At 40.1% G+C, this 288,358-nt stretch overlaps 1 protein-coding gene, 1 long non-coding RNA gene and 1 pseudogene across 2 annotated transcripts; 1 reads left to right on the plus strand and 2 right to left on the minus strand.

Annotated features, from left to right (window-relative positions):
• Positions 1 to 35,987: 35,987 nt before the first annotated feature.
• On the minus strand, positions 35,988 to 47,949 carry LOC125935987 (60S ribosomal protein L31-like; annotated as a pseudogene).
• A 63,129-nt stretch (positions 47,950 to 111,078) lies between these two features.
• SPTLC3 (serine palmitoyltransferase long chain base subunit 3) lies at positions 111,079 to 242,154 on the plus strand. Its single transcript, XM_049651143.1, has 12 exons — positions 111,079 to 111,627; positions 140,903 to 141,088; positions 153,646 to 153,800; positions 154,437 to 154,585; positions 172,503 to 172,627; positions 174,817 to 174,910; positions 189,340 to 189,445; positions 198,635 to 198,854; positions 207,453 to 207,579; positions 230,737 to 230,872; positions 236,274 to 236,403; positions 241,012 to 242,154. Exons 1-12 carry the CDS (start codon positions 111,511 to 111,513, stop codon positions 241,123 to 241,125), a joined length of 1,659 nt encoding a protein of 552 aa, XP_049507100.1. The 5' UTR covers positions 111,079 to 111,510; the 3' UTR covers positions 241,126 to 242,154.
• Positions 120,945 to 125,765, minus strand: LOC125936825 (uncharacterized). The gene is made up of 3 exons (XR_007462143.1): positions 125,694 to 125,765; positions 124,305 to 124,371; positions 120,945 to 121,617 (listed from the first exon to the last, which is right to left on the minus strand). It is a non-coding gene; the product is annotated as an uncharacterized LOC125936825 (long non-coding RNA).
• Positions 242,155 to 288,358: the final 46,204 nt, after the last annotated feature.

A 288,358-nucleotide genomic window follows, 5' to 3' on the forward strand; every position in this document is an offset into this window, starting at 1 on the left:
ATGTACCACTTTGCCACTTTCTCTCCAAGGCTTTGCTTTTGGAGAAAAGCATTCTTAGAAGGCTCCTGCAGACCCTGTCAACTACTTTCCCCTCTCTCACTACTGGGCCAAGGAAAATACTTTCCTACTCTGAAGATGAGAGCAAAGCTTAAGTCCTTTCTTTTCGCTTAGCTGCAAATCTCCAATTTCCCCTAATTGCATAGGATTTTAGAACACAAAAGCCTGGGAAAGCTACAGACCATTTTTGATTTCCTGGCCTTGCCCTTATACATCGGTCCTCTGAAGCAGGAATCACCTTGCATGACTGGAGGGAAAGGGAGAATCCAGTGTGGGGCGGGGGGTGAGGGGGACAAAAGGTGAATATCTTCATACGTTATCCACCCTACTTAAGAGGATGTTTCTTACAGCATGATTGGGGATATCAGTAACTCAACAGAAGCCAGGTTCCCACTGCTTCCTCATTCCTGAGAACCTCTAAATGCCATGCTGTGCTTTCTTCCTGACCCAACATTGGCTCCTGGAGGGTGTCTGGGCAAGGGAAACAGAGACTGGTGAGCTGTAGGTACTGTGAGTACATGAATACAGCTAGATTCCATCCCTGCCAGATGCTAGTTCTGGGTTTCTACAAACGTGGGGATCTGACTTCTCCAAGTGGCCTCTGACCACTCAAACACACTGTCAATGCCTCTTCACACCACCAGAAACAGGACGTGAGCAATGATACCAGCTACTGGTTGAACTTCAGGCAAGTCTGGGTGCCTCCACCTTTAATTGTAGAAGTACTACAAGTCTAGAGGCAGTCCTTGCCTCAGCCAAGAAATAGAGTTCAAGTGAACCTAAAGCCTTCTTCTTCAGTTTCTGGTGTGTGTGTGTGTGTGTGTGTGTGTGTGTGTGTGTTATAGGTCTGACACTGATGTCAGAGATGGAAATCCATAGGACATCAGGTAGCTGGGAAGGTAAGATGGTTGTAAGGTGGGGAGAACAAGGAACAAAATGGAACCTACACACATTATCTTAAACCTGAAAATGGGCTGAAATGTATAACAGTTCGTATTGCCTCTGACCTTCGAAGTTTGGTGTCCTGCGAAAGACTTTCGTCTGCTGCTAAACACACACACCAACTCCCTGGGTCAGAGGAACCACAGGAGGGTCACAGGATGGTGGAACGAGCATTTGCAAGCCTGCAAGGATGAGGCAAGTTAGCAAATCAGAGACAGTGGGTGTGAATCACAATATGGCTGCCATCTCACTTCCACACTCTACTTCTCACCCCCGAGTCTTTCTTATGGCATACCCTCACTGGAACCATACAGGAAAGGGAATTTGGGGGATGTAGTTCAGCCTGGTCTAGTTGACATATTGCCAAACCACTATAGTGATAGTACCTACCCCATCAGGCTGTATTTTCTGGATACTCTTATTGAAGCTAAAGCCAAGATATATTTGGGAGGAAAATGCTAAGTGTGTGCACTCACATGTGTGTGTATGTGTGCCCACATGTGTGCGTGTGTGTGTACATAGATGGGGCTATGGCAGGGAAGTGTGCTTTGAAAGAAGCATTCCTGACGCTGTGCTATTTTATAGCCATCATCCCTACTCTTCACAAGAACCCTGTATGAATGGGATAGGATGACACCCTTTCACCTGTAAAGAAACAGTTTCAGAAAGGGCAAGCGTCTATAATCACTATCAAAACTAAGATTTGAATCCACATCTCTCTAATGTCAAATTCAAGATTGTAACTATACTGCCATCTGCCATTTGATATTTTCTTACTGATTAAATCCCAGTGAGACTTACCAATGGATGATTAAAAAAAAAAAACTCATAAATTCATCATGAGGACTTCAGAGGTCCTGGACTCAGGACTCATCACAAGGCCAGAACTCCCTGCAGCTTTATGAGCCTTCAGCCTATTCTGGAGTTTGCTACCTTAGAAGCCACAACTCAGCCAATTTCCCAATAGGTATGGCAGCTCCATTACTTGGGGTCCTGGCAGAACACAGGTAGAGATATTCAAACTCGTAACAGAGGATATTTCATAGAAGGACTACTTTCAGACATGGAGGCAGGTTTCCGGAAGCCACTGCGGTTGGCAAAACACCCACGGATTAGCAGCAGCAGGAAGTTGATACCGCATAAAGAAGCAGCTCTAAGAAAGAGCATGAGCAGAATGTTGGCGGGACTACAGCGGGGGAAAGAGACTGACCTACCCTCTCCTGGCTGAAGTTGTGACCGCAATCTCTTCCACTGAAGACCTTCTACCATTGCCCTCTCTGGTGGACACACAGGAAACCAGAGGGCAAGGTGGTCCAGGGGAAATTATCTGTTGAGGTCAGCTTCCTGGAGCAAAGGGAAGCACAGAGATTGGATAAGGAGGGGTGAAGGAACTCATGGGCTTTCTCAGTTGTTAATTTTCTTTATGAATCATCAGCATCTAATGACTGAAGTGTTCACAATGGCCCAAGTGGCAAAACTACAGAAATACATGAAGTGGTCAGGTCACAGCATCAAAGAGCAGTATCTAAGGACAGGATGCCATCTGACATAAACCCCCTTCTGGCAGTTATGAAATATACCTTATAATGCTGAAAAGGGAGGCTGGGGCCATCTCTAAATTTTAAATAGCAATTTGGGTTGAATGTTCCCTATACAGTGATATAAACTTTCTCTTTTGCTCTAAATTTGTAGAAGCCCTCGGGGAAATTGCTGAAGAAAAGCTTTAGTCTCTTGAGTCACCTGTCAGTCTCCTGGCAGATACCTTCATTTCCACGTTGCCACAAAGCAGTGGCATTACTTTTATGCACACATATAGAGAGAGGCATGGAAATACATAAACATAAAAATAGTACTGTGGTCTATTAGCAATGCAGCTCATCTGCACTGTTATCCACACTGTGCATCTGCGTTGGCACACCGCAGAGACAACATCATGAAACCAGAGTGGGCAGGGGAGCCAAAAATCTTTAGACCTGATGCAATGGCTGGGACCTGCCCAGGAATGCACCCACTTCTCCCAGGTAAATTAAGTGCTGTGGGGAAGAAAATAATGATTCACCTGTTCATTGCTGTTGCTGTTGTCATTGTTGTTGTACAGACTGTACAAAATAAGGTACTAAACTTAACGTTCTCAGGTGTCAAACTCATCGAATAGGAAAAGCCTGTTGCCTGCAGTCACTGGTTGGGAATCAAGATGCAGGGGGCCTGGTTAAGGTGGGCACAGTGCTTCTTCCTTGGGGACAACCAAGCATTACCTAATAGCATTACCGTGTGAGGCAGCTAGCAAGGAGCATGGTGCCTCATCCAGGCAAGAGCTCTGTTTTGTCAGGGCTGCAAGTTACCTTCCTTCTTTCTTTCTTCCTTTCTTCCCAGTGCAAAGCACTTTTCCTCTGTGATAATCAAACCCCGCCTGATACAGGAAGCCTGGCTTTTCACTCTGTACTTCTCCCTCTTTTTCAAAGTTTTTTCTTTTTTTTTCTTTTTTTGCTTTTTCCTGTGTGTCGTATGACATTTTCAACTAAAAAGTGAGTTAAAAAGACCCAAAATCTGCATGTTGCCTTCTACCATTCTTCCTACCATTATTAGCAGGCACTAGAGTTGCAGGAGCAAGCCTTTAGCAGGCTGGGAAGATTTGCTTTGATTCCAGCCTCTGACTCAATCCCCTTTTTGCTGCAAAGTAGGACAGTGAGGTACAGCAGCAGTATTGGCCTCCTTTTCTCTATTTATTCCCATGCTGCAAAACCATGAGCTTTAACTCCAGAAGGACCAGTAAGCAGGACACAGCTCTGGACAGCCTCCCTGAAAAGTTATTCTCTGACCCCGCATCAGAGGTTGGATGAGAGAAATAGATGTAAAAGTCTGTCATTTGGTCCTATGCTTCTGGCACCTTTATGGTAAACCTCTTCTTCAATATACTGACTAGAAGGAAAGCAAAATGCTATCAGATTGTAAGTTGCGTTAGGATTCATTCTTACCCCTATCCAAGAGTTTCATATCTGCTAACACTCACAGGACTTAAAATCCTCTCTGTGATTTTTTCCTATGGGTTTGCTCCAGGACTCGGCATCCTGCTATGCCCCCATCTCAATGAATACATCTTCCCTTCTCCCAGTTCATGGTCTTTCTGCTCATTTGACCCTTTTCCTCTCAAAAGCAGTTATGAATCCAACTTCTTTCTCTGCTTTGATATTCAGCTACAACCTCTGCATTAAGAGCACTGATGGGGCATGAGGAAACAAGATGGATGGTTTAGAACTGGTCACGAGAAGAGAGGAGAAGAGAAGAGAAGAGAGGAGAGGAGAAGAGAAGAGAAGAGAAGAGAAGAGAAGAGGAGAGGAGAAGAGAAGAGAAGAGAAGAGAAGAGAAGAGAAGAGTGGACAAAAATGGAAGTGGAGGAAAATGAGGCAGATGCTCTCTCCAGCTGGCAAAGAGATTTTAGAAAATGGGCTCTAATTTAGACAGCGCAAAGGCAGGCCTTGCCTTTCGCTATAAAATCAAGGCCATCATCTGAGAGTCACATCAATTGAAGTTGGTCCCTCTTGAAATACAGACCTTGTGCAGGCTATTTTTTATATAAATATTTTTAATTAATAGATGGCTTCATCAAACATGAGAAGGATTAAGCATTAACACTCACCAGAGACCCTGAAATTAGATTGATTATCTGCATCTTAATTTGCTTTTTCGACACCACTAATTTATTTTTAATAGGTCTGTAATTTAGCTTTATCTATTTCTTATTCTGCTTGGCAGACTTAAATGCTTGTAGCTCACCAGTCAGTCTCTGTAACCTTTAGGCACTTCTGTCTGCACAGTATATTAATTTTTAAATTATCCAGCCCAGTGTGAGGAAGAATATCAATTAATTTCCATATGGGAGCCAGGCCCAAACCCATCCTCTTCCAGTAGCAGTGAAATTTAAATGAAGGGGAATGCCAGTTGTAGGGGGAACCTAGATAAAAACAGTAAATTCTCACTCCTGTGTTACAGAATCTGTCACCCTTGAAATATTTTCCACTTGAATCAGTGGCATTGGCATTATTATTGCAGTGAAAATAAATGCTCCTCTGTTGGCACCTGTTATTGGCAGATTGACTCATGGAATATTGGGGAATGGAGGGCAAAGACCTTTCAGCAGACCTTTTCAATTCCTTCCCAATTCTGATTATATTAACACTGTGTTACTTTGAAAAATTCACCCCAACTTCTCTCAAGGAGGAAACCTGTCTTCCTTTTGGAAGATCCTCAGAGGGTAAGAAGAAAGAATTAAAAAGTAGACTCATAACAACAAAGAGGAAAGGTCAAGGTCGTGTTTATGCACGGGGTAAAAACGAGTTGTATTTGTTTTCTTTTTTGCCTGTTGTACAGGGATGTATATAAGAAAAAAAAAAGCGCCATTGAGGAAGCTTAGGTAAGGTGGAAATGGCAATGTGAGATTCGCATGCTTAAGATCACTGCTGGAGTATGATCAGGGAGAGCAGTTGTGTTAATTCAGATGAAGACCATGACAGTCACAGCCAAAGGCGTGTTAAGGAAGATAGTGAGAGGTGGTCAAATCCAAGACATCTATTAAACAGACTCACTGGGATCACTGCTGATCCTACATAGAGAGGGAGGGAATGAGTCACGGGTGAAATCCTAGACTTCTGGCTTGAGCAACTGAGTGGCTGGTTGTTAACACCATTGCTGAGAACAGGAGCAACAGGGGTGAGGGGAGGGTGGAAACCAATCATTCCATTTAAACAATTATGTCTCAGATGTCTGTGAGATATCCAAATGGAAATAACACATAGGCAGTTAAATAAGTGAGATGAAAGCCTAAAGGAAAGATACAGCTTAGAGATAAAGTTGGGCACTATCATTATAAGATGGTATTTAAGTTATGAAAAAGGATTAAATCACCTAGGGAAAGGGAGAAAAGGGAGAGAAAATATGCTGGCCCAGCTGTTAGTCTTTGGGAACCCCAAAATTGGATACAGTGAAAGAAAGGGCCTCTCCAGTGGGTAGGGAGGAGAGGCAGCCTGAGAGGAAGGGGCATCTAGGAGGGGTTAATGTCACTGTAGCCCAGGTAACAGGACACTGTCCAGGGAAGAATGCTAACTGCGCCCAGGGTTACTGAGAAACCAAATAACACAGGAAAAAAATGTAAATTTTACCTCAATAAGTCTGTTGAATATTTTTAATCCTTTTCAAGGCATTAGATTGGATGTGGGACTTGGCTTTTGATAGGACTATTTCTCCACAGGAATAATAACAGGGAAAAGATGGATGCCACTTACACACCCCCAAGTGTCCACAGAGGATAATGTCCCTACGGGCAGCAACCCTTTGATATAGAAAGCAGCTAATGATCTCACCTCCACATACCTCAAACACTTGCAAGAGGACCTTTGATCCTCTTAACTCTGAACCCCACAACACTTCACTGGGATGCTTTTCATAGTAGCAAATTGTGGATTTGTGTACAAGCATATAAATCCCTTGAAGGTATAAACAATGCTTTACTCAGCTCTGCATTCTGTGGACAGAATAGTATCTACCTCAGAGTAAATCCTCAATTTGTGCTTTTCAACTGAGGTCATAGACTTTGGGGGTAAAACATTTCTGAAAAGTTCTTAGCATCACCAATATATTGTAAAAGATGGAAGAGCCTGGCCCAGAAATTAATAAAATCACAAATGAATTAATCTAGAAAGAGATTACTTTTCTAATTTCAGGGACAATCTTCACACAGGCCAAAGAAAAATAAAGGGGGTTAGTTACACAAGGGACAGATGTTGGATAAAAGCAAAGCCCAGAGCTGAGCTCAGTATTTCTTCTGAACTGAAGATCTTAAGTTGAACATACCAAGAACCATAATGTTTGCAGAAAATGTACTTTAAAAAACAATTAAGTCCAAAAAGATAAAATAAAATAATAAATAAAACAATAAAATAATTATCGGGCTCTAAATAGCAATGCTTGCTCACAACACAGGGATCTGGAGATCAGGAAAGGGTTATGTCAAACGATGTTGCTTTCATGTCTCACACAGAGTAACTGACCGTGGCCTTTTATTCCACCCGTATACCCCAGTTTACTGTTTTAAGAGTGGCAAAGTAATCTTGGGATCTATAGGAGAGTTTTATGCAAAATAAATGAGGCCAGAGGTAAGAAGAAAATTTAGAAAGAAGACTAGAAAGGACTAAGGAAAGATGAATAGTAGGCAACAAGACACAGCTACTTTTAATTTATTTATCTTAAATAAATTAGCAGGACATGGCACTCTGTCCAGCTAAGAAAGGGAGTCAGGGACATCAGAGAAGTGAGCACAAAGCTGTTTTGGTTGCTGGCCACAAATCTCACTCTATCTCTGGTGCAAAGTAATGTGCAGTATTCCTCAACTTCTCGCTTTTTAGAAGCTGATAACCTGATCCCTCACGTTTTCCAGACTAAACAAGACGATCCTCCTTTGCTGTGCTTCCCCCAAAACCTAATAGCAGAGGCCCCACATGGCACTTTGGGCTTTCCCAGGTGCTGGCTCTATCATATGGGTTTAGAGGCACTAACGTTTCCTTCTTGGAAGAGATCACAGAATCTACAGAAAATACATGGAATATTAGAGTCCTGAACCTTCCTTCCAGGATTTGCTAGAGCCCTAGTCATGCTCACTCATCGGACAAAGAAGAAAAATGAGACAGATACTCTGAGTTGGAACAAGTCACAGAGCTAGTTAGTTGCAGAACCAAGACGACAACTGCTAACCCAGCATGTTATCATGCGTCAAGTTTCTCACCTTTTGTCTCAGCTGCTTTACTTGTAAGGAGGGCGATCTGATTACCTTGCTGTGTGGTAGGGGACAAAATAACAGATGTGTGTAACATTCCTAGCACAGTGATCGGCTTGGTTGGCATATAGCAGATGTTCAATAAATTATTCTCTCCCTTTTTGCCATTCCTTGCTACCCATAACACAATGCTTCACCTAATGCTATCAGAACAAACAGATTAAAAAAAACCCAAACCATTTTCCAGTTTACCTTGAAAAGGGAGTTTTCACATACTCCCCTTCATATTTCAAATGAAGTATGTTTCTCTACAGTCATCCGCAGTGTTAAATAGCTTGGAAGCCCTTTATGTTGCTCCTTAAATACTACCTGAAAAATATGCCTTTCCAAATGAATGACTGAATTAATGAATAAATGCATGAATGAATGAATATAAATAGATCTTTCCTTGTACCTTCTCTCACCATTGCAATACCCTCAGGATAGTCAAAAGGCTCTGGGTAAGAGCTGGGGACCCTTTCAGGCTCTCCACCAGCATCCGCAATATGACCCATTCTCCACACACTAAAAAGAGAGATTGTTCCTTCACTGAATTTGTTTCTCTCGGCAGCTCTCCAAGGTCTGCCTTGGAGAAAAAGGAATGTTCAGTGATGTTCAAGAGCCATATGGACCCATGGGTAGTTTGAATATTGCTGGCCAATTGGACAGCAACAGAGGAAGAAATATGTTTTATGTTTACAATTTTTGGCAGAATAGAAATGAAGAAAAGAGGTGTGATATTCAGGGATTGGGGAAAATATCGATCTTTGAATCCACACAAGGTGCAGAGAGTTAAGTTTTGTCTCCTCCCCCTTGCCACTTGATTACTCCTCTCATATCTCAAATATGTAATTCCCCAAAGCTTGGTCATCCCATTGGCTTCCCTCTAAATCTGGCCAACCACCTTCTCCTTTTTTTTTGAACCCTGGGAAATATAAAGGATGATTGATATGCTAAATAATAAAATATTAACAAATGCTTATGTAGCTTAATCCAACTTAAGCTTGCTTTTCTATGAGGAATGCCCAAAGTTGCATTGCATGGATCCAAGCACAGAAAATCTCCTAGAGACAAAATAACTCATTCTCAGCTTAGGTGTAAATCAAAAGAAGACAAAGAAAAATTTTACCAAGGTTACTGAAGTTTCATGGAAGGCATATTGGCTTCAGGTATGCCTGGTTTTCATCTAACTTGAAAAAGGCTTAGATTTCAAAAATGAAACTATGCAAATGATTAGTCAGTCATTTTGTGTAAATGCTTTAGGCTTTAGATGTTACTGTGGAAAATAAAGTAAAATAAAACAGCTTTAGCACAGCCCTGATAAGCTTAGTCCATGGACAGCACATTAAATCCTGAATTACATACTCCACCAAACCCTTCCTAATGAGCCATCCAAGTCTCTGATGTATATAATATACCTTTTTAAAAATGCATGAATACATATTCCACCCACAGGTTTGGATGGCTCCTTTGGGTTATTTAAGTTTCAAAGGAGTCCATCAGTCTCCCAGGTATAATGTTCTGTGAATGCCTTAAAAATGAAAATTCAGAAATTAGAAGCTCAAAATCCCTTGAAGGGGAACAATATATCAGCCCCCCAAACCAAGCCATTCAAAAGCAAGGTTGATGAGGCATCTGCCTCCCTGAGTTTCCTGTCTTTTGTCAGTTTGGGTCACAACCCTTAAAACAACTGTAACTCTGTTCCTTCCAACCTAATTATACAACTCCGGCTTGCTTTGTTTATAATTAGAATCCAGTGACCTCCTCTGACTCTTGTCTGTGCTGCGGTTATGTGGCTGCTCTTGGATGCTGCAATGCGATTGTACTGAGCAGGGAGGGACAGGATGTTCAGAGTCCCAGGATGGCATCCCCATGGGCTGTTCTGCAAAAAAGGAAAAAGAAAAAAAAATGAAGCTTGAGCATCTCAGCCTAAGGAAGGTGGTGAATCCAGAAAGGAAATACTCATGGGTGAGAAAAAGAGAGAAAAAGTGATAAGGGGGGCTTACAGAGAGGGTGCAACTCTAACTTTTCTTCTGGGAAAGCACAAGAAATAAATGACACATGACTAGAAAGCAAAATCAATCAGATGGAGTGGGGAGGGAGGGAACACAGGAAATGGAAGGCATGGGAGGGAGAAGCAGCATTGGTGGGGAAACTTCCTTGTGCCAGATTCCCCCATTAATCCATTTAGCCCACTGCAACTTGCCATGTACATGGAATTACCTTCATTTTAAAGAGAAGGGAAATGAAGTTCAGGGGGGTTCAGAAATATGGCAGAAATCTCACAGCTAAGGACCACAGCCAGGACTCATACCCAGGGCTGGATGACTCCCAAGCCTGTAGCCTTTTTCCCCTTGGATAATGGATATAGTAGAACTGGATTCCAGGGACAGCGGGCATGTCTGAAGGAATGCACAGGCCCTATCCAACACAGCCTGACTGCACACATGCACTGTGTTTCCTCAACTGCAAAAATAAAACCCACCCCATAGGGTTGTTGTGAGATATGTGTACAGCACATGAAACATGGGCCTGGCACATCCAAAGCATCATATGAGTGAAAGCTATTTACCATTACATCACTCACTTAATGATTCACTTCTCCAATCTGCTTGTAGAGGTTTATATGAAGTATTTAAAGTTGTGTGTACATGAGAGCAAGTGTTTGATGGTGTTTCAAGTTTCTGTAGACACTACTCATATTTTTTCCCCAACAGTATAGAAATCATAAATTAAGATGGGCTGGATATGATTTGAGCAGGACAAGCTGGTTAGAAAATTGCAGATCATGACCTGAGTTTGATAAAGTAAGACCTGGAAAGCTGGTTAATTCCAAAGGTTGAGGTCTAACATAAAAATGCATTTTTCATACCCACATAATTTAGATCTATAAAGAGCTGATGTAAAGTAAATCTCTACACTGATGGAGGAGCAAGGGAAGAATGAGCTCATCCAGTCTGATGCCCTCATTAGCCATGAGTGGACCTGGTGGCTCATAAGAGTCTAATGTGTCACAGTCAAGTCTGGACACATGCCCCCTCCAGCATTTGGACAGTGCTAGTTCCACTGCGCTAAGGTCTCAGTGGCATTGATGGTCACCCTAAAACACATTTAGGCATGACGCTCTGTCCTTGCAGCCACCATTAAGACAGTGCAGGGTTTTCATGGCATTAGTCAGTGGACCAGATGACATCAGTGAAAATAGACATCCATGACCTCCAGGATTATTCTTTCCAAGATTACTCAGATACAGAGTGGCAAAGGAACAAAACAGTTCTACCACAGCCTCACAGAACTCAGGCACACCCCACAGATCCATGAGGAAACCTGAAAGTAGGCCATCCCTTCTCCACACACTGAAAGATGACTTCCCACCACAATACCTGCCCGAGGGGGCATAGGGTGGGCAGAGCGAACATGTGTCTTCTGTCAACTGCGCTGCTGCCCCTTGTGAGGATCCAAACCCCTTCACATCACCCGCCAGTCTGTGAACTCCCCCCTTTACCCCCTCCTTAGTTTTTCCTCACTCTTTTCCATGACTCTTCTCTTTTTTCTAAAGAACATTTTAGATTGAGATATAAATATGAGAAAGAAAGTAAAAACAAGAACCTTATTTTCTTTTTCATTTTATTTATCTTTTCTTCAAATTCTAAATCCTGGACATAGGCTAGTACCATTTCTTCAAGTTGTCTTCAACATCTGGAATATCAACTTGTCCAAGTTGGAAGCCAGAAGCCATTCCATGCATCCTGCAGCCATGTGTTTATCAAGCTCCCATGTGACTTTCCTGCACCATCTTGGCACTGCAATGGGCATTATGGGCAAAAAGAAGCCCAACATGTAGTCACAGCAGGAGTGGGAAACAAAGAAAAATCTAAGAAAGTTTTCCTGGTAGAGCTTATTTGATGTAATGACAAAATTCTGCCACAAAGAATCCCAAACTATATAGTTAGCTTTATAAGAAGGAAAGGAGAAATACTTCCTATAAATTGAATCCCTTGATATCAATGGGATTAACTGAATTCCATAGTAACTGCAGATGTTAGTCTGCCTTCCTAGAGGTTGTACTTTCAATCTGACTCATGTCACTGTGGGCTGTGTCATGCCTTTCTTGCTGTAAGGGCCCTTAGGATGCTTTTGGTAGCAGCCCACCCTAGGGGATGATTTCTTGGGTACTGAAAATTCACTGATGCCCAGACAAAAATCTGCCCCAACTGTTCCCTGGTGTTTGAAGTCCTTCTATCATGGAGGATAGAGGAACTGTGTGCCCAAATGCCCGTAGGAGCTGCAATCTGGTTATTTAAATTCATAGGGTAGAAATGACCTGCCAGACACAGGTTTTTTTAGGGAGATCAAATAAGGTGAGGGAGATGGGGGAAAGATGCAGGAGAGGCCAGAACCTTTCATAGAAACTTCATCTAATGGTTAATGTGTTAGTTGACTGGCCTCAGAGCCCTGACTCGTCCTCCCCGCTGCTTTGCCATCCAGAGTTCTGCCCTGGGAGGGACTGGATTAACCATTTCCTCAGACTGTGTCATCTCACAGAATTCCCTGTACCAATCCCCCTTCAAGAGTGGGTAGGTCTTGAGAAAAAAGGGAATAAGGCTGAGCTGTCAGTCTCCTTGGCTTTGTTTTTGTTTATTTATTGTTTGTTTGTTTGTTTCTTTGCTTGCTTGCTTGTTCTCAGCTTAGTTTGGATGGAGTTTTCTTTCATTTTTCTTTTTGCTCATACGCTCTCCACCCAAATTGAAGTGTTTTTGAAGCATAGCTCAGCTTGTTCTGAACCATAAAAGATTGAGTTAATTAACCTTTCATCAGCTGATTACTTTCAACCTTTTTGTTGGCACATTGGGGAAATGAATTAGTGGTTACTAATTAAAGGTATTGAATATACCTTTACACTTCAAATTCTTAGACTTCTGGAACTAAGTTGATTAAAAAGAAAAGGGGAAAGTTTCTGTTGAATTTATCCTTGAAAATGGCTAAGAGAGACTATAAATAAAACCAGAAAAAGCGAGGCTGTCACATTATTCTGTAACCTAGCTTTGTAATTGAGGTTTGGGACTTGGGAGTATTTTTATAAAAATAATAATAGCTGAAATTTACTGTGTTTATCATGTTCGAGAAAAATAATAGCAGCTTTACATTGAGTGTCTCATGTAACTTTTACAATCGTTTGAGATAGATATGAGTTCCAATCCCAAATTACAGACCAGAAAGTTAAAGCTTAGCAGTCAAGCAAATTGTCCAAGATTACAACGTTAGTATGCACCAGAGGAGGGACTTAATGTAGGTAGTCTGTCTTCAAAGATGATGCATTTAATCTCGACAATGTTGACTTAACTGATGATACAGTCATTAATTTTGGAGTTGGAAGGACCTAAAAATGTTCACTTGTAATTCCAAAGTGCATGATGCTTTCTCACAATTCCTTTCTGTACTGGTTACTATTGCATAACAACTTATCCCAAGCATGTTTTATCTTAGTCCAGGAGTGGCTTAGTTGGGTCTGAATTCCTCCCAAGGTTGCAGTCAAGCTGATGGCCCAGGCTGCAATCATCTGAAGACCTGACTGGGCTAGGACACTTGCTTGTAGGCTCGCTCATGTGGTTGTTGATAGCTGTTGTTGACTGTTGGCCAGAGACCTCAGTTTCCCACCATGTCACCTCTCCATAAGTAGCCTAAATTGTCCTCATGGCATGGCAGCTACATTCCCACAAAGCATGTGACCCAAGAAGGACAGAGCCCATGATAGAAGCTGAAACCTTCTATAGCCTAATCTCAGAAGAGACATACCATCAATTCTGTCCTGTCCTATGGGTCTCACAGGTCAGTCCTGGTACAATGTGGAGGTGGAGGGGACTGCTTGAGGGTGTCAATACTAAGAGATAATAATCCCTGGTGGCCATATTGGAATCTGGCTCCCATCCTTGACTTTCACGCTCTTCTTTCAGCATAGAATGCCCTTCTCCATCTTATCTGTCTGCCTTCTGCTCATCCCTAAAGATTACTTCAAATGTAATTTTTCAGTAAAGAATTCCCCATTAAAATTCATGATTCTAATGATTATTAACACACTGATCACATTGTTCTGTGATTACTTGTTTACAAGTAAAAAGGTAGAAACATGGCTTGCATTCAGGAAATTTACTTTGAAAGTGATTCCTAAGGAACAGGCATGGAGACTGGGAAGAATGAAACATGAGAGGAGGGAAAGGCAATCCAAGAGGTCATTACTGAGCTGACCAACACTGTAGGCAACTGAGCTCTATCCACTAGGGATCCTCTGAGGGACTATGTCACATATAACTAGAATTGTGTGCCTGAAAAACAAAGAGCAGTGTAGTTACTCTCCAGATCCTGTCTTCCCAGTAATCAAAACTGGATTCAGAGAGTATTGGCAATGGTGCAAAAAGCAAGAGATATTGGATATAGCAAGTACACTTGGGATACACTAGTAAACAGCAGGTGTCCATAGCAGCAGCCTGAACAAAACATTGGGATGGAAGGTTGTAGATGTCCAACATACATGTATGGATCCCAATTAAGGCCAGGGATGGTGCCTCATTTGTCTTTGTATCCCATCTCCAGAGAACAGGGCCTGGCAGCTAGAAAACCTTGCCATCACATACGATCATCCTGGAGACTCTTACTTTATTCATCAAATATGTACTAAGTACATACTATGAGGTAGGCACAATGCAAAGGTCTGACAGTCCTGGTAGAGTGATTTACGAAATATATAATAACCAGTAATGCACAGGTACTGACCAATCAGAATGAACACCAGTCCTTCATAAGCAGTAAGGTTATCCTGGAAATTGCTTTGTTAATTCAAACCTGAATAATGAGGCACAAACCAAAAATTATGGGCCTTTTTGAATTTTGGGCTGGAGGCTGGAGGAAGGAAATGTCTTAGGTGCTTTCAAGAGAGAGAAAGGGGAATGGCCATTGACTATAGAAGAAAAAGACATTTCCAAGATGGGAAGGAGGGTGTGGGAAATGACACACACAAAAACACAGATCAGCCATTCCGAAATAAGCAGACAGTCCCTTTGTGCAGCTGTGAATGAATCAGGAAAACGAATAAAAAGTCTCAAGAATTATCAAGCATCAAGATAGAGAAATGCAAAGTGTCAAACAGCATGCTAAAATGTCATGCTCAGGGTCATATTAGAGATGTAAAACTTTAAGAAGTCACTGCAAGGATGGGGCGCCTGGGTGGCTTGGTCGGTTAAGCGTCCAACTTCGGCTCAGGTCATGATCTCACGGTCCAAGAGTTCGAGCCCTGCGTCAGGCTCTGTGCTGACAACTCAGAGCCTGGAGCTTGTTTCAGATTCTGTGTCTCCCTCTCTCTCTGCTCCTCCCCTGTTCATCATCTTTCTATCTCTGTCTCAAAACTAAATAAACGTTAAAAAAAAAAAAAAAAAGAAGTCACTGCAAGGAAAGCTCTATGCTTCTTTATAGTTTGGACGCTGAGCTTCTGGAAGGGCTGCTCAGAAATGCTTTTTGATCAAATAAATGATTGAAGTTTAAACTTCTCATGTCCAAATGAGCAAACTAAATCCTGGACTTCTGTTTCAGATTAAGAAAGTTTTAAAACACTGTCATTCCCACCCTAACCAAGAACACAAAAAGAATAAGTTCTAAAATCATTTTTTCAAACCCTTTGGAGACCTGAGAACATTAAAACAACAACAACAACAACAACAACAACAACAACAACTTAAGTAATGATCTCTTCCTAGAGAAGAGGAGACTCAAAGCTGTTTTCATGCCCCACAGGGTGGTGGAGGAGGACTCTTCTACAGACAAGGGTCTGCTCTACAAGACAAACTGAAAGATGTTTTACAGACTGAAGCAAAATGCCACATGGATTCTTTGATCACTAGTAAGGAATGAGGAATACCAGAAAGAGCAAAGTGTGTGGGTAAGCATAAACATTTTTAAAATTATCATATTATATTAATTTTTAAATCTATTAATTAAAACAAAAATAATGAGTATTTTATAGGGCTTAGAGCATACAACAGTAAGAACAAATGACAACAGAAGCATATAAGGTGGCAGGGGAGTAAATTTAACAACAATGTTATAAATTCTTACAGTGTGTGTGAAAGTTTAGGACATCCTGTAAAAGACTGTGATAATCTTAAAATGTTTATTATAATCCAAGCCAACCACTCAAAAAAAAAAAAATGACATAAAGAGGTATCACTTACAAAGTTGAGGGATGAGGGGCACCTGGGTGGCTCAGTCGGTTAAGCATCCAACTTTGAGTCAGGTCATGATCTCATGGTTCATGGGTTCGAACCCCATGTTGGGCTCTGTGCTGACAGCTCAGAGCCTGGACCCTGCTTCAGACTCTGTGTCTCTCTCTTTCTAACCTTCCCCTGCTCGTGCTCTCTCTCTTTCTCTCTCTCAAAAATAAATAAACATTAAAAAAAAGTTGAGGGATGAAATGGAATGGAATATTGAAAAAATATACTTGATTCACCCAAAAGAAGGCAGAAGAGAAGTAAAGGAAAGATGGACAGATGGGACAAATAGAAAATAAAAATAAATATCAAATGGTAGACATAAACCCATGACAACAATAATTACTGAATTTAAATAGAAAAAAACTTTAAATACAGTATCTGACAGGACAAAAATGAAGACTCAACTATTTGTTGTCTAAAAGGACACCTTCGAATATAAAGACACAAATCAGTTGCAAGTAAAAGGAAGAAGGAAAAAGATCTGACATACAAACAATAAGCAAACAAAATCTAGAGTGGCTGTATTAATGTCTGACAAAGTAAACTTCAAGACAATATTATTAAGGAATAAAGAAGGACATTCCGTGATGATTAAAGAAATTTATCTCAAAGATGTAAACAATCCTAAGTGGTGTATTAAATCACAGAACTCCAAAACGCATGACTCCAAAACGCAAAGACTAACATAACTAAGGGAAGAAATGGACAAATCCACAATAATAGAGATTGCAATGCTCAATTCTCAGTGACTGATAGAAAAACCTACAAGAAATTGTTTGCAATGCGTGTATGTGATAAAGGACTTGTACCCAGAGCATACGAAGAACTCTGACAACTCAATTGTAAGACAAAAAAAAATAAAAAATAAAAAAAAAATAAAATCCAATTTAAAAAATGGGCAAAAGACTTAGACACATAAAAGAAGATATAGTAATGGCCAATAATCACCTGAAAAGATGCTCACTGCCATTACCCATCAGGGAAATGAAAAGTGAAACCATGGTGTTATGCCACTAAATGGCCAATGGAAAGGTTAAAATTAAAAAGACTGGAAACACCAAGTGTCGGCAAGCATGTAACAGGCATTAAAACTATAATATGTTGTTAACCAAAGATAATATGGCTTAACCAGTTTGGAAAATAATTTGCCCTACAGCCTGTTAACTCCATTTCCAGCTATTTACCAAGAAGTAAAAACAAATGTCCACACAGAGCAGCTTTATTTACAATAGCCCAAATCCAGAAACAACCAAATTGTCTATCACCGGGTAATATAGGAATAAATTATGGTGTATTGTGGTATATTCATACAATGATATACTAGTCAGTAATTACAAGAATAAACTAGTTATGCACACAACATGGATGAAGCTTTAAAAAACATTGTTGGTCAAAAGGAGCCAGACACAAAGAGACTATACCATATGAAACCCCAAAGCAGGAAAAACTAAACTCCAGTAATAGAAATCAGCAAGTGGTTATTTATTGAGTGTGTGTGTGTGTGTGTGTGTGTGTGTCGGGGGTGGGGGTGGGGGTGGGGGGTGTAGACTTGCTAGAAAGGAACAGGAAAGAATTGGCTGAAGTGTTACAAAGTGTTCAATAGTGTGTTTAGGGCAGCAGTTACATGAGTGTATAACATTGACAAAGTTCATTAAATGCCCCCGCAAAATTCATTAAATGCAGTAAAAAAGTTAGATTTATTCATTTTATTGTATGCAAATTATACCTCAGATGAAAAAATATCCCAGCTAAATTCAAATAAATTAGAAAAACTTGAAAGTCTTTATATTAATCAGATATTGGTGGCAACAATGTCTAACAACAATAAACAACGCCAAAACTCAGTGGCTTGCAATAGCAAATACTTGTTTCTTGCTCACAAGTGGCAGGTTGACTGGTAATCCTGTGGGTCTCGTCTCCTCTGGAAGTTCTAACAGTTGCTCAGCGCAAGATTTTCTCAAGATGCCATTAAAAGCAGAAGAGTTTTGAGGAGTGAGAGCCCTTAAAACCTCAGCTTATAACTAGCATCCTGTCACATCACCTTCCATTGGCCAAAGCAAATCACGTGACCAAGTCCAAGGCCAATAGGGCAGGAAGATACTCAACTCCCAGTGAATCGTGACAAGGGTGGAGAAAGAAGGAAAAACTAATACAATCTCACTGTCCCAGGTAGGGTAAGAAGTGGGGTAAAAACCACATCTCCTAACAAGTAGTGCAGTACCTCTGAATTAGACCACACTATCTCTGTAGAATCTAAAAGCTCCAGATGTGTTCGAGAGGAAGCTTCCAGAACATCTTCACTCTTTGACAGAGAACTGTGATGAGACCAGATCAACACAGTGCTCAGTGCAGGTCTGAGACAGAAAGTCTCACTGTGGGACACACAGTCAGAAGGCTACCACAGAGTTCTCTGTGCTGGGAGAAGAAACATCTGTTAATGGAAAGAAATGCAATACAGCCATCTAATGGATCTTGGATGTCATAGGCCTGCTTCTGGTTCCCTGAGAACAGAAATAGATCACAGCACAAGCACAGGCTGTGTCTCCACTTAGGAGGTTTGAGTTTGAGCATGGGTGTCAGCAGGCAGGTAGGCAGTAGGTATATGAACTGTCACTGGGCTGCTTCTTGGTTTGGAGTAGCTGTTCTTCAAATCTTTGGGAAGCAATATTCCCTAATTTGAGCACACCCCAGCATAAACACCAAAGAAGGGGGTTCGACATAACTCTATTCCAAGGGAAGGGAAGAAACTACACCAATTCTTACCCACCTACATCTGGTAAAGACCAGGTCTGAAGACAGGTGGTGACCATTTCTGCTGCATGTACTTTCATAAACCAACCAGAAAGAAACTTCAGCTTCTATGTCCCTTCCAGTCATGTTAAACCATTTTCTCCCTGACCAACCATGGGCACAGAGCAAGCACAGCAAGAGCCTCTCTGAGTTCAGTCCCTTTCCAAAAAATTATGGTCTGACCAGGCCAGTGATCTGAGCTTCCCCAAATCTGCCTGACTCCAAACATTTTTCTAGTACTCCAGTCAACTGAAGAAGTTATTTGATTTCATTCACTCATCCAACCAACAATGATTGCTCACCTGCTATGTGTCAGGAACTCTGTTAAGCCCTGGGGATAAAGCTGTGCATGAGGAAAACTTGGTCCCTTCCTTTGCAGAGCTTATAAACAAGTAGACAAGATAGATACTGACAAAGCAGGTAATGGGAGTTAAAAAGCAGAATTACACGGGGTCTTCAGAGCCTGGGGAGTCATAGCAAGGACTCCCAATGTATCTAAAGGGTAGTGAGGAGCCATTAAAGGCCCAGTACTGCATGACCACAGGCTTTGTCTGCAGTGCTTTTCCTGAAAGCTGTCAGGTAACAGGGCAATGCTTCAAATGCTACATGCTTCTGAGCTCCATCCTGCCTTGTGGGGTTTCAAGCTGAAGAGTATTCAGATGCACTTAAATTTCCACAAAGGCAGCATCTCTGAATACATGCCCACTGAGGTCTGAAATGGCTTTTGGAGCCCTCTAGGGTGTCTGGCTGGGCAGGTAGAGGCCTAGATCCCAGAGACCACACACAGGCTGCTCATCCCCTCTCCTACCTCTATCTGCACTGTCCCAAGCCTGAGGGGAAAAGTCCTTACATTGTGATAAAGCACCTTCTCTACTAGGCCATGCAGTTGGCTGACCATTGCCAAGCCATTTTTGAAAAAGAAGGAGGGGCAACTCTTATTTAACACAGTCTCTTTACCCAGCCCACTGTGTAGGGTTAGAAAAGTGACTTAAATCCTCACCTCCTTTTCCCTTTGCCATTACTCAAATGAGTAGAGCAAACCTGAAAGTCAAAGGTCTAGCTGACACTCATGAAGTATCATGGGAGACCTAAAAATAAGAAAAATAAAACTAAAACATAATTCCCACAGAAAATGTAGCTGGAAAAATATCTTCTATTTCCAATTATACATTCCCCAGAAAGCCTAGACCCAGGACCACAAAAGTGGTCAGCAACAGTGGTTAATTTTGTGAGGAAGGGGGTTGGGTTTTCTCCTGCCCCCCACCTAAGTGTTCTATTTAAAAGAAACTATCATTAGTTAAAATTTGGCATTTGGACAGCACAACTTTCTATTTGTAAACAAACACACAACTTAGGCATAGTTTGTTGAGCTCCCTCAATAATAACAGAATTGCCCAGACAGGTTTGAGGAGTGATATATGGGACCATGTGCAGAAGGAAAGGAGCCTGGAGGGTGAGGTACTGGAGCCTCAGAGGGGCTTAGGAGCTTGACATCAGAACCAATGGAATCGATTGAGGGGGATTTTGTTTCTTCTGACTGTGTGGGAACTCTAGCAAGGAAGGGTATTTGGGGAAATGATTTTTCTAATTTGATCCCAGAGTAAACCAGTATGATAGCTTTGCCCTGCAGCTGAAACTCAGCTGCTCAAGAAACATCAGGCCTTCAGAGGGAGGCCTGTCATATCACCAAGAAGATGTCAGCATTTTCCTCCAAGCAGGCTCTGATCCTGCCTTGGGCTGATCCACACAAGAGTGCAGGACAGGTCAGGGGCTGGGGCTCCCTGGCTCCCCCTTCCCACCCTCACTGCTCAGCATGCCAGCAGTGTGGGAGAAGCACGAGAGGAGATTGATTATGTCTGCCAAGGGTTGACCCAAAATAAATTACAGTGCCCCTCACTTTTGCTTAAAGGTTCCAAGCCAGGCTTGCCTCTTAGTTTGTGCACAGAGTTCATTCTGATGCAGAGAAGGTGAATGTGAACACATATATGCATGAACACACAGGGCTCCATCATTATCTGCACCCCCTCCTTCTTCCAGCAAATATATTTAGGGAACTCCTGCTGTTTGCTGGGCACTTGATATGGAAGTCACATGGTGGGCCTAGAGGTGGCTGAATTGGGTGCAAATGAACATCAGCAGAAGGTGACTTGGACAAGGAGAAGAGCGGATAGTGATTTGAACTGCTCTCAGCCATGTTGGAATCAGTGTGAGAATCCTTCAGGATGTTTAGTGGGTATCATCATTCCATAGTTCTGGGATTAAGGACACAAAGCCATTCATTTTCTCTCATCTTAAACCAAGTAGAGCTAGCAGGGAGGACAACTTACTCTATGAAGCAAGGAGAAAATGCTTTTCTATTGAAGATATTTGTCTTTCTTTGGCTGGTCTGTGTGTATGCCCTGTTCCCAACAGTTCCCTCCTGCCCCCAATAAAGGCTAGCAGTCTGGGGCCCTATCCTGTGTGGTAGGCTGGATAATGGCCCCTCAAAGATGTTAGCAGTCTAATCCCTGAAACTTGTGATGTTACTTTACACAGATGGGTAGGACTTTGCAGATGTGATGAAGAACCTTGTATGGGAAGATTCTCGTGGCTTGTCCTGGTGTACCCAATGTAATCTTTGATAACAGGGTAGCAGGAGAGGCAGAGTCAGAGAAGGAGAAGCCCAGGTGACAACAAAAAGAGAGGGATACAGAGTCAGAGGGAGGACATGCTACTCTGCTAGCTTTGAGGATAGAGGAAGGGGCCATGAGCCAAGGAATGTAGGCAACCTCTGGAAGCTGGAAAAGGCAAGGAAATGGATTGTACCCTCAAGCCTCCAAAAGGAAGGTAGCTCTTCACCACCTTGATTTTACACTTCTGACCTTCAGTATATAAATTTGTGTTTTTGGCCACTAAGTTTATGGTAATCAGGAAATTAAAAGAAAGATAATAGAAATTGATAGAAAACTAATACAATATGTTAGTGCAAGATTGCTTGGTTTTCAGCTGCCAGTCTGTGCTTCTCTTTCCCAAGACCACTCAGCTCCTTCTTGAGGCATTCCAGAAGGGACTGAGGATGGACTCCCATCACCTCCAAGCAATCACTGATGAGAGCTGGTGGACATAAATCCCAGTTCCCTTGCCCTTGGGATAGATACTCTTTAGTGTGGGTTCCACATAGGTTCCTCAGTTTTCCCTGTGAGATTAATCCCCTGGTGCCCAGTGCAGGAACTGGCTCAGTTAAGCATATGGCTGCCTTCCTTTCTCTGTCTCACTTTCCGACTGCCCCTTAGATGCCTCCTGGGATCACTATGTATACTTGAATCCTTGTGTCTTGGTCTGCTTCTGAGGAAACTCAAACTAAGATGGAGTATGATCAGAGCCCTGCTTCCCTGAACGAGAATCAATCACTTGCTTAAATCAAGTGACTCAACCCAGACCCAATAGATAGTTGCGACCTAGAATATGAACCTTAATCAGAGAGATGAGGGACCCTAAACCAAGGAGTGTTTGGTCCTAGGGGAGCCTCCTGCCCCACACTGCTCCTGCCAACATCTGAGTCTCCCCCTGCTTTAGGCTCCATGAGCCCCTATAAACCTTCCAAAGAATGGCTTCCTCTTACATTAACTAAAGTTGGTTCTTATAACCAACTTTGCCATCAAAGAACCATAACGGATAGAAGATTGGGGAAAGAATGAAGGAAGGATGTGCACTCTTTGAAAAGCAGGAAGGAAAAACAGGTGAAAAAGCAGACTTGACACCTTGGAGCCTTAAAGATGGGTTTTCAGTGTTTTCCAAATAGAAGCCTCCAGAGCATCCATATTGTTCTTTTGCTTCCAATATCAGCCCTTTCCTCAGGACAGGCATTGTCTAGATACAGACACATGACTATTCTATGGGAGTTTACTAAGCTGGAATTTGACCATTTTGAACTTGAGAGAATTCTTTAATGAGCAAAAAAGCAGGTGCCCAGGAGACCTACCCTCTCTACTGTGCAATGCTTGAAGGTGATAGAGACCCCTCTTTTGTTATTCTAGGTAGACACATGATGGGCTGAGCCAAGGATATGTAGAGATTGAACCTTGATGTCATAAAAATAGCAGAGGAGAGAAGTACAGCCATTATCCCCAAGAAGTTTGTAGTAATTTTGTTCAGTGGTTAATGGACAACAATAGAATGTGTTGAAATAGTGACAATGACACTTAGATTCAAGAGGAGTGGTGTTTATTTCTAACTCTGCCACTAATTATATAACTGTGGGCAGGAAACATCACCCCCTACATCCCTATTTCCCTCAATTATCAAATGAGAGGATTGGATAATATGATCACTCTCTGGCATTATGACTATAGAAAAACATGATTCTTGGATGATCTGGTACCAGCCAATTTATCATGACCAACTGTCAAAACAGTGAAGTTGAGTAAACATGCTCCCCCCCTCCCCTGGCCTGCATGGCTGTCTCCCATCATACCCAGCATTCATAGGAGTTTATACATGGAAATCCAAATTCTTTTCTTCAACATGAATAGAGGCAGAGGAATAGGGATACAGCTCTAAGCCTAACTTCACTCTCAAATAACTGGTAGACTAGTGCTGTAGGTGAATGTGTTGGCTTTAAAAAGAGAAAAAGTCAAAAGAACATCTTATTCCTTATTAGGCATAAAATGAAAATATCTCTGCTCCCTCCAGAATGTAAGGGCATTGAGTTTCTTAAAGCTGCTTTAAAAGAAATATGTTCATTTTGGGGATAGTTAAGCTTATGGTTTTCCATAAAACTGCCTCATCTTAGGACTCTAGCTAAAACCTCTAATCTGCTGAACCAATTCATTTAGTAAATGTCTTGAGCACTTGCTATACAGCAGACGTAGTTAAGCAATGGAAGTACAAAGCCATATTCATACTCCCTTTTATTTTAAAAGCTCACCTTTATTCATTTATCACACAACCATATTCTGGACACCTATTATGTACTAGAAACAGAACTAGTCACTGGAGAAACAAGAGTGAACCAGATAGTCTCAATCTTCAGGTAGTTCCCAGGTAGGAAGTGAAGAAGGTCAGCAAAAATGGGTTATTTTGATATTGTATAAAGATAGATATACATATGCAAGGAACTGAAAGTAAGGAGTGGTTGATGGCTACATGGAGGGGTCAGGAAAGACCCTCAAAGTTTCTGACTCTTCGGCAAAGGTATAAAGGAACCAGACGATTGGGGAGTTGGTTAGAGAAGGTTGGTGAGGAGAATTCTAGGTAAGGAGACAGAGGTGTGTAAAGGAAATCTGTTTCCTTGTCAAGGGTTACAAAGACCAAACTTGTCAGAAACAGGAAGAAAGGAAGACATTGTCTTCCTGAAATGTCTTTCTTTCCCTCTTCCTATGGATGTAAAAATCATTCAAACAGCCCCAAGTGAATGACAAAACTCAGTTTACAAACATGAAATGTTTGTGTGGTCAGCTGTCTTCTACCACCAGGGAGGAGAGGGCCAAACTACGGCATCTCTTGGGTCTAGGTTTAAACCCAGCTCAGCCACCTCCTAGATCCAGAACCTCCCCAACAAGGTTGGGAAAGTTACTATAAGATGATATCATTAAGAGGATTCTTCTAAAAATTGTTGGGAGAATTAAATCAACAAATGACTATAGAATCATCTGCTAAGTGATCAATAAATACTAAAATTACTAGGAAAAATTTTTTTTTGCTTTCCTATAATGAGTAACCTTTTGGTCCCAATGACAAACATTTGTAGTTATTAAGTGTGTCAAGTAATAATTGCACAAGTTTATTATTTACACCAACAAGTTGAATATGGAGCCAGTCATAGTCACTTGAAATGTACAAACATCTACCTATAAAACAAATTCTAGTCTAATTCCTGGGTAATTTCATTTTTGTTTTATTTAAAGTGTCACACAGATGGAGAACATTGATATCAATTTTTTCTTTCCAAATGGTATCACTTGCAAGCAGACATTCTTGTATACAAATCCCATTTTTATTATAAAGTCCTAGCACAGTTCGAAAAGTGATTCGGTATGACTTTGTGTGATTTGGGGCTTAATGGAGTAATGCATAGACTGCAGTTCTGAACTCCTGGTCTAACACTTACCAGCTGCACGACATAGAGTAAGTTAACTCACCTCTGTCCTTTCTTTCATTCATATTTATACTGAGATTATGAAGTTGCTGTGACAATTAGATGAGTTAATTCATACAGTGTGCTTAGGACAGTAATTGACATACATCAAGTTCACAGTAAAAGTTAGATAATGTTATTATCATTACAAACATTTTAGACATTTACCCAAAATGGGTTATAACACAATTAATAAAAGCCATAATGATTATTGACTGAAATTTTCTATATTAGATTGCTATATAACAAGTCACCCCAAATCTCCGTGGCTTAAAACAAAAATAATCATTGCTTATCTCATATGGTTTCTGTGGGTTAGGAATGTGGAAGCATCTCAGCTGAGTGGTTCTGTCTCTGTCCGTGATGAAGCTGTCGTCAGTCAGCTGGTGGCTGATCTGGGGTCATCTCGCACAGATGTGGGCTGGATCAGCTGGGGCTTCCTGGACAATGCTGTCTGTCTCTAGTGGCTTCTCCATAAGGTCTCACAAGCATGGCAACTGCAGGTGCCCAGAGTTCTTACACAGATGCTTCAGGGTTCCCAAGTCTCTTGCTGAGACAAGGGAGAGAAAAGAGAGAGAGAGAGAGAGAGAGAGCCCTGTCACCTTTTCTGGCCCAGCCACAGAAGTCATGGAACATCACTTTCACCATATCCACTGTGGAGATAAGCTTCCCAAATTCAAGAGGTGAGGAGAGTGACTGTCACTTATAAAAAGAGCATGTGCGATAGGAGATGATAGACAGTAGATACATAGATGATACATCTTTGAAATTACAAATCTGCCACCTTTTCCTCAGTGACACTCAAGACCCCTCTCCTGGCACCAACACAGCCTCATTCACTGACTTGGAAAAGACACGGAGCCTTTGGGGCCCGTATTTTCTTGAAATGAGAGATGGCACAGGGTATAGACTCTAGAGACAGCCTTAAATTAAATCTCAATTCTATGACTCTGTTCTATGACTGGGTCATGCCTTGGACAAGTTACTGAATCTCTTGGTGCCTCAGTTTCCTGACATGTGAAATGAGGGTAATAATGACACCTGAAAGAGCATCTGTGAGCAAGAAAGATGTCAGCACACACCGGTGCTCAGAGCAGTGCCTGGTGAGCTGTAAGCCCTCAAATAGATAAGGCAGTCACTGTTATTATCATCAGTTATCACCATTGCCATCACTCTCTAGGTTGCCTTCAAATGAGTGTCCTTGAGAAGACAGGTGACAGAGGAGTCCGGATTGGAGTCCCCCGGAAGTAGTGTCTGAGACGTGGGCTCAAGTGCCATTGGTTGGTTTGGTGATTCCGTGAAGTAGGAATGTGGCGTGGGAAAGCAGGAGACAGGGCAGAGAGCAGAGCCGATAAAACGTGCACTGTTGAGCTGTTACTCTGATGGCAGCCGGGCAGCCAGAATACAGAGCAAGCCTCCAAAGTTTCCCGCTCCTGGAGGTTGGAGCATTTATCCACGACCTCCTAGTGGTGGCCGAGGGTCCCTTGAGGGTTGGGCGAGGGTCATTAACTCCTCCATGTCCACACTGTGCTTAAGGGCAGGCTGAGCAGCCCTTTCCCACTTCAGAAAAATCCCCGAAGCAGCAAAAGAAAGAAGTTTCCAGGCGGAACGGGCAGCAGGCACCAGACTGCCCTCTAGAACTGCGCCAGAATCCGGGCGGTGGGGGATGAGCACGTAGAGTCAGCCACAAGACCTGGCTCAGCCATCCCAACAGCTGGGCACAGGAGCTGCCAGTCACTGGGCACTGAGGGGCTGTGAGCTGCTGGCGATGCCACAGTGTGCCCCACGGAGCATGAACCGTTGCTGGGCTCAGAGCAAGGCAGATACCGGCCTTGCTTTCGGTAGCCCTAAGGGTGTGGGTGTGGCCAGGGACAGTATTTCCATCTGAATGTGTCCTAGTACACTTAGAGGCCAAAAGGTAGGTGCTGCGAGGGCAGGATCTTTGTTTTGTTCATTGGTGAACACCACAAGTGTGCCTAGAGGAGTTCCTGACACACTATAACCCTCAGTAAATATTTGTTGAAGGAAGGAAGGAGGGAAGGAATGAACTAATCCTTCAAAGGCCCAATATCCATCTCTCCTACTCACATGGGGCCTCCCTGTCCCCCTCTCCATACTTAAAGAAAGAAAGGTCCACCTTTGAAGTCAGAAATAAGGATAAGACCATTTAAAGACTGCCTGAAAAATAACTACAATAATAATAATAATAATTCCAAGGCTCAAATGGCAACATACCCCTCCAAGCAGAGCAATTGGGCTGGGCTGCCCTCTGTGGGGGTGGAGGTGCTCCATTCACTCCAGACAGTCCAGTGCTGTAGAAAAGGCACGGTGATCATTGAAAGGCTGGCACAGCCTTAATTGTAGTGTTAGGTTCTGTCTCCAGCCACCAAGGAGAGCTCTGAAGACCAATTTGCAGGCTGCTGCTTCGGGTCAGATGTGGGACTTTACTGCCAGAGGTGAAACTCAGAAATAATTTGGAGCCCAATTCGGTTCCTGTCTGTCTATCTTGATGTCTGCCCTGCACACTGGGGCTTGAGAAGAAGCCTGCTAATGAGCCCAGCTCCACTTTGGGGTTGTGCTCTCCCCACACTTTGGGGATGTGCTCTCCCCACTGCACTGGCAGCCGGTGGTTCTCGGGAACAGGGCCACAGCACCCCTGAAAGGAGGCAAGAGAAAAGGCCACCGGTTGCTGTGTGCACATGCAGGAGAAGCAGAGAGAGCCCTGAGTCTCCCAATGTAGAGAGGAATGAAATGAACCCAGCAATCAGTGGCAAGGGCAGCCAGGCCTGACACTGGCAGGCTATATGCTGTCCGTGCACAGCATAGTGTCAGCCAAACATTTTCAGCACTTGGGAGTGACCAAGCCCATAGGTAGACCCAGGTACAGAGAAAAAAACATCCACATACAGAGAAGCGAACATTCTGTTCACTCGAAGCTGAAGTTTGTGTTAGCCCGAGAGCAAGGCAGCTGAGGGGGCTATAAACAAACCACTGGGACACATAGCAGGTCTTTTTAAAACTCTTCCTCCCTTTTAAAAGAGAGCAGAAGACATTTTGCCAAGTGGGAGGTTGGTGGAGGTGGGGGAGGGGGCAGACAGAGAATCAGAGAACCAGTGTGACAATATCAGCCACAGGAAAATTCAACTTTTACAAATTGAATTAGAAACTTCCAGAAGAGGGCAAACTGAGTGTGTCACACCATGTTAATACTCCCTAATTTACTGCAAAAATCCCATACCTGATTTTTTTTTCTTCAGAAAATAACCTTTTTAGGATTTGCTTTCATAGACAAAATCAGACATTTTCCAAAATGGCAGATTTGCTCAGTAATATATATTTGATTTGGGCATCTTTTTAAAATGACAAATGAATATGGGTACATTGGGTGTTGGGAATTCATACCTTGAGGAAAGAAAACAACTAACTGGAACCCAAGCATATAAAGATCAGGTGGGGCCTAATATACTCCCTTGAAGTCATCAGTGAGTAGGAACAAATTGCTTTCTCTCAACCCTTCTCTACCTCAGTAGTTTCCAAACTCATGTGAGCAGTGAACTCCTTCTTTCAAATGCAGATTGACACAAAGCCCCAAATACCAAACAGGTTCAAGCAGAGGGATCCTGGGGAAGCAGGTAAGGGCTTGTGAATCTGGAAGGGTGCCCCCAACTCTCCCTCTGCTATCACCCCAAGGAACCCCGCATATGCATCCTGGGTATGCCATGGAACACAGTCTGAGCTTCTCTGTAAAAATACACAGAAGTGGGCTCTACAGAGGGAAAAACATTAAGAAGTTTGTTTTATACTCCTGCTCTCAAACCTATTTTTATAAAAATAACAGTATATCTTTCCCAAGATAAAAATCATCAGTGGCTATTAGGAAGTAAAAGAGTCTTTCAATTTTAAAAGCATACATGAATTTTATAGGAAATCAGTTTTAGCTAATATTCTCAAAAGCCAGCATCCCTGGTTTTCAGGATGAGCCGTGGCATAACCCACAGTAACATGTAAATTTCAAAATTCATAACAACCTCTCAAGATAGATCTAGTAATCATTCTCCCTATTGAAGACACCATCCTGTGTTTCGCCTGTATCCATGAGGTAAATGGGTTGTTGGGCAAATCTATAGTCATTGAAGCTTGAAAGAGGGAAAAGCCTTAAAGCTGCAACTTTACTTTTTGGTATTAGTGGGTATGATGATGAGTCAGCTTGGAGGATGGGTCAAAGGATGGGCTCTGGTTAGTTACCAGAAAAGATGGATCAAACCAAACCTATAGAATAACCAGCTGGGACCTCTTCTGACTCTCTGCCCCAAAAGGTGGCCACTGAGCCTTACTCATCCTTGAATCCCCAGGAATCAGTGCAGAATGGTTGTGGTTCTTACAAGATCAGCAGTCCTAACTTGCTTCATTCAGAACTCATTAGAATAATCCCTCCCGACACAAAATAGCTAGATTTATCTTTGCAAGCAGTGCTACTCTCTGGTGATTGTTTTGTTGACATTGTTGAAACTCTTGTAAGTTACATGAATTCAGAATGCTTCATTCACTTGTTGGTAGAGGGAAAAGATGTTAATCTAACTACCTATAAGTAATTAATCAACTTGGAGAACAATTGAGTCTATTGATCAATTACTGTGTGTAAATTTATTTTTTTTTATTTTTTTTTAAACGTTTTATTTTATTTTTGAGACAGAGAGAGACAGAGCATAAATGGGGGAGGGGCAGAAAGAGAGGGAGACACAGAATCGGAAGCAGGCTCCAGGCTCTGAGCCATCAGCCCAGAGCCCGACGCGGGGCTCGAACTCATGGACCGCGAGATCGTGACTTGAGCTGAAGTCGGACGCTTAACCGACTGAGCCACCCAGGCGCCCCGTACTGTGTGTAAATTTAAGAGAAAGGTTTAACATAATGGACAAGAAGAGAACAGGAGTTGGAGTCTGAAAAGGTGGCTCAAATTTCAGGTCTGTCACTCACTCTGTGTCCCATAAGACACCTGAACTGCTCCCAACCTCAGTGTGTTCACCTATAAAATTCAAAGCTGGAAGAATATCTATCTCACAGGTTTATGAAGGTTTTATGAAGAATAAAATTGAAATATATGTAAAGCTCTCTTGCATAGAGCCCAGAAAAAATCAAAAACTCAGTAAATTGTATCTAGCATGACCAATAAAAAGAATAAACATTTTTTTCCCTGTAACCAGCAACAGGAAGAAATGATAACTAAGAGAAAAGAAGAGACAAGACCAAGAAAGAGCTGTTTTAACAGGGCAGCAGGATAAGGTCCTGTAGAAGAGATCTCTCCTCCTTGTCCAAAATATGGCCCAATGTACACCCCTATGTGATTCCACGGCCATAGTGAATGAATACCATGTGAGTGGGTACCTAGTGTGTTTTGAGGAGCCTTTCTCTGTTTAGAATTTCCCACATTATAAGTCTGCCTTTCTTAGGTAGAAACCAAAATTAATCATTTCCAGATTCCTTTGTAAGTAAGACCCAGATATATGATTTCAACTCCCAATCACATATTCCCAACTTGATTTGGAAGAGAAACTAGTTGCCATGTAGAATCCATGTTCTGGTGAAGGTGACTAAGTATAGTGGAGAGAATTCCTATTTCACATGGAGCACTGGCTGAGGTCATGGAAATAGCACCTGCACCTATGACACCTGTAGAGCTGGTGTGCCTGATGGTAGTGGCACTGGGTCTCTCCTGGCGTCATTAGCGGTACCATTTAGCCATCATTCTTGCTGCCTAGGCTCCATATCTAATTCTCTAGCCCTCTATAATGCTATGAGCTATCTAATATCTAAGAATAAGTTTATTTTATTACTTAACTAGTAGAGTGGATTCTGCTACTTGCAATTCAAGAATGCTGCCAATTGCCTACCTCAAGACCACCATTGCATCACAGCCCAGAAATGGGCACTCAGTAAATAATGCTCCTGAAAATAAATCACCAAAAGAAAAGCAAAAGTTTTATACGTTCAGAAAATTGAGTCTTAAAAGTCATGGCATATTATAAAAAGGCTTCCATTTTAGAAAATGGGTAATACAAACATTTAGGAAGAAAATGAATAAGTGTTGGTCATGACAGACTTTGTGCTCTGAATTTAGTCTGTGTTATCTCATCAAAATTGATTTCACTATGCAGAATTTGATGAATCAAGTACCACCTACTTGTTGATTTCAGTCATGACACATGCATTAGGTGCCACTGTCATAAACTGGAAGGCATTGGCAACCATCTGTAGCCCATACTCTAACTCACCAGATAAAGATATAAATAGTGTGTGGGTGGGAAAGTTTCTAATCATCTGTAAGCACAACAGAAAAAAATACATCACTTCTATCCATTAATTATTGTTGTTTAAAAACAACCAGTCATTCATTTATTCATGATTTTTATTCAACAAATATTTATTTATTCAGGACAACCACATACCTGATGTTATGCTAGGTGCCAGAAATAATTAACAGTTACTAATATATCACTTGTCAATGGTATAATTAAAATCAACTTTCCGGGTGTTTTCACTTTCAATGCTTAATAGACATGCAACATCGTTGTCTACAATCTCAATAAGATTGACTCCAACTCTCTTTGCATGTTCTGGAAAGTTCCAAATTCCCCACCACCACCATAACAATTGTAAATACCTGAGGTGATATTTTTCCCATTCCTTCTGGCTATTATTTACAACCTGTCATGAATTATACCCCTTGCATTATATATCTTGTGACTTTTTTCTGAATCTCATTTTCCTAACTCTACTACCAAAGAATCCCATTTATAGAAACCTTTATGTACAGAGCATATTTGAAGAGACAGAGATGTTTATATTAGAGCAGTATAAACAAGTACAAAATGAATATTTTCCATCTGAGCTGGGAAGTTCCTTGTTCCCTTTCAATGGGTTCAGTCACCACATCACCTCTATTCCTACTTCCCTTCTTCTTGTCCCTATGTCCCCTACTTCTTGTGTATTCATATATAACAAAGTCACTAATATATTGAGCTTTAGAGACAAGACTCTCATGTGTGGATCCCAGCTCTACCTCCTATAATCCATATGACCTTGGGCAAGTTACTTCACCTCTGGAGGCCACAGTTGGCTCATCTATAAAATGGGGATCACTCTAGTTTACAGTGTTGCTGTAAAAGTTAAGTGAGTTACACTGGTCAGAGTGGCTAAAATTAACAACTCAGGAAACAGTAGATGCTGAAGAGGATGTGGAGAAGTGAGAACCCTCTTGCACTGTTGGTAGGAATGCAAACCGGTGCAGCCGCTCTGGAAAACAGTGTGGAGGTTCCTCAAAAAATTAAAAATAAAACTACCCTATGACCCAGCAATAGCACTACTAGGAATTTATCCAAAGGATATAGGAGTGCTGATTCATAGGGGCACATGTACCCCAGTGTTTATAGCAGCGCTTTCAACAATAGCCAAGTTATGGAAAGAACCTAAATCTCCAACAACTGATGAATGGATAAAGAAGATGTGGTTTATATATACAATGGTATACTACTTGGCAATGAGAAAGAATGAAATCATGCCATTTGCAGCAAGGTGGGTGGAACTGGAGGGTACTATGCTAATGAAGTAAGTCAGAGAAAGACAGATATCATATGTCTTCACTCATATGTAGAACTTGAGAAACTTAGCAGAAGACCATGGGTGAAGGGAAGGGGAAAAAAATAGTTACAAACAGAGGTGGAGGAAGGCAAACCATAAGAGATTCCTAAATACAGAGAACAAACTGAGGGTTGATGGAGGGGTGGGTGGAGGAGAGGGGGAAATGGGTGATGGGCATTGAGGAGGGCACTTGTTGGGATGAGTACTGGGTGTTGTATGTAAGTGATGAATCACGGGAATCTACCTCCAATTCCAAGAGCACACTGTATACACTGTATGTTAGCCAATTTAACAATAAATTATATTTTTAAAAAAAGTTAAGTTGGTTAATACATTTATATAGGCCTAGCACATGATGAATGTGTACACATGTTAGGATTTTTACTGTTGTTAACACAGACCTGCTCAATTACCCTATTTGTACCGTTACCTGTATTAATCTATGTCTCATATTCTGGCCTGAGAAATGGTGGAAATGAATTTTTTTTCCCTAAAAGAAATTCTGTTTCCATTTCCTAAAATAATATATTTTATTGGCCTACATGAAAAGGCTCATATAACAGGACAGAATGGGAATTAAGCAGTTAAGCACTTGGTTTTGAAGACAGATGGCCTAGGTTGAAGCCTGGAACCACTCCTTACAATTTTTCTCCCATTTGGGCAGTTGGTCACTTCCTACTCTTGAGTTTCCTCATCTATAAAATAGGATAATAATACTACCTACTGCATAAGAATGTTTAAGGATGAAATAAGTCAATTCCTTGAGAAAGTAAAAATCAGCTTGGAATTTAAAGTAAAAATCTGGCTATTATCAGGCTTGGTAAATAGAAAAGATAAAGCCAGCACCAAGTTAACCGCAAATAACATTCCTCCCAAGGGCACCCTAGAGCTGTAAAGCATTGCAAAACCCTTTCATTGTGTGACAAATGCTTTTTTACCCACTGAGAAACTCTGTTCTCTAAATCATAGACTCTGAGAAATACTGCTCTTTGAAATCATACCCAATGTGAATGAAACCCCACTCTGTTTGTTTCAGGTTTTGTGTCTTTTAAAAAAAAACAAACAAACATTTATTATCTTACAGTTTCTGTAGGTCATAAGTCCCGGGGGTTCACATGGTTCCTCTGCTAAGTTAAGGATTCACACAAGGACGAAATCAAAGTATTGGCAGGCTGCATTCCTTACCAGAGGCTCTGGGGAAAAGTGTTCTGAGCTCATTCAGATTGTTGGCTGAACTCAGTGCCTTGTTGTTGTAGGACTGAGGTCCCATTTCCTTTCTGGCTGACAGCCAGATTTGTCTGTGCTCCTGACAGCTTCCCACAAAAGCATCCTGCTCTTACCTAGAGAATCTAAGTCCTTTGACACAGAAAAACAGCCCAGACGTACAAGCCATGTGCAAACCTTCAGGTAAGGAGTTTCTGGCTATAGTCCTCCACATCTACCTTAATTTTACTGTCTCAAACAAAGCAAAAGGATCTTGAGTCCATTTTGTGTCCAGATTTAATGCTGACGCCTTATACATAGCCTTGCTTTGCTTTGAGTCCATCAGGATGTTGCTTCAGATGTTAAATTTCACCCTTCTCCAAAATCCTACAATTGTACTTTTTATTTTATTTGGCACAATAGACCACACTTCCACTAGCGTGTTCTCTCCCTCTTTGCAATGAGTCAATTATCTGGCTTAGTAGGACTAGAGACTTATCGCTGGTGTTCTTAGGCTGGTTGGGCTAGAAAAACTCTGCTTAAAATGCAGGCTGGCACATGATAACACTTGACTGAATCTCAGCTATTATGAAAAATATAATAATAATTATTATAATTATAATAATAATTATTATTATCATAAACTCTGTGGATAAATTCAAATAAAAGAGCAATAATGTTGTGCCAAGGATAGAAGCTGTGAACAAGCCAATTGGAAAAAGCAAAAAAACAAAAACAAATCACCATGCACTGTGTCTGCAGAAATCCCTGTAACTGCAGAGATTTTTCTGAAAGCAAATTTCCACTTCAGAAATCTCTCTTGCTGTCATGTGACCCCACCCGTTAGTGTTTGCAGAAGCCGTTCAGTCATTTGAAGTACTTCAACATGCAGCGTGGCCCCATGTTTACTCCTCTGGACTGTGAGTTGAAACAATTAAGCCACAGCATGTGAGACTAAGAATTGATTTAATTTTTTTAATGTTTATTTATTATTGAGAGACAGAGAGGCAGAGCATGAGAAGGGGAGGGGCAGAGAGAAGGGGAGACACAGAATCCGAAGCAGGCTCCAGGCTCGGAGCTGACAACACAGAGCTGGACGTGGGGCTCAAACTCACAAACCATGAGATCATGACCTGAGCCGAAGTTGGATGCTCAACTGACTGAGCCACCCAGACGCCCCTAAGAATTGATTTAAAATCAGCCCTATAACTGATACTAAGTGAAAAAATAAGTTGATCTCAGAAATGTTCTCGCTTCTTCCGACCAAAAATGTAAAATGTAAAAGATGTTTACAAACTTAATAATCATGAGTAACCCTGACATAATATAAAGGGCTTTGGGCTTGGAGGATCTTTTAGAAACATACCGGACACCAACTTTGGGGTTCAAGGAGGACACTGGTGAGGATAGAGGACATGCAGCATGAGAAAGATGTCCCTTAGAGCCGCTTCACCTTTCTGGCCTACCTCGGGAACATTTCTCATATGGATAAATAATATTCAGAAAAATAGATTCAAAAGCCATTTATCAAACATTTAAAAGAGTTGAGTCAGTACCCAATAATTATTGGCACATGATAGACTCTCAATAAATAAATAAATGAGCTCTGATATGTGTTTCAGGCAAAATACCACCCTCTGGAAATGTTAACATGAGAGCAAATGCTGGCATGGGCATGATAAGGAACAGCCAGCAAGGAATATAAAAATAGTTCAGATGTAAATGGATAAAACCATCCCTAGGGCCATGGAAGAGCAAAATATTTTGTGAAATTCAGAACAGACAAAGCAATTCAGCTCACTTGGGCAAAGCTGATGACTTATTGGTTCTCAGGCCAACTGGCCTGCCTTCTGTAACTCTATGGGTGTTGACTGGTGAGTATTGGATGCATACATTTCCACAGTGTGTTTTTTGTTCCAGTCTCAGCAGAGACTCAAGCCCTTTTTTGTATGAACACTTCTGATTTTCAATATACAGGCTCCTACTTAGTTAACAAATAAGTACTATTCACAGGAAACACACAAACACCAATTCATTAATATGGTATTTGTTCTTTTCTGTTGTTCTGTGCTAATTCATTTGGAGGGCAATATTTAAGATGCAGTAAAAGACAATGAAAGATACAGTGAACTCCCAACTTAAGTAATAGAATCACCATCCAATTGAAATTCCATTTTTTTTTTTTTTTTGCAGTTTTATACCTTTACTTGGCAATCAACCATTAGTTCTCATCCACATTAATGGTCTGTAAATTTTCAAAAGTGGTGACAGGTACATAGGTAACTAACATATAGAGCTTGTTTGACGACTCTTCATCCTCATTACATTTTCGGGACAACCGCACATGGATATGGTATGGAATATTCCTTATTTCTTTGGCCCAGACAGTTTTGTTGAAGCTGGTGTCAATGTGCATGTCTGGAGTTCCCATCTCCTTCATGGCAAATTTCTGGATCCCTTTAAGTGCCCAAGGGGCATGCTTCTTGAAACCACTCCACAGATGCACTTGTCAATGTTGATGTGTATTCTCTGGTCACTACCTCGTTGATAGCAGAACAGCCCTTCTTCTCTCCACCCTTCTATGTGGGACCCAAGTTGGAAAGTGAAATTCCATCTCTGATTACAGACCCCTCATTCCTCACTTGAGTTATCAGCAATCCTGAATTTGGGGATTATTATTTCTATATCTTCTTTAAGCTTTTAAAGCATTTATAATTATACCTTATAAAGTCTATACAATATTGTTTGTATATTTTAGCCTAAGTATAACTGGTATTGTACTTTATTTTGCTGAAAATTGGTTTTTACTCAATGATATATTTTTGAGATTCATCCCTGTTGATGCATGTACTGCCTGTATAGTATTCCACTGTAAGAGTATACAGAACTTATTCATTCTTTGAAGTTGTTTCAAAAAAATTTTTTGTTATTATAAACAATGGTTTTCTATAGTACATAGTTAACAAGAAGAATATACTATAACTGTTACTGCAACTACTACTAATGATAATAAGAGCTAACTTTTTTTTTTTTAACGTTTTATTTATTTTTGAGACAGAGAGAGACAGAGCATGAACAGGGGAGGGTCAGAGAGAGGGAGACATAGAATCTGAAACAGGCTCCAGGCTCTGAGCTGTCAGCACAGAGCCCGACGCGGGCTCGAACTCACGGACCGCGAGATCGTGACCTGAGCTGAAGTCGGACGCTTAACCGACTGAGCCACCCAGGCGCCCCAATAAGAGCTAACTTTTATTAGTCTGTTTGTTTTACTAATTTAGTGACTTAATTAATTCAATTAGCTTTACTAGTTTGTTTTACTAAGTTAATCTAAGAATTCTGTTAAGTAGATACATTATTAACTCCATTTTGCCAATAAGGAAAACATTGGAGGGGTATTATTGAGTTTAGAATATAAATTTTCTAGCTTATAAAATATTACCCAATTATAAAATTTATATTCCCATCAGGCATATATAAAAATTTCTGTTGCTTCACAGTCTCATCAAAACTTGGTGCCATCAGATTTAAAATTTGTTTTCAAATATGTACATAGAGATTGCCAATGTAAAGAGTGCATTCATTGACTATTTGAAATAGAGAGATCAGCAGAATAAAGGGAAGTGTATTTCAGGAACAGAAGTTAGGATCTGAAAACTCAGTAGAAATACCCTAACAGAAGACTACTAATTGGTAGTCTCACACACACACACACACACACACACACACACGCACCCAAGCAATAGAGCCATACACATGCTAATTCTTCTTTTACCCAGTAATAATTTCCTGTCAAAGACCATAGGGGGATATCTGAATTAGAGATCAGAGAATGGAAAATTCCTTTATCTCTAACTCTTAATTCTTCCCTACTTTTAATATTATGACTTTTCAATAAATGTTGTGTCCCTAAGCACCTCTGCTTTCTCCTTTCGTTATGAATTATTCATATAACATAGAACAAATCAATAACACTCCTTTTAACCTAAAGTTATCACTTTTCACCAGCAATCATTCATTTTCTTTTGTCTCCTCTAGGAGAAAGAAAAGTTTATTAGGTATGCTTGATCAATGTGAAAACACACTCAAACTAGAAACACAAGAAGATTAAAAGTCTTCAGTCCAAATCAGACCAAGGCCCCCTCCAAAAACAAAAAAACTCCAAAACACCCTTATAACTAACTAAACAATGGAAGACACCAATTTTCACTAGATCATTAGTATTAAACCTTTAAACCCAGAGGGATTTTAAAGCGATACTGGGGCATCTAGGTGGCTCAGAGGGTTAAGTGTCTGTCTTCAGCTCAGGTCATGATCTTGGTTCAAGAGTTTGAGCCCTGTGTGGGGCTCTGTGCCAACAGCTCAGAGCCTGGGGTCTGCTTCGAATTTTGTTTCCTTCTCTTTCTGCCTCTCCCCCCACCTCTCTCTCTCAAAAATAAATAAACATTAAAAAAAAAAATTAAAGTGACACCAGCTGGATAATCCGCACAAGGTGGGAAATGGGCTTCTCATCAAACTATTACAGATTCCTTCCTCATTAAAGGGCCTTCTGTGTTGAGTGGATTGCAGAAATGTGGGCATTTCTGTAAGGGAGCTATGAAAACATGCTTGACTGGATGAAAAGGTAGCCTTCTTTTACTAAAAACAAATTCAGTTCATAAAAAGTTAAGATAGGCTCTAACAATAAAATTAATTATATTTTAGTTACACATCCAATGTTTTTATGGCAAACTCCTTTCTCTACAGAGAAAATTCAAGGTACTGTCACCTCCATAAAACACTACACCTAATTCTCAAAAGAAGAATTGCAGAACTCTGAAAATCCTAGGTCCCTATTAAATTTAAGAATTTTTACTAGCTATGAACCATGTCCTCTGATCTTGCAACCCCAGCAAAAACATCAACAGTAACCAAAATATTTCTCTTCTTTTGTCTTAGTCCCATACATTTTGAAACAAACTGACTTCTTAACTAACCTGGATTCTCCAGTGGAAAATACTGAGATAAATCAATTGTCTCTTCTTGGCATTCCAGTTCCAAAAAGAAGCCCAAAGAGATGTTTGGTGTCACTGTTACTGACAAAATCCCTGAAGCTCAGGGATAGAAAGAATGTCTTATCCTTCCCACTTCCCTGAAGCAAAGTAAACCTGTTTCATGGTATACTGTGGGCTCTTGAAAATATTTTTGAGCTATTTAGCTATTGTAAACCAGTCTTTATTCTTGCATGAAACCACTTGAAGGTAGATGGAATCTTCCATAATTAAAAGAGAGAGAGAGAGAGAGAGAGAGAGAGAGAGAGAGAACTTGACCATTTCTCTCCATCTGATCCTTGATCAACCCAGATTATATCTATTCTCCATTACAAAACTTAAGTCTGATACCTCCTGAATTACCCAAGACTTAGAAGGAACTCATGATTCTAAGAACAACCAGAAACTTCTACATAACATTCTGACTAACAATTTTTGAACTCTTTCCTTGGGAGACACTGTCTTTTGGAATGCTTTAGCAAGAGTTGAAGATAGAGGAAATATGCTGTTATGTAAAAATGCATAAACCCTGGGACAGATATCTGGAGGAATCATCAAAGCATACTATCTTTTAAAAGTGTCTGAGAGGTGGGGAATGTCCAGGAAATACCAGTGTAGGGAAGGACTATGGAGTGGCAAAAAGAAGGGAGAGAGAACAAGGAGGAGAAGGAACAATAAGAAAGGCAGAAAAAACACCTCTTGCATTTTATCTCATAAAGTCACAGTTCTCTCTGATAAATGATTATGGTAAGAAATCTGATAATTTACCTTAAGGAAACATACAATTTTTCTTTCTTGAACACAATTCAGGTTTATTTCTTTGGGAACACGCTAAACTCCAGATTATTCAGAATATCAGTAAGGGAAATACTGTCCCAAAAATACTAAATAAATATTTACTTTTAGAAATTGAACTGTCTGGGCATGCACATATACACACAAACGTTGCAGGATTTTTTCCCCTCAATATCCAGGATTCATTGTCTCACCACTTTGAAGAATGAAGAGGTGGACACAAAATGAGCAGCAGGCAAAAGCTTATTAGAATATAAGATCAGAAAGAAAGAATAGTATGGAAGCTCTCTTTATTGACAGAGGGCACTCAAAAGTGAATGTCCTAGATTATAGGCAAGAGTCTTTGTTTTACAAGGTTCTGGTCAGCCCCTCCCCTTCCCTTCCCTTCCCTTCCCTTTCCTTCCTTCTCAGGTTCTACCCTTAACTGGATAGGTGACTCTAGGTATTAGGTTGTTCATGCCTGATTGGTTTGTTGCATTGTGTGAAGAATCAGACTATGGTCATACTGTCCTTGTGTAACATAAGTTTTATGGTTTACTTCTTAGAGTTAAGTATTTTGATTGTCAAATTCCTGAGTGGGAGTAGGTTATGTCTGTTACATTCTTAAGAAGAACCTTACCCCAGAGGGGATTTACTGTGGTCAGACACTCCCAGCATTGTTTCAAAGTATGTGTTTTTCCCCCCAGGGACCTCAGGTCCTAACCTTTCCCTCTCTGCCTATTTTATCCTATCTTTCCCTACCATACAAATACCCATCTACCAGAATAAACCAGGACTCCTTCCTCCTCAGCTTTCTTCTGTATTGCCACTGGCTATGGGACATGGTGGTTGTAAAGACAAGATGCTAGATCTCAGGGACAACAGAAATGAGATAATACATCCACGTTATCAAGACCCACAATAGGGAATGAACATTATTGGTCATACTTTTAGTGAAGTTTTCCCCAGAAACATACCCTGAGTCCAGAATTTATGGGCATTTAGTTCATTGGGGTGATAAAAGTAACACAGGGGACTGGAGTAGGAAAGGAAACAGGGAGGAAACATCGCCAAAGAAGAATGTGTTGTCAAACCAGTTGTCCCCAAGGTGACTCAGGAAGTACGGGACTAGTACAGTTCACAATGCCTTAGACCTGACCCATCTGAGGGGAGAGGAAGCTGGAAGTGTACCCATCAAGTCCTATAAGTCATTGATTGAGGCTAATGGCATGAGTGTTGATGGTATCAACTTAGGTCCTTGGGCTCTCTAAACAAGAAATTGCATAGAGGTCAAGTAAGAGTTCCAGGCGAGGCTTTTATTAGGGCTTATGCCAGAGCACAAGGGAGACAACACAAAGGGAAAGCGTCCTTCAGGCTAGCTCCCTGAAAAAATTTTTAAAGGGGCTAAGGTAGGAAAAGAGACACATCCAAGTAGGTTGGGGTAAGGAGATACTGGAGGTTGAATGCCCAAACACAGTGGACAGAATATGGTGTTACATACATTGAATGTGTCATTAGCATGTTAAATCTCCACCCACATATGATTTTTAGCATTATAGTGAGTGGGAAAGTCGGTACTGGGGTCTACCTTGGTGCAGGCTGGTTTGGTCCTCTCTTCATAGTTGAGTGTCTCCATTCAGTGAGGGTCTTCCCTTTGCATATTCCTACCCAAAGGCTATAGCTATCCTGGAAGATCTACCCAAGGGACATTATTATTATTTAGGAATCCTGGATTTCCTAGATAGGTGGAGGGGACCAGAGTCCTGTCCCTGCTCTCTCTTATTCCCCTTTGACAGATTTGACCCTCCTTATTTCTAAAGAGAAAGGGCTGAAGGTCTCATCTTCTGAAGCTACTTCCTGCTGAGAGGGAGGCCTTGGAGATGTAAAAATCTCTCACCAGAACATTAAACATGAATGGACCACTGCCCAAAGAGGCCAGGAGAAGGAGGAATCTGAGCTCCCCTCACAGGGTAGTTTGTTTCATGGTGGACCACAGAGGAATAGATGGGGGCAGGGAGAGAGGGGGGCACAAGCTTAGCAGGGTGAAGAGGAGCTAAACCATCTTTATAAAAGGGGACTGCAGTTAGGTGTATTATTGCATCTGGGGGACAGGAGTACTTCATCCAATGGCCCCTCCATCTAGTTCTAAGTCCTCTTTTATTCCCTGATGGCTATCCAAGGCAGATGAGGTCTGATAGGTGAACCTGTAGGAAGGGGTTGTTCTTCCTTTTCAGTGCATACAGTAGGAGTTAGGTTGATGGCCTGAGGAGAGTAGAGATGAATCCACACACCAGTGAGTCTGGTTGGGGGTACATGAAGACCTTGAAGAGGAAAATTATATAGGATAAATAGAGGGGGAGCTTCCCATATTGGTAAGGCAGGTATCCATACTGGAAATACCAACCAGTTGTCTCATGTTTTGGGAGGGGCACATGATATCAGTCCAACCTCTTGGGAGGAAAGAGGGCCTGGGCATTGAGTGCAGTCATGTGGCCAATGATCCAATCAATCATACTTGCATAATGAAATCCCAGTAAAATATCCTGACACCCAAACCTCAATTGAGCTTCCTTAGTTGGTGATTATACATTAATGTGCCAGGAGGGGGACATGTCCAAAAGACATGCAAATTTCACTTTGGGGACCATCCCAGACATCACCCTGTGCATCTCTCCATCTGATTGCTCCTCACTTGTATTCTTTATTTTAATTATTTATAAGTACAGCCTTTCTTGAATCTGTGAGATCTTCTAGCAAACTATCAAGACTTAAGGAACAATGGGAACTCCTGAATTTATAGCCAGTTGGTCAGAAGTGCAGGCAAATGGAACTCCCAAGCTTGGGGCTGGCATCTGAAGTGAGAGCAGTCTTGTAGAGGTGTTTGCCATTGACTTGTGATATCTAACCAACTCCAGATAGACTCAGAATTGCACAGTACAACTCAAGAAGTTACACAATTCATTTAAGGTCCTTTCAGTGCTGAGTGTGGGCAGACTCCAACATAGGTTCTCCTTGCTCTAATTACAATTGATTTCCACAACGCCTTGCTGAGTTTTAGCACCTCAGGAAGGTTCAGGCTAGGATCAGGGAATATTGTAGTTAAAGCTGACTTACGACCTCTGAGAATATAAATTATGTGCCGTTTCTAAAAATAAAAAATAACAATAAAAATATACAAAGTCTATTGTAACAAATAAGTCTATACATGCATATATAATAGTGCCAAACCTATTCTTAAACTGCTATAGCCTGAAATTTAGCCCAGAAACTGAGACTGGATTATTTATCAAGGCATCTTGAGTTTTTTCCTGATGGGGTCTCTGCCATCATGTTTCGGGAGTTTTCCAGGTTCACTGGTTTTTGTTCACTTTCCGTAGCAAAAGTGCATGAAGTAAAGTCACACTTTTGTTCACACTAATCACAAATGTGCATAAAAAATTAAGCATTTTTTAATTTCTTTATGATTGACTTCATGATTTCCCCAACCTGCTGGTGTGTGTGTGTGTGTGTGTGTGTGCGCGCCCGCGCGCGCAGTATTTTATTTTGTGAGGTAGAGTGTAGATGACTTGTATAGATTTTTTTAAGTTATCTTTTCTTGAAGTATGATATACATACAGAAATTGATGTGAGGACGCGAGTAAACGGTCACGAAGGAATTCTTGAGACGTTTTTTGTGCAAAAAGATGCTTTTATTACAGCATGGGGACCGGGCCCGGGGGCAGAAAGAGCTGCACTTTTGCTTTATGATGGTGGTGATTATACACTTAGTGCTCAAGGAGGAGGAGATGTAAGGGAGTATTAGATCATAAATGTTTTCTTCGACTTTCTACTTGTAAAACTACTTTTGTAAGCTTTCTCTGGTGCTTATCCTTCAGCTCGATATTAACCAGGAAGCTGTACAGGCAGTCATGAGACGCTTTAAGAATGTAACAGCCAGCACCTATTTGATCCTTATCGGAACTATGCAGGCTATAGGGCAGCATTCTGGGCTAAAGATGAACACTTTTCTGTTTCTATCCCTCATCACAAATCACAAATGAATTTTCAAGATTATTGCATTGTGCGAAGGGTGAGGAGACCCTGTATTTCATTCAAGGGCTCAGTATTATTTTTTCTCTTTAACTATCGTTATAATAATTCTAATCCTAATTTCTGTTTTCCCCCGCTGCCCCTCTCTTTCCCTCCTTTGAAAAAAAAAAAACAAAACTGCCTCAGGAAGAGAAGTGTCATTTACCCAGAAATATACAATTGAAAGGCATACTCAGATATTTCAAAATATTAATCCCAAGAGATGCAAAGGTTAATTTTGGCATATTTCTCCCAATATGCCTACATGTAAGCAGAACCACACTTGATAACTAATGAGCTCTAACTCATCAGTTGCAGAAGGATTGGGTCAAGTCACCCTGAAAACAAAAGCGAAACAGAAGTGGCTTGGCATTTATAGTGTTTGATAGTTTGCAAGATGCTTTTTAATAGTTACCTTACTTTAACCTCAGAAGACCTTGTGGTCTATGTTTTACTATCTTAATTTTGAGGCCTGGAGCAATTCAACCGGTTCCTCCCCCCCCCCCCCAACATACAGCCATAATTTAAGAAAAAAACCCAGCATATTTTAAGCATGACTTTCCTGTGGTTTTAAAGGTAAAAATGAAATTTGTATTTGGGGCAAACTTCCTCAGTTTTTAGAAGAGACATTTTTAGCACATCCCCTCAGTCATTCAAATGGTTATCAAACACAAGCCAGTATCAGTGTCCTGGAAAAACACTACACAGGTGAAGTTAAGCTAAATGCAGATTGTACCCCCTGGGAACTAAGCACCCCATTTAGAGACATAAAGAGTCACTATCTTCACAGTAGAGTGCTCCCCTTACAGGTTATGATTATGTGAATTGATGTTTTGTTTTCTGGACAGGAGTCAGCAGTCTTGCATTCTGGAATATCTTGAAAACTTGGACTCTTGAAGTAGGCAGACAGGAAGGGCCCCAGAGAAGAAGCAAGTTGCTGAATTCTAGAAAAAGGGATCTGACATTTTATTTTGTTTCCCCTTTCTGCATTGTAACTCCCTTAGATTATCTTTAAATATTGAATTGAAAAAGCCATGTGTTAATTGTTCTTTGGAGAATTATTGTTTGTTCATATTCTCTGGCAGAGTGGACCAGAGAGAATAACTACAAGGGGGAAAAGGGGTTCACAGCCCTACAGGAGCAGAAAGAGGGAGGAGGTGAACGTTTGTATGCAACAGGAGGTGCCCAGGGCACAAGTGGGCCTGAGGAACATTCTGGTACTCTCCAGGGTTCTCAGAATCCCTGCTGTCACCCAGAGGGGACTCCAACTTGGGATCATTGCACAGTAAAGGAGAGAGAGAGCCTCCCACAACATACCTAGGGAAACCAGGTAACTACAATTAGCAAAAGGGACTGAGATGCATGTTCAAGTTCCCTGTCCACCATTCTTGCCATAGGGGCCAAGGGCAGGTTGTCCCAAAATGTGTCATTTTGGCATATTGGTTATTTTAATTTTTTTTAATGTTTACTTATTTTTGAGAGAGAGAGAGAGAGACAGAGTCAGAGACAGAGACAGAGACACAGTGTGAGCAGGGGAGGGGCAGAGAGAGAAGGAGATGCAGAATCTGAAGCAGGCTCCAGGCTCTGATCTATCAGCACAGAACCAGACGTGGGGCTCAAACTCATGAACCACAAGATCATGACCTGAGCAGAAGTCGGACACTTAACTGAGGCACCCCTAAATAAAAGTTATTGAAGAGACAGCCTGTGCAAGAACGCCCAGACCCTCCTCTGTCCCCCTGAAAGCAGGAAATAAATCTCCCATGTGGAAGCTAGCCTCCCTGGACCAGGACCAGGAGGTAGAGAGACATCCTTATCACCAGAGATGGGAGATTCAGGGCTGAGAAAGCTGTATAAACAGCCCTTGTGACTTTTTACTAATTCACTATCACAGCCCAAATTCTGTTTAGAATTCCTTACTAACTGAAGCTCCCAAAGTTAAGATTTCTTTGACCTGTCAATTCCTCACAGATTTATTGTCTCTCTATTTAAAAAGTATAAAATCTCTCTGCCTTGGTCATTTCTGGAGGTCTCCATTTTATTGTTGGGACTTCACGCACACATAACAAAATTTGGAATTTTTTTCCTCCCGTTAATCTGTGTAAATCCAATTTAATTCTCATTCTAACTGGAAGACCTTTCAGGGGAGAGGAAGACTCTTTCCCTCCCTTCATTACCCACTATCACACAGGGAAAAGGACAATTTTTAAAATATCAGAGTTGATATTTCATTTTACTACCAAAAAAATCAGGTAAATACTATGAATATGTCTAAACTCAGATGCCAGCTCTGTCCGTACAACCCCAAACAGGCCACCTAATCCATCTGGTAGTGAGATATTTCATCTGTAAAATAGAGATCTCCATATACCTAGTAGGTGTTTTATATGGATTAAATAAGGTAATTTAGAAAACGTACTTAGCCTGGGATCTGGTTGCCTGACTGTGATATTGTGATTTATAATAAATATGTATTTCATCTTCATCCCAGATGTTTCTGGCACAAATATCCTAAAACCCTTAGAATCTCCTGAATAAAGGTGTCTTAGTATTCATAACAAACCCCTTTCAACCACACCTGAGATTATGTCAATGCAGTGGCTTTTGGAAAGCATCTCAGGATGGGGCTGGTTACCAGGGAACCAATCTTGTGATAAGAAGGTTGGAACTTTCAGTCCCACCCCCTGATTTCCAGGGACGGAACAGGGGCTGGAGATTGAGTTTAAGTGTCAATGGCCAATGATTTAATCGATCTTGTCCATGTAATGAGACCTATAGAAAAATCCAAAAGGTTGGGGTTCTGGGAGATTCCTTCCCAGTTCACAAACACATGGAGAATTGGGGGAGAGTGGCATGTTCAGAGAGGGCATGGAAGCCCCCACCCTTACCCCATACCTTGCCCTAAGTGTCCCTTCATCTGGCTACTAGTTTGTATCCTTTAATACCCTTTGTAATAAACCAGTAATATATAAGTAAATCTGTTTCCTGACTTCTGTGACTGCTCCAGAAAATTAATTGAATGCAAAGAAGGGGGTGTGGGAACCTCTGATGTATACCCCGTTGGTTGGAAGCATAAGTGACAACTTGGACTCATGACTGGCATCTGAAGTGACAAGCAGTCTTGTGGGACTCGGCCCTTAACCTGTGGGATCTGATGCCATCTCCAGGTAGACTGTGTCAGAGTTGAGTTGAATTGTAGGACATTCAGCTGGTATCAGAGCATTGCTCGCTTGGGGGCAAAGAACCACCACACTGGAATCGAGTGCAGAATTTTACTGACCTTAATAAGTGTTCCATGAGTGTATTTTCTGTGGGGGACAATATCGTACACCAGTTCACTGTTATTCAAATTTATTCTAGGAAAAATGAAGGATGCAGGTTAATTGGAATTAAAATGTTCTGGCCCTTTGTATTTTGGAATTATAAAGATATTGTTTTTGAAAATGATAGAGGGAGAAATCCGTCCTATTTGCTTTAGGAGCAGCTTCTAGCTCTTCTCAGGTAGTGTGTGCATTGGTCTAGTGATAAATCTGTCCGGGATGCCGAGTAAACAACTGCTTGCCTCTAGTTGGATTTTCAATTACACCAGATATGTAATCTGGGAGGTCTGGGAGCCCTAGGCTGACGAGGACAGTGTTGTCTTTGTGGGGTTATTTATTTATTTGTTTGTTTGTTTATTTTTTTGTGGGGTTATTTAAAAAAGATCTTTGTTTACCTGCTCTCCAAATATCCTCCTCTCATATATTTCTTGCAGTCTGACATGTTTCCTTTTAATCCCAAAGGCTCTCTGTGTTCAAAGCCCCTTATCTATTATATTGTAAATGTCCCTGGGTGGGGGGGTGGGGATAACAGCTCTTTATTGACTAATATTTCAAGAAGAACCATAGCAACAAATGCTGAAGACAATTTCTTGGGAGCCCAAGATATAGGAGAGACGTATAAAAGAAAGGGAGGGAAGTGTTGAGGCAGACAGCAAGAGGTAGATTATCTCAAAAGTGGAGACAGATGACAAGGCCTGGTTTGGGAAATAGGCCAAGGCTCAGTTTCCCAGGGAGCCAACCTCAAGAACCCTCAGTTTCGCACCCTCACTTGTAGAGTGAGCATAACAATATGTACCTTACAGAGTGGTTTTAAAAATTAAATAAGGCAATGTGCAGACCTTGCTTGCACTACCCATTGGAAGGAAGTGATGCTCTATCTCAGGGCTCTGGGGTCTGAGGCACCTGCACTCAAGGCTTCGTCTACCACCTGCTGGTTATGGACACCAGGCATTGCTATTAGGTTCCATCTAGGTAAATGGGAACACATCTTGTCTGTGAGCTTACTCTCAAGAAGGAAAGGGGGGCGCCCAGATGGTTCAGTCTGTTAGTTGTCTGACTGTTGATTTCTGCTCAGGTCATGATCTCCCATTGCGTGGGATCAAGCCCTGCATCAGGCTCTGTGCTAACAGTGTGGAGCCTGCTTGGGATTCCTTCTGTCTCCCTCTCTCCCTGCCTCTACCCTGTGCTCTCTCTCTCTCTCTCTCTTCCTCTCAAAAATAAATAAATAAATAAATAAGAAGGAAAGGTATGAGGCACACCTTTTGAACTCCTAGTTAGCTAACTCTACAAATCACTCAAGTCTACTGCATTATGTCTACCGTCCAAAGAAAGGGGTTATCTAATGACACTAGGTGAATGGCTTATTAATCTAAAACCAAAATAGTGGTAATAATAATTTACTATTAGCCAGAAATAAGTTTGTCTGTGGTCATTAAAGTTAAAATACTCCTTTTCTTATAGCTATGCTGAGAAAGGCTACTGAAAAAGTGTAATAATAAAGGAGATGAGTAAAAATAAAGGCAGAATGCAAGTTTAAGTCTTGTGTTCTCAGACCGCAGGCCATCCCTTCCAGCTCCCACAGTTCCCACAATGACAGCTCTTTTCAGTTCTTAGTGAAATGCCTTTTTCAGATTCAGCCACAAGATGTCAGCCTATGCTTAGTCATTTCTATATTTTTCCAGGCCACATATCAATTTCTTCATCCCTTTCCTCCCTCTTGTTTTCTTTATTGAGTCTGAGCAGGTGAATAATCTTGAGCTTGTGGACACTGACAAATTACAACGGGTTGCCTTGAGCTCTAGCAGTGTCAGAAGGGCCTCTGCTAAGAGCAGCGTCCAGTCTCTGGAGGAGCTGCCTTTCCTTCTTACTGTGGCCCCCAGGCCCAGGAGGACACGGGCCCCTTGTCCAGTGTGTCTGCTGGAGCTTCCTGTGCAAGGACAGGAAACTAGTGTCCCTGATGTTGGAGAGGACACTGAATACCTGTCTCCTGTCAATGCATGAAGGCAACTCTGGAATGGCTTGGTAGCTCAATGGATGAAAATGCTTTCCTACTTACAGCCTGCCTACCCCAGGGTATCAGCAGAAACTTCCCTCGTGGGTGTGAGATACTCCAAGAGCCACCCTGTTGTCACACTACAGAGAAGGGAGAAAAAGGTGGTTTTTCTTTCTTTCCTTGTGTATTTCTGTAAGATCCCCCCACCTCAAACTTCTTCTAGACACCTTCTACCAGATGGAGGTATACAGCTCACTGGCCAGGCTGTCCCAGGAACGGTCACCAGCAAAAAGAGTGAGAACGCTGTGATCGGCTTAGATTGATTAGACTCATCCCCTAGGTCCAGGGAGGGCTTACCTTCCTGAAGCACATTGCTCTTAACAGAGATCAATAATCCTGGGAAAAATTCTAGGGCCTGGGTGATGGCTCTGAAGTCAGGACATAGCCCTATCTCCCAGGGGCCAGTGAACACAGTCCAGTTGTGGCTTCTCAGGGAGCTTCCTTGAAGCAGAGCAAGGAAACCACCAACTATAACAGTTTATACATAAACTGCTGCCCTTTGCTGGAGGAAGAGGAAAAAGAAACATACTTCTGTGACCTTCATGGACCCTCATATCGAGAGGCCCTGAGGTCAGTGCAGGGAGCACTGGGCCAGGTATCTGGAACTTGGGATATGGGACTTGTTCTGCTCAGACTGTCTGAGAACTTGAGAAAGTGCCTCTGCTCTCTGGTCCTGTTTCCTTCAGAGAAACAGCCAGTTCCAAGATGTGCAGCATTGCACAGAATCAGGCCGAGAGATTGCCCCTCCTTGGGAACACGTGGGCTCAGGCCCCGATTTGTTTGTCTCTCACTTTGCCCTTAAGCCAAGAATCATGGTAACCTGTAATTTCCAACCAAATTCTCTTCTGTGCTTGTGTAAATATTGGGCAGCACTATCAGAAGAAATCTCTCTGTACCTTTTCCCATACCTGACCCATGGAGATAAAATACCCAGACACAAAAGTAGGATATCCTGAAGAAGTGGACCTGGGAGAGGACATGAACTGTGAGGCCATTTGTGTGCAAACCTGTATATGGGAGACAAGTTGACATAGTGTTCACCGGACAGGGGTGTGTAGTAAGAGTATTCAAATACCACATCATGGTGTGCATCACCTTCAAGATCAAGGTCAACTCTGGGGAAAAGGAGGTGGATATAGGAATGGGAACTGGATTTTTGTTATAGGTAGCATGCTTTTTCTCCTTAAAAAGTACTATTTTTGCAGAGAAACACAAGTCATCTATTGAGATGCTGACGGCATATGAACAGTCACTAAACCCTTGGTGCAGCCCCCTTTGGGGGCTCAGGGTCTCAGAAACTCTAAAAGCCACAGAGAACCAGCTGTCCTGTTGACACACTCTAGGAATCGATGCCATTGCAACTTCCATGGGGTCAGAAGGAAACTAACTGCATAAGTCTTGACCAGGAGCCATCCAGCTTCCCCTGGGACCAGGTAGATAAGTAAGAAAGTCCTTATATTCAGAGCAACTTCAGGCGCCACCAGGAACAAGTCAGGCTGTGAGCCACCCTTGGCTTTAGCCTTGCTCTTATCCCACAACTTTATGCAAAAGAGAACTTGGCATCAAGGAGAAAAGTCACCTTTTGAAAGAGCATCTGCCACGGCCGGACAGTACATTTTTCTGTGTTAGTCACTGCCCTCACCTTGTCCTGATTGTCCCGAAGAGGGGAATTCAAGAAGAGAAGGGATAAATGAGCCCCCTGAAAGCTCTGTACATGGAAGGGCAGAGATTGGGCCTGGCTCTTGCTGGGCCCCAGATGGTGGATTCAAGAGCAAGGACTCTGGACCCAAATGCTCCATTCCCATGCTGCATACTCCCCTCTTTGCTCATTGACCTGCGGCAAGTTTCCTGAGTGTCCGTGCAGCTCAGTCTTCCCCTTAACCAACAATGCTAATGACAGTACCTGCCTCTGGGGTGTGAGGTTAAAATCACAAAGGATTCACAATAGTGCACAGCACAGTGAGTTTTTAGTATATGTCAGTTTCTTATTATTTTTTTACTATGATTTATCAACTACTCTGATTTCTTGAGGTTAGAGGTGCCACCTAACCTCTAGCACTATCCTAGGGCCCAAGGAGATAGTGGGTAAGGATTTTACAAGGACTACCTACTACAAAGTTGTAATGAAATGCAAACCTTCACCTGAGTCCCACTGGCACGGACAAGGAATTCCCAACCTGCTCTCTGCCTCAGAATCACATGAGTATTTTGTAAAGAAAAAAAAATTTTTAAAGAATAACACCATCATACTATTCTAAATAGTTCATATTAATTATTTATACAAGCAAAGAAAATAAAATAAGCAGTTCGATCAATGGGAGGTTACAACTTGACCTTGTGACTTTGGGTCATCTTCTTTGGCAATAATTTCAATTAAAAAAAAAAAACAGTCCTTGGATATGTGTCTAGCCAGGTATCCAAGGATGTACCCTCAGAAGTGTTCTTTATTTTACATTGTCAATGTCCTCCAGCCAAAGACCACCAGGGATAGACCTGTGATTGAACAAGTTGAATTTATTTCTCATTGAAATGAGGGGCAATACCATGGGGAAGTGTGGAGTCTCTCAGTAAGAACATGTTAGAGAAGACACTATAAGATTGGGGGCTTGGGTTGGGTGCTTTAGGGGCAGGTTCAAGGAATCATCTTTGCTCTGCAATGGATGCTGCAAGAAGTAGAGTTGGTTCTATGATGAAGTAGCTTGAAAAATCTTATGTACAATTTGGAAGTGAGGTTAGTGCTATGATGGGTAAAGCAGCTGTTAGATGTATTAGCCAGGAGGGGTATTTGCTCAGCTTTGTGGTTTGGACAATGTTCATGTGTCTGACTACATTTGGACATGACCGTGGAGTGGTTTTCTTTCTGCTTTGACCCCTCAGAGCTGCAATGTGGCCTTCCTAATGTTGGTGTTCTGTGAAATTGTTTCTACTGAACAGGAGAGCATTATGTCCAAGCTGTGAGGGCCAGGTCTTGCTCCTGGCAGCAATAAGCCTAACAGATGGTGTCAAGCCTGTTCCCAAATGTCAGGGGCCGCTTCTCTCTTTCTTGGTACCCTCTTTCAGCCAAGACCAGACTGTTAGGTTTCAGGACATAAATCGATGATCTTCTCTGTTGCTGAGGCATTACTAATCAGGTGTTGGTCCAGAGTGCACTGGCCCAGAGGTAATCTCTCCTGCTGCTTTGTTGCAGGGTGAGTTGCTGAATCATCGGACATGGCAATGACTGCCCAAGAGCATTTAAGACTCTGGATGGGATGCATCAGTCAACGGCATTGCAGGAGGTTACCAGAAACAGAAATGGTAATTAGTCCTTTCAACAGGCCTGACCACAGGGACATAATCATCAAACTGAGGCAAGAAAACATGGCCTGGAATCCAACAAGGTCAGTGGTGGAGACCTGGGTGCCTTTTCCTTTAGCCTAATCACAGGCTCTCTATCTTATTGCCTGAAGTATGTAGGTGCAGCAGGAAGTGTTGGCTATAAGACAAACTCTCCATTGTCTAGTTAAGAGAAAACTAACATCTTTGTGGTTATCTATGATTCTGACTAATAAATTTATTCTGATTTGTTGGGTTTCCAGAGAACAAAGTGTGTAACTCATGACATCTGCTAGTGTCAAAAGTAAGTTTTGGACTTCATGCAACTTTTCTAGTTGCAGTATCCCTACCATGGGAGTTGCTGTTCAAATACTATGCATGGAAAAGTCAGTTATGTTTCTTGGAGTTCTCCCAAGTAGACGCTGTTTGCCTCTTTCTGGAGGTCTCTGGATATCTTTTGTTCAGAGAAACATGATCCCCTGGAAGGGTAGTAGTTTTAAATATATGAAAATCTCTAACAATTATCCTGAATATGCAGGATTAGACACAATACACACTACACAATACACACTAAGTTATCTTTGTATTTAGGATAAGCCTGATGACCACAAAAGCAGCAGATCCTAATGGGGCATGAACTGTATTGAGATTATAACTATTATTTTGCAATAGTATTCACCAAATACTCTATACCCCAAGGAATTCATCAGTTCCTGCAAAAAAACCGAGACTGCACTGACAATTGGATCAAACACAGTCCAACATTAGTCCCCACTGGACTAGGTTATTCTGAGAGGGTTGTAATGGCTTTTGCAGAACCATTTTGTTGACATGGGTCAATATCCAATTTTTATTAGCCTAAATTTTGAATCAGTTATGTGAGAGAAGCTCATGAACCAGAAAGATCAGTATATGGAAATTTACCTTGAGTGTTTAAAGGAACAGTTATAAAATTTTTGTCCAGAAGCTATGGTCTGAGAAAAATGTGCCAAAGTATTTTGTGTTTTCTTAAATGGTAGAAGATCATGGCATGGGGTAGGGTCAGTTAAAAGTAACAGAATGATAAGGGAGATCATATTAAGAGAGTGTCAGAGGACAACACAAGCTGTGATTTGGTTAGCATAGAGAGAAGAAAGGAAAGGGTTACTGAAGAGCAGAATATTTATCTGATTCTGACATCTTGGGTCTTGGGTGAAAGCCATCCATTTCTGCACTCAACATCATCTGCACCCAACATCATCTGGAGAATTTCTAGACCTCAGTTTTAGGTCTCCTGATGGAATAGACTCCAGTAGACCAGAGAAGTCTTTTAAGCTGGGAAACAGAGCCTAAAGATCAACACCTTGGAGTTTCACTGTGTCAGTCATTAGCAGTACTGTATACAGTCTTGTCTTATTGAGAGTCAAGGGCAGTTTTTCTCTGGTGCCTTTCTGAGAGCACAAAACCTCCAGGTCTCATATGCAGCGGCTGCTTCAGTGGCTGTTTTAGAAATTTTTTGTACCTATTGGCGATAAAGTCAGAGGTATTATAAGAGTTCCCTAGAGTAATTACTCATATCAGAGTGTAGAAGAGTAGAATCTAGAATTGAAAGTAATTCTCAAACTCATGAGGTAGCCTGTTAATAATGAAGAAGGAGATAACTTCTGAGCCCTATGAGAAATTGATCTTATTGCTATCAAGGCCCATGGGAATAAGGCCTTAGAAGCTTGAGGATTTTTGAGTGCTTTGATCATTATGGCTTTAGGATTCTGTTAGTTCTTTTTATTTTCCCTGAGGTTTATGGGTGATAAAATGGAGTTTCTGAATAAAAGGTAAACCTTACAGAGTTCTTAATAGTAGTACTAGTGAACTAACTATGTGTCCCCATTACTGCGAAGATAAGTTAAGATTCTCCAAGTCAGGGGGCGCCTGGGTGGCTCAGTCAGTTGAGCATCAACTTCGGCTCAGGTCATGATCTCGTGGTCTGTGAGTTCGAGCCCCACGTCAGGCTCTGTGCTGACAGCTCAGAGCCTGGAGCCTGCTTCTGATTCTGTGTCTCCCTTGCTCTCTGCCCCTCCCCTGCTCATGCTCTGTCTCTCTCTCTCTCTGTCAAAAATAAATAAACATTAAAAAAAAATAAAAAAAAAAGATTCTCCAAGTCAAAAATGCAAAATCAAGCAATAATTTTCCCCTGTCATTACTGCCATAGCTTTCCAGAAGGAAAAGCCTCAACCATGCACATGTCCCACCTTTACGGTCTTTTGGGGGTTGTATCATCAACAGGTGGGACAAATCCGGAAACAGCCTCAGGAATACCTTTTGCTCTTGTGGATAATATTATAAAGCATTTCCACAAAACTCTACTTTCATTATGTCTTATAACTTTAGAGCAAAACATCTGAATATTTTCAATTCACTATCCTATAGTGGCCAAGACATCTCTTCATTCCTAAAGCATTTCAAAATCATGAACTAATCAAAAATATACTCACTATCAGTATAAATATCTACTTCTTTATGTTCTGTCAGCTGACAAGTCCAGGAAAGAGCCATTAATTTAGCCATCTGGATATAATTTAATTTCTGAGTGAAGCTTATATGTCAAAGGCAAATTCAAGTTTCTGATGCCATACCCAGCTTTGAAATTTTTTAGTGTTTTTTTTTTGTTTTAATAAGTATGAGCCTATAAAATGACAAGAAAGTCAGAGTTATCTCATCTAGAATATCCATACTGACGGTAGATAGCTCCCAAAATGATGTTATGTAATTATTGGGTTGTCTTTCTTCAGGTAAAGAAAGGAGGGTGTTTGTATTTAAAGTGAGGCAGCAGTGCATAGAGACCTTTGAAGAGCAAAGTAAGTGGTCATGGCTATCAGATAGGTGTGAACCCTTTGGTTCTTTTATACTAAGTTCTTTGTAAAACATTTGGGGCATGTGTTAATGGCCTGTATTCAATTGGCCTCCAAAAAATGAGAGGCTCTCAATGGATACAGGATGTCATCCATGTGTTTAATTACCATTGACATCGGAGAGAGAAAAAGAAATTTGTGCCTTTATCATTGGATCGATATTATGTTATCTTAAAGAACAAAATTAAAAAGGCTAAGAGACTTACTTTCAAAGAGCTGGGTTTCTGTGTCCATGTGAAGTACTCATAAGATAATTGATGAATGCCTTCAGGTGCTAGACTGTGAGTAGTAACCAGCACCTGGTCCAGACTTCATGGGTAGCTTCTAAGAGTGACTAAGACTTCTCTGTTGTCCAAGCACTTTGGTGCAGGTACAGGAGCATCTTCAGCCAGACCAGCACAGGCTCTCAACCAAAGGCTGCTCTGAGCTGGTGGCATGCCTACAATAATGTAGTTAGTAATGGCCAACTGCTACTTGTGGTTTCTCCGATGATTGTGCTTCTTGTTAATTCTCAGCCATACTTTGGGAATTGTATTGATTAGAATTCATAAGCATGGTATCTCAAATGCTGTTCTTTTAAAACTGTTGTACCATAAATATTCAGTGTTTCTCTTTAAAAAAGTTTCTATGGAGGGGCATCTGGGTGGCTCAGTCAGTTAAATGTCTGACTCTTGCTCTCAGCTCAGATCATGATCTCACAGATGGTGAGTTCGAACCCTGCATCAAGCTCCTTGCTGATAGCGTGGAGTCTGCTTGGGATTCTGTCTCTCCTTCTTTCTGTCCCTCCCCTGCTCTCTTTCTCTTTCTCTCTCAAAATAAATAAACTTTAAAAAATGTTTCTATGGAAAACTTTAAGAATTGGCTGATTGGAATTCAGACTGCCATGGGATTATGTTGTTATTTCTGAAATCCTAAAGTTGCTCTTTTCATCAACTAAGCATTGACACATTCTAGTAAAAAAAGTGTGGGTCTTTAAGTTATTCCATGGACATTTTTTTTTATATTGTAACTTGTTTCAAGTTCAGCAACAATTTTGAAACTGTTTTGAGAACTTCATTAGTTTTGTTTGGAGGGCTTACAGTTAAGGGACTAATATTACTATCACTATTTGAGTACTAAAAATGTTTGAGAACCAAAACAAGTTACTCCTGATGATTATGTGAACTGTTCACTTGCAACTGCCCCAAGGCCATGTGGGCGTGGGCCCTACCACACTGGCTTTTGCCTCATGACCTCTTGATTCCAGGAGCAAGAGTTTCTAGGGCCAGGTGCTACTAGTAGGCATCTGTAGAAGTTACCACTGGGAAATCACTAAAGGGGTTGACATGTTGCCTTCTTCCAGAGTTTAGTGCAAAGAATGGTGATGGGGCCATCAAATCACAGCATGACTTGGCTTGCCTATGAATGCTTGGTTCCAAGGCTTGCCATAATTGGATATGTTAGGAGCAGTAAATATATAACCTATGTAACTGTTTTCTCATGGACTCTTCTTTGTTTTTGAAAAATTGGTAAAGCTAGTATGAGGTCTGACTTCAGTCTATTAAATCTTAGAGAAATCTAAAGGAAAATGTTGAAAATGTAGCCAGTTTTAAAACCTTTTAGCTTTAAAAAAAATGCAAATGTTTTGTATTTTTATATCTTCTAAAGCATGATAAAGTTTTTAAAATGTAAAAAAAAAAAAAAAGAGTATAGGATGAGAACTCATTAGATGTAGTGGAGACCCTGCAATGGAAGTTTTCACGGGTTTTGCTATTGGACATATTAAACAAGTCAGTTATGGCTTGGCCACTGGTTCTCACAAAACACTGAGATAAGCAGGAGGTCCCTGGTGATTCTCACATAAAACAAGTGAGTACTCCTACCACTTGTTCCGAATTTTCATGGACACAAAGGGATTTGTGAATCTAGAATCCTGGAGTAGAAATTTGTGATAGATAGTTACTGTTCTGGTACTTAGCTTTAAACATAAGCCTACTTCTTGTAACTTGGAGAGTGTATAATTATTAAAAGATATTTCTATTGATAGATTCTACTTATATACAATTCATCCAGGAAGATCAGCTCTCTTTTGGATTTTTCTGGTTTTGTGGGGTTTTGTTTTGTTTTGTTTTGTTTTTAAACACCAAGGTTGGAGGACAAAGTCTCTCATTGTAGTTCTGAATTCATTAAGGCCTGAAGAATTTTAACAAACCTAATTTATCCTATTTCCTCTTTTTTTGTACAGTAAAAGAGCAAATTACTATTGTGAATTTTGGAAGGACAAAATAAAGACTGATAGCACCGAAGGCAATATAAATTATAACTATCTAAAATCAGAAATAATTTTAGAACATCATAAAAACACAATAAATAACAATTATAAAAACAAAATTAAGGGGAAAAAACTAAGGAGTTTTTAAAAACTGATTAAAATGTAAAAAGGCACCAATATTTAACAGAATAATTAAGTTACAAAAGCAAACTCCACAATCTAAGCATAGAATTTTATTTCTGTTTTACATTATTTATGTAATAATTTAGGGTGAAAGATTTATTACTGTATTTCTATATGTATATACTTAGGGATATACAGATATATAAAGAGGTAATTATTTAAGCTTTTACCTGTAGCCTTTAGATATAATTAATTTATCACTATATTAAACAATGTAGATATATTAAATTTATCCTGAGAATAAACTATTATAAATTTCTTAAGCAGAAATTCCCTTATTTTATTTTATGCATATTATATTTGTATCTTATATAATTAACCATTTATATTAAAGTCATCTTTAATCAAATAACCAGCACAAGAAAGAACTACAGGACAAAAAACAAGCATTATGTCACTATTTTTTCTTTATAAAAACATCATTTTAACAATTGAAGTGGATGGATTCTCACACATGTATAAACAAACATATTTATTTCTAGCTGTATAATTTGGATAAGATAGATGTCATCCGAAGACAATTGTATATTTGTTGTTAATCGATAACAATTTAAAATAGTAAGAGTAGAATTTATGTTTATTAGTAAGTGTTTTTTTCTGCTTTTAGAAACTTTCCTGGCTTTCAGGGTCCCTGGGTAGCATCTGATTCTTGATTTTGGCTCAGGTCATGATCCCCAGGTCATGCTTAAGATTCTCTCACTCTCTCTCTGCCCCTTCCCTGCTTGCTCTATCTTTAATAATAATAATAATAAACTTTCTTGGCTATCAAAACTTAATTAATTTGACTCATTTATCTAAGATCTTTAGATAAGGATTGGGAAATTGCAAATTAGTTAACACACTAAATCTGTGGCTTTATAAAATTTAATTAAATTTAAAACATTAAAAAGGCACCCATTATTATCATTTCATTTCACTATGTATATACACAAACTTAAATTTATACACATAATTTTTTATTTTAAACTGGTTATGTAAACAGTGGTAACTTATGTAACTCATAAATCCAATATAGGAAATTTATAAAGTTTAAATCATAGGACATTTCACCCTGATCTTGAACAAACAAAATTACTGTTCTGACATTCAATTTATATGGGAAAGTAGTTTTTAAGCATACCAAATCCGGCTTAGTTGGAGAATATGCTTTGATTTAGATCATTTAAAATTTAGTGTTATTTTATGGCTTAGCATATGGTATATCACAGAGAATGTTACATGTGTATTGGAAAATAATCTGTATTCAGTAATCGTTGAGTGGAGTATTCCATATATCTCAAGTTAATTGATAGTGTTGTTCAAGTCTTCCATTTCTTTGCTAATTTTCTGTCCAGTTGCTCTAGCAATTATTCAGAATGGGGTCTTGAATTCTCCAACTATAGTTATTGAATTTTCTATTGCTCTTTTCAATTCTAGCAGTGTTTGCTTCAATGTATTACAGAATTGTTATTACATATGTATACATTTATAATATATATTCCTGATGTGTTCAATTTTTATCCTTCAGATGTTTCTCTCTCCAATAATATTTCTTAACATCTATTTTATTGATAGAGTCATTCCACCTCTCTTTTGGTTACTGTTTACATATCTTTTTTTCTTTCATTTTCAGTCTCTGAATTTAAATTTAAGGTGTGTCTTTTGAAAACATCTATAGTCCAACCATGCTTTCTTATCCAGCTTGAGAATATTTGCCTTATGATTGGGGTATTTAGACCATGTATATTTAATGTGATATAAAATGTGGTATGATTGCATTTGTGTCTGTGATTTTTTATTTGTTTTCTATATGTCTCCTGTCATTTTTATTCTTCATACCTATTGACTGCTTTCTTTGGTGTCGAATGCTTTTCAGCTAACATTACAATTCCTGTGTTGATTATTTCTTACTAGTTTTGTGTTATTTTTAAATGACTGCTCTAAGGTTTAAAATATGATTCATCACAGTTTACTTCAGGTCATTAATTTACTGGTCCCTTTTGATGACTCACTAGGACTAGTTGTAGGCCTTTCCTCAGGTAAAAGCCCAAATCTTCCTTTTTCAGAACAGGAAGTCCTTGAAAGTTGGGACATTTTTGATGCAAGGCAGAGAACTTCCTTGATATCCATGTGAGGGCCAAAGAGCTCCCCCCTGGCTTGCATGCCTTTTTGGTGAAAACATCTGGTGAACATATTTCTGGAATTGACCGTCAAAACTGAGCCATCTAATGTTTTTTTTAATGTTTATTTATTTATTTTGAGAGAGAGAGAGCATGCATGCATATATTCTCTAGTAAGAGAGGGGCAGAGAGAGAGAGAGGGAGACAGAGTATCCCAAGCAGGCTCTGCACTGTCAGTGAAACTCAGGAACCATGAGATCATGACCTGAGCTAAAATCAAGAGTCGAACATTCAATCAACTGACTCACACAGGTACCCCTCTAATGGCTTATTTTCTAAGGACCTCTCTCAAATGGTCACTTCCATTGTCTCTACATGAGGAGCTCTTTCTGCAGTCCAGGCTATAATTAAAATGGCACAGACTTTTTAATTAAAAGTACCAATGTGTAATTTATAGCGTAATTTCTTTTCTAATTCTTGAATTTTGTTATTGTACTGTTTTACATCTTCCATTTTGCTTATTTAACTTTTCTTTTTTTTTTTTTACTCATAATTTTTAAGGCATCATGCAGAATTCTTATAAAAATATTATAATCTGGTACTGTTAAAAAATTACTTGGATTTTTCTGTAGAAGTTGTTCATCATATCAGTCTGTTTTTGAGAGATTTATCTTATCCTTCTAAAGATCAGATCTGTCATATAGTAATTATGTGAGTCTAAAACTCTTCCAGTGTAAGACCTATCTGTGCATGTTCCAATGGCCACTGTTTCCCTCCTTTGAGTAATGTCCCTTATCTACATTGGGCTCTGCTGTCTTCAGAGAGGCTCCTCTTGTGTCGTCAGTTTGTGAGTTTTCAAGGTTACATGGCACTAGTTTCTCCTAGTGATTGAAGAGAGGCCAGCAAGACATCTTCTTCCATTGAATGCTGTTTATCATCCTGGGGACCAGAGGCTTCACCAGGGTAAACTAATCCAGGACATAGGCCATATTTTGAGGCCTTCTCCCTAGCAGCCTCTGTGGCCTCTGTAGGAATTTACAAACAGTAGTGTCTTTGTGGTACCCATACCTACTGCTCCTAGGTGACCTATGTCTTCCTTAGCCCCATCTTCAAAAGGACCTTGCAAGAAGATTTAATTCTCTCCTCTGATAGGATGCATTTCCCATCTGCATAGTGATCCAGAAAGCTCAAATTGTCATCATAGTCATCTAGACTTCAAAGCTGCTTTGAGGACCCCAAGTAGATGGAATGCCCAGAAGAGGATCAGCTAGTAAACCAAAGATGCTAGCATCAAAGTTTTGGGAACTCCAAGTGTGGGATGGTGGAAGCAGGGAACCAAGAATAGAGGCTGGCAGAGAGAGAGTAAGCAAAGCTGTAGACTATAGGAGAGAACACAGGTATGGGGGGGGCCTGGAGAGAGTACCATGTGAAGGAGCTTGTAATGACAGGAGCCAGGAGGAGGAGCAGGAGCCTGAGTGCAATCCTTTCATGTCCAGCCTCTCTCTGCCAGTCTCAGGCCCTGGCAATCTGCCTTATATCCACCCCCTTTGCCTGGCTGGGCAATCCAGGACCCTGTTCTGAGTGGGTAGCAATGAGACCTTTGTGATCCAATGTTTCCTCTACCTGACTCATGCTTCCATCCTAGGAAGTCCTGAGAGCTGCCCCTGCTCCAGAGAACCACACTCAGCAACACTCCTGTCTCCTTCCAGCCTTGCTTCCCTCTCACCTGCCTCACCTCCATCTGTCCATCATGGAGCTATATGCCCCAAGTTTTTAGGAGACAATAGTAGGGGCTCCCTCCCAGGACACAGGAGTGAGCTGGCCCTGAGAAGCCAAGAAGGGCACTGGCTTGGAGCAGACTTGGGGTGGCCAGCAGCTTTGATTTTGCCCAGAAGCATTTGACCCCATCCTTTTGAAGCACCTTCCAGTGCACACTGCTGGGATTTCCATGATGACAAAAACAAGACTCAGCTTTCTTGGCTGCCCATGCTAAGTCCACTCCACTTTCAATTCTGTTGGCAGATCAAGAGCTGACAGCCCAGGGACACCTGAGTGGCTCAGTTGGTTAGGTGTCTGACACTTGATTTCGGCTCAGGTCATGACCTCACAGTTTGTGAGATAGAGCCCCACATTGGGCTCTGTGCTGTCAGTGCTGCTTGGAATTTTCTCTTTCCCTCTCTCTCTGCCCCTCCCCTGCTCGTGCACATGTGTGCACATGCACAGGTTTTTTTTTCTCTCTCCCAAAATAAATAAACATTAAAATAAATAAATAAATAAATAAATAAATAAGTGTTGACATCCCAGGTGTGCAGATACAGGGAGAAACAGAGCCTCAAGGTGAACAGTCTGGTCTTGAGGAGAAAGCTGGGGGACTTGGACGAAGGGAGGTGAGGCTCTGAGTTCTGGGAATCACAGCAGGAGTGATGTAGAGAACAGGAAGTAGGGGTCTAACACAAATAAAGTGTGGCTGAAGGAGCCTCAATGTTCCTGTGTCCCCAGGGGCCAGCACCAGTAGCAGCCAAAGACAAACATAGGAGAAGAACCAACAAGGTTCTTGTTGTTGAAGTTGTCTTGTAATTACTGTTAAATCATGGAACTAATCTGCTTTAGAAACCCTATTCTTCCAAGTTTCTGATTTGGGCTTTTGTCCTTTGGTCTTATCCACAATGGAAAGACATGTTAAACTTTTCCATTGCAAGGCAGTGTTAAGATCATTAAAATGCCCAGAGTATTAGACAAATAAGCAAGACTGTCCCATTTCATCCTTAAATTAACAAACTGGCTGCTTGCCTTGCAGAAACAGAGTTCATTCCGCAGTTCAAACATTCTCCACCAAACTTTCCCCTCGGTAACCACGTGCCCCCACATACACTCAGTTGCTTATGACCAGCTTCAACATTACTATCTGCAAAAGAAAAATATCTTGACTTATTAGCCTTTATGAAATTTCTATATTTACTATTTTTCTTAGCACATTATTCAGTTCAACTGGATTTTTTTTTATCACAAGACTCTTTCAATGAAGAAAATAGTACTTTATTTACAATCCATCACAAACTCCTTAATCTGGACAATTTTCCAGAATGGGGACCTACAGAGTTCAATGATTATGTGACTCCTGCCATTGTGTCTCACCACATGAGTTCGATGACACCTGACCTAATCTATAGCTGGTGCAGTAAGACAAGTCCACCTAGATGCTGTGGTACAGATTGCTATGAAAGTTTTGAAACATTTGTTCTCAAGGTGCCTGGGAGGCTCAGTCAGTTAAGCGTCCAACTTCAGCTCAGGTCATGATCTCATGATTCATGAGTTCAAGCCCTGCATCAGGCTCTGTGCTGACAGCTCAGTGCCTGGAGCCTTCATCAGATTCTGTCTCTCTGACCCTCCCCTGCTCACACCCCGTCTCTCTCTCTCTCAAAAACAAATAACATTAAAAAAAAAAAACTTAAAAAAAAAATTGTTCTCAACTGCTGTACATGTAGCATCCCACATCTGCAGTAAAAATTTTCTGGTCACCAGTGTTCCACAAACCACACTTTCAATAATACTCATTTAGGCATTGGTTTTTCCCAAAAGATTGGGAGCTTCTAGAAGTGATGTTTAGTTCATTTCCATAGCTTGTACAAATTATACTATGGCATCCTGCATGGTGTTTTCAATATTTGCTATTCAATACCATGAGGCTATATCATATTATATTCATGGTAAATCATGATCTTCTACATTCAAGGAGTCTTTTTATATGGCTGTGTTTCTTTGGGTTTAAATCAAGATTAAAATTTGTATTGTTTTTGTATTATTTTGAGTGTATCTTTTCTTAGTGGGGCCTCAGCTGCAGGGCTTGTGTCAACCAGAAGCTCTGTTCAAAGCACAGCATAATCATTCACCCCTCAAAATCTATTTTCCTCATTTTATTTATTTATTCCAAATTCCCACTCCCTTTATTCCTAAGCTTGTCCAAAGGAAATCATTACATGTTTATTTTGTCTTTCATTTTGTATGAGTTCATATAAAATGTATAGTTTTAGAATGTTTTAATTTTAGTAAATGCTACTATTCTCCATCATTCTTTTTTCTTGCTCTTTGGGTCTTAACTCCCTCTAGACCATGCCAAGAACATGGGCCTTGCTGGCACATTAGTGCTCCTTTTTATTAAAAAAACAAAAAACAAAAAACGAAGGATCCAACTAGATTAGTAGTCAGAACCACTGCTGGCAGGCAGGATCTGGCCCTGTGCTTTTTTATGAAATAAACTTCTATTGGAACACAGCCATGCCCATTTGTGTGTGTACCATCTATGAATGTTTTCAAGCTACAATGGTCAAGTCTAGTAGTTGCCATAGAAACCATATGACCTACAAAACCAATGATATTACTATCTGCGTCTATACAGAAAGTTCACAGACCCCTGAACTGAATGATCCATTACAATCCCCACATTCTTGTTTGCCAAAATCTTCCTTTCTCCTGCCATTCGTACTGAGGGGGATTTGAGCTAATGGAGGAAAGCAAACAAGCAAATATTTACCACGACTGCAGAAATTTTTCCAAAGGCAACTTTCCACTTCAGAAATCCCACTTGTGGTTATGTGACGAGGCCTCAGCGCTGGCAGAGCCTGTCACTCATTGGAAATTCTCCTCCAAGCTCCATGTTAACTCTTCTGGATTTTTATGGACTTGAGCAATTGAAAAAAGAAGCTGATATCAGTGAGAACTGTTTCTCACTATTGCTAACAGTGTGTCATATTATTTAATATCTTTCTCCATATTATAGGTTATTGTCAAAGGCTCCAGGCTTTGGAGAAAAATATTTAAAAATACAGAAGGCAGAATGAAGTAGGTCAGGTAGACAGAGGACCCAAAGCTCTTAGCATCAAAGGTCTTTCAGAGCATTATTACTCTTCTCTATTCATTATTACTCTTTTGTCTTTCAGTCCTGGTCTAGGCATCATCTCTTACTGATGTAGTTTAATAAAGACTCAGTTGACAAGGGTTAAGTCATGGTATAGTACAGTCCTAGGTATAGAGTAGGCACTCACTAAATGTCTGTTAGATGAATGAGTGGCTGTGATGAGTGCTTTCAATGTAATCCTGGCCCTCTGGAACTTTAAATGTTAAAGAAAATATTGCCACAGGCATTCGATGGTGGGTGTCCATAGCATAAAGAGCCCAGACACCAATTACCAATGGACAATGAATTATGCTTAAAATGTACACAATGGCTGTGGGTTGAGGTTAGGCATTGGGGGGGGGGGGGGGGGGGGGCACAATAAAAAATCAAAATAAATCAAAATGACTAGCTTCACTGCACTTTTATTTACGCTCAGGTGTTATAAGTTGCATCAGGTAAACTGTCTTGCCATTATTAATCCTATGAATGTCCACTAGTAATACTTGTAGAAACATTGGCTTCTGAGTACTTCATTACCAGAAACCTTGCTAATAAGAATGTTCTTTAGTGGGGTGGGCTCTCGGGGAATCATGTGTTGTATATAGTTTGAGATCTCAGATACCTTAGGACAGCTCAGGAATAGATCTAATGGAGAATAGACACACTGTGTCTAAATCAAAACACAAAGGGTAGTATTTTTTAAAACAAGAATCTTTTTTTAAAAAATATCATTGCAGACTCCATCTACCTTCAAGTAATTTCATAGAAGAATAAGGACTGGCTTATAATCACTAAATCACTTAGAAACCAATCCCTCATAACCAAGATTCCACCATGACATATATATTTATTTTAGTTCTAAGCAAGAGGAAGAGAAGACATTCCATCCCTGAGGGAGGGAATTTGGTGGATAATAGTGACATTATACCCTTTCTATTATATATATATATATATTATATATATATATAATTCTTGGTGTTTAAGACTGTTTTATATATAATTCTAATATATATATATATATTCTATTATACTCTTTTCTCTCTTTCTAACTGGAATGCTAGGAAGAGATATTTATTTTTCGCATGTTTTCTACTAAATAATCCAGGTTGGTTTTTGGAGAATGTAGAGACCTTTTAAATATGGGTGGGACTGAGAAGAAAAAGAAGGAAACTTGTATTGTTACTTTAGTATTCTCTCCGGAAATGCCTAATCAGAGGGGTGGTTCATGGCCTCATAAAGCTTCTTTTGTACAAATCAATAGAGAATCAGAAGTTTAGAGTTCTGAAATGCTCCCTTTGAGAAGGAGGGACTACCATTTTTTGGAGGTGATAGTACTTCTAAGTTTCTGTGGGGAAAGGCGTTTGCCACAGAAACATAGACTGTGTGTTTAAAATGTAGTTTTTTGTTTTTTTTGTTTTTGTTTGTTTGTGTTTTTTTGCTGCTGTGAGCATATCCTAACTTTTTATGGCCTGAACTTTTATTTCTTTGCAAAACATATCTTACACTTGTACTCAGTCAAGTATGTTTGCATAGCCCCCCTCACCAAAATACTAAAGTTTCTGAAATCTGCTAAATACAGAGGGTCCCTTTGATGAGGAGGGAATCAGCGGCCCATGTGGTAAGAAGCCCACTTCCCAATGGTGGGAATTTTCCATTTGGTGGGATTTTAGGTCTCGGTGCACTTAAAGTGTAAATGTAAGTGTGTTCATGGAAAATGGCATTTCCCACAACCTCCATGAGCCAAAAAGTTTTATTTTTATCTGCTTTTGACCACAATTTTAAAGATCCTTAATCTCATGTTCATAATTTGAGTTTATCTTTCCATCAATCAAACATACATAATAAACATTCTTTCCTTTTGCAGGAGATATAAAAAAAATTAACCAATTCTGGGGAGAAGTGAATATTTTAGGTTTTTTAAACAAAGGTACTGATTTTTTTTCAGTGCTATTTGAAACATTCACAAGTAAGAAAGAGTGTGGGGTGTTCAGGATACATCACTCACTGTAAAGTTATAATATTCAAGCCAGGAGAGAATTGAAAGTTAGAAATGAGATTTTCTGTACTCTGATTTTCAGTTGAGACTTTCCCCTTTGTACGCCTGTGAGTGTTGGGAAAACAAAGCCAATACTAGTGTATGCTCCACCTTTTGGAGAAGCATGTGCTAGCAATCAGTAGCGTTTGACTCTCCTTGGGGCATTTTACTGTGTTCTCAAACTCCTAACTTCTGTGGTCTCCTTACTATCCATACTCTTAAGACAGGATTTACTTTGATCTCTCTCTTTCTCATTGGAGCCACTGACACAAACAACACATAAATATACATTTTTAACTCTATCAAGATTTTTGAAAGTCTGATGTTTTTAAGTGCTGCAACAATAGAGACCAATAAAAACTTACATATACCTCTAATGGAAATGGAAATTGTTATAACATTTAGAAGGATAATTTGCTATATCTGGTAAAATCGAAAATTTAGCACATGACCCATCAACTGCCCGCTTACATTTTCTGTATGCATACAATGAGGATAATAATTACCTGAATATATTATCTAAATATTATCTGAAGTGAGGATGGAGAGATTTAATACATCTGAAATGTTTAGAAGTTATATTTTTAGCTCTCAGTAAGTTGCAGGTTTTTACTTTTCTTCTTTTAATGTTTATTTATATGTGAGAGAGAGGTGGGGGGAGGAGCAGAGAGAGAGAAGGAGGTACAGAATCCAAAGTAGGCTCTGAGCTGTTAGCACAGAACCAGACTTGGGGCTCCAACCCGTGAACCGCGAGATCATGACCTGAGCTGAAGTTGGACACTTAACCTACTGAGCTGCCCAGGCGCCCCCTCAGGTCTTACTATCAATGTTGTTATGATTAGATACCACTCTAAAGAAACTCTTGCACATCCACAAGGAGACACGTGTATGAGGTTCACAAAAATATTGTTTGTAACAACAAAAAACAAAACAAAACAAAAAAACAAAGTTGGAAATAACCTAAATAATAAAAAAATAGAATTGATAAACATATACTATATGCATACAATGGAATATTATACAGCTACATGTATCCATATGGATGTAACTCAAAAATATAACACTGATTGAAATAAAATTATTTGAAAAAAAATAACAACAACAAAAACAAAATAAAACAAAAAAACACCTAAATTGTGATACCAGTGACATGTAGATTGTAAGTCTGGACAATACTGGATATTTTTGGGAATGAATATATGTGTAGAAAAGTATAGAGACACATGAAAAGTGAGTCAGCCTCACTCACCAGAGAACACCCCGTAGCACAATGTCACAGGAACTGGTAGTTCGAGGTCACATATGTGCACCGAAGCAGTGGCAGAGAAAGAAGTGGGAGGGTGGGTACTGACACGTCAGCTGCAGTGGTGCAGAGCTGAATGTAAAAATAGAATTATCCTACTCCCACTTTGTATCATACCCCACAGAACAATTAACTTCCAGGCAGCACAAGCTATTTTATACATATATATATATATATATGTATATATATATATATATACACACATCACTTCATGTGGCAGATTATTAAGCACCATTAATCAAAGGCTCATTGAATTTTTACATTTTCCCCATTTTATTGAGAAATAATTGACATACATCACTGTATAAGTTTAAGGCATAGAGCATAATGGTTTAATTTACATACGCTGTGAAATGATTACCTCAATAAGTTCAGCTAACATTCATCTTCTCATATAGCGACAGTAAAAAGAGGAGAAAAGATCTTGCAAGATATGCTGTTATCCAAGAATAAGTATGTTCATCCTATGAAGGCTTTTGGAGGAGGCATCTGATACTTCTTTTAAAGTGGGGAAGGAAGTCAAATTTTCTTCTTGTGATGAGAACTCTCAAGATTTACTCTCTCAACTATATATAGCTCCTATATATCAGTGTTAGCTACAGTCATCGTATGTGCTGCATACCTAGTACTTAATTGATCTTATAACTGGACTTTGTACCTTTTGACAACCTTTCTCCAATTCCCTTCCTCCCACCCTCCTCTGTCTCTGGTAACCACAAGTCTGATCTCTTTTCCTATGATTTTTTTTTAAGATTCCACATATAAATGAGATCATACAGTATTTGTCTTTCTCTGTTGTCACAAATGGTAGGATCTCCTTGTGGTTTCTGGCTGAATAAAATTCCACTGTATACATATACCACAACGTCTCTATCCATTCATCCATCGATGAACACCTAGGTTGTTCCCATGTCTTGTTATTATAAATAATGCTCCTATGGACATAGGGGTGCAGCAATTGAATTTTGCCAACACTGCTTCCTTGAGACCATCTAGCAAGGTACCAAAGTGCTGGAAATCTGAAGCTGCCATTAGGGTTACAGAACATGGACTCATTTGGTCTTTCATTCTCAAGACAGATCTGCAATCATCAAGATTTACCCTGTGAAGGAAGTTTACAGAGGACTTCAGTGTGCAGCATTTTCTTTATTCTCACTGCCAGGCTCTGGGGTGGGTGGGTGGGTGGGTCAGATGTTGAGGAAGCAGCTTGAGAGACAATGTGGTTCACCTGACATGTTGCAACTGCTGAAAGGTATGAATTTGACCCACTTTCTCCTTTCTTTTTTCTCCTTCCCACTATACCTGGCTGTATTATGAGGCTACCGCCAATTTGGAGAAGATACTAGTTAAAGTTCTCTATGACTTTTAAGAATATTAAAAAGTATGTGGTATTTCCGATAATACATCAACATAACAATAACTATTAACACAGTTATAATGATAGTATGCAGATATAATGACAACTAGATCTCTTCTTTAATTTCTGTCCCCTGAAATTGGTTCCACATTAACTTCCTACTCTGGAGAGTAGTAAGTATAGAACTAGCCTGAGTGTTTCCTAATGGCGGCACTTGCCATTGTCTTTGAGAAGTCTACCATGTTTGTAGATTTTTGATCCACTTTCTTTAGCAAAAGCACATAAAGCAGATTTACACATTTACTTACACTTACACTGCACTCAAATGTATGGGGAAAGGTGGCATCTTTATTTCTCTAAAACTGATTTTTATGCTTTTCATAAGTGCCACCTGCTGCATTGTATATTTATGTCCTGGCGAATGTGCAGAGGTATTAGAATTTTCAAGCAAAGTTTCTTTGGTGAAGAATAACATTTATAATTAAATGTGCAAATGTAGTAAGTACAGCTGCATGGATTTTCACAAAATAAACATGAACATGGAGTCAGCACACAGATTAAGAACTAGAACATGACCAGTATCCCAGAACTACCCCCCCATGCCACCTCCCAGATACCAAACCTGAAATGGGGGTTGAATTGAGTTGAATCAATCACCCCTTTTTCCTCTGCCCTCAACAAGAAAGCATCTGGTATCCTCATGATCTGGGTGTACCACTGCAGAAATTAATACGATGTGAATTGAGCCTTTGCATCCTCAGACAGGAACCAGAGGCAGGACTCAGGGTCTTTCACTCAGATGACATTAAAAACCCTTTGGATCCTTTTGGGAGCAAAAGGCAGGACTTGGTTACATGGCATTAAGCTAGGAGCTACGGCCAGTAGAGAAATCACAGGGGAAAAGCAGGTAGTGAATTCCAGGAAAATAAAAGCTGGAGTATTATTTTCAAGTTTTCCTTTTGTGTACTGCAGTTCCCTTATGTTATCTCAAGTGTCAGGAAAGTCTGTTTAATCTGCAGCCCTTTTATTAGTTATGATAGGAGGGAGACTCTTTGTCCACATTCTTTGGCAAAACAGACCAGAGGGAATAACTACAATGTGGAAAAGATGTGAGAGACGTGCAGGAGGAGACAGAGGGAAGGGACTTAGCCTGAGCCTGAGCCTAGAACATAAAGTGATCAGGGCATAGGTGGGTTTGTGGAACATCCTAACATTCTTCAGTGTTCTCAGGAATACCTACCAGCATCTACGGGCTGCTCAGATTATGGACCACCAAACAGTAAAGGAAAGAGGATCTCCCATGTACTAGAAATTAACTGGATGCAGAACTAACCTTTTCTTGGATAACTTCTACCTGTGCTATTTATATGGCAAATTATATACATTTAATTTGCCATATAGATTAGCAGATATATATATATATATGTATATATATATGTTAGCAAATATATATATATGTATATATATAGATTAGCAAATATATATATATTAGCAAATATATATATAATTTTCCATATAGATTAGAAAAAAATATATATATATATAATACTGCATATTACATTTTCATAGATATATTTTAAAATTCAGTTAAAGAATATCATAAAATTAGAAAACATTTGGTAATTTTTTGTGTTTTAGTTAATTGGGTTTTTTAAATTTTTAATGTTTATTTATTTTGAGAGAGAAAGAGAGAGAGAAAGAGAGAGTGTGTGAGCAGAGGAGGGACAGAGAAAGAGAGAATCCCAAGCAGCCTAAGCACTGTGGGTGTGGAACCTGATGTGGGGCTCGATCCCATGAACCGTGAAATCATGGCCTGAGCTGAAATCAAGAGTTGGAGGCTTGACCAACTAAGCCACCCATGAGCCCCCAGCTAATTGCTTCTTAATATTTGCTATTCTCAGGGCCCCTATCTTCCCACTCTTTCCCAGTCTGTGGGAATTTCTTCCTGAAGCGCCTATTTCACACCCAACCACAAGATGTCAGCCCAAGCTTAGTCATGCCAGTACTTTCCTGGCCCATCGAACTTTCTTTTTTCTAACCAGAAGAAATTTTGAGGCCCTCAAGACCCTCAGATTTAGATACAGAAACCACAGTGGCCATGTGCCCCGGATGCTCTTCCTGGATGAGACTGTGGCCTTCTTCATTCTGGGCGGACCAAAAATCTTTGGCTTGTGGGCACTAGCAAATCACAACTGATTGCCTTGAGCTCTGGCAACTTCAGAAGGGCCTCTGCTAAGAGCAGTGTCCAGTCTCTGAGGAGCTGTCTTTCTTTCCCACCATGGCCCCTAGGCCCAGGAGGACACTGGCCCCTTGCCCAGTGTGTCTGCTGGAGCTTCCTGCGCAAGAGGCAGGACATCCATGTCCTGGATCCACAAAGGGGAGGCCACCTGTCTCCAAGCCAGCTGCATGAAGGCTACTCACAGTCTGGCTCTGCAGCTCAGTGCCTTTGTGGATGAAAATGTTTTCCCACTTGCAGCCTGCCCTCCGCAGAGTGTCAGTAGAACCTTTCCCTGTGAACATGAGATGCGTGTGGTAGCTCCAAGAACCACCTCCTTGCCACACAACAGAGAAGGAAGGAAGGGAGAAGGTGTCTTTTCTTGTGGATTTTTGGGAGGCCTGAAATAAACCTCTTCTGGACATCTTCCAGCAGTTGTAGGCACAACTTGCTGGCCAGCCTGTTCCTGAAACAATCACCAGCAAAGGGAATAGAGACCTTATGGTTGGTTTAGATTGGTTAGATCCATCCCAGGGGGCATGACACTGCCCAGACTTGAACAAAATGGACTCCATTATCAAGGCTGTTGGGAGGCAACTAGCAGAATCTGCTTCACAAAATAAATAAAAGAAAAGAGAAGAGAAGAGAAGAGAAGAGAAGAGAAGAGAAGAGAAGAAAAAGAAGAGAAGAAAACTGATTAAAAGAAAAAAAAAAACTGCTAAAAGTCCATATGAAATCTCTTCTCAGTAAAATTTATCCTCAGTACATCACTATTTTAAATGTGTCCTATTCAGGTAATTTATCATAATGAAAACTTTTTTTTCTAAATGTCCTCTTAAATTTTGTGTAACTTGCTGACTACTTACAAGGGTAATTTGTGAAAATTTTATTATTTTGAATGCACTGTTGGCCAGTTCATTAAATCTCAACAGAGTGGAACAAAAACAAGAAAATTTTTTCTGATTCCACACTGTGCCTCTCCTTTGGAGCTCTGTATCTCTTGGGCAGATTCCATGGTTTTCTAGTTACCTTCAATTACCAAATTCTATTCATTTTAATATTTTTATCTAAATGCCTATTTAAATCCCATTTTACCCCCTCTCTAAAGGTTGAATCTTCAGAATGGATGAGACTGTGGTCTGCTCTTTCCTGCTGCTCTGGCATCTTGAACTTGGTGAATAGGAAGACACAGTCCATCTCTGGAATCCCTCTTGGTTCTCTTTTTTCTAGTCTCCAGCTACTCGGATGTTGGGTGAGGAAGAAGGGATCAGGGGGAATGGTAAATGCCTTTTTACTGGATATGTTTGTTGTTTCTCTGTGGTTGTTGCTGACTCTGAGCTGCCCCAAACTGGCCACCAACATGCCCCCAAGTGAAAGAGATTCTGACACTGACCCACAGTTTGCATGCACAAAATCTTTGGAAGGCCTAACTGGGGTTCTTCCTACGACACAATTTGCTCATGTAGTGGCTCATATCCACATTCCCTTATCATCCTTTCCTGGTGGAAAACGACACACCTTGCAGTAAGGAGCCTTTGCCTTTGAGCAACTGTCTTTAGTAGATAATTGACTAGATGATGCAAAACTGGCTTTTTTTCTGTAATGCCGTAGGAAACTCTGCATCCTAACTGTGAAAGTGTGAGCATCTCCACCATTCGTCCTTGCTGTCTATCCTGCCCCTTTGTCTTCCCTCTCCCTCTTCAGTTAGGCTATGGGCCAGATTGCAAGTATACTTGCCTTGGGAGTTGCCTATCTGGGAAAGAGATCCAGCATTCCCTTTTGCAGGCATCCCTGGTCTTTATGTGTGATTCTCTTAGAAATCCCATCACTTGTCTTTAGACATGAGAAAGCATCTTTATCATGAACACTTGCTACACCAGGCTGATGCCCACACTTCTTATGAATCCACACTTCTCTCAATTCTTTTTTTTTTTTTCTCAATTCTTTAATAGGATGGGAAGGAGCATTGGCTGACTCTCTTGGATAGTAGGGATTATGTGTCTCCTCTTGCTCAACCTGAGGCAGGGCCTGGTCCAGTGTTTTTTGTTTTGTTTTTAACTTTTTTTAAGTTTATTTAATTATTTTGAGAGAGAGAGAGAGTGGGGGGGGCGCGGTGGGTAGGGATGGAGAGATAGGGAGAGAGAGAATTCCAAGCAGATTTCACACTGTCAGTACGGAACCCTTTGTGAGACTTGAAATCAAGAATCTGACAGTTAACCGATTGAGCCACCTAGGTACCTCAGTCCCAGTGGTTTTTTAGAAAGTGGGTATGTAACTTACATGATCCTTAGGTTTGGTTCATTGTTGCCAATATGGGGCCATAATGAATGTCCTCCTAACTCTTTTAAATTTTACATAAAGAACAATCATTAAGGAGAATTTTAAAGTTTTATCTGTGGATCAACATTCTGTATTAAAGAAAAGAAGAAAACTCTAACATGCTTGGAGAACTTACTTTATCTAATTGTCACAACAAGACAATGAAGTACAATCATTCTCACCAAAAAAAAAAAAAAAAAAAAAAAAAAAAAAAAAAAAAAAAGAAAGAAAGAAAGAAAGAAAGAAAGAAAGAAAAAGAAAATTTAAACTCCAAAAGTATTTGGTGACTTGTCAAAGTCTCACAGTTGATAGGCAGAAACACACGTCTGTCTGACTCCAAAGCCCACATTTTTGTCACCTCTGCCACTTTTTATACAAACAGCATCTGGTAAGTAGGTCTGATAGTGTCTCCAAATAACTAGTTTTAAATAAGCAGACAAGACAAAATTCAGTTAAAAAGGAGTGGCCACCACTGATCATAAACAGCACTCATATTTCCACTTAGAGCTCATTCAGCTTAGTCCGTCTTTCCGTGAAGAGTGATTCAGGGCCATGGCAAACAGAAAAGAAATAGGATATGTATCCTTGGCTTCAAACTAGCTTGCAACCAGAAAGGAACCCAAAGATATATAGTAAATGAACTATAATAAAAGGTGAAAGTGAAACATCCTAAAACAAATGCAAAAAAAAAAATCAAATTCTAAAAGGGTTCTCAAGTTCAATTTCATGGTTGGGGTAGTGGATGTCATGAAAGGTTACAATGTGAGCTGAGTGCTGGGGAATGGGCAGGCGTGGGGGATGAGGAATGTCAGGGAAGGGTTTGAGGGTGGGGAACAGTGTGAAGAAAATCAGAGGAAGAAATCACCTAGCAGGTTTGGGGAACTGCCAGCTACAGCTAGTTTGGCTGGAATGTGAGGTGTGTGGAATTTGTGTATTAGAGATTAGGAGATAAAATTAAAAATTTAAACAAGGGTCAGATCACAGAGAACCTTCTGTGTCAGACTAACCTAACATTCCATGTTTTTGTCATTGAAAGAACTTGAGTTGAGTATTATTTCACTAGAATTGAGCCTGAGGACAGTGAACCTTGGAGTACTGTGTAGGATCAATTAGAGCGGGAGAAACTGAAAAAATCAAAATGAAAGATAGAATAACCAGTCATCATGGGATACACTGGAAGAGTAAATACTTGCAAAGATGTGAAGCAAATGAAACCTTTGCATATTATTCATTGGAGTAAAAAGTAGAACATTCATTTTTCAAAGTTGTTTGGCAATTTCTTATAAAGTTTACCTTATGACCCAGTAATTTCACTCCCAGGTACTTACCCAAGAGAAATGACAACATATGTCCATAAAAAGGCTTATATAAGAATATTGCCAGAAGCCTTCTTCAATATATTGAAAAGCTTGAAACAATCCAAATGCCCACTGGCAAAGAACTAGATACACAATTTGTAGTATATACATAATGGAATATTATTTTACAATTAAAAATAAGCTACTGATAGACACAATGGCATGGTTGAATCTCCAAAATATAATGTTAAGGAGGCTAGCTAAGAGTATGTGCCATGGTGATCGCATTTATTTGAAATCCAAATTCAGGGAAAGCTAATATGTGGAAATAGGAATCAAGTAGTGGGTTTGAGGGGAAGGAAATAAAAGGAGACATGGGAAATGGACTGGAAAAGTGCGTGGGTGAACTTTCTGAGGGGTTCAGATGTTCTTCATATTATTTTTGGTGGTGGTTACACATCTCACACAATTGTCAAAAAACAATACATTACCTGAGAAATCAATCAAAATAAAATAGCGGAAATAATGGTTGCAAAGGGTCTAAGGGTGAGCAATAATGCCAATAAAAACCTATCATAAAGATAAAATAATAAGCTTAGATTAAAAAATTAATGACTTTTGTAAGAGATAATGAATATTAGACGGTTAATACTTTAATAATAGCCTGTATCTCAAAGACTAAATTATGGCCAAAAATTCTGAAAAGTCAAAAGAAAAAGATAAAGCAGTGATGTGTTCAAAAAATCTATAATGAAAAGGACTAAAGTCCTGATGCAGAAAAAGCCAGTATTATGCTCAAATATGTATACATTTTTACATATTTATACATTTAAAAGAATTCACGGTAAACTATTTAAAGAATTTTTTTTTTCAGTTAAGTTCATGGTTCATAAAATTTGCTTTGGAAATAAAACCAATTTGGCTACAGTTACTTCTCACACTGAGAGGTAATATAGTGCTTGCTGAAGCATGTCCTTCTATCTGTTTGGGAGGTAGAGCTCATGTAAAAAAAAAGCAGCATATAACTTTCTGTAATTAGCTTAGGAAACAAAATTAATTACTATTCACCATCTCTCACCCAGATAAGCTCTAAGAGGTATATACTTAAGGTTACCAGTTTGGGGAGTCAGAAATTATGTTTCCTATTCTAAAGCAAGATAGAAATCTGTAGAATTTGTCATTCTTGTGACTTGCTTGGGAAGCAGAAGTGAGTTAAGAGTAATTGAAATCCCATTTGAGAAGAAAAATACAGCCTCGCATCATGTATACATCATGTACCTTTTCCCTAGAAGAAAAGCTAAGCTGTCACCTGGAGATATATTTTCCAGTGATAAGCAGATGATAGTTCTGTGTAGAGATGCCAGAATTCTGTACAGATAGAGGGTGACACACACAGTACAAACTCTTGAAATACACTATGATAATTTGGATCTCACCAGCTCCCCACCCACTCTGGATACTTGTCAATTCTCTTGGATTCTGATACTCTAAGGTACTAACACAGGGTTACTGGGAATAAGTGGAATGACTCTTAATGAGCAAGCAGTTGAATAAATTGTGGTAAATGTCTATAAGGAAATATTAGATAGCTAATAGGTGGAGTTAATTAGATCTGTATTGACATTGTATATTATTTAGATGTTAAATGAAAAAAGTAAGTTTCAGAATCACATGTATTGTAAGTATTCATTTTGGCTAAAACAAATTGCAAGGAATTTGGGGTAAAACAGCTCCTACTATAAGACAAAAGCAAATGCCATACTAGAAGAGTTAATAATATTGTTCATATTTAAAAGAAAACACATCACTGATCTCTTTAAAGTGTACATGATAACTACTGTAAGGAAATAGCTTAGGAAATGTAGATATCATGAAAGAAAATTCAGGAAAGATGAGTTGACATGTGTGGATGGACACATGGATGGATGGATGAGTGGATGGAGAAATCTGAAGGCAGATTATTTTCCATTATTTTTCTGGTATCTGATATTTCCAATGATAATTCTGTTGTCAAAAGTTCCTTTTGTTCTCTTTATCCTTAGCGTTCTGACATTTCATAATCAGAATGTGGATGAGGGGCTTTTCTATTCAAATAACTCTGTTCCCCTTCAGCTCTGAAAAATACTCATTGCTTTTCAGATAATTTAGACTCCTTTATCTGCTCTGTTCTATCTTTGGGGCGCTACCACTTGCTGGCTGTTAGACCTCCTGGATAGATCTCTGTTTCGATTTCTCTAAAACATTCCATATCCTTTTCATGTTCTACATTTTGAGAATTTTTTATTTTCTCCTTTTTTTATTTAAAAGGATCATTTACTACACTTTGTTCCTTTTCATAGCATTACGTTCTTGATTTATGGATACAATATCTTCTTAAATTGGTATGTTTCTTTAAGTTCTCTTCTGTGGCCTGAATTATCTCTATCTAATTGGGTCAGTTTGTATGTACGTGTGTGATTGTATTATCCTAAAACACTGAAGAGAATAGGGAGTGAGACTGTAGTTACAGGACAAGAGATGTGTACAGATTTCTGGAAGATAGAAAATATGTTAAGAAATGTTGGGGCACCTGGGTTGCTCAGTCAGTTAAGCACTGACTTCGGCTCAGGTCATGATCTCACTGGTTCGTGAGTCTGAAGGCCCCACTGGGCTCTGTGCTGACAGCTCAGAGCCTGGAGCCTGCTTTGGATTCTGTGTCTCCCCCTCTCTCTGCCCCTCCCCGACTCGCACTCTTTGTCTCTCTCTCTCAAAACTAAATAAACATTAAAAAAATTGTAAAAATAATTTTAAAAAAAGAAAGAAAATATGTTAAGAAAGGTTGATGGCAGAGAAAGAGGTGAAGAAGGAAAGTCACTGCTTTGAGTATGCGCTGGGGAATGTATGTGAAAGGAGCAGCCAATTCACCTGGCGGATATGGGTGACAATTCCAGCACTGCCTCTTACTACTCAGATGATCCTTTGTATTGTACTTCATTCAGAACGTTCACTGTTATTTAATAGACCAAATAGGCAAGATATGTAATCCATATGTACTTTAAGGCATAGCTATGTTTCCATCACCCAGTTTAAGACACTGAAGACAGAGTCTTTTAGAAGATCCTCTGAGTAGCTCTTCCATATGATATTCCTCTCTCACCTCTGAACGGTGTGTTAACCATTCTTTTCTTTCAGCTTTTTTTTCCCCATCTGTGTTTGTATCTCTAATGTACAAATAGTACATATCCTTTATATTTATGTTTAAGTTATGTATGGTTATAATTTTGTTCTGCTTGGTTTTGAACTTACATAAATAAAATTACGTGATAAATTTTGTTCTAACATTGCTTCTTGCATTCAACATTGGTTTCTTTTTTTTTTAATTTTTCTTTAACGTTTATTTATTTTTGAGACAGAGAGAGACAGAGCATGAACAGGGGAGGGTCAGAGAGAGGGAGACACAGAATCTGAAACAGGCTCCAGGCTCTGAGCTGTCAGCACAGAGCCTGACGCGGGGCTCGAACCCATGGACCGCGAGATCATGACCTGAGCCGAAGTCGGCTGCTTAACCCACTGAGCCACCCAGGCGCACCTCAACATTGGTTTCAAAGTTCATCCACACTGAGGCGTGTAGCTTCATTTAGTCATTTTCACTGCTGAATTTCATTTCATTGCATGATTATATTGGAATTTATTGATTCAGTCTGCTATCATGTAAGTTAGGTGGTCTTTGATGTTTGGCTATCATGAATCATGGAGCTATGAACATTCTTATATACCTATTCTGTTACACATGTGCACAATTTTCTCTTGAAGTGGATTATTATATTACAGAAGTGCATAGGTTCAATACCATATTTGATACTAAACTGGTTTCCAAAGCGGTACCGTTACATCCAAACCAACAGTGGATGAAAGTCCTGATCTTTCTACATCTTTGTGATCACTTACTATCATCAAGTTTTAAATCTTATCAAGCTGGTAGTGCGCAACTTTGTCTCATTTTGGTTTTAATTTGTATTTCTATTATCACAAATGAATGTGAACTTCACTTTCTTGTGCATTGTGATGTTTTGACCATGGGCTGCTCATTTTCATCTAATTTTTGTGTGGGAGTTATTTAATGTGAGTTTGAATTTGAGGTTTTACAGAAAGGATATGCATTTTCATCACCAGGTGCCTAAGAGTATTATTAGAATGGGGTCACTTCAATTAAATGATCTGATTGAAATTTTCCAGATCACAAAAGGAGTATGAATATGGACTAAAACCTTGGCTCACATATTTTTAGAGATTTCTTTTCTATCCTATACCAAGGTAAAAACAAACAAAAAAAACAAGTTTTATCTATGTTCCTTCCTTCAGGGTGAAATTTCTTTTTAGTTCACCTTCCCTCCAAAGGAATAGCCCTTAAGAATCCCAGCTTTGTGAGATGTCCCAATAGACTTCTACTTTGGGTGGGCCCGAAGATCGGCCTCCTGTGCCCTCTGTTCCATAAAGCCAAATCAGAAACTCAGTTTCTCAAGTTTCTTAGAAACTCCTGGAGAAGTTCCTGCTGTGGCATTTAATCTAACTCATACCGTTTCTGCTTTCACTTCAGTTTGAAAACTGCAAATGCCTTTTTTTAAATACCAGCTCAGTAAGGCACTTAAATTTAAAAAAGAAAAATTCTTGGGGCACCTGGGTGGCTCAGTCATTTCAGCATCCTACTTCAGCTTAGATCATGATCTGACGGTTTGCGAGTTCGAGCCCTGCATCGGGCTCCATTCTGACAGCTCGGAACCTGGAGCCAGCTTCAGATTCTGTGTCTCCCTCTGTCTCTGCCCCTTCCCTGCTTTCTCTCTCTCTCTCTCTCTCTCTCTCTCTCTCTCTCTTTCAAAAATAAAATAAACATTAAAAAAATTTTAAAAGAAAAATTCCATCCATCACTTTCATTATTTCAATCAGAAAGTGTCAATTAGCATATCTAATGTAATCTGGTCAATTACATAACCCTGCTTCCTTAGTCTTTACCAAATAGACCAGCACTGCCCAATAGAACATTCTGTGATGATGGGAATGTTCCAGGTCTTCACTAGCCAATACGGAACCACTAGCCACATGTGGCTATTGAGCATGTGAAATGTGATTCTTGTGATTAAAGAAGTGAATTTGAATTTTCATTTAATTTTAACTGTATTAAATTTAGATTTAAGTAGCCACCTGTGGCTAGTGGCTGCCATCAAACAGCAGAGAAACAGACTTTTATTCACCCATATGTAACTGCTCTTACAAGGTATAACTATTAGAATTATACATAGACCAGGAGATGGGATTATTGGTTGCATGACCGAGAATGCCATAGCCAAAGGAAAAATAGTATAAAATCAAATTTAAAAGACAGCCAGTCTTCAAACTAAGGACACAGAGTTGTAGAGTTACTCCTCCATTATCTGAAAACTATTTCCGTAACACTAGTGCATATGACTCAGCAATGAAAACACTTGATACAAGTGGTCTATATTCAGCAGTGCTGGCAAGTTAAACCAACAAAACATAGCTACAGTAAAACTGTAGCTATTTCCCTACCAGAGATAAATTTAAAGACCTCTGAACAGTTAAATCTCATGTCTATAGCTTCGTCCAAACTCTTATCATCATGTATTGGCAACTAAAAATGTTGTTACTGGGGACCGTGTCACATTAATTACATGGTGCTGGTACTAGCTTTGGGCACAGCAATGTTAGTCACATTAATGCCCAAAGTGAGTTTGGTGTGCTGCAAGGTCTTTTCTGGCACAGCAAATGCCTCTAGCTTCTTCTCTCCATTGGTCATATAGGAGTTTTAGCATCATGACATATATAATCTAAGCAGGCTTTGCAGTTTGAGTAGCAAGGGCAGCATTGGCCATGGCATGTTAGGAACACTTGGATTTTGAGGAGCACACCCACATTAACACCTTTGCTTTTGTTTTTTTTTTTCTGAAGTTTTTCATACTGCTGGAAAAATTCCTACATTCACCGTCTCTCATGAGATCTGACATATGCGGAAGTTACGCTTTGATTTGGCACACAGCTTGTTCAATGATTGTTACTCACTTGGTACAAGACATGGAGAAGAAATCTTTGGACACAGAGCAGATGACACCTCCCTCTGTTTTTGTAAAAAGTGTATCCTGGTGTCATTTTCTGTAAATGTGGTCAGATAGAGTTGTTTTGTTGTTGTTGGGCTTTTAATTTTTGTTTCTTTTAGTGGGGTGGGGGTAAGCTAGAGTCACAGGAAGAAAAATGTGATGTACATGTCCAGTACGTGCCATTTTGTTTTTGTTTTGCAAAAAGAATTGAACCATTTTTGATAACAAGAGTAAATGGTAGGGGCACCTAGGTGGCTCAGTTGGCTAAGCATCCAACTCTTGATTTCAGCTTAGGTCAAGATCTTGTGGTTCTTGGGGTCAAGCGCCGCATTAGGCTTTGTGCTGACAATGCCAAACCTGTTTGGGATTTTTGCTCCCTCTCTTTCTGCCTCTCCCCCACTCATGCTCTCTGGTGCTCTCTAAATAAATAAATAAATAAATAAATAAATAAATAAATAAACATTTTTAAAAAATGAGTAAATGGTAGTAAATGATTCTTTAAATAATAATAATAATTTTAAAAGAGCCGGTCTTCCTCCTGAAAGTACGAAGCTTCTAGACTTTTTTTTTTTTTCTCTGTAAGGACTTCTGGATGTGTGGCATCAACATGGCTATGTCACAAAAGAAGTATTTAACATAGTTTGTGGGATTGCACAAGTCAAAAACATAAACAGCACAGGAAATGGCATGAAGCACTCCCCAAAGGGTTTCATTAGGCTAAATCTTATCTCAGCTGCAATTGCTCTGACTCAGACTAGCTTCTTGAATTAATATCAAAACCAGAACATACTCACAGCTGGGCTCTCATCAGGAAGCCTCTTGTTTTTGTTATTTATGGCACTAGACCTCTCCCTGGAACTTTAGGGAATCAGCCATTCGGCTCTAGACCCATTCATAAAGGGACTTTTCCCAAAGTTATTGCTACTGCACACAAGGAATTTTTATTTCCTTTTAAGAATATGGATGAGAATTTAAATCATCCCTCTTTACAGAGTTATATTCTGCATAGAATAGGCATGGTCCTGAGTCCTGGACTTCGGATCAGGAGAAAGAGCTTCTTACCCTCTTTCTGCCATTAGCCACGTGTACTTTTCCTGCACAAGTTACACACTTTTCTGAACCGTGGTTTATTCAACTGCAAAAAATGAGGGTTCTGCTACATCAGTAAGATCCCATACACAGTAAAATTAGGAAGGCTGAGTTACCCAGAACTGACCCATGTAAACGCGTAGAAGATGGGACAGATTGAGGGCTCTGTTTCCATGCTGCTGGATCCTCAGAATAGGTCAACCCAGTAGAAAGAAAACCAACCTTTTTTGCACTTTTTCCTCAATGATGTTTTCTAAATTAGGGAAGATTAAGCACTCATAGTTCCTGAAAGTGTTTCTGGGTCAGTTTGTAGAGTTTGTGTCCTCTCTTTAAGTACACTATTTTACACCCCATTATCATGCATTTCACATCCATAAATGGAAACCTTTTGTATTTATAGGGTATTTGAAAAGGTGGAAACCATAGGATAACCTTACTTTAAAACAGTATGTCAGTTTTATTTTCAAATCATAGGCATTAAATTTAAAACAATGGGTTTGTTAGTTGGCAAAAAGTGTAGTAAATAGGCCAGAGAGTCTGGAAACAGAGGAGAAATAGTATATTTGTTATAAATTATATAGACAGGAAAACTGAGTCTCAGAATTGCAGAGAGCTCAGAGTTTGTAAGGACCAGATCAAATGCAAAAGTCAAGCCCATATTGGTCTGTCTCCAAAGGTGTGCAACTCGTCCCCCAAGCATCTCAAATCAGAACCAGCTCCCTAACATATTTGTATATATTTTTTCTCATTGAAAGCTTACAAATAACAGTCCAAGATACCAAACAACCTGCCTTGAAGGAGGTTGGGTAAAATGGTCTAGACACTATTAATGCATGATGGAAGAGTCTAACTGAGCCTTGGTCACTTTAACACGGAAAAATTTCATCATCTTTTCAGTATTTTTCTTAAAGAATTTTCTCAAAATATCTGTATATTTTACAAACTTTTTATCCTGAACCTCATTCTGTGTATAATGAACATTCTTCATTCTATGACATTAAATAAATGTGCATACCAATGTCCTCTGCTTAAAGTAGAAAAGTAATTGCAGGTGGTGTCTCATCTAAGTTCTATACAACACATGGCACAGTACCCTAAACAGCTAGGCTGAACTGCACTTAGAAGTCTTCAAATGTTTGGGCTGAATGAGAACTAACAGGCTGCTTCAACCTCCTCACTTCACAGATGAATAGACTGAGGCCCATTTATTCAGCACACCTTTGTCAAACCCCATCTTATGCCTTTCAAAGGTTTCAGAACAATGAGTGAGAAAAGGATGAATCAGCTCAGACAAGTCAAATAATTGCCCAAGGACACTCACAGCTCCATGCACAACTGGGACAATGATAATTAGAACAATGGTGATCAGAACACTTAAGATTTAAATGAGATAGCACACATTCCACGTTATTTATAAAGGTGCTAAAGGTAAGAGGCAGGATTAGCACAAACTCAGTGAGTATCAAGGGAAGGGAATCTGGGGAAAATTTTTAGATATTTATATCTGAGGACTGCAAAGAAATATTTCAAAGCAATGCCACTTAAGTTGGAGGGATGTGCTCTGATGCAAAGGTTCAGCATTTGACAGAGTAGTTGTCAGAAAAAGGCTGGCTTTGGGATGTATGGTGTCCAAGAGGTACAAGATAGAATACATGTGGCTCTCCAGCTTCCAAACATCAAAAAGTAACTTCTGGGTGGAAATAGTTGCTCCAGACTCACATCTTTCTCTTTCCCCTCTAGTCCCCAAGTGAAATCTAAGAGCATTCTTGCCTAAACAGTTATGGAATTACAAATGAAATCCAGCCTCTTTGGGAAAACCAGTAGGTTAAATGGAAAAAAAATAAAAGCAAACCCTCTTCTCCGTCACCTCTCTGACAAGGCAGTAAACCCACAATAAGAACATAGAGTGCTAATGGTTAGAATGGAAACCTTCCACACTTGTTCTAGAAATGGCTAGGAGAGGCACCCCAGGTCACCGACATCCCAAGACATCACTGATTCTTCCAGGGGATGCTTGGCCTCTGGGCAGATCCAATTTACCCTTCTAGAAGAATGAGATCATAAGGAGACTAAACTGCCATTGCTTGTCCCTCCAAAGTGTGCTCACTATGAACTCTCAGGAGGTGAGCGTTCTCTAACTGGGCAACTTTTCCTTTGGTTTATTCATGGCTTCAAAAAGCTTGCCTTTGGAACTGGAATGCTTCTAAATTACTGAGAATCCAGTCCGTGTAGAAGGGGCTCAGTTTGAATCTAAACTATATATGTCTCTGGACATATTTGAAGGGCTTTTAAGGTAGGGCCACTAATATAGATTTTAATGGACATCTTCCAAGGTCCAAGCCGTAACTTTGGCTCAAAAGTAATGGAGCAGGAATATAGGACAGTAGCAGGGTGGTGGAGGCACTTCAGCGTAGCCCCTGAGTATACAGGAGGCCCAATAGTAGATAGAGGCTCCCGTAAAAGTGGAAAAGTAAAATCACTTCAAGTATATTCTCCACAAGACTGAGAGAACAATTAGCCAACAGCACCAGGGCCAGCAGGACCAGGAATTGGCACCCTCAGTGTCAATGTTGGCACCCTTGCATCATGGATCTGCTGCCTCTGTGAGGACACTGGCAAGAACTGGATCAGTGGTAATGCCCCAGCGCAGATGGGGATAGCACAAAGACTCAAAGCATTGGGAGTGAAAGGGCGGGCCTAGCCGGCAGACTCCATCTTGTTCTGTGTCCTTCACCTTGACCACACCTCCTCCCCTTGAGTAACCCCCCCCCCTCACCTGCCTAACAGGACTCGGACCCTTCCCCAGCCAATCGGCTGAGGCCATAGCCATTACCTCACCAACTGCCCCTAGGCCCCAATAAAACCTTTGTCCTTTTGAAACTCGCTCTCTCTCCCTGGTATCTCACCGCTGCGTCGGTGCAGGTAGGGGATTGAGCTCGAGCTAGCTCGAATAAAGGCTCTTTTGCTTTTACATCAGACTCGGCTCCCTGGCGGTATTTGGGGATCACAAATTCTGGGCATAACAGGAGGAGATGGGGAGTGTGTGTCCTCACTCATCTTCTTCCTCGAGATAAGAGGGTTTCTGCAGAATGCACTTGAGAAACCTTCAGAATCACGCCAAAAAGACTCGGGAGAAATTTGAAAGAAGTTGTCATTCTTGTAGAAACATGGGAAGTTCAGCCAGAAAAGGACCGTTTAAAGACTACTGGCATGAGTGTCATTTATTCCTACACTGCTGCAGCATCTAAAATACAGGTTAAGAAAGAAAAAAAAATCTGTGCTTTTTTTTCTTTAATGAAATGTGTAACCGTGGAATTCTCTGGCTTGATAAATTATAAAATGTTATTTCCATCCTTTTATTCTCATTGTGGTTCCTCCTGCCTCTTCTCTGAGGCATGTGAATCTCCCCACAAAAAGAGCCAGTCGAGATGGGAACAATAATGTCTTTGAGTAGTGCAATGTCAGTGGATTCTGACGAGAAGGTGCCACATTTCTACTGCATTGATCCATCACCAAAGAAGCCACAGAATTTATTCTGTTACTGTCAAAACCTTTCTGCTGCCCTTCAGCATTCTACTTAAAAATTATATCTATGACTATTGCCTTTACAACAACCTGGATTAGCTTTTTTGTGACAATATGTATTTTGTTTATTTGAGACAGAGCATGTGAGTGAGGGAGAGGGGCAAAGGGAGAGAGAGAGAATCTTAAGCAGCCTCCACACTCAACACAGAGAGAGCCCAATGAGAGGTTTGAACCTACAACTCTGGGATCATGACTTGAGCCAAAATCGAGTCAAGACACTCAACCAGCTGAGCCACCCATGTGCCCCTTATGTGATGATAAATGTATATATGTTTGGGTATATATGTATATGGTACATATTGCCACATATATTTCCCTTATTTTCTTCCTTTGGTGAGCGTGTTTATGCAGGCAGTTTCCAACACAAACCACACCACAAGCACCCATGCATATGGATAAAAACAGAAGAGTTTAGGTGTGGAATGCCCCACCTTTTTGCTCCAATTCAGGACAGCAATAAAGTCACCAAACTAGGGAGGTTCTGGGCTTTAGATAGCTACAATTAACAACTCACAGTGTTCAGAACTATCATCCCTTTCCCCATATGCTACTGAATGGGGGAAACTGCTTTTCACACTCCCAGACAAAACTGTGTGCATACCTTCATTCACAGAGTAAGATGGTGGACAATGAGTGTAACCTCTTTGGATGCAATTTTCTGATTCATAAAATAAAAATAAAATATCTGCCTGTCTTTCCCTCATAGGATAGTTATAAAATATCACATAAAATAGAAAATTATAATATAGATATATTTCTGTTTTATTTCAATTAGCCTCATTAAAAAAAAAAAAAAAAAGAAAGGATCACTTAAAAGTAAAATGGTCCCAGGGTACCTGAGTGGTTCAGTCGGTTGAGCGGCTCACTTAGTGTCCGGTCATGATCTTGCGGTTTGTGAGTTCAAGCCCCACGTCAGGATTGCTGCTGTCAGCTGTCAACACAGAGCCTGCTTTGGATCCTCTGTCCCCCACTCTCTCTCTGCCCCTCCCCCACTTATACTTGCTGTCTCTCAAAAAGTAAATAAAACATTAAAAAGACACCTACTGATATCAATTAAATCTGAATCTCAGGAACTAGGTCCCCAGGAATCTTAAAAAAAAATAAAAGAAAGAAGAAAGAAAGAAAGAAAGAAAGAAAGAAAGAAAGAAAGAAAGTCTTAAAAAAAAAAATAAATAAAAAGTAAAATGGTTCCAGGAAACATCTTGGTGAGTCATATAAGTAAGATGGCAGAGTGAGAAGGTCCAGTCCTTGATCCCCCACAGAAACAGACATAACAATCTTAGATGAGGGGCACCTGGGTGGCTCAGTCACTTAAGCATCTGACTCTTGATTTTGGCTTAGGTCATGATCTTGCAGTTTGTGTGTTCGAGCCCTGCATCAGGCTCTGCGCTGACAATGGGGATTCTCTCTCTTCCTCTCTCTCTGCTCCTCCTCTGCTCACTCTCTCTCTCTCAAAAAATACATAAATAAACTAAATTTTATTTTTAAAAAAAGAATACTATATGAACCAAAGTAACTTTTTGAGAGGTCTAGATTACATTAAGATGTTAGAGTACTCAAGATGAGCACACCTTGTAGAATGGCTATCTTAAAAAATAATAATAAATAAAAATAAAAAAGATAGCCAGTGTTGACAAGGATATGGAGAAATTGGAATCCTTGTACAATATTGGTGGGAACACAAAGTGATGAAACTGTGATAGAAAACAGTAAGCGGCTTCCTCAGAAAATTAAAAATAGAATTATTATATGATCCACCCATCTCACTCCTGCATATTTATTCAAAAGAATATCAGGATCTCAAAGAAGTTTATGCATCTCTAAGTTCATTGTAGCATTATTCATAAGAGCCAAGATGTGGAAACAACCTAAATACCCATTAATGGATGAATGGATACAGGAAGTGCAAAATATCCATAAATGGAATATCATTCATCCATAAAAAAGATGGAACTCTTGCTATGGGCAACAATTTGGATAAACCTTGAAAACACTATGTTAAGGGAAATAAGCCGGTTGCGGAAGAGCAAATACTGTGTGATTCCACTTATATGAGAAATCTAGGATTGCCAAACACAAAAAAAGTATAATGGTGGTTGCCAGGGGCTAGAGGGAGGTAGGAAGGGTAGAGTTACTATTCAACGGGTAAAAAGTTTCAGTGAAGCAAGATGAGAAAGTTCTAGAGATGTACTGTACAACATTGTGCTTATAGTTAACTATTGTTATCTAAATTTGTATTAAGAGAGTAGATCTCATGCTATCTGTTCTCACCACAATAGAAAATATATTAAGCATGGGCTCTTGTAGGACAATTCCCTCTCACAACCTAAAATATTATAATGCTGAATTCCAAAGTAGTTTACTAAACTTTGAGAACTAAGCTTTATCATTAGTTAAGAACAATCTGTGAGGGATACTTGGGGGATGGACAGGAAGAGGAAGTTTAGGTCAGATATTCCCTGAGATTCAAGGCAGTAACTCCTCTTTTTCTGTGATTTGGGCACTTTGTAACTCAGTGCCATATATAACATGAGTCCATGCCTTACGGTTTGGAAAATGAGAGGCAGAAATCATGTCAGAATTGTTGTCACCTGAGTGATAAACAATAAAAAAGAAATGTAGGTTAAGAAAAAATTAACCAAATTTGTGCCCATAGGTAACAATTTGATTGGTGTATCAACAATCCTCTTGGCTGACTATATAAGATCCTTGGTCAGATGATCCTTTGGCAAGAGGAACGTGTGAATCTTAGGACCGTTGCTTGCAATACACCCTGGGGACCAAAGTGTTTTCTCTGTGCTCTTACTGGTTCCTATACTGTAATTGCTGGAAGACTAAGAGCTCTTATGGCACCTTTCACCACTAAGCAGGTGGTTTCTGGAGACAAGGCTGATGGGAGCCCTGCCCTTCAAATGAAGCAAGTTTGAACAATGTGAACAGGGTTGGAGAATTGGGGAATGCCAGAGGTCACATCTGGATACTGGCCCAAGTTTCTGCTCCACCCCATTTTAAGTGAAGAAAGGAAGAACTGCAGCATTTTACCGGCTGAAAGTGAGGCTCAAATATTTGTGGATGTAGGAAATCAAGAGATGCTTCTCACTCACTTTATCCCACGCCATTATTCTTGGACAGCATTTAGGAAAATGTCATATTCAGTGAAAACATTAAGGATGCTATATAATTCTACTTAAAAAAAAGAAACACTAAAAACAGTCCTCATAAGCACAAAAAATGAACATTCTGTAAAATGAGTATTCATAATCAGTTTTCCTTTATTTTAGAGGTTTTTGTATTCATGGAACTGCACAAGAGGTATCATATGTAGGGTCTTATATGCCATTCGGTATTAGATGAAATAGCCTCATTAGTAACAATTCTATACCTAACAGTATGTTATGTCAGAGGACTTATTGATCAGTATTCAAGTATAAGTGCTTTGGAAAAATCGTTGACTTAAAAAATACATCTTCTTAAATTAAATTCCTTTTCAGAGATTATGCAATAACATGTACTCAAATTCATGGATGTAAAGATACATTTAGAAAAGGCCAGCGGCGCCTGGGGGGCTCAGTTGGTTAAGTGTCCAACTTTGGCTCAGGTCATGATCTCACGGTCAGCGAGCCCTGTGTAGGGCTCTGAGCTGACAGCTCAGAGCTTGGAGCCTGATTCAGATTCTGTGTCTCCCTCTCTCTCTGCCCCTCCTCGCTCATGCTCTGACTCTCTCTTTCTCAAAAATACATAAACATTTGGGGCGCCTGGGTGGCTCAGTTGGTTAAGCGTCCGACTTCAGCTCAGGTCATGATCTCACACTCCATGAGTTCAAGCCCCGCGTCGGTCTCTGTGCTGACAGCTCAGAGCCTGGAGCCTGCTTCAGATTCTGTGTCTCCCTCTCTCTCTGCCGCTCCCCTGCTCATGCTCTGTCTCTCTGTGTCTCAAAAATACATAAAAACATTAAATTTTTTTTAAAAAATACATAAACATTAAAAAAGAAAAGAGAAGAAAAGAAAGAAAAGAAAGAAGAGAAGAAAAGAAAAGAAAAGAAAAAAGAAAAAGCCAATATCCGTTCATTCTTTGCCCGGGTAACTAGAATAATTTCACATATTTCTCCATGCCCCACAAGTGTGTATGACATTTTATAATATTTTTACAAAGCAAATTTGTATTCTTCACATATGTCTTCTTTTTATCTCACTTGGCAACCATTCATGAGTGTGCCTCCAAGTCAATCTTAGAGATCTAAGTCATTCCTTACCATAGCTGCAAAACCTTTCATTTATGGATGTACCAAAATTTGCCCAATTATTAAACATTCAGGTTGTTCCCAGATGTGTTTGTTTGCTTGCTTGCTTGTTTTTCTACTTCAAACAAGGCTGTGGCCACCAGATACATTTGATACACATATCTTTTAGTCCTGGTACTTTTATTTACATGGGTAGATTCCTATAAGCAAGAATGTTGGTCAAGGGCACATGCATTTTTATTTTACCAGTTAATGCTTGCTTGTTTTCCAGAGATTGTAGCAATTTTATATCCACCATCAATTAGGGGAGAGAGTGCTCATTGCCTTGAAGCATTGCCAACATTGGAGGCTGCCGTACTTTAACGTTTTTATTATTCTCATAGCTGTTGGGTGACTTTTAGATTTTAAAAAAATAGGCTTATGATTTCCTTTTGTACTCTAAAAGTCCTGACTGTACTGTTATAAAATGTTCATTTTAAACATAGAAGCTTATATGTTCTTATTTTGCCCATTGGATTTTTATCACAGTAACAGTTTTACAATATAACAGATATAGAAAGCAACCAACATCCCTTCGTAACTATTTTCCAGCTTTAGTCCATGTGCATTTACGTTTTATGAAGAAAAGATTCTAGTATACTGCAATTTTACACTTGCAACTTTTCCTAGACATTACAAGGTGAATTCTATTATTACAGAATCTTCCCTTTTAACAGCTGCTTACTGCTTCATTACACTAATTAATGATTCATTTGGTATTGAGTGTCTGACATCCACAAAGCTATTTCTGGTCTAATAATTATCAATAACTAAGTGAGAATATTCATGAATATAAAATAATCCCTTTTAAACAGATTTTCCTCGGATAAATTTCTGAGAATGGAATAGAACAAACATGTTAACACATTTTGAGACATAGTGCCAAGTTATTTTCCAAAAGTGTGGACCTATTTATCTAGGCACATTACACTTATGCACATTTAAGATCTCTAAATAAAGACCCAGTAATTCTTATTATTATTGAGCTTTTTGACATTTTGAACCACTCTATGCTGCTAGAAATAATGGTTATCTTCAGGGGAGGTAATGACTGGAACAGAAAGTAAGTAAGGTTCTGGGGCCCTGGTTATAGTCTGTTTCTTGATTTGGGAACTAATTAGTCAGTTGTGTTTAGTTTTGTGAAAACTAGAAGTGCAAGTACACTTGGGATTTGAGGAATTTCTTTATGTATGTTATAGTAAATGTTCAAGAAATGTGTTGCGGCAATTTCATGGGAGTGTCTGTTGTGATGCAGAAAGACATATGAACAATCTGGAACATCTTGCCAAGTACCACTTTGGACTGAAATTGGGTATCTAAATGTGTTCACATATTTTGCTATAAACCATCAATGATGGTCCAAGCACCAAGTCTGGGGCATTAGAAAATCGCTCCAAGTCCCAGATGATCCAACATTCTTTGTTTTCTAAACCTCGGCAGCAGTCTGACAGTGGCACTGTGGGGGAAACTAGGTCAGCCTGGAGCTTACTGTCACTCACATTAAATTTTGAGGAACTCAGCTGGTGACAGGGCCCAGGGAGGTTAAGTGACTGGTCCGAGACACACAGTTAACTAGTGGTTGAGCTAGAACCAAACCCAGGCTTCCAGTTTACCCATAACAGGAGTTTTCCCAATATAGCAGATCGCCTTTTCTCCAGCCTGAGACAAGTATCAAACAAAATAGTTGCTGATTAAATAGTCTTTCTCTGATTTTCCATGGAGCTTGCTATAAGTTCTCTGATTCTATATTTAGTCCTTCCCCCCCGCCCAGGTGTTCCCAACTCTGCTTGTTTAGAACTTTTTTCTTACATACTGGGAAAACTATGCACTTTAATGCTTTGTACCTATTGCCTTCTTCACCTAAAAGATCCTCCAGTTTTCAGACCTTTGTATATATGACCTCATTTAAAATATTCCCCACAGAAATCTCACAATGTAGGTCTTACAAACAAGGGCTTGTCCAAGAGAACACAGATATAGAACTTTCACCAGGTTCTAACTCCAAACCCCATGTCTAAACCACTCTTCCCTGCTACCTCTGTTCCTGCATTCATAACAATTTCGAGTTTTGATAGTTACATGCATGTTTACATAGACAGTGTCTCATTTACCCTTCCTGACAACCTTCTGAACTAAGTGGTATTTTCGTGCCCATTTACAGATGAATAAATAAAAGCTCAGAAAGGTGAGATGGCTTGCCCAAAGTCACACCATAATTATACTCCATACCAGACAATTTAATCCCTGATTCTACATTACCTTTCAGGTAATTATATAAATATTTACTGAAGACTTACCAATTAAGCATTAAATTGGATACCTTGGGAATTAGAGAGATTGTTCATAATTGCTTCCTGTATGTTAGATATGTCTCTTCTGTCTACTTTATGAGATCCTAAACAGAACAGAACTCAGCCTGTGTGTCAGCCTTCCATAATTCTTAACCCGGCCTGGGCCCAGAATCACTAAGTACATATTACTAGACTGATTCCCTTAGGATCTTTGCATCTTGGCTGCCAGGATAACCAGATGCCAAACAGCCACCAAACATTCTTATCCTGTGGCTGACTCCAAGGTCATTCATCTCCTGGTCACCCTGTTTTCTCTTGTTAGGAAAAAAAAAAATCCCATTTTATTTTAAGAAAAGATTTTCTTTCAAACCAGCTATAGGCAATAAGAGGGAATCCCAACCTCCCCAAAACATATAGAAAATCAGTGAATGACTTGGAGCACCTGGCTGGCTCAGTCAGTTAAGCATCTGACTCTGGATTTTGGCTCAGGTCATGATCTCACAGTTGGTGAGATTGGGCCTCTCATAGGGCTCTGCACCAACTGCGTGGAGCCTGCTTGGGATTCTCTCTCTCCCTCTCCCTCTGCCCCTTCCCTGCTCACTCTTTCTCAAAATAAATAAATAATAAAGTTAAAAAAATAAAATCAAATTACTGAGTGGTTTAACATTACAAATTCTTCCCTAAAATGATAATAAACATAGTTTACTGTGTTTCCTGGAACTATGTTCCAGGAAAAAAAAAAGAATCTTTAAACATTAACAATTCCAATAATGCTTTGAAATCTCATTAAAGAATCAAATTCAATGGCACAAAAAAATAAATGAGAAAGAAAAACAGATAAATTAGATTTCATTAAAATTAAAAACTTTGATGACAGATAGTGACTACACTTATTGTAGTGAGCACTGACTGATATACAGAATTGTCAAATCATTATGTGGTATACCTGAAATAATATGACACTGTGTGTCAAATATACTTCAATTAAAAAAGAAACTTTTGTGCTTCAAAGAATACCATAAAGAAAATACAAAAAGACAATCTACAAATGGGATAAAATATTTGGAAATCATATATATGAAAAGGGACTTGTATCTAGAATATATAAAGAACTCCTACAACTTAATAATAAAAAAAGACAAATAACCCAATTAAAAATGGCAAATGACATGAATAGGTATTTCTCCAAAGAAAACATACACATGGTCAATAAACACATGAAAAGATGTTAAACATCATCAGCCATCATGGAAATGCAAATCAAATCCATAATGAGATACCACCTCATACATTCTAGAATAGCTATATAACCAAAAAGACCAATAATAACAAGTGTTGGTGAGGATGTGCAGAAATTGGAACACTTCTCCATCGCTGGTTGCAAGTAAGATAGTTTTTAGAAAACAGTCTGCTAGTTGTTAAAAATGGTTAAACAGAGTTAATCTATGGCCCAGTAATTCTACAACCACATATACACCCAAGTGAAATGAAAACATGTTTTTACATAAAATTTGTACACAAGTGATCATAGCAATATTATTCATAATAATCAAAAAGCAGAAATAATCCAGATATCCATCAGCTGATGAATGGTTAAACAAAATGTTATATATATATATATATATATATATATATATATAGGAATGTTATTCAGCCATAAAAAGCAGTGATGTAGTGAAAGAAGCCATTGAAAAAAGAACATACATCATGTGATTCCATTTATATCAAATGTCCATAACAGGTAAAGGTAAAACAATAGGGACAAAACCTAGATTAGTGGTTGTCTACCTGGAGACAAACAGAGGGGAGGAGGAGACTGGAGGAAAATGAGGAGTGACTGCTAATGGTATAGGGTTTCCTTTTAGGGTAATGAAAATGTTCTGAGACTGTGGTGGGAATTGCATGACTCTAGAAGTGTAGTAAAAACCATTTAATTGTATCTTTTACATGAGTGAACTATAGGGTATGTGAATTACACATTAATAACACTGCTAAGTAAAGAAATAAAAAGAATAAAGTTCAGTCTTGGAGACTTCAAAAACATTGGCAGAAAATATTTGATGACCTATCCCTGCATTCAAAACAAGTTAAGATGTAATTGATGCACATCTTAGTTGTGGTTCGTTTCTGTGAATTTTTCCGTCTGTCATTCGGTATGCGTGATTTCTTCATGCTTATCATTATACCAATATGGCAAGAACTAGAAGCCAACTAGTTGGAAATGGAATGAGGGAAAGTTGTCAGGTTCCCAGAACTGGAAAAACAGGTTGAATACAGATTTGGTATGCCACCAGCTAAAGTTTCATGCACTATCTCGTTCACAGGAAGAAAAAAAAGTAGCCATTTAGAAAAGAAGATGATGTGATTAAATGTGTCCACCAATATCTTCAGGATATTTAACACATTGCAGTTACTGAGCAACCAACACTCTATGCAGAGGTCAAAACCCAGTTAATATACAACCCCATCTTCCCCACCTCCATTCACAATAGACTGAATTCATCAAAATGTGTGTGTGCGTGTGTGCCCATGTGAAGAAAAGATCTGGGACAAAAGCAAACCTACTATGATACTAGTGGTAACGATTTTAAGATTCTATAAAATGAATGTTATCTAGGAAAAAAAGCAAAGAAATTACAATTACATGCAAGGATATGGAAAAATCTTACCATCACAATGTTGAGCAAAAGAATTCAGACACAAAGGAATATATTCTTCATAATTCCACTAATATAAAGTCAAAAAGAGGCCAAATTAATCTGCCGTTAGAAGTGGGGGTAATGGTTACCCTTGGAAAGTAATAGTTGGGGGAGCATGAGGGAGATTCTGGGGTGGTGGCAATATTCTGTTTCTTGTTTAAACAAAGGGTCCATACTTTCATTTTGTATTGGGCCTGCAAAGTAGGTAGTTAGTCCTGCTCTTAGGTCTACTCATATTTTCTCTGTATGGAAATTCAAGAAAAAATGTTTATGGCAGCTTTGCAAAATATCGTGAATCATGAGTTCAGGCCAGAAATAAAAATCAAGAGAAGCCAGTCTGAAGAAAGCAAGAAGTCTTATAAACATTATAAAAAAGGACCCCAGGAATGGTACCCTTCAACTTTGAATCACACCTTTTGGTTTGAAGAAGATACAAAAAGGAAAATAATAAAAGCTGAGCTGATTGATCAATTCTGAACCCATATACCAAACTGATATAAAACAATATCTTTTCCCCCAGTTTTATTAACATATAATTGATATACATTACAATATAAGCTTAGGATGTACAGCAGAATGGTTTGAATTACATATATTGTGAAATGATCACCACAATAAGTGTAGTTAGCATATATTGTCTCATATAGATATGATAAAAAAGAAAAAGCAGAAAAAGGAAAAAAAAATTCCTTTGGTAAGTAGTCATAGGATCTACTCTATTAACAGCCTTCCTGTATATCATACAGCAGTGAAAACCATGGTCATCATGTACATTACATTCTTACTACTTATTTGTCTTGTAACATAAAGTTTGTCCCTTTTTTTATTAAGTAACTGATTTATTTTTTAATTTACATCTAAGTTAGTTAGCATATAGTGGAAGTTTGTACCTTTTAATCACCTTCCTCTAATACTCCATTCCCCACCATCTCTGATAACCACAAATCTGATCTCTTTTTCCAAAAATGTTTTTGTTTGCTTAGATTCCACATATAAGTAAGATGATACAATATTTGTCTTTCTCTGTCTGATTTATTTCACTAAGCACAGTGTCTTCCAGGTTCATCCGTATTGTTGCAAATGGCAACATATCCTTGTAAAACATTATCACCTATGCTCTTCTCTTTCCCCCAAAGTACAACATGATGACCATACTTTTCACTGCTGGGGAAGTATAATTTATTTTATCTCAAATTAGTAATTAATTTTGATTTTGATTAGATATTTTAATCTTATGGGCACTTTTCATTTTACCTATCCATGCCTTAACTTCACAACTGGATTGGAGATTGTTAGCCATATGATACTCAAATCATACATCCCTTGATGTAACTTATGTCCATCATCCAACGTCCTACAGGCCACCCTCTATAAAGTATGGATGCAAAAGTTATTATGTGGTCAACTTTTATATCTCACCAAATGTTGCTTTTAATTTAAACCTCCAAAGCTAGCATTTTGTTTTTCTTGAAAAGGGCGAAAATGAGGACCATAACATCTTCTAATACTTTTAATTTTACAGGAAGATATAGTCCTGAAATATTTTGACCTTAAAATTGATCAAAGTAATGCAGGACACCTGGGTAGCTCAGTCAGTTAAGCATCTGATTTCGGCTCAGGTCATGATCTCACAGCTTGTGAGTTTGAGCCCCACATCAGACTCTGTGCCGTCAGCACAGAGCCTGCTTCAGATCCTCTGTTCTCCTCTCTCTCTGCCCCTCCCCTACTCACTCGCTTCCTCAAAAATAAACATTAGAAAAAAATTAAAAGATAATAATAAATGGGTATATATTAATCAACAGTAATATATTAAGACTGGGCCAAAGGAGAATTTGAAAAAACATATGAATATATTTATATGTTGATAAATATATAGAGAAAGACAAGAATGCAGACATTAATATTCTAATAAACATGAAACTGGATAGTATTCTATAAGACAAGGCAATTTAATGTGTGGGGATATCTTTTCAAATTGGCAGAAATCAATTGTATCTTTACTAGTCGAAATTCACTTGCATTGCTATCCACAAGAATCGTTAGCATTGCTATCAATTTTCTACACATTAACCTTTAACTCCACAGAACTGTAAAATAGTTAACAGAAAATCAATCAAAAGGTGCACACTCTTACAGAATCAGATGACCCCCTGAGAATTCACTGGACTTTGTCCTGCACTCCACCTGAAAGGACATTTTGTTATTTCCCTTGGCCATCTCTGAATTGTGGACAATTTTTCTTACAAAATTATCTACAATGTTTGTGTATATATGTATGTGTCTGTATATATGTATGTATGTATACGTAGCTGAAAGGAAACAATTTGAAATGCTTAAGCTCACACACATCCATTTCAAAGTCCATAGGGAGACGGTATGTTTGCTTTCTTCCTTTGTATGTATGCGTCTATATGTCCTAAGGAATATAAGTGTGCGGGTGAATTATTGTTGTAGAATATTATTCTAATATAGTTATTGACGGACATTCACTCTCTTCCTTACCTCTCACCCTAGCTGTTCAGCTACTCTATTCTCATTGAGCCAGGAGGAAGAAGTTACAGAACAGTATGGAGAGGACTAAAATTGCTCTGGACTTTTGTATTCCAAAAGGGAAGACCTTGGGGAACACAAAAGACTCACATGAGTGACAGCAGCAAGTCTGAGAAGGGAGGGATGTCCTGGGGGACACAGCCTGGCAGAGAAACAGCAGATTGGATCTTTGACTTCCCACATGGCACAGAGAAGGGACAGAGAAATCCCCTGGAGCTGAAAGGGGCGGAAGGGCAGAATGAGAAGATGCTCTGTAGCACATGTCAATGACCAAAGGTAGTGAGTATCATGCTTCAAGCCTGCTGTTTCTGGAACAAGCTGAGTTCATGAATGCCCCCATAACTAGACTAATGGACTGATATTATCTCAACCATCTGATAGGAGGGGAATGGGTCCTCGAGATTAAGTTCCAAGAAAAGTTACATTTTTTTGCACAGTTGAGTTGTGGGCTGTGATTTTATGTGTGCTATATTTACAATTGCTGTGCTTAGAAAGATTCGGCCCTCCAGCAGCTCCAGAGCTCATCATCAGCTAGGATCCATAGCACTGAACCTCTTGTCAGTATATCAGAAATATCAGCCATAAGCCTCTTAGAAGCCTAGAGAATTAAGCTTGGAAGCTTAGAATCACCTCAGGTTTTACGTCCAGCGTCAGACCACCCCAGGATGGGTTTACCCTTCAACTGTCTAGAATGAGGTGGGTTTTAACTAGACCATGCACAGCAGGGATATAAAATGATCCAGTCACACTTAGGAATCCAAATAAACTGCCTAGAAAATTGAGAGACAGGCTACATAAATGCCTCCCACTGAGTCTCTGAATTTAAGAAAACTAGAAATATGGGGCGCTGGGATGGCTCAGTTGGGTGGGCGTCTGACTCTGGGTTTTGGCTCAGGTCATGATCTCACAGTTCATGAATTCAAGCCCCATATTGGGCTCTGCACTGACAGCGTGGATTCTGTGGGGATTCTCTCTTTCTCTGACCCAACCCCCACTCTCTCTGTATTTCTTTCTCAAAATAAAAAAATAAACATAAAAAGAAACCTAGAAATAGGTTTTATTTAAACAACAGGACTGAAAGCAATTTATGAATATTTTTTGATAGCCTCTGATTTTTACCTACATTGCTGCCACAGTGATGTGGTTACAATTAAATTCTCATGAATGTGGGAAAGATTACCTTGCATCAAGCTATCAGCCATATATGCCTGAAGTGGCTAATGATTGTCAAAATCTGCATTCTTCTTTTCCTCCCAGACATACAGCTAGATGGCCTTTCCTAACCTCCCTTGCAGGTAAGCATGGCCAGGTCGCTGAGTTGCAACAATGGAAATAGGAAGAAGCAATATGTTCCACTTCCACACATATCCCATAAAACCCTCCCTCAGGCACTGCTCAATGACCTTTCTCCTTTGACCAAGGAAATGTGATGACCATAGTGGCTTTGGAAAACATGGTCTGAGATGATAGAGCCTGGAGTCACTTCAGTGTGGACATCACACTTGAACTGGGTAATGTAATCCCTGCCAATATCTGCCCCCCTTCCTTGCTTCTTAGGTAGAAATTCTAAGAGGGTCTGGATGATTTGAAGTTGCAGTCCCTCCTACTAAACTTTCTTGATGGGTGATCTTACATCAATCAAACTTACAGCTTGTGGTTTTGGAACATTTCTTCTTAGCTCCATAAAAGTCATTACATCATCACTAACCATGTTCATGGATAAAGGTGGAAGAGAGACTCTAAACTTTTGTACAATGTGCTTTCCAATGTTCTTTCATATAATCCTTATGACAGCCCTAGAAGGCTGTTATTATCTTTTATAGATGGAAATAAAGAAGCTTCAGAGAAATTAATTTGCCTAATCCCAGCAGAGCCAGTTATCCACACCATCCAGCCTTCATAAGACATATATTATTGAAATGAAAATTGAGACTGTTTAATTAAACAGAGAATATCCAGGTCAACATCTTTATACAAGCCAACAGCTTTTTTCCACCTTGTTTACTTGCAGATGAGTTAAAACTACACGGTACATCTCCTGTAGCAAGCTAAGTATGAAGCATCAGGACTTGTGTGTGCCAGAGGCATGGAGAAGAATATGCTTTAACCATGACATAAATATCTAGTTGTACATGGCTCATACAGGAATGTGATAAGAGCCAAAAGAGAGAGAGAGAGGAAGAAGAAAGAGGAGGAGGAGGAGGAGGAGGAGGAGGAGGAGAAGAAGAAGAAGAAGAAGAAGAAGAAGAAGAAGAAGGAGAAAAGAGACTGTTTTGAAGTCAGAATGCTCTTGGCTTCATTCTTATCACATACTTGTGGTTTGGCGGCCACAACAAGAGCCTGGAGCCAAGCAGGCAAACTCTCTTGCTGTTAGGCTACTATGTAATGTTATTGAGACTCATAGGCTAAGGTTCTGCCTTTCCCTTTCCTGGACAAGTGTCCCTTGGGGAAGTAGGTAATGGCTTCTCAGGTGACTAACACATACTCAGTCAATCCAACAGTCCACAGACCCAGTTGAGTGCCTGCTTTTGCCTGAGTATTATGTCTGACACAAGAAGGAATGGGTTAGGAACATGAAATAAATACAATTTTTCCTCTTCAGTCACAAGAGATTTAGTTTTTCCAAAATTGTCTGGGTAGGAAAATTCACAGTGCAACAACTTGGAATCTAAAAGCTCAAACAAGCTTAAGGTTTGATAAAATTTGTTCAGTTGTACCCTTTGCATTTGTACATTTCACTGTGTAAATTCTGTCTTTAAACAAAATTAAAAAAAAAAAAACCAAACCACCATGAGATACAACTACACACTAGAATGTTTAAAATTTTTAAGACTAACTGTACCGAGTGTTGTTGAAGATGTAGACCAGCTAGAATGATCGTGGTACAAAAACTTGGAAAACTGTTTGTCAGTATCTTCCAAAGTTGAAAACATGTATACCTTATGTCCCAATGATTCCATTCCTAGGTACATACTCAACATTAATGCATATATATATGGCTAACAAAAGATATATATACTAGAAAATTTACAGTAGCAATAACATTAATAGCTAAAAACTAGAAACAATCCAATGTCTACAATAGAATGGATAAATAAATTATGGTAGGTTTTTAAGGTGGAATACTACATACCAGTCAGGATGAACAAGTTGCTGCTGCATACTCCAACATGGAAAACTCTCTCAAACACAATAATTGAGTGAAAGAAACCACATAAAAAAGAATTTGCACTGTATAGTTCTGTTTAAGATTAAGAGGCAAAACTGATCTATGGTGACAAAAATCAACCTAGTGTGTTATTTTGGAGAGAAGACAGTAATGAGTGGGACAGGGCATGAGGAGACTCTTCAGGCTAGACCATTGTATTTCTTGATCTGGGTGGTGATTCCTAGATGTGTTCATTTTTTGAAAATTCATTGAGTTGCACACGTAGTATTCTTTTGTCTAAATAAATAAGACTGCAATAAAAATTGCTATGAAAAGGTTTGGGATATTTAACTTGAGGAATAAACCCACGAAAGCCTTTACAAATACACATTTACTATATTCTTTTTTTTAAAAAAGAGGAATAAACTATTTGATGGCTGAGTAATATTCCATGTATATGGAACTAGAGTGTATTATGCTAAGTGAAATAAGTCAGTCAAAGAAAGACAAATACCATATGATATCATTTAAGAAACAAATTTAAGAAACAAACTTAAGAATTTAAGAAACAAAACAGATGAACATATGGGAAGCCAGGACAGGGGATGAGGGAAGAGAAGACAGGGAAACAAACCAAACCATAAGAGATTTTTAATGATAGAGAACAAACTGAGGGTTGATGGAAGGAGGTGGGTGGGAGATGGGCTACATGGGTGATGGGTATTGAGGGCACTTGTTGTGATGAGCACTGGGTTTTGCATGTGAGTGATGGATTACTGAATTCTACTCCTGAAACCCATATTGCACTGTATGTTAACTAACTAGAATTTAAATTAAAAAAAAAAAAAAGACTTCAGCTGAAAACAAAAAAGCGGGAATAAACTAAATAAAGGGACCCTCTGTGACTCTTCATATATTTTAAATTATTTGTAATAGGTACTCTAGTAGGCAAAATCATGGCTTTCCAAAGATGTCTACACACTAATCCCAGGAAACTGTGAATATGGTACCTTATGTAGCAAAAGGGATTTTGCAGATGTAATTGAGGTTATTCTGAGATTATTTTGGATTATCCAGATGGTTCCAATCTAATCATGTGTTTTTTGGAAAGCAGACAACCTTTCCCAGCTGTGCTCAGTCAGAGATGGACAACTGAAGAAAGCAGAAGAGATACAAAATTGCTGGCTTTGCAGATAGAGGAAGGAAGCTGTAAACCATGGAAGGGCGCGGGGCGGGGACCTCGAGAAGGTAGAAAAGTCAAGGAAACAGCTTCTCCTAAAGCCTCCAGGAAAGAATGAAATCCTGCTCATGCATTGATTTTAGCCCAGTAAGGCCCATGTCAGGCCCTTGACTTACAGAACTGTAAGATGATGAATTTGTGTGGTTACAGACAGTTTATGAAAATTTGTTACTACAACAGTAGAAAACTAGGAAAGATAATGAGCCTACAATTTCCATTTATCTTCCCTGGCTAGCTAGAAACAAAAGGATTTTTTTTTTTTTTTTCCACCAGGGCTTTAAAGAAAAGCTAGGTTAGTTTTACTTTTTATGCAGGTAAAACACATTCTCTTGGGTGCCTGGGTGGCTCAGTTGGCTAAGCGACCTACTTCCGCTCAGGTCATGATCTCAGTTTGTGATTTGGAGCCCCGCGTCAGGCTCTGTGCTGACAGCTCAGAGCCTAGAGCCTGCTACAGATTCTGTGTCTCCTTTTCTCTTTGCCCCTTCCCTGGTTATACTCTGTCTGTCTCTGTCTCTCTCTCTCTGTCTCAAAAATAATAAATAAAACATTAAAAAACACATTCTCAGAGACTTTTCTGAGCCCATTCCTCATTCAAATGCTTAGTGCTTTCTTGATACTATAACTCAACTTCATGACTTTCCTTCCCCAACTAGGATTGTAGAGACTCTCTTATTATATGCCCCACAAACCTTTCCTATGGGAGACACAAGAGTGCCGGTTTCTTGTCTCTCTCCCAGGTTTACTGAGGTTTTTTACTCAAGAACCACATTGAGTTTTTCCATATGTTGTCTCTCAATCTTCAGGGCAATCCAATATTGATCATTCAAAAGGTACAATTGGATCTCTGATCAACAGATCTGGTGGACTAACTGGGACTCATTTGTCTTTGTTTAGGTTCTCCCAAACAGACTCTGAGACAAGGATTTGGGTACAAGCCTTCATTGGAGGGCATTTCCGGGAAGACTAGATAAATAGAACAAAGAAGGGAGGAAAACTAGTAACAAGTGTTTTCACAAGATGCTTACTGCGGGAGGTGGCAGGGGGGCACTCAATCTCATTGGGGAGTCTTGAGAGACAGTTAACACACCTCAGAATCATCCCATAGAGAAGAAACGAATATGGGCATCTATGCACAAGCTCTTGTCCTTCATTGGTTGGGGATTGCTCCCAGGGATGTGAGTTCCTAACACAGGTAGCTAGCCGTGCCACATAAGTGCATCACACCCTGTGGTCAGAGAACCTGTGCAGCGCAGCATAGAGGAGAGATACAGGAGGCAGCTGGCACATGGGGAACTGTTTGGCAGGGCTCCCAGGGGACGCCAAGAGGATATGAAAGAGGCATGGACTGCCTCTGCCTCAGTGGATTTGATCTACTTCCAGGCAAAGGCCTGTGGTAATAAATATGATAAATAATGAATTATTCACGACTTTCCCAATCACAATGGTGCACAAACCCCAGAGATGTGAACACTAAACTTCATTAAGAGTCACAATTTCTACCCCATAGCAGACAAACTGGTATGGTCACTTTCTGGGTTTTCTCAGAAAATTGCAGTCACTTCTTCGTCAATTCAGATTTAACGTTCGATCACATGTAGTATGTTTTCCCTTGGCCCATCTCTTTCTCATTCTGGGGTTGCTCACACCGAAGGCCACTATGGAGGGAGTAGAAAGTGAGGGGCCATATCTCCACTCTCCCAGATTTGTCCAGCAAACTGTAATGCATCCAGTCTTGCTCCCTGCAACAGTGAGGCAAGGCGCCTCCCCAAATGGTGTGCTAGGTGTTCTGTGGCACAATTCAGCACACTCCTAGGCTGCTTGGTGCTGAGTGGTCTCGCCAAAACATTGCAGGGGTCCCTCCCTACACCTCCATGCACCCACTGACAGCCTCAGTGATGTCCTGGCAGCCTTGCAAAGTCTCACCCTCACAGTTGCTTCCCAGCCTTACTTGGCGCTCACTTAAAATGTCTGCATTCCCTCCCATCCACTTGGGGGCCAGGGTCAATCAAGAGGTCTGGGAAGTTTCCTGCAGTGACCTGCCTACACCCTCTCCACATGCACTTCAAGCTCTTCGTATCCCACCTGCAATTTGGAAAGGACCCCCGATTTCACTTCCTCATTTAGAAAAAGTTGATCTGTCTCTCCTCATTGTTTTTTTTTTTAATTTTTTTAACGTTTTTAAATTTATTTTTGAGACAGAGAGAGACAGAACATGAACGGGGGAGGGGCAGAGAGAGAGGGAGACACAGAATCAGAAGCAGGCTCCAGGCTCTGAGCCATCAGCCCAGAGCCCGACGCGGGGCTCGAACTCACGGACCGCGAGATCGTGACCTGAGCTGAAGTCAGACGCTCAACCGACTGAGCCACCCAGGCGCCCCAAGTCTCTCCTCATTGTTATGTGACTCTTTTGTCATATATTTTCCCACACAAGCCTCAAATTCATGCTTTCATGCTACTCCCTCTGCCTGAAACATTCTTTCCCCATCTTGTCTCCTGATACTCACTTATTCATGTACCAAGTCCTCGTTCAAATCCTGCCTCTGATGTGTGGTTTTCCACACTGGGCAAAATTAGTTGTTCCCTCACGTGTGCTCCCTAGTTCTTGATTCTCCCCTCACATTGGACTACACCTCCCTGCGTGTTTCCCTTGCCCACAGTTCTTTGAGGGCAGGGACTGTATCCGATTCATCTTTGTTTCTTGAGAGCTTGTTTCTTGACAGCTAAGCACAGTGACTGGCTCATTTTAGGCAGTCATGAATAATTTAAGAGAAATCTGATTGAACTGCATCTAATAGACACATCTCAAGAGTTTATTACTAGAAACCTGCTTTAATATGGGATGAACGGGTGTTCCCCTTTATATCGTCCTTATTTCAACCATTAAAGGCATAACAAAGTAAAGATTAATCAAGAATCCAAGTCAACAGAACTCTCCAGTAACTTGTAACATTCTACTTTTAAAATAAAAAAAGCAAATGTAATTAAAATAAACATCTCAGATACATAATTTTTTAAATCCAGATTATACCCAAATTTGGTTTCTATTCAGTCTATTTACTTCCGTCCACAGAAACTTGACAATGAGAATAGAAGCTGTCCATGACCTTAAGAACATATAGATGATTTGATTATTATAGTTCTACTTTGTTCCATACTCTGAATTTACACTGTATGAGCTAAAGAAGGAGTTTGATTTCTGTAGCACAGCAATATGTGAAACCAGGAGGGTTGAAATCATCACTAGAATAACCAAAGATCTGGGCCTGAATGCCCAAGATAGATTAGGAAGGCAAAATAAAAACTTATTATTTGGTCAGTTTAATAAAATTTCCAAATCATAACATATATTATGAAAAGAAGCAAGTTCAATCAAGATGTTGTAAAATTAGTTCTGATTTGTTTTAAGTTTTATTATTTATTTTGAGAGAGAGAGAGAGAGAGAGAGAGAGAGAGAGCAGGGGAGGGACAGAAAGAGAGGGAGGGAGAGAATCCCAAACAGACTCTGTGCGTCAGCACAGAGCCCAGTGAGGGACTTGAACCCACGAACTGCAAGATATGACCTGAGCCAAAACCAAGAGTCAGACACTTAACCAACTGAGCCACCCAACACTTAACTAACTGTGCCACCCAGGCACCCCTGACTTCTGATTTTTTTAAAAAAGAGAATGTGAAAACACTGCAGGAAACAATGTGACAGTGAAGAGAGTTACAGAATTCATTCTTCTCAAATAAGCCCCCAGAAGTCCAGCAAAGTGGACTCGGGGCTCTCTGTTGACAAGATGGAAAAATATAGGACTAGCCCATCACTGGGGCTCTGGTTCAGCTCTCCTGGATTCCATGGCCTTTGGGGCCCCCACACCTCTGTCAATTCTCTTTATCCTTAGGACCACTGCCAGGAACCTCAACCTTACCAAGAGGGTACATCTGTTCCCTAAAGTTGGGTGATCGTATTTTGAATCCTGGGAATACTGACATTAGTATGGAGGTGATAAAGAAAATCAAATTCACTGTGTTAATGCTTTCCTGTTAAATTTAGGAATAATGTATGTGTGTGAATGAGCTTAAAAATTATAATATTTAAGACGCTTTCAACATAGAAGTCTTGTAATTCTAAGTTAAGATGTGTAACAGCATACTAACCAGTTCAGACACCATTGGGATATTGAGAACTCGATTTGCCATGTAAATTTATTTACATTTATTAAATTTATATAAGTCATTTTTTTGTTTGGCAGGGTTTTGCCTATTAAGGCTAGAAGTTTCCCCAGTAGTCATTTGAGATGCTTAAAAAAAATAAAATAGAATCAAGTGTTTTTATGTTTTAAATTTTAAAGGCATTTAATTAACTAAGTTTTAAATATTTTAAGGCAGTGCATTAACTAAGTTTATAAATGGCACTTTTTGCTTCAGGAGAATTTAGCCTACTCAACATATATCAGTCAAATATTAATGAATTCATAATCACAAAAGTATTTTCTTATTTTATACAAAAGTCCTAATAAGATACAAAGATTGAACTTTACTAGGTTTTCAATTTATAATTTAATATGCCAAGTATTAATTTAAAACCCACTTAAGTAAATCATCATTGCTTTGTGCAAAGAATTCTCCAAAGGAACTAAGAATTCTCTAGTGACAGAAATAAAAAAAAAAATTTGATTAATAAAATTAGGTAAATTTCACCCAAATTCAGTACCTGTGAGAAGCTCATTTCCAAACATCTGGAATAGCTGGGTTATAGCAGAGGCTCTGGAGTACTTCTGAGAAGTACCTAGCTTTGTTTTGAAAATTTAAATTCTGAAAGTTTTTTTTGGGGGGGAGGGTTATTGAAGTGTAGTTGATACACAATGCTGCATTAGTTTCAGATGTACAAAATAGTGATTCAATAACTTTATAAGTTATGCTCTGCTCACCACAAGCATAGCTACCACCTGTCACCATACAATGCTGCTCTAAAATCATTGACTATATTCCCTATGCTGTACATTTCATCCCCATGACTTATTAATTCCATAACTGGAAGGCTATACCTCCCACTCCCCTTCACACATGTTGCCCTTCTCCCAACCCACCTCCCCATCCCCCCTGGCAACCAAGAGTTTGTTCTCTGTATTTATGGGTCTGTTTCTGCTTTTTATTTGTTTATTCATTTGTTTTATTTTTTAGGTTCCTCATACAAGTGAAATTATATGGCATTTATGTTCCTCTTTCTCAGGGTTTTCTTTAACAGATGTTGTTTCATAGCCAAAGAGTCCAGACATCCATAGGGGCATCCATAGGGAGGGGAGACACTGCTTGTTATTTGCTACAGGCATTCTGAAGGTAACTGCCGCCACAAGAACTCAAGTAGACACTACTCCCAGAGGATTATGTCAAGGAGAAAAGCAGAATTACTCCACTGTTGCTGACCATGGGGTAGTAGTCATCAATAAAAAGATTTTTTTTTCTAACTTAATATAGCTTTGCCATTCTGTTAGTCAATGTTTCAAAAGAAATAAAAACCAGACACCTGACATCTGTAACACTGATATCTGGCCTTCTGGTGTCATGGTGTTTACAACTTATTGGTAAGAAAAGCTTTGGAGCTGAATTATCCTTGCACTAAAATTTTTCTAGTCTGAATACTTCAGGACGTTTAAATATTTCTCTGAGGAGGAATCCCAGACTATCAAATCCCAGGAGGTACAGAGATATCATTCGATCTTTGCATCTATTTAATAGGATTTTCATGGATCAGGAAGGCAAAATAAAAAATGTATTTATTATTTGGCTAACTCAATAAAATGTCTCAACCCATAACAATTTTTGTTACTTCTCTTCGTTGTAGTTGATGGTTCTCCAGACAGCAGTTAAAGGAGAGATATCATGGCGTGTGGGACTTTAGTTTTGGCATTAGCGTCACCCTCCACTACAGAAGCAAAGACAGAGTCACAGAGAAAAAACAGATCTCTAGACACCGTGAAATTCTGACCATTTACTTTTGTCATTCATTCCCTTTTCTGCCAACATTTTCAGAACATATTATCAGACCTCTGAACATCTCTTTCTTCCCTACTTCTAGAAGTGGGCATCTAGGCCAAGAATCCCCTTCAGGAAACACCACAAGGCCACAGTAAACTAATTTCATCTTTGCCTTTAATACATTAATGGACAGGTTTCTTTTACTTTCACTAATGAGATTTCTTGAAAGGATATGTAAGTGCTGCTAACTCTTGGTTCTGTGAAGGTGGAGACTATGTTTGTCTTGTTCGTTATTGTATGGAGAGGCATAGAAAACTGATACTTGACAGTTATTGAAATACTTACTAAGTTTCCTGGTTGATCTGAAGTTCACTTAGTTATTCAGAGACAGCAAATCATACCCAACATGCAGTTGGCATTTAGTGTTGATTGAGGTCTTAGTATGTTTCGGCTGCTATACCAAGATACCCTAAACTGAGTAGCTTAGAAACAACACAAGCTTATTTCTCACAGTTCTGGAGGCTAGAAGTCCAAAATCAAGGCACTGGAAAATGTGGTGTCTGGTGAGAATCTGCTTCTTAAATGGCTGCCTTTTCACTGTAACCTCACATGGCTAAAGAGGGAAGGGAGCTCTCTGGGACCTCTTTTGTATGGACACAAATCTCATTTATGGAGACTCTCCCAACATGATCTAATCACCTCCCAACTGCCCCACTCCCTAATACCACATAACCTTGGGTCATGATTTCAACATATGAGCTTAGGAGAACACAAAGATTCAGACCATAGCAATAAATGTCTTTAAACTCAAAGCGACAACACAATGCAAACAGACCTCCCCACTTATTTTTCCTGGAGACACAATGAGCCATCATGATTATGCATATCCATGGTGCCTGATGACAAATGGTTGCTGTCTTTATATGATTTTGTGCACATTGCAACTCACATATTCCAACATGGCAAGCAAAATGGAAAAGTTTCAAGAATGAGGACATGTAATAGATACTTCTAGAAGGCTGATGTGTGATTATCTAAAGTTGGCAATTGACAGTAGGGGGAAAGCAAAGTGATACAGATTTCAGTTCTGTTTTGAGATGTATTCTTTATATATGGTTTTTGTCCCCTTGTAAAAAGAAAATAAAAACAAAAAATAAAAGAGGAAAAGGAGGAAGAGTAGGAAGAAAGGAAAGGAAATTCAAAAGATGAAAGGGAAGGAGAAGGAAGAAGAAAAGAAAAGGAAGAGGGATAGAAACATCTAATGTACAGAATTTAGTTAGTTTTATCTCAAAATCTTTATTAAAAAAAAAAACAAAAAAAACTTTGTATGGATAATTAGAGCTGAGTCAAAATAACACCATGTCTTCAACCTGTCTTCCTTTAAAAAAAATGTTTATTTAGTTTGAGAGAGAGAGCAAGCATGCATGAGATCAGGGGAGGGGCAGAGAGAGGGAGAGAGAGAGTATCCCAAGCAGTCTCCATGCTGTCAACCCAGAGCCCGATGTTGGGCTGGATCCCGTGAACCTGAGCCAAAATCAAGAGTCAGATGCCCAACCAACTGAGCCATCCAGGCACCCCTTCAACCTGTCTCCCTAGGTAAGCTGGGGCAGTCAGGCCAGCAGTTATCAGTGTCCCATCCTACCTTTTCATCTCCTTTTTGCATACGTCTAGAAGGAAATAAGCCAATACAAATAACTCCCAACTCCCAGTGTAACAGGGAGTTACAATTAGCCAGGGAAAAGCTAGCTCTGCTCTGATAACAAAGGTTGGGAGAGATGCAATAGAAAGTCTGAGTTTGAGAAACAAAGGGGTGGGCACACTTGGCATTAGCCCCATCTCATTATTTGGCCTAAGACCTCACCTTATTCCTTTAGCTCTCCCTGAGGTGGAAAATTGGCAACCCTCACATGCAAACCATGGTTAGAAGAAGCATTATCATCACCTCCTCCATAAGCCAATGGACTGGGAAACGAACCCAGTCCTAGAGAGCTGAGAACCAAGAAATGAGGCTCTAACAACAGGGACCATTTCTGGTTTTTGTTTTTTGCTTGTGTGTGTCTTTGTTTTTGTCCATTGATCCAATAAATGGCTCATTTTTGTTTTTTGTTTTTTCCTAAGTGCCTGATGTTAAAGAAGTCTCCATTCAGGGCAACCATGACAGTGGGCTTGAGGACCGAACAGGCTGTAAATGATTGACACTGTCCACCAAACTACAATGCCATTTGATGGTAGGAGAAAACAGCCCTCTAGTAACTAAAGCATCGAGACAATAAGAGTTAATGAGTAAACCAGAGGTGTAGCAGGACTGTGGCACTGCATTCACCATCTGCCCTACAACACCTGTGTCAGTAACAAACCCAGGCCACACTTTTATTTTCCTGCTGCCCCCTCAGCCACTGGCCCACTGAAAATGTTTTGTCTCTTTGTACACGTGAAGAAATGAGGCAAAAAGAGGGCAAATGGCTCTCCTGAAGTCACATGGTAAAGTAACACAGCCTTAACCAGAAACCAAATATTCTGTCTCCCAGATTCGTGTCACTGGAATTCTGGATGAGCCAATACCCCTCGTGTCATCACTGGCTTTAACATCAGACGGGTTCTGAACATTATTATTATTTTTGCCATTTTGTATCATGTATTATTGTGTGCCACATCACACAAAACTTACCATCTTAACCGTTTTGAAGTGTAAAGTTCAGTGGCATTAAGTACATTCACACTGTTGTGCAACCATCACCGCCATCCATGGAACCAGCTAAAAACCTCAGTGCTAGTGAAACAGTAACTTCCCATTCTCCTCTCCTTCTTGCTAGCCCAGGCAACCACTACTGAGTGTTGTTTTGGGGGGGGGGGAATGTTGACCTTGAGCTTGGTCTACAACCAAAAGTTGTAATTAGATGCAGGAGGGAGGGGTGGGGGTAGACGTAAATTCGAAACTGACTGCACACAGGAGACCTTGACTGTGCTGTGTGTGTGTGTGTGTGTGTGTGTGTGTCTTTAAAAGATGCTCCACCCCCTCAGCCAGCCTCCTCGCAGTTGCCTCTGGGTTTTGCAGTTTCCAGATTTCCTCAGCTCCCCCCCCCCCCAAGGAGCCAGCATGGACAATCTCCTTTCTAGTTTCAAAAGCAGGTTTGTTGTCCTGAAGGTCACATTCTGAGCGGAGGAGGAGTGTAAAGGTAACCACTTGTTTTTTGTTTCAAAGATCTGCCCCAAAGATAGGCTGTTGCTCTTCTTCTGGAAAGCCTGATCGGTAGGATTCCTTCAGGGACTCAGCCCAAAGTGCTTCCTCTCTCATTCCCTCACCAACTTCAAAACTAAAGCTTGCCTAGAACCTCTGGACGAAAACCGGCTGGATTCCATCATTTCACACAAATGGCTAATCCTGGAGGTGGTGCTGTCTGCAATGGGAATCTGCACAATCACAGGAAACAGAGCGACAGCCTGCAAAGTGGAAACTGCACGAAAAATGGAATAGTGAAAGAAGCCCAGGTAAGAGGCGATCCCTCCCCTTTTCCTCTGAAGGACTTGAACTTGCCCAGGCGCGGTGAAGCCCTCCTGACTCAATGGCCTTTTTACAAAGTGTTTTGACACTTCAGCTAACTTCAAATGCCTGGCTACGGGGAAAGTTTAGGTGGGGACGAAGGGGAGAAGCTCTTTCTGTAGGAGAGAGGACCCAAGAGCCGTAAACTCCCTAAAATACAAACACACCTCCTAGACTCCTGCTTTCCGGGAGCACATCTTAGGGGGCAGAGTTCCCAGAGCTCAGACTCCTCAGCTGAGTTTCAGTCCACCCAACAGTCACAGTGTGCTACGTTCCTCTGGCTTCAGCAGGAAGAGGGGAGTGACAGTAAATGTGCTGAGGTGACGTGGTGTGGGTGGCATTTTCCCCCAGTACATGAGAAATGCCTCTCTGGCTGAAAGGCGAATTCTTTTTGGTGTTTAGTGGAGCATTGTCATGGCTTACAGCTTGGTTTGGGGCCAGAGTCCTTCTTTGAAAGAACATCACAGGCATTCCTTTCTGAGACACTTCAGAAAGTGTGGCTTATTGTTGCTCACTGCACACAGGAACAAAACAGGCATTTCATTGTTTTCCCATTTGATACTTTTTTTTTTCTGTTTTTGGCTCTTGCTCTGACAGAATGTTTGATGGGGATGTTACTGAGGAGGAAGACGAACTTAAGAAAATGTTGTCAGCACATTCAAAGAGGGAGCCTAGGTATATAAGGTACCTGTGAAAAGGCATCTTTCCTTCCTTCTCTGCTAAAGCAGCTAGGGGTGAGCTCACCTGCATCAGGAGCAAATTAGCATAGCCAAACAGGTGCCTTCACTCTTAGGAAATGTGGAGCTGGGCGGGGAACCCCTGCTGTCCTGCATTACACATCCATCCCCTAGGAACCAGCATCCACCCAGGGAAAAGGTCAGATTGTTCTAAGATCACAGGACAGGAAAAGCAGGCTGGGGGCCAGTCCACCTCTCAGTGAATTAAATTCATGCTTCCAGTTGAAAGACATGGATGGGGAGGGGCACTCTGGAGCCTGGAGCATGTGTGAAAAGGCAGTGGTCCCAAAATGTGTCCCCCTCTTAACAATAGGCATTACCCTCGGCTTTGAAGTGTCCACCAAAAACCTCAGGTCTGGTCTCTCTCAGCTGAGTATCTGAAACCTACTGCAATGTGAAGAGAAAACATTCAATTCCTATCTTTCCCATGAGGACAGTCATGATAGTATCCGCCATTTATTTGTCAGTAAGTGTTGATTCAGACTACTAACCACCCAAGACGCTCTACACTCCTGACATGCCGGGAACACTGGCCGCAAACCTACTTACACTCTCAGCCAGTATGACCCTGAGGGCTCTCATTTGGCAGAAAGGCCTTCAAAGCCCTTCTTCTGTCTCTTTACTTTCTCTTGGTTTTGTAACTACCCTTCTAGTGTCTGAGGTTAGAAACTTAACTCAATGGTTACATTCACTCTTAAGTTAGGATGAAACTCAAGATCCCAAGGATTCATTATTAAACCGTCCTGTAAGACTGAAAATATCCTCGGACATCAAGGCCTCTCTTAGGAAATATGAGGGCTGCTCTTGTCTCTTCTAACAGCTCATTCTGAAGAGCCATCCAGAACCTGTTGGTTCAGATATATTTAGGTGTTACTAAATTGAAATTGGCTTCCACTGAGAGTCTCAGTTATGACTTGAAGAATATTTTCCAGAAAGAATAAACCCTGCTGAGATTTTGGTGTAGTAAAGCAGACAAAGGCCTGTTTTCCCCTCGAGGGGGATGAAGTCATCTTTACTACATGATCTTTAGTCTCTAGTTTTAGTACATTTTGCTTTGGAAGGCTTTAACCAACTGGATCTTAGCCAAAAACCTTGCCAGTTGACAAGAGTAATTCATAAAGGCTTATAGATATCCTGGGCCAGTGGTTTTCCCAACATGTTCTGCCAAGCATAAGGTCCTAGGAAGCGGGATCCAAGATATTATCATCTTCCAAGATCCCCTCACCCTTTCTCTTCTTGCTTCTTTGCAATCATACAGCAATACCTCTGTTTCTTTTATGTATCGTGGGACTCTATAAGACTCTGAACAAAGGGTCCTTTGGCATAAAAAAGCATATTGAAATCACTGTGAGGCACTCTCTCAAGAACCCTCCTGCTCTTTGCTCCAGTGTAGCATGGCTTTGCCAGCCTCACAATGGAGTGCAGCTCACTACCGCAACCTCAAGACTAGCAAGGGAGCAGACACCTGTCTAGAAAACTTCTAGAGTTCCTTTCTGGAGGTTTTTTGGAGCTTGGCCCTATTTTGTGTTGTCTTCTCTTTAAATCTCGTATGTCCTGAGGGTGCACTGATCCTTGGTTTTCATCCCTGATTAAGTCCATTTATTCGTTCACTTATAATATGTCATCCTACCCCTTACTTCTGACAGATGGATCCTCAGTCAGTCACAGAGGATTTGTTCTCCCTCCTCATGACTGTTTCCATCTAAATGACGGGAGGGCCCTTAATATCTTAATCCAAACTTGATATTTCCTATCAGCTTACTTAATTCCCATGTAATCAATTGGGGATTACTCTTCACATAATTGCTCTTTCATCCTCACTCATTATCCCTGATCTGGTCATACATGCATATTAAAAAAAAAAAAAAAAGCCTGGAGCTGGAGGGGTAGTCTTTGTGTCTTCATTGTTCTCAATATTGCATTGCCTCCGAGTTATCTTTTCATGGGATGGGGTCTTCATTTTCCTCTGTTACACTGATCCAGTAGGATAAGGAAAAGTGTTGAACTTTTCCCTAATCATTCCTTTCCTGGAAAAAAAAAAAAAAAACCCTGAGATTAGAGTTATTCTAATTGAGTGAGCTCTTAACCTGGAATGCTGTACTTAACAAAGTGTACTATAGAAAGCCCTAAGAGGCAGCCAACACTCCACTGTCTATTCATTCATGCACTGATATTTATTAAGAATCTGTTGTTCTTGGGACATATAAAGATATAAAAAGTTATATTTTAGATATTAGGAGGAAGCATATATTAAAATTGAGCAAGGAATAACATTAAGTTAAATGATGGTACAGGACAGGAGCTGTCACAAAATAACTATGATTTGAGGACAAATGAGTGGTGCAGATATTAAATGCCAGAAGTTCAGAGAGGAGGAAGAAAATAACATGTATCACTGGTGTGTTACATACCAGGACTCAGCTAAACACTTTATGTAGCGATCTCCCATACCCTCATTACAGCCTTATGAAGTGGGAGTATCATGCCCAGTTTACAGATGAGGAAACGTGAGAGATTAAAGAGCTTGTGCAGAATCACAAGCGGCACAGCCAGGATTTGAACCCAAATTCATGTTGCTCCAAAGCCAGTTCCCTTTCCGCCACATTCTAGGAAACCCCAGGTTGGGGTGGTCAGTGATGGCTTTGCAGAGCAGGGAGGACTCACACTGAATCTGGAGACATTTGAAATGGCAGAGCAAATGGGGGGTTTCTTCCTGGGGACGGGATGAGGAAAAGAAGGGGGAGGAGCTCCAGAGACGAATACAAGCATTGCTAGGTGAAGGGCATGGAAGCATGGGTCATAAATCATTCCAGGAAGGAAGGGGGAAAGAGCAAAGGCTATGAGGCATGACAGAGTGTGGAACATGTGAGAAACTCCTCTCAATTTGGCGAGGCTTCAGCATAAGAGGGAGAGGGAGTGCCATGCCCAGGCAGTACTCAGTAAACACTACGTGAAGGGAAAAGATGAAGCGGATTCATGGAAATCCTGCCTAGGTCTAAAACCATTGAATCTGAGCCTTCTGTCCTCCCCACCTTTTCATATCCTCCTGCAGCCCACAATGTGTTGGTACATCTGCTTTTCTGTTACAGTAAACTTCTTCCGGAGAGTGAGAACCATGATGTACAGTTTAATTGCACAGAGTGATAACTGCCTGACAGGCCCTCATAAATACTTGTGACTGTGGGGCCCATCTAGGCTGCATATGGATTGAAACAGAGGTCAATAATCTCACCAATTATTAGAAGAATTCTAATACACATTTTGGTGGTCCCTTGCAATTGCTCTGAATTTTCATCCACTCTTGTCTTCCACAATCATTCTCTAGAACCTTTTGTTTTTTGGTACTCATTTCCTTTAAAAAATCTCCAGTGACAAGGTTTCTCTGTGATCTCCTTAAGAAGCCTCATTTTTTCCTAGGCTCGCCATTGTAAAGCATTCCCATAGGTCAGGTGTCACCGCTATTAAGATGAAAATTGTCTCCATTTATAGTAGCTCACAAATGTGACAGACAAGTAAATAAGTAATTATGGTATTTAATGACAAGTTCTATAATAGATATTGTAGTTTTTCCATTGCTGTCTAACAATTACCCCAAAATTCAATCATTTTAAACAACTGATGTTGATTTCTGTGGGCTAGGAATTCAGGCAAGGCTTGGTAGGAATGGCTGTCTGGGCTCCATATGGTGTTTAATGAGCATTCAATATGGACCCACTGAGACCATGATACTGACTGTTGTCTGGGACATCTTGTGTCTCCTTCACAAGGATAATCTCTCCATGTGATCTCTCAGTATCTACAGAGTAGCTCAAGCTTCTTTACATGAAGGCTGGCTTCCAAGAGAATGAAAATGGAAACGGCAAGTCCTTGTAAGGCTTAGGCTCATTTTTGCCACATTCTGTTGTCAAAGTTAGTCACAAGGCCAGTCCAGATGAAAGGGGAAGGGAAATGGGGTCTGCTTCTTAATGGGGTGAGCTTGCAAAAGGTTGTGGATACTGGAGGAATTTTTGTGACCATCTTTGGAAACAGTGTGTCAGAGCAGAGGTATATGATCCATATTTGGGAGTACAGGGGAGGGGGCATCTGACCCAGGATAGGAAGTCAAAGAAGCCACTCTTGGACTGACTCCTAAAGGCAGAGTAGCCAGGAACACAGTCATGAAAAGGCATTCTAACAAAGGGAAATGGTCTTAAAAAGATACAAAACATCAAGACAAACATCAAGATGTGTTTGGTCTTGGGAGGCTGGGTTAATGGGACTAAGTTTAGGATGTTTAATGGAGATAAGCAGTACTAAGCCTGTAAAAGTAGGCAGAATAAGATCATAAAATATCTTTGTCTTAATTTACATGCTCTAAGAAACAGACTCAGGCATAAGGATTTGAGTGCAAGTAATTTATTTTATTTGAGAGGTGAACCCAGGAATTAGGGGAATGGTTAAGTGAGACACAGAAGACAAGGAAGAAAATACATTCATGAACAGGTTACCACTGTGGGCAACTAGGGCTCAGATTTGGGAGGACAACTCAGTGATGATGTAGAATATGCCTTGAAGTTGCCCCAACTAAGTCACAAGAAAAAGAGGTATATATCAGTGAAGTCCTGTCCATCATCAGTTGAGGGATGCTCGGAGGAACATTAACCACAGAGCACTTCTAGCCTGAGTACATATGACCAGAGAAAGCCCTCAAACTGAGGTATAGGTGCTTGCAGGAAGAAATCATCAGAATGCAAGAGATAGAGCAACAAAAGTGTATAGCCATATATATTTGTAATGAGGCAGTTTTGAGAAGAAAATTGGCTTGATCAGATGTGGTTTTCTCAGGCTGTGTAGGTTTTATATCTGGTGACTTCTAGAACAGGGCTTATGGATTATCTTCAGCCTAATCATAAAAGACTAGATTATGCTCTTAAGCAACATAAACAGAACCTCCTACTGTGGCTGGCAGTAGAGAAAACAAAAGATGTATGTCATGGCATGGTCATCAGCTCACAAGTATCAGCTCTAGCTTTGGAAACTCTAGGTTTGTCTAATTTTAGAATCCAAGTCCTTAGTCCACACTGCCTCTCTAACCGCAAGACATTAATAGAAATGGGATTCATACATCCTTCTACAGCAAAAGCTAATTTACCTCAGTCTTGACAGGCAAGATCAATGTGAGTTAAAGGTATTATGGATTGTTTTGCTTGTTTGCTTTTATTGTTCTTAATGAATATATGAGCTTATCACCAAATGGCACCAAACTGTCATATACCAGAGCTTTCAATATGCAACATAATCCACTCATGGATACACTACATCAATGACCCACCCCACCCCCATACTTCACTTTAAACAACTCTGATTTTAAAGAAAATCAATCCATGTGACTCTGAGTAATATGGACTCAGACTGAACCCCAGATGGAGCCTTGGAATAATTTGATATTCAGAAGCTTTCTTCCAGGACACATGGCCACCTTGAATAGGTGCTAATAGTGACATATTGGACATGTGATGTGATAGATGGAGGATAGTTACAAATTCTTTGGGATATTTCTCATTGAGAGGTTTGAGTCTGGGCTACACCTAATGACTTACTTGGCCAATAGCATGAGACAGAGGGGATAATCTGGAACTTCTGAGACTAAGTTACAAGAAGCCTCTGGCTTGATCTCAGTCTTCTTGGAATACTTGCTCTTGGAACCCAGCCACCATGCTTGGAGGAAGCCCAAGCAGCCCCAAAGAGAAGCCCAAGTAGAGAGAAACCAAGTATCCTTGTCGTGCCCCTGGCTAAGATGTGGCACAGGCTTGTCTACTGTGTGAGTAACATATGTTGGAAGTGGGTCCTCTAGCCCTGGTGTCTATCTACTCCTATTGATACCTCATGCAGTAGTGATGTGTTGAGCTGAGCCCTGCCCAAATTATAGATTCCTGAGCAAACATACAAGGTTTTAACTGTGGTTTGTTAAGCAGCAGTAGATAAATGAACACGTGAATATTCTATTTCTTAAAATGCCCAGAAAAATCACTCTGCAATCTCACTTAGTAACCATTTGCAAAAGTACTGGCATATTGCCTTTTGAGGGAAGAGCTTGTCTGGGCCATCCATTGCATTTAATCTGTGGCAAAGATGACTTTCCCTAAACTGTACACTTTTGTTTGGCTTGTGTTTTGAAATAATGGCTGTATGCTTTAAGATCAGTGTCTCGCTGGCATAGCCAAATACCAAATACAATAAACTCAAATATCACCAATGCAAAAGCACAATCATTTGAATGCTGCCAAATCTGGAGTGTAATTATTTAACCTGAGGAGGCCTGTAATTTACTGCATTATCTACAAAGAAAGAGCTGACTCAGAGGAGCATGTGTGCTCAGGTGCAGATATTTTTATTAATTAAAATAATACATGTTTTTAATTAAGTATATTTAATATCGGCCATATAAAATTAATTTTGTCTATTTGTTAAGGTGTCCTAGAAAAACTCTCCCTTTGGAAATACTACTAGCGATAGATTGATATTAACCTAATTTCTTGCAAAGAATCAACTACATTTATTTTTAAATACACTTAATCTTTTCACTAAGTATTGTCACATTTGTCTCAGTAGGCCTGAACTAATGTAGTTTTTTTGGAATTCTAAAGTATACCAACCTATAAGTTCATGTGAGAAGGAGCTGTTGCCACTAAATTAGAAACAAATTTGAAATTTAGATTAACCATTTAAAAAACAACACTATAAGCATAGCTCTGAGAAGTATTCAGAATTGTTCCCAATCTACATCACATAGCCAATCTGAATCCTGCTGCCTCAAGAGTTTCAAAAGAAGCTGGAAATCCAAATGGGCTGGGGAGAGGTGCCTGGCGGGGTGGGGGTGCTGGTGGGATCTGCTGATTTTTAAATATTGGCATCTAATCTAAAAATTCAAATAGCATGGATTTAAAGGAAACATTGCTACCAGCCACAAATCTATAACCTCGGAACTATAAGCAAATAGGACGATAAAAATAAGAGGTCATTAATTGAGTGATATTTTCTCATATATATTCAGGAAAATGGCTCAGGGAATTTGGCTTTTCTTAACTTAGACTATATATTTTTAAAAAGCAACAGAGGAATCTCACATCTTCATTTTCCTGAGTTGTTAACACTTGGTCCTGCGATGTGCAAGTTTGAGGAACAATTATGACCAACCACATATACTTGATTTTCCTGACCAAATATTATGTACCAGGGTGTCCGTCAAAATGTCAGAGAACTGACAATATTTTACTGGTCAAATCTCATTCCTCAGGCTTCATAGGAAGTGACCCACAAACCTTTTGTTAGACAATGCAATCATAAGGCCTGGTCACCATTAGTGTTCTCTAGATATGACATAACTGGGCCTTCAAAAGTTGCCCAAGAAAAGGATTGAGTGAAAATCATGATTATCCTCATAAATACAAGTTATACCTGATGGTCTTTCTCTGCCATGTGGGGCTTAGCCTTTTGGAAGTCAAGGATCCTTTTGAGAAGCTGATAGATACTTCCTGTGGAGAAACAAATATGTCCATAGTCCCAAAGTTTTCCAGGTAGAGAATTCATGCCTTCCCTGACTTTCTCAAATCTCCAGGTTAAGAACCTCAGCCTGGAGTGCCTTTGTTAATTAGGCTATATCTGCCCTCACAACCCAACCAGAATAACCAGCAAATCAACCTCTCCAGGGAAGACAGGGTAATGAATTCACAAGTTGATTCACCAAAGAGAGAAAAACACATGTAATCCAAAGCCACTCAGGTGACAAGCCCCCACACGTGTTATTTATTTACTTAGAAAATTTATATTAGAATTTTGCAAGTTACTCTACAGCGCATTCATACTTTTTTACTAGAAAACCATTTTTAAATCCTCCCTAAAAACCTTGAGCAAAACTTAACTTGAAGTTAGAAAGATCTTTCTTTTCTGGTGGCTTTTCACCAGGATTTCCCAGGAAACCACTTCAGGAAGAATGATAGCAGAAAGACCGAGAGCTTCAACATCAGATAGAATTGGGTTTGAGTCCCAGCTCTGACCCTTACTAGCTGTACCACATTGGGCGGCTTCACGTCCCTGATCCATACCCCACAAGGCAATGGTGAGGATTAAATGAGATAGCATATGTAAGTCTCCCCTTAACTATCAGATATACAATAGATACTCAATAAATGATAGCTATCATCTATTGAAGTTAGCCTGCAGCCACCTCTTTCTCCTCTACTGCTATTATAAGAATGTTCAATACAATGCCTGGCATATTATAGGTGCTCAATAAATGATAGTCTTAAACCCTCAAATTCCATCATCCAATGGTGGCTTCTCAGGACCCATTTTACTTGGCCTGTCAGCAGCATTTGACCCAAGTAATCAGCCCCTCCTCCTTAAAGCACATTCTTCTTGGCTTCTACAATACAATACTCCTATATCACTAATTATTCCTTTCTAGTTTCCATTCCTGGATTCTCTTTATCTCCTTGACCTTTAAGCAATGGAGTGACCCAAGGCTCAGTTCTTCCACCCCTTCTCTTTTCTGACTACATTTCTTTCACAATGATCTGATCTTGTCTTATGATTGTGTATGTGTGTGTATCTATGTCATTTCCAACCACCGACTTTCCACTTGGATCATCAAAAGGCATCTCCAACTTACCATGTCCAAAACTGAGTTCCTGAGACTTCCACCCTCCACCTTCAAACCTGTTCCCTTATAGTCTTTCCCATCCCAGTAAATGGTAACTCTTCCCTTCCAGTGGTTAAAACCCAAAACCCTAGCATCACTCATGACTTTTCTCTTTTACTTGCCATTCAATCAGTCAGCAAATACATGATCCGACTTCTACAATATATCCAGAATCTACTTCTTACCTCTCCACAGCAACTACCCTAGTTCAGCCACCATTATTTCTTACCCAGATTGTTGTAGGAGGCTCATCTCTTCTCTCTGTGCCCCAGTTATCTATTGTTGCATAATCATCCATCCCAACACATAGTGACATTAAACAATAGTCATTTTATTATACTCATGGATTCTACTGGTCAAGAATTCAGAAATTATACAATGGGACATCTGTTTCCTGTTCCATGATGTCTGGGCCCTCAGTTGGGATGACTCTACTGACTGGATCTGGAATAGCTGGGCCAGAAGGATTTGTCTCCAACATGGCTTCTTCACTCCCATGTCTGACATTTGGGCTGGAATGGCTGAAAAAAAGGACAAGAAGGAATTGCCAATGTGGTCTCACTGGCAGGGAGGGCTTTAAGAGTGTTTTGTAGTAAATGGAGTAGAAATCTCATGGCCTTTTATAACCTAGCTTCAGAATTCGGTTTCACTACCACCCTACTCGATAGGTTGAAATAGTCACAAGCAAGCCCACCTGGTCCAAGGGACCCCCCTCCCCAACCAATTCTCAATGGGAAGAATATCAAAGAATTCATGGACATATTTTAAAACTACCATAGTCTGCTTCTGCCTCTCCCTTCTCTTCTACTACCACCAGCAAGACTGTTCTCAATAGAGCAGCCAGAGGGGTCTTGTTGAAATGAAATCCAGAGATGTCACTCTTCTGCCCAATCCTTTCCATGGCTCAAATTTTACTCTAAAATAAAAGCCAAAATCCTTAAAATGACGATAAGAGCCTATGGCTTGGTTGTCTCTGACTCACCTCATGCTTCTTTTCCCTGTACTTAATCTTTTCCAGCCACACTGGAGCAAACAGGCCATGCATCTTCCCATGTGGAACATTCACACCTCCTCTCCCGTATGCACTTCCCAGATGTCCACATGCCTGCACCTTCCCTACCCTCAAGTCCTCACTCAAATGTTACCTTCTTTGTGAGATGTAAGCTCACAACTCTATCTAAAAAATTGCAAACCTTGGGGCGCCTGGGTGGCTCAGTCGGTTAAGCGTCTGACTTCAGCTCAGGTCACGATCTCGCGGTCCGTGAGTTCGAGCCCTGCGTCGGGCTCTGGGCTGATGGCTCAGAGCCTGGAGCCTGTTTCAGATTCTGTGTATTCCTCTCTCTCTGTCCCTCCCCCATTCATGCTCTGTCTCTCTCTGTCTCAAAAATAAAAATAAACTTTAAAAAAAATAAAAAATAAATAAAATTGCAAACCTTCTCACCTCCTCCCTTCCCTTCCTGATTGTTTTCTTTAGTCCTTAACACTGTCCACACACACACACACACGCACACATACATGCATGCATGGCCTGCGCACAGACGTACATACTAACTGATTTCCTGTCTCTTGTCTGCCTCAACATCTAGAATGTAAACACCATGTGGACAGAGATTTCTGTCTTATTCGTAACTAAACCTCCAGCACCTAGATCAGAGCCTGTAGGTGCTCAAAGATATTTGTGGAATGAGTAAAGACCACCTATTTGTGCTAATCTACTGTTAGTAAGAACTCTCATTTCAGCTTATTTTGTTTGTTATTTAAATTGCCTTTGCTGTTCATATGCCTAGTTCTTTAAAAGATGGGGAAAGCCCCACTTATGTGACACACAGGCTTCTTTGTAAATTTCAAAGTGTAAACCTCTTACTAATTAATTTACAGGTTTCCTAACCTTTGATGGAGAACATGACTACCATTTACTGTTCTCTTTTTGAAAATCACCGAATCACTAGATTATTTTATGTGACCAGGTAGCTACATGCTTTTATACTGATTTCCGGATATTACATATACACTGAGCCTGGGGTCAGGGAGCATGCTTTAAGCAAGTGGAATTTTTTGAAGGAAATGAAAACAGAAACTAAGTATTATTGACCCATCCTGATGATTCTTGCTACCTCTTAGGAGGAGATGAAATTTACCTGGGTTAGAGAGAAAATGACAAATACCTCAGGGTGTATAAGCCTGTCATCTGGTTTTAATAAAACTCTGCATTCTTAGAGTTGAATGTCAAAAACAATCAGTATAATCTGTTCTCCCACTAATGTCCCTGTATATGAGATGACTTTTTAAATTTCATTTAACAAACTTTTCCATCACACTACATGCTAAGAACCTTACAAATACCTTATGAGTCTAATACTCTTACTCTATCCCATTTTTTTAGATGAGTCAACTGATCATACAAAAATTAAGTGAACTTGCCTAAGATTAAACTTTTAGTTAGTAGTGCAGACTGGCCCCAGGTGCTTTTTTCACTAGAAAAATAATTGCCTTTTTCTCAAATGTCTTATTGTGAATATTTATAAAATCACATAAAAATTAAAAGAGTTCTACTATAAATACTCACATACCTACCACCTAGATTCTATAATTAACATTTTACTATATTTGTTTATTACATGACTATACATCAATCCATCCATCTATCAATTCTTAAGTTTTATGCATTTCAAAGAAAGATGTAAAATCAGTACACTTCATCCCAAACCCTTTTGCATGCATACCATGTGGCTTCAATATTTGTCTATAGCTATTTCCCCCTCTTCTTTGAGATAAAATCTATATACTATGAAATGCACAAATCTAAATTACACCACTTAGTGAATTTTGACCTACACTACCTTTTGATTGTTTTTATTAGAAAACGTTTCATAATATAGTTTTGACTGTGGAAAGATGTTATAAAACTGTCCCTTTAACATTGGTGAGTTTAATCTCTGGATAAAATATAACCAAAGTAGATGAGAATCCATCCACCTGGTATGCAGCACGCAAAGGAAAATTGCAAGGGTGCTTTGGCCATGAAGGAAGATGGGTGATTTATTGGTGTGGTGTCACCCGGTATAACAAGGAGCTAATGCTCAAAAACGCCAAACTCCTCTCTGGCTTACAAGTCAGGGTTCTTAAGGGCAAAATTTGGGGCAGGGGTCTTCTGAGAAGGTGGACGTCTTTGACCCGAGGCCCATGAAGTCATGGTAACAGATGTTACCTAGTTGTTTCTGATGCCCCTCTGTCTGGTCACATGGAGGTCTGTTCCCTCTTAAAAGACGTGGAATCTGAAACAAACAAAAAAACAAACAAAAAACCAACTTTCTTCTTTGTGTTGGATATTCCATTAGGTATATCTTATGCCTCTTTGTTCAGGATAGTGCTGCCTGTATGTGCTCAAACTAACTACTTGAACATGCATAAGCTATTGTGGGGTTGTATTTCTATATGTTCCTTTGAATGATAAAGAAGCATTCCTGTCTCTTGGGTCTGGGTCTACATGTTCCCTAACCAGTCCATTCATGTGTGGGCACAATATCACCCCTATGTTCATTCCTCCAGTTGAACTACCAAGATGGATGCTGGCTTAAAAAAGAAGTGAGTAATGTGTAAATTGGCATCTCATTAATTAAAGGAAAGGCTAACAGAAGGCTGTCTAGAGAAACTCCCCTGTTGTACATACACAGAGAATTCCAAAGGTATCAAGAGCAATTTTCTGTTTTTGACCTTAGTATAATCCGTCTGGCAGAAAGAGAATTTAGTTTAGAAATTCCTACAATTCCACTCCATCCTTTGTCTTATTATAGATGGAGGAATGAAGGTCAACAAAGCTAAGTGATTACCTCCAAAGTCACACCAATGTGAGGACCCTGCCCACCACACACTGTTAAACAAATACAGACCACAGTATTTGATGACTCTGAGTGGTATCTGCTATTTCAAATTCTCTAGCCTCCATCTTAAAATCGATATTACAAAATTGCGTTTGTCTCATGTAGGAAGTAAAGGTGTCTCCTTTCCTGTTTTCCAAAATAAAAGCACACTTAGAAAGCTTCTTTTTTTGCAGATATCTGAGAACACCATGTCAGAGAAATCAATATTAACTAGAGTGAATGACTGCTACCACACATGAGGTTTATGCTTTTCGGCCCTACATGTGTTTATGCTTTTGAAATAGTATTGTGAGTCCTCACAATAGGCTTTCAAATTTCACATATAAGGATTCAAGGTTTGAAGAGATCAGACAATCACTCACTTGTCTAGTAAGTAGTGGAACCAGGATCGTCTGATTCCTAACATCACATAACCTGTTGCCACACCCCACAGCCTGGCTGCCCTAATAAGCTGAATCATCACATAGAGATTGGGAGTAGGGCTTCCCATTGGCACTGTGTAGGCTTGAATTCCAGCTTCATGTTCATAGATCTGTGACCTTGGACAAGTGGCATGATCCCTCTGTGCCTCAGTTTCCCCATCTGGAAATGAGGTCCAATTGCCCACAGTAGTAAATGGCTTGACAGCACACTCTTCACTGGTTTCCTTCCCTTCACTGTCCCATCCCCCTCTCTACCAGTGCTTCCTGAGGTCACCTTCTAAATAAGCAACTTACATTTGAATCCTTTACTCAGGGTCTGCTTCAGGGGAACCTGAAATTAAGACAATGATTTCTTAAAAACTTAGCCAATTCTTTGTCTTTTTAACCTTCAGCTACCCAGATCCTTATCACTGTACAATCATCTGTATCCAAGATCTTATTGGACCCTCACATCAATGCTGTGAAGTAGACAGAATGACTGTTACTGGCCCACTATAGGGATGAAAACACAAGGGCTCAGAAAAATAATGAGACCAAAGCCACATGGATGATGAGGACAGAGCTGAACAACAGTCCCAGACATTCTGACCTGAAAGTTCAAGAATGTCTCAAAGGACTGATCCAGCCCTAATATAGTGCATACAACTCCATCAACTGCTCCTTGCAGGAACACGTGGGAAATGAAAAAAATCAGGGCATATGTCCTTCAGTAGTTTAATTCACAAGAAAAAAAGTGCTGTAAACTTTGGGAGCCACTTTTAATACATTTTTTTAAGAAGTCCATGAAATTCTAAAATCCTTGAAAAAATGTTAATTTCTACCTTAGATATCCATAGTTGGGCAGCAAAGTGATTTTACATGGTACATCAGCACAACTTCCTATAAATCTTTCTTTTAAAATCATTTCCTTTGTCTTCACATCTTTATGTTATATAGCATGTGTATTCTTCAAAAGTACCTCCTTCTGAGCCCTTTATCAACCTCAACTTCATTTTCAAGCATTTCATACCATGAGCACTTTCTTCTAGTCTAGTTGTGTCTTAGTTCCTTTTCTGAGTTTGTCCAAGGCAATGACACTGACACAGTAGGAGCTCTTGGGCTCTTTACATGGCATGTTTCTCAGTTACCTACTTGATAATTATTCTTAAAGAAACTAGGCTCCAGATCGTCTCAAACACTTGAATAATAATAGAAGAACTGATCTCAGATCTTAGAGAAGCATGTTATCTCGTTTTCTAGATCTTATTGACACATTTCTCAATAGGCTACTGACACTCAAATAAGTGTCATCACTTGACCAAGACCTCAAAATGGCCAATCCAGAGCAAGACACACCTCTGTCCACTTCCAGTTTCTAGCACCTCTACACAACACTGCGTTTCACATCATAGAACCAAAAACAAACTCCATAGAAGCTCTTGGCACTAACACCTTTTGCCAACTCTTGCAAATAATTTGGGGCACCAGGGAAAATCCCACAACTGATGTAGCTCAGGATTTGGTTTGTTAGTTTATGCAAGAGGTTCTGGCATTTTCTTTAAGGGGCCATGCTTGCCATTGGTCAATTCTTTTCCTTTCTTTTTTTAAAAAGTAAACTCTATGCCCAACATGGGGTTCAAACTCATGACCCCAAGATTAATTGCATGCTCTCCAGACTGAGCCAGCCAGGTGCCCCACCACTGATCAGTCCTTAGCAAGATCACTGAATCAGTAGCCTACAGACTGAAAACAGAACTACTCCACATGGTGGTCTGAGAAAATGACTTAAAGTCTGAAAAAAATCAGGTCATGAACACAGTGGGTTTTTATTGTTGTTGTTGTTGTTGTTGTTATTGTTGTTAAGTGTAAATGATCTTTATACCAACCAAAGGACTCAGGCCTCACACCAATTCACTACTTAGGGCTCAGAAACTATGATATGGCTAAAAATGCCTGAATCTACTTAATTAGTTGATTCAAGAGTACAGATAAAAACTAGCCAAGATTAGCCTTGCTCTTGGGGAAGTTACTTTTTTCTACATTATATGTCACATGGTAAGAAAAATTAATCAGGTAATTATAGCTATGACCATGGCTATTATCAGATTTTTTTAAAACAATGAAATAAATTGCTTATGACACCATATTCTTGGTGAATTTATTGTTTGGATACAGGATACTTACTTTTCCACAGAGCAAAAGGTTTTCATGGAAACTAAAATGGTATGTGCTATCTTCAATGGAAACAAAAGATTTCAGCCAGGAAATCCATATACTTTCAACTAACCATTATCTCTTTAAGGACACATTCTGTCTTCAAAGACAAGCAAAAGGTAAACCGTGTTATAGGTTCCAGACTGCTCTTGACATGCATAAAATGTGTGGTTTTATAGGGTGACAGGCAAAGAAAGGGAGGAGAAAAGCAAGGAGAATAGGTATGTGTAACCATGAACCAAATACTAATAAACACATAGAGAAGGAACAGCAACTGAATCCTTAGCAAGTTTTTTTCTTTCTAGATGACAGGGCCTTCTGCTTCTTCATGGTGCTGAATGTCAGGCACAGTTTGGTCTAGCTTCACAGGACAGGAAGTTTTGGGTGCAGTTCAAATATGTAGTTCAGCATCACTGAGGTACAAAAGAAAAAAATAGATTCAGTTTGCTTCAAAGAGAAAAACCATTGTTTGTAATCCAAGTTCAGTCCACTGAGCTCAGCCAAATGACTCCCAGAACCACACTTTGTGCCCTTCCAAAAGCCCCACCCTTGTTATAACTCACCTATGAGTCACTGGGTGCCTGGCATGGTAAAGAAATACCACAGTGTACACCTCACCTGGTGTCAAAGCACAACCTGTGTTGTTGGTTCATTCCCATGCAGTTGAAGTGACTCTTTCCTTTTTGGTTTTTGATAAATTCAAAATTTCAAAATCAACTGAGTAAGTTTGCTTCATTAAATCTTCCATGCTGGATGTGGGAAAGACTTTAAAATTACCAACCACATGACCACAAATCTCTGTGAATCACTGAATGTGGGTGCTCCTAAAGATCCATTCTTCACCCAGCTTCCAAGGGCCCTTTGGAAAACACATATCTGATCAGGTTCTTTTTTTTTTTTTTAATGTTTTATTTTAGTTTTGAGAGAGACAGACAGACAGAGCATGAGTGGAGGAGAGGCAGAGAGGGAGACACAGAATCTGAAGCAGGCTCCAGGCTCTGAGCTGTCAGCACAGAGCCTGACACAGGGCTCAAACCCACGAACCATGAGATCATGACCTGAGCCAAAGTCGGATGCTTAACTGACTGAGCCACCCAGGTGCCCCTGATCAGGTTCTTAAGCCATGGGTTTTCTTCAACTCCTCAGTGGCTACCTTGTTAGGATCAAGGCTGCAGTGCTAAACTCTGTTTTTGAGCTCTACATAACCTCCCTGGGCAATTCATTCGTTCATTCATTCATTCATCAAATATTTATTGGATATCTACTACATATCAGATGTCATTCTAGGCACTGGTGTGCTAGCAGCAGACACAATGGATAGAGTTCCCCTCCCAGAAATGATGGTTACCCATGCCTGTCCCCTCACTGTGCTCTCTATGCCTGCCAAACACACCCCACCCCCCAGTTCTTCAGGCCCTTTCTTCTGCTGGGAAAATGGTGCCTGGTAAACTCCAACTGATTATTCAGATCTCATTTTAAACACTGTATTCTTTAGGAAGGCCTTTCTTTTTTCCCTGAACTAGGTCAGATCCCTAGTCTGTCCATGCCACAGCACTCATTTATTCAGCATTTCCCTTTTGGTAAGTATTTGTTCTGTATTGATATTTCCATCTAGACCAGGGGTTCCCAAAGTTTTCTATAAAGGGCCAGATAGTAAATATTTTTCAGCTCTGTGGGCCATGCAGTCTCTGTCACAACTACTTAAGTCTGCCGTTATGGTATGAAAGCAGCCATAGACAATATATAAACAAATGGGTATAGCTGTGTTCCAATAAAACTTTATTTATAAAAGTAGTTGGTGGGCCCGATATGACCTATAGGCCACAACTGGCCAATCTCTGAACAACCGAATTTCTTTTGGTGATGGAAATGTTGTATATCTGCTCCCTTCCATAAGGTAGCCATTAGCCACATGGAACATTTGAAATGTGACTAGTGCAACTTAGGATCTAAATCTCTAAATTTATTTAATTGTAATTATTTAATTTTAAATGTAAATAGCCATGTGTGGCTAGAGATTATTGTATTGGACAGCACACATATAGACCATGAGGTCAGGGGGGCTGTGACCCTTTTGGTCACCACGATGTCACCTGAACCTAGCACAGCAGCATTTGTTGAATGAATGAATGAACAAATGTATAAGTATGGGATGACTTATCAGACTCCCTTTTTGCTTTTTCCCACTGCTACACACTTGATTAGATGCTGCTACTGAATACTTCTTTCTTTCTAGTCCTGAAATATTATGTTTTTCTATGCATATTTTATTTCCCCATTAGCCTGTGAACTCTATGAAGATGGGCTATAAGAGAGACTCCCTGAATGGTACTCCAAGTACAGGTACATGCACATGGTAGCAGCCTTCCCACAGAGTGTTTGCAGCTACTGGTACTTACCTGGAAAGATAAAGGATTCAGTCCTATAGCTATTTTATTTCTGAAATATGTTCCAAAGATCCTGTATCAAAGGTCTAACTTCAAGCTTTTCTTCTTCAATCTTGCTATTGTAAAGTTGAAAAATTCAACTTTGCCCTGACCTGTCCTGCCTTATAACCTTGGGGGAATTGCTTAATTTCCCCATAATTGCTGTATGTCTCTATTATTAAGTAAAGATAATTTTAATTCTACTACAGTTAACCACCACCTCCCTCTTAAGAATATCATGTAAATAAATAAGATCATGGCCACAAAATCTTTGAGCACCTCAGAAAGAGGCACTCTTCTTACATGACACATAACTGATCAAGAAGATAATAGATGGTAGTGATTCTCAGTGATATTAAATCACTGGTACATTGTTTTTTTGGTTTATCAGGATAACTTAATAAAAGCTCTGTGTTCTTCAAGTAAGCCAGCTGGTTGTAAATAGTATCAGAAGAATGCAATCACTGCAGTTTGGTGAAGAATAGCCATTTTGTTCCTAGTTAAATTATGTCAAATTGACTTTAGAGCCTCCTCTCCAGCTGTCATCCCAGGTTAGATATGGGGATCCTCCAAGTTTTTCTGCGTTGTGTTCCTCCTGCAGTTCTGATAAACAGGCATCCCAGTGAAGGCACACCTTTCTTTCACTGCTATCTGAAACAGAAAGTCTAGGTTACCTTGCCATAGAAGGATCATTCAATTCCAGTGGGTGCCATATATCTCATCTCTAAGTAGGTAACACATGAGGTCCAGCCAGAGGTCTGTGCAAGATTCTATTCCTCTCATTTCCACCCACCAGCAAATGCCCATGCTAGTCCTCCTATCCCAGAAGGCCTTCCTCTCCTCTCCCAGCTTAGTGCTCTCGGTCTTAGTGCTCTCGGTCTCTCTTTCTTTTGCTCTCTCTCTCATTTCACTCATCTCTACAGCAGATATTCACTGGGCACTCTGCTAGGGACTCTTTACACCCCTCCAAGCAATCCTCCCTTTTCTTTGAGCCCTTCATTTCCCAATCTGGGTGTACCTTCTGGAAGCCTATGGCTGTCTTCATGAGCTGCCCTGACTGACAGGCTACCTTCTCAGGTGGTGAAAGAGAAAAGTCAAGACAATGGAAAACAAACTTAACCTCACAAGAACGGAACTTGTTCATTGCTAGAAAAAAGGATCGGAGTAGTTAATATATAAAAATCTTATCCCCTGAAAAAGTTCCATGTTTATAATCTTGTCTCTCTGACTTCTGTGGTCACTGAAGCCTAAATCAGGTAACATCCTTTTTCCCATCATGTACTGCCTAACATACAGAGATGCTCAATAAATCAAGAATTGAATCTTTGACTCAGTGAATTTTCTGGCATAAGCTTCCCCAGATTTAAATTTGAATTTTAGTCAGTCCAGATGGGTCCTGATACACACGTTTCCTCAGGGGGTGACTCAGTTCTTAGACTTCTTTCAAATACATCTAAGCAAGGGTTGGAAACAACAACAACAACAAAATTTAAAAGAATTCCTATAGTATAAGACTAGATGTCATAATAAATGAGCCACCAATTCTCAATGACATAACCTAATAGAAGTTTATTTCTCATTTGTAGTAAGTCTAATTGATAGTGATATGAAACTGGAGGAGGAGGAGGTTGTGAGGACTCTGCCCACGTAGTTATTCAGAGAACCAGGCTAACAAAAGTTCTGCAATCTTCAATATGTGGCTTCAGGGTCACTTTGGCTATCACCATTCAGAGGGCAGTAGGGGAAAGAGAAAGACCATGGACCATGAGATAGACTTTTTTATGGGCCAAGCATGGAAGTGCCATTTCACATTGGCCATCACTCAGTCACATGGGGGTGGGATATGAGAAATGTAGCCCAGCTGGGAGGAAGAGGAAAGAGAAATGGGTTTGGTGAACAGCCAGCCTTTGCCACACTGGACAAACAACGGGGTTAAAATATTTGAAATATTTGAAAGGCCTGAGTGCAAGATAATGAAAGCTATTGTTTTTGCAAGTGATCCTTTATTTTCTGTCCTTTTATTAAATGACTTCTCTTTTAAAAATATTATTGTAATATGACGGAGTGAGTATAATGACAGTGTTATGCAGTGAGTACATCGATGCTGGATCTTTTTACAAAGTGAAACAGCCAGAGCTGGGACTCAAACTTTGGACAAAGGGTATATATGTATGTGGAGTGGAGATAAGGGAGAGTGGCAGCAGAGGGCAAGTAGGGAAAAGAGTAAGAACTGAAGAAATCACAGGAAAGTGGCCTCATGAGAAAAGATTTGGAGGGGATAAAAATCAAGCTGTGAATGAAAGTTTAATGTTGCTGAAGCAAATCAGAGAACTTGAGGCAGGTCATTTCTCTGCTAAGACACTTAGCTTCATGCTAGAAACCACCACTTCCCAGAGAGAGTTTTTGTCATGGCTTAGGTAGATTTGCATGAAAGGCAAAAAATTACATTTGATATATGTGCTGCATTTCCTAAAGTTAAATGGTTTTTCACTTCATTATTTTGATATCATTCAATAAGCTGATTCAATCAGCGAGTTTTAGTCAGCACCTACCATGGGAAGCTGTGTGCTAGCAATAGGGAAGAACATTGAAGGATGAGGAAGATGGCTCTTATATTCTAACTTTTATAGACTATCAATACCTAAGAGACACAGAGGTATGTAGCCTTTCCAAAACCCTTTTTGTTAATGGCCATCTCTAGGGAGCACTTTGGAAATACTGCTATAAATGGACTTTATAGCTAAGTTACCTAAGCCGGTGAAAATTTGAAGAGTCAGGATGGAATAAGGAGACCATCCAGGGGGTGATTGCAGTGGTCCAGGAGAAAGGTTGATGAGCATCTCCCCTGATGCTTTCAGTTCTATATTGGGGATCTTTCTCTCTATCCATTCTTACTGCCCTTATCCTTTCTGCATTCATCTTTCAGGCCCTTGGCCAACTGTGTTCTCATTCATGAAGCCTCTCCTACCTCTTCCAGCCAGGGTTAGATACATCTTTCTCTCAGTTCCCACAGTACCCTGAACATCTCCCTGTGTTAACATCTGTCAGCCTGTAGTCTATCTGTGGGCACATCCGGTCTCCTGGCAGAGTATTTGGTAACACGGGCACTTAATAAGGCTTGGTTTAGTGTTGAAATAGGAGAAAACAACAATAACAAAATCTTTTAGGTAGACTGGATGCTTGATGAGTTTTAAGACTGTATAAAAATAATTTTAACCTAAGTTGTCATATGTTAGTGTATCTCAGTGGTCTGAATAATTTTTGTTGATTGAGCAACTCAGTTTCTTTAACTCTAGCCACCCTCCTGGAATACCCTAGATAAGAGGTTTCCACTTGGCTCTATCATGTAGAACATCTTAATCTAGGGGTTGCCAGTAGTTAATGATTAATTATACCTGGTGTCTTAAAAATCAGAAATAAAATTATTAGTAAGGTGCTTACTCCCAAATTGAACATGACTATCTACATATAGAATCAAATGGCATACTCTAAGCAGAAGTGTCTCACTTATTTGTAATGAGATGTTAGGACATAGACTAAACTGGGACATATGAGTTTTATAAAGCATCTCTAAACATTTAATCTACCAAACACATAATATAAGGCTGTGGTTAATGTACTCATTTCTTGATATACCCAAACAACTTTCAGGTATAAAGCACTTTCCAAACAAGGTAGAATTGTGTACTCTCATCATTTCTGTATCATTCTGCTTTCATGAGCTTTGGGGCTATATCATTCATATAATTGACATTCCAAAGTATTTTGGAAATAAATACTTGGAGTATTTGGAGAAATAAATGGCAACTTTGGAATTAATAAGACACTCAAATATTTTAGAGTAAAAGTAAAAGGATTCTACTGAAGAAGGAACTGCTTTAAATTTTACTACCTTAGGGATGAGAATTTTTTTTTAAAAAAGAATATATATATATATATATATGTATATATATATATGTATATATATATATATATATACACACACACACATACGTACACACACACACACACACACACACACACACACACTAGCAGTAAGCAAATATTTCTTCATCTGCTGTATGTCCTTAAGACCATTTCCAGGTACTTTAAATGGTTGCATTTTTATAATTTTTATGAGTTATGCTTGTTTTACTGCTAAAACAGATTATGGAAGCTCTTCACAGCACCACTGTGGAAATAGTCTCGCCTTCCATAAATTTTTAACCATTTCCCACATTTGAGTACAACATCATCTCTAGAATTATCTCTTATTCCATATCATTCACAGTGGTTCTGTTTCTCTGCTCAAAACTTAGCTATTACAATGTAGGTAGACACTCATTCCTAAAAATGCAGTATCCTTGGAAGTTTGTGTTCTACCCAGGAGACCTCGCAGGACTATCTACCCAACTCTCATAATGTGGGAAATTCTGCATACATCCTGTTTCAAAAAAGAAGATGGCCCTCTTCTTTATCTCCGGTGCTAGAAGTTCCCTTCAGCATTTTGCCATCCCAGACTGTCTTATTCCCAAACTTCCTACCCTCCTACTGACCAAAACCTGACAGCTCCTTCATTCTCATCTTGGTTTTTCTTTCCATGGACCAACACAGCAGTATAATGGAATGTGCCAAATTCCATGGACTGCCTCAGTCTGAAAACAAAAGCTCGCTTCTGAGTAGGTGCTTAATCTACAGAATTAACTTGATTCCAGATTTGTTCATCCCTTTTTATCCCACTCTAAGGACCTAGAGCAAAACAAAAGCCTGCAGCGTGTTTTTTTTTTTTTTCTTTCTTTCCAAAATTCTGAGGAGGTTGCATAGGGGATGCTACTGAGACCCTCAGTGTCATTCTGGTCAAGATAGTCACATGTGCTCTTCTGCCCATCCCCCTCAGGGGCCCTGTTCTGAGAATTATACTATCTCTTCCCTTTATCTCCAGTTATCCTTAATCTATTGGGTAATTTCTTAAATTCCTAAATATTCTGTTTCTTTATTCCCAAAGAAGTAGCTCCCCTTACTATTAGTACCCAATGCCACCACTTCCTGTCTGTCCCACCCCTTCACCAGCACACCACATATGCAATGGTCTTCCTCAGCTCCAGTGTCCCAACTCCCCTCTTCTCCTTCCCTTGAACCTCCCACATTTGCTGTCTCCTGGAAGATTCTCCTCCGCCCAGTTCTCCCTGTGTAGAAGTACTGGCCAGGGCTCTATGCATATTCTTTCCCTTTTTTCCTAAATGTTTTAGTCTAACAGTTTCATCTCTCTTCTCTATTCAGATTTCATGAAAATCGTTAACATTTCATGAGTACTTACTCTGCGGCAGGTACTTTGCATATATTATCTCATTTAATTTTCAAAACAACTTCATTAGCTCCATTGTACACTTGGGGAATTTGAGGACAAGAGAAATTAAGGAACTTGAACAAGGTCATCCAGTCAGCAAATGAAAGTACCAGGATTTGAACCCTGGCAGTCTCATGGCTGTCCAAGGGCTGTCCACCATTAAGCTCTTCAAGACTGGGCTCAAATTCCACCTCTTTCAGGAAGCCATCCCTGATTCCCCCTGTATGATATGGTCCCTCCATTTGTGGCATCTTTATGACATTTACTTTTTGTTTTATGTTGTGGTCATTTTTGTTCACTCCCCTTCCCGTCCTCACCCCACCTCCCACATACACCATAACATTAACAATTCTGGGAGAAAGTGACTGTATTTATTGAGTTCATATTCCCTCTGATGTTAACCTAGAACTGTCTACAATAGGCAGCCAACAAAAGACCTGCTACTTTGAATGGAAGACTAGTCATCTGTAAAAGTGGATCCTCCCAGCATGCCCCAACACCCTGTTTATTTCCAGATGTGACAGGAATTCAGGGTGAACAAACCTCAGGGTGTCACAATGTCCCAAATGAGCAGGTGCTCTGGGCCAGGTGGCTCAGGATCTATTTCTTTTCAAGGCTATGAAGGAAAAGTTAGAACAGAGAAGTAAAGCACATTACAGATTACCATGCTGTGTCAGTATTTGGCCAGAAAATTTATTAAGCAATATTTTAATGCTTCATTTACTTTGAAAAGACAAAATCTCATATTTCAGAATAACTATCCAACCCCAGATTGAGAAATCTTTCCCAAGAGCTATGATGGACTTCAATTTTAAATAAAGGGATATAGTAAATGAGTTGCTTTCCATCTGTTTAGACCTATATATTTCCATGTAACTTTGTTCTCCATCAAGATATCTCATTTTCTCCCTGCCAAATAAAATTACATTAAATTAAATTAAAATAAATAAATCAAGTTATATGAGAGAAAATAAAGTTGATATTGGTTGGAGCTGATGGGCATTGCTGAAAATTTCTTCTTTATGTTATAACTTTCTTCCAGAACAAGTCACAGGGGCAAAATAATAGTTACACAAGCTCAGGCTGTGCACCCAACTGAGAGTGTTATTTGCATCTAGGTAGACTGTTGTGTGCACTGCAGGTTTGCATCAGAGCCAATGTAAGCAGAAAGTTCCCATGGATTTCAGGGAAAATGTGTTGCTTGATTTGGCCACATGTGGAGCTCATAAATGGATATAGGGCCAGGAAAGTAAAAAGGGAGAATCTTCTGCTGATCTTCACAGGATGGCCTGGAAGTTTATCTCTTTACATGGGGTTACATAATTTAGCCATCTTTGAAATCAACCAAAGTGGTTAATTTGTGAGCAGACTAAATCAGTTTTCTGGAAGTCACCTGTATTTGGCCCCTTTTACTCACCCTTCTTTCCCTATGGTCCCCAATTTTGTCTCAGACCTACTGTTCTTCTCTCTTTATAATTAGTCCTTTATCACATTCACCTTCAATCATGGCTTAAATTGTACCTCATAGTAGTTGACTCTGTCTCAGCCAGGGCCTCTCTCTTTCCCTGCATCTCTAACTGCCCGTCAAACAGTCCCACTTCTGAGAACCATAACCACCTCCAACTCAGCATTGTCTTCCCCCATAAGCAGCACCCCTTTCTAATTCCCTCTGTCTTCTTATCAACAATACCATAATGCTCCTTGCAGATACTTTTCATTTTCCTCTTCCTCGACCTTGTACCAACAAGTCACAGAAGTTTATCAACTCCTCCTCATGAGGATCTCAGTCCCTTTTTCTGGACTCTGACAAATCCAGGAAGAAAGGAAGCTAATTGTGTGTCCCAATGATGTGGAAGGAACGAGGAGATGGTTCCTAACTGAGTCAGGAGGTCATTTGAAACGCAGGAGACAGATGCAGTCCAAAGGTCAAACACAGAATAGAGCCAGGGAAAGGAGCCAAAGACTGGCACTACAGTAGTAAGATCAGCTATGCACCAGACCTACAGGACTGCTGTGAGGACATAGTGAGAAGGAGGTCAAGAAATCAGGAGCCAGGGACCTGGTCTGTTTTGTTCATCTTTGTATCCCCAGAACATAGCATATAGTCAGCTCACAGTTGGCACCCATTGAATACTCTATAATCCCAAATATAGGACATTGATTATAACCTCTCATTCAAGACCTCATATTAAGCAATGCTATCTCACTGTCATTATTTGAGACCACCAGGTAATGTTTGGGGAAGACATGTGAGACAAGAGCAACATCCATCCATGTTAGTTTTGGGTATCTAGAAAAGTAACCTGATATAATGGATAAATAAGGAGGCAAGGAATAATATCTCATGGAGTTTTGATGTAACAATTTAAGTGTTCAATGTCATTATAAAAAGATTTTTTAAATTGCTTTAAAAACAAGTTATGTGGAGATAAATATTCATCTACAGATACATTTATTATTATGATTATTATTATTATTACTATTTGAGAGAGAGAGAGAGAGAGCACACATGAGTGGGGGAGAGGAGCAGACAGAGAGAGAGAGAGAATCTCAAGCAGGTTCCATGCTCAGCACAGAACCTGACATGGGGCCCAGTCCCACAACCTGAGCCGAAATCAAGAGTCGAATGCTCAACCAACTGAGCTACCCAGGGGCCCCTACAGGTAGATTTTTTTGATTGTCATATATTTTGTGGCTTGGGATAAAACTTCCAGTGACTAAGTCACATAGAGATCCTATAATATTGCAGCTCAAGCAACATAGAGGAAAGGAAGGTGACATGTTCTAGAAAACTGTGTTGATGGAATCAAACAGTGCTGGTAGTAACAACAGAGATTATGAGAGTAGCAAAAAGAATGTTTCCAATTAACATGATGTCATATAATGCATCATTTAAATATATATGTGTAAATTAGATTAATGCATTAAATATTAGTAGGCATTAGACAGTTTCCTGTAAGTCACTAAAAGTTATATATTCCAAGTAGTTAAATCAGTCCTCATTGAGAAATGCAGAATCTGTGCATTGCATTATATTTGTTGAATGAAAGAATGAATGAATGTATAAATATTTATTAAAGACTAAAATTTAATTAAACATTATCCTTAGGAATAATTTACTCACTAATCCATTGAGCCAATATTGATTATGCTACTATATGCAAATCAACTAAGCAGGAATGAGAATGGTTTGGTACTAAAAGTGACTTTCCACTGGAATGTTGACACCTAATATAAAGAAATACTTCCTATAACTTTCTGTTATAAAAAATTTCAAACACACACACAAGTTAAAAAATAACAAACATTCATATAACCTCTACCTAACTCAATAGTTATTAACATTTTCCCCAAATTGCTTCATATGTATTTAATTTGGAAAGAAATTACAGGTGTCATAACATTTCATTCCCCTAATACTTCAGCATACACTATAAAGTTTAAAACATTTCCCCACATAACTATAACACTACTGTCACTCCTAAAAAAATTAACAATAACTCCTTAATAAGATACATACCCAGGCCACATTTGGACTTACACAGTTGTTCAAATTATGTATTTTTAAGCAGGCTTTTACAACAACAAGAAAATAGGATCCAATGAAAGAACACACACAGCATTGGGTTGTGTCTCTTAAAGTCCCCTCCACCACAGACCCTTTTTTTCCCCTTTTTTCTTCTTTTCTCCAGCTTTTTGAGGTATAATTGACAAATAGAAACTGTATATACAATGTTATTTGATACATGTAGACACTGTGAAATTATTACCACAGTCAAGCTAATTAATATATCCATCACCTCACCTAGTTACCATTTTTTGTGTGTGGTGAAACACTTTAGATACACTGATCAAATTTCAAATATACTATACAGTATTAACTGTGGTAACCATGCTGCACATTAGATCCCAGAACTTATCCACCTCGTAACTGAAGATTTGTGTACTTTGGCCAACATCTCACCCTTTCCCCTACTTCCTGCCCCTTGCAACCACCATTCTACTCTCTGCCTCTGTGAGTTCAGATCTTTTAGATTCCACATATAAATGAGATTGTGCGGTATTTGTCTTTCTATGTCTGGCTTATTTCATTTAGCATGATGTCATCCAGGTTTATCTATATTGTTGCAAATGACAGGATTTCCTCCTTTCTGTGGCTAAATAGTATTCCACAGTGCTCTATATTCTTTATCCATTCATCTATCTACAGACACTTAGATTGTTTCTGTGTCTTGGTTCTCATGAATAATGATGGAATGGACTTGGAGGTGCAGATACCTCTTCAAGACACTGATTTCATTTCCTATGGATATATACCCAGAAGTGGGATTGCTGGATCATGTGATAGTTCTATTTTTAAAATTTTTTTGAGGAACCTCCATATGGGTTGCATGTTTTCATATTGGTTGTACCAATTTACATTCCCACCAACAGTGTACAAGTGTTGCCTTTTCTCCACATCCTCACAAACGATTGTTATCTTTTATCTTTTTGAGAGTACCCAGACCCTAATAGGTGTGAGGTGTTGTCTCACTGTAGTCTTCATTTGCGTCCCCCTGATTAGTGATGTTAAGCACTTTTCATATACTTGTTGGCCATTTGTATATCTTCTTTGGGAAAATGTCTATTCAGGTCCTTTGCTCATTTCTTTTAAGTTTATTTATTTGGAAAGACAGAGAGCAGCATGAGTGGGGGAATGGCAGAGAGAGAGGGAGAAAGAGAATCCTAAGCAGTCTCCATGCTGTCAGCACACGGAGCCCCACACAGACCTCGATCTCATGAACCGCGAGACCATGACCTGAGCTGAAATCAAGAGTCGGATGCTTAACCGACTGAGCCACCTGGGCACCCCTCCTTTGGCACCCCATTTTTAAACATGGTTTATAAGAATTTTTTAGTTGTATGAGTTCCTTATCTATTTTGGATATAACCCCTTATCATATATATGGTTTGCAAATTTTTTTCTCCCATTCCATCGGTTGCCTTTTCATTTTGTTGATAATTTCCTTTGCTGTGCACATTGTGGATTATCTTATTGTTTCCTCATGAAGTCATTTACCACATTCCCTTATCCTGATCCTGATATTTCTTGTGAAATTAATATTAGATATAAACATTTGACTAAACTCAGGTTAAATGTATCATTAGAGTATTGAGTATTACATTATGATAAGAGCACAGATGCTCTTGTTCCAACATTGGTGATGTAATTTGATCACCTGGTCAAGGTAGTAACCTCAGATTTGTGATTAGGGGGTAACCTACGGGGTGATACTTTGGCATCTTGCAAAAACCATATTCCTCATTAACTTTCCACCTAATGGATTTAGCATCTGTTGAGAATTTTTGCCTGAATCAATTATTTTATTAGGGGGTTGTAAAATAAAATGTAACTTTCTGATTACCCTCTTTAATGATCAATTCCACTTTTCTCTAAGCACTTTTTATGATCTTAAACATGTCCTTTGAAATTTAAAAGTTTGAAAGTCCAAAATTTTAAGTATTATATTTTATTGCAATAGAAGAGAACTAACCTTCTATTTTCTTTTGTGTTTTAGCAAAATGGGAAACCACATTTTTACGATAAGCCAATTGTTGAATCCTTTGAGGAAGCACCTCTTCATGTTATGGTTTTCACTTACTTGGGATATGGACTTGGAACCCTATTTGGCTATTTCAGAGACTTTCTGAGGAACTGTGGAATAGAAAAGTGCAATGCAGCCGTAGAACGAGAAGAACAAAAAGTATGTATGTGTACGTGCTTGGATCTTTGTCAATGCATATTCTTCTATTAAATGTTCTCAGAAGTGGTGATACGTGTACAGATCTTAAAAAGAGTGATGCTCTCAGAAACCATTTGGGTAAATTCTATTCATCTCCACCCAATAAACCCCATACCCTATGTGTTGGATTTGTTTTTTTTTTTTTAAGTATTTTATTGAGCAACTAACTACTATTCACCAGATATTGAACTAAGGGTTTTCTCAGACATTATTGTATTTAATTTTTATAACAATCCCATGAGATAGGTATTATAAGACAATTTTTTTAAGTTTATTTATTTTTGAAGGAGAGAGAAGCAGAGTGTGAGTGGGGGAGGGGCAGACAGAGAGGGAGACACAGAATCTGAAGCAGGGTCCAGGTTCTGAGCTGTCAGCACAGAGCCCCACACAGGGCTTGAACTCATAGACTGGGAGATCATGACCTGAGCTGAAGTCAGATGCTTAACCGACTGAGCCACACAGGTGCTCCTAAAATACCATTTTAAAGAAATGAAAAAATCAAAATATAAGAGCAAAGGCATTTGGATAGGACTGTATGCTGGTCTTCTCGTTGCAAGATGAGTATTATTTATGTTTTGTTCTAGAATAGAAAAGTGTGCCTGAGTGAAATATGAAACTGTAATTTCATTATAGTCAAAGTTTGTCAACTTTAATACCATTTGACATTTTGGATTGGATAATTCTTTGGTGGGAGAGGCTGCCTTGTGCATCGTAGGATTTTTAAAAGCATCCCTGGCCTCTATTCATATCAGTGAATTAGCATTCTACCACACACTTTTTTTTTAATATGAAATTTATTGTCAAATTGGTTTCCATACAACACCCAGTGCTCCAACCACACACTTTGACAATCCAACATGCATGCAAACATTGCCAAATGCTTCGTGAAGTGCAAAAACACCCCAATTTAGAACCCAATCTAGATACTTTTGATAGTTAGCCCACAAAAGTCTACAGAGCTATCAGGACAACATGGAAAATATTCAGTTATCTGCAAAGAGCCTGAATCTTCCTAACATGTTTTCTAAATCGGTTCAAATGATTTATGATGCCCTGAATTCCTTTTTTCTAAAAATTGCTTTGAAATACTATGATGATTATGGGCATAGATCATTCCACATGATGGAGACTTAAACACAGCCAAGTAAAGAACATAGGGAAAGAAACCATGGTGTGAAAGAGGTAAGAGAAAGCATTGTACATTCAAGAAACTGAGGAATTCCAATGACTGGACTATTGTAAGTGACAGTGGGAGTATGTGGGGAGAAAGATTGTTTGAGAGGCAAGTAGAGACCACACTATAATGGGTTTCTATAAGCCAAAGATATTTATTATAAGAACAATGGGTAGGCATTGAAAGAATTCAGGCAGAGGAATGCAGATTTACAGATTAGAAAGACCATGCTCACTGGCCTATGAAGAAGGGATTGCAGGAGGACAGCACAGACCAAAAAAACCAGTTAAGAGGCTGATGCAGAAATCCAGCTTAAAAACAAATAAACAAATAAAAAAACAAACAAAAAAGCTAGATGAGACTTTGGGGTAAGACCAGGGTAGTAGTTATAATAGGAGTGGTAGTAAGAGATAAGACCAAGAGATGTTAAAGAAGATGGAGTCAGGGATGATTGGCTTGACCTGGGGAATTAGGGAAATGGACAAATCAAAGACCACACCTAGGTTTATGCCTTAGACAGCTGGGCAGAAAGAAGGCTGTGGAATTCATTGAAATGGGGAATAGAGAAGAAAGATCCAATTGGAGGGGAAAGGGGCCTTTTTTTTTTTTTTTTTTTTTTTTTTTTTGAGAGGTTGAGAATTGGCAGATAGATATAAAGGTCTAGACCCTCAGCGAAAAGTCCCATATGGATATTGTGGATACTGTGGGATCTTTAGAATATCTTGAGCACATCAACATCAAAGCCATAGAAGTAGATGAAATCTCCCAAGGAAGGTCTATGGAGAAAAAAGAGGAAGGAAGAGAAGAGAATGAAGAACTTTAGAGAATTTAGTAGATGTAAGAGATAAAATTCCAATTCAAGACTAGAAGCAAAGTGACAATTTCAAAAACCTTATAATATTTTAGGAAAGAGATATTTGTGCTTAAACTGGGGAAGAGGTAGCTGGAATGAAGAAAAGGGAATTATAGAAATATTTAGGAAGTAGAATCAACAAGTCTTGGCGGCTGCAAGTATAGAAAATAAGATATAGGGAAGAAACTAGGGTAATCTCAAATTTCTACTTTGGTCAGAAACGAGAATAGTAGTGGTACACCCATCACAATGGAAAGGTTTTATGTTGGCAAAAAGATGTCCACAGATACGGTTTTGAGGATGTACAGGTTCTTAAGTGGCAAAGAATATAGAAACAGTAAAATCTAGTAGGAGCTGATGATGAAATGGGAGACTGAAATGAGAAAGCAGATTCCACTTGGCCATTCTCCCAAGGATCCCCACAGCCCCTCCCTGACACCAGCTGTCTGTTCTAGAAGCTCTTATCACCAATCTGCCTGCTCCCTAGGTGTAGGTAACTGGTGCACAATAAATTAGCACATTTCAGAATATTTACTAGGACAGAGAGTGAGTCAAATGTAAATTTCTCAGGTGTGGCATCCCTTGGCAGGCTTAGGCTTCAGCTCTGCCATCTATTTTCTGACCTGTGCCAATATTTTTGTTCTATCAACCCATCAGGGCTAGTCAGTTTGGTTTTTCTAAAGAATTTCTTACATTTCAAGCAGAACATATTTTTATATATATGCAAACTGGTTCTCGGGGAAGCAGACTCTGAGATGGAGAGTTGAGGGCAGAATGGTTTTTATGGAGTGATCTTGGAAGTAACACGTGTACACCTGCAAGGGAGCAAGATACAGGAGCAAGATAAGGCAGGTGAATTGTGATGCAGTCCCAGACAAGGCCTCAGTGGATCCCACAGGGAGCCCTGGAGATGAGAGGGTGCTTCCTCACTGAGGGAAGGGTGTGGAGTCTCCAAGGAAGATAGATGGGAGCTAACCACCATAGAAGGATGTGATCCTGAGCCAGGCAGCTTCCTTCAGCAAGCTGCCAGCCTCCAACACTCCTGGCATTGGGGGAAGGGGTGCCTGGTCCTGAACAATGGGATACACTGAGCACAAGCAGCCTGTATTGCAGCACCAGTCACTATGGCTTCAAGAACTGCTCCAACCTCCTCCCAGGAGGGAGACAGTGCATCACATAAATCAGTGCCTTGCATTTCTTTACAAAATAAATGATTTCCCATCTGTTTGACCTCTGTGAGGTAGAGAGCATCAGCCAATTGACTCATCTTGGTGGATATACCTTTCACATGGCACACTTTTTATTATGTGTTCCTTCCTTTTGAGCCCCTTTAGACATTTATAGCCTTCCAGAGTAACAATGGCTGCAGTAGCTATATTCTTTTTGATGGGACTTGGTCACTAAAAACCCTAACTTCAGGCTGACCTTTATCCTTTTAATATTTCCCCCAGCCCTGTACTTCTGACAGTACTCTTGCTTTATGTTAATAAGCTACCTGAGGCACATCTTAAAGTCTCTTGCTGGAAACAGGCTGTTTTCCAGTGACTCCTGGTTCTTCTAGCAGACATGAGCAATATATTCCATTCTGGCCACTGAGAGTGCAGAATAAGTTGTCCCATAAGAACAACCAACCAAGAACAAAATGACACTAAGGAAAAGTGTATCCATGAGGTGGTGGTAGAGAATAGTAATTATGTTTTCCAGAAAGATCATAAGCAGCTGTCTGATTACTGATTACACTCTTTTACTCCATGTGAGTTCTTTTTTTTTAAATGTTTATTTATTTTGAGAGAGAGAGCAGAGAGGGGCAGAGAGAGAGAGAGAGGGAGAGAGAGAGTCCCAAGCAGGCTCCACACTGTGAGCACAGAGCCCGATGTGGGGCTCGATCACCATGAATTGTGAGATCATGACCTGAGCTAAAATCGAGAGTCAGACACTTAAGGGGACTGAGCCACCCAGGTGCCCCTCTATGTGCATTCTTTTTATTTGTTTTATCTTTAATAAAAGTTGTAAAAATTTAAGGTGTACAACATGATATTTTGATTAAAATATACATAACAAAATGATTGCCACAGTCAAACTAATTGACATGTTCATCCCCTCATTTCTTTCTTTTTTTAATCAAATACAAGAATTCATTAATTCAATTTTCCTATCTTCTCTCTCACTGGGATGACTCCTCTCAGACCAAACCATCCTTTCAACTAAAGTGATGCCCCAAATTAGAATCTTTTTGTGTTCTTCTTCTTTTTGATTTCTAGCTCTAACACTCCAAAACGTGAGGCTCTGATAATTCCCTTATCTAGATCACTTCATTACTGATTCGCTTAATACAAAATAAGTGAAAAGAATACAAAAATAAAAATCTTCCTCCAGAAGAGCACTAAAAAAGATCATAGGCCCAAGGCACCTGCACTTCTGACAGACTCCACTAACGATCAGAATACAGTGGCAAGGAAAAGGACAATACAGACAGGTACAAGGTTTAAATATTCTTGCATAAGTTCTCCTTTTAACTCTTAATTTTGGGGACACATTGACTTTTTTAAACCAAAGACCACTTCAGCAGTGAATTACAATTTATTAAAGACCTCTGGATAAATCACTTTCTCAATGATGCAACAACTTAACTTTGCAAAATCTAGAAGAGGATGTCAGCAAATAAACCCAAATGAATGTCAAGCAACATCAGAGACTTGAAAAACCTCAAGCACAGCCCCATTTCTCAATCCTTATGTTTCGATAACTGGTTCAGCAAGACCCACTCCATATGGCACTAGCCTGTTGTAAAACATTTCAGTGCAATTTCATGTTCACACTGGATCCAGAGAGTCCCCAGTGCCCCTACAAGTAAATCCCAGACATTTCTGGCCCATCCCCAGAGATTTTTACTCCCACATGAAACAGAGTGTTCAGCAAGTTGTAACTGTAAAGAATTTTAAGACGAATCTCCAAATGTTCGCATAAATTAAAAATTTCCCTTTTGCGTCCTGATAGGATAGCAGGATTCCCCCAGAGAGACTTCCTTCTGAATAATTTGAAGGATGGGTTCCATTAAGGTTACTGAGTATGAGTTTTGTCCAAAGCACACACACAGATGGCCCAAGCTCTGGTCTTCCTGTTTGGACCTGGGTGAGTCCAAACTCAGAGAGCTTTCATTGGGGTTTCCCTGGGAACATAACATATTAACCAGCAGCTTGTGAGATGGTAATATTAGACCAGTGGTTCTTGGCCTAGGATGCACATTGGAATCACCTGAGAAGTTTTAAAAGCCTCTAATACCTGGGCTTTGCCTGCAAATATTCTGATTGAATTGGCCTGTGGTGCACCCTTAGTGGGGTTCATAAAAGCTTCCCACATGATTCCCAGGTATAGCCAAAGTTAGAAACCAGTGTTTTAGAACAATGCTTCTCAGACTTTCCTGGGCATACAAATGGTCACTCCCTCACTTCCTTGATTTAAATATTGCTAAGAAATCAATAGCTTTAAATGCAGCAGAAATTGCTGGCCAGTGAAACCCCCAATATCCCCAAATAGGCTTGGTTCCAAATACCTTCTGACTGCTTCTAAAAAGCAAATGCGCCCTGCAAGGGATGAATATTTTCCACAATTTCTCCTAGCAGGGAAGCATGTACCATAGGTTGTAACAGCTCCAAAATGATAGTTCTAGAAATATTTTGTGAAATAAGACCATCAGTAAAATCAGATCACAGCCCCCATACAGTGAATACTCAGGTCAACATTTATCCAAACAAATACATATATATATACTTATGTGTACACACACACACACACACACACACACATTACACACACAACGTAATATCATTTAAATGTTAGTTAAATCATTTGTTTAGTTCTTTTACAATATAGGCCTCTCTGCTTCCCTTTGCAAGAAGGAATCTACAAATAGTAGGCAGGCAGAGTTAATTGATTTTGATAAGGTAGAGCTTTGCTATCTATACCAATTAATACTAAGCCAATGTGTCACATGGGTGAATTATGACAAGCCCTAATGAAGAGTCTCCTCTCAAACTTGTGTCTTTTTTTCCTTGCCTTTTTACCATGGAAATAATGAGCAAAAGCAATCTCTTTTTGCATTCTTCCTGTCTTTTTCATGCATGTAATTACACACAAAGGTTCATTTGCACTTACTCTGTCCTTTCGTAAATGGGATAAATGGGATCATATCATACACATTGTTGTGTGACTTACTTTTTCTCACCTAACTCTTATCTGGAGATCTTTACATGCCAGTACAAGGTTACCTCATTCCTTTTAATACTTGCATGATGGTATTGCATAATGTGGATATATGATTATATTCCTTTTTTATTATTTTATTATTTCAAACAATTCTTCGATGAATAGCATATGTATTTATTCAAGGATAATTCCTAGAGGTGGCTTTCTGGGTTCAAGGAATGTACACTTTAACTTCTGAGAGATTGGCAAATTGCCTTTCAACAAGCTTGCCTAGCTAGACTCCAGTCAGCAGTACCTAGGAGTGCTTGTCTCTTCACCAGAGCTTGACACGTTGATGTTATCAACATATTTTTTCTTTTGCCATTCTCATAGGTTAACATTTTTTGTTCTTGTCTTGATTTGCATTTTCCTGATTAACAGTGAGACTAAGCTTGTTTTCACATGATTATTAGTGCTTTAGACGTATTCCTCTAGAATTGCCTATTCATATCCCTTGCTCTTAATTTCATTAAATTGTTTTTTCTCACTGATCTCTCTTTCTATATATCCTTATATCAATAATTTGCCTATTAAATGATTTTAGGTATTTTTCTAATTCTGTTTCTTGGCTTCTAATGTTTTCTATGTTATATGCAGCCATTTCATTGTTTTAAGTCCTATGTATCTAACATTTCCTTTTCTTTGTTGTTAGTTTTGTTCTTTGGGAAGGGAGAGTTAATCATGTTTAGGAAGACATTTTTTTACTCTTAAAGTTAAAACAAATTTTCCTACAATGTCATTTAGTACTTTTATGATTTGTGGTTTTTATTCATTAACCCATAAATTCACTTGGAATTGATTTCTATGTATTGTGTGAGGTAGAACATTCTTTTTAAAGATTTTTAAATTGTCTCAATATAATTAATTGCATTTTTTTACCCACTGATTTGAATTATTGATCCATTTGTCTATTTTTTCATGTAAATTTGTAAGTTTTTAGGTAATTCTTACAGATTTTTTCTCTGTGTATACTTTAGAATTAGCTTTTCAGGCATCGAATTAAAAAAAAATAACTTGCCATTTTGATTGGTAATATTAAATCTATAGGTATAGGTGAACTTTGGAAAATTTGACACCTGAATAGTAGTCTTCCCATTAATAAACATGATACGACTCTCTATTTATTTAGATATTTATTATGTTCTTTAATAAAATTTTATAATGTTCTTTATTCTAAGGTCTTAGATTTCCTCTTATGATCATTATTTGGGTACAAGTTTTCGATGGTGGTATTATTTGAATACTATCTTTTTTCTCTACCCCATATTTTTTAAATGTTTATTTATTTATTTTGGGAGAGAACATGAGCAGGGAAGGGATAAAGAGAGAGAGAGAGAGAGAGAGAGAGAATCCCAAGCAGTTTCCACACTTAGTGTGGAGCCTGACCTAGGGCTTGATCCTGCAAGATTATGGCGAGATCGTGACATGAGCTGATATCAAGAGTCAGATGCTTAACTGACTGAAGCCACCAAGGAGCCCTTCTGAATCCCATATTCTAATTAGTTATTGATGGCATATGGGAAAGCTGTTGATATTTTAATATTTTAATTTCAACTGCTACCACCTTAATGAATATCTCTCCTTAGCTCCACAGCTTCTCAGTTAGTTGTATTGGAATTTCTAGTAACTTTACATATGCGCCATGAAAAACTGTATACTGTCTTTCAAGTCTATTAGAACAAATGGGCTAATTATGTTATTTGAATCCTCTAGACTTACTTCTTTTTTTGTATACTCAAGCTTATAATTTCTGAGAAATGAGTATTAATGTTTTCCACTGTGTGTATGGATTTGTCAGTTTTTCTTTTTCTTATGTATTTCAGTGTAACTGTCAGATATATAATCCTGGCTCTCACAGTTCTTGGTGTATTTGTTCCCTAGATTTGCTTTTCCTTGTACTCTGCTCTGTCCAATATTAGTATTTATACATCTGCCTTTTCTTCAGTAGCCATCTCATTATTTCAGTCTTCATCGTTTTCAGAAAATGTAGGTCTCTTATAAGCAGCATATAGTTTTATTTTAAAACACATGTGAAAACTTCTGTGTTTAAAAAAATAATAATATAAGCTATGAGCAATTACTTTCTTGAACCATAGGAAATTGCTGTTTTTGTAGGTGAAAAAGACATTGGCAACTCCTTGTGGTTAAACCTAATACTTTAATTACTCATGTGTTTAAACTTATTCCTGCCATCTCTATATTTAACATTTACATTTTCTGGGTTTTTTTTATTTTAAATACTTTTCCTTTCATACCTTTGATACATTTGACTGAATTTTCTTTGTTGTACATTTTTTTCTTCTCATCACTGTTAGGGAGTTGTATATAGTATTTCTCCCTACCAGTTTTTAATGGTTCTCTTTGAATTTTTAACACATATATTTAGAATTTAGATAGTTATTCACTAACTAGAGTCTTCCGCCTACCAGGTGAAGAATTTAATAATGTTTCTTTCTCCCACATACCCATTTTCCAAGTTATCATTTATTTGTTAATTTTTAGGTTCTGTTTCTCTATACTGCATATACAAAACTACTTGGGCTAAACTATATTCCATCACTTTCTTACTACTTTTCCTGGCATCATTTGGCTTCCTTCTTAGTTATTTCATTGTTTGTTTTGTTGAGGTACATGCTCAATTATTACAGAAAATGTTTTTGGGAATTAAACTCATGACTCCTTGCATATTTTCTGACTTTCCATTGATTCGTCTATAAAAGTTGGATAGAAATATGTATAACACTTGGAAAATTATAAAGTATCCTACTAGCTTAAAGGTGGAAAAAGAAAGATTGCCATATTGCAGTAGAAACAAAAGACATTTTTGTGCCTGCATTTTTGGATTTTGCTCAACCCTCCTACACTCCACACCCCCAAAACAATTGTGGCCCAAATTTCACTCTCACATCTAGCCATTTGTGTCAGGAGGAAAAATAAAGGTAGTGAGTAGGCCAAGTGACAAGTTGAATCTACAGATGGATAAAGATATCTTGCAATGCTCCTGTTTTTGCAATATCTAGTCCAGTTTCATTTTCTGGTAGAGCGAAAATGCTGTGGGAGGCTTACCTGAGATTAGAGGACATTGACCTTAGGAAGGTGTTGACTGCTCCTGAAGAAACCTCACTGGTACTCAAAGGAATGGGGTGGGGTGAAAATACACCCATGCAGAGGCAGGAAGCCTCACAGGTACAGAGAAAGAACAGGACAAAGCTGCAAAAGAAGGCAATTCTTCCCTGAACCAGACCTTGAATTCTAAGTAGTTCCCTCCCAGGGACACATAGACTGCCGAGCTTGTGTTTCAGATCTGGGTTAGCACTCACACTACTCACAACGAAATGGCTCTACATGGTTAAAAAACTGGCCCATCCCTTTGGCAGAAAAGTTTCAAGTACTTAATTTATAAAAAAATCCTACTGAATGTGAAGATGATTCCTACTAGATAAAAAGTCTTCTCTGATCCCACAGAATAAGTTAGAATCCCTGTATGTTGCCCTCAGAGCATTTATCTCAATAGAAAGCTGCCTGCCTATTTCCTCATAGGTGGAAAATCTGGATCTCCGAGCCAGGAGTCAGAAAGTTTGGACAACATGGAGTGTTTTCCCACCTTCCCTCAAGGGGCTATGATGGCATACATCTATGAGGCATCAATGATGAAAAGCCCTAGGTTGTTTCCTCAAGTTAATGCCAAGTTGCTTATGATGAGTGGACATTCCTCCATGGTCTGGCAATCTGTTGGCTCTAGCTTTCCATTTTGTGTGTTATGGTTTTTGTTACCACTGATGTTTTGGAGGGAAGCTTGGCCAAGTGGGGCAGATGCCAGCCTGAAGTCACTCTGAAGTGACTCCTGAGAAAGTGACTGAAGCCAGAGGCTGGCCAGAATTCAAGTCACTCACCTTGCTGGGTCTGTTTTCCTCCCATGTCTAACGGGTATTTGAACTCTATGATTTCCGTGTCCCCTCTGCCCTGGTATCATGTGGTTCTACATGTGGTTCTATCATCTTGTGGTTCTACATTGAAATTGTGTTTTAATATTGTAGACATAGGGGTATGTGGGTGGCTCAGTTGGTTGAGAGTCTGACTCTAGATTTCAGCTCAGGTCATGACCCCAGGGTCATGGAATTGAGCCCTATATCAGACTCTGCACTGAGCATGGAGCCTGCTTGGATTTTCCTCTCTCTCCTTCTGCCCCTCTCCCCCACTTGCACTCTTTCTCTCTCAAAAAAAAATATATATATATTAAAAAAATATTGTAGACATAATATTTGGGTTTTTTCCTACCTAAAACCAAGTGTTTTCCTGAACCAGCTGTTTATTTTATTTTGACTAAGATTTCTCGAAAAAAATCTAAAACTATAATTCCATCCAGAGTCCAAAAATAGTACTTACAGACCTACATCTCTCTTTTCTCATGATAGTATGAATTTATATGATGTCATTTCAAATAAGAAATAAAAGCTACAAAGAGGAGGACACAAATAACATTTGTGGGATATGGAGTAATCCATTTAGGGATATGGAGTAATCCATATCCATAAATCAGTAAACAGTTTGGAAAAAAAAAAGAGGAAATCATTTGGAAAAGATTTTCCTGAAATTGCATAATCTCCTTTTCTCTCAAAAATATGTTAATTTCCCTGTTAGACCATAAAAGGGTATAATTATTATAACCTCTATCAGGATACTTAGCTACTTGAGGACAAATGCATTTGGTATGAGATTTTCAACTTACAAATGTAACCAGTAGAGTTGCCTTTTCATCCTCCAAATTTACATGCAACAGATAGTCCCCCAGTATGTGGTTATAAACATTCTTTCTTATAGATAATCACAATTTCCCCCCAGCAATGATGCCATTGCCACTGAAAACCTAATGATGTCACAAAAAAGACTGTGGCTTGGATGCAACCATCAGCCATCAAAACCTGCAGATTCTATATATTTTCCTCTGGAATGGACCAGATCAGGAGATGAGTAGACCAAACCAGTAGCACAAGAAAGTCTTCCACAAAGCCTTACCCCTGGTCCCCCTTGTTCCCTCAGGATATCAGCTCTATTCCATTAAGGGAAGGAGAGTGAAGAACTCAAAGAGAATGGGAGAATAACAAAACTCCTCCCAGTTATTCAGCGCTTCCCCATTGCCTCCAGGATAATGTGTGAGTTCTTCATCTAGACACTTGAGTTCCCACTTTCTGTGCCCAACGGGATATTGCAGCCTTAACATAGCACAGGGAAGAGTAAGCAGATGGGATCGGGAAGGTAACGGGGAGCAGACCCCTCAGGACCTTGGCTTTGACTCTGAATGAGGTGGGAGCCATTATAGGTTCTGATCAGCATGACAAGTTCTGTCTCGTTTTATTTTTCCTCATTTTTCTCAAATACACACTACATTTCCAGCACAGATCCATTCATCCTGAGTGCCCTTTCCTAGCATCCCTGCCCAAGCAATCTCACTCCACCTTCAGTGCCCAGCTCCAAGACCTCTCCTACATAAAGCTACCTTCATTCCTCCAGCAAGATGTGACTCTGTCTTGATCTAATCTTACAAATGCCCGAAGTACTTGGCTTAGACCAAAGTTTGTATTTTCTGCTTTGTACTATTAGGAGTTAGATGACCAAAAGTTAGATATGTCTTGCTTTAAGCTCAGCCAGATTGCAAACCCCTCATGCATGGATAACCTTTTGTACAATAAAACAGTGCTATTACTTCGACTGTGGGAGAAGCCAGGTGCCCTCACACGCTTGTCAACCAGGTTTCTAGGCCCTCGGCTATATGACAGCCAGCCAACTGCCAAGAGTTGTGCCGATAGGTCCAAGATCAAGTTCATCCACATTTCTGAAAACATGAGTGGGATATTCATGTTCAAAAAAGTTAAGACTGAATTATCCTCTGACTGCTTTTTTCCAGCTAAACTCCTTTGACATAAACATCTATTGTTACTTTTCAGATGGAATCCTGCAGGGTTCCTTGTCTCCACCACTCATTTTGGGACTTGTATTGCACTGTCACCCTTGCTACCTTTATGTGTCACATTTTTTTTTTACTTCTTCCCACTCAAATGTAAGCTCTTTGGGAATAGAGGCCTCACAGAGTTATTTGTGGACCCACCTGTCTGTCCCGTTACTGATAGGCCGTTGCTCAAAAACTATTTGCAGATGGAGGATTTGCATGGCTCTTCCAGCCTTCCAATGCAAATAAAGTACAAAAAGCAGGAGACCAAAGGTAAACTTCTGCCTCTGTTACAACAGGATTTTGTGCCGCTTTATCAAAACTTTGAGAACTTTTACACACGGAACCTGTACATGAGAATCAGAGACAACTGGAACCGGCCCATCTGCAGCGCCCCATCGGCTCTGTTCGACGTGATGGAGAGGGTGTCAGATGACTACAACTGGACATTTCGGTAAGACAGCCTTCTGGAGGGGCTTAGTTGAAGGAATTACTTTCCAGGAAATCCTGGCGGGGCCCCAGATTACAGATCTGATAAAAGCCAAATCATGGAAGCCACTGGTCTTCCATCATGGAGCCCTTTGCAAGCCCTCATAATGCCATTGAGGCAGTCATGGTAATTCAGTTGCCAAGGTTGCTGTTTTATATTACAATTAAAGTAAAGCCTGTGTCAGAAGGTGCAGGACACACAGAACCAGCCAGGAAGAGCCTCTTCAGCTTTATTGACAGATTATACCCCACCCCTACTTCTTGCTGAAGGAGACAGTGATGACCACGGCTCTTTCTCACTTAGAAAGTTCTTGCCGGAATGTAAACAAGAGCACAGGTGTCACAGAAGCAAGTGCTCAAGGAAAATCAGGGCCGAGTAATATTCCATGACTTGGGATACCTTTTTCCAATGCTTTGCCCAGCTTCAATATGGGGTTACTGTCCTCGAAGGGTGGACCCCTTTGTGTCGACAGCAGTGCATGTCAGAAAGGAAAAAGAAAATATATGATTTGGCCCAGACCCAAGATCTCCTTGTAAAAGTCTTTTATGGAACACTAGATGATGTTAAATGAGAATGCCCTTTGTGCTCTTCTCTCTGCAGGTTTACTGGAAGAATCATTAAAGATGTGATCAACATGGGCTCATATAACTTCCTCGGCCTGGCTGCCAGTTATGATGAATCTATGAAGACAGTAAAGGATGTTTTAGAGCAATATGGCTTAGGTGTGGCCAGCACCAGACATGAAATGGGTATGTATGTTCACTGTTTTGAAAGTTTGTCCAGTTGGGTCTCAGATTCCTTGTGGTAACTTCTTGAACTTGAATCATACCTAGATTGTGTACCTCAAAAAGCTGTTATAAAATGCAAAAAGAAAAAAGTATCTGAAGGCCTTTTTGGAAATTTCAAGCATTATGCTCTTGCCAGACAATTTATTAATTATAGGTTTTAATTCTCCAGAATAAATAAAAATGGATCTTTCCTGACCACATTATCTAAAATAACACTATGGTGCCCCTTCCATCTGGTCCTTTTCTGGGTCTTTTCTCCCACTTTTATTTTTTTTTAAACAGCTTTAGTGAAGTATAATTGATACTTTTTAAAACTATACTCATTTAATGTATACAATTTGATGGGTTTGGATACATAGATACCCTGAAACCATCACCACAACCAAGGTAATAAACATATCCATCACCTCAGAAAGTTTTTTGTGTCCCCACTTCTTATGGTAAGAACATTTAGCATGAGATCCACACTTTCAATAAATTTCTACAGAGCACTATGCAGTATTGTTAATTACAGGCACTATGTTGTACAGCAGATCTCTAGAACTTATTCTTCTTTCATGACTAAAGTTGTATATCCGTTGAACAACTTTTCATTTAGATTTTGCTCTTCCTTCCACTTTTCTTAATGATGTCCATCACTGATCTTGCTTTTGTATTTGGATATTGCCCATCGCTGCTGCTAAAACATAAGCTTTATAAAGGGAGGGATTGAATTGGCCAAGTTGTCTGCCTATTTGTTTCTCTCTTAGCTGAAACATTTTTTCTCTTATTCAAAGGAGTGAAATCTGTGAGAAGGAAACTTGTGGCCCTTTCCACCTCAGGGGGAAAAAGCGATGCAGGCTTGCCCCTCTAGAGTGTCTTGCCATATTTCTGACACATTGTTTTCTTCTATATCATCTCATTTATTCTTCACAAAAGTTCTCTGCTCTAGGAGGTGGCACGGGTGATGTTATTTCATCTTCTAGAGGAGGAAACAGGATCATAGTGACTGAATAATGTGCCCCTAGTGGCTTATTGACTATACTACCTCCCAGTCCAGCTCAGCTTCTATAGCAGCAGTTTCCCATCCAGAATAATGTATGCAAGGTTCCCCAGGTCAGTTTCAGGCCAGCCTAAGAATCCAAGGTAAATCTACTAAAAAGGGATTTACCATTAATGGAAAATGAGCCATGTGCCCCTCTTAGATAACCAGTTGACAGAAGGGCATTAAAAACATGTAATTATTCAGACCCATGCAACAAAGAACAATTCAAGTTGAACAAAGTAACCTTTTAATCTATCCATTCAATAAATATTTAGCTAAAGATCCAGAGTTTATAAGTGTTTGCCCAGATGTTTTAAGAAAGGCATCTTATTTATCTTCATTTGAGGCAAGAGGCATAAGGAGAGTATAGAGGAAGTTTCTACGTCAATCACTTAGCAGAACTGGGTTGCCCATCTGGCGGGGGTAGGCAGAGACTGGAAGAATACCCCCAATCCTAAGAGGCATGGAGTCAGTAAGCTTTGGGGATGTTTCCTCTGGTGCTAGTGACACCCAGCACTGGGACTGTTAAAGAACCAGACAGAAAACACATTTGAGACAGAACACTTTCCAATCACAGCCAGCAGAAGCTAACAGGAGGCAGCCTGACAAGGGCAATGGTTTGTGTCCTGTAGGGGGCCAGATACGGAATAGGAGTCCCTGCTTCTGCAGAGTCACCGAGCCCAGAGAAGCCAGTCAGAGATGAAGATCCCAGTTTGGACTGCCTGCAGCCTAAGTTTTTTCTCTCTTTGCTCAGCCTTCGGAATCACTGGGCTTTTACTTGCTTCACTTAGTCTCCAGCTTGAGCTCTGGAAAGAAGATTTTAACAATTTTCAAGGAAACAGTGAGAGAGCAAAATAGAAGCGACCCACACTAATTTTAGGCAAAAGGAAGAACTGATAACGAGGGTGGATATGAGCAGTCAAAAAATAAATAAATAAACAGGGTACCTTTGAAAGTATTCTGCAACATAAACAGTAACCTTAGCATAACACACAAGAATGTAGTAGTGTAATGTTGAATACCATTTATTTCAAGAAATGCAAATAACTTTTCAACAACATAGGCTATCTAGTCTTAAGAGAATGGTCAACAGTACCAGTGGATTATCAATGAAAATTTGGGACCAAAGAGGCTTACCAATTTAGTAACCAAAAATACTTCTTAAGGAACCCAAAGTAAAAGTTTAGGAACATTTAATCACTTAAGAGTACTTCCCCAGAGCTTTTAAAAATAGTTTCCAGTGTTCAAGTGGGAAAGCACACAGAATCATATTACAAAATAGAAAACTACACAAAAACGAAATCAAGAGGAAGTATTTGAAGCATTGTGGAAGGATAGAAGACCACACATGGCATTTTGGCCAAAAATATGTTAAGAAGACCGTATTTGCCCAATGAAAGCAAACGACTGAGATTTGGCCAAAAACCCAAACTCAACTATGTGCTGTAATAAAAACAAACACACATAAGTTAAAGTTCTTCCAGGGTCACCTGGGTGGCTCAGTTGGTTAAGCATCTGACTTCGGCTCAGGTCATGATCTTGCGGCTTGTGAGTTCAGGCCCCACGTCGGGCTCTGTGCTGATAGCTCAGAGCCTGGAGCCTGCTTTGGAATCTGTGTCTCCTCCTCTCTCTGCCCCTCCCATGCTCATGCTCTGTCTCTCTGTTCTCAATAATAAATAAATGTTAAAAAAAAAATAATAAAAAAGTTCTTCCAAAGGATGAAAAGTAGATAGATCTCAGCCAGACACTTGCCTCTCACCTGCCTGCTGCACCCACCACCAATGCACTCAGAGCCCAAGAGGGAGGTCCAGTCAGTAAAAAGGGCAACAAAGAGAGAGCCCAGGAGTAAGGTTGTTTGCCCGATCTGCACCTGCAAATATTAGAACTGAGCCCAAAATACACCGAGCTGCAAGTAACGATAAGTAATGAAACATTTCCAGACTCATATGTACACAATTGCAAATGCTGTTTTTAAGAGGTGAAATGACGTGCTGCTGTTTAGTGTCATGTACAACGAAACAATCATGGCATGCAGAATTAAGGGAGTCTTTGTCTTGTGGTCAATTTAACCTTCCATCTAGGCTGATGAGGGGAAGGGTGCATTTTTTAAATATCCTAAATAGGAAGCAGAGTGACATGGCAAGTTGGAGTCACAATCAAGCATTCAAAATGCCAGACACATTTTTAATTCTTCTCTTCTATATTCATGGGTGGGGTTTTTTTTTTTTTTGTTTGTTGTTCGTTTTTTGTTTTTTGTTTTGGTTGGAATTCTCCTTGATCGGGGCAGTCTACTTCAAACTGTGTGCCAGATACCATATCTTTGGTAATTACAGCCTAGTTATTCCCAAGAATTTTGTTAACATGTCATGAAAGATTAGAAATTTTTGATTTTGGTGTGTTATTGCAAACTCTAAACTGAACCGCTTCTCAAAAGTTGAAGATACTGCTGCTCAATATCCTTTTTTTAAGGTGGTTTGCCTCCAGATTTTTAGCTGGAAAGTCACCTGAATAACTGTTTACATTTAGATTTTCAGTACTGGGATTGAAAATTGTGTACAAATTGTTCATGATGTCTGAGGATTAACATCAACCAATGATCAATAATATCTCCCTTATGCAAGGTATCCCCGCATTTGATCTTTGAATTTCTTTATCTGAAAGAACTATTTAATTTTTCTGTATGTGGAAGATGTTTGCCTGTATTGGTTCGACAATGAAAATGTAATGCAGCAGCCCCTGGGGGAAAGTAATTATATAATTGCTCATTCTTCTTTCATATGAATTAAGCTGAAGAGTAAAGAAGAAGCTAAACTTTGGGGCGCCTGGGTGGCGCAGTCGGTTAAGCGTCCGACTTCAGCCAGGTCACGATCTCGCGGTCTGTGAGTTCGAGCCCCGCGTCAGGCTCTGGGCTGATGGCTCGGAGCCTGGAGCCTGTTTCAGATTCTGTGTCTCCCTCTCTCTCTGCCCCTCCCCCGTTCATGCTCTGTCTTTCTCTGTCCCAAAAAAATAAATAAAAAACGTTGAAAAAAAAATTTAAAAAGAAGAAGCTAAACTTTAAAAAATAGACAAACAACGTAACGTGTGGCGCAAATGGAAACAAAAAGGAAAGCAGAAGATTAGCTTAAAGTTGTTAGCCATTACACACAATAAGAGACTCACCTTATAAAAATGATGTGGAGAGCCCGTAATGAAGACAGATACAACTCCTAAGTCCTCTATGAATCAAGTAACACTATTTTTCTGTACACCTGGAAATTAAAATAATGAACTATGGGAGGCTTTGAAAGTCATGTGGGTCAATTTAACATTCCACAGGCTTATTAGAAACAAAAGAAAGAAAAATAAAATAGTGATAGGAGACCACAAAGTACCTCCCAGTCCTTGAAAAGTAAAGGAGGAAGGAAGGGAGGGAGGGAGAGAGAGAAGGAGGGAGGGAGGGAGGGAGGGAGGGAGAAGAAAGGAAGGCAGGGGGAAAGGAAGGAAGATATAAAACATAAAGGGCACTAACAATTTAACTATTGAGCTTCATTTAATATTTATATATTGAATTATGAGCCCTAAAACATATTACCAGCATAATTCATCTTTCTAAATAGTTACTGAATTTTCACAAAAAAATTTACTATATTTTATGCAACAAAGAAAACCTCTTTAAATTCCAAAACATAGAATCTACAGGGGTCACATTCTTGGATCACAGTGAAATAAAGCTAAAAATAAATAACAAAATTAGAAACAATTCCTTGTTTTAAAACCTCTGGAAGACTTTAAAGCCCTTTCCTAAAAGGTTCTTGAATCAAAAGGGAAATGAACTTACATTTACATTGCTTTAAACATGCAACTAACAACTATGAGAACACCATAGGGTCCAGCTTTTTCTTTAAGAAGAAAGATTGAAGCTAGTAAAATAAGCTATTCATGCAGTAAGGAATAAAAGGAAAACAGAAGTATTGAATTATTAAAAATAAAAACAGAAACTTACAAATTAGAGAAGGACAGTTTCTATTGGACTAAGGCATCTGTATTTTAATAAGTCACTAGAAGTGATTTTGATGAGCAGCAACCAGAGTTGATGACCACTGAACAAAATCTGACAAACAAGCATTTAATAAAAGGAAAATTGAAGGCAGTATTACTTAGTAAAAAAAAAAAAAAATGTAAGCAACTGACATTGCAAATCCAACAGTGTATTCAAATAACAAGATGCTAGGATCAAGAAGCTAGGATCAAGTCCCCTTCAGGGACTATGAGGATCATTAGCCCAATAATAAAGCAATTCATGATATTGAAAGATCCAAAGGGGCCCCTGGATGGCTCAGTTGGTTAAGCGTCCCTCTTGATTTCAGCTCAAGTCATGATCTTATGGTTTGTGAGTTTGAGCCCTGTGTTGGACTCTGCACTGACAACGTGGAACCCGCTTGGGATTCTTTCTCTCCCTCTCTTTTCCTATCTCCTGCTCTCTCTCTCTCAAGATAAATAAAATAAACATTTGTTTTAAAAAAGGAAGATCCAAGAAGAAAACACGATTATCTTGATAGATATCACTAAGCATTTATAATATTCCTTACACAAATTTTAATAGAATAAAAATAGGAGATTCTAGAATGCAATAAAAAAATACTTCAAACAAAGAAACTGTACTACATTTCATGATGAGACACTAGAAGCTTTCACTTTAAAGTCAGAAAAAAGATGAAGATGTGTTTTACCATCTTTAATATTTGGAAGTACTAGACAACATAATATTCATTCACTTTTCATTCTTTAAGTCAATAAATATTTATTGAATGACCATCATGTGAGAGAATAAGAAGTATAGGTATAATAAGAGGTAAATTAACCATTATTGCTAGATGATTTGATTGTTCACCTCTCTGGTTTTCAAGCTGTGATCTGTGAGGAGCAAAGGGGACCTCTGGAGGGGCTCTGTCTTGGGGCCACCACAGAGATAAGAGGGAGCTGAGAAGGAGGGACAGAGTTTTGGTCTACTTTCTTCCATTTTACGTATTTAAATAGCAAAAAATTTATTAGAAATAATAAGTATCTGGGACGGCTGGGTGACACAGTTGGTTAAGCATCCAACTTTGTCTCAGGTCATGATCATGCGCTTTGTGAGTTCGAGCCCCATGTCGGGCTCTGTGCTGACAGCTCAGAGCCTTTAGCCTACTTCAGATTCTGTGTCTCCCTCTTTCTCTGTCCCTACCCTGCTCATGCTGTCTCTCTCTGAAAAATAAATAAACAATTTAAAAAATTTTAATAACAAGATAAAATTCATAAAGCCAATAATCAATAATCAGTAAGAAGATATATTAGAGAAATTATACTATTCATAAGTATGAACAAAACTAGCAAACACCTAGGGAATGAACTTATGTTCAAAATGTCTAGAAACTATTTGAAGAAAACTGTAAAAATTTTGTAAAAAACTTAAAAGAAGACTTGAAAAAATTAGAGATAACATATCCTAGAAGGTAATGACTCAGTGTTATACTTGTTTTTAAATGTTTGTTTGTTTGTTTATTTATTTAGAAAGAGAGAGAGCATGTCCGTGTGAGCACATGAGCAGGGGAGGGGCAGAGAGAGAAGAAGAGAATCCCAAGCATGCTCCACGCGGTCAGCGCAGAGACCCACCCGGGCCTTGATCTCACAAAGTGTGAGATCATGGCCTGAGCTGAAACCAAGAGTCAGACGCTCAACCGACTGAGCCACCCAGGAACCCCTCAGTGTTATACTTCTATATCAGTTCTTCACCAAATGAGTATGTACACTGAACACATTCCTAATGACATTAATGGACAGGGTGAGGAGGTCGGGAAGTGGAAGTGGAAGTCTAGAGACAGGCACACTTGGCACACTTATTTGTAGACAATAAAAACAACTTTGGGACACCTGGGTGGCTCAGTCCTTTGAGCATCCAACTCTTGATTTTGGCTCAGGTCATGATCCTAGAGTCATGGGATCAAGCCCTGTATCAATTGGGCTCCGTGCTGAGCATGGAGCCTGCTTAAGATTCTCTCTTTTTTGGGGCACCTGGGTGGCTCAGTCGGTTGAATGTCTGACTTCAGCCCAGGTCATGATCCTGCACTTTGTGGGTTTGAGTCCCACGTCGGGCTCTGTGCTGACAGGCTCAGAGCCTAGAGTCTGCTTTGGATTCTGTGTCTCCCTCTCTCTCTCTGCCCCTCCCCAAGTCTGTCTCTCTATCTCCAAAATAAATAAACGTTAAAAAAAAAAATTCTCTCTTTTTCTCTCCCTTTACCCCTCTCCCCTGCTCCCATACTCTATCTCAAAAAAAAAAAAAAATTTAAAAGAATGATTTTTCATATCAGTTGGAAAAGGACCAATTATGTCATAATTAGTGTCATGATAAATGGCTGATCATATAAGGAAATAAGTTAGATTCCTACTTCATGTATTATATCTAAGTAAATTACACTTGTGTAAATTGCAAATGCATTTGAGATTGAAATATAAAAAATAAGAATGACCACCACCACCAGAAATAACTACATAAATAAAATCAAAACTGAATGAGTAAGTGAGGTGATGAATAAATGAACAAATGAACACAGGAAAAGGACTCCAACAATTCAAATACAAAATGTACTTTTCTGCTTTCCTTGGTAAGGGCACTGCTAGGACTATCAGGCTGTAGCTCCTCTGATATGTGCAATGCCTCTGTCTTAGTCCAATCAAGCTGCTATAACAAAATATCACAGACTATGTGACTCATAAACAATAAAGTTCATTGCTCACCATTCTAGAGACTGCCAGCATGGTCAAGTGAGGGCACTCTTCCATGTTGCAAACTTTTGGTTATATCCTCACATAGTGGAAGGGATGAGCCAATTGTCTGGGACCTCTTTTATAAGAACACCGATCCTATTTATGAGGGCTTCATCTTTCTGACCTAATCACTTCCCAAAGGCCTCACCTATTACCACCATCACTTTGGGCATTAGGTTTCCAATATAAATTTGGGGGAGACACAAACATTCAGACCATAGCAGCCTCTTCCGTAGCTTGTCACTTGATCATATTTCAGTTCTACCCATAATAACCTCCAGCAGAATTCATCTCACCTAATTCACCTTACCCAGAAGAATGTCCTCTTAGAGGGAGGGATCCACTTTAAATGACTCCCAGACTGACACCATGCAACACAGGCCACCCATGTCCATGGAAAACAGGTACTTTTCCCTGTTAGAGGAAAGGAAGCTTGTTCCCAGCCCAACCTCTAGGCACAACTACTTGCCCTTCAGATTTGTCAAGCCTGATTCAGATAGTTGTCTACTGTGTTCTCATGCTCAGGAGAACCGGAGAAAGCACTCCCAGAAATCATAAGAGAGAAGAGCCAACGAAATGAAGCATTTAAACTCCTGTATGTAAAAGTCATGTCCACGAAGTTAAAAGTCAAACAACAAAATTAGAAGAAGTGGGCCAAGATTTTGACAACGTGCAAAAGAGCAAAACTTTACAGTCAGGATAGCGTGATGTTTCTCCATCTTTTGTTCTTTATCACTGCTTCCCGTGGTATTTTAACATTGCATATATAATAACCACCTGTTTAATGAGGTCATGGATATCTGTACCTTATACACAGAGTAAGTTATCTGCCCTCCCTCCAAGAACAGGTGGTCACTGTCGGGAGTAACAACATCCCTGCTGAGAATGCATAGGGTAGTAATTACCTTTCAAGAGAAATAGATGGTGACTAGAAGGGGGCACAAAGGGACTTCTTAGGTGCTGTCTGTATTGTTTTTTTTTTTTTTATCTTGATGCAGTTAATACGTGTGTTCACTTTTTGAAACTTCATAGGGTTCTATAATTACAATTTGTTTCCTTTTCTTTTTTTTAAGTTTATTTCTTTTGAGAGTGAGAGAGAGACAGTGTATGCGTGAACAGGGGAGGGGCAGAGAGAGAGGGAAAGAGAGAATCCCAAGCAGGCTCCATGCTGTCAGCACCCAGCCCAATGTGGGGCTCGAACTCACAAACCATGAGATCATCACCTGAGCTGAAATCTAGAGTTGGTTGCTTAACAGGCTGCACCACCCAGGCGCCCCAATTTGTTTCCTTTTCTATATGTATGTTATAGTGTATGTATAATGTATATGTTTAGTGTTTGTACAGTGTAATGAAAATCTTACTTTAAGAAGTAGATCCAGTACACAAATAGGCCATTAAAAGCAAGCAAGCAAGCAAGCAAGCAAGAAAGAGAAAGAAAGAAAGGTAAATGGCCAATGAACCTGTGGAAATACTCTGCCCCAATAATCAAAGAATGTTTAAGACATAGAGTTCCCATTTTTTGCCTGATTGGCAAAAGTTAAAAAAAAAATCCCATAATTTCAAAGGACTAAAGGGCACTCTTATAAACTGTTGACAGAGTATATTGGAAGGCAATTTGAAAATGTATCAATAGAAAGCCATGTAACTCAGCAATTTCATTTTGAGAAATTTTGCCTTAAAATTTTTGAATGAGTGCTCAAAGATGTATGATCAAGAATAATCAGTGCAATATGTTGAATAATAGTAAAAACTGGGAAAAATAAGTGAATTTCCAACAATAGAAAATTGATTAAATATACTTGGTAGGTCTGGTTAACATAATGTTATTTAAGCATGTAAATATTATAAATGTAATTTCTTAGCACCATGATTGAGAGCAGAGGCTCTGGGTTTAGTTTGCTTCGGTTCAAATTCTAGTTTTCCCCTTTGACTTGCTAGGGCTTGAGATAAACTCTGTGCCTTCCTGGCCTTCAGTTTTCTCCTCTGTAAAATGGAAAATAGATTGTTAAGAGAATTAAACAAGTTTTATAACAGTATGTATATCATGAGTACATTTTTAAAAATATATTTTACTTGAATATTTGCATGATACAGATGGTTATACTGTATTTTGTATTTAATTTCTGATTCTTCCACAATGATCTCATATTTCTCAGGTCAGTTATTTCCTTAAAAGTCAACAAGAGTCTAAAATGAAGGCACAGACTTATGAAAATAATTCTGACACTTCCAAGACATGCCCACTAAATCAGACCAAATTTTCCGGTCTACTGAAAGGACCCCGCCACAGGCTATGTGGATTCTTGAGCTTAAACCGCTGGCTCTCAAACTTCAGCTCACATCAGAATTACCTGCAGGGCTTGGAAAAACACAGGTTGTTGGCCCCACCTACAGTTTCTGGTTCAGCTGGGCTGGAATAGAACCCAAGATCTCACATTTCTAATGACTTCCCAGGTGATATTGATGCTACTGCTCTAGGGACTAAACTTTGGGAACCACTGGAAACTATGTTGCATGGCCACCTTTCTTGACCAAATTAGTCAAACATTTTCCAAAAAGGCAATGGTGTTTTACTTTATGTGGAGTGAATACCACATATGCCTGGGAGTGGAGGAGTATAAATAAAAACTGTAAAGTAGGTAAGAGGCAAGCCAGAAAATCAGAGAAGCAAGTTGATGTCTGAGTGCATCCTGCCACACATTGCTGGTCTAAATGTCCAAATCCAGGAAACGTTAAATTCAGGCAAAGGAAAGAGAAACTTTTGTTTCCTTTCTTCCCCCCTCCCCCACTTTTATCCTATAAGGGTATTTCGTTTCTCTCTCTTTCTTTTCCTGGGTAAGAGCAAATGTGTAGTAACAGTATATGATTTGAATACATACCCTCTATAAGCCCTTTGTGCTGCTGGCAACTGTTGGTCAGAAGTTCACTTCTAAAAAAACACACTCATGGAATTGTGGCAAGACTAACTCTGCTTCAAGCAAAGCTCATCTCTACTTAGAGACTTCTCTTCCTTTGAAAAGGAAAGCCTTGTGCTTGATTCAGCTCATCAGGGAAACCTGAATAGTAAACATACCTCAAAACTGCCTAGTGCAGACTATTCACTCAAGTCATAATTGGAATTTTAAGAAGTAGCCTTCAAACAGCTTCATCTTAAAAACATCAGAAGGGACATATTAAGTTAGGAAACGATGCGACTGGATAGAACAGGAAATTATTTTCCATGTTCAAGCTTCGGATGTGATATTTATGTTAGTTGTACCAATTTGCTGAAATTTCTATTTCTCAGTTTGAGAACATGATCCTAAATCATTCGATAATTTTTCTCCCTCTTTATCTTCCTGGAAAATTGTTTGCTATCATTTCATTCAAATTATCATGGCTCTTTCTGTGTTTCTTTCTCAAATATTTGTGTCTAGATCCAGGAAACATATAGTCTCACCAGCCTGAACTATTGAAATAGGGGCCAGCCTGAATCTGCAAAATGTCTGAATTAAAGCAATTTCAAATAAATATCATCTTATGGCCTTAAAGTTCCTATGAGATTGAGCAGTTTCTAAGAAATTGCTACTAAGTAGAGATCTTGTTTTCTTTTTTAAAAAAAGCAATTTTAATTAATACCATTTTATGCAAATCAATGCTATAAACATGCTTTAAAGCAGTGGATTTGATTAAATAAGCTATAAACATCCCCACATCAATTAGCTGTACCTTCTTAATTTACACAGCAAAACCCTTCTTCATAAACAGTGCCAGCTCCTCTCCGACCAAATTATTGTAAATTCTGATTAATGAGATTTCATTGTGTTTCTCTTAAGCCTCTTTATTTTTCTTTAAGAGTATTTTTAATGGGAGACAGACTCTCAGGGGAATTGTTTGGGAGTAGGAAAATGAAAGGGTATCTCAGTTTCTGAAAGCCTTTTGGTAATTTCCAGATACCTCTTATAGTTCTGACAAGGTAATTGCCCCTCTCTTGACAATGACAGAAATTACAGCACAGCCAAATTGCAACGAGCAGAGATATTTCTGCAAGTGCAGATTTCGCCTTGTAGGTTCAACAGAGCCAAGCGAGCATAACAATTCAACAAGATATCCCAATAATTTTATGTAAGTATAATACTTTCCAGCAAGGCGATGCCTGGGATGAGTGAACAAAGTTGAACTCGGAATTTCAGAATATATGCGTGTTCCTCCACCCTCTCTCCACCCACACAAATAGGATACGATGCGATGCATGAAGCCTAGAGCTTTTTAATAACCTGCCAATCAATGTGTCTGCAGTCAGTGGGCTGAGGAGTCAAGACTGGACACCGGTTCTCCTGGGTTCCACTGAAGAGCTCTTGGCACTACCCCATACTATTCATAGCTGACATCAGAGACCATCTACCTCAAAGGTCACCCAACTATTCCAGCTGCCCCCTGTTTTCGTACTGCCTGCAGGTCACAAACACTTCGTACAATTTTAAGCGGTCAAAAAAAATAAAAGTAAGAATAATATTTTGCAACATGTGAAATTATATGGAATTCAAATTTCGGTATCCATCAAAGTTTTATTGGCACACAGCCACAGCCATTCTTTTGTGTACTGTCTATGACCACTTTCACTTTATAACGGCAGAGCTGAATAGTTGTAACAGAGACCGTCTGGCCCACAAAGTCAAAATATTTTCTCTCTGGCCCTCTATAAAATGTTTGCTGTGTAGATGAGCACTCGCCGTCATAGCAGTAGGGAAGAGGAGTCCTCTAGATTTATTAGCAATTGTTCAGATTTCCAAATCCAGTGCACATCAACGTATATCAAAGTTTTGTCTCTTTTATTTCATTTAGACACACAAAAAAAATCCTGTTACATCTAAACACACTAAGGATACAGATTAACTTTCATTGACACCAGCACCTATATGTATCCTTTATAGTCACTGATATCAACTTGAGGAAGACCAAGGACCTTGTCAATGTCTACTCTTAACTTCCCACATTCAGGTCCCCAGTTCAAGCAAAGTGGCTCAGATGTGGGCTGATAGCCATGGCACAACTGGAACAGCCAGATGAGCCCACTGGCAGGTTGTCATGACAAATGCCAGTCTGCTCCTAGATCAAGTCTAAAGAACAATCTACAAACAGGATATTCTGGACAAAAAGTGACTACAGTCACAATTTGAAAACTAGTCTTCACGTGTGCCACACAGAAGACATGGGGTGGTGAAACAGGCTTGTTAATAACACCCACACCCTTTACTATTAGTCAGTGTCAGTTTGAAGGCCAGCAGTCTTTATGTTCTGACTAAAGAGTATGAACCAGTCAGTATCAATAAAAATCCAGCAGAAGTATCCAGTCTATAAACATAATATCCATACTTTCTCCTGCATCTAATTTTTATTGATTTGACTGATGGTGCTAAGCCCAGTGTTTGGCGCATGAAAATACCATGGAGAGAGCTGGGAAGAGGACACATCCTGCTTATATTTGTTCTTTTATTCACAAAGCAGGTTTGCAGTATCCCATTGGATAAATAAACCTTCAGGATGAGAATAAATGTCAATATATGCACAACGTAGCAATTTGGAGATCCATTGTCACTAGCCAATTTGCGGCTGTTGTTGACCTTCAGAGACTGAAAAACAGAAACAAAACCAAAGTCAGAGAGAAAAAGAAGTAAAAATTATTGTGGATTTATTTGTACCTTTGGTTAGGACTATAGCTATGCTTTCTTGGGATTTAAAAAAAAGCCCATATTTACATAATAAAGACAAAATGTTGACTATAATTTCTAGAACCACTCAAGCATTCAGACCACCAACTGCAGCTTGACATGACTCAGGCACCTCCACCCAAATTGGAGTATAGCCTGAATATTTACAAAAAGCAAGCTTGTTACGTTTTTGTGACTGCTTTGTTTCCTCAAGTCTTCCTACATTTTTAGTTCTTCAGTGTGAAGAGCAGGAGGAGGAAAGTAGCACTCTATTAATACAAATAAGCCATACTTCTCAATATTCCTTAATGAACCACATCCCACCCAGACAGCTTTGCTAACTTTGAGAAGCATGGCTTCCTGAAGTAGAAAATGTCTAGCAATCCTGAGACTCTCTCATATCTGTTTATGAAATTTGAGCCAGGAGCACCAAACAGAGAAATTCTATGATAAGGTGGGTTGGGGGTGAGAACTGTTGTTTTCTATAAATGAAGATAAGCTCCTACGTGCAAAACCACTCATAATTCATACCTCAGCTGTGAGATGTCTGGTCATAGAAATTGGTATATTTGAAAATTAGTTTACTATCCACTTGACCACTGGAAATCCAGAAGAAGGCTGGATCTGTAGACCTAATATGGATACCTGCATTTCCTCTCTTCTCCCTCTCCTTAAGCCAGGGGTAATGATAAAGACCTCATAGAGGGCAATTTCTCAGGTTGTTCTTGGACACACCCACTTCTTATTAGTTGGTTGGCTGTTTGATTGCTTACAATACATTCCACATAATCCTAAGGACTTTTGGTGATGCAACTGTTACAGATATAGCCCTGGGATGGCAGATTTGGGTAAGATGAAGGTGGAGAAAGACATCACAGAGAGTCACCATGAACTTCTACTCATCACTTCTGGGTGACTGGGCCAGGACACAGTTGTCACCCAAGTCTCTGGGAAGGAAAGGCTCATGGGGAAATTTACCAAGTTGGCAATGTTTGGGCACCTTTCACCCTTGCCAGGGACTTCTTCAGGTATGGGTACTTTCAAAGTGGAGCTCACTACTTAGACACCTTGTTGCCCTGGCATCACGTGGCTTCTTGACCTTCTTCCATGTGCAGTCCCCTACTCTGGGCTCAGTTCTGTCCTTATACTCCATCAAAAGTCTGCATGCTACTCAACAAGCACCTAGTGTGTGTTAGTTCTGCACTAGTCTCTATGGTTGCCAAGATGAACATCCTGCACATAGTATTGGCACGCTGAGGGCTCTTTCTGTAGTAGAGAAGATGGCCCCATGAATGTTCTTAGTTCAACTTCATAAGTGTTATAATCATTACGTGATGAAGCTTTTGTGATCTCAGAAGAAAATGACCAAGTGTGCCTGGAGAAGTTGAAAACAGCGCCTGAGGGGGCGCCTGGGTAGCTCAGTCGGTTGAGCGTCTGACTTGGGCTCAGATCATGATCTCACAGTCTGTGAGTTTGAGCCCCGCGTTGATCTCTGTGCTGACAGCTCAGAGCCTGGAGCCTGCCTCGGATTCTGTGTCTCCCTCTCTCTCTGCTCCTCCCCTGCTCATGCTCTGTCTCTCTCTGTCTCAAAAATAAATAAACAAATGTAAAAAAAAAAAAAAAGAAAACAGCACCTGAGGAAAGACATCATGTTAGGTGGACGTCAAAAAGTGAGTGGGAGCTGCAAGAAGACCATTCTATGTGGAGGAAAAAAACAGTCCCAACATCAGGGAAGCCTAAAACAGTACTTCTCCCAACCTCTCTGGAAACTTCCAGAAGAGTTAGCCAGAGGCCGTTCCGTTATTTAGCAGAAGAGCTGGGCCAGAACCCAAGGATGTCATGCCCAGGCCAATGGCCTGGTCACTATCTATCATGGGGTCATTCCCTTTGGATGTAGTCTCTGTTAGGTAAAAACAAATACAATGAGTGATTATGTGCCCATGTCACATCTTTAAATCTTAGTATTTCTTTTTTCTCTGTATCTTTGATAATAAAGTTTTAAATAACAATTTAAGTTTTAACTCCCCTCCCCCCAAGCTTGAGTAAAATTAATTCTGCTAGAATACTTGTTTTACTATGGTTTCTGACATTTGGGAGGATAAATGAATTCTGAACTGAGAAGAAAGGCCAGCAGCCATCTGTTGTATGACAGTGTGACCTCTCAGGAAGGGCAAAGATGATACATGAAATGTGCTCTTTCATATTAAATGCAAAATAAAATTTTGAACTCACTAGTCAATGCCTTCTCAAGTTCAACCCTTCACCATTTTAACACAAGAAGCAAGCTAATTTACCAATTTAAATAAAATTCTGATATCACACTCTGTATAGTAAAACATGTTGACCTTTAGGTTGAAAAAAGCATGTTTATAAGTAATCCTGAATGTGCTAACAATATTCCTCTAACTTAAAGCTGAGTTAAATCTGCTTCTGTGTTCTGTGGTTGCAAATTACGTACCTCCACTTGTACATTTTTGTGTTTTGTCCAATGAATCATCTCCAGCAGCAGTGTCCAATAAAAATATAATGCAAGACATATATGTAATTTAAAATTTCCAGGAGCACCTGGGTGGCTCCATCAGTTAAGTGTCCGACTTCAGCTCAGGTCATGATCTCATGGTCCATGAGTTCGAGCCCGGTGTTGGGCTCTGTGCTAATAGCTCAGAGCCTGGAGCCTGCTTCGGATTCTGTGTCTCCCTCTCTCTCTCTTGCATTCCCTCACTCTGCTTGCACTCTGTGTCTCTCTATCTCAGAAATATAAATAAACATTAAATTTTTTTAATTTTTAAAAATTAAAAAATAAATGAAATAAAATGAAATAAAACTTCTAGTGGCCACATTAAAAAAAGTTAAAAAAAACAAGTAAATTTAATTTCATTGTGGGTTTTGTTTGACCCAATATATCCAAAATATTATCATTTGAACATGTAATCAATATAAAAATATTTATGAACCATTTTACATTATTTTTGTTATTGTTTTTGTTTTGTTGTACTAAACATTCAAAAAATAGTGTGTATTTTACTCTTACAGGACATCTCAGTTCAGACACTAAATTTTCATTGGTTAAAGTGAAATAAGTAGAATATAATCCTACCCAGATAATAAAGTTGTGTTCAGTGGAAAATACTTTACAATGCTTCAGTTTTTAAGTTTAAATAAAGTTAACTAAAATTAACTACAATTTAAAACTCTATTGCACTAACCACATGTAGCTCGTGACTACTATATTGGACACTGCAGATCTAGGACAGTGACGGCAAACAGAAAAATATGAGGATCATTAACATTTACTCTTAGCAAGGCATGAGCGATTCAGGATAAGAAGGAGTCAGAGCATAAGCATATAAAAGATAGCAGGATGGTAAAACATGAACTTTGGAGTTAGACTGGATTATCTCTGCTGGTTTTTATCTGTGACCTCTTTACACCTTGGTTTTCTAATCTATAAAGTAATGATAACTGCATTATTGGGCTTTTAAGATTAAATGAGATAACTTGAATGGTAACCTTTGAAATCTAGCACACTCCAAAGGTTCAATAATTTATAACTAGATTTACTACTGTCTATAGATGTCATGGGATCTGTTTGCATTTAAGTGTGGGGCACCCCCTGGGAGCGTTACAATTTAATTAATCACTTGAGGGATGTAGGGTGAGGGAAGAGAAAAATTGTGGTATTTTTTTGTAGGTTTTATTGCATTATCAATATTTATATATAAAAGCACGCCAGTTGTTAAGTATTAGATTTTCACAAAGCAAACATACCCGTGTAACCAGCATCGAAATCTAGAAACACAACATTTAGAGAATCTCAAAGGTCTCCTCGTGCTCCCAACAAAATTAACCACTATCCTGACTTCTAATGAGAGAGGGTGAGTGGGGGAGGGGCAGAGAGACAGAGGGAGACCCAGAATCTGAAACAGGCTCCAATCTCTGAACACAGTCTGTCAGCACAGAGCCTGACGCAGGGCTTGAACTCGGCAACGGCAAGATCTTGACCTAGGCCGAAGTCGAACACTTAACCGACTGAGTGCCCCAGGCACCCCAGTTTGTAAACTTTAGGTAAATGGATTCAGCCTGTATGCATGTGTAAGTGTCAGACTTCTTTCACGCAACAATATATTTGTGAGATTCTTTTCATTTTGTTGTGTGGGGCACTATTGTTCCTTCCTGTGTTTAATTCTGCTCTGTAAATATCTCCACAAGGCATTTAATTCCTTCATTCTGCAGTATATGAACATTTGGGTTGTTTCTTGATTGGGGCTGTGACAAATATACTTACATTCTCACACATGTCTTTTGGTGATGCACTGGGTTTCGAGTTTTCGATCTTGTTGAGAGAAGGGAAAACTGACTCATCCTATCATTTCCTGTGCAGGAAGTTTGGATAAACACAAAGAGTTGGAGAACCTTGTGGCTGAGTTCCTGAATGTAGAAGCAGCTATGGTCTTTGGGATGGGATTTGCAACTAACTCAATGAATATCCCAGCACTAGTTGGAAAGGTGAGAATTTGTTAACATAATTGTCTTCTTCCGTGTGCCTAAGAATTACAACTCTGGGCAGGTACTATTAGAAGTATGGCTGAGAAGGTCCTTTTTTTTAGGAAAAGCTGATTGGATGTCCAGCTTTCTATTTTTTTTAATTTTTTTTAATGTTTATTTTGAGAGAGAGAGAGAGTGAGAGAATGAGTGCAGTAGGGGCAGAGAGAGAGAGAGAGAAAGAGAGAGAATCCCAAGCATTCTCTGTGCTAATGGCACAGATATGGGGTTTGATCTCACAAATGGCAAGATCATGACCTGAGTTGAAATTAAGAGTCAAACATTTAACTAACTGAGTCATCCAATTGCCCCTGGATGTCCAGCTTTTTAAATAAATATAACAGCTTAGTCCAGCAAATCTGTTCATAATGATATTTCAGTTATAGAATTAAAGCCCTGGATGTGGGTCACATCTCATCTTTGATGATAGTTTAGCAAAAACAGTTAAATTTTTAGGTTCCCAAGTCCCCAGGTGCAATGCAGAAAACACTTATTGGGCATTTATTTGAACAAAACATTTTGCTCATGCCACTCATTTATTCATTAACAAATCACTTGTTGAGAAACTAGTTTGCCCTCATATAAGGCAAGATACAGGACAAAGATGAACAAGATCTGTGCCTTGTAAGTTTATGTAGTTTACAGTCTGGTGGGGGAAACGATACACCAAATAAAATAGGATGAATGCCACAGAAAAGGCATGCACATACATGGAGAAAAGCAAAAGAGTTGCTTCCAAGCTCTTCTTAAGAAAGGCTGAGATGCTTGTGCAAAGTGTGTGACGTGAGAACTGAATCTGTTACTTGTCTGTTAAGTTTTTTTTCTTTAAGGTAAGGAAAAGATAGCAGCATGCATAAAGCACTGAGCTTTAGAAGAACTAGAATATAGGGTAGTGGATGATAAGGAGACTGGAGATGAAGGCAGGTGCCAAATTGCACAGAGCCTTGTAGTTCTCCTTGAGTGTTGGAAATTCTTTCTGAGGAAAATGGGGACATTGATTGGCTGCGTTTAAGTAAGTGCCATAATCAGATTTAGGCTTAAAAAATCTGACTCATGACAACTGAATGCAACATATTATCTTTGATTGGATTCTGCACTGAAAAAAATAGAAGGAAAGAAAACATCTGTAAAAGACATTGACATCATTAGGACAGTTGGGGAAACATGAACTTGGGCTGTCTCTTAGATGATAGTACTACATAAATGTTGGCTTTCTTGGGCGTGATCATTGCATTGTGATTTAGCCAGAGAACATCCTTGTTCTTAGTAAGTACATGCTGAAGAATTTAGGGGTGAGGTATCATCAGGTTTATAAGTAACTCTCAAATGTCCACCAAAAAATTATAAATACACACATACTCATCTAGAGCATTGTTGGCTCTTCCCCAAAAAACTTACAACACTTCATGTGTGAACTTTCTAAAGTATGAGCAAGAACTCAAAGCTTCTGGGTGGCCACAAAAACAAATGGCCACCATAGTTTGTCTCTTCATTTTTTGTATGCTGGAACAATTTTATAGTTTTGAAAGTTTTAAATTAAAAAAGGAAAATAAATTTACAACTGTAATTTATAAGAAGTAAATTTGATTGATCTTTTTCACTTGCCTCAGACTGAATTGCCATCCATACTTTTCCAAATGCAAAGTTTTTAACTGGAAAGCATTGATACTTTGGTCTACAATGATGTCAATACAGAGGAGAATGAGAATAGGAAAACAAGAGCTTGAAAGACCCTGCAGAAAAGACCCCTCCCCTCCAGAACAAGAACACCATATCCCAAATAATCCAACGCATGATTGAGGAACCCCAGCAAATCCACAACCCACCCAAAGTATATCCATTTTCCTGCCAAACATCAATTCTTTAGAAAATACTAGCTGGCATTTAACCAAGATCTTGAATGATCTTCTCTGATGAAAATCAAATGCAAATGATTAAAGATATAATCCCTTAAAATAATCCCCATGTTCATCAGCTAATTGTCTACAGGATTTTACCCATATAGACACCAGGTAAAACTCTTGGCCTTTTAAAATGAAAATGGGTTTGAGGGATGTCTGTTAAAGGTCTTGAAGTGTTGTTCTATTTCCACATGCTATTTTTCTTTAATTTTATTTATTGGCCTGTGCTTTGTGTGTTTGCTTTCTGAACAGGGATGCCTCATTTTAAGTGATGAGTTAAACCATGCATCTCTCGTACTCGGGGCCCGACTCTCAGGTGCAACCATAAGGATCTTCAAACACAACAGTGAGTATCAATGCATCTCTCCTGACATATACTGCTTTCTTCTAGAACATGCGGCTTTGTCCTTGCCCCATTTGAATGGGGGAACTTAGCCTCATGAAACACAATTATGTTTATTTTCACTACTGGCTTGTTAACCTCTGCTGACCTTAAATGGTTGAAGTGTCTTAAACACCTAGATTGCTAACTGTAACCCAAAAACATTAGTGTCACTGTTATTTGTGGTCTTACAGTGCAGCCTCTGAAAACATGACTGATCTCTTAGGACTGACATTTAATCATCAGAAGTGTTATAACTCTCCCTTTTCTATAACGCTGCCTTAGGAAAGTTTTAAGACTTAAGTTTTATGTTATTGTCAGGTAAAAAGTGGTGTTCTTCCTTAGAAGAACTCCTTTCACTATTCCCACCCAGCGCATGCTTACAATCTACTAGGAGAGGCAGATATGTATCAAAGTAGCTGTATTGTGGGTTAAGTAGAAAAAGGGCCACAGCAATACCAGGCAGTGATTAAGAGTACAGGCTTTGGCCAGTGGACCTCTTCATGCTCACCAAAATGGCTAAAATAAAAAAGATGACAACACCAAATATTAGCAAAGATATGAAGCAACTCTCACCCATTGCTGGAGGGTACAATTATACAACTTCTTTGAAAAACAGCTTGGCAGTCTTATAAACATATCCCTATACCATGATCCATAAATTCTTCACCTTGGAATTTCCAGCACATGTCCACAAAAAGGCTTGTACAAGAATGTCCACAGCAGATTTAGTCATAATAGCCAAGACTGGAAACAACCCAAATATCTATAATAGGAGAATGGAAAAGATCTGTTACATTCATATAATGGAATATGACTCTCTGATTTAAAAAAAAAAACAAAAAAAAAAACGGAATAAACTACTGACACCCACACCATGGATGACTCTTCAGAAAAATTATTTTTAATGAAATAAACCAGACACAAAATAGTATATAGTGTATGAGTTTGTTTATAGCAAATAAAAAACAGACAAAACTAATCTATGGTCATAGAAATCACAAAGATGCTTGACTCTGATTGTAGGGGAGGGAATTGGTGAGAAGAGGCATAAAGGAACTTTCTGGGGTCATAGAAATATTTGATATTTTGATTGGGGTGATATTTACATTCTTATTAAAATCATTGAATTTTACATTTAAAATATGTCAACTTCCTCATAAATAAATTTTCCTAAAAATATAATTGTTATCATACAATATCTTTGGTGTTAAAGAAAAAAGTATAGGCTTCCCCCCTGCCCCAAGCATTTGTGTCCTTGTCCTATAGCTTATTAGCATGTGGTGCTAGTCAAATTATTTAACCTTCTTGGATCTCAATTTACTTATTCCAAAAATGATAATTACAATGCCTGATTCACTGATATGTAAGTGAAGGCATATAAAGTGCTTAGCACAATGCCTAGCAGTGAAAACTTCTGAGTCACTTGTACCTGCTGTATTATTGTGATTATTATTATCCTCATCATTTTCATTGCCAGTGCCACCAAAGGATAGTAGAAAACATTATGATGACCCAGAGGAATGCAAAGATCATTTCACTTTGGGGATTGCATGAAATGGATAGTATTTGCCATAGACTTTGAAGGATTAAGAGAATTCTGATCAGGGATATGGGAAAGGAAATTTCTAAACAGAATAACCTGGAGTGTGTAAAAAGCAGCAAGACCTCTAGTGTGAGGCTGAACTACTGGAGAAGAGCTGAAAAATAAGGTCTTGGCCAGTTAATGAAGAACCAATATGTTATATGATATATATGTGTGTGTGTATATATATATACATATGTATGTATATGTATATACACACACACATATATATATACACACATACATACATATGTGTGTATATATATATGTATAAGTATATATGTATGTGTGTATATATATATATATATATATATATATACACATACACAAACTAAGATATATGTACTTCAGGAAGCAACAAAAGGTGTGTTTGGACAGTTCTGCTTCATTCCATGCTGATCTCTGGATGAATTGGCTTTGTTCAATGGCTTTAGTAGCCCTCCCTCGTGTCTAGTGGCAGTGAAAACAAAGGTATAAGCTTTGATTTGAGATAGGCTTTGAACAGCCTCAGAAGGAAAAGACCCATCTGCTTATGGATTGTAAAGATCAACTGTCCCCATAACAGTTCTCATACACCTTCACTATCCTGCGTTTGTTACTATTTGGAATTTAACCCAAATTCTACCATTCTCCAGATTTCCCTTGGCGGTCTATAGAGATGATGATAGAAAGATAGATGATAGATGGATAGATAGATAGATAGATAGATAAGCAGACAGACGTGTATATACTCAACTGGGAGACTAAACGTTTTCTTAAACACTAACCAAGAATTTCCTACTCTCCAGCTTAAGACTTTATGGTAGTGATTCTCCAATGATTCCCCCCCACCCACCTCCCGGTATTTATGCCTTGAATAGTCCCTTCCTGGATTGTCTCAGGATTGGTTTACGTGATCAAAAGAATACAGTAGAAGTGATGATATGTCATTCTTAAGGCTAGGTGTTAAAGGCTTATGGCTTCTGCCTGTTCTTCTCTCTGGCATCACTAGTGAGGGCACTTAAGCAGCCTATACAGAAGAACTGAGGCCTCTTGCCAACAACCATGTGAACAGGATATCTTTACTGATCTTCTGGCTTCACTCAGGCTTTCAGATGACTGTAGTTCCAACATCCTGACTGCAGCTCACAACTTTCTTGAGCCAGAACACCCACCTAAGGTTCCCAAACTCCTAACCTGCAGAATCTGTGGATAATAAGTGTTAATTGTGTTGGGGTAATTTGTTACGTAGCAATAGATAACTAATACAGCTTCTCTAGCCGCCATTGCTGGGGCAGAAGCTGGACACCCAAGTGTCATTTCCTACTTCTTCCTCCTTTGAATCTAAAATGAATGACTCAGCAGACTCGGAGTCCTTTTATGCCACTTACACACCCGGTCACTGGAAAAGCAGCCAAAATGACTTGCAGGACAAGCCATTCTTGGTCTACATAGAGACAAGAAACTTGAGAGCTTGTAGCACATAAGCCAGGAAGTGAAACTGGTTTCGGCTAATGCTTCTTGAGACAATTTCCCATGGCCAATATGGCAAAGGAACGTCAGGCCCTGACCCGCTATGTTAGCAACCCTTCCTTTTGAGGGGAGTGGGGCAAGGGATGGCTTGAATTGATTCTTTTCCTGCTGGCTGAGGCTAAAATATGAATAGAAGAGATAATCATCCCCTGCATTCCAATCCCACAGTTATAAAAAATTCTGCTGTTATTCATGGGTATATAGAGTAGATGCCAACAACATGAACACATCAATGAAGATTATTTCCACATTTTTGTTCAAACACAAATATATACAGATGATTGAACAGAAACCATACAGTGGGAAAACTTCTAAGCAGACCCCTACAAAACAACTTTATTTTAAATACTCAAATAAAGTATGCAGTTCACCCACAGATTGAATCTTTCCATTAGTTCCAACTGCTCAGAAATTATTCCAGGGACAGAGAGAAGTTCAGCCAGCTTCTCCTGGTCCTGCCCATGCCACCCTATGCAGTTATTCCATATCTCTTACTTCAGATTCTAATCTCAGGATAGCAATTCCAGTGAAAATACATCCAACAGAAAGCACAGTAACTATATCAGGAAGAAATCTGACAACATCTGGATAACTGGTAAAAACTGATATCGTTGGTGAGGGACAGGTGAACATTGTGTGTCTCCAGATGTGATACACTGAGAAAGATTCAACATAACTAACATAGTATACAGATCAGAACACTGAGTTTTATTGTTAGACAACCCCAAAGTAGAAACACTTTGTTGGAAAGAAAACAAAAAAAAAGGGAATGTATGCTGTAAATATGCTAATATCATAAAAAACAAAGAAAGGCTGAGGAGATGATCCAGATAAAAGGATACCAAAGAGCTGTGATAACTAAGTACAGTACCAGGCCCTGGACTGGATTCTGAAAGAGATAGGGAGATGCTATAAAGGACATTCCTGACTAATTCACAAAATTGGAATATGGCCAGTAGGTTAGATAATACTAGGTAACATTAGTTACATAGATAAAAAAAATTAGTTAGATAGATAAAATTAGATAGATAGATAGAATGATAAAGTAAATGGAATAGTGTTAATAGATGAATCTGGAAAAAAGAGTATGTGGGCGTTCTTTGTAGTACTCTTATTCTTATAATTTTTTGTTGAGTTTGATATTATCTTCAAATAAAATTTTGCTTGTAAAATTTTTTTTGCTGGAACTTTAACTCAAGAATTTCATTTTATCTACCAATTTTACAAAGCTCTTAAAACATTCAGTAACTTATTCTTCACGCCTTCCCTTTGTGCTCCCAGAAAACAGAAAACATTTCTCATTTACATCTTTCTAATAAATGTTAGCTGTGGTCATTTTATACCGGTAAACAGCACTTACTGCAAATTTACTTTGTGCCAGATGCTGAGCTAGTGGCCTTCTCTGATGTACTTATTTAATCTCATGGACAACCCCATGAGGTAGGTGCTAGTTTACAAATGAGGAGATCCAGGCTTTGAGGTATTAAACAACTTGTCCAAGATCATACAACTGCTCAGTGGTGAAGCCCGGAGCTGTCTGTATAAATGCTGCCCCTTCCAACTAGCTGAGAGTGTGTGCAATGCGGGTCCCGATTCCATCATCTAGTGAAAATTCTATTATTAAACTGCTGTTGCTCTTCAACTTTCTGTGGTTGGTAGAATAATGGCCTTTAAAAATGTCCATGTCCTAATCCCAAAACCTATAAATATATTATGTGATAAAGAGGAATTAAAGTTGCAGATGGAATTCAAGTTGCTAAACAGCTAACCTTAAAGAGATTGTCTGCATGGGTCCAGTGTATTCACAGAGTCTTTAAACGCAGAAAAGGGAAGCAGAGGAGGGAGTGTCAGAGTGATGCCATGTGAGCAAGACTCTGATGGTCACTGCTGGCTTTGAAGAGGGAAGAAGGTCACACACCATGGAATGCCAGAAGCCTCTGAAAGCTAGAAAAGGCAAGGAAATAGATTCTCCACGTACAGCTTCCCGAAAGGAAGGCAGCCGTGCCCACACGTTGATTAAAATCACGTGAGACCCATTTCAGATTTCTGGTCTCCGGAACTGTAAGAGAACATGTTGTTTTGAGCCATTCAGTCTGTGCTAATTTCTTACAGCCTGGTAGGAAATGAATACACTTTCATTCTCACACACAAAGCCTTTGTGCCCACTCACTAGCGTGCTTACTACCTTTAGGAATGGGCACAATTTCCCAGCTATTGTGTTTACATCGCGAAAACAGTCACGTCTGAGAGGGGTTCCTCCAGGGGCCTTTGAATGACTTCTTCCTCGAGACGTGAGAGAGATGAGACGGTGTACAGAGGAGAAAGAATTAAGTAGGATCACGGTATGTAAGGCATCAGTAGCTGCTGACTGTCTTTCCCACTTTGCTGTTCCTAGGATACTACTAAATTCCTCAATAGACAATGATGCTTTAATCCTCAACGTGCATCCATGCAGATTGGAATAATAATGTAAATAAGATGTAGAGGATATTAAGTTGCCTTCCTGTGTGGGGATAAGCATACAACACAACAGAGAAGGAAGCTAATAACGTGTGAGATGGGTTCTTAAGAATGGCCGCCTAAACCAGAATGTACTTAAACATCGGGATGATGGGATTTCACACAACCGTCTACTTGTTCTGCCCTCCTGGGCTTTCCTCTGCCTGTGACCTCTGCTTACACCTTGAGATACTCCCCTGACTTTTGGAGGAGAAGAGGTCCTGTTTTATGTAAATCAGTACTAAAGGATACTCTTTGTTATTTAGAGCAACTGTATATCAGTCAGAATTGTGGATCCTTGAATTTTTTAACTGTGTATGGCTAAAATATACCTAAGGTGCAGTTACACCTATTCAGACCAGTGTAAGCTTTGAATTCTATTTGGACAAGCTTGATGTTCAATCCTATTTGAACAGCTTAAATAACTTCAAGCTATTCCTCATTTCTCTATTTCCCACAAGATCAGAACAAGCAACAAAGGGACCAAACAGAAGGAAAATTGTGAAAGGGAACAGAATCAGAACACACAAAGGCTACCCTCCAGGGGAAAATCTCCAAGGACTCAGAGTGCATTTTTAGCCATACCAAATTCAAAGTCAGGTACTAGAATTCTTTATCACCATAGATTAACTCTTCCTGGATAGTGAATACGGACAATTACTGAGACCATATTTATCGCTAGGCACTATGTTAAGCCCTTTGCATAATCAGTTCATTTAATTTTAACAAAACCCCATATTTATAGTTCTTTCCATTATCTCTACTTATTAAGAGAAAACTGATTCTCAAAATGATTAAATGGCCTGTCCAACATCACACATGATAAACGGCCAGAGTCCAAATTCAAACCCACGTGTGTTGCTCTTATCATGGTTCATTTCTCCCAGGAGCGACCCAGAGACAAGGGTTTGAGTGTAACTCATTTACTTAGGACATGATCCAAGGAAGCACCAGCAGATGAGCAGAGAATGGAGACAGAGAAGGAAAGGCAGCCAACAAAAGGCATGTTGTCAAGCAGGTTACCACAATAGACAGCCAGAGCTTAATCCTACCTGGGAACTCAGTGTAGACATACTTCAGTGGGGTGCGGGAACTGGATTATTTATACACCAATTCCCATGTGTGGGAGGTTGGAGGCTGTTCCTGCTTAGGCTCAGTATGCCCCCACAGCCAGGAAGAAAGCTCTTGGACCAAGAATGGCCTGTGTTTTCAATAAGGAGCCAGGCTGAGGGATATAGGCAGGGCCTGTACAGCATGTGCTAGCTAACACTCTTACCCACTAGCTAAGTCCAGCTACTTCCAGGCCATATCAGTGTATTATTGTGTAAAAATCAATCTATATGATTGCTTGTCCTGTTAGTGGCCTAAATTTTAACCCAGAATGCTAAAATTTAGCCTCTGAATTCCTCTGGCTAAATGCTAAGAATATCTGCATTTTCTCCTTTGGGCAGCTTCAGTGAAATAGCCAGTCCTTGGGTTGCCTTTGTGACTCATTAAGTGCCACAAAAAAGACTCTTCAGCACATTTGACAGTCTAAGCTATGGAGTCAGCTCTGACCAGTGACCAGTAAATCTGTTCTCCACTGCGATTCTGGTGCATTTTGAGAAAGTGGCCCGCAGCTCCTTGGGGCATGTGGATGCCTTTGGTAGACACATTCTCTGGGCTGAGTATTAACACCCTGGCATTTGAGGACCTCAAACCCTGGGTAAATTTTAAGTCTCTGGAAAGGGTGACATCTTGTTGCAGAGATATGGGAAAATCAGGACTGAGTTATTTTTTTTTCTCAGAACCTGCTCACTTTGCTGATAATTACTTAGGATCTAGGTTCTGGAACAGTGTTTCTCAGACTTTAACATACACTGAATTCACTAGGGGGTGGTTGTTTAAATGCAGACTCTGATTCAGTAGACCTGGGACGGGGCCTGAGCCTCAGCATTTCTGCCCATCTCCCAAGTGTCACCAGTACTGCTGGTGCAGGACCACACTTACAAGGCTGTAGGGTAAGCAGGCAATCTCCGACCTAAAGGGTGTCACAAAGGGCTTCTGGAACAAGTCTTGGAGAGGAGAAGCAATTTTTTTCTCAGCTAGGAGAGTTTCAATGAGGTCAGAGGGCTGGGCAGACCAAGAATTTAGAGCAGTTGGAAAAGAAAAAAAGTGGAGAGGAAGAACCAAGGTTCTACCTAGAGGCATTTAAAGGGCAAAGGGAGACAGAACAATGAGTGCAATGTTTGTGGGAAAACTCTGAGTTTTGCTTCTGAGGGCTCAGGAGTGCTGTTTGAGTGGAAGATCAAACCTATAAACAGCACTGAGACTATTTTTTTTTATAAGCCACAACCTTTTAGATCTTAAGGTCCTCCTTGGACTCCTGAACTGAGCTGTTCACTTTAATAAAGACAGTGATTGTTTCTATATGTTTTACAACAACTAATAGTATTGAACCCTTGCTGCAATGAGCCTTTTACATGCACTAAGTCATTTGAGCCTCATAACTACACAATGAGACACCTGCTAGGATCATCTCCTTTTTACAGGGGAAGAAACAGAGGGACAGAGTGGTGAGGAGACACAGAGCTAGCTAGACACAGAGGCAGAGGTGGCATTTACACCAAGGAGATCTGATGCTGGTTCCCTTGTTCTTAAGTTTATTTATTTATTTGAGAGAGAGAGAGAGAGAGAGAGAACAGAACAGGCAGGGAAAGAGCAGAGAGAAGGAGACACAGAATCTGAAGCATGCTCAGGGCTCTGAGCTGTCAGCACAGAACCCGATGTGGTGCTCCAACCCACTAACTGTGAGATTATGACTCAAGCATAAGTTGACGCCCAACTAACTGAGCCACCTCGGTGCCCTTCCAGTTCCTACTTTTAAGCACAATTCGCCTTTACCTCCTTTCCCAGCCTTTTCCAAGGCTGTCTCCCCCTGGCTAGTGGAATGCAGGAGACTTGCTCTTCCATGCAGCCCTCCCAGAGCAAGGCAGTTGGGTTAGGCAGATGCAGCCAGGGTTCACACTGGTTGCCCTTGATCTGAGATGCAGGATCCCAGAACTGACCTCTGAGCCCCCAAGTTGTTCCCTGAATCGCATCTTACTTCCTGCATTGATCTCAAGCACTTAGGGATCCCAGTTGAGTACTATGTTTAATTCCTCCCGGAGAATCAGAGCCCTACGTGCTGCATCGGCCCAGAACTCTGAGGACACTCTGTCCCCATGCTTTAGGCTCTCCCTGTCCTTTGTCTCATGTCCCTGAGGTCAGAATTACTGGTTTGCCTCCCCAGGTACCCAGGCCCTGCCCCTAGCACCTGCCTCACCCTCAAATCAGCTCAGTCCCCTGCTCTCTGTTGCCTTTCGCACTCTTGCAAGATCACCATGCTTCTTACAAACCTGTCCAAAGGCCATGCAACACCTGCCCACATACTGACAGAGCTACCAAGAAAATCTGAGCCTAAGTATTTACCCAAACTGTAAAACTTAACATACCAAATTTTCAATGCATCAGAAATTCCCTCACTGATCTCATGAGGAAGAGACTATAAATGTGACTTGAGAAAGACATTTACTTTGCTTACCAAAGTTAGCCATCATGATTATGCTTTTCCCCATAGGGTAAAAAAGGAGGCATTTGCCCCATAGGCTAAAAAAGGAGGCATTTCCCCCATCACCATGTTAAAAGTAAGAATGATTTATTTGTCATCATTCACAGTTACTGAAGTACCCATTGCTTAATATTCCACATTTGGGCTCAGCATTTGAAGGATGAAATTGGGCATCTCCAAAGGAACAAGAAGAATGGGGGAACAGATGGGAAGCAAGGGTAGAGTAACAGGTAGCATTCCTTCATCATCCAACCATCTTTTCACTTAAGAGATATCTGATGGATGTCTATCATGTGCAGACATGAAAATATCTTTGGTGAGCAGCCCATGGAACAGGGAAGCAGAGAACGCATCTAAATGTAGCTGTAGCTGGAGGTGGGTTTTGTGGACTTTTGAAGGAAGAAGGTGTGAACCATCAACCACACTGAGCAGCATATGGAAGGTACAGGCCGTATTCAGCCTGACCATGACAGCTGGCCCTGGATCCAGAGGAAGGGAAAGCCACTGACGGATGAGCAGTAAGAACGGTCTTGTGTCTCAACAAAAGGTCAGTGGCACAAGAGAAGAGGAACGAGGAAACCGCGGCAGAAGAAACAGTGTTGTCACTGTATGCAAAAGTCAGAACAAAGCCCAATATCGACTTCTTATCATCAGGAAGACACTTTTTGAACTATACACAACCTCTCTTCTGAGAAGAATATGGCTTCCTTGTTTCCCCAGGCCCACTTTTCACAGTACATTAACTGCAGCTTCCCCAGACCCCAGAGGCTTGTTGATCCTATCAGGGCTTTGAATTTAAGGACAGGCTCAAGAACAGGCTCTCAAAGTATATTTGTCACCTAAGCCTGATTCGTTTTTGGCACACTATTATTCCAGGTATTCAGTAATTCAGTAAACTGATTAGTCATGCCTGTGACAGACCAGGACTTCCTTTGCGTCACTAACCTAGATGAGGCCTCTGTTTTCATTTTTAATGGCTAAATGTTCAGCACCCATCATGCCAACTTGCTCCTCTCAGCCCTTCACAAACCAAAGAAAATCACTTTATTGAGCCAGATGGTAGTGAATGATGTCTAAGGCATTGCTGATACCGAAATTTGTGGCAATCACAAATAGCGTGATAAGATTAGAAAGCGTGTCATAAGATTAGAAAGATATTATACAATAGTGCTATATATGTGCCCCTTGATAACATCAAATTTATTCTTTTATTTTAATATCTATATCTCAGTATTTTCTTTATATATCAAACTGATTTATTTGCATTTGGTTTTTGGTTGTTGTTGGTTTTATAAACCTGGTGGTTCAGTCAGTTAAGCATCTGACTCTTAATTTCAGCTCAGGTCATGATCTCACAGTTCAAGCACCACATCAGGTTCCATGCTGACAGTCCAGAGCCTGCTTGGGATTCTCTCTCTCCCCCTCTCTGTCCCTCCCCTGCTCTCTCTCTCAAAATAAATAAATAAACTTAAAAAAAAAAAAGAAACAAAAAACAAAAACCTAATCATTCTTTCCTACTTCTTAGAGGTGTCATGAGGATTAACATCATGCAAATATAAGTGCTTTAATAAACAACATTATTTAAAAATGTTAGCATGTGGCTTGTTGAAACAGTAGACTCTCACAAGGCCTGCAGAACATAAACCACAAACCCCTGAATCCTACAGAGCTGTACCCCACATGCTGTAGCATTATACAGCCAGACCCTAAGAACCAAAGAGAAGCTACCAGACACTAATGTAAGTCCAGAATCCCGCACTGAGTGAAGTTATCCCTTTCTCTGTGCAGCTTCTGTGATTCTAAGAGGTCAATGAGTTTCTGCTTCACAAGGGGAAATAAGACTGATTGATTCCCCCTCTGCTCAAGAATCCCAGTGTGTGGACCCCACGGGTTTTCTGAAGCTTCACCAAAGACAATCCCCAGCTAACTCTCTGTTCAAGTGGAACAGGATGAGTTCCCTGCCATGGAAGGGACTGGGATTCCTCTTGTTTCCATCTGCAAAATGCATGAAACACATCGTGGCCATTTAAAGTCTTGTTCTCTGTCCAGCTTGTTAATACAAGAATGGAGAGAATCTTCTATGTTCTTTAGTGGTGTCCATTTTAAACCTAATCCCAGACTAAACCTATAATATGTATGTGACCTAGTTGATTGCATAAAAAGTAGAATAATGTCTGCATATACAGGTTTTTCAACATCTTAGAATATTCACTTTTTAAGTGACTGCTAATTTGGTTCACTGGGTTTGTTTTTATTGTTATGGCATTGGAACCACCCTCATCATGTGTCATTTCTGTACCAAAAAATTATAAATTCCACTTCCCAGAAGGAAAACACTCTACAGAAATCTTACATTCGTCATTTCTTTATTTCATTCAGAGACTAACAGGCCTGCAGTAGATTATAGAAAAAGGAGCTGTATATCTCAATCACGCGGGTTCCTTCAACATCTTAGGAACTCAGCCTAAAGCAAAATGTCCATACAGGCAAAGGTTTACTGTCCCAGAAATTCTCAAAATAAGAAAGCTGCTTTCTGTTTCCTTGGCTGCCATCTAGTGGGTAATGATGTAGTGTCAGTAAAACACTACATCTGTGAAGACACAAGATGTCTGCCTGTCTTCAAAACCAAAAACACAGTTAATGTAAGAAATACTGCAGAGGGGCGCCTGGGTGGCTCAGTCGGTTAAGTGACTTCAGCTCAGGTCATGATCTCATGGTTCATGGGTTCAAGCCCCGCGTCAGGCTCTGTGCTGACAGCTCAGAGCCAGGAGCCTGCTTTGGATTCTGTGTCTCCCTCTCTCTCTGCCCCTCCCCCGCTTGCACTCTGTCTGTCAAAAATAAATAAATATTTTTAAAAAATTTTTAAAGAAATATTATTGCAGAAATGAGGCAATTATCCTTTTTCATAATTTCTATTTAGATCTTAAAGTGGTATTCTCCTTCCTTTTTCCTGGTCTACATTCCTTTCCATAATCAAACATTGATTTTGTGCTAATATTGTGTGCTGGTACTAGAGCTGTAAGGAAATCCTAAAACAGATTCCACCACAGATTGGGACTAAAAATAAAGTTTCAGGGATCTCCACTGAAAGGAAGAACCTCAGCCAACTTAAGCCTAGACCAGTGACAATCCACTGAATGTCGCTTCTTTGGTATATTGCTTCTTGATGCAGTGGCTAAAACCAATATTGACTGTACCGTCTTAGATTTAGATCTGCTAGGTTTTTCCTGTGAGCATTTTTTAAAAAATTAATGTTTATTATTTATTTTTTGAGAGAGCGACAGAGAGCAGGGGAGGGGCAGAGACAGACAGAGACACAGAATCTGAAGCAGGCTCCAGGCTCTGAGCCGTCAGCATAGAGCCCGACACGGGGCCCGAACTCATGAACATTGAGGTCATGACCTGAGCCAAAATCAGTTGCTTAACCAACTGAGCCACCCAGGAAGCCCTCCTGTGAGCATTTTTTAGTGGAATCTCTAATGCCTGATGAACATTACATAACAGTTAGGTCAGCTGTTCAGTAGCATCTCCAACTTTTCAAACTGAAATCAGATTATAGACCTAACGTATTTTGGTTTCAGATTCTCAAAAAGGGAGAGTTCTGAAGGTACAAAGAAATGTGGTAAAAATATAATGAATCTAAAAAACTTGCACATAAGCCTCTGCCTTTTTTCTCTCTCTCTGGGCTTTGCAAGTTAAACACACACACACACACACACACACACACACACACACACCCCTACAGCTGGAATGGTAGACCAATCTTCCCCAATAATCACTCAGCCTAAGTCCAATCATCTACATCTGGTTGCAGATAAATGAAAAGTCACTGTGAATTATATTTGACATCACAAGTTAACAAGAATAATCCACCAGACATCCATCCTTCTTTATTCAACATGACCATGGAGTAGTTTGAGAAGAAGGAACAAGAGCTCTCAACTAAGGTAGTGGTTCCGAATGCGTGTCATGGTACCAGACTGCATAGGTTCAGATCCTGGCTATGCTGGTTGTGATCATAAACTTCAGGCAATTTACCAGACCTATATGTGCCCTGGTTTCCTGAAACATAAAATGAAGGTACCTCCCCTTAGGGTCATGTTTAGGATTAGACAAGTCATTACAAAGAATATGCTTAGAAGGAAGGCTGGAATCCAGATAGGGCTTAATAATTGTGAGCACTTATTAATGTATCCAGATGCTTCCAAATAATTTTCAAAGGAGTGCTAATTTTTCCCGTGCCTTAAAGTTTGGAGTGGGGGATGTCGAAAGTCAGGTCTCAAAGTGTAGGAAGTGAGACACCTGCCAGCAATGCCACCACTCTGTACTAACTCAGCTAAACTCTCATATGCTCATGGCTACACAACTGGTGAGTATCAGTTAATGATATACCTCCAAGTTCATTTTAACCTGGTATCAAAGCTGAAGCCCACAGGATGCACTTAATGGAGAATCTCCAATCTCTGCCGAAGCAGAAGAGGAGAGCCCTTTAAGAGTTTATGAAACCAGGGTGCCTGGATGGCTTAGCTGGTTAAGCGTCTGGCTTTTGACTTTGGCTTGGGTCATGATCTCACAGTTCGTGGGTTCGAGACCCACAGTGGGTTCTGCACTGGCAGTGCAGAGCTTGCTTGGGATTCTTTCTCTCTCCTTCTCCCTCTGCCCCTCCCCTGCTCGTGTGCTCTCTCTCTCTCTCTCTCTCTCTCTCAAAAGAAAAAAAGCCTATAAAACCATGTGCCTCCAGCAGGGGGTGGGGGTGGGGTGATTCTGCCTACTATATAAACCTGACTACTCATCTTGTCAGAGTTAAATTGTACTAAAGTATAAGCCTCTCCCTCCCTCCACCCCAGGTGTTCTCTGATTCTGATCTGGCTCTCTGAAAAAGTTCAGGTCTAAGCCTGAGCCTAAGAAGCCTGATGCCTTCTCTTGGGGTGCCTGGGTGGCTCAGTCGGTTGAGCGTCCAACTTGTCGTCTATGAGTTCGAGCCCCGCATCAGGCTCTGTGCTGACAGCTCAGAGCCGGGAGCCTGCTTCCGATTCTGTGACTCCCTCTCTCTCTGCCCCTTCCCAGCATGCTCTATATCTCTCTCTATCTCAAAAATAATAAACAAAAAAAAGAAGAACGAAACCTGATGCCTTCTCAAAAAAGAAAATGGGGGAGGAAAAATCAAACCCTGTCATGACTCACTTTCTTTTTTGGTATTATTTAAAGACATGCAAAGCCTAGAGAAGCTCCTGAGAGATGCTGTAATCTATGGCCAGCCTCGAATCCGCAGAGCTTGGAAGAAGATTCTCATCCTAGTTGAGGGCATCTACAGGTATGTAAATCACCTGAGATGTTTGCACACAGTGGGGCCTGTAGCAAGCTAACAAATGAGGAAAGGCTGACCTCTCCTAGCTAAATGGAAAAATGAGTTAGGTATTAGGTATTATGGAGAGACCTGAGCCAGAGCTACCAATGTGAGCTGTCAGCCTTGGGTCACCTATCTTTTCAATGTCTGTACATATGGCAGAATACCTTGGAGGCTGGATGCTTGTGAAGGTGTCCTCAGAAATGCCCTTAGAGGGTATTGCAATAATTCTTTCCACTACCTTTCACTGGCCCACAACTTCAAAGGCTTTTGCTGGCTGGGTTATTCAACATCAGAATGCTTCTTGCCTTCTATGGCTATAGTAGATATGGCTGCCACGTACCCAGATGCTTCTAACTAGACAGTACACACAAACTCCAGTGGCTTGCTGAACTTGGCCAGTTGTTGGCATTAGAATACAAAAACCCTGCACATCTTCCACAAGGTAAGACTAACCTCAAGGGCAATTCCTGATCCAAAGCTGGGAGCGGCTGGACTCAGCATCTGAAGGTATGCTCCATTTCCCACCACTTTGAAGCTAAGTGGACAAAACACCCACTAAGCCACTGAGAGCTGCACTTTTATGAGGAACATGGTGGTGGGATTTGCTTCATTCTCTGTCCGAACTGGTTACTGACACTAAAATGAAGGGTGCCTCCCAACCCTTCTGTTGAATGCCCAAGTCCCTGAGTCAAAGAAACATTATCTCAGAGTGCTCACTCCTAAATCAGCTCTCAAACAATCGTAATGTTGAAAGAATCAAGGGAGACGTTTCTTGTAATTACAGAAAAGTGAACAATATTAAACAGAAGGGAATGAGAGCTTAACTTCCCTGCAAGGAGAAGTGTGTTTGCAAAGGAAACTTGAGATCTGATAGAGCTTTTCACTCAGCCAGAGTGCACATCATTTCTGTTCCATGAATAGATAAACCAGCAGCAGAAGAAATGTGTCTTCATCCCTTTTGGAAAAAAAGAAGTACTTTCTACTAAATGTAAAATAATAATAATAATAATAATAATAATAACAACAGCAACAATAAAAAGCCAGATATCATTTTGTTTTTTCTCTAGTCCTTACTGCCCCAGGGGTTGGTGTTCTGGGTGTTCCCAGTGCATCTGTGGGGTTGCAAAGCTGGTATTTCACATTTTCAGTAACCCAATGTATGCAGTACCTCCTCAGGTCAGCCCCCAGACTGTGTCTTCTTTGTGAAGTCTTTGCAATCACCCTAGAGCAGCATTCTCAACCAAGGTGATTTCTTCCCCGCAACCCACCTCTACTCTGGACACACTTGGCAATTGTCAGTTGTCGCAACTTTAGTACTACTGGCATCTGGTGGGCAGAGGCGAGGGATGTTGCTAGACATCCTACAGTGCGCAAGGTAGGCCCTTACAACAGAGGATTACCCTGCTCAAAATATCAACAGTGCTGAGGCTGAGATACCCTGCTATGGATTAATTCAATTAATAATTCAATTTAGGGGCTCCTGGGTGGCTCAGTCAGTTAAGCATCCGACTTTGGCTCAGGTCATCATCTCACGGTTTGTGAGTTTGAGCCCCATGTCAGGCTCTGTGCTGAGAGCTCAGAGTCTGGAGCCTGCTTCAGATTCTGTGTCTCCTTCTCTCTCTGCCCCTCCCCTGCTTGCTCTCTCTCTCTCTCTCTCTCTCTCTCAAAAAAAACCAAAATAAACATTTAAAAAAATTTAAAAAAAATTCAATTTAATTAATAATTTACTCACTGGCCTTGAACTTGCTACTTTTGGGAAGTCATCTCCTATGGACTCTGGGCTGTCATAACCTCAGGCACAGGTCTTGCTCCCTTGTGTGATCTGTGCCAGCTGCCAGCTTAGGAGGGGAGCCCTTATCTAAACACCTGTCATTCAGGCCTGGGCTTGCAGGAGCATGGATCCAGCTGAGGGAGAGCAGATTAGGCGTCTCCTTTAACCAGAGTTAACCGAATCCAACTGCAAATAAACAAAGCTTAGCTCCACTAAAGGAAAGTTGTGTTTTAAGTACTTTGATCGTGGCTGAAATTAAGTGGACCACCAGCGTTTCACTGTCAACTATTCCCATCAGTTACATAGAGAAACCACTCCAGCAGCAAGGCTTGTTAATGGCTGGGCCCATGTCACACCATGGTCTCAGGAGGGCAGGAGGGCCAGGTGTGGACTTTTGGCTCCACGCCGGCATGGCACCAAACCACAACCTGGGATTCACTAGCAATGGTGCCTGCTCTGTTATCTCATACTGTGTCACAAGCCATTTGAAGCATAACGGCTTACACACAGCAATGAGTTAGTATTCCCCACATCGCTGTGGGTTGTCTGGACCAACTGGGCAGTTTTTCTGCTCCACGTGGTGCTGGTTGGGGTCATTCATGGGGTTGCATTCAGCTGGGAGTTCAACTGGGATCTGGAATGTGAAAATGACCTCACTCAGCACTGGCGGTTGACTGAAGTACCTTGTTCCCTTCTCTTCTCTGGAGTGCCTTCTCCATATGTAGGCTCTTCTCACTGAGCAATCAAGGTGGAACTTCCTTACAACATGGAAGGAATATCTGTCTTCCAAGAGGATGAGAGCAGAAGCTGCTGCCTTTTAATGGCTAGGCCTAGAGCCAGTACAGCAAATCTGCCATGCTCTGTTGGTCAAAGTATGGCAAAAGGCCAGCTCAGATTCAAGGGGAAGAGAGAGAGCACCTCTTTTTTTTTTTTTAATTTATTTTTGTTTATTTATTTCTGAGAGAGAGAGAGAGACAAACAGACAGAGTGTATATAGGGGAGGGGCAGAGAGAGAGGGAGACACAGAATCTGAAGCAGGCTCCAGGCTCTAAGCTGTCAGCACGGAGCTCAGCGCAGGGCTCAAACTCACAGACTGCGAGGTCCTGACCTGAGCTGAAGTCAGACGCTTAACCAACTGAGCCACCCACATGCCCCAGAGCCCACCTCTTAATGGGAGGATTGGCTTGTGTGTGGAGGGATGGGGAGACTTGCAGGCAGTCTTTGGAGACAATCTACCATAGTGGCTCAGTCATCCTGACATTTATTTATACAATGAAACCTCCACTTTCCATGGACCTCCCTTCACAGGAGCTTTCTTTTATCTCACCTGCACAGAATCTTGTCTTTAAATGAAGCTGTGAGCTAAAAGGGCCCATTCAATGCTAGGAAGCAGGGCACTTCTTAGGCCTCGATATTTCCTGGGGCCTCAGTTTCCTCATTTTTAAAACAAGGCTAGCCTAGACTGGAGTTCTGGCACATAGTGGGCATTCTCATTTGCTTCTATCACCAAAAAATGAAATTATTTCCCACAAGATTTTCCAAAGGGCCAGGGTTAGGAATCAACAGTTCACAAATACACTTCTACTTTTTAGAGTTGTGTTATAGACACATACCTTGTTGATATCAACACAAAGCTTCCTTTGAAGTTTTACTCCCAGATATATATTTTTTTATCTATTGCTATGGTTTGCCACCATGGGGAAAGTCCCCCCACCACAAAAGCCTCCCATGAGTCCATTTTTTTTCATAATTCCTAAAAAGAGCATTCAGCCAAATCAGACAGTTTCAGGCAGGTATCAAGGTAGGAAAAGCTAGATACCAAGTCTAAGAAGTCCATAAACTCCACAAAAGCAGTTATGAGAATGATAATTATAGTAATTAACAGTAATGACAATAATAATGCCACCATCCATAAACCATCTAAGTCTCATTATCTATATAGAGAATATGGAGGAGCCAGGGTTTGGAGGAAGGCCCAGGCCCTGGGTTCAAATCCTAGTGTTGTCACCTACAGTGCTGTGTCCTTCATAGGGTTCTTTTGTAAATATTAAATAAGATCATAGGACCAGTTCCTGGCAGAAGCCCAGCCCACAGTAAGCCCACAACAAGGGCAGCTGTCTCCATCATTAAATTTATTTTCAGTCGAGGAAGTTGCAACGTGGAAAACGGTAAGGTGTCTGCAGAGTGAAGCTGTTTGCTCTTCACCCAGCTGGAGAATGGATGTCAGGGGAAGGAGCTCACATTTATTATGTGTCTGCTACTTACTAAACACGTGGGCTTACTCTTTGCTCCCCATGTGTGATTTTGAGTAAGCCTCCCCTGTACATTTTTTATAAAGCATTTTATATCTATTTTTAAAGGTTTATTTATTTTTGAAAGAGCGTGAGTGGGGAAGGGTCAGAGAGAGGGGGACAGAGGATCTGAAGTGGGCTGTGTGCTGACAGCACAGAGCCCAAGGTGGGGCTTGAACTCATGAACTGAACCATGAGAACATGACCTGAGCCAAAGTCAAACACTCAACTGACTGAGCCACCCAGGTGTCCCCCCAGTATTTTGATGTCACTGTGAAGATGAAGACACTCGACTCAAGGCAGATGGCTGAGATGAGAAAGAGCCAGGGTTCAAACCAGGCAGCCCTGCTGGGACAGAGGCCCCATATCAACAAGGGAGTCCATTCACGTGTCCCCATCCAACGAAGTAAACACAGAAAATGTGAAGTCATCCATGTGGCCTTCGCCATTTACCTACCTAGGGTTCAGTTTCTTCATCTGTAAAATAGGGAGATTGAAACTTGAAATATAAAGTTCCATGAGTTCATGATTTGGGGCTTAAAAGTACAATCGTATTTTAGTGTTCTCATCTGCTTTCTTTTAAGTATTGTTCGAAAGTCAGACTCTTCTAATTTTGTGTCTCTGAAAAGTCATTGTGGTTGAGAAATCTCAAAACTATTAAAAAATCTACTAAAGGGGCACCTGAGTGGCTCAGTCAGTTAAGTGTCCAACTCTTGATCTTAGCTCAGGTCTTGATCTCAGGGTCGTGAGTTCAAGCCCCGCATTGGGTTTCATGCTGGGCATGAGGCTTACTTTAGATTAAAAAAAAAGGAGAAAATAAAGAATATATATATATATACACACACACACACACACACACACACACACATATTTATGTGTGTGTGTGTATACACACACACACACACACACACACACACTAGAGAAGGGCAGCAGGTCCCAAATAACCTGGGATATAATCTAGTATAACTAGAGCCCAAACTTCCAAAATAAAAAGTATTAAGAAATAATAACTAGCCCTTCCAGAAAATACATATGTAAACAAATGTTTAAGTCTCAGAATATCATTTCCTCTAAGGACGTAAGCCATTCTCCTGCCCAAATTAATGTAAGTTTAAGGATTGAGAACTTTAACCTATGGTTTAAACAAATAAAGAAAAAAGAAAAAGAAAGTACTTTATTTTTAATTAGTCTTAGCTCCTTTCTTTTCCTCTCTTTACCTTCTTTTCTTCCTTGGATTATGCTTTGGGCCCGCCAAGGAGATTTTTCCACCATGTAAGTTGGCAAATCAGTGGTTTAATGCCCAATCCTGCCAATGGATAATATGCTTTATATGTGGAGGAGAAGGTGGTGAGAGGGAGATTTCAAAAAAGAGTCTTGTCACTTAGCTAATACATTATGTAACAGAAAAGATATAAAGAAATTATTCACTAGCTTGCTAGTTTAAGAATAATTCAGGTCCTTTCACAGAGCTTCAAATGAACGGGTAGAATTATCTCTACCTACAGTTGTATTTTAGTTGTTTTTCTTTTTTTGAAGTCTCTGAAACACAACCTTCCATTCAGGAAGAAAAAATAAAACACTTCATTTTTGGCAGTGTTTTTTGACGGCAATTTATAGGAATCACACAGATAGCCCTTTTTATGCATGCACAATCTCAATATCCCACTATAGGAAAAGGTTCGATTCAAATTTGGTCACACTGAGAAAATGAAAACTTAGTGCGGGTGAATATAACTCTTTATAAAAGCCGAGTTCTCCCTAGGACCCATGTGTGCCCTGCATTAACTCCAGAAATCAGCAGTATTGTAGAGTCATTAATCTTAGAGGAAGAAATATAAACCAGGTGGGCAGACTCCTAACATCAGCTAGACCAGCCCCAGCGAAGGATAGCTAATTAGCTGCCTTGAGTGTCTGCAAACTGTTCAGCATTAACTCTGGCTCCTGCCAAATTCGGTTCCAGAACAAAGAATGGCTCTTTGTGACATGGCAGGTTTTTAGCATAGTTGTGTTACCAACTTATAACATGTTAAAGATGAGAAGTAGATTCTAGAATTTTGAGGGCATATAGCCATTTATTATGTATGACACCCATATGCCTCTCTCCTAGAAGATTCGACACAGAGTATTGTCAAGGGCTCCCAATTTCTCGAGTTGGGCCTCACTGCAACCATTTTCTCCTAAGCTCCTCCTAAGAAAAAGAATGACTCAACGAGCGCTCATTATGTGTCAGACACTTCACAAGCATTATTTCTAGGCTTCCTTAAAAAGACCTTATGAGCAGGGTTCCATCATCATGCTTGTTCTACGTGAAGCAAAGAACATCATGTATGTTGCCCAAGTCCTCAGCTGGGAAGTGGTGTGGCTACAATCTAAGCTTAGTCAGATGGCCTTACCTTCTACTCTCAATGCAAACTATGTGAACAAGCAATTAATCTAAGAAAATACTGGAATTAACTTACAAACTTATATAAGAGAAAATGACTGTATTTGTTTTCCATTTCATGAAAATCTGAAAACAGCCATTCAGACTGGCCTTGTGAAAAACACAAATGCAGTAAACTGGCTTCATTAAAATTACCAACTTCTGCTCTGCAGAAGACCATGCCACGAGAACAGGAAGACAAGCCAGAGACTGGGAGAAAATATTTGCAAAAGATAGATCTGATAAAGGACTGTTATCTAAAATACACAAAGAACTCTTAACACTCACCAGTAAAAAGCAAACAACCTGATTAAAAAGACCTTAACTGACACCTCACCAAATAAGATACATACATGGAAATTCACATATGAAAAGATGCTTCACATCATATGTCATCAGGGAAATGTAAATTAAAGCAACAAGATACCGCTACACATCTGGTAGGAGGCCAGAATCTGGAAAAATGACAACAGTAAAATGCTGGCGAGGATGTATGTGCCACAACAGAAAGGCTTATTATACACTGGTGCTGGGAATGCAATATGTACAGCCACTTTGGAGGACAGTTTGGTGGTTTCTTACAAAATGAAACATATTCTTACCATACAATCCAGCAATCATGCTCCTTGGTATTTACCCAAAGGAGTTGAAAATGTGTCCATACAAAATCCTGGAAGTGGATGTTTATAGCATCTTTATTCATAATTGCCAAAACCGGGAAGCAACCAAAATGTCCTTCAAGTCAGAGGATGAATAAGTTAACTGTGCTACATCCAGACAATGGAATGCTATTTGGCACTAAAAATGAAATGAGCTCTCAAGCCATAAAAAGATATGGAAGAGACCTAAATGCATATTAATAAGTGAAAGAAGCCAATCTAAAAAGTCTACCCAGTGCATGATTTCAACTATATGGCATTCTGGATAAGGCAAAACTCTGGAGAGAGTGAAAAGATCAGTAGTTGCCAGGGGTTGGGTGGGGAGAGGAACAAATAAGCAGAACACAGTGGATTTGGGGGGCAGTGAAGATAGTCTGTAAGATATCCTAAGAATGGGTACATGTCCTCATACGTTTGTCCAAATTTACAGAATGCACAACACCAAGAGACAACCCTCATGTTAACTCTGGACTTTGGGTGGTGATGATGTGTCAACACAGGTTTCATTTGTAACAAAGGCATTGCTCTGGTGAGGGATGTTGATAATGGGGAAAGTTATGCAGATGTGGGGCAGGGAGTGCATGGGAAATCTCTGTACTTTCTGCTCGATTTTGATGTGACCTTAAAACTGCTCTAAATAAGAAAGGCCTTTAAAGAAACCAAAAGTACAAATCCTGCACTTGAAGATCATTATACTCCCTCCAGACCAACACTACTTGGCCTGGGCAACTGCACAACCAGCTGGACTGTTTTGACTGAATCGATCTGACACTTAAGTTTATTTTTGTAATGCATTAAATTTAATAAATAAACTAATTAGGAAGAAGGGAGAAGCTCAACTTTCTGTTTGCATCAATCGATTAGTTCTTGAACTAAATTGAAGGGTTGCTTGAGTTGTTTGACAAGCTCCTTTGTGTGGTGAGGGTGAGAGTCTGTGTGTTTTCATAGAACTCGCCTGTCAGTGCAGTCAAAACTGTGTGTGGTATAGACACAGCTCACCAAGTGTTCTGACAACTGATTAAAGCCAAAAGTTCTTTTCAATCCACTGAGTTCCAAAGGTGCCATGTAAATATGAATTTTACTTATTTATTTACTTCATACTTTTCCCTTTGCTGGAGGACTTGAAGTGATTTTGCAATTTACGATACCATGAAAAATTAAGCACTTAGGACTAAAACAAAAGGGTTCATCTATGGCAGTGGTTCTCAAAGTGTTGTTCCCAACCAGCGGTAGGATATCTCCTGGGAGCTTGGTAGAAATACAAATTCTCAGCCCACCCCAAATCTGCTAAATCAGGATCTCTGTGGGGAGTTGGAGGGAGGCAGTAATCTGTGTTTTAACAAATAATTCAGGGGATTCTGATGCTCACTCAAGAATGAGAACCATTGGCCTAAAGGAATAAAAAGATGGGACACTACCAGATACCTCAAATAAGCCCTTGATTTCCAATAAGCACTGAAGAAGAGATCCTAAGAACTTTCTATGGTGCTTTTATTAATACTATGTGTCTTAAGCAGAGTTCTTCTGTGTGTTTTTAATTCTTTCCTTTAATCTTTGGCAATTCAAGCACTGAGTTTAGGTCAGACAGAACTGGTCAAACAGAGAGCAGCAACCTGATAAAGATGGATTACCATAGAGCAATTTAATTAAAACTAGCAAAATACCTAGAATCCAAAATGGTCAGTCTAGTTACACTAGTTGACTTTACAAATAAATTGATCAACAATGCAGCGAGCTAGTTGTTTACTTGGGAATTAGCTATAACAACTCAAAGCACTTAAATCTACGGAATGTGAATTATACCAATAAAATAATACCAGGTTAGCTTTACAAGATTAACAGAGTTATCTTAGCAAAATAGAATATGCCTTAAGAAGAAAGGAATTGCATATCCCTGTCATGGCTGACTGGTGTCAGGGCAGGCTGTCTGAGAAGTACTGGAAGGGAGACCATCACAGAGCTTCCCAAGAAAGTGTACGCAAGTGACAAGCATTTCTCCTTATGCCCTAGCATGGAAGGTTCCATCGTGAATCTGCCCCAGATCGTGGCTCTAAAGAAGAAATACAAGGCTTACCTCTACATAGACGAAGCTCACAGTATTGGGTCCGTGGGCCCAACTGGCCGGGGTGTTGTAGAATTCTTTGGACTGGACCCTCGAGATGTTGATGTGTTTATGGGCACATTCACCAAAAGCTTTGGAGCCTCAGGAGGTTACATAGCTGGAAGGAAGGTAAGAGAGGGACTCCCTGTGTCTATTTAAAACCTGAACACTCTGGGGACACAGTCTGCAGGGCTTCTCTGGATTCTGTGAGGACTTCAGTTCACTTCACCACACCTCAATAGATCATGGCAACCCAGATACAGTGGCTTCACAGCCAAGTAGACCCAGAATGTCAAAGAATTCACTGTCTAATAGTGAATAGTAATCACATTGTAATAAAATGACAACACCAGAAGTATACACAGACAGAGACTTAGTACAAGGAGAGGGATGGTTCACTCTGCAAGGTAGTATCTAAGGAGTCTTAGAATAAATACCAGTCTTGTAGACAAATGATAGGGGAAGGTATCTTTCAAAAAGAGGGAATAATGTATAGCAAACCACAGAAATTGATAAGGGAATGTTACAGAATGAGAAGTAGTTTGGTTTTTGTAGCATGAAAAACATAAAACAGGTAATAGCAACAGTGGGCAAAGGTCAGATTATTAATGAGGTTGACCCTGTGCTACAAGTTCTGGGTTTTAAGAGTTTTAACCAAAGCCATAGTAAGATCAGAAATGCCTTTTCAAGAGATTTTCTCTGCAAAATAATTCTATCCCACATTTTGGATAAACCATACATCAAATTGTGTCACCCTCTAATATCTTCTAAGATTTTATTTATTTATTTATTTATTTATTTATTTATTTATTTTAAGTAATCTCTATCCCCAATGTTGGGCTCGAAATCATGACCCTAAGATCAAGAGTCACATGCTATGCCTACTGAGCCAGCCAGATGCCCCTCTAATATCTTATCTACATGATTTAAAATTCTCACCTGATGGAATCGGACTATTGAGTGTTATCCCTGTTGTTTTAGGGCCAATATCATCAAGGGGATTGCCAATATAAACCAATAAATGTTTAAAAGAAATTAAACAGAGGGGTGCCAGGGTGGCTCAGTAGGTTAAGCATCCGATTCTTGGTTTGGGCTCAGGTCATGATCTCATTGTTTGTAGGATGGAGCCCCATGTCAGTCTCTGTGCTGCGCATGGAGCCTACTGAAGATTCCCTCTCTCTCCCTGTCCCCCACCATCTGCCCCTCTCCCCAACTCATGTTCACTTGCTCTCTCTTTCTCAAAATAAATAAACTTTTAAAAAATAATAAAAAATAAAAGAAATTAAAGAGAGGATTTGATTGATAAAGAAGCCTGTTGCCTGCCCTTTATCCAAGTCCTGATAGCTGTCTCATTCAGGCCTACACCTGTCCCAAAGTGACTTATGACAGTGATGTTGGCTTCACTGAGGAGGCACACTGGGCCCAAAACCAGTGCATGCAGGTGGCATCAACAGTTTCTCCAAAATTCCCAATTCCTTACTCATTACTTACACACAAGAGTTCAGACTCCTGGTAAACCAGTTAGACAAATTAGGGATTGTAGCAGAATACAGTCTATTCACTGAAAGCCCATGATTTAAAACAACAGATTTCACTGTGGTCCCTTACCTTGCCATGAGATGCACAAATGCTTCAAATGTTCAGAGTATTCAGTGGTCTTGACCCTTCAATAAGCATTACTTTCTTCTAAGCTCAAAGCATCGTTTTCCATCCTCCCTCCACTGGCCTTTGGGAATTAGTTTGGTAATGCTAAAAACATAGGGAATGCCTAGGATCTACAAAATTTAGCTAAATCTGGTGAAAGGTTAAACGTTCCCTTCTCAACTGTCGAAGCAAGGGGATCAGAGGGTCTCAAATTTAGGAGGTCCCTTATCCGGGTTACATTGCTTTGTGAGCTTGTGGTTTTGTGATTACTTTAGCAGCAGTTCCGAGCTACAAAATTTTTAACCAAGCGTAACTATGTTTCCTGAACCAAGGGCACCTGAATAAACTGAAGCAAGCATATCCTTGAAATGTTGTCAAATTTGGTAGATGTCACATTTTCCCCCTGGAGTTCCTTCATCTGATAACTGCTTTAAACAAAGACCCCTGACTGGCCTGAAGTCAGGTCCAGCTCACTCGGTTCTCTCTTACTCTCCATCCTAAAGTCAGGAGGACTGTTTTAAAAGTGTATTTGTTCTTATCTATGTAACGCGTATTCATTTGGGACAGACACTGGGCAATTGTGGAAAATTATCATTTGTATTAATTGCAATGCAGAAAAATGTTCATTTCCTTGCTCTTTAAAATACTCATTCTCTGCGCGCGTGGATCCAGAGAACGGCATCATCCTTCCCCCACCCATTTCCTTTCCAGAGGAAAGGTCTTCTCCAGGTCTTCTCCCGCTCCACACTATACACTGTAGTCTCTGAATTTACCACTAGATGGCAGCAAGAATTAGAGCGTGTTTGGCAGAGGTCCATTAGTCCCTACAGAGACTTACTGCCCTAAATGAGCAAGATGTAAAACCTAGAAAACATAGGGCAGTTTCCAAGACGTGGAGGCCACTTGAGAAAGTGTTTATATATGCCATTCCCTGATGAGTTCAAAATCAGTCAAATACACACCTGTCTGGAATGGTTTTGGTGAGTCTGTGATAAACTCAGATAAACTGGTTTCCTTCCAACCTGATATGCCTAAGAGTTCATGGAATTTTGGTATCTGCTTGTCTGTACCTTTAGTTTTTGGGGTTTTTTAGTTATGTTAATTTTATTTTTTTTAATGTTTGTTTATTTATTTATTTATTTTTGAGAGAGAGCATACATGCATGAGCAGGGGAGGGGCAGAGAGAATCTCAACCAGGGGATTCAGACAGGATGTGGGGCTGGATCCCACCAACCGATCCCAGGAACTGTGAGACCATGACCTATACTGAAATCAATAATCCGATGCTTGGGGCGCCTGGGTGGCTCAGTTGGTTAAGTGGCCGACCTTAGCTCGGGTCATGATCTCACAGTCCGTGAGGTCATGATCTCATGGTCCGTGAGTTCGAGCCCCGTGTCGGGCTCTGTACTGACAGCTCAGAGCCTGGAGCCTGTTTCAGATTCTGTGTCTCCCTCTCTCTGACCCTCCCCCGTTCATGCTCTGTCTCTCTGTGTTTCAAAAAAAATAAAATAAAACGTTAAAAAAATTAAAAAAAATAATAATCCGGTGCTTAATCAACTGAGCCACCCAGGTGCCCCAAGTCATATTAATTTTAAATTACGTGTGGTTTCCATTTAACTCATGGTTTTCAATCCTCTGGATTTTGGATTATTTTTGCAAAAAAAAATTTTTACTTTGGTTTTGAATTAGGATTTTTAATTGATAGGTCATAGGATTGGACAAATGCTAACAGTTTTAATTTGAAAGAAATCTTTCCACTTACCTATTTAAATAATTAGAAGAGTTTTCAGAGTTTAATCATATTTTCTCCCAGATATTTTGCAGTGTATACTTCAGTTTGGGGGTGTACTGCAAAATATCCAGGATTCTAACCTTTGAGTACAAAAGTAACAAAATTTACCCCTAAAAATGTTAAAATGCACACACTAGAACTTTACATTTTTCTGAAACCCTAATAATTTCAATTTCACTATGTTCATGGGGTTCTTAGTGAATCTTGAGATTTGAAAATAATTACTTGGGTCAAAATATCTAGAAAAAGGTACAACTGTCTGGCTCTCTTTTTAAATGTCAGTGTTAGGGTTAAAAGTAGAGAGACTACATTCCTAATAGCAGTTTCTAGGAGGCTCTAGAAGTCTTTGTGGAGTTGATCAAAGTCAGGACTACAGTCTTTGTTAGCCACCAGACATGTCACAGAAAGAAAAGTGTTTGGAAACAAGGGGAGAAAAAAATGATTTGGTGCTAAGATAGTATCACTGAGAGTAAAGATTCTGTCTTGGCCTCAGGCTTGCTGTCACAGAACGTCCGACAAATTCATCTCTGCTTGTTGTAATTTACTGCCCTGGCCTCGACCTTCTCTCCCCGCTTTAGGGAGACCGCCCAAATGGTCTCTCCAGAGCCAGCAAGATTTTGCTATTTTGTTCACTTTGAGTTTAGAACTGCTGTAGATGATCTATGAGCAACCCAACTTGGAACATTCTGTCCTTTCAAGACCTTTGAGGTGAAGTATCAGATAATGACTTCTCTCCACCTGTTAGAGCCTGAGCTGATGGGGCTAGGTTTCTTATTTTTGTTTTTTAATGTGTGTGTCGATCCAGTTGCTAAGGAGGTGTGGTCAACACTGAAGACCCTGATTTTGAGGGGTCCAAATATGTCTCAGGCATGGATCCCGAGTCCCCTTGCATGCCTGCTGCTAACCACTGGCTTTCATAGTCTCCATAGGCTGAGAAGATTGCAAGCAAGTGAAGAAAAGGTAGCCTTAATGATTGATCAACGGCAGGACTAGAATTCTGGAGGAGGGAAGTCTGACAGGGCAGCCAAGTTTGGGGTGAGCGTTAGCCCCAGAAGCCTGTGTGCCAGACAAAGGCAGGCCTCTTGCAGAAGCTAGCTCTGCCCTGTCTGCTCAGCCCCGGCTATATTTAACAGCCCTTTGAAGTAAATGGGGGTCATGGTATGAACACCGAGATGTTTATTCTAAGAGCCTCCTGTCTGACTTCCTCAGCAAACTACCCTTGCCCTTGAACTCCAGGCCTATGGGTAGAGAAAATAATCAGGGTTTTGAACTTACAAAAAAGACTTGGAAACCTTGGTAGGAGGAGACCTCTAACCCACCCTGAAGGAAGACATAACCCAGACTTTCCTTGAAAAGACCAAAGCAAACTCTTAATTCATGGCTCCTGGTGCCCAGTGGGGGAATGAGAAGAGGGAACCAGAAACCAGGCATCAAGACCTTCCTTGATGCTCAGCAGAAGTTACTTAAAGAGCCCCACTTTCTGAACCACACAAGAAAACTAGCGCTGTCCACAGACTAAGACCTTCAGAGGAAGGGGACCCAGTCTAAAAGAAATAAGATGGTGGGCAAGACAGTCTTAATGTTAAAAGGGAATGATAACTGCTTTGATGAGGCATTTATTCAAACTAAGAATGCACATGACCTTGGCTTTATGAAATTTCCCAATTTGGAAAGGAAAATTAGGGGCTGAGGACATTGAGAAGAGCCCTTTAGGGACGCGAGAAAGCTTTGTTTTGTTTCTTTGTCTGATCTTTGTCAGTGATGCCCCAAAACGAAGAGAATGTTTCTATTCTTATTCCTAAGCATACAGCTTAGTTACCCTCTATATACCCTATATACTTCAGGGACCCTCCTCATCCTTCCTCAGTCCCTAAAACCCCTCTTCTTTTCATTAGATCATCAGTATTTACCAGGCCCCTGCTAGGTACCCACCATTCTGGACTTTAGAAGAGTGTTTAATCCATCCCTGCTCTCAAGGGGGTCTCACTCCCCTTGGAGAAACAAGAGCAATAGCCCCAAAGAATTTTGAGATTGATGTGATTCGGTCTGTAGTTTAGTGCTGTTGACACGAGTATATTAGGGATTCTTCCCACCTCCCCCCAAAAAGGAGCAATCTGTGGATCAGGGAAAGTACCACAGTGAAGTACAAGTGAAGGTGGTAGTCTCTGTGCTCCCCTGCCCGCCTCACTGCATGCCAGGCCAGCCCCTCTGGTCTGGAGAAGTATTGTAGTGTGGTGCTAAGGGTGGGGATTCCAGAGCCAGGCCGTTTGGGTCCAAATCCTTGTTATTCAACCATGTTTTGGTTGGTTAATGAGCCACCCAAGCACATCTTTAAGGATTTTTTAAATTTTTTTCATTTATTTTTTGGGGGGTGCAGAAAGAGAGAGAGAGAGAACCCCAACAGGCTCTGTGCTGTCAGCCCAGAGCCCTATGCGCTCTCACAGACCGTGAGATCATGACCTGAGCCGAAATCAAGAGTTAGACACTTAAACTGACTGAGCTACCCAGGTGCCCCCTAGGTACTACATATATATTAACTCATTTAATTTTCATAATGACCCTGAAGTTAGCATTACTATTATCTCATTTTTCAGAGAAGAAAAGTAAAACCCAGAGAGATTTAGTAACTCGCCGATGGTCACACATCAGTAAGTGGCAGAGCCAGGATTTGAGCCCAAGCAGTCAGGTTCCAGAGCTTGTCCTGTAACTCCTTGGTCATGCTTCCCTTCAAGGGAATAACTTTGTCGTGGGAAATTTTCCCTCTACTCCCGACTGACTCTTTATGCTTTGCTGATAAGATGCCGGCCTCATTCCTAATTTTAGCACATGCGCATGCCTTTCCCTTCCTCTGCATGTGTCCAAATCCATCCATCCTTCAAGGCCAGATCACCTCCTTGAAGCAGCCCTTTCCAGCCTTAGTCCACATGAGCCCCCATCATCCTGTCACCTGTGCCCTACCCACTCTCTCCTACTTGGCTTCCCCAGCATTGTCAGGAGGCACCAACTCTCAACAGAGAAAGAAAACCTTTGATGTTGCTCATGGAGCAGCACTGAGCATAATGCTGTGAAGAACAGCCTGGCTTCAGCTACCCTGGAAAATGACCACCTCTCTCTCTCTCTCTCTCTCCCTCTGAGCTGCACACTCTCCATCCCCACCCCTGCCCCCCAATCCTCCAGAGTGAACTTTCCAAATACCGTGTGGCCAATGCTTTAAGTCAGGCCATCATGATGCACATACTCTTTGACTATGGTGAAAACCCACCCAACTGCCTGTATGAGATTCACTAAACAAAAGCATAGATGGAAACTTAATTTTAATTTTAATGTAAGTGGATAATGGCTACCAGGGACTAGTCTTTATATCTTCCTTCTCTTCTTAGGCTCCCATATCTAGAACAGAGCCTGGAGCAAGTCCTTGTGCAAATTTGCTGAAGGAAAAATGAAAGCAGAGAAGAAGGCCCCAGGGGTAGGGAGAAGAAAGAAAAGGGACAGGAAAGGATAAGAAAGGATAGGGAAGGGAAGGGAAGAAGGAAATACTTAGGAATGGAGAGGAGAAAAAGATTTAAATGGAGAATTTGAAACAAAAAAGGGAATCAGAGTAGAAGGAAGAAACAAAAGAAAGAAATGAGTATGAAATGAAGGACAATAGAAAGAAAGTTGGGGAAGAAGGATGATGGAAGAGGAGATTTAGAATGAAGGACACATTGAAGGAGGCAGGAAGGGACAGAATGGAGCTGCTAGTCCCCCCCATGGGCCAGGTAGGTGCATCACATCATCAACCACCTGTGAGATGGGCTGTTCACTTTACTGAGGAAGATGAGCTAAGAATGCTTAAAACGGTGGGACCCCTGAGTGGCTCAGTTGGTTGGGCGTTCGACATTGGCTCGGGTCATGATCTCACAGCTTGTGGGTTCGAGCCCACATTAGCCTTGCTGCTGTCAGGGCGGAGCCAGCTTCCGATCTTCTGTTCCCCCCCTCTCTCTCTGTCCCTCCCCCACTGGCACTCTTCCTCTCAAAACTAAATAAAACATTAAAAAATTTAGAAAAAAAGAATGTTTAAAATGCTTGTGAACAACCATAGTACCCATTCTCCAAGCAAGATGGAAAAGTGAAGGGTGGGCACAGTCCCAGGCTTAGGGGTGGAAATGGGTGTTTAGGAGAAGATGGGTCTGCCCAAAGCAGGGCTTTACCCAGTTCACCTTATGAGGGAATAGATCAGAAAAGACCCCTCAGTGGGATTCTAAACTGTCTCCTCATCTTTGAAGAGAAGGTGGCTGATCCTTTTCTGACTCATTGCTAACTTGAGAACTATCATCAGCCCACTAGCTCTTCTACAGAGCATCCTGAGGGTCCTAAGCCATGAGCCAGCACAGGTGGACCAGTGGATGGTCCGGTCAGTCAATACTGAGCACCGCCAGATGCAAGCTTGTGGCCCTCCCCACTGTGGCATTGTGTTATAAGAGCTTCTTAAGGCTTTCAGCAAGCTTACCTACGACCTTCTATTTGGCCTCAGGAGTCAGGCATGCAAGCAAAGAGTCATTCCTATCACTAAAGACCAGCATCTGCAGTGGGTCAGCACTCCAAATAACGTTGCACAAAAATTGCAATAGCTGTCTGCTGACCAAGGCATAACCAGAGTCTATCTGGTCCTCATGTATAATCTGGTTTAATTTCCCACCTCTCCCTTCTGCCACTCCTTTTTCTTTATCTGTCTTGATTCTTTAAGACCATTCCTCCTCTTCACTGAAGCCCTCCCTCCCCATCTCCTCCTCTTCACTGAAGCCCTCCTTCCCACTCTGCTCCCACTAACAATACCCATCTCTGTCTTCCGAAGTCTTATCACCCTATTGCATATACAGGTTTGCATGTCCTGTTACTTTTCCTCCCATTACTTTTCCCTGGGCACAATCTAATGTTGTAGGCTCAAGGGCAAGAAGCGCATCCTGTATTCTTTGGAGATTCCTGCATACAAAGCCAGTGCTCCTACGTGCAAGGTATTCAACAAACGTTTGGGAAATCGTTTTTCCTTTACAAATGTGGTTTTGCCTTACAGACTTTAACTCCGAATTCTCAGCATCCCACTTTTGTATGCCATGTAGGTTTTTGAGGGAGAGGCTAAGAAGAAGAGATAACACAAAATAAACGCTTTGGTGATTCCCCCTTGAAAATCAGACCACATTCGAGAATCAAATGTCTTGTCCTATGGTAGGTGGGGAGGGGATGAGATATAATTCTCACCACAAACACTGAGACTTATTTGGCTTCTTTTGGGGCTTACTCTTTTATTAAAGGACCTTGTGGATTATTTACGAGTTCACTCACATAGTGCTGCTTATGCTACATCCATGAGCCCACCGATAGCAGAGCAAATCATCAGATCAATGAAATTTATCATGGGACTGGATGGAACCACACAAGGTAAGAGGGTATGAGGGGAGCACAACTCCCATAAATCCTTCCTTAAACTTCTCTCTGTCTCCCTTCTGCCTTATCAATCTGCCCCCTTCTCAGATATATACCTTTGTCTTCACCCAATTTGTAAAATCAATTTGTACAAACCCAATTTGTACATGATATATAATACCCCATAGTACAAAAATACACTAGCACACACACAAAAAGAAACAAATGCTTTTTTTTAAGCAAAGAAAACTTTCTAATTCACCTCTTAACATGATCTGCAAAGTTGGATAATTTTGTGTGATCAGTTCCATTAAAATGAAGCAAACAGCGGTATGTGTTTGCCTGTGCCTGCTTGGGGCCGTCACTTGTGTTTCCCTGGAAACAAGCCAGAGGCTGGGCAGGGGTTGGTTACCACTGCCCATTTGAGGATATGTGGACAGAACACACACGACAACTTCCCAGTCATTTTGCAGACATTTGGGTCACCACAGCCAAAGTGTGTTTCTTTGCTCAAGCCAAAGGAGCTTAATCGTCTCTTTGAAAAATTGTTTCATCAAAGCCTTTTGGAACTCTCCTTCTATCTCTTAGATACAGCTTACAGAGCTTCTACTACATATCACAGTGGAGATACAATGATGAATAAGGCAGTCTTGCTGCCAGGCAATCGAGTGAGTGCATTTATGGAAGTAGCAGATTATCGTGGCCCCAGGACTGGTCCCTGAGCCATAAAATCCATGTGCTCCCACCCCCCCACCTCCCAGCTGGTGGGAAGCCCTCCATTGTTGAGTGCAACCTTCCAAGCCTCCTGCTTCAGTACAAGCGTGGGGAGATCCATTTCCCAGTTTTATTAAAACAGCAGAGTACTTTATTCACATACAAATTTTACCCAGAAGTCTCCTATATACAACAGATCAGAACAGGGCTGAGCTGGTTGAAGTTGTGTCTCTACCTACCTTCATGCTGGCAGCCCCCGAGGTCCTAGGACCAGGTTTGAAAACCCCCGAGATAGACCTTTCCTTTTCACTAAAACAGGAAAATGGCTTGCAGAAAGATTTTCTTCTTCCATGTAAAATGCAGTGATTGATTGTTCTCCAAAGTCTCTTCCAACCTTGTCTTTGGGGTTTTATGATTCTGTCTCTTGTTGAATCGTCTGCGTGCAAAGGAAATAAAAATCCAATCTAGGGAGTCCATGTGGTGCAATGGTTAAAGGCATAAACTGAAAGCTGCTATCTGGATGTGACTCCTGGGATGCTATTTACTCATGCTTTAACAAGTGATTTAACTTATCTGTTCACTTCTGAGCAAGTTTACCTCCCAACATGTTGTTCCTCCCACTGTAAAATTAGGAAAATGATATTGATTGAGCTCATGTTTCTGTGAAAATTAGGTAAATTAAGATATATAAAATTCTTAAAATTATGTCTGAAAACAATTATTTTTTTAAAATTTTTTTTTTCAACGTTTTTTTATTTTTATTTTTGGGACAGAGAGAGACAGAGCATGAACGGGGGAGGGGCAGAGAGAGAGGGAGACACAGAATCGGAAACAGGCTCCAGGCTCCGAGCCATCAGCCCAGAGCCTGACGCGGGGCTCGAACTCACAGACCGCGAGATCGTGACCTGGCTGAAGTCGGACGCTTAACCGACTGCGCCACCCAGGCGCCCCTGAAAACAATTATTTAGTGACCATCTTATAATTGCTCACTACTGTTATTTGCTATTATTATTGAGGTGTTCAAATCTCAGGTGATAAGTATTTGGACCACATCCAGGGATGCTGTAGGAAAGATTCTTATGATGGAAGAGAGGTAAGACTAGATGTCCTCCAAGGCCCTGGATTAGTCAGGATAAGAAAAGTTATGCCACCATAACAAATAAACCCTGAAAATCTCTATGGCTTCCTGGAACCAAAGTTTAGTTCTTGCTCATGTCAAGTCTAATACAAATAGACAACTCTCTGCACAGCTGTCCTCCATGGGGGCAGTGACTCAGGCTACTTGTAGCCTAAGGCTTGGCAGTCTCCTGGCAGAGAACAGAGGAGCATCCGCCTGGAAGAGACACTTACCACCTTGCTTATAGTCCTTTGGCCAAAACTAGGCATATGACCACACCCAAATTTGTGGGATAGGGAGTTAGTAAATTAAAGGATATGGCATAGATAAGCAGATAATCTTTCAACCTTTTAAAACCAAAGCTAGAAATAGAGTTGCTCCCATGTGAGCTGTCCTAGTTGCATGAAAAAACTGGTCTGGAACCTCTGGCTTCTCAGGAAGCTATATTGATGATCTTCCTGAACTTCATGCATTTCTTAATGGAAAAGAGTTGTTTGAAATTTAAGCTAAAATACGAGTTAAATGAATTGTCCTACAGTGACCAAAATGGTATTATTTTAAAGGTGAATAACTAGGAGGGGTGCCTGGGGATACCTCAGTTAAGTATCTGAGTGTTGGTTTTGGCTCAGGTCATGATCTGGTGGTTCATGAGTTCAAGCCCCACATCAGGCTCCACACTGACAGTGCAGAGCCTGCTTGGGATTCTCTCTCTCTCTCCCTCTCTCTCTGCCCCTCCCCTCCTTGTGTTCTCTCTCTCATGTAATGAATAAACTTGAAAGAAAGAAAGAAAGAAAGAAAGAAAGAAAGAAAGAAAGAAAGAAAAAGAAAGGAAGGAAGGAAGGAAGGAAGGAAGGAAAGAAGGAAGGAAGGAAGGAAAGAAGGAAGGAAGGAAGGAAGTTATCCAAAAATTAGGAGCACTAATTTCTTAAACCTTTTAGTGTATATGCTCTCAGAGTCAGTTAATTTACATGTACCCAACCTGATAATCATTTCCTTGCCTCCTCTGGATTCATTTACCTCTTCATCACAGACAGAACTCACTCTGTTTATCTGATCACAGATGAAGATCTGCAGAAAAACCACATTGAAAGATTTGATCATTTGTTCTTTGATAGTCTTTTAGCATCAATTTTTCTTCCTCTGAGGTGGGAGATATTTCCCTTGGTTCTCTCTCTTAGCCTTCTAATTAATTAGTTGGTTATTATTCTTTTTACCTCCCAGTTAAACTTTCTCACTTTACTCCTTCTGCCATCTTAATAGGGAAAAGAAAGAAAAAAGAACAGAGAAGGCAATGTGTGGTGTCTGTTTTCTAAGAGCCAAGATGGGAGGACCCAAGGGGAAAGACAGGACAATTTCTTTTCAAAGGGATGAACAAAGGAAAGTAGTAGAAAAGAAAATTGACAGAATCATCAGCCAAGTTTCAGATGGTTCTGCCTGACACATCTTTTGAAGAATTCAAAGGCACCAGTGAATATTCATGCTGGCCTCATTTACAACAATGCCTGCTTTAAATGAAATGAATAGGACAGGTTGGGAATATTGCATTAACTCACCCCTTTCTGCTGAGATATACGGACACTCGGGGTAAAGTTGCCCGGAGCTCAAAGGGATGCACTATGTCATGCCAGAGCTGCCTTACAGGATCTGAGAAAGAGAGCCAGGCTCCGAGCCTTCATCTTTGGCCCACTCCACTGCAACTGTGATTGGAGCCTTTCAAGGCTTTGTTTCAGGTTGAGTTTGGGGAGCAGTTGGCCAGATCTGTCCCTTGATGAATATCTTCACTTTAATCTGCAATGCAAAGCCATAGGCTTCAAAGAGAGGCAAGCTACAGGAATAAGGTCAGTGTTCCTTTGAAGCCAAAGTTCAAAGATGAAATAGCAGTCTCAGTGAAATGACAATGTTTATGCACAGCCACCTTCACTCTGCAGCCAGGCTGCTCCTGGAGTTAATGCACACAGGCCGAGGGGCTGCAGGCCATGCATGCATTCCACATGCACCAAGGCCCTTTTAATCTCCTGGCCTGTCACATCGTGCTGCACAATAAGCCCAAAGTGGAGATTTGGTTTCTCCATCCTAATGGTGGTTGGGTGGTCCATAAGCCAAGTCGATGCTGTAAGCCCCTTAAAGGCAAGAAATGTGTCTTGAATTAATCTGGTGTTCCTGTGAGTGTCAGACCCGGTGCTCGGCTTAATAAATACGTCATGGTTCACCTTCCATCTCACTGGGCTCCTCGATTTCAGGTCAGTGTTTATGCTAAACGAGATCTAGAGGATGTTTATCTCACAGGACTGGAAGCCTGGAATCCATTCCACGCCCATGCGGCAGCTGGAGGGATCACTCAGTATTTGGGACCCTCTGTACCTGACACCACTTTTGAAGGGGTCCGGAAAGATTGCAGCTTGATCATTCTCTTCACCTAGCTGTGGCATAAGCCACCATGGGAGGCTAAGCCCCAAACCATAGCAACCCCCCTAAGAAAGCACTGGCAACAACTGTCTTATTATTTATTTAAATCTTTGATTCATATTTTTTAATTAATCAGTAATATTCTTTTTGTACTTCCAATCTTGGCCTCCTTCCGCACTCTCCCTTTCCCCACCCTGGGTAATCTTTGCCTCCTCAGAGAATATAGAGGGTGTATCTCATGGAAGATTAAGGGTGTGCACTCTGGAGCAGCTGGTGGCTCAGTCGGTTAAGCTTCTGACTTCAGCTCAGGTTATGATCTCGAGGTTCACAAGTTCAAGCCCTGTGTCAGGCTCTGTGCTGACCTCTCAGAGCCTGGAGCCTGCTTCGGATTGTGTGCTCCCTCTCTCTCTCTGTCCCTCCCCTGCTTGTGCTGTCTCTCAAAAACAAAAAAAGTTAAAAAAAAAAAAAATGGGTGTGTGCAATCTGCGGCCAGACTGCATATAGCCCAGTCTCCCTGCCACCCTTGTTCTGTGACTGGCAAGCTACTTAGTCTTGCTTAGCCTTGGTCCCTTATCTTTAATTGGGGTCATACATAGGCATAGATAATGTGAGGGACTTAGCACGATGCTTGACACATAGTAAATACTCAATTAAAGCTAACAGTTACTATTATTTTAACTCATCTGCTTTCTGTCCTCCAAATTTTCAATAGTTTTTACTCATTCTAGGATTCTGCCTTTCTCTTAGACCTCCACCTACTCCATCAGCAAATCCCACAGCACATCCTTTGATGTATGTCCAGAATCTGGTCCCTTCTTGCCAGCCCCAACTCTACCTATCAGCTCCCACCTGGATTACTGGAGTATCCTCCTGAATATTCTTTCCATTCTGCTCTTGCCTTTTGATGACTTGTTTTCCATACAGAAACGAAAGAAATCTTTTAAAGAAATGTAACTCAGAATACCCCTAGTGCAAAACTTTTCATTGCTTCCCATCTTACTGGAGTGTGGAGTTCAGAATGTGGTCTTCAAGGCTTCTCCTGATAAGGTCTTCCATTTTCCCACCATCTTTCCACCATCAGTCCACTCCAAGCAGCTGGCATCCTCATTCTTCAGGGAACGGCTCCTGCAGCGGGTCTTTGCCCTTGTTGGTCTCTCCAAACCAGCATTTCTGACCAATATCTGTGTGGCCCACTCCCTCACATTTCTGGCATCTTTGCCAAACATCAGCTGTGAGGGGAGCGACCCTATCCTAAACTACACTCTCTCCTTACCTTGCTTTAGTGTCCATGGCATTTATGAGCACCTGAAAAATTACATATGCATCTCCTCATTTTTCGTTTTCCCTCATTAGAATGTAAACTCCAGGTGAACAAGCATTTTGTCCATTTTATTCATTACACTGAGAATAGTGCCTGGCAGTTACAGTTTCTCAACAAATACTTGTTCAAATACAGAATCCTCTCTTTCCCTCTTAGCCCAGCAAATAAATGACTAGTCTCCACATCTCTGTGCTTGATTCTCTCCCTCCCCACCTTCTATAGGCACTGCCTCTTTTCTCAGGCATGTTCATTTCCTTCATCCTAAAAAGTTTTCCCTTATCCCTTCTTCCTCTTCCAACAGCAAGCAAGTTGCCTGTCTTCCATTGCTACAGACCTTCCTGAAACACTGATTGGTTCTGCCTGCTTCCCCTCCTCCTCCCCACTCAGTTTTCAGCAACTTCATCTCATCCTCTGCCCATTTCCATGGACTCTGCTCCCTCCAAGGTCACCCCTGCTCACCTACTCCACTGGCCCTTCCCCAGCCAGACTGGTCTGACCTCTCTACCTCTTCTTCTCTTTGCAGTCTACCCTTAGTTGTGCAGACACTCTTCTTTTCTGGTTCCTTTTTTATTTTTCTGTCTGTCCCCCCCCCCCTTTTCTCTCTCTCTCTTTTAGTACTTTTTTATTTATTTTTAAGAGAGAGGGAGAGAACAAGCAGGACAGGTGCAGAAAGAGAGGGGGAGAGAGAATCTGAAGCAGGCTCTGAGGTGTCAGCCCAGAGCCCAATTCGGGGCTGGATCCCATGAACTGCAAGATCATGACCTGAGCCGAAACCAAGAGTCAGATGCTTAACAGACTGAGCCGCCCAGGCACCCCCCACTTCCCTTCTCTGTTAGACATGTTCCCTGTCTTCATTTGCCAGGATTTCATCCTCTGTTTTCTTTACATTTCTCTCTGCATAAGCACACCCCCACCACACCCTATCCTTTCCCTTATGCAGAAACATGGGTCTCAGATCTGAGCCTGTATCATAATCACCTGGAGAGATAGTGGAAATGGATTGCCAACAGTTTCTGACTCAGAAATGCTTGTTGCACGTCTCACAAGCTTCCAAGCAATGCTGATACTGTGGCCCCAGGGACCACACTTTGAGGATCACAGCTGTATGATGATCTGTAGTCATTTTCTCCCTCCCATCGGATTCTCCCATCACTCCATGAAACATGAAGTGATGATAGGTGACACGTAGACAACCTTTTCAGACATTGGTGACATTATAATTAGAATATAAATGTAATGAGCAAAGCTAGATGTAGACATAGGGCAAGAATCCCAAGAAAGAGGCTTGACCATGGTGGGCAAGTTCAATGCTGAGATGGCTGATATTAAATATTCAAAGATTTCTGCTTGACTCTTTTGATGAAAAGATGGCCCAGAACAGATATTTTATCATCATCTGTATTATGGCCAATGCACAATTAGGGCTTAGCACATTTCTTTTTAATTCAACTTGGAGAATATGTTTTGGAAGCCTACTATGTATCAGGCACTGTGCTTACCACCAGTGATATGAAGATGATGGTTTCTATTCATAAGAAATCCACAACCCATTAGTGCCTGATAGCCAAGGGCTTTGTGCCCTCATGAGATACTTGTGCTCACAATAGCCTCTCCCTTAAACTTGTGCTTCCATATAACTTTTTGAAGTACATAAAGTCATTAAGAGTTCATGATCACAATACTGATTATGTTGTTTGATTTGATAGTAGACATCTGACAGAGAGACTGCCATTTCTCTAATAATTCGTGTCTCTTGGGTTGGACAAGGTACAATAATTACTTCAAGTCTTAGTGCATCTTCAATAGGTGGAATCCATTTGGTGAGAAAGGAGATCCCCAATGGGCAACTGCTAAGTTTAAGTTAAATTATGACAAATGAAGTTTAATAAGTTAAAATAAATTATGACAAAGTATTTCATATTCATAACTTGGGAAGAATGGCTTTTCCTGTAAATACATGGGGTCTGCTTGACTTTGCACTATAATTGTCAGCCTCCTATTGGCTACTCATTTCCCTGCTGTGATTGTTACAATTTTAATGACATGGTGTGGAAATGATATTGACACTCTTCTAAATAAACATGATCTACTCAACCTGATATATCTATTGAATATCAGACTAAGATTTTGGAATACTTTCAATTTCAGGTCAGGATGAAATAGCAACTATATTCTTATAAAGCACTTACTTGCCTCCTTGCCAACCCGCAGCCTATAGACCAATTTATCCAAATATCTAAGTTTAATCCAGACATGTAATATTTTTACTTTTTATGGAAATCAATTTTTTTGATATAAAACTGAACCAGAGATAGGAATAGTTTTGGAACAATTCTAGCTATAATTAACAAGTCAGTACTTAAATTTGAATCATTCCATTGGCTAACTCAGTTCTTATTTCACCAAAATGACTTGTGGTAAAATCATAATATCCATGATGTAACCATCCTTCTCCTTTCTGGTTCTTCAGGGCTAGGCTGTTGAGATGGTCACCAACTTTTTGAATCACAAAATGTCTTTTTGCTATCATATGTGTGGAAATATTTGATGTTTATAATTGAGTGGCCAGTAGTATCCCTAGAAATGAAAACAATAGTGAAAATTTACTTACAAGAAAAAATAAATACGGAATACCAATTCCTAATGTATAATACCCAATTTCAGTAGACTACACCTTTATTATTGTTAATAAAATATCCTATGCTTATACAATAAAGTTAAGAAAAATGAAATTCTCTTTTTTTCTTCAAAGTCATACTTGTCCCTTTTTACCCTTAAACAGGGAGTTTCGGGGTAACAGCAGAGATGTGTCTGGATACTGTGTAGGTAGAGGAAAAACTAAAAGTAAAATTAAAATGAAATAATAAGGGGTGCCTGGATGGCTCAGTCGATTAAGTGTCCCACTTTGACTCAGGTGATGATCTCGTGGTTTGTGAGTTTAGCCCCAAGTCGGGCTCTGTGCTGACAGCTTAGAGCCTGGAGCCTGCTTCAGATTCTGTGTGTCTCCCTCTCTCTGCCCCTCCCCTGCTCGTGCTCAGTCTCTCTCTCTCTCAAAAATAAATATTAAAAAAAAAATGAAACAATGATTTACGTTCTTCTTGGAAATAAGGCAATTCATCATACCGGTCCTCAAAAAGATGGGAATTTCACAGGATGGGGTTTTTTTTGTTTGGTTGTTTTTTCTTATTTTTTATTAATTTTTTTAACATTTTTATTTTTGAGAGACAGAGAGAGACAGAGCATGAGCAGGGGAGGGGTAGAGATAAAGGGAGACACAGAATCCCAAGCAGGCTCCAGGCTCTGAGATGTCAGCACAGAGTCTGACACAGGGCTCAAACCCATGAACCATTATTAGATCATGACTTCAGCTGAAGTCAGATGCTTAACAAACTGAGCCACCAAAGCACCCCTCAACAATAGGGTGTTTTACCTTTTTAATTTAATATGTTTTCTAAATTTTTTAAAGTTTATTTTGAGAGAGAGAGAGAGAGAGTGAACACACACACACACACACACACACACTCATGTGTGGGGGAGGGGCAGAGAGAGGAAGAGACAGAATCCCAAGTAGGCTCCACGCTGTCAGGCAGATCCCACTGTGGGGCTCAAACTCATGAACGATGAGTTTGTGACCTGAGCTGAGATCAAGATTTAGACGCTCAACCAACTGAGCCACCCAAGCACCCCTAATTTAATATATTTTCTGAATATAGTACACAGAGATTATTACTACAAAAGATAACACAGCCACAATATTACTCATATCCTTCCTTGATCATATTAGATACTACCAATCAAACTTAGATATTATCAAAATCATTACCTCAATTCTCCACTTTCAATATGAATAAAAAGCTTAACAAGCCTAACAGAGCATGGAAACCTAGGTTTTGGTGAATTTGAGCAATAAGGCTAAGGAAGTATGGGGACACTGAATCTGCAAATGGAAGCTAAGTACCTCCAGCCATTGTGCCAATACAGGAAATTCTTCCTCAAGCTGGCCTCCTTTGCCCGTCGGCAAATCAAAACAGTGATGGGCCCAGGATCTGAGGAGGAAGTATTAAATAGACACGCTCCCCAACAGAGGGCCTCCTGACACTAAATCTTTCTGAGATTTTTATTTCCTGCATGACTTGGGAAGTATTCAAATAACGTTCCATCTGTGAAGAAGTCCTTACCTGGGCCTCAGAACTCTGTCTGCACATCCCATGCTGCCTTTGGCAGGGTTGGGGAATGAAGGCTCTCAGCTAATGGGGTCCCTCTCCTTTTTCCCTCTGAGTATCAGCCTCTGGGATGGAGAGGCTCTCTGTGCCTGAAATGAGGAGGGGATGTCTTTTAAATCTACATTTGGTTATATATTTTTTTTAATTTTTTTTTTAACGTTTATTTATTTTTGAGACAGAGAGAGACAGAGCATGAACGGGGGAGGGGCAGAGAGAGAGGGAGACACAGAATCAGAAGCAGGCTTCAGGCTCTGAGCCATCAGCCCAGAGCCCGACTCGGGGCTCGAACTCACGGACCGTGAGATCGTGACCTGAGCTGAAGTCAGACGCTTAACCGACTGAGCCACCCAGGCGCCCCTGGTTATATTTTTTAATGTTTATTTATTTTTGAAAGAGAGAGAGTGGGGTGGGGGGAACAGAGAGAGGGGGGGACAGAGGATCCTAAGTGGTCTCTGTGCTGATATCAGAGAGCCCAGCCCAATGCACGGTTCAAACTCATGAACCGTGAGATCATGACCTGAGCTGAATTTGGATGCTTAAATGATTGAGCCACCCAGACACCACTACATTTGATTATACCATGGTGTCACTATTTTACGGTAACATTGTTTATTCTAAAATTAAAATTGGGTAGTCTGTCCCTTCATTGCAAAACCCCCAGTTCTATTCACTGAGAATATCTGAGGGGCTAAAGATGACTGGTTTCTATGCAAAAAGCAACAGCTAATGGAAAAGGAGCATACATTCTGTTAGTTGAACAAGTTTAGATTATGTTCAAAATCACAGATAAGTCAAAAATTGTCACTGATAAAATTTTTCTTAGCCTGGCAAACAAATCTATCTTCAAAATGAAAGAAAACAATTGGGACTTTCTCTGATTCCCCGGAGGCTTGCCACATTTCCTCATGTTGATTCCTCGACCACCATATAAGACCTTCCTTGCTCCGGACCCCAGACACAAATGCCCTTATGCTTTCTGCCATTCCAGCTCATCTCTCAGAACAGTCTCAGAACCAAACTCAGGGTCTTGAAATGGGGGTTCATGCTGGAGTGACCTTTCTAACTCCTGCCACCAACCCAGAGGGATCTCCCCTAACCACCCTTTCTAAAATATCACCCTCTTCTTTGTGGGTTACTCTCGTTACTCACCTGTTCTGCACCATGTTTCTTCATAGCACTTGCACCACCTGGAATTGTATACTTGCTTCCCTGGTTATCATCTATCTCCCTAAGGAGAACACAAATGCTGTGAGGGCAAGGACACTGTCCCTGGCCCCAAGCAGTACATGTTGACTGAATGAATGACTGCATTCAGTGTAAGCTTTGGCCATATCCCATCAACTATTCACCAGGAATTGGTAGCTTCTTTATGTGTGTTCATGATGTTTCCTCTCTCTGGAAGGTGTTCATCTCTCCCCACAACCCACTTATACCCATTCTTTATCTCCTAACCCCTATTCAGCCTTCTAAGCCCTATCTCAATGACTGCAGTCAGAAAATATTCCTTCCCTCCTCCATCTCCTGCAATTTTACCCTCCTCCAATGTTAGTCACACACTCCCAACCCAGCCCTCCAAGTAGTTAGTGATTGGTTAATTAATTGTGCCTTAAGTATCAAATATGTAAGTGAATGAATAGATTTGGGGCCATGGAGATTTCCTGGACAAGGCTTAGAATCTAATCACCACCTATCAACAATTATGATATCGTTTCTTTATAGGTTACCTATAGAATTACTTTGGTTCAAATACTGGAGTTAGAATCACTTCCTTGACAAGTACATGTGTGGACCAAATCTAGAGTTCCTTTTCTATTCTTTTGATAAATGAATGTTTTTATATTATTACATATACTAAGACTTTGTCTAGACACCACTGAATACAGAGGTGAGTAAGCTGGGTAATTCAAGCCAATGATACCCAAAAAGCAGAAATAAAAAATGGAGTTTTTCCTTTAATTATACAAGCAGTTAGCTGAATCCCTTACTTAACATTTCCTATGGAGACATCCAAAGCTCAAAAGTGCATGTGACTTTTTTATACACAGTAATCAGCAAGACCTGGCCACCAGCTAATCCTCTCCATCCAAGGCAAAGTACATATCTAAAATAGAGAAGAGTAGGTTGATTCTTAGGCATCCAAAATGGCATTTTCCACTGAATATGCTGGAGGGACCCCCATCTCTCCCCTCCTCCATCTTAATGATGATTTGTACTTAGGATCTTTTTCAATCAAGAAACTTCATGTTTTCATGACATTACTTGGTGACTAGTAATGAGAGGTTGAGAAACTAAAATTCCCACAGAAAAATTACAGTTTCCCTTTACACCATAGAGTCAATGAAAAGTAGAAGAGCATTAGGATTTTAAATCCTTGAAAGTTTTCATGGTATATACAGTCTTATAAGGCTAGTGTTAGTTAAAGTAATTCATTTCTTGTAACAGACAAGTCCCAATATATTAGTGACTTAACACAATAGAAATTTATTTTTTGGCCATATAAAGTCCAAAATGGGTGTTCCTGTTGGACAGGTAGTTCTCTTCCAGGAATCCAGCCTCCTTCCATCTTGTCACTTCTCCAGCTTCAACATATGGCTTCCAAGCTTGCCACTGAAGAGGAAGGAGAATAGAGCATGGTGTATATAACGTTTTTATGGGCCATGACTGGAAAGGCACATTTCATTTCTGCCCACATTCTATTGGCCATAACTCTATTGGCCACATGACCTTGCCTGACCACAAAGGAGCCACGGAAATGAAGTAACTGTCTGCCTAGAAGGAAATGGGTTCAGTGAATAGCTAGCCAGTCTTTGCCACAGTACTTAACCTCAGTCCAGGACATTCTTTCCCCAGACTTTTGATGGATGTATACTGTAGGAAGACACTGTATACTTTAGACAGTTTCCCAGTCTTTCTCTATTGACTTAGTAAATAAACTCTTGACCAGGAATGGAATAAAAGTAGCTAAGAAAAGAAGAAAAACAATGTCCAAAGAACCGAAGATGAACCTCTTTCCCTTTTATAGGGACTCTCAGAGCTCTGAGTCTGGATTTTAGTACAACCATTTCTGCTTCTTTTGCACAGAACCTAGTCCCAGGCCATGGCAGTTATCAAGATCATTATCATTATTATGTTGCTAAATTCCTCAATACTGTGCACTTTTTGGAGACAGAAAATGGACCCTGGGCATAATGCTTCTCCAGGAGAAATTAAAATGGCATGAAATTGGGACAGCTCTGGACGTCAGGCCAGAACAGAGAAGAATGTATATTTTGGAAATAGTAACATATTCCCAGACAAGTAGGACTTTTTTTTTTTTTTTTTTTTGGAATGGGAAATGTGATGAGACAGAATATTGTAAGTTGCAATTTAAAACATGAAGTTTATACACATGAACCGATTTAGGCTAGTTATCTAAAATGGATGTGTTCATTTTGAGTCACCCCAACCCTGTCACACAGCCACCCTTGGGTTCTTTGGGGACCATGAACTCAAAGGGGGCTAAGTAGTTCTGAACAAGCACTGAACCTCTGATGCTCATCATACCAGCACCCAGCAGTTGGCTGGTCAATGTGACTCATCACAAGAGGTGACTGAATTCTGTGCAGGCAGAGAAATAAAACTAGAGCATTCATATCAACATTGAGTTCATATGAATATACGGTCCTGCCCAACTTCTCTTGAGGCATTTCATCTACTTTGAGAAGCACTAGTTCACGTATATTATCTCTACATGGGTAAGTTCACACCAGATCATTCATACTGGCCCATATCTGAAATTTGAAAAAAAAAAAATCTGAAGGCTTAAACTCTATTTTTTATTCAACTATTAGGAAAAAGAGGAATAAAATGGCAAGGTCTTAAAAGGAAATTCATTAATTTCCTTTTTTTTTTTTTTTTAACCCTCTGAAGAGATAAAGGGATCTAAAGATAAAGGGAAAAAAAGTGAGGCTTATCACATCATGCATTTGAACTGGAAAATACAAGCATGCCTCATCTTTAAATCATTTTGTATGGATTAATTCCTTCATCCTGGTCATTTGTGAACTTCTATCATGAGATTGGCAGGTGAGGTGTTGACCTTGCTTCTAACCCCACATGGACTTGGAGAAAGTGGTACCCGTGCCTTCCAGCTGTGACCTTGGACCTTTGCTCTGGGTCCTGGAACAGGGCACACATATTTTTACACTTGAGTTTGATAGGTTTAAAAATGAGAGTGACTAAACTGGGAAGATTTAGCGTTGGGGAGGGGGAGCGGGAGGACTATACTGGGTGACAGCAGTTTGCTCTCCAGTCAAACTTTCTCACTTTCTTACTGCTTGTATTTGACATGAGATCCATTCACAAACTCCCCTTATATGCTGTTGCTTTTCTTCAGTGCTGTGTGGGAGCTGAAAACTACCCTAATCCATCCACATCATCAAGCTCATCTGGGGCTGTTCTTACTAATATACTCTTCAGCAGGAATTCTGTTTCTTCCTCAAAGGAGGAAGAGGCAGGGAAAACCAAAAAAGAACTCTGGTTGGGGCAAAGAAATTCTAATAATTAGATATGGGGTTTTAAAAGGTCTCTCACTTCTTAGCACCTACCGGGGGCAGAGAGCAGACAGAAAAGTCAGCTTTCCTACAATTTCTTTTCCCCCCTCAAACCTGGCAACATGCTGTTAGCTCTGTCTCTTGGAAGTCCCTCAGTGAATGCCAGAGGAGTGCACAGAGAACCCACCTGGAACGGTGCCATCAGAGGGCCCCGGCATTGTTGAGGGAGGAATTAGCTGCTGCTTCCTGAAGATATGTGCTTGGTTACCCGCTGGGGACCAGACAGGGGCAGAGAAAGAGACTCGGGGCTTTCTGTGTTTTCTAAAGGTTTCAGGCCACTGGCATTTCAGCAACAGCTAATACAAAACAGATGGCCAGGCGCTACGCTCCGCTGGCTTTCAACTGAGGGGCTGCCTCCATCGTGATTAATCACCTGTGCTGGGGGGTAAAAAGTCCTACCTGGCCTTTTTGTATGCATGGACCTCAGGTTGGGGTGAGTGAGCGAAGTGATAGGCGTCGCCTCTCTGCCCTGGTGCTGCTTATGTGTACGTAGGACAACGTGCATTTATCCAATAAACACAGAATGAGCCAGCAAACTGAACTTGAGCGAGCAGAGGAAGCTGGTCTGGTTGTGCAGGAGTGGCTCGCAAAACCCGCCCTTCGTTACTTCACCTTAGGAATTAGGCAAGGGTAGAGGCTTAGGGCAGCTCAGTAAATTCTGCACTTGCTTGGAGGCCTTAAAACATTTCCCTAGCAAGAGTGTAAAGAGAATCTGTGTGTCTTTTAGATGGCACTGGGGCAAAAGGTTAGTGTGGCCACTTCCTTCCACCCTCCCCACAAACAAGATATCCTTTTACACCGTGAGCCCTACAGAAGCTTCCTCTTCGCTTTTGTCTCCTCTGTGTGGCTGGACTCTGAGATGGGGGAGTTTGTGATGGAGCACACATGAAATACCATGTTAGCTCAGCACAACAGGAGAAGGAAAGAACATGATTCCAGCTGTAGCATCTTAGAGGGTGAAGGGGAGCTGCTGTTCCACATTGATCTTTGTTTTTCCACTGGGTCATTTTCAGCCAAGCAGCAAAAACTCCCAAATGCAGCCAATGCCATGCCCCAGCCCCTCTCTTGTCAGGACAAGTTGCAGAGAAAACCAGCTATGCTACCAGCCACAGCTGGGGAGGATTAAGCAGGTGGATTTGTGCCTGGAGAAGCCCAGCGTGTGCTCGGGGCTAGAAAGAATGAATGTATTAGTTTTCTATTTCTGCATAACAAATGACCACAAATTTAGCGGCTTAAAACAACATCATTTATTATCTCAGTCTCCTTGGGTCAGGAGTCGGGGCACAGTTTGTTCTCTGCTCAAGGTTCTCACAAGGCCAAATCAAGGTGTCTGCAGCTGGCCTCTTTTCTGGAGCTCAGGTTCCTCTCCCAAGCTCACATGTTTGTGGCAGACTCTAGTTTGGGGGGTTGCGAGAGGGAGGTCCCCATTTCCTTGCCAGCTGTGAGCCAGACCCTCTCCACTCCTACTAGAGACTGCTTGAACTCCTTACCATGCAGCCCTCTCCATCTCAAAACCACCAGTGGAGAATCTCCTTCACATCAGATGCCCTTCTCCTCGAATCTCTTTCTTCGGGGAGAGCCCAGTCCCTCCTATGGGCTCACTTAATTAGGTCTTTTTTTTTTTTTAATTTTTTTTTTCAACGTTTTTTATTTATTTTTGGGACAGAGAGAGACAGAGCATGAACGGGGGAGGGACAGAGAGAGGGAGACACAGAATCGGAAACAGGCTCCAGGCTCCGAGCCATCAGCCCAGAGCCTGACGCGGGGCTCGAACTCGCGGACCGCGAGATCGTGACCTGGCTGAAGTCGGACGCTTAACCGACTGCGCCACCCAGGCGCCCCGGTCTTTTTTTTTTTTTAATGTTTTATTTTTTTCTTGAGAGAGATAGAGAGCATGCAATAGTTGGGGGACGGGAGGGGCAGGGTGCAGAGAGAGAGGGAGACAGAAGATCTGAAGCAGGCTCTGCACTGACAGCAGCCAGCCTGATGCAGGGCTCAAACTCACAAACAGTGTGATCGGTAATGATCTGAGCTGAAGCCGGTCGCTTAACCCACAGAGCCACCCAGGTGCCCCTAACCTAATTAAGTCTTAAACACTGGTTAATGTCCCTGATCCCCACACCCGCTCTCTGAGGCTTCCCCAGCAGATACTTGGAAAGCCAGAGGCTTGGATTATGTAGGCAGCTGCCTCGATGGGGCTCCCCGATGGCCACTTTGACTTGCAATGTTTCTCAGAGCCCTTCCAGGAAATCCCATGAACCCAGTTGCTCAGGACCTGTCCTTTGCCACCTCCTTTGCCTTCCCGCCACAGATCAGAACAGTTGCTGACACACACCTCCTCACCCACTTCAGATGTTTGCTGCCACTCTGGCTTCCTACTTGTCCTGCCACTTCCAGTTTTCCCCCTCATCCTAATCCACATGCCACACACCATGAGCTTCCTCTTGCTCAACCCCCTCAGACCATGGCACGCCCTGCTCATGATGCTGCCATGGCTCCCCATTTCCCACCAAAACCTTCCAAATCCTAGGGTGGCATTCACCACTATCAGTGGTCTGACTCCACGGGTCTTTCTCATGACTGTGGTGTAAGCATTATGGCAAGTGAGTTACCCATTTCCCAGGTGCCCCCCACCTCCAAACAGACACACAAGATCAACAGAATCAATACCCACACTGTAAGTTATGACTTCAACAATGGTTCTTAACTGATGCACAACACAGTTACCCTGGGAATGTTTCTGGAACAGAATACCTACAGGGGGGGCTTTACTGTACATATTCTAGAGAAAGAAATATTCCCAGAAGACTCTGGTGTGTTCCTGTGCTTAAGAATCACTGATTTACAAAGTTTCCAGAAGGCCCCAGTCTCCCAAACTACCCTCTTTAATGTGTAGAATTCCGTAATTTGTGACTTGCTAAGATACTGCTCTCTATTTAAATGCAAATTAGCATGAAATCTTATCATTTATTCTGAAGCATTGTTGTGTGAAAACTCTGTTAACTCTGCCTAGATCTGTCTTAAGGCTCTTCCTCTCAATTATCTATTACTTGATATTTGCCCTACCATTAGACCACTTCTTTCCCAACAGCCTCACAATATTCTTATCTTCTGCTTCACCTTAGCAGCTGGCCTGATTCCTTTACCTAGTGAGTGCTTTTCATTTCTGAAATGTGTGAATCCATGAACCATAGAATTCACACCTCACCGGACATGAATTTACCAGCTTTTCCCCATACAGCAGACTTTGATAGACCAGGAAGTATGGCTAGTTTCTGGGTCAGCTGGGTAATGCGTTAATGATCTGCCAGCCTCAGTTTCTGTATCTGCAAAGAGGGCCCCAAAACACAATTTCTGGCTCATAATAGGTGTGCAGGACATGTCCATTCTCACGTCTCCTTATGAGTTAAATGCCTGATGGTATATTTGAGCAGCAGGTAGGGAGTGGAGGCAATGGTGTCCTCTTGGGGCCCTTGAAATCAGGCCGTGCAGACCGCTGTCCACCCTTAATGTCCGTCCTCCCTGCTCCTGCATGCATTCCCGGGGGTATGACTGAGGGGCCCGAAGAGTCATTGGAACATGAGTATGTGACTATAAAACACGCTGTAACCTTGGAATCTGGACATCAAAAGGGAGAGCTTCAGTGCCTGATAAAAATGTGTGTTCCTCTTAGCAAACCACTCCAAACAGTTTTCCCCATCCCACTGGGAAGCTTGTCACTGCTAATGTGATTCTTATGATTCTTGCTGCTCTGTAGCCTCTTGATCTTTCCTGAGATCACTCTGCCCCTAAGTGTGTTGGAAACAAAATGTCCTGTCTGGTGTCCAGAGCTTAAAATAACAGACTGCTGGGTTCCTGCTGTCACACTGACACTTGACTCCAAGGTCTCTCCCCAGTACCAACCCCCCATGCCAGGGGGGAGAAGCCATGGGTGAATGGACAGACAAAGAAGGGGCAAGAGACAAGGAGATTAGTCATTCTCAGGCCATTCAAGCATTCTTTAACATCAGTTTGATTTTTCAGAAAGGTCAACTTCTTAAATTGTGAGAAATATTCTATGGAAACACTCCTCCCATCTCTAAAAACAGGGACAACATTTTCCAAGCAATGCTGCCTAAGGGCATGTTTGAGGTTGTCCATAGACAGTCTGTTGACTATTGCGACTGTCATGGTGGTGTGCTAAATAATTTAAGGAGGCAGAGCAGCATTCATTTCTTTGTGTGCATTTTTAAAGCCTGAGAAATAACAAAATAAGTCACTATGTGGCATCTGGGCATATTCATGTCTTGTCTGGTAGACAGGGAGCTTGCAAAATCTGCAGAAAATCGAGAGTGGCACTGGAGCTGGCTCACAAGCTTGTAAAATCCACCTCTTCCTCCTAGTGTTTCAGAGGGAAATGCCTCTCTCTCTCTCTCTCTCTCTCTCTCTCTCTCTCTCTCTTTTTGCATGCCAGTGGTTCAGCAGACAACAAATTTTCCTTCTTTAGCTTTTGACAGGTCATTCGGGGAGTCTCCACCGTCTGTGATGCCTTCTGGCCCTCTGGAGATTGACTTGTCCCAAACATATTTTTGGAAACGCCACAGACGATTGTTTTTATTAGGGGACTGCAAAGCTTTGTAGTGGGATGCTTTGTGTTTTATTTGTTTTCCTTCCCCTGCCCCAGCTGTTTTTGTTTTAACAGCACTGGAGAGAAGGTTAAAGTATTTGTGGCCTCCGTTAACCTAGCCCATCTCTCAAGTTGGCAGAGCTAGAAATCTGAATGGGTAGAACGGCAATGTACAGGTCAGCTGCCTGGATGGGTTCATCCATATTTTATCCAGCCTCATGAGAGGGGTGAGGGGGACACTTGGGTTGATCTCAAGTTGAATGAGCACTTTGGAGCAGACAGCTGTCAGGGGAGCAGGTCACCCGCCACAAAATGCACTACCCAAGCACCCAAGCACTGATTAACTGCTGAGATGTAATCTTGCCAAACAAGAGGCCACGACATGTACCCATTTTTTATTTTCCACATCTAACTGAGAAATAAGACATAGGGCACGGCTCTTACCACAGAATGCATGGCTTTGGGCTTGGACTGGCAATGGTGGCTATTTCTGAGATGTCTGAGTCTCCGTGGCTATACCTTGTCAAAAAACAAAATTCATGCCTGGGTCCCATTTCCATAGATACTTATTTAATTGGTCTGGAGTGCAGTCCGGGCATGGGATTTTTGCCAACCTGTCCAGATGATTCTGAGGTGCCATTGAGGTTACTTGGAACTACTTCCCTATGGAAAAAGGTAATTAACCTTTCAAACACCTGCTGCATGCCAGGCACAGTACTAAGCATGTTTCTACATTAACCCCTTTATTTCCACCTATCTTTTTGTGTGATAAGCTTATTTATCTGTATTTTACAGGTAAAACCAAGGTTTTAAGGCCTTAAATTATCCAGGTGGAGTTTGGTTTTTTAGTCCATTTCACTCCAAAGCCTATTCCTTTTTCAGAACCCAGAATATAGCAAAATAAACACTCGTATAAACTCTCCAGAACCCTACATAAGAGATCAGCTCACTTACTTATTTATCTGAGCAGAGACCTTCCCTGTCTTCTGTGTGATATGTGAAAGAAGAACCAGAAATTCTAGAATTAGAGACTTTGAGTGTTAGGAAAGGAATGTGGCTGCAATGCCCAATCTCTGTGCCACCCTGGCGTGGCCATCTCTGTACAAAAAGACAAGTGCTAAAATTTCCTCCTTCTCTTACAAACTCTTAAAGCAAGGATCTCAAAGCACAGCATAATTAATAAAATCACCCACATCCTGTCTAGATGAGTAGCATTTTATATATACAAATTCCTTTCTGCCCCCAGGCCCTACAAGAGTAGAATGTTTCCAATTTTAAAGAGTGAGCAACAGAGTAATTGAAAGGAGCTGTATCTTGGCCGATGCAAAGGACCTCAAAGGCATTAATAGTGATCTATATGAGAAAACATGGTGACCACGAAGTGTATCATAATGGCTTGTCAGCCATGCTGTGCTAAATGATTCAAAGATAGAAAAGACAGGGCAAGAAGAAAACATTGAATTCATAAGAGTCACTACCCCTGGGATCAATATTCTGATCTATTCAGTCAACTCTCCAAAGAATCTAGAAGCAGTAAAGTGATGACATTAGCTGATGATCCAGTTACTTGGGTTAATCAAGGCAAAGGGGACAGACGGGGCCAATTAAGTAGCTGGGCAGCCCAATGATAGATGAGTCATTATGGGCAAGCGCAAAGATAATGCCATTGGGAAAAGCAATTTAAGTCATTCATGCACTTCCAGGCCAGGAAATCCTTCTGGTCTTTGAGGGGGATCATTTAGGAATCATCAGACCCAGCCTGATGAAGTCATCTATTCATTGTGCAGCTAACAATCAACAAAAGAGCTAAACGTACAAGGCGACAGGCCATATGGAATACATTTTGGTGGCTGATGTATATCTCTGCCTTCATTTGAATCACCTTCATTAAAACAAGTCTTACTCCAGCCCCTCTTTTTCTTTTCATTCTTCTTCTACAATATCTCCCTACTTGTTATGCTATCACCTCCCTAAACATGCAGTCTTGATGTATAGATGAATTTTTAAAATAAAGACAAATTTAAATAAATTTAAATAAATAAACTGTGAACATACAAGTTTCCAAGAAACCCTTCAGCATGTTACAAAGCAATTCATCTTTAAGCACCAAGGAGGATTTTTCTATGCAGCAAAAATTTAACATATGAGTTAAAGTAAACCATACTTGGAGCTACCTGTTCCTTTAAAACCAAAGGCCAAACCAGGGACCCCAAAATGAAGGTTACCAATGATTGCCATGTTAATAAATTCGGTGAACACTAATTTATCTCCTGAGTTGTCTTCTTCCTCTATGATTGCTGTTTTTGTCATCCTTTTAAGTTCATTCTCTTCCCAACCATGAAATGTTGGATTCTTCAATTCCCGTCCTTTTTTTCTCAATCTACCCATCGCTCCAGCCTTATCTTGCCCCACATTTAACCACATCTTACCTGGTTCTCAACTACTCTTTTCTTCTACAAAACACTAGACCATTGCACCTGTTTCCTATACCTGAAATGCTGTCCTCTGATATTTTGCCTGTTAACATTTGTCCACCTTTCTGATCTCAGCTCACTCATCATTTATTGACTTTCTCAAATTTGCTCCAATCTTTCTAATATGGGTTCTCATAACACCATATAGCATTCTCTACAGCACTTATTAGATTTGCAATTTTACATCCATTTTTAGATGTAATATCAGTCTTCCCACTAGACTATAAGCTCTCCTCTGTTCCTCCATATGATGACAAACATGTAGCTTGAGGATGACCTCATTCTTATACTTCTTCTTCAGCAGATCTGAAAGACTGATGAGCCCAGGTTGTATTCCATAGCCAATATTCAAGGGGATGGAATATCCCAATTGGCCACGTCTTGATCATGGGCTACCCTTGTAGCAAAGAGAAAAGTCAGGGCCAACTCTAACTGAACATCATGGACCTTTGGAGGAAGGATGCTGAGCTGGAAATGCCCACTGTGAATCCTTTTGTCAAGACACAGTCTGGGGCCAACTCTCCAAGAAGGAACTGGAGAAACCTGATTAACATATTTATTGACATTTTTACCCATTTTCCACCAGGAGAGTTAAAGATACCAAGGATCGATGTCCAGAATATTGAAAAATTAGTAGAACAAGGGCTCTGATCAGTTTTAATGGACACCTGACCAATCATAATGGAGGTCAGCTATAGCAGCTGTTCCTGCTCAATAGCCACCTTGCATCAGATGCAAACACTGGAGTGATTTACAGGGGACTTAAACATCCAGTTCTGTTCAATCTTCTGTATTGAGCACACACACTCTGGTTTTGGCTGTTTTGCTCATTTACTTCATAGACATGTTTCTTCAGAACTCTTTCCACTCTTTAATTCCCTTTGTCCTCTCATATGTGTGATGTCCTCACTGGGACACACATGGAGGCCAGAGGCTTTTGAGCTGAAGCACCAATAACCTGGAAATGGACACAGGTACCTTCCTTGACCTTCTGTTTGGAGCCCACACCATCATTTTTTGTGGTTGGGGAAAACAGAGGTCCCCTTCTTCCCTTCCCTCTATTCCCTTCCCTCTATTACTCTACTACTATCAAATGCCTCAGAAAACAGTTGTGGTCTCAGCTGGACCTATTTTTGTTCAGGGATGTGCTACCCCTTCAAGTTCAGGTTAGGTGAAATGCTCTTTGATTGGAGACTTAGATGAGAAACAACTTAATGGGTCAGCTCAAGTTGGCTAAAACAACTGGTGTGTGTGTGTGTGTGTGTGTGTGTGTGTGTGATTTCTTGTCACATTCCCTTTCCCTGAGTTAATGTCTTTAAAGCACTTAGAACAGAATCCATACATAGTAGGTACCTAGTAAATGATGGTTCATTTCCTTCCTTCTTACTAGACACCCTTTTTGTCCCCTCATCACCCCACAGACTAGCCTACTTCACCCCACAGACTAGCCTACTTTTAGTTGCTAGCAGTACCTAATAACACCATCCCCCCCCCCCCCCCCCGCCCTGCCCATTGGATCCTGTCTTCCAGACTTAGGACAGTTCTCAGATATCAGTGCCCACACTTGCTCACCAAGAGATATTACCCACCCTATTTTGAGCCCCTCCCAGCTAACGATGCAGGTCTGCAGAAAGACTTAGGAATGCTTGCCAAGTCAATCTGACCTTTGCTTCTCTCTTCCTGGTGGTATTGATGGATTTCATGCCTGTCTCCTTTCAGGGCTTCAGAGAGTACGGCAACTTGCAAAAAATACAAGATACTTCAGACAGAGACTGAACGAAATGGGATTCATTATCTATGGCAATGAGGAATCTCCCGTCGTTCCCCTGCTCCTTTACATGCCTGCTAAAGTAGCGTGAGTATTCAGTAGACTCTCAGAATAACAGTGGAGCCTCAGGGTGATCTGACAAAGACAGTGCTTCTGACTCTATGAGGCTCCTTCAACATTGGCATTGCTTATGCACTTTGAATGGGGTGCTGAGTTCAGAATTCATTTGTATAGCTTCTCGGAAGCCCCCGGCCAACCCATCAGCAGGGCCTTTTCACAGGTCTTCTAAGAAGGGAATCAAGGGGCACTTGGGTGGCTCAGCTGGTTGAGCATCCAACTCTTCTCTTGATTTCAGCTCAGCTCATGATCCCAGGGTCATGTAATTGAGCCCCACATCAGGCTCCACACTGAGCATAGAGCCTGCTCAGGACTCTGTCTCTCTCCCTCTCACTCTCTCTTTCTCTCAAGTAAAAAACAAATTTAAAAAAAGAAAAGAAAGGAACCATGTGCTAAGGCTCACCACATTTGAGCTCTGTGAATTTGGGTGTCACCCGCTGGGTCTCAACTGTAAATTAAGGATGAACCTGTGCCTCCTTCTGCCCCATGATCTTTTTCAAGGAGAACATCTGAAGACCATCTCTCCCAACATGTGAAAACAACATTACCAGGCTCTGTGCTTTCTCCACTGATTTTTCATGGCCATCCTCAGAAGAAGGCACCCTTATTTCAAGTGTGGGAGAAACTGAGGCTGATAACAATTAAGTAGTTTGCCCAAACTCCTACAAGTTAAGCAGTAATAAAATCAAGAGACTACCAAGAGACAAACCCAAACTTGGGCTCATGCTCTGAACACCAAACTTTAAGCCTCCCCTATAAACCTGTGCGGAGTTGTTTCCCATTGGTTACAGCTCTGAAATTGAGCATGAGAATAGCTGCATAAAGAGAAAAAAATGACTATTTCTCAATACGGCATAGACAATTTTATACATGAGCCATTCTCCAACCTGCCACACACTACCTCTGTTATTAAAAGGAACTTAATTAAAATCCTTTCTAAATTTAAAATATTTATTTGGGTGTCTGGCCATGTGCACGATGGAAAGTAATAGTCAACATATATTTATGAGATTCTACTGGTCCTGACTCTCCTGCAACATAACCCTATTGTTGGAATTTTTTATTTTTGACTCTCTAACAGTCTGAATAGGTTGGCAGAGTATTTTAAGTATAGATAAGGGGCTCTGGGGCTATCAGTTGAGAACTCATGATGGGTAGGAATGAATTATTAGTTTCTGAAAGATTGATTCTTCAGCGTATGCTTTTGTATTATTTCACCACAGCAAAATAACAAAACACACATATGAGTTCTTTAGTGTGCCACACCATTACCATCAGTGGGTCCTTTGTTCACAGATCTGGGTCAGGCTATGCATGTAGTGGGCAAGAAGACGGTGTGCTACAGAAACATCACACAGGATACTGCTCTGTACTTATGGCAGGGAGGAGGTATAACTGTGATTCAAAATAGCAGATAATCCCAAACCCTTTACCATCTGATTTCAGAAGGCACAAAAGAAAGCCTATGTTTAATCAGAGTGGTTGGCAAAATGGTGTGTTCTGGAAGTAAGATTCCACACTTAGCCCATGTCTATCTAATATTTTATCACTAGCTCAAATGAAGACACCATAAATAAATTTGTTTTATTTTTGAGAGCCTCAAGTGCACAACACCGGAGGGAGGCAGTAGGGAGTGTAACGGATAGTTCTGACTTTGATGGTGGAGGTTGGAAATAGAATCTCAACATGCTGGAAAAATGAATCCATCTAATGAGAAGAGTTCACAAATAGTAAAAACAAATGCATTTAAATTCAATAATTCAACTTTGCGATAACAAAGAGAGAGGGAGTACCTCTGCTCTTTTATATGTCAGGAATCCTAACTGGACAACAGCTAATATGAAAAATAAAAACAGGGTGTTACTTGTAAAAGTATGCTCCTTGGTGTATTGAGGAGTCTGGAATGAGAAAGGATTTGACTCTACCTCTTCCTACCTGGGGGATCTTGGACAAGTTGTGCAAACTTCTGAAGCCCCAGTTTTCTCATTTTTAAAATGGGATGTAATTGTGCCTATTTCATAAGGCCATTGTGAAGATTAAGCAAGATGAGGCCTATCAGAACATGTTGTTTCTTATACAGGAGCTGGCCATGTGCACGATGGTCTAGGTGGGAACTGTTATTAGTAGTAGTATTAACTATCGATGTACATAAAGCATTTAATATAGTACTTGGTATACTATAATAACTTAATCAATGGTAGTTATTATTATTACTGCTACTTCTACTGCTACAATTATTATTATTATTGTTATTAGTTTCAACTGAGTGCAAAAATGAATCACCATGGTTGCATGGCTCTCCAAAATAATTATTGCAATCTTTGGCTGCATTAATAAAAAATAGACTTTCCAGGAAAATAGTAGGTAGATATCCTGCTATTGTCCGTGTCAAATATGCTATGTCAGACACCAGATGATGTGTCTATCTAATGCCTTCCAGTTTCACATGGTATTATGGAGGAGATGATGTGGCTGAACACTGATTATATGCTGAGTAAGACTCTTACATCAACAATCACTCACCAAGGCTGGGATGCTTAGTCCTAGTTTACAAATGAGGACAGAGACCCACAAAAGTTAAACTGCTAAGAGTCACTCGGATTGTAGATAGTAGAGCCCAGAATTTTTTTTAAATTTTTTTTGTTAACGTTTATTTATTTTTGAGACAGAGAGAGACAGAGCATGAACAGGGGAGGGTCAGAGAGAGGGAGACACAGAATCTGAAACAGGCTCCAGGCTCTGAGCTGTCAGCACAGAGCCCGACGCGGGGCTCGAACTCACGGACCGCTAGATCATGACCTGAGCCGAAGTCGGCCGCTTAACCGACTGAGCCAACCAGGCGCCCCGAGCCCAGAATTTAAAGCCAGTTCCATTGGCCTCCTACACCAGAGCTCTTTTCAGTGTATAGCACAGCCTCTGAAGCTTCAGTCCACGGAGGAAAACATGCACGTCTCATTAAAGCAACACAGACTATAAGTTTAACTCTCTTTAATGTCATCTTTGGTGAATCAAAAGGCATCAATCACTGCAATGGAAAGAAAAATCTAATTGCTTGGGTTGTCTATGGAAACTTAGAACAGGTTAGTTACAAAAGGTAATATCGTGTATTGTTGGCGGGAGTTGCTGGCAAGGGCCTCCCTGCTGCCTGGCCTTGTTTCCTTCTCAAATACTTCTTCAATGGAAAGTTTATACATAGAAAAGCTTTTGAGACAAGGAGTTAATTGTAGAAGCCAGTGTATGAGCACTTGATCTTTCATTTGCTCATTTTAAACCCTTTGATTTTACTAAAGAATTGTGATTTCTCCACATTTCCACCGACTGCAGAATGAAAATAAAGTCTCTAGCCACATATCCTTTTGGGCAAAGTTTTGTTGCAGCTCTTACCACTGGAATCTTCTATGACGTTCAGTACAATGTGATTTCACCTATGAAACATTCACTCAGATAATCAAGAATGTATTTATTATTTGGTACAGAGTTTACCAAATAAACGTGGGCCTTGTGATACACTTGGAGGATGAGAGGATACAAGAGGCGGGGATGCTATACATAACACAGTGCTAATGTTTTTATTATTATTATTCTTATTATTATTATCCACATAGTTTGGTTTCTTGCAGCCCACACTGGCTTTAATTTGCTTTGGGGAGTACAAATCCAGAGGCTCATTATATAAAATGTTCAGGGCAATCAGACACATTAACTGGAGAAGGCCAGGTTTAGTAGTGTAAATTTTAAGCCCAAAAGTGCTCCAGGGAGGCCTCAGATTAGCCTAATGAATCAACAGTCATATATTTTGCTCTGCATTCTTTGGCAAAACTCGCTTCCTCTGGTACAAAGAGAAACATGCAGACAGTGAAAATGGTCTTTTGGGAGTCCCGAAAAGTAGCCTGAGATCATGGGTCAGGTAGTTTGTATTCTAGCAATAAAAGCCCTTGCCTTGTTTCTCAGATAATTATGAGCTCTCATCCTGTGTAGTTCCATGGGCAGCCTTCCATAGGGTGAACAAGAAAGAGAAAGAACAGCCTCTGTTTTCAAGCTTTCTCAGAAAGCTTCATCTCCTTGTTAATCTTCCCAGTCCAAATAGAAGGCGTATCTTGCCTTGCATAGGCCACAGGGCCAGAGAGGCAGTGTTCTCAGTAGGTCATGCAATCTCCATCACTTTGTCTGATAACATGCATTCTGCATCAGGTAACCAAAAAGGCAGACAGCTCCATGGCAAGAGGAATGAATAAATGAACAGGCTCATTCTCCACGTCTGGTTCAAGAATCCTTCCTGAGTTATGACTGGAAGGTTTGTGTGGTGCTGTCAGCTTCCAGCCTAAAATAGGACACCAGAAACCTCTTAATGCTAAGAACAGATCTGAGGCATTTACCTTGATTGTGAGCAGAGACATTTCATAATTAAGGTTTCCCACAGAGAGCAACAGAGCACAAAGTGGGCAAAGATTCACTTGGGGGCACATGCCTTTTTGTCTGATGTTGGCTCTTAGCACAAAAAAATTGCAGACTTTGAGAGCTTGATATTCTAGAATTGTCACTGAGATTAGCTCTGTGAAAGAAGGAGGCTAGAAGAAGATAAGAGAAAGGAATCAGAGCTTAGAAAGGTTTTACCCTGTGTCAAAAAGCATTGCAGTTATAGGACTTATATCCTACAGGCTGCATCTATGGACCAGCCACTCTGTGTATGCACATTTTCCCTGTCTCCCTCCCCATTTCCCCTTGAACCCAGTCAATGGGTTTATTATCCCTGACCATACCTGGATGTATTCATTCATACAATAAAAAATGAGGAGACCCTTGCTGTTTTCCATGTCTGGTTTAATGAGGGCAAAAAATATATATCTTTGGCTCTGGAGTGAGAATACATACAGCTTAGGATTGGCTCCTGCAGACCCTCAGATCCTGGTTCTCAAATTCTTGTCACTAAGTACAGGCTTCTTGAAATTTCCATATTCTGCTATTGGTATTACATTTTTAAAACATACAACTTTGCACTTCATGTATGTTCTTTCTTTATGCAATTGCATTGTGTTAGCTTTGGGGTTTTTATTCCTAGAAACCCTTCAGACAAAGGATGCCAACTTGTTAAACCAGGGTTACATACATCAGCTTTTTCTGCTCTATGTCAGAGACTCAGTACTCACAATGCTCTAATGAATGTGCTGGACCCGATAATATACACACTCAGCCATGGGTGCCATGGAAGAACTCCCCCATTTCCTTGTCAATTATATGTGACAGAAGCTTAGTAACTTTAATCATTTTTACTTATTGATATAAAATAAGAAATGTCAACTAGCCATATTCTTTCTCCTGCCATGTAACTTTGTCATCTCTCAGTTAACCTCCTCTTTTACCTTTCCCATAGGGCTTTTGCAAGGCATCTATTAAATAGAAAAATCGGGGTGGTGGTCGTTGGATTTCCAGCTACTCCCCTCGCAGAAGCTCGGGCTCGGTTTTGTGTTTCAGCAGCACATACCCGGGAGATGCTAGACACGGTAAGTACATGACAGGCCAACAGAATCTCCAGCACTGGTGCCTTGCATTCTGAGCACATTCATTTACTGAGCTAGCTTCGGTGTCCCTGGGTTTCTCTTGGTGGTGTAGAAAAACAACACTCATAAACTCACTGCTAAAAAAGCTAGGGTATGCCAACAACGTCCAACAATGTGATCAACTCAGGGGATAGAAAAGAAAATGAGTTTGTGAAGACTTAACTCAAGTCAGTATTTGGCTTCATAAAACAGACTGAGTAGCCACATGTTATGCTATTTACTTGTTCTTAAGTGCAAAAGCTAACCTGACGTGTTATTTCAGCATTAACTTCCCACAACCTGACATTTTTCGTAGCCACCAAGCCCATCATAATAAAATATGATCCAATGAAGCAACATGTTGGAAAAACAATAACAAAGACAGATCTATCATATCATCCAGACCTACATGAGGTGTAAACGATTTAAAAACCACATTTCATTGTCCTTTGGTTTTGATCTTTATGTAAATGAGTGATATCAGAAAACTAAGCCATCTCAATCAGTGTGGGGTTGATGGAACTGTCTCATAATGTCAATGCAGTTTAGCAAACACACTGACTGTCTAGTATGTGCAAAACCCTAGGGCAAAAACTCTAAGAGGTGGTACTAATAAATAAGCAACTAGTGATAATATTGGACAAAATAAATTCATCTTGGAAAAGAAATATGGACAACTGCGGAAGCATGAAGGTAGAAATGATATATGAGATTATATGAATTCGTTCATTACATATGAATAAGTTATGTGCAAAGATGTGAATTAATTATGTGTATATGTGTAATATACATACACCTATAATGACTCATAATATATAAAGATATATATGGATATGGATATTATATATATATTTCACAGGAGAGGTGACTTTTGAGCTAGGCCTTTTTTTTTTTTTTAATGTTTATTTATTTTTGAGGGAGAGAGACAGAGCACGAGCAGGGGAGAGGCAGAGTGAGAGGGAGACATAGAATCCAAAGCAGGCTCCAGGCTCTGCGCCGTCAACACAGAACCTGATGTGGGGCTCGAACTCATAAACTGTGAGATCATGACCTGAGTGAAAGTCAGACGCTTAACTGACTGAGCCACCCAGGCACCCCTGAGCTAAGGCTTTTTTAATAAAAGTTATGGAACATCATCCAAGGTTTCTGACCAAAGGAGTGACATAATCATGTTACTACAAAATAAATGTAACAAATTGATTGGAGAGGGAAAAGGCAAGAAGAAGGGACCTAAAATGGAGCTGTTTGAAAAAAAAAAAAGAGAGATGACAAGATCAATGGCAGTAGAAACAAAGGAAATGTATATATGAACAGACATCGTAAATGCACGGAGCTGCCAAGACTTGGCAAATGATCACATGCAGGGAACATTTGGGACGAGGGAATCAAAGATAATTCAAGGTCTCCAGACCTGGTGAATGGAAGGATGGTAAAGCTAAACCATTTATATGAGATAAAGTATGCAATAAAGAACAGCAAATCATTGGGGCGCCTGCGTGGCTCAGTCGGTTAAGCGTCCGACTTCGGCTCAGGTCATGATCTCGCGGTCTGTGAGTTCTAGCCCTGCGTCGGGCTCTGTGCTGACCGCTCAGAGCCTGGAGCCTGTTTCAGATTCTGTGTCTCCCTCTCTCTCTGCCCCTCCCCTGTTCATGCTCTGTCTCTCTCTGTCTTAAAAATAAATAAATGTTAAAAAAAAATTAAAAAAAAAAAAAAGAACAGCAAATCATCAATGAGACTAGAGGAACAAAACAAGTTCAGTTTTAGACAGGTTGGGATTATATGTCTATGGGTCACCTGTGAAAAAGAAAATCAGATTCTAAGCTTAGGAGCATATGCAATGCTGGAGCTTCTGTAGTTTGGGCAGCTGAGGGATCATGAAAGCAAAGGTAGAGGATATAATTGTCCAAACACAAGTGAACAGGCCAAGGACAGGCTCCGGCAGAGTGCCCGTCTCCCAGCGTAGACACGGGAACCACAGGTGAGGAACGAGACTTCAGTGGGGCTAGAGCAGTCTGAAAAGACACAAACTAGTGTAGTGTTAAACATAGTAAGAAGGAAAAAGTTTCAGGGAGGGGGAGGATCAAAGTGTCCCCAAGAGATGGGAAGAAGCTATTGGATTAGCAATTAGCAGGAGCTCGATGTTCCTCCAAGCAGACAGGTTTAGGAGAATATAGGGAACGGAAATAAGAATACAACAAATAAAAAAGTGAATACTTTGAGCTCCAATAATAAATTACACACACACATACACACAGAGTCTCCATGTCTCTCTGCTTCACCATTACATTCTTAGGACTTAAACCAATGTATACTCCAGAGTACATACATAATAACAACTTTCTGCATGGCACACTAATAACTGAACAAATTCTAGGTCTTTGAGATGATAGGTGAACTTTGTTGTTGTTCTTTGTATCTTTCCATATTGCCCAGGTTCTCTAAAATGAGTTATTTCTAGTAATTAACTTTAATAAATTATTTATTTTTTTCAAAAAGTAGTCAAATATTTCAAGGAGTTTGACAGTAAAACCAAAAAAAGGTTTAGAAAAAGCGCTTGAAAATTGGGAAATACTTGAGCATGTTTACACATTAAGGGAGGAAAAGAGTAAAGAGAGCGGCATTAGGCATGGTAGAGCAAAGGAGATGGCTGGGGAGAAGCACCCAGAGATGACAGAAGGAGATGGGCAGCAGGGGTGGATTTGTATTTTTTGTGATCTCAACAGCATTGAAACATTCATGAATGTCCAACTCTGTAGACATCAGACCTTGTGATTCTCTTTGCAAGTTCTTAATTCCTTTGGACTACCTGGTTTGGAAGGAGCACTGAGACATCATCTAGACAGATGCCTCTAAACTTTTGAAATCAGGCACCTACATCAATAAAAAATTGTGAGCATATTCCTCAATATACACATAAGGGAAAGTGAAAAATGACCCATGAACAGCCAGGGCATTAAGGTAACAACTGAACATTAAAATAACATATTAGACAAGTCTCCTCCATGACCATGTTTGGAACAAGACAGAGACGAAGCCACTTTACAAACACAAAATGCCTCAGAATTTCCTTCTTCTAACATGATTGCTGCTCCTTTACCAATCACCCCACCTTAGGCATCCTGCCCTCCACCTAAGAATTTGGCACATAGCCAATCACTGAATTTCTCCTGCTCCAGACAACATCCAACCCAGAACTGGTCCCTGCTTCCTTAGAGTCATCTGGAGCACAAGTCCAAATGTGATAAGGAGACCTTCCCAACTCCCTCTTCCTAAGATGGTTCTTCTGAAATACACACTCCCAGCTGCAGCAAGTGGAATAAACCTACCTTCATTTGAGTACAGGTGTGCTCTGGGTAGTCTGATCAATGGGCTTCAACACAAATCCATTTATAAGTTATATATGCATTTTCAATATATTACGTACATTTTGTAGCAGACACAAAAATGGAAGCTAAAAAGGTTGAAATTAACCTGAATAGAAAAGCCTATGTTTTCCTCCCATACCTTCCAGGAATTGTCTTTCCTACCCCCCACCCAGGTATGCAGATGCATGCCCTGTATTACTCCATCCCCGCCTTCAGCAAAGAGCAACAGACACTATCCTAGTTGATGTCCTTTTAAATCCAACTTTTGTTACTTTGTCTTAGTGCTTAGATTTGCTGGAAAAATTTAGAAAGTACATTGAAGTAAAAAGAACATTTTAACCACCCGTAATGCTACCACCCAGAAATAGATGAGTCTTCACATATTGGTGGGTACTTAACTTGATGCCAGTTTGAAAGACTTCCCAAAGAGGAAAATCCTTATGCTCCACTAATCATTCGTTCCAGTGTTAACAAACATCTTCCCTTTTTCAAAGCATTAGATCCTAATATTGTCTGTCTCAACGGACAGGGTAAGAAAGATAGGCCTAAAAATGTTAAAAGGGCATATCCCCAGTACCATAAGATTAGTGATATATTAGATTTTGTCTGTCCTGGATCTTGGTTGTTTCTTGGGAAAACTGGGGATACATTTTCCTGCCTGAATGGAGAGAACTGAAATGGATGAGTTCTCGGTCCCTTAAGGTTTTAAGTTTGATGATTCCATGGAACACAGAGATGAGTGTTTAATAGCTGGGGGTAGGGAAATTTGGGAGAGAGAAGAAGACACTAATCAGCTCCCGCAGTGTTCCATTTTGCTCTTGGCCATTTATGTCATGAAGACATAACCCAGTTGTAACCTGCAACCTTACCTTTTTCTTCCACAAGCTTATATATAATTCATTAAATTTTAAAATAAGGCCTGAAAGGGTAAGCATGCATCAGATACTTTTATTCCTCTCTTCACACCCCCAAAATAAGTTAAATATTCATAATATGGGGTAGGCTGTTAAAGAATATGAAATAAAATGAATTAGCATCTAAGATTCCTCTACAGCTGGTTTGTAAACCACACCTTAATGATTTGGATCTTTCTCCTTTTCTTTAAAATCAAAGAAGATGGCAAAAGAAGATTGTATCTCTGAGGCTCTGGATTGCAGAGCCATTTAGGAGTTTAAACAATAACTGATGGAAGGCAATCTCTTTGCAGGTTTTGGAAAACCTGGATGAAATGGGTGATCTCTTGCAACTGAAGTATTCCCGGCACAAGAAGTCAGCGCGCCCTGAACTCTATGATGAGACAAGCTTTGAACTGGACGATTAAGTCTCCTGGTCCTGAATTGCACCTAAAGACTTTGCCAGAAAGACCTCCCTCCCTGACTCAAAAGGAACATAAATGGATTTCTCCCCCTTTCTAAGGACAATTTTGGTTTCTGAACCAGCTGAATTGAACTGAAGGAAATGTCATGTTTTTAATGTCTCCAATCCGGAACTGCAAAGACAAAAATATGGTTCCAGATTTTAACTTTTCTCCTCATCCAAGTATCCTGCTACAAACACATGCACACGCACGCATGCGCACACATGCACATACACACACTCACACATACACACACACACACACACACACACACACACACACACTTCCTAGAACATTTTTAATGGCAATGAGCCTGTGTTTTAGCTGCTACTGTGCAGCCTCTTTGGTCCAGACTCTTTCAGGCATTCCAACCAAATGAGAGGGTTTTGATTTTTAATTCAGTAGATTCTCACTCTGTGTTTACTTATTTCATCTGCAGACATGAGCAGAGGTGGTGGGCAGTAGCTGACCTCCTTGTTTCACCCATGAATGCCCCAGCTAGAACTCATCTGTATCATGGGGAGCTCCAGGCAGGAGGGTAAAGAAATATTGCTTCTACCATTTGCCACATTTGGACTTTTTCCAAGGACAAGTGTCAAAAGCCATAGTTAACGTTTGGAGGAAGAGAGCAGAATCGGCCAGCAGTGACTAAAGACGTCTTTGAAGGAAACTTTTCTTTTCCTCTCGCTGGTCTCCTACAGTTTTACAGCTGAGCTTTTGAGGTTTGGAAAATCCAAGACTTTTGTTTCGTAAGGAAGGGGGCAGAAAGCAAACACAAGCCAATTTTAGGCCTAGACTAAAACTGTAATGTTATAGCAACTGGAAGGTTGTCTGTGCCATGTGGAGTGAATGTTTAGCTTGCGAACATAGCCCTTATTACTTTAAGGAATGAGTTGTCATTTTCCTATTAAATTTTGAGTAAATGGTGAGATTCAATTTCCTTTAGAGTTGACTCTCAAGACTATACTTGAATGTATTGATTCAAAAACAACATTTAAAAGCAACTTCTTTTCAACTTTTTTAACACTGACACCCCCATTCAGACCTATTAAAGAGTTCTTACTGTCTGCTGGCACACGAACTCCAATTCTGGTGTAAAGTAGGCTTATACACTATTGAGCGACTAATTGTAATTTACCTCCGTTCTCTCTCTGTCTCTTTCTCTCTGTCTCTGTTATGTCTGTCTTTCTCTCCTTCTAAATGTGAACACAAACTTATCTGGAATAGTACCCTTTTGCTAATTGGATCTAGTTGGTATGGAAAAAGCCAGTGGAAAACCTTATCTTTAACAAGCTCCCAGATGGCTCCCAGATTTGGAAACTCCAAAGAGCAATGGTGACCTTTTAGCAAAGCTTCTGTAATAGTTTGAATGAGTTACAGAACATTCCACTCCATCAAATGACAGTATAAACAAATCACTTCAAGAGAGGTTTGACTTGTGACACAGATGGACCCAAGCTTTCATGCTGTGCACCGAGAAAGAAACCCAGCCTGAAGCACCAGTGTTGGATACAGCAATATGCCCTGATGCTCACAACTTATTAAAGGATAAAGGTGATCCGTGTAGAGAGCTTTTTATGGGGAAAGTATAACCCCTACTAGGTACATCAGTTTAAAAGTGGATCACAATGGTAAAGTTTCTCATAAACATTTGTTAGGATCACTCTTAGCAAAAGAGGAGAGGGAGTGGTTCTGAAAATGCAGTTGCCCCATCCCAGGACTAATATTGATAACTAAATTCCAACTCTTCCCAATGAATTGGCATAGGATTACTTATGCAAAGAAAATATATGTAGCATAAATGTCCCCAAAAAAGGAAGACATGTAGGTCTTCTCACTCTAGAATGTGCACTTAAGTGTGCCTGGGTGGCTCACTCAGTGAAGCGCCGACTTCGACTCAGGTAATGACCTTATGGTTCATGAGTTTGAGTCCCGAGTCAGGCTCTGCACTGCCGGTGTGGAGCCTGCTTGGTATTCTCACTCTCTCCTCTCTCTCTTCTCCTCCCCTACTCATGCCTTCTCTCTCTCTCAAAATAAATAAGTAAAACTAGAAAGAAAGAAAGAAAGAAAGAAAGAAAGAAAGAAAGAAAGAAAGAAAATGTTCATTGAAACAAAATTGATTCTAGTTAATTACCCAAAATGCATAAGTGTGTTCAGTCCTATAGAGGGAACAATAGACAAAGAGGCCAGTGAAACATCTGGGCTTCACCTGAGGTACAGTAAGCAGTAAACATCCCCTTCCATTCTGGATGTCCATGACCTTCATACACATCTTCACACCCACGCTTTGAGTTTTAAGCTTATAAAGGGATATCTTTGTGACCAGTGTGCCTTTTATGGAAGATCCGGAGTCTAAGTCATGATAGGAAAATAATTACTTACCCACCCCGCCTGGGGAGCAAGGCTGACATTACTCCTCCTGTTTCATCAAGATCCTAGGGCAATTTATTACATTCTCAAGTGCAAGATTAAAAAAAAACACACTCTCTGTCAGAGGGTCTACACTGAATACACTTATGAGGACAACTAAATGCAATGCACATTAGGAGGGGCCCAGATCCCATAGGGCTGGTAATATAAGGGCACATGTCATATAGAGTGAAATTGGTTAAGAGGGTGATTGTGAGAATTTTTAATTTTTATAAGAAAATATCTGCTAGGTTAATAAAAGCATAATTTCAAATCAATAGGAATTATTGAATCTCAGTAACTATACCACAGCCAAAATGTCCCTTTGGCCGGTTCTGTTGAGAAAGAGAATTTTCTAACAAAACTCTGTTATGCACCCCAACCTTCCCAAATGCATACACACACACACACACACACACACACACACACACTTTCCCCTTCCTTTACAGAGCAAGCAAGAGTATAAAGGTACAGAGACGAGAATCTGGCTGGCTGATAGATAGATGGAAGATGTTCTAAAAATGGCCTTTAGTGAAACAGTAGATAAAGGATGCAGACTGATTTTGTAAGGGAAATAAATTTGTGTAACGGAAATGGCATAGACACATTCCTAATCTTATTATGGAACTGTATTGTGGATGTTTGGCTACATTGCCTTTCAGCATGCTTTGGTTTGACAGACACCATGGCCTTCAGAATTTACTAGGAAGCTTGTTAAAATGCAGATCCCTGGGCCCCACGCCAGACTTAACTGAATTAGAATAGCTGTTGGTGCTCAGGAATTTACATTTTAGCAAGTCTCCTCAGGGGATTCTAATCCATGTCATAGTTTGAGAACCATTGTTGGAGCTCTTGTTTTGACTGATCAGTTGTCTCTAATTAAACATAACAGAAACTCTGTCCTGTCTGTTGATAATTAAGGGTGCTTATACTACTAAAGTAAAGTGAATTATTCCAACCTTTTCTCCTCAATGGGACATTTTGTTCCCATTTTCCAGGTACTTTCTTTTTCTACAAAATTGGATATTTGCCTCTGATTATTTATTTATTCCAACAACAGCTCTTGAATAGGGTAAAAGTCTTAACAGTTCTTCAAACATGCAATGCTCCTCTGTATTTTCTACAGAGATAGCAAATTTTATAAATGGCCTACTCTTACTTAAAATATTTGATAAGGAAACTTTAACTCCTTAAATATGTACTTTGATTTACGGCAATAATAACAATTATATTTTGAACTTATCTGGTGATCTCTTGGCCATTTTTCCTAGTCTCAGTATAATCAACTTATTTGAAGTCTGTTTTCTCAGAACACCTTATGTAGCTGTGTAATTTTAAGAAATTAAAAGGTGTCTGTATTTTAAATGTTTTGAAGCAATTATTATGGGACACTGTCTTACAGTATTGTGGGCTGTGTGTGTGTGTGTGTGTGTGTGTTTCACTGAAACACTTGAGGTGACCAATGTCATTTCATTCTGCCTATGAAATGTTAGTTTCTTTAATAGACAAATCACCAAAATAGACAATATAAAAAATAATTGATGGTTTTGTGTTAGTTTGGGTTACCCTAAATAAAGACTCAGATAGAGATTTGCGTTTAAGAATTCCATTAAGGAAAATTGGCAAGAGTGGTAGTGCTGACTTGAACTGTGTCAAAAGAACCAATTGTGCCCATCTGTTTCCACCTCCTCCTTCTGTGACATCACCTTGGTAGCTTGAATTTGGCCATGTTGAAAGTATTTACACCATGGAAATTGGCAAACACTACAAATCAGGTACCTGGAGAGCCATCTATTAAACCTTTACCAGCACACCACTGAAACCACATACAATGGGACAATATCTAGGATGGAGCAAGGAAACAGGATTGGAAAAAGGAGAAGCCTGTGATTTCATCGTAATAAAGGCCTCAGTCAATCCCATGGAGGGCTATGCAACAGAGATGGCCTGTTAGAGTTATCTCAAAATGAAGCAAAGGAGACAAGCCTCTATGTTCTTTCTGCCATCAACTAATCATGAGATACAAGTTACCAAGGTACAGGTGTGGAAGAGGGCATTACTTTGGGCAAGACAGTTCTATTCAGCCAAAGGGAATTCTTAGGGAGGGACTCAGATTAGAACTGACAGAAGTCCATCCACTTTTTAAAAATTATTTCTAATCCATCTACTTTAAAAGGTTTTAAAATGCAAATTTTTCAACATACAATAAGAGATAGAGAATAGTATAGAGAACCCACATGCACCTATCACCTAGCTTCAAACATTATCAGTTCATGGCCTTTCATCTATTTCCCCCCATTCACAGATTACTTTGAAGAAAGCCCCAAAAATCATATGATTTCATCAGAGAATATTTCACTGAGTTTCTCTAAAAGGTAGTGATGTCTTTGTCCCCTAATTTGTTTCAATTTCATTGAAAGTAGTCTTTAGTATAACAAAGGCATTAACATGAATCAAATATTAATCTTTTCTTTCTCTATATCATACCCTGCGTGTGCATTTCCTGGATCAAGACTGGGAATTATTTCTTTTTAAAGAGTTTTTTTGTTAATGTTTACTTATTTTTGAAAAAGAGAAACAGAGTGCTAGTGGGGGAGGAACAGAGAGAGAGGGAGACACAGAGTCTGAAACAGGCTGCAGGCTCTGAACTGAGCTCAGCACAGAGCCCAATGTGGGTCTCAAACTCACGAACTGTGAGATCATGACCAGAGCCAAAGTCAGATGCTCAACCAGCTAAACCACCCAGGCACCTCAAGACTAGGAATTATTTCTGAAGCAGTCATGTGATATCTTGAAAGATAGCAAATCAATCATTTTTTGGACATTTATGTGCCAGATACTGTACCAAGACCTCAACATACATTATCCTCTAGACCACTACTCTCTACTATGATCCTCTACTCTTGGAGAGATTAATAGTGGACTCATCTTGGAAGGCCATTTTGTTGAAGTTTTCAGGGTGTTACCAATGTGTAAAGAGGACTTCCAAAGCTCCAACGGGGCATTGCGTTATTTTCCTTTGAATGTCGTATTCCTTGTCCAGTCAAATTTCTTACAGTTACTTCAGCTAAACTTTATATATTAGAAGGTTAACTCAAGGAAGAATAAGAAAACAAGTCAGTCCAGCTTACCCATTTGGAAAAGGCTGATGCCTGTGACAGGGTTTAAGACAGAACTTGACAATTGTAAGTCAATTGCTCTGAAAATGATCACAGATACAAATTGATAAAATACTCAACATCAGGAAGTCAGAGTAGAAGCAAAAGAGGTTTTTTTTGTTTTTTGTTTTGTTTTGTTTTGTTTTGTTTTTTGCTTTGGCAAGAAACAGGGCTCCCTTTTACTCAGCCCAGATGCTAATTTTTATATCAAAAATACTGATTGAAGAGGCTAGTGATTTTGGCTCTCACCCAAGTTTATTCAAGATCTTTCTTAATTAGGTTGGGGTCGGCAGCAATGCCCATGGCCAGAGTTAGGTCTGGCTCCAATCACCACATCATGCTCTCTACGTCACCACTGGCCAAGGAATAAGGCAAGGAAATTGCTGCTTCTTTGTTTCTCCAGCCCATGAGTATGTTTTTTCCAGATTTTAAGCATGCATGGAACAAATGTGTAAGGAAGACCAAAAAAAGTGTAATGGCTTCACTGTGATGAGATCAATCTAGCCTACAACTTGACTGTGAGCCCCAGTATGAACAAGGCCTTATGTGTGAAAAATGAATGGGTAGCAATGTAAGATCATGGAAAAAGATCTTGGCATCTTCTGAATGAAAATTTTTCACCAGGCTGATGCAGCCAATCATTCCATGAGGGTTTTTTTTTTTAAAAGAAAAATAATCTCTTTTGCCAACAATACATGATTTCCCCATAATGTGTTTATTTTGTAAATAATTGTAGCTAAGTCATGTGACTATTTTAATAGTGTTCATACCAATTTCATACACTTTACATATACATCTATGCCCACATAAGGCATCAATACATCATGGACACAAAGTATAGACATCTATGACACAATGGATTTTCCTTTACATATAAAATAATGTGTTGATATTAAAAAAATATAATTTGATTCCCCTAAAACATTTCAACTAAATATGAAGAGATTTTTAACTCAAAAAATTCTTAGACAAAATTTCAAACTGTATATTTGTAAGATATTTTATTAATCAGATAGCTTTAGGTGAGATCAAACAAATGTTATAGATTTCCTATATGGATAAATCTAGCAGTCCTATCGATAGTCAATATTACCAGCGTATTATATAGAAAAATAAAATATTTTATTAAAGTGAGCTCATTTCTAACAAGATAGCACTCTTTAAAATTACATTTTGTATTGTGCATTTGTTATTTATAATAGCCAAGTAAAGAAGAAACATGCCAGCTACTCAAATTAATCAGCACAGACCTCAATTGTGAGGAAGGATGAAAGATCAGGGATTACCAGATATTTGAGGAAAATCAACAACACCAAAATGAGTAGCCAACCTGAAAAAAGAGAAGAACATTCAGTGACAGGAACAGATAACATGAAAAAGAGAACTTTTTACATATTCTAATTATTACCCTTGTTGGTCAAACTAATTATATGAAGATATCACATCGACAAAACAAGAACAGGTTGATATGAAAAGGAACTAGAGTTCATGAAAATTTAAAATATTTAAATATTTGATGAAACTAAACCAATAGAAAGCAAAGAAGAGAAGTTTTTAAAATCTCTAAAAAATATAAAGCAAAGGTTAGAGGCACCTATCTGACTCAGTTGGCAGAGCATGCAACTATTGATCTCAGGGTCATGAGTTCGAGCCCCAGGCTGGGCCTAGAGGTTACTTTAAAAAAAAGTAATATAAAGCAAAAGACAAAAAAAAAAAAAAAAAGGATAAAAAACATGAGAGAAACTTTGAAAGGTATAACAGATCCATACAGAAGGACCAATATCCATCTAATGACAGCTTGAGAAAGAAAAAAAAAATCAGGACAATTAAAAGCAGGAAAAAAATAAATAAATCATAGAACTATTTCCTTGAGGCTAGAACAAAACAGAAGGTAGAAATGGCCCAGTAAGTGCTGAGCTGATGAATAAAAATAGCTTTTCACTCAAATGTAGCTCAATGAAACTTTGCTACACCAAAGATAAAAGAGAACTAGAATGTTTCCTGTTAGGAAAAAAAAATCTCACCTACAAAGTAAAAGTAATAGATCTTATTTTTGGATATTATAAATGTGTCCTCCAGAAATTTTGTTCCAATTTCACACTCATCAGCAGTGTAGACAAATATTCATTTTCCAATATGTACCAATGCTGAGTATTACCATTTTTATAATCTTTGTCAATCTGATAGAGAAGAAAATGGATTCTCATTAATGTTTGATTCTCATTTACACATGATTCTTGTTCGTGTATGTACTGGCTGTTTGCATGGTTGCTGTTATCTCCTGACACTTTTTCTATCATAAATGTCTCATTAGCATAGATGCATAAAGGCAGTGAAGCAATGCCTTTGAATTCAGAGGGGAAAAAATAGTTTTAAATATAAAATCCTTTGTCTATAAAAATCTACCTAATCAAGAAAGGGCAAAATAGGGACTTTTTGTTTTGACATAAAATGTCCAGAAATGTATTTCCTCAGTACCCTTTCTTTAAAATATTATTTGATTAGGGGCGCCTGGGTGGCTCAGTCGGTTAAAGCCGCCGACTTCGGCTCAGGTCATGATCTCGCGGTCGGTGAGTTCAAGCCCCGCGTCGGGCTCTGTGCTGAAAGCTCAGAGCCTGGAGCCTGTTTCAGATTCTGTGTCTCCCTCTCTCTGACCCTCCCCCATTCATGCTCTGTCTCTCTCTGTCTCAAAAATAAATAAACGTTAAAAAAAATTTTTTTTAATATTATTTGATTAATCCTCAAAAATAAATACATCCAAACTAAAAGAAGACATGCCATCCAGAAAAAAAAAAAAGCAGAATTTATATAGGAATCCAATGAAAAGAAATCTCAGAATGATAATTTATTAAAGTACATTAAACTTTCCTAATATAAGGTGATGGGCTTTTTTTTTTGCTTGTATAGAATTCAAAATTAATATCTGGGGTTGTAAAGCACACTCCTCCACACAGTGTTTCAAGGACCCAAGCTATTTTCCCACCTGTGGCTTCACAAAGCTCCAAGACATCATCATTTCATGTGTGGTTGAGGCTCTTGATTTCAACCAGTCAGAAACGAAAAGTGGGCATGGAGGAGGTCCACCTCTGATCCCTGTCTGATGACTGACTTAATTCTGACTCTTTGTATCCATTCTGAGGAGTATGGCAGAGCCTGATTCTACCATCCAAGGGAGTATCTAGAGATCAATAAGAAGCAGCATTGTGGCAGATAATACCCTTATATCTTAGTTCCTGGAGATCCAGCCGTCCTCTGCCAGCACTGCTCCAACACCACCCCATTTACTCCAGTCAGACAGAAGAGAACTTATAAGCTCTAACCATACCCCTGTGAGGGAGCACAGAGTCATGACCCTACAGCCTGCCAGCCAGGAGATCAGACCAGTCACTTATACCATTTCTCATTCTCATCACCTCCTTCCATGTGAGTGCATTCACCTAGTTCCTCAGAAATAACATGTGCAAATGGCTGTCATAGCTGAATGCCCTCAGCTAAGGCACCTTTGAAAGGGCTGAGCTGGGCCAGCTAGAGGAGAGGGTGTGACAGAGGTGGGCATTCATCTCCTTGTACCTCTCAGGCAGGGGACCTCTGTCCAGGCCACAAGAACTTCGGACATGCTACATCTGGCCCGTATGTTCCTTGGGATGGGAAAAGAGAGGTGATAGGCTTCTCACCTCTGTGATCTTCACTCTGCCTCTCAAATTGTCACACTTCACTTCGGGACCCTCCTGGGTTTCATTAGCGATGGGTAAAGCTGGCCACCCTGGGATTAGTACAGGTTTGTTTGGGGTTGGCTGTTTTAAAATTCCACTTTCACAGGGTAATAGCATGAGGTCAACTCTTCAGTGAATGCTGGAAAAGAGAAAATATGGTGCACTTTATGGCTTGTTTATCCATATGCATCTTCTCTGGTGCATGTTCCTGGAGTCTCTCCCTTCCTGGGTTATGACCTTTCAGGGTTTTGCAACTTGTTCAAAGCTACTCTTCAGTGACAGTTTAAGGACTAGGAGAGGTAGCCACTAAAAAATCACAGCATGTGCACTAATTCATTCCTGCCTCATCCCCAGGTAGTGTCTTCCTCTGTTTTCACCACCCAGCCTTAGACATGTATATATGAGAGTTATGTGAACATTGAATGTACATATAGTAGGTCCTCACCTTGTAGAGGAAAGAACTTGGGAACATATTTTTAGAAAACTCTTGTTCATCAGAATTCCATGAGCATTCCTGTTTAGGCCCTTTTGATCTAAACTTCCAAAGTTCATGATGAGGCAGATGTTCTGTTAAAGAAGAAACGTACCAGAAATAAAAATCTAAGAGTGAGCTTCACTCTCTGCAATTTGCTTTTTTCACTTTTTGAAAAAATAGAGTTTTAACAAAAAGATGCTTAAAGTGAGAGAGAAATAAGAAGGCAGGTTTCATTAACCAAAGAGCTAAGAATTTATTTCAAAGCTGTCCTGGGTTATCATTGTGCTCTTGAGTTATAAGATATTCTGAGGACAAACTGCTTTCCACATTGTGTATTATCTATGAAATGTTAATGTATGAGATACATTAAAAATATACATGTCTCTTAAACGTGAAATTCCTCCTTTGAGAATTTACACTGCAGATATACTTAAGACCTTTTAAGTTTTGGCAACATTTTAGTCTAAATAACCGAAAACTGTCTCACTACAAATTGGAAACACTAGAGAAAATGTTAAGACTCTTTTAGATGCAGAGCTGAGCCCTGCAAGAAATTTAGGGAAATCTCTTGGGATAAAAAATGAAGAGGAACCTGGAATCTTAAGCTATAACAACTGAGCTGAAACTCTGGATGTTCTATGGATGTTTTTCTGGTCTCACAACTTAGGCTTGGGTTTTAATGCCCATGTAGGGGAACACAGATAAGGACTCTGGCCACTGACAGATGAGAAGTTGAACTAGAACAATCCACCCAAAGGCAGAGAGAGATGACAATGACATTCTTCTGTCTAGGATCTAGATGGAGACAAAATTGGTCTAGTCTGAGAATTCATAATCATGGGTCTGACCACATGGATTTGGCATTCAGATTTTCACTAGAGTTCTCCTATCAGTTAATATAAAACATGTTCTGAGCTGATAATACCCATTGTGTGCCTGGCAGAAGCTATCAGAAAATGTCTCTGAAGGGGCATATTTTTACACCAGGATTCCCAATGAGGTCCACAGAAGATGAGCTCATGAACCAAAATTACAAAACTCATGAGGAAAGAATCCACTGTGAACAAGAGCACTAGCAGTTGTTATCAGAAACCATGACAGTAGACACCACAAAAAAATCATGTTTAAATGATTAAAGACATTTTTAAAAAAATGAATAGAAAATATCAGAAAGAGAGGACAGACTTGAAAAATGGAATTTTTAGAAATATTAAATTATGATAATTAAAAATAAAATCTCAATAGAAGGGTTGAACAGACAAGGGTTGCCTGGGTGGCTCAGTCGGTTAATCATCCAACTTCCATTCAGATCATGATCTCATGGTTCAGGTGCGTGAGTTCTGGCCCCATGTAGGGCTCTGTGCTGACAGCTCAGAGCCTGGAGCTTGCTTCAGATTCTGTGCCTCTCTCTCTCTCTCTCTCTGCCCCTCCCTTCCTTGCATTCTGCCTTTCTTGCTCTCAAAAATAAATGAACATTAAAAAACAAAAGAAGGTTTAAGTAGACAAAGAAAGAAACTTTTTGGAATGCAGCCCAAGGAGATTAAGAGATTAAAAATATATACATATGAAAGAAAGCTAAGAACAAATAAACATCACAAAGATTTAGCAACAAGGATCAGAGTATTGTTTATAAAATCTAAATGTTGGAAATAACATAACTGTCCATAAATAGGAGATTTATTTAATTTTGATGCCTCATTTTTAAACTACTTTTTATTTATTTTAAGATTTACTTAAGTTTAATGAATTCAAAGTTTAACAATACTGAAAAAAATGTATCTATTGATATTGGAAGTATAAATATTTTTACAAGACTAATTACATATTTAAAACATGTATTTATATAGTGCATAAGAAAAGATCTGGAAGACTACACCCCATTTTCTCTGGGTAAGGATTATGAGGTGGGGGGGGTGATCTTCCACAATTAGAAAATAAAACAAACTTAATTTGGAAGAAAAATACCAACGTAAATAGCTCGGAACATTACTCTCTTGGGTTAACAATTCTTTTTTGTTTCCTGTCGTGATTTGAAGTCCCTGCTGGCTGGATGCCAGCCCCTAAAGATAACTAGTCAAGGCTGTTTATAGGTTTATGGCTCTGCATTCAGAGACAAAAGAGTGGAGAGTGGAGATGCCTCTCGAGAGGCCTTAAGCTCCATTCAGAGTGAAACCCGGATCACAGACATGGAATGTTCATCACTGAGGGTTAACATCTAGTACCTTTTCCCCATGGTCATCTACTTTAAGGAGCCTGCTACAAGTTTTTCAAGACACCCTGCAAACCTGCCTAGCAGCCAACATGGTGAGAATACTGACAGAGCTGGACTCCATCCTGTTTTCTAGGATGAATTTGTTGATTTCCCCAATACCACCATCCATCAAGTCTCCCTATGCTACAGAGTTCATACCCTATGGGGACAGGATTGGCCATTCTTAATGTTGAGGGTAGGGACACTGACCTTCTCATCACTCATCCAGGCTTTGGGTTGGGTTCCTCACCCTATTCTGAATTTTGATTCCTGGATTGATAGTCACCCACAAGGACTCAGATACTCACAAGAAAGAAAAAGCAAAGGAGAAAGGAATGATTTCAAGGGTACCTTCTGTCTTGGACTATAAACTTCTGTTTCAGGAGTCACATCACTATACTGCAATAACAATTATGTATCACAAGATATAAACACTCAACATTTCCAAACATTTCCAATTATGTATCACAAGATATAAACACAACATTTCCAAACCAGGACAATCTCTTGCAGAATAGCCTGATAATAACATCTACATTTGGTTAAAAGTCTGTAACCTGCTAAGCCCTAGTCTAAGAATCTAACAAATATTGTAGCAACATCAAGTGGGTGTTTGGAGGGATTTCTTCCCCGATTGATGATATTCTCAGTCTTCTGCAAAATACCTATCCCTGTTTCCTCTTCTGTCTAGATTGCTGTCTCCTCTAAGTTGTCCCAATATAGAAATTCCAGATCAGCCACTAAACATCTGTTAATTCATTTTCTTCTTACAGTAATATTTGAGTTCAGCATCACTATTTCAGTGTTGAAGATGAGGAAATGGAATAAGAGAAGCAAGTAACTTGACCATTGGAATACAATGGCATAAGTCACCAAACCACAAGAGTCTATGCAGTCTGTTCAGCCCCAAAAGTCAAACTCTCTCTACTCTCCTAAACTACCTCCCTACATCATCATTTATTGAGTAATGGTATGTCAGGCTCTGAACTAGGTGTTGGGAAAGGAAGACAACCATTCTGTCCCTACCTGCAAGGTGTTCACGTTCTGCTAAATGAACCCAAAGGTCTAATTAAATATAACAAGTGTTTACTGAAGACCAGCTGAGTTCACAGAGTATTTAATAAAAAGAGTCATGACATTCTTGGGTTTATTTTAGTCTCTGCATTGTAGTATCTTCTTGTGGCAGATGCTCTGCCTATGTCCTCTCTGCCCACCCTGGAGGTTACCTGCAGCTTGGTGGACATTTTCCTGCTGACAACTTCCTACCAGAGCACTGGCATCTCTCTTCCTAAGGGTTTTTTCTATTCTTAGTAGCCACGTGTCCACATAAAGCAGAAGTTGATATCCCAGGAGCAACCCTCCCCAGTAAATGATGGGAGTTGGGAGGTAAGCACTTCAACCTCTTTGCCATCTTGGGGGATAATTTAAAGGTATGTCTTGTACAGTTTCCCCCAATGTCCTCAACAGGTTAAAGCTCCAGCTGCCCACAGAGGTAAACTGCTCATCAATGAACACTTTATTGGCTGTTTTTTTTTCTTATCTCCCTTTCCCACTCTATCACTATGTTTCTCGAATCATCTCCCAAACTAATTATTGGCACCCAGATCCTTATCTCTGGGTCTTCTGTTGGGTAAACCCAAACAAAAAGACACCTCTTTCTCTTTAACTTACAAATGTCTGACCTTGAGTTCTGTGGTCATTAGAGTCACAAAAACTTGCCCAGTCAACTATGGCATTGTTATAACCTAGTCCAAGAAACCAAACAAGGATGTATTTAAAGGACCATATTGCAAAAACAAAAACAAACACCAGCTCTGTAAACTGTGCCCAGTCTAGATCAGGTGAATATCAACTAACTCAAAGACACATGAGTGAGAAATGAATGCTTATCATTATAAGCCACCAAATTATTACACCAACAGATGGGAAGAGCCATACATTTTAAGATGGTAGGAACTAAAATGAAAGAAAAACAAAAGATTGGAGAAGATCACTTCCCCCCAAATATGAAAGATTTAAAAAATAATACATAATAAGTTTTTTCAAGAGTAGTAATAACCAATAAGAACCAATAAATTAAAAATAAATTTAAAAATAAATAAAAGACATGAGATAATAATTTCACATAAATACATAAAATATTGACTTCAGATAGCAATAAAAAAATACAAAATAAATCAACAGTAAGGCACCATTGCCAATTTTCTACTTATTGGATATGTGAATGAGGAACACCTGGGTGGCTCAGTTGGTTAAGCCTCTGACTCTTGATTTTGCCTTAGGTCTTGGTCTCACAGTTCGAGAGTTTGAGCCCCATGTCGCCCTTTGTGTTGGCAATGAAGAGCCTGCTTGGAATTTTCTCCACCCCACTCTATACCCCTCCCCAGCTTGCACGTGATTTCTCTCTGTCTCTCTGAAAATAAATAAACATTAAAACAATAAAACCTCTAAAAAAATTGAAACAATGAAATATGTGAATGATACAAACTGAGTTTTGGAGAAACTAGTCCACTAATCTTAAAAAAGAGTCCAAGCACTCTGCAATGATCACTAGACCTCCCCTCCAGCTTTATCGCCACCTCTCTCCCCCTTCAGTTCCACTCCCATATTTCTTAAATGTTCTTAGCTTCTTCCCACCCCAAGCATCTCCCATCCATTGTTTCTCTTGCCTGGAAGTTTTCATTCCTTCTCCTCCTCACCCTCACTCCCCAGCTTTTTACTGCTCCTTTCTGTTAGTTGACATAAGTTTACTATGGATTGACAGAACTCTTCACATTGTTTAAATTATTTTCTCTCTATTAATTTTTGTTTTTAGCACATCCACTTGATTTCATGCAAGGTAAATGTATCGAATTCAAATCTACTTAGCTTTTTTATAGCGGAATTCCATCTAAAATTTAAATATAGAATGACATTGCATTGACCACCTGCTACAGGTATTGCATTACTTTTTTCACAGATTATTGCCTCATAAAATAATGGCAATAGCATCAGAAGGTAGCTATAAATGTACTCATTTTAATAGGTAAAGAAAGAGACATCCAAAGGAGAGGGAAGGGGACTTCGGGTTCAGCTCTGACATGTAAGGAGCTTGAAAGTGTCACCCCCATTCTTACAGCAAGATGGCTAAACAAACTGAAAATCCATGACTTTTTGTGGACCCATCAGAGAGCTGAGGTGTGTAAGCAGCCGCTCTGAAATCTGGAGAGGCAGAGTCATCCAGAAGTGACCATTATGATCTGCTGACCTGGAACAGAAGTTGTTGGAGCCATAAAGTAGTAGAGACACTCAAAGGTAATTCTGATGAATTTCTGGAGGCTGTGTGGACTAGCATGAGAGTAAGAAAATCCATAGGGCCTTGGTCTTGGAAAGGGGGGGATCAAACTTATGCGGTTTATCTCCAGGAAATCCACCAGGTTCTCACAGTGAAGAGGTCACTGGCCAGGATGGAAGTAATCCTTATAAAAATATGTCCAGAACATTTCCATAACAAACTCATACTCTCCAAGGAGGTTGGGGGGGGGGGGGCGGCGAACGTTGTCAGAGCCTTCTCTCACCTGGGAAAGGGTCATGTCTCCCACTCCAGTCCCCTCTAGCTTTCTTGTTTCATCTAATGAGGAAGGGATCGGGGAGCATAGTCAACATGCGACAGGGTTCCAAGGAAATAGATTGGGAATAGTGCAGCCAGGGAAGGAAGTAGGGTGCAGAGGGGAAAATAGCTATATCAATTGCAAAATACTTGTGAAGGTCACAGCCCAAAGACTGACTAAAATGTTGAGATTTAATTTAAAGTCTATAAAGTATGCCCTTTCCCCAAGATCTTATCATAATATTAATAGAACTCCAGTATATTAATAATGAACCATCACTAAAAATGCTGACAGACTTTCTCTGGTAAGGAATGCTTAGGGAAGTTCAAAGTCAAGACAAAAACAGCGACACTAGAATATTTCTAAAGTTCTCGCATGCATAGCTACAGCAAGCCTTAACCAAAGTCACACTCCTAATTGGACAAACATAAATCCTCAGACTCAAGGTCTATTTACCTTAGTTCTTATTACCTAATACAACATACAAAATACAAAAGAAAAAAAAATCATAGTTTGAAAAAAAAAAAAGCAATCCTCAGAACAGATTCTGATATGACACTAATATTTGAATTATAAGACAAGGAATTTAAGATAACTATAGTAATACATTAATGGCACTAATGGAAAAAGTAGACAACATGCAATAACAGATGGTTAACATAAGCAGAGAGATAAAAAAAAACTCTAAGAAAGTATGCAAAGGGGATGTTAAAAATTAAAAAAAAATACTGTAATTCAAATGAAGCATGCCTTTGGTGGGCTCATCAATAGATTTGACATGACTGAGTTAAGAATTAGTGACCTTAAAGATAGGTTTAAACTATCCTCAAGCTACAGAAATTTCCCAGAGCAGAAGATTCAAGAACTGCAGGTCCATTTTGAAAGGTGTAACATACAAGTAATGGGAATATCAGAAGAAGAAAGAAATGATAGAGTAGAAGAAATATTAGAAGTAATAATGGTTGAGACCTTTCCAAAACTAATGATGGGTACTAAGACATCACAGATCCGGAAGCTCAGGGAACCCTAGAAAGATAAACACAAAAACAAACAAACAAACAAACAAAAACCAAAAACCCTATCATAGTCAAACTGCAGAAAAAGACAAAAAGAAAATCTTGAAAGAAGCCACAGGGAAATAATACCTTCCTTAGAGAAGAATAAGGATAAGGATGACAGTGCACTTGCTGTCAGAAACCACAAGCAAAGGAGGACAAAGTGAAATATTTGAAGTGTTGAAGAAACAACCATCAACTTGGAATTCTATATCCAGTGAAATAATCCTTCAAAATTGGAAGAAAGGGGTGCCTGGTTGGCTCAGTAGGTGGACCATGTGACTCTTGATCTCACGGTTGTGAGTTTGAGCCCCACTTTGGGTGCAGAGATTACTTAAAAGTAAAATCTTAAAAAAAGAAAAAACTGAAAGAGAAATGAAGACTTTCTTTGACAAACAAAACCAAGGCTATTCGTCACCAGTAGACCCGCTCTGCAAGAAAGATATTAAAAGAAGCTCTTCGGGCAAAAGAAAAATAATTTAGGTCAGAAACTCGCATCTACATAAAGAACAAAAAAGTATCAGAGAAGGAATAAGTAGAGATAAGATATTCTTATTATTCTTAGTTTAAATAATAACTTAAAAAGTAATAGAGTAACATAATGCAGTGAATATAAGATATGGATAAGTAAGAAAAAAGACAGTGATGTCACAGAGAATAAGACGATAAATTAGGAATATTTTGCTAAAAGGAACCTGGATTTCATGTAAAATGTTATAATGTTATTTGAAGATGGACTTACATTAGCTTTTTAAAAAAGGTATATTTTACACTGCAAGGAAACCACTAAAATTTTTCTTAATTATGCCTATGTCAAGAGAAAAGGTAAAATGGAATTAACCGTATATAATGCTTGATTAAAACCAGAAAAAGAAGAAAGCCTGGGGAAGAGAGGCAAAGAACAATGCAATGAAAAAAAAAATCAATTACAAACATGGGAGATATTATTCTAATTATATTAATAATCACTTTAAATATGAATGGTCTAAATATACCAATTAGGAGAGAAATTGCCCAGTGGATGAAAAATCAAAGAGGTGGTTAGTGGGAAGAACCCAGATATTCTCCTAAAACTGTCTGAATCCACAATAGAGGCTCTTGCTGCTTTACCAGAGCAGGTGGGCATTTCTTTTATTAAGTAAATAAATACATGTTTAAAAAAAGACTCACTCACTGACATGTTTGACATACGAATATCTCCTGAGTCAAGTCACAACCATTGAAACATAAAAAAACACATAAAGCAAAAGTCTAAAATAACCTTAGATATTCAAAAACTTGTTGAGGTGGTTGCATATACCAGTTAGGAAAAGTCAGAGACAACTGTTTTTGGCATGAGTTCCACTGGTAGGGCCACCAGGTAGCTAGATTGTTTCTATCTTTTCACTCCACCTCCCTCGGCTTTATGTCTGTCTCCTCGTTATCTCCAAATGGCCACAATAGTTCTGGACTTTGCATCATTTAGGACAGGGAAAAGTGGAAAGGGGCATGGTAGGTATTACATGCCCCACTTTATCAGAAAAACAAAAGCTTTCCCTGAAATTCCCTCAGAAAACAACCTGCTTACATCTTATTGGCTGGAACTATATCACGTAACCATCTGTAGCTGCAACAAGATAGGCTAAGACCATGAGTATTTCACTTTTCTAATCTATATAAGTGAGATGGGTGAAGGAGAAAAAGGTAGACAAACCCCTTATAGTGGCTACAGTTACATATCCCCCAAAAAGAGAAAATCTGGTTTTCTAGGTATCATTAGTTTTACTTTTTCTTCCTTTATTGTCTGAACTTATGATTTCTCAAAAAAAAAAAAATGAATTTATAGTATATTCTCTATGTTAGCCACAAATTCACTTAAAACTGAAACAATTTCTTCTTCATCATCTATTTAACACTTCTGCTCTTCCATTGCTAACATAGAGCTGGTCTTCAGGCTATAACGGGACTGTATTTATGCTTCCACGGATTATGACACAGACTTCAAATGAAAAGAGAGAATTTATGTGAACATCTCATGCAAATGATATGTAAAATTCCTCTAGATTTTCAATATAGGAGCTTCAAGTTATTTCATTTGAGGAGGACATGGGGCATTTGGTGTAGAGCACCAAGTCTGGAATCAGGTGAAACGTTCTCAACTGCAAGTGTTTGAAAATCCTACCCCAGATGGTTTTCATAAACCATATAAGGAGTTTCTCAGCTTCAGCAGGGTTTTATCCAGTGGGTCAATAATGTCTCCAAGGGTCCTGTTTTTGTTTTTTGCTTTGTGTGCGTGCATTTCAATTTCTTTTCTGCCATCGGTGACATTGGCTTCGCAAGGCTGGATTGCCTCACGCTCACATGATGGCTGCCAACAACTACAGGGCTACAGATGTCTCATCCACGCGTAAAATCAAAAAAGAGGTAAAAATATATCTTTCTCTTATCCCGGTCATTTAGTTTGCTACGGTCCTTCGCTCTGCTCTGAATGAACTGAACCAATCACATTATGTTAATAAGAATACAATGATCCGATTGACCAATCAAGGCCCATCCCTATAGGTGGGGGTGGGGTCAATCCCATGCAAAGTGCGAGGTGCATAGTTGTGCAGTGGGGACAGACAATGATTGAGGGGACAGGGGAGGCAACCATAATTTCCACAAAAACCAAATCCCTGCATTCCTCCCTTACCATCTGGGAGCATATGTCCCCATGAATTTGTCCTCTATCACATATGACTAATAAACCCTGCTCAATCCAACCTTCAGGGTCCCTGGGAGGACTGAGTAAAATAACATAAATGAAGGCCCTTAGAAAACTGTAAAGTGCTTGATGATGCAAGATACACTTGTTAAGTGCTAAAGGTAAACTGGATGAATTTCCATTATACACATGGAGCAGCTACTCTCAGTGACCACCTGATTCACTTGGCCTTTCCCACCTTCCAATTGCCGACACCCACATCTCTTTGCTGAAGTTCTTCTCTGGGCACTGGAGCCCCCTCTGCCCTGTGGGAGTCAGGTCACAAGTGTTCAGGGATTCAACATTTTTCCCCCAGCCCTGGAGCAGTGTCGCCTGTGACAGATGGAGTTGGGGAATAAATTTATTACCCTTGAAGTGAGATCATTCTGGAGCATGTTCTACACGAATCCCAGAGTGGCATAGCTTGAATAGGCTCCAGTTGTCCTCCAGGATGACTGGCTTCTTAATGCACCTTGTACCGGCTTCCTTCCCTCCCTGTCTCATTCCTCCTGCCTACCCCTGTGTCTTGGAATTGCCTCTCGAATAAGCTTCTTATACTCACATTCTCCTCTTAAGGTCAGTTTTGGAAGAATCCAAATGCAGACATACATCAAACTCATATACAAATATAAGAATGTTTACTTGATATGAAGAGCATGTTCCAGACGTTTTATTTTAAAATGTATTCAATGATTCTTTTTAGGGGATTTCTCTGTGAGCTCTCATTTCTATGTATAGCATACCTTTGTTTCCAATTAATTCATTATGTGGCTAGGCTAACGGAGGGGTCAAACACAGCCTGCCTCCAGAGAAAGATAAAACACAAGCAATGGTCCACAGATGTATTTTTCACAAAGTCCTGTCCTGAAGACAGATAATACTATTAGAACCTAGAATCTACAATTAGTATATTTATCAGTAAAATACACACTAGACTGTGATGAATTTACATGTTTGAAGACAAAAGAAAAAAAATATGTTCAAGATGCATTCACTTAGCCATTATTTAAAAAGTTTTGTTTTACACAGAGTTCATTTCTATTATAATCAAGCTATTCAATTGAGCCGAACAGGTCATTTCATTTAAGCTCCTAGGGAATGATGGCCTGTTGTATTACATGAGCATTTTGAGAAGATAATTTGGTTTTGCCATTTAGCAGAGCTGCATACAAGTATTATAAATTGAATGTCAAGTTATATTTGTTTTCTAATTTTATAATTGAAATCAAACTTCGTTAAAAACTTAGCCCTGCCTTGGGGCACCTGGGTGGCTCAGTCAGTTGAGCGTCTGACCTCGGCTCAGGTCATGATCTCCCGGTTCATGAGTTCGAGCCCCACATCAAGCTCTGTGCTGACAGCTCGGAATCTAGAGCCTGCTTCAGATTCTGTGTCTCCCTCTCTCTCTCTGCTCCTCCCCCGCTCATGCTCTCTCTCTCTTTCAAAAATAAATAAACATTAAAAAAAAATTAACCCTGCCTCAGTGCCTTTGTACTTCATGATCCCTCTGCCTAGAATACATATCTCTACATGGCTGCTCTTTTTCACTATTTGGGTGATGGAAAGTCCTTCTTCATCCACTGTTCAAAACTGTACTGCGCTGTCCAATATAGTAGCCACTGGCCATATGTGGATGTTGAACACTTCAGAGGTACTATATATGTAAAATATACACTAGATTTTAAAGACTTAGTAAGAAAAAAGAATGTAAAACATCTCGTTAATAATTTTCATATTGATGAGGTGCCTGCGGGGCTCAGTTGGTTAAGCATCTGACTCTTGATTTCAGCTCAGGTGATGATCTCATAGCTTGGTGGGATCCAGCCCGAGTGGGGCTCTGAGCTTGGGATTGTCTCTCCCTCTCTTCCAGCCCCTTCCCCACCTGCTTGTGCACACTCTCTCTCTCAAAATAAATAAATAAACATTTAAAAATAATAATTTTTGTACTCATTACATGTTGAAGTTTTATTTTGGATATATCAAGTTAAAATATATATTACTAAGATTAATTATGCCTTTTTTAAAACTTTTCTTAATGTGACTACAGGAAAATTTATAATGACGTATGTGGCTCCTATTTTGACTTGCGTGGTATTTCTCCTGTTCAGTGATGATCTGAGTCAATGCCCATACCACCCTCAGCAACTGCTTTCTTGTCATCATAGCACTTTATCTCTCTTACATAAGTAAATTCTAAACTAGTTACTAGAGTACTGGAATTACACAAGTAAATTCTAAATTGCTCACTTGTATACTGTAAGTTCACTTGTCAACCAAACTTACTTGAAACCAGTTTCTGACACATAGCAGAGCTGAAAACACACTTTATGAAATGAATAAATGGAAGAATAAAGGAAAAACTGGTCCATGAGCTTTGTTTCCCTGAGGGCTCTGCCTGTCAATTGCAACTCAACCTCACTGAGTATTTACCAGGTTAGTGAGCTGGACTAGATCCCCCCAGAGGGAGAAAAGGGGCAGTCACACAAAAGAAACAGAACTTGCTCACTGGCCATTTCTTAATCCTATTTTGTGGTTTTCTTTATGAAATCACAGTCAGAAATGAAAGACTATTTGGTTCATCTGGGAAGAATGACCATCACACCTAAGACAGATCTAACTGACCAGAGGATTTGCCAATTATTAGGCAGCCAATGACTCAGTCACTAAGGTGATTGACTGGGATCAAAAAGACTGTAACTGACCTTCTGCTTAGCAAACAATCATTACAACAATCAAGAAACTGGAGGTACTTCGTTGGGCTATAAGTCACCACTAATTGCTGGCCTCTGAGTCTCATAACTGCTGTCAAATGGCTAACAGTGATATAATTAAACTTCATAGTTGACAACCCCATTAAGATGAATGGGAAAGATCACACTTCACTCACTACTATTATTCTTAGATTTGCCTGTCTGAACACTCAAAGAACTTTGTCTAGACCAAGTCAAAACCTACTTACACTTTGCTCACTGAATTGGCTCAGTCCTGTACAGGACATCAGGAGACTGGGCTTCAGCGATCAGAGTGCTCTCTAAGTTATGTGAAAAGTTGTACTCCACCCCCCCCTTATTATTTTATAATAGAGAATTCTATGTTCAAAGAACATTTCAACTCACTTCCAGAGAACCTAGGGTTCAAGTTGTGTATCCTGGTCAATGACTTAGAAAAGTTTTAAACAAATTTTTAACCCCTTTCTGTTCTTGTTTCCTGATTTTAGATATGCCCACTGCAAAAATAATTTAGTTTCCATGAAAAAAAGACTTTGATTTTTATGCATATACTATTATAATTATGCCTTTCCTCAGACACAACTTATTTCAAAAAATTTCAAAACGCATCATCCAGTAGGGGCGCCTGGGTGACCCAGTTGATTAAGCATCTGTCCCATCTGATTGCGGCTCAGATCATGATTTCACAGTTCTGGTTCGAGCCCCACATGGGACTCTGACAGCTTGGAGCCTGGAGCCTGCTTTGGATTCTGTGTCTCCTCTCTCTCTGCCCCTACCCTGCTCGTGCTCTGTCTGTCTCTCAAAAGTAAAGAAACATTAAAACAAAATTTTTTAAAAAACTTATCATGCAGCATGAATATATAAATAGCAAAGCCTTTCTGGGCTCTCTACTGGTCTTTGTCAAAAGCGTAGAAAATTTCAGTTTCATTAATATTTCGACATTCTTTTCTGGATATCACAAATGTTCAGTTATTTGGAAATGCCTGGGTTATTAAGTAAATTTTTCAGTTTTAATAAATTTTCATTATTCTGAGGACAAGACCTGATAAAGGGCAACACTGCCTTCCTACCTCATACCTAAATGCCTGTAAGTTGATCTCATTCTCTCTGTTCATCTTTTTTTTTTTTTTAACCTTTAATTCCCAGCTCATCCCACAAACATACTTGCTCATTTTCATCCTTGTTCTTGTTATTCCCCTCCACTGGAATGTCTTCCTTTTCCCACTTGTTTCTCCAAACCCTTATTGCCATTGGATCCTGGTTCACTGCCTCCCTACTTCCTGAAGACTGAGCATAGTAATTGACTTCTATTTGAATAACAACAACATGCATAGTTTATTTCACTCCTTTCCTTCCTTTCATCCTTCTTTCCTTCCTTCCTTCTTTTCCCTCCCTGCATTTAAATATTTTTAATGTTTATTTATTTATTTATTTAGAGAGAGAGAGAGAGAGAGAGAGACAGAGCATGAGCAGGGGAGGGGCAGAGAGAGAGGGAGACACAGAATCTGAAGCAGGCTCCAGGCTCTGAGCTTTCAGCATAGAGCCCTATGTGGGACTCAAACTCACAAACTATGAGATTCAAACTCACACGTCTACCAGATGCACACTCAGGAACTGTGAGATCATGACCTGAGCCAAAGTCAGATGCTTAACCAACTGAGCCACCCAGGCACCCCTCTCCCTCCCGTATTTGAAGAACACATACTGCGCTTCTGCTAAGCACCAAGACCCAAAGAGTAAGTAAAACAGGCCTGGCTCCTGCCCTCATAAAACTCTTCTAGGGGAAGAGACAGACATTCATCTGTTTATCTTGTCTCTGTAGGTATCTCACAAGCCCCTTGAGGGCAGGAACAACTTTTCATGTTGCAGGGCAAAGTTGATTCTCAGGAATGCCTCTTAATTGACCCTTGCCCTCTCAGTGAACTTGATATTTATGTTCATAACTAACTTGCTGTATTTGCCTGTAGGACTCTGACTCAGGTTTTCAGTGAACAGTTGTTCACTATCCCCCAGTCAGGGTCTTTTTTTTTTTTTTTTAAGTTTATTTATTTATTTTGAGAGAGAGATCATGAGCAGGGGAGAGGCAGAGAGACAGGGAGAAAGAGAATCCCAAGCAGGCTCCGCACTGTCAGCACTGAGCCGGATGAGAGGCTTAAACTCACCAACCATGAGAACATGACCCGCGCTGAAACTTAGAGTCCCGCACTTAACTGACTGAGCCACCCAGGCACTTATCTGCCCCCTCACCCCAATCAGGGCCTTCAACCTTTCTAGGGAATACAGAGGAAGTGAAGGTGTGAGTCTGTCCTGAAGAAGCTGCCAAGATAGTGGCCAAAAGACATTGCTTACACTTCAAGTTCACTGATTCTTCCTCCTCCAAGCATGGTCCGTGCTGTAGATGAACTCCTTCAACCAAAGGTGTTGACTTCACTCTTCCTGCACAGAGCAGTCCTGAGACCTGATTCAGGAATTCTTCCTTGGGAAGATTTATCTAGGCATGATAAAATCCAGTTAACAAAAGTGTGAATTCGTCCCCAAAAGATCTTTTCTATCTAAAGTTTCTGTCTTCAAAATGATTCCAAACAGATAAAGTAGCAAGTTTCTCTTAGTACGTATAAATGTGAGTTAATGTCCCAGAACTCAAATAATTGATTGTTTTCATATAAGGTCCCAAAAGGCACTGGGACACCTTCCTTGACTTTTTGCATTTACTTCCCTCAGGATCCCTGAAATCAAGCTAACAGAGACAACCTGAGACTGAAACCATAGAAATGAATAGAGAGTAATTTAAGATTGTCAATGCTGAGTGTCATTTGTGCAGCAGATGAGTCTCCCTTGGAACGCTGTCAATTGTGCATTTGCCACTTGGAGAGGCGTCTGTTCCTTTAGAATGTAATGTTCTTAGAGCAGAGACCTATTGAGAATATCTTCGTACTGCAGTTAGCACTAACTTTTACGTTCCTGGAAGTTGGTCAACCCCAAGACTAAATAATAAACTTCAGCATCATGAGAACCATCGCTATAAACTCTAAGTCACTTTCTAGTAAAAGCTTCTCTCTCTCTCTGAGGCTTTTCAGATCTCCCTTCCCAGACAAGGGAACAATAGGGGTGCAGTGTAGGAGACTGAGGAAGAGCACTGCATTTAGAACATGGTTTGCTTATTTTACCATAAACCCACTTGACTTAATTTATCTACGTGCCATGCAGTTGGTAGTTGAAAGACAGAGAGAGAGAGAGAAAGAAAGAAAAAGATCCTGAAAATATCGATAGAGTAACCAAAGAAGGAAAATGACCTTTGAGTTAAATTTCTACCTTCTCTGGATTTTGTTACTAAGGGCAGCTCCTCACCCCCCAGTGAGGGGGAGGGGTTAGCGGCCAGCTTCATTAGCCATAATAATAATTACACACACTTTCCAAGAGGCTTTTATCCCCAAGGCTTGAAGTGTTCTATAAACATTAATTAATTTAAGCTCTGGGTAGTCCAGTGCCATTATGTCTTTTGGAAAGAAGCGTAAACAGAAGTGCACGGAAGTTAAGTGGTTTCCACCAGGTTCATTTCAGCCAGTCACTGTATGGCTGTGAACAAAATTGGGCCCAAGTGACAGCCTCCAATGCCAGGCACAGGCACCGGAGGCTGTGAGGGAGAAAAGGAAAGGGAGATTCTGCAAAGTGTGGGAAGGTGAGGAAATGGCTAACTTTAAACCAAAGTAACAGGTAAACAAGGCAGCACAGCTGGTAAAAGGGACCTCAGAGTGGAGAAGATACCTGTGCCCCACCCAGTTTTTCTAAGACAAGGCTTCTCAAGCTTTAACGTGCAGACACATTACACAAGGCACCTTGCTAAACCATGGGTCCTGAGTCAGCAGTTCTCTGGTAAGGCCAGAGGGTCTTCACTTATAAACAAGATCCCAGGTCATGCCGAAGGATGCTGCTGGCCATGGACCACATTGCCTGATAATTGTCTATGTCATTTTTTAATTATGAATCTTTTCCCTTATCTGATTCAGTACTGCTTGTTTTTTTTTTCCCAATACCCATGTGTTATCTTTTATTTTTTTCTTTTAAAAAATTGTGGTCCAATATCTATAGGGGAAACACACAGGTCTTAAGTGCTTGGTTCTATGAATTCTAAGAAATGCACGCGCCTGGGTAATCCACAACCCTATCAAAATAGAGATCATCGCCATCATCCCAGAAAGTTCATAGCCCCCATTTTGTGTAGCTGGGTTATAACATATATTTGTACAAAGTCAAAATAAAAACAAGATTTTCATTAACTTTGAAAATGAGTGGCACATTACTTTTCTAAGCCTTTTAAGTTAAGAAAATGGAGTCATCATCAACCCCACTCATTTTACTGTGACCTTCTTTGGAATTTGGAGGCAGAGTTGCAAACACATTATGCTGCAAACATCAGTCTGGAATCTAGGTCACCTGCCCTTTGATCCCAGCCTAGAGAGACAGCCAGTCCTTTGAGCAGGTCTGCCTTGGCTCTTCCTACAAAATCCACAAAAAGAATTTCACCTCACGATATTTATTCTTCAATATTAGTACTTTTAGTGTTTCTCAGCCTTTCTTTAAAGAGGAAAACACTAAGTTGCTTAAGTTTTTTTTTTTTAAGAGGAAGCACAAGGCGAAGGCAAATTTGCACTGTTTGAGCAAGGGAGAGAACACGGTTAAGCTGATAAGAAACAAACCATGGGATTGTGTTTAAACAACTCTAAACCACAAAGATGAAAAGGAAGACATTTAATCAGTCATTCAAAGTTTTCTTTTTTCCTACATGAAGATAAACATCTGGACATTTGGAAACATTTGGGTAATTAGCTCATTTTTTTTTTCAGTTTTTCATCATAAACTAATTGAGCAACTTTTACTGAGGGCAGGGTTATCTATAAAGCATGTTGTTAGGTTCCTTGGGGATATAGAATTGTATGGGCTCTGGAAAAGTTTATAGTCTACTTTACAATCACATTCAGCAAGGTAAGAGCCTGTAGGAAGGCACAATAGAGGAAGAGGGAGGTTGAATAAAGGGCATATCGATCTGGGAAGACCAGAGGAAAGTTCCTGGGGGAGTAACCTTGGAGATGAGACCTCATGGGCAGCAGGTGGTAGAGGGGCAGCAGGTAGGCCAGGCAAAAAGAAACAGACCAGTGAAGACATAAAAGTGGGAAGAAATACATGAAAGGGAAACAAATTTTTGTTATTCTGTCAAAAGCTAAAGAAGCAAAATTCATGTTATTTTCATTTGAAAATGGTAGTTATAACAAAATGTAACCCTGGGCTTAAAGAAATCTTCATGCATGTTTCATTCAAGAAATGTTACTGAGTGCCCGCTATGTATCTGTCACTGTTCCAGACTTTGGGCATACTCTGATGAAACATGATAGACCCAGTCCCTGAATTCATGAAGCCTACTGTCTAGCTGGGGAACCAGACAAAAGACGAGCAAATCAATAATACGTATTTTAAAATGATGCAAAATGCAATAAATGAAAGAGATACAGACCTATATTAAGATGAATATAAGAGGAGAGACCCATTTTATATAGGATGATCAAAGAAGACTTCTCTGAGGAGGTGACATATCAGCTTGAATCTGAAGGACAAAAAGCAGCGAGGCTTTGAGGAATGGGAAGCGTGGAGATGGTCCAGACAACAGAGCTGTTGTGCAAAAGACTCTGACACAGAAAAAAATGGACGTGTTCCAGGGACTATAAGAGGAACAATGAGAAGATGAAGTAAGGCAAATAGGCAAAGACCAGATCTTGTGGATTCTTAGGGGTTGTGACACACAATTTACATCTTACTCTAAGTGCAATGCATACCCCCCTGGAAAGGTTTTAAGATGGAAGTGACATGACCTGATTTGCATGTTTCAAAGATTTGTTCCTATGACTAAGTCCTAGAGATCTACTATATAGCATAGTACCTATAGTTATTAATATTGTATTATAGATGTTAAACATTTGCTAAAAGGGTAGATCACGAGAGTGTTCTTACCACAAAAATGATTAGTAATAATAATGATAATAAAGAAAGAAAACTGGAAGAAACTTTTGGAGGTGATGGGTGTTTCTCGTACAGATGGTGCTAATGTATAGTTATCTCCAAACTCATCAAGTTGTATACATTAAACATGTACAGCTTTTTGTGTGTCAATCATACCTCAGTAATGCAATTTAAAAAAAAATAAAATGGTCCAGGCCCCTGGGCGGCTCAGTCAGTTAAGCTTCTGACTCCAGCTCAGGTCATGATCTCACCATTTGTGATTTCGAGCCCTGCGTCAGGCTCTGTGCTGACTGCTGGGAGCCTAGAGCCTGCTTCAGATTCTGTGTCTCCGTCTCTCTCTGCTCCTCCCCTGCTTGAGCTCTGTCTATCTCTCTCTCAAAAATAAATAAACATTTTAAAAAATAATTAAAAATTAAAAAAAAATTTTAAGTGGGAAAAAAGTAAAGTTGATGTATTCTGAAAAAACACCATTCCTACCGTTATATGGAGAAAACGATTTGCGAAGAACAAGAATGAAAATGAGAAGGTCAAGGCTGTTGCAGGGCCTTGATGAGGCCTGAAGGAGGCCTTGCTGAGCCAGCTGGCTCTGGGGGTAAGAAGTTGGTGTATTTCAGAAAAATTTTGAGGGCAGAGAGCCAGGAGCAGCATAAAATGCTACTCCTATGCTACCGAAAGTTAACCATCTAAATGCTTGTGTGCAAAGAAAGAAAATGAGAAGAGGAAATACACATAGATTTTCACACTGAGTGATCAGAAATATCACAAATAGGGGTTCAGTGTTCCCTGTGTAATGATCCGTGAAAACTTAAACATGAAGAAAACTTTGGGATGAAGCAGTAAAAATTGTAGGTTTTGTTAAATGATAAACTTTTTTTAATGTTTATTCATTTTTGAGAGAGTACAAGTGGGGTAGGGGCAGAGAGAGGGGAACAGAGGATCCTAAGCAGGCTCTGTACTGACAGCAGACAGCCAGATGTAGGGCTCGAACTCTCAAGAAACCCCGAGATTATGAGATCATGCTGGGAGCAGAAGTTGGACGCTCAACCTACTGAGCCAGGTGCCCTTAATGCACTTTTTGACTATATTCATCGATCCTAATCTCTGCCACCCCCAACCTCACCCCCACCCCCACCTCCAGGCTGAGCATAGTCACAGGTATGCTGACAAATATTTAGTAGCTTGTGACCCCTGATTTGCAGCCTTTGCTGGGTTCTATGGTATAAATATTCACTCCACGGCTGATTTCAACCTACCAACATTAAATAATATCACTGAACACAAAGTTTCGAGGAGATGTGTAAAAGCGCACCATTAGACAGTTTTGCCACCGCATAGCTACAACAGATATAAATAAATTCAAGAGCAGAGGTCATCGTAAAATGTATAATAATGAGGAAATGTTAAATTTTGAATATCAATTTGCTTTTAATAGAATTTATTTAATTGCACATTTATGTAATTTAGTTGTTAATAATGGTCACGCTTTAAAAGCGGCGCACAAAATTCCGGGAAATTTAACATTCGGTCTTACAAATGGGTCTTTCTGCAGCACACCGCCACCAATGGTTCGCTGTAGCACAGGATAAGCACCAATGAATGTGAGCGTCATTGAGCTAACGGCCTCCCTGAGCTAATGAAAATACATGTCTTATCACTCATTCTAGAAAAGGTCTACCTGACCAGAATATTCATTAGTAAGCAGTTGTTAAGTATTAGCTACACACTCGATAACTGGGGGTTGGAGGTTGGGGGATACAAGTAACATGTATTTAAAGTTACCATGTGCCAGTCAATGTCCTAGATTCTTTATTAACTGAATTAATACCTTCGATAGTCCTACAAGTAGCTACTATTATTATCCCTAGTTTTTTTTTTTCTCTTTTCAAATTTTTATTTAAATTCCAGTCAGCTAACATACTATTATCCCTGTTTTATGAAAAACATCGGAGCACAGAGACTGGGCAGATTGATAATGTAATGATTTGAATCCCTTCTCTAAAGTTAAAGATAAATAAGAAAAAAATGAAGTAAAATCTCTCCTTTAGTACATTCATGAAGTTTCACATATTTGAATATGTGTTTCTTTCAACTGAAAATACTCATCTGAATATCCATAGTATGTTGTTCAAATACTGGAAGTCTTTTGCATTTTTAACCGCCTCGGTGCACTTGAAATCATGGCCTCTTTTAATAAAATGAGTCTTCATGGATATAAAAAAGAGAATAAAGTTAAATGATAATGTAAAAAAAAAACAATTAATTGACTCTGTTAACATGGTCAATACTTGCATTTTTAATTAGCAGTGATTTAGCATACATTTTTTATAATCATTGGCTATTTCTCTTCATGCCACAGCTTGTAGAGATTTAAGTTATAAAAATAGTTGATATGTCTATAAAAAAAACACGAGCTCAGTTAAATGGAAAACAAAGAAAATAATTTGTACTATCAAATCATCTTTTTAAACTTCGGAGTGGGCCTAGGGGCCGGGGTGTGAGGGCTTCAGACTAAGAAATGCAAAACCTGCATGTAAGCTCACCTTTTAAAACAATTTCTGACCCAACTCTTTAAATCTATTTTGAAACCACAATAAATGTGCCTCCCAGAGGAAAAAAAAAAAAACCTGTTTATCCAAGTGCCTGTCACATTGGCTCACACCAAAAACAGCTTTGCAAAATCATTTCGCATAAAACTTAATAACGCCATAAGACTTCTCAGAATCCTCATGAATATAATAACTCAAATAATATTATTCAAGCATCTATATGTTTAAAGACAGACTTAATCAGTCTTTTGAGTACTGATTGGTTTTGGATTTCCATAGATTTATTTTAATTTTGAGACGTCTTAGTTCCAAGTCTTGAACAACCTAATTGCTTTCACAACAGAATTCCCCACCTCTGAAGGAAACGGGGTGACAGAGACTCCCCTCAGAAGGCTGAGTTGTTCTGCCTGTCTGGGCCACTTTTAGTCAATTATTTTCCATAGACAGCTCCCAATTTTCCCCGCCATTTCCAGGATCCCTTGTTAGAGTTTTCAAGGGCCAATGTTGCCCACCTTTGTAATAGAATTCCTCCCCTGGGCATGGAAATATTCCTGGAGCCTCCTTTAATAATTTTAACGGGGTGTGGTACAAAAAGATGTTTATTCCGTGCAGGGCGAAGTGTGGGGGAAATGCCTGTTTAATCATGGCTCATATTTTCTCCCCAGTTGAATTAACTCCACTCTGGATTTAGCATGAGGTAGCTGCAGTTTAAGGGTTTTAAGATAGACTAACGTGTCCGTTTAGAAAGCAGTGGGGGTACCTTCACTCCTCCAGGGCCACCTCCATCAGCTCTTTTCGACTGGAGGGAGGAACAGACAGATCATGGTGAAAATGGAAGGCAGAGGGCAGGCATTGGCCGCCATGCACAGGACACTGGACCCAGGCCTGGTCTCCCCTCCAAGAGGGAGCTCACAGGTGAACCTTGTTGGGTCACCTATGCTGCTTCTTACCAAAAAGCACCAATGCCTTGGTCTTCGCATTTTCTGGGAAGGTCTGTTATTGAATTCCGAAAATAAATCTGGTTAAATGGCTCCTCTGCTTAAGACCGTTTGCTGACCATCCATCTTTCTTGGGACACATTCAAACCTCTCCATAGGAATCTAGCCCATGCCCACCTCCAGGGATGTTTTAAGTGGTGAATCTTTTGCCCGAAACTCTGTACTAGCATGTCCTTCCTGAAATTCAGGTCTCTGTTCAGAGGCCACTCCCCTCAAGCTATCTGCCATGTCATGTAGGGTGGGGAAAGTGAGAGGAAAAGGGAAGGAGCCAAAAGAGGGGAGTGTAGGTGGGTAAGGGAGGATTTGGTCCCTCTGAAGCTCTGCTGAGAGACTGTGTAGAACAGGCTTTGAAGGAAGGGAACAGGAGTACTGGCCCACCAATTCTTGTGTGTGTATACTGGTGGAGGGCAGCCCTGGGACATCACCGCATGCAGGCAGGATGCACCCCTGTGGCCAGAGAAGACCCTCAAGCAGAGTCACAGGTGATCAAAGAGGAAAGTCCTTGGCATCTGCCGTGGTGCCAAGGCAATATGGGATGTTGGCAGTGTGGATTACAAGCTATTTCATAATTCTGAGGGGACTAAATATATAGACGACATTCCTGGAATATGGCCAGTCTGGGACTGGGGCATCTTGGATTCAAGCCCCAGCTCCTGCTCTAACTCACCATGCACACTTGGGTGGCACCTTCCCTCTGGGGGACTATTTCTTTGACTGTAAAATGGGGATTTGAATCACAGCAGTGTTTTCAAACTATGGCATATGGATTGTAGGCAGTGCAGAGGTTAAGCTTCAGTAATAAATGGATGGATATGTTCTAATTTTAAGGGTTGTGCATTTTTTATTAGACAGGTAACTCTAATTACTAAAAAAAAAATATACTCCGAATTCTCAGTAGCCTAACACAGTAAGCATTAATTTCTTACTCATGGACAGTGTAGTGCAGGTTGGTGGAATGGCAAGAGAGGGTGAAGGGGTGAGTGGAGTAGGTCTCTGATCTATAACATAGTTTAAAAATTAAGCTTCCTTCCCTTAGCTGACTCTGCTATTTTCAAGGAACCTAGAGTCCTAAATTATATTATTTTCATCTAGCCAGTAGACAAGGAAAGAAAGAGAGGGGGATAGATAGTGTAGGAGACTTTAGGAACCAGGTCTAGAAATGAGTAAATCATTACCACTGATTCTGACCATTCTTAATCTAACCATTCTTGGCCAGAATGCAGTCACATGGTCCCACCTAGCTTGGAAATGTTATCTTCTATGTGCCCAGGAAAGTAGCAAATGGGGTTTGATGATGCATACATAGAATTATCACTACTACTGTATATATGTACATACAGATATATAGAGATAAAGTTACAGATATGAAAAATATAACAATGCACCAAACATTTGATTTCATAGGTATTATTGCCTGTATATGGATAGGTGGAAATGTTGATCTAAATGATTGGTTTGAGGGGCGCCTGGGTGGTTCAGTCGGTTAAGCTCCAACATCAGCTCAGGTCATGATCTCACAGTTCATGGATTCAAGCCTGGCATCAGGCTCTCTGCTGTCACCACAAAGCCTGCTTCAGATCCTCTGTCCCCTCTCTCTCTGTCCCTCCTCCATTCTCTCTCTCTCTCTCTCAAAAATAAACAAACATTAAAAAACAAAAACAAAAAAATAGATGATTGGTTTGAAATTAAGTCCACAAAATTAGGTTAATAATAGTAGAAGAGTTATATACATGTGGCAAATTACAAATGTAGGATATGAATGTCTCCCAACTATACAATTTTACAGGGAATTTGTTCAAGTTTTGTGTGGTTAAATGTGAACCTGAGTCATAGATAATTCAGCTCATTTCCCTGGGAATTTTAGGAATCAGTTAACTAATTGCAAAATAATGCTGCACAACAATTACCCTAAAACTAGTAGCTTAAAACAATAATCGTTTATTCGCCTGTCTGCAGAGAAGATGAGGTTGCATGACCTAAGTTTGGCCCAGTTGGCCTTGACCACAAACTGGGGGCTGGGTGCAGGTCTGCTCCACGTGTCTCGCATCCTCCTTAGAACCGTAGCTGCCCCTGGACAGAAGCTCAGAGCATGAGAAGAAACAAGGTCTCGTAAGACCTAGTTTTGAAACTAACACACCATTGCTTCTATCCACAGGACATAAGCCAAAGCAAGTCACAGGGCTAAGCCTAGTATCAATGGAGTATGAAAATACATTCCACTGGAGAAACGGGGAAAATAGTCTAATCCACCACAGGTCCCGGTACAGACATTCAAAGGAAGAATGAAAGATCTTTGGGAGAAAAGTATGAGGGAATGAGAATAAAATTCACACCCTATCTACACAATTTTGTTCATTGCCTAAATTTATTCTGGCATTGGTTTCTGTGATCATGTAGTTTCTTTACAGTTAATTGAATGATGAACACTGAAAACATGGAGAGTCAAATTAGAATAGTATAATGTGTCCCTTTCTCTCCTCTCATAAGGTACAAGTAGAGAACTTCCTCAGGGTCTCAGTATGAGCCTGACTAAAGCCTTAAGTGGGAACAAAATCCTTCACCTGGCAATGTCTTAATGGTTTTGGACAGTATACAGTAGGATCTTAAGATTAGCAACCCAGTACAGGTTTTTATTCCTTATGTGGCATTTCTATTAGTAAGAAAGGCACACTCTGCAATGTGCCTTTGCAGGTCTTCCCATCAGGCATTAGAGTCTATTTGCTCATACTCTGAATTTGGACCAGTCTTGTGACTTGCCTTAGATAGCAGAATGCAGCAGAAGTGATGATGCTGTACAAGTTCCAAAGCCTAGCTCAAGAGCCTTGCGATTTTCCATTCTTTCTTGGACCCTGCTGTCATTATGAGGACAAGTCCAAGCTAGCCTGCTGGCGAATGAGATAGCACATGGAAGAGAGCTGTGTTGCCCCTGTTAAGGTGACCTTGGATGGACAAGTCCCCAGCCCACCTGGCATCTGACCACAGATGTATGAGACCAGCCCAGATTAGCAAAACCACCCCAACTAATTCACAGACTTGTGAGATATAGTAAATTTTTCTTTCAAGACACTGAGTTTGGGTGCTGTTTGTAATGCAGTAGTATTTATTGGTACAGACAGAGTGTACTAACCCTATGCTTTCACCTCCCTAATGCTTGATATTGAGCTTGGCTATGGTTCTTCGACTAATGGAATGTTAAGTGGATGTGACGTAAAGCTGAGGCTTTAAATGTGCTCATGTGGCTGGGCCAGGACTCTCTGTTGTTCCTTTGGCTTGAGTTCTGAAATGCAGACATGGGGAGCAGACTTGAAACTAGCTTAAAACCCATACTCCATCCTGGACCAGCCAAGATCAGTGAAGCCATAGCTGACCTGCAGATTTGCAAGTGTAAACTAAAATATTTGTTACTGCATCCACTGAAATGTTGGTGTTTTTGTTAAGCAGCATTATCACAGCAGAAACTAGACTAAAACTAATACTAATACTCATAGCAGAGTATTGATATATAAAGCTAGTATACTCTAGGACGCATATTATTTTACTCTATAAACTAGCAGTATCTTGAAAATATAAAACAATTGTTATTAATTATAGCATAATTGAATTGTACTAGGAAATTTTACAAGACAAAGAATCCTATTATGAATCCTTTTTGTAAAGTGTAGTTCATGGAATAACATCTTTAATTATATTGACTTTTGAATTTAGATTTCTGATTTTTTTTAATTAATGTATTTATTTATTGAGAGAGAGAGAGAGAGCATGAGCAGGGGAGGGGCAAAAAGAGAGGGGGAAAGAGAGAGAATCTCAAGCAGGCTCCACACTTGCAGCATGGAGCCTGATGCGAGGCTCAAACCCATGAACTGTGAGATCATGACCTGAGCTGAAATCAAAAGTTGGATGCTTAAACCGACTGAGCCACCCAGGTGCCCAGATTTCTTTTTTTTTTGGTTAGTTAGTTTGTTTATTTATTTATTTATTTATTTATTTATTTATTTCTAATCTCTAAACCCAACATGGGGCTTGAACTCACCACCTTGAGATCAAAAGTCATATGCTCTGCCAACTGAGCCAGCCAGACGCTCTTGAATTCAGATATCTTATATTCAATACTGGATTAAATGGAAATTTCTATGAATTCTAAAGAAGGGTTCTAGTCCTGATTCTGACAACTGATTTATTATTCTTTGACAAAACTAAACACTATTAGCATTATCTGAAAAATGCTGTCCTTTATCTAGTTTATAAGGGTAACAGAAAAGGAGATCCTAGATTTTTACAAAATAGTATGCTATTTAGTTCAAAACAGCACTTTTTAGAACATATGAGATTATACTATTATAAGAAATGTAGTCAAAACTTGTCTTCAGATATGCATCACAGAATATTTTTATTCTTATTTTTGTTTATCGAGGTACAATTTACAAACTGCGCAAATCTGATGTGTACAGCTCAATTAATTTTAATCTATTAATGTAGCATGTAATTACCAGACCAAATTATACAGCACCTTTAGCACTCTGGACTTTTCCTCATGCCCTATTCCTGTCTGCATCCCTCCCAAGGGACTATTCTGATCTCCCAGCATCTTAGATTCTTTGCCCCTATTCTTGAATTTCATATAAATGGAATTATGGGGAATGTGTTCTTTGGTATCTATTTTTTCCATTAAATATTATGGCTGTGAGAATCATCATTATTGTTACATGCAGTAGCCAGTCATCAGTTCATTTCCACTGATGATTGGTGTTCCATTGTATAGATATAGCAAAAATTACTTGTCCATTCTAAAATTGATGCACATTCAGATTTTTTCCAGCTGTGGACTATTAGAAATAAAGCTGCTATGAATATTCTCACACGTTTTTCTATTGATGTAACTATTTTGTTGCATGTATCTCTCTTAGTGGTATTTTATTTAAAGATATTTTTGTAACAGAAGTATCCAAAAACAGGTTAGCTAAGTAAATTATGATATATTCATACAAGATACTATGCTGCCATCATTAAAAGTTTTCTTTTAGAAGATTTTTAATGGTCATATGAACTATTGTTTCAGTTATGTCCCCAAACTATGTAAAATGTCTAAATAGGTATATAAACTATGTATATTTGCATGTGCATATGTATGTATGTGTTTGGTGTGTGTATGTATGTATATCAACAGGAAAGAACTATACCAGAAGGCAAATAGTGATAATCTGAAGGTGATAGAAATATGTATAATCGATTTTCCTTTTTTATAATTTTCCATATTTTCAACAGTGAAAACATATTGCTTTTATAATTACAAAAATGATTAATAAAAAATTAAAAGAGGGGTGCCTGGATGGCTCAGTCAGTTAAGGATCTGACTCTTGGTTTTGGCTGAGGTCAAGATCTCTCCGTTTGTGAGTTTAAGCCCCACATGGGGCTCTGAATTGACAGAGTGGAGCCTGCTTGAGATTTTCTCTCTCTCCCTCTCTGACCCCTCCCCCACTTACTCTCTCTCTCTACCTCTTTCTCTCTCTCAAAATAAATAAATAAACTTAAAAAAAAATAAATCTATTCATTAGTAAAATCTTATGTTACAAACCACATTTTTGCAATGCTTTTTATTTTATTTTATATATTTTTTTTATTTGAGAGAGAGAGAGCATGGGCAGGGGAGAGGGGCAGAGAGAGAGAGAGAGAGAGAGAACCCCAAGCAGGCCCCACACTCAGGATGGAGCTTGACACAGAGCTCAATCCCACGACCCTGGGATCATGACCTAAGCCAAAATCAAGAGTTGGACACTTAACTTAACTGCCCAGGTACCTCGCTTTTTAAAAGTTTGTTAAATTTACTTAACCTAAATGATATATAAAATCTTACCCCTTAACACACCAGCTAATGAGTCAGGATTGATATTGTGAGGACAAGCAGGCATCCTCCTTCGTGTGTCTGCCTGGACTATTCCATAAATCCGGTTTCTCATTAATACTATTATCCAGTCGTACCATAACCAAGAAAAGGAAAAATAAGGAGAAATGCAACATTTCATTGCTATATTGAGATAATGAAAGTACCAGATTAATCTCAATAAATACATCTTTACAAAGTACCTAGAAAATACTAGCATGTGGTAATTGTGCATTATGTTGCAGAAATGAACCCTTCTATAATGACATATATGTTTACTATGTTTTGAAATATAACCTAATATTTCCTATTTATTATTGAATTTATAGTAGATATTTTTATTTTATATGCTGTCTCCTAAGAATGTAAATATTTTATTGAGCAAAATCTTCATGACCTCAATTAGTCTACATTCTCATGTAATTTGGCATAAGAAGTCATCTGAAAAATCTCAACCAAAGTCAAAGTCAGCTTAGAAAGGAATCTGAGAAACATAAAATCCTTCAGCACCTTGTATTTCTGTTTAGAATTTCTTCTCTAGTCCGGGGGTCAGCAAATTATGGCCCATAGGCCACAGCCAGTCCACTGTCTCTTTTTGTATGGTCCCAGAGCTTTAACAGGTATACTTTAAATGATTATAAAAGTACATATGTAATGTCTTTAATTTTTCTTCTTGTCCCACGAGGCTGAAAATATTTACTATCTAGCCCTTTGTAAAAAAATTTGTTGACCCCTGCTCTACCTAGCCCGTCCACAACACTAAAAGCTTTTGTTTACATACTGGTGAAAACAAGTGGTATTTTGGCAGAGATAGTGCCATGTGGAAAAAACACTAAACATTCAACACATCCATTTTATTTTCCTTTTAAACACAGAGGAAATCTATATTTCTTAGCTGTTTTGCTGTTGTGCAGGGCCATGTGACTGAGTTCTGGCCAATGGCTTCCTGAGCAATCCTCCATCTATCTTTTCCTCTCTTCCCTTGTCTGCCGGATAAAGGTTCTAAAAAATGCATAGCCACTAAATGAAAAGAGCCTGGCCCCATTACTCAAAGGAAGTCTGCTCTCTAATACCAAAGTGTTCAAAGTATTATGGTATACGCAAGCAGTAAACTTTTATTTCGTTAAGTCATTGAGCTTTGCGGGGGGGGGGGGGGGGGTTGTTTGTTATAGCAGCTGATGCTACTTGCCCTGACTAATACATGTATAAAAAGCCTTTCAATATTGTTGTGCCTGATATCACCATCGCATATTGTTTACTCATATACACATACACAAAGAGTGTGAGAACAGTTTAGCCTTCAGTCTGTGTGAGTAACCAGAACATCCCTTAAAAGCATTATTTGGCTTTCATATCCCCAACAAAGAAAATCTTTATTCCAAAACACTACTTCCTACTCATCACATGGGGATAAAACAACTACAATTTCAGAACTAAGACACCAGGTAAATAAAGGAAAATCTCGACCTTTGTGAAATAACCATACCAAATTTGAGCTCCAAAAATGTGTAAACAGCTCTTTCATGCTTGTTCCTCCAAAGGGCTATTTCTCATTTAACTTTCATCATCCTGTTTAGAGTTTACCAAATGAGAATCTTCAGATTTCAGTTTAGACACATCTGGCTCACAAATGAGGCCCAACACCCCCAGTCATTGTGAAATCCTTGCCACAAGCATTGGTGATGAGATCTTGTGTTTATTAGTAAAGATGTGAGAAGCAGTCAGTTGCAAACTGTTGTGAGTGGATGTATCTCTGATGTGGCATCTTAGAGGTGTCCATTTGCTCTTTCTCTGCTGAGGAACTGCTGTCATTAAGTCCATTTCTAAATGAAAAGTTACTGCTTTTAGCTTTCTTTCAGACATAACCTCACCAGGAGCTTTTGAAAAGATTATTTCCACTACTCCTTAGTTGTTAAAAAAGAGCGACCATTTCTCGTCTGTTCGTTTTCTCATCTGACTGAGCTCTTTGTAATTTCTCTAGGTATATTTAGCTTCCTTGTATTTTTTTAATGCAACATAGAGTTAGTGTATTTATTATTTTTAAATCACTGAAGCCAATTGTGATTAATAACAAATGTATTTCTCTTTTGTCTTACACCAAGTCTGGCTTGCTATTTCCGAAGAAGAAGAAGAAGAAGAAGAAGAAGAAGAAGAAGAAGAAGAAGAAAAAGAAGAAGAAGAAGAAGGAGAAGAAGAAGTTTGAGGCTAGATGATTAAGAATTAATTGATAAGGGAGCCTGGGTGGCTCAGTTGGCTATATGCCCAAATCTTGAATTTGACTCAGGTCATGATCTCATGGTATGTGAGTTTGAGTCCCACATCAGGCTCTATGCAGACAGTGCAGAGCCTGCTTAAGATTCTCTCTCTCCCTCTCTCTGTCCCTCCCCTACTTGTGTGTGCTCTCACTCTCTCTCAAAATAGATAAACTTTAAAAATAATAATTATTAAAAAAATAATGAATTGATAATGACTTCTGATTAGACCAAATGAAAAAATAACTGACTCACATAGAAAAGTCACCCTCTAATATGGTCATAGCCCATTGCCCTCTGGGGACTGGACAAGGTTGACAACTTAGAACAAAGTGGCGTAGTTTGCTGGGAAATTAGATGAACTTGTGTTTTTCTCTTTCCACATAAAAAAAGTACCAACATATCCTCAGTCAAGAATTCTCACCTAACCTTACAAAATGATTCAAGATCTTTGCATCTTGAAAGAGATTCCCAAACAACTGGACAATTGGGCTTCATGGCGCCTGTGATGCAATGCACTAAGAAGAACACAACATCATGCAGGTAGCATTCCTGCCCAAAGTGCATAATCTAAAACTAATATTGGAGAATCAATCATACAAGAATAAACTGAAGGTCATACTGCAAAATCAGTTGGCCTGGGCTCTTTAAACATGTTAATGACATGAAAGACCAAAAGAAAAGGGTGGTGGGAGGAGATAGGGACTGTTCAAGACAGACATAAAGAGACATGACAATGGGAATTAAATGCAATGAGTAATTCTCATCTGCATCCTGGATAGAAAAAAAAATAACTGTAAATGATATTGTAGGGACAGTAAGAAAATGTTGAATAGGGATTTAAATTAGATAAGATTATTATATCCATAGTAAGTGTCCTGAGCAAAATTAGACTGTGATGATATAGCAGAACCTCTTCAGGAGGTATATGCTGACATATTTGGGGTGAAGGGTTATACTGAGAAGCTTTTTCAGTATGACAAACCCCCACACAACACCTGGGTGCTTCTTGTCATCTCCGTTGGGTCCCCTTATGTGTGTGTGCTATCTGTAGGTGGCTCTACTTCTGGGGACAGGGTGGGTGTTGGTTAGAGTGACTGGAACCCTGTCTCTTCTCTTCCAGTAGGCTAGTCCTGGCTTATTCACATGGCAGTGACAAAGCTCCAAGTCAGACACAAAGAGAGAGGAAGCATGTGAGGCTTCTTGAGGCCTAACCACAGAACTGGCACAAACCCACTTGTGCTGCATTTAGTTAGTCAAAGTTAATCACAAGGCCAGTACAGTCAAAGGGGAGATGCTTCCACGTTGTGATGGGAGAAGCCACAAAGTCATGTTGTGAAGGGCTTGGGTACAATGAAGGAAAAACTGGTCATTTGTGCAATCTACCACAAGGATGAATGGGTGTTCATTCAATTATACATGTAACTTTTCTCGAGCTTTGAAATTTTTCAGAATAAAAAGTTGAGTAAAGGGATAGATGATAGCACAAGAAGCCAGATACCAAAGAAAATCTACTGTAAAATTCAATTTATATTAATTTTTTAAAGGCAACTCAAATGTATGGTGATAGAAGTCAGGACATTGGTAACATTTGGGTAATTGGCCTCTGGGGTGCTGGTAATATATTGTTTCTTGATCTGGGTAGTAAAAATTCCACTGATCTGTACACTTAGGATATGTATTCTTTTCCATGTGTAGATCATATTTTCATTTTTTAAAAGTTTACTTTGAATAACAGAATATTGGTCTTGGAGCTGGGAAACCTAATACTGCCATCAGGTGCCTTTGCAATATTGCAAATGTCTCTTTAATTCTCTGGACCTCAGTTTCCTCATCTATAGAAGGTAGCTGGATAGTGAATTCTGTGGGCCCCTTCCAACATCTAGACTCTGAGATTCAACTCTGAGTGAATAGTTCACTCACTTCCTGCCTAGAAATTGTCAGAAGTTAAAAGAAAAATTATACCATGTATAATATATAACCTTATAACTATGAACTGCTTTTCTCTTCCAGCTATAACATGCCCCTGAGATTTTATTTTGCTTCCCAGGATTTGCACAGAAGTAATTATAGCAAAGCAAAAGCAATAAAGGGGTCTTTTTAAAAATACAGATTAGAATGGCACCTGGGTGGCTCAGTTGGTTAAGCGTCTGACTTCAGCTCAGCTCATGATCTCACAGTTCATGAGTTTGAGCCCCATGTTGGGGTCTGTACTGACAGCTCAAAGCCTGGAGCCTTCTTTGGATTCTGTGTCTCCCTCTCTCTCTGCCCCTGCCCCATTTGCACGCGTGCTCTCTCTCTGTCTCTCAAAAATAAATAAAATGTCAAAAAAATAAGTAAATAAAATACAGAGGAGAGCTATGAGGGCCAGCTATTTGCCGAAGATGTCAGTGGACAGGCAGGATCTCATATTTTAATATCACACTAGAAATGCAGTAAAGGACCCTGCCGCATAAGGAAGAACCTTCATAAACCTTTTCAAAAAGCCAATCCAATCTCCCCACTGCTCCAGCTCATGTCTGGGAAGGACAGCCCTCACTCTGGAATGCCATTTCTGGGCCTCCTCAAAAGGTCATGCACTCAGTGGATTCAGGTTCTTTGTACATTTAGAGGCCCTTAGGGTGGAGTGGAAAGAGCTACAGGCATCCCTGCAATCTTCACACATTTTGTTTTGCCTGCGTGTGTTGGAGCCCCAGGAAGCAGAATGTCAGAGGTCCAGGTGTCCCATAAGCCTGGCTGTTACTCCAGGGGTTGGAGCCCCTGGGAGTGCCTCTGAGCCTCTGAGCCTCTGAGGGTGGTGATTTTCTCACTTTTGAGTGCTGTGACCCCTTCATAGTTCAAAGGACTCTAATGAAACAACACTTTGGGCTTTTTGTTTGTTTGTTTCCTTGAGGGCTTAGAGTTTATCTCAGATTCTTTCAGCAACAATTTCCAGCAGTTTTCTAAAAGTTGCATCCATTGAACAAATATTTATGGAGCATCTACTATGCAAATTTGGAAGTGAGTGACACAAAGAAGCTCTCTGCCCTCATGGACACAACATGGTGTCCTTCATCTAGTAGAGCCAAAGACCTGGGACTACTCACCTTGTCTTGATGTGGAAGTGATAGTTGAACTTCACAACAGCCCTAGAACAGCCATTCTTAGATCCAATTTACAGAGGAGGAAACAGATTCAGAGAGGTACAATAACTGGCCCAAGAGGTACATGGCTAGCAAGTGGAATCCATCTAACTTCACTTCATATTGGCACCTGGGAGGAGGTGGGGAGGTGTGCCAGTCTCTCCAAACAGGGATTCGCAAACTAAGTCATGTGGTCCAGCTGCCTGTTGTGTATGTACAGTTTTATGAAAACACAGCCACACCCATTTGTTCATGTATTATCTTTGACTGCTCTCCCACTGCACCACTGCAACAGGAGGGTTGAGTATTTGCAAGAGAAACCTTGTAGCCCACAGACCAAAAAAAAAAAAAAAAAAAAAAAAAAAAAATTTGCTATCTGTCCCTCGAAAAGGAAGATTTGCCACCCGTCCTTCTCAGAATAGTACTCCCTTTATTAGAGAAGGTGGTGAAACTCCTATAACAAACCCTCAAATTTTAGTGGTTTAACACATTTTTTTAAGTTTGTTTTTCTTTTAAGTTTATAGATGAAACAAAAGCCCAGCCAGGGTGTTCTGGGCACAGTTAGGGGTGGGGTAAGGGCTCTGCTCCAGGGATCCAGGCTGATCATTGTTCTAAGGTCTGGGCAGACACATTTAGCCAGCAAGGAAGGAAAAAGAGAAGGATCATGCACAGGAGACTTTCATGGGTTAGATATGGAAGTGACACACATTACCTCCACCCACATTCTATTGGCCAGAATTTCAGAGGATAATGGGAAATGTAGTCTAGGGATAAAAAGAAACGGTAACACATAACAGCCTCCACTGCAATCCCTAAATGCTAATTTTTCGTGCACCCTGTAAGTCTCTGGTTTTGGCTTTTCAAATCTGTTTTATACCTCACATACAGTGTGCATGTTTAAAATTTTTTTAATTGACCCCTTGCCTTCTTGAGCTACAAACTGAAATACGTATAAATAAATGAAATGATATGATGTCATGGATTTTGCTTCAAAACAATCCGAGAGGGAGAAAGTACATGAGAATACAGATGAAACATGAGTTTTGTTGAAGCTAGGTGATGGGTGTCTAAGGACTTCTTATATTAGTCTCTTGAATTTTGTACATATTTAAATTTTTCCATGATAAAAAAAAGTGTGTTTTAAAGGTACTAAAACTACTCTTTACTGTCTTGCAACAATTTTTAGTTTTTTTAAAAAAGGAACAACAGTAAAATCCTGACATAATAGACTTGCAAGTTTCTCTTTAGTAATTTTTCCAAGAAGGTTTTCTGATTTATTAATTTTGCTTGCTTTCTCCTAATATTCCAGTTACACAAGCTTGTCTGCAAAAGAAACAGACCAATAACACAAGACAAAAATCTATGAGAGGATAGTACATTCCAGACATAGAAGAGTTAATATTTATAGGTCAGCCACCTATAGTAGGAACACTTTAAGGACACTTAATTTATTAAGTAAGGTCTGTATAAAGACCACATTCATTGGGCAACCACTGATTGAGCAACTACTCCATGTAAGGCACTGTGCTCAGGTCTAGAAATACAATGATGATGAGACAGGTGTTCCTCTCTTGAAGAATGTACTTGTCAGGACAGGTAATAATAAGCTGCTATAGCAAACATCCCTAAATCACAGTGGCTTTGAACAATCAAGCTTTATTTCTCACTGCGCAAGGTTAAATGCAGATATCCGTGGTCCAATAGCTCTATTTTGAGCAGTAACTCAGAGATTTGGGCTCCTTTCACCTCAGAGTCCTTCTTTATGTAGAAAGGAAAGATAGCGTGTGTATAGGTGATCACTCATAAGTTTTATTTATTTATTTTTGTTTATTTACTTTTGAGAGACATAGAATACGAGCCGGGGTGGGGGACAGAGAGAGAGAGGGAGACACAGAATCTGAAGCAGGCTCCAGGCTCTGAGCTGTCAGCACAGAGCCCAATGAGCCAAAATTGGACACTAAACCGACTGAGCCATCCGGGTGCCCCACTCACTCGTGATATTTCATAACCAGACCTGAATGTAACAGAGCTCTTCACACCTCACCTAGATCTAGTGTTGCTGGAAAATATTCTCTATAAACCCAGGAAGAAGAAAACTATATGCTGGAGGAGGGGAGGGGACACGTATTCTAGAATGTTCTACGTAAATGGTGATCTGGATCTGGTGAGAAGGCACATTCTATTAGGGCAAAATAAGAGCAATAATAAAGATATGAATAAGTTGTATAAAACTCTAAAAGAGGAGGTAGGAATTTTTTTTTTTAACTGATCAGCAATTCACAATTCCATAAATGTGCTTGCAACTTAATTTGTTTGGGCTATTAAATTTGTAATTCTCTTTCCACAAAAATTATAGTCCGGTTTTCCCTACCCCCTAAAAAGCAGCCTGGTTTGGCAAGTTCAGTCACAGATTACGGGTGTTTATCGATACCGGCTATGTATACTCACTAGAACATAAACTCACCTGGAATTTGGATCTCGCAGCGTGAAAGGATTTTAATAGGATTCATTCATACATTTGTTCAACATTTTATAAAGACTTCTGTCCCCAAAATTCAATTTACAATTTTTACAACATTTTACAAAGACTTTGATCTCTAACTCCCCCTTTACAAATTTACAAGAATTTACACTCACTGCAAGGATTTCTTTCCAGAGTTTTTTTTTTTTTTTTAAGTTATTTTTCCTTAGGATCCAAAAATGTTAATTTTAGATGAGAGGAGAGGCAATTGAGGCTCACATGTGGGGACTGTGTGTGATGGAAATACGGGACACAGCAGCGCCTGGATTCTAATTTAGACCAGCCTGCCTCAGGCAATAGGAAAAGTCATTTGTCCCTGTGCGCCCACATCATAATCTGGCACAACTGGGGCTTAGAGCCAGTCTTAAACTCTCTCTGCCTTCAGATTCTAGTTTGCCATCTTAATTTATGTATTTCATCATCGTGCCGACTGTCCCACCCTGCTCCCCTTTGGAAGTGACTCTAATTAGAAAGCACACTGGAGGATCCTTGTGGGATCTGAACTGCTGGGATCTCCTTTGATCTCCAATCTGAACTGCGGACGGTCTATTGTTTCAAATTCTCCCCCAGCCCTCGGGTTGACAATTATTTGGCATTTCAGAGCCTGGAGATTGCAATGGATGCTGGACAGGACCGACCGCCTGAAAATCCAAAGCAAGCACTCTCTCCAAATATCTCCCTTCCCCAGACCCTGCACTCCTCCCCCTTACCCCCCCCCCCAAAAAAAAATTACTGAAAAGGGAAAGATATCGAGTGCTTTATAAACAGCTGCCAATCCATTAATAAAATGATAAGCCTGGTTAGAATTTTAAAGATGCTCAAGGCGTCTCTAAAGCAGCAACTAGCCTAGCCTTTCCTTCCCCTGACACAAATTAAAACGCAACTATCACACCCTACCCTACTATTGCTATTTAAATTCTGCAAAATGCCACGGTGACCTGAGAAACTTTCGGAATGGTGAAGTGTTTCTTGTCTTAATTTGGGTTAGACTCAGCTGAGATGCCTTGCGTAAAGATGTGAACTCCGAAGGTAGTTGACTTAAGAATCTTCAGTTTGTAGGACCGGGAGGAGGAGGGCAGAAACGGGGTGGGGGGGGGGGTGGGCGGGGGGACGGGCAGGCGAAAAAGTTTTGCTTATTTATTTAATTTCAACTACCAAGGGAACGACGGAAGGTTCATCCCCGGAGCACTGGAATCCTAAAGGCTAGGTAGGCTTGGAAATTTGCGAAATGAATTGTGCGAACGCCTAGGCTGAGGGCGCCGCACGCGGGGAGGGACTGGCTGGGCGGGCACAAGAAAGGAGGGAGGGAGGAAACCCGGTAGGAGGCGGAGGAAGTGCAGTATAAAAGGCCCCAGTCTTACAGCGCGCTCACCACTCTGAGCTACTTTGGGAAGGCGGGATCCTGAGCAAGATCAAAAGAGAGGGGAACGCGCGGTGCCACTGCGGTGATCCCAGCCTACCATCGGACCCAGTTTGCTCTTGCGCTCGAGGCCAAGCTCCGCGCTCTCTGCTCGACCCCGGAGCCTTTCCACTCGCCGGCTGCCCCCAGCACGGCATGAGCCGCGCCCGGGAGCCGGAGGCTGCAGCGCGGTCATGAGGCGGTGGCCCAGGAGCGGCGGCTGTGCGACGCCAGCCCCTAGGTCCCCTCCGGGAGCAGCGCCTCCGGGATGAGCCCCTCGACCCGTGACTGCCTGAGCTGAGATTGACCCCCAGTGCCCTACCTACGTACTGCGCGCCCGAGCCAAGCCCTGAAGCTTCCCACCGCGCCA

The sequence above is a fragment of the Panthera uncia genome (genome assembly GCF_023721935.1).
Source record: "Panthera uncia isolate 11264 chromosome A3 unlocalized genomic scaffold, Puncia_PCG_1.0 HiC_scaffold_11, whole genome shotgun sequence".
NCBI classification, from domain to species: Eukaryota; Metazoa; Chordata; class Mammalia; order Carnivora; family Felidae; genus Panthera; species Panthera uncia.

Excerpts from the sequence above, each read along its gene's own strand:
- SPTLC3 (XM_049651143.1), top strand. The coding sequence starts at position 111,511 with ATGGCTAATCCTGGAGGTGGTGCTGTCTGCAATGGGAATCTGCACAAT. Across the intron at positions 154,586-172,502 it reads CAGCACCAGACATGAAATGG|GAAGTTTGGATAAACACAAA; the intron begins GTATGTATGTTC and ends TTTCCTGTGCAG. Across the intron at positions 236,404-241,011 it reads CCCGGGAGATGCTAGACACG|GTTTTGGAAAACCTGGATGA; the intron begins GTAAGTACATGA and ends ATCTCTTTGCAG.